A 241,258-nucleotide genomic window follows, 5' to 3' on the forward strand; every position below is an offset into this window, starting at 1 on the left:
GAAGACAAAGCCCCCGCTTTGTCTTCATTTTTGCAGTTTGTGAAAGACAGAAAAAGGAAGTAATTTTTGTATCAGAAACTCTAAATTTGACAGTGATTTAACTTTTCTCGGGGATGCACGTGGGTACACTCTGGGCATTGTGTGAACGCCAACTCGCCCATGTGTTGTGTTCTGTCTTTTCTTCCAGGGAAGTGAAATAGGCAGTGGCCTGGACCCTGGCCTTATGTGTGTGTGTGCGTGGTAGAGGAAGAAGGGAGGGACGAGGAGGGGGGTTGTCAGTTCAGGCCTGAACAGGAGGTGTGGGATCCAGAAAGCTGCGGGTCCCATGTGAGAATGTGGCCATCCTCGGCGCTGCAGTGGCAGGCCTCGGCACCATCTGTGCTCCCAGCAGGGCGCCCGGCGTGTTCTCCGCCACCCAGACACATATGGACACACAAAGGTGCTCACTTTCTCCCATGAGCGTGCACTCACACACAGACACAGACACACACACACACACACACACACACACACACACACACACACACACACACACACACACACACACACACACACACACACACACACACACACACACACACACACACACACACACACACACACACACACACACACACACACACACACACACACAGAAAAACATTCTGGCCGAACAGTGAGAGTTGGGAGGAAGGAGGATGAGTGTGTGGACGTGCAGTGTGTGAGGATGATAGTGTCTTGTTGATGATGCTGCTGACATAAGTGTGATGACTTTGGAGAGCCAACGAGGCATTATTAGTCAGCAAACGACCCAGCTGTGTTCTGCATTTCACAAAAAACACATCTTTCATTCTCTCATTACATCTCAAACTGTCCATGTTTATACATGAAGACCGTGGTAACACAAAAAATGTAGTGGTAGGAGGGCAAGCCAGTATCTTGCTCCATGAATATTTAGCGAATTCTGACCATTATTTCAGCTGCCAACTTTTATACTTAAAGTTTGACACAGTTTAAGAAATGTAATTATTAGCCAACTTGTCCGATACCACTTTGATGTCCACAAGCTACGGCTATCATAGCGTAGCATAAAGACGGGTCTTTGCTAATCTGAACTTTCTTTCGGGACAACAGAGGCATAAAGTCCTCCATCTCTTCCTCAGCACAGACCTACATTTTCTTTCTCCACATACCTCTCCCTCCTGCCCGCTGACCCTCCTGTCTTGGCCCCCAACCCCCCCTCTGAAGCTGCACCTGCCTCATTTACTATGTTGGGGAGCTCAGCTCAGCCGCCCTGCACCTCCATCTTCCTCATACCTAGCACCTTGATAGGCTGCCCCCTCCCTCTCTCTCCCTCTGGCCCCGCAGCCTCCCCCAAGTGGCCCCTGTCCCTCCATCCAGGGCCTCCAGCTGGCTGATGAGTTCATTAGGCCCACAGCTCTGCCAAGGAGCATGCCGCTGTTTGGGCCAAAGCAAGAAGGCATCAGGGGGCCCCTGGTGGTCATTGGGCACAGGCCATGGTCATTGGAGGTTGGACAGAAAAGTCCCAGAATGCCCCACATGTCGATGTTCAGGCTCTGTCCATTCTTGGAGCGGGAGACTGTTATTTTGTACATTAGCAATCTGTTTTGGTGCTTGTTTCTTCCTGAAACTTCAGCGGGCAGGGCGCGAGGCGTTGTGGTTTGAAAGGGTCCACATAAACAATGAGGGAAACAGATTTCTAATAATCCCCACAGGTCACAGTGACATCTGGCCCCACACTTGAGCGTTGGCTCAATTAATTCGGAAAACACAAAACAAAAAGCGCCAGGGGCAAAGATCTGGGGGGACTTAGCAGGCCGCTTTGTATATGTGTGTGTGCGTATTGATTGTGGCATTTGATCAAGTCAACTGCAGTGCGTGTGTGTGTGAATTTTGTTCAAATTAGTCGAGGTATACAGCTGCTTCACAGAGAGAGATAATCATGTTCTTCTCTTTAAGGCAGTAATCTTGTGAAAGATGCAGCTTAATGGGGACCTTTTCTTCCATCCTCTCTCGTACCTGCAGTGCTTCACCTGGAGCTGCACTGCAACATACTCTCACCTCTCCCCTTCTCTGCTTCCTTCTCCTTGGCGGTGGGTCAGCTGGGGTCGGGGCCTCCATGGCTGGGCTCAGGTGTAGCCTCAGCTGGGGCATGATGGGGGGGAGGAGGGGGAGGAGAGAAGAGAGGAAAGGAGACAACGAGGATTCTGTCCCACAGGCTACCCGAGAGGAAGGAAACAAACACGTGCGTTCACGCAAGTTAAAAAAAACAAAAAAAACGACAACAGCTTTGTCCCTCACCCCTCTTTCTACACCTCCCCCATCTTCTCTCTTGCCCTCTTTCTCTCTCCCTCTTTCTCTCCTGGGAGAGGCCTGGCCGGGCTTGGCCTGAACGCCATCTGCTGCATAATGTAACGGGATGGAACTCCAAATCCTTCATTTCCACTCACTGCCTGTCATCTGTGCGTGTGTTTGTGTGTGTGTGTGTGTGTGTGTGTGTGTGTGTGTGTGTGTGTGTGTGTGTGTGTGTGTGTCCACTCATACAGTTGCATATGCACACGTATTCGGAAAGGGTGTGAATGTTTGAGTGCGTGTGAGATCTCATTTTACGGATGTTGTGACATTAGCTCGTCCAGCGATGAGTGATGGGTCTGATGAAATAAAAGGTGACGCCAAATGTGTGTGTGTGGTTTTTTAAAGGGATTATTCCGCTGTTTGGAATATGCAAGTTCACAGCATCTGCAGTGTAAAGGGAGACAGCATCACGGCATCGCTGGGCATCCATTTCCAGAGGCAGCGGATGGTCCTGGGGAATCTTCAGAATGGCACCGAGCCAGAAATGTCACAAATTTGCTTTTTGTTTACAAGTTAACAACAAAAGTGCACACACACAGAGCCGTGTTTAAGTGCCCAACCCCTTTTTGTGGCACTGGTAACCCGGAGGTGCAAGGAGTTGTCCTTTCGTGTCCCTGTGGGGCCACTGTGAATTGGGGGGCCATCTGTTTTCTGGTAATAAGCTTTCTCTTCATTCACCCTTCCTCACTTCTTCTCCGCGTTTGATTCTGCTTTTGTTTTGGATGCTTTTCTGTCCGTCTTCAACCTCCGCAAAGACACGAAAAGACTCAGACTCGGACGAGAGAGGCCGCGTCGCTTCTGGACACAAACACGGGCTCTCACGCTGCGAGTTTAGGGGAACTGAGACATGGTGAAATATCACAGCGTGAACCCTGAACCCTGACCAGCTATCCATGGCTGTTGACGTAAAGTAAACGTGACACATCCCTCCTCACATAAACCCATACCCCCCCCCCTCCAGCTGCTGGGCATGCAATAAAGTCTGTACTGCATTTTATTTCTTTGTTGCAACGGTGGTGTACAGGAGTTGCACCAGAATATTCAATTCACTGCAGATGTTTTGGATTATTTGCTCCTCAACTTGTCACATTTTCTTCATTTGCTTTGGTTTTAGAGCGTGGATCTCTCAGGGCCAACCTTTATGTTTTTACTCCCAATAAACTGACAGTAAATAAATGATCCATTCATCTATTTATTATGTGCAGACCTCACTAACCGCATCACCACTGAGAGAAAGCCAACCCCACTCCCATCATGCACCTCTGCTGGAGCCGTCACCTTGCTGCCTGATTGTTTAAGTTTTTTGGGTTTGGAGAAAAAAACATTTGGATTTGGAATCGATCAGAATAGTTGCCATGGCTACGGTGGGATGTGATGGGGAGAGGCTGAAGGGGAAGGGAGCAGACGAGGAGAGGGAAGTGGATTTAAGTTCTCTCACACACACACACACACACACACACACACACACACACGTACATAAACACACAGCATAGAGAAGCAATTGAGTTTGAATGGAGCTTCCCAAGGTCCAGCTTTTAAAATTGCTCGGCTCCTTTGCTTTGCATGCTTCGTACACGTGTTGCTCCTGCATGAATGCACAAAGCGAACATCCCACAACACACTTGTGTTTCATTACGGCCGTGCATGACAACATCGATATGTCATCTGATATTGTTCATTACCCCGGCTGCTGCATTATCCGATTTATGCCTTCCTATGGCAGGCTTCAATACAGCCCAGTGTTATATCATGATTATGAGCGTCCCGGGTGCTGGGATGCTGTCTGCATCTCATTGAGACAGAATGAAGTGGATCAATATACCAGAGGGGGCTGAGTCAGGGGGTCTGCATGTGTGAGTGTGTGTAGACAGACAGCCTTGGGAGATCAGAGTGCCCAACTGCTCGCGGCTTCAAACTGAGTCTCTCTTTCTGTCTCTCACACACACAGATGTTTTTTTCCGCTGCATGCACAAGTGGACTGTTTTTATCTGGTGAAACATTATAATCACACAGTATATCAGCCTCCTTTCTCCCCTTTGTGTTGGTTACAAACTTCATGAAGCCGTATTTCTTCGGTGACGCAGCAGGCAGGCAGGAGTCGGGCTCTCGCTTGCTCTCATTTAAGTGCAGATTTACAAGCTCTGTGCGACAGAAGCTTAGGTGCCTTTCCAGGACGCCTAGTTGGGAGGATGCATCTGTGGTGTCCTGGAAAGTGTAGCAAACAGGCTGCCGGGCTTATGAAATTGAAAAATCTAAGCCCTGTAATAGCTCAGGTGCATTGTTGGTTTGTTCTGAGGAAAGCTTCTCGTTGGAGGGATTGTTATATTACCTTTACACACACATGCATGCACTGCTGTTCCCTCACAATTACACTAATTTAATGCCTCATTCCCCCCTATTAATCCCCAATTCTGTCCACATTTTTATTCTTGCTTCAAATGAAGGGGCTGCCACATGCATCACTCATAACAAAAGGGAGGTTAGATTTATTCTGCATTTGGGGCAGTGTGGGTGGGTGTGGATAGAGGGGGGTGGTGGGGGGGGGTGGGGGGTTCATGCATGGGCATAACCCGGCCCCTGAAGGAAGGCCCCCGCTGCCAGCTGCCAGCCATAATTAAGCAGCCCTGCTGTGTCTATCACTGATTATGTTTGACCTGGCTAATAAGGCGAGTGTGTGCCACCTACATGTGGCAGGAGAGCGCCGCAGCCTCACTGTCCTCCTTTAGACCAGGTTATTAGTCTGATGTATTAGTGAAGACAAAAACTGTGTGTTGCTAAAACATCAGTTGCGTTGATGTCACAGCTCAAGGTATAAGCGGATGAAGCAAAATCAGAGCAAAGGTTTAACTTTTGGATTTTGTTATCCATGATTTTCAGAGTTTTTGACACTTTTTCTGGACAGCGTCTTTAACACAAAAGCCCTTAATCACCTTTATCCATATATTAGTTTTTCACATAATGGTCTTAAGCGAGTAGCTGGGGAACATAGCAGAGCATTTAGGAGCTTAAAATTAGGATACTTCTCTCAGGAGTTGGGGTGGGTGAAAACCAGAGCAACAAACATTGAATTTGGGACTTGAATACGCAACGTTCTCAAGCTTACACAATCAAAACAATCCATGTTGTCAATGTTGTTTTCTTTGTTTCAGCTTCCAAAGCAGCCACATTTGTAATTATTGAAGCAAGCATTAAAGGTGGCCTTACTTTAGACTTGGTTAGTCTCCACTCTCTGATTGAGTCCTTCAAATAAAGTAACATAGATAAAGTAAAAACAGCTGAGGTGATCTTTAAGTAATAACTTTAAAATCACCAAACCGATTTAAGATCACTTAATATCTACACCTAAAACATTTACTCCTACTTCTAAAAGATCACTGTCTTCCCAAATGGCAATCCCAGGGAGGGATGTCCTTTAGTACCCGCCCTCGCCTGCATGTACGGCAACATTGCAGCAATCAGTATAAATTAATAATAAGTGAATCAAAGTGCTTAATTTAACGGAGGCTATGAAAGATTAATACCTGACATTATCCAAGCTGCTGTGCTGTAAGGGGAGCCTCCCACGCCTGAGGTAAACCAATCACATTTCTATGAATATGACATTAGACACATTGATGTGATGTGTTACATCAATGTCAGCCGGAGTCTTGAGTACAGCAAGTCTGGATAGAAAGTCCACTGAGTGTGACTGGTCTATTTCTGTATCTGCCCCCCTTCTCCCTCCCTCCTTCCCTGCGTGGGTCTAGAGGCGAGAGATCAGTTGAGGGTGGAGGATGGCTGGTGTTTGGCCCGAGGGGCCCTTGGACACAGATTCTGTCATTGTCCACAGCTGCCACTCCGCCCCTCCCATACCTCCCTCCACTCTGTGGCCATTCTCACCTTAAGGGCATCCCCTGCTCCCCCGCCTCCCTAATGAAGAGTGACACGCGTCCGGAGGATCTGATCTAGTCTGAAGCCGGGCCCTCGCCTCCTCTGTTTTGTCTCCTATTATTGACTGCGCCGGCTCACACTGAGTCGCGGTGATGAGAGCGCCATATACCCAAGAGGCATCGCTCCCAAATCGGAGGGGGAGCTCAAAGGGCAGAGGCAATTGTATGGAATCATGAGTACCTAATTGTCTTTATTCATGAGCTGTGTGATTGATATTAGAGGAAAATGAGACACTCTAATTGTCCTCTTATATGAAGAATTTCTGACTGGACGCTGGGTGTGTGTGTTGTGCATGCATCTGTGTGACTGTGAGTGTGTGCGCAGTACTGGGTGAGATATCAAAGTGACAACTCCTAAAGGGCATCGATGCAGCGGTCTCCCGACATATCACTTGAAATAATTCACATCGTCCTTTCTGACAGTTTCTTGCCTTTATTGCATCCAGAGAATCCAGACACAGCATTATTATGAAGTGATGGAAACACACGTCTTAGTTTTTCAGGCGAGCACCTGCTCTGATTTGCTAATGGCCTGTGTTCACATACAGTGGCTATTCAGGCCCCGAAAGGACTTTAATGCTAACCTAACGCGGTGGTGAAGTAGTGACTACACAATAGAGTCTTCTCCTTCGGTTTCAAGATTGTTCAAATATTGTTTTTGTGTGACAGCAGCATACTGAAGCTTTATGATATTACACAGAGTGAAACATTACCACCCAAGCCTCCATGTTTCTTTACGTCTGCACCACTCATCATTTCAAATACAGTTCAATGGTTTTGCACTGATCCTACATCACAACGTCATCAAACTCCGTCTCTTATAGCAGGAGTTACAGAGCCTACTTTGCATTTAGGAAGTGATGTTTAGCCACAGGTTGAATCAACATTGGGTTTAAATGCTGACCTGAAGTGTACCTAAAAGCAGTTGAGGTAATTGGGTTGATGCTTCAATTAAATCGTTGAGCGCTTCTCCACCAATCACGTGTTCTCCCAGAGCTAAACGGAAAATCAGAGTGTCCCGGTAATAGGTGCGGTGTTATTCTGCGTGTCCCTCCCTACCAACCTATATGCTCCTCATGAGGCATCCTGCCGAACCCTAATTGGAACCCATGAGGGAAAACACCTTGACTGGCTCAGGTAAGCGTAAACTAATGTGTGAGCGTGTGTGTTTATGTGGGCCAACGTGCACACACCTACAAATGAAATGGGAAAGTAAGGTGTGTATGTTCATGCATGTATGCGTGAGTGTGTGTGTATGTGCACCCACCAGTGTAATGTGATAAGCTCCAGCAAAGCACATACCTGATGCCATTAAATGCAATTTCCCCTGTGTGTCAGCTGAGCCATTTGTCAGCTGCTAACACTGCACGCTTTATTAAAAACCTCATCCGCTTCAATTAACTGCGCCTGCAAAGCAGTTTAACTCCACTCTAATCCTGTAAAGATGTTTAAACAGGCTGTGCGTACAGTAGGTACATCATTTCAAACCCTGTCAGTAAGTTGTTTTTTATCTCGCACCTTCAACACTTAAAGTTGGGGTTAGCTCAGGAGGGACTGGGTTTAGTGTGAGTGCGCACATTTTAAAGAGGTTGGAAGTCTCTAAGGTCCAGTGACAGAGTTCTGGCAGGGCATTACCCTTACTGTACACATGCACACTTTGCTTTTACAGGACTTTCCTTCCCCTGCTATAACAATTCAAGCACACTTCCTTTTGAGAAATTGAAATTTAAAAGGCCTTAACTGTAAAATCAGGCTTTAATTTGGTGCAGTAGCCCACAGCTGTGTCCCTCTATGGTTTGTCTATTTGCTTAACTGGGTTTGGACTGACAGGTCCTGACCAAAGTTAGGTCATTTTTACCAAAGAAAACACTTTGATAATGAAATAAAATCATTCACTTTGAGGCTTTGAACTGTACTTTCCCCTTCTATACTTTCTGTTGTTGTTGTGTTTCTCTTGCTTATTGCTTATTATCTTTTTTGTATGTCTAGCTTATATACACAAAAGAAATGAAGGTGTGTATTAGGCCCATGCACTTTACAAGGTGTGCTTCCCTTTGTTCTTTCTTGTTCTGACTTTTCCATCCTAGAGTTGCTCTTTTAGTGTGCAGTGAAGCAGCTGCAGATACCTGTTGAGTTTGGTTACTGCTAAATGTGTTAGTCTTAACCATTTCCGCTTAAATCAAAGTGTCTGCAAAACCCTCAGTTTCATTTCAATTTCAAAAACTCAAGACACACTCACACAAGAAATGAGAGCAACTGTGTAAGGGAAGAATTAAGAGCTTTGCCCAAAGGACAGAACAAAGTCCAGAGGTGTAAAAAGGGGCTGCAAACAGAAAGCCACATGAGCAACACAGAAGAGGCTCAAAGACAAATGTCAGAAGGAACAAGGGGAAGTGGCAGGTGTATATATCAGGGAGCTGATAAGGGGCATGAAGGTCAGGTGTGTTGGCAGGTGAGGATTAGGTAATTAGGGGTTGGAGGGAAAAGGGAGGGCAACTGCTGAGAGGAAGGGCCTAAGCTTCCTCCTCAACCGGTCACTGTTTACAGTCCGATTCATAACAATGGAGTTGAAGTTGAGAGATTACCTCAGTGACCACATTTGTTATGTTTAATGCACATAAATCTTTAACAAATATTCAAATTCAAAGCTGAATCATTAGCCAATAGTTGATAGGATCTGAGAATGCACTTTGGGAATTAAGATCCGCCTCTTTTCGTCGCCACACAAACCGTTTACTGCTCAATAGTGATTTGTCAATACTACTCAACCTATGACAGACAACAAAAAGAAACCAAAGTCTTGATATCTCTTGAAGGAAAACATGCAACCAGTGAAATATTCCCTTCACAACCCATACCCAATGTTTAATTAAATTACATTTAACCGTCTCCTCGATTCATTTGAACCCTAAACTCTTATTCTCCACTGGTCCCCTGAAGAACAAAGGAGGGAACAAATTAAACGACAACAAATGGACTGAGTCTCAGCAAGTCAAACTGCTTCCCACAAGGATAACACTCAAGGCCTTCGGCTTTCTTCCACTCTCTCCTGCACACACACACCCTCTTTCTCACACACATGGTCATGCCAGCAGGGAGGTGGTGGTTAGCATGGTGCTGTCACCTAGGGGATCCTGGGTGGGGTTTGCAGGAAAGGGAGAGGTGTAAATTGGGTGAGCGCTTGGTGTGGAGCGTTGTGAGGGAAGGCTTGCTCCTCTCCCTTTTGATGCTTTGTCACTCACACACCCGAGAGATACAGGTGGGGGGTGAGGTGAGAATGCAGAGGGGGAAAAGCAGTTTGGCTTTCATTTCTGCTTTATATTGTGTTTATGTGAGGGCTGTTGGATCCATGGTGTCTTTCACGGCTCTTCTGTAACCCCTGGGCTTACTATCCTTGTTTTCAAATGCACTATGAAACATTTCAAAGGTGCAACAGAGAGTAAGGGTGTAAAATTCCAAAGACGACACTTGGGATTGTGTTGACCACGAGTAAACCGGTTTACCACATAATTTCATATCTATCAACTTGACGTTGATGAAATTTGAAAGTGTAATCAGTGAAACGAAAGCTAAAGGCGAGCAGGTGTGACTTGCCTTTGATCATAACGGAGACCAATTGCAATTAGACCCAAAATGGCTTGACGGAGGTATCAGGGGGCTGCTTGCAGATTATGTATTTTTAATCAGAGTTGTTAGCATCTGTGATGGATGCCCATTTTACTCACACCAGCCTCTGATGGCATACGTCATGTTTGCTAGCTGTGAATTACCTCGGTGTGTATGCTGTCCATTAACTGCATGAGAGGGTGCACATCCCCCATCATGTCGCCCACCGTCTCTCCCGGAGCATGCCGAGCTTCGGAGGGGAACTTGTTACTGAGGTTCCTCGTCCTCCTCAGGCCAGTCCTGTTCCTGCACACATTCAGCAAGATTTGAAACATAAGAGGTAATTTCCCCCTTTTTAATTCATGCTTTCCATTCTTTTAAGTTACTGGCTACAGTACAAACCATTATAGTAGATACAATCTGATAACGATAAGCATACCTTGGTACGAACGCACTTCGGTGCTAACGAATATCTGGACTGGTTATGTGACTGGTCAATACTACTCAGACTACGAACGGTAAACAGAGCAGGCAATATCTGGCAATGCATCAAGTGCTGCATGGGTGGGCCTGACGGAGATGGGATAATAACACTGTAAAGAACAACGTATGGCATAGAAACTGTTCATATACACATCAACATTTGATCCACTGTTGATACAAGATTATTTAGTGGGCTTCAGCATCTTCAGGAGAGTCAGGATGGCAGCTGCTTCAACAGGATTTGAGATTCTTTTGAGAGACACCCGAAGAAAATATCCTCATTAAAGCACGACTTACTACAGTTTACGCAGCATAAATATTCCATATTTACAAAGACTAAAGGCTGTGTTTGTCAGTGTGTGAGTGTGTGTTTGTGTGTGTGTGTTTGTGTGTGTGTGTGGCCCCTAACTCGACCATGTGCTAACCCCACACAGCTGCAGAGTCCCCTTGAGGGTTTGTCGCACAGGCAACAGAGGAAGGGCGGAGGAGAGAGAGGGGGGTGGGGGGGGGGCATGGAGCGAACACTCTCATTTCCATGCGGCACTGTTCTGGCAAAGACATTGTACACTGCTGTGGATGTGCGTCTCTTGTGCTATTGCTCAATCTTTTTAGGCCTGTCAGTTAGGGTTTTCATCAGACTACTCTCTGGGCGCCGGGCGGGAGAGCTGATTGTGTACTTCAGTGTGGCAAATTTGTTCTGTGTGTTAATGCGATGTATACAGGAGGTGGAGAAAGGCGCTCTTCTGGGGGGAATTAAATCCGATTGTTTGCTTTATCTCGAATATGCATTGTAATTAAGTCTTGAATCCTGCATGAAGAGGTTTGTTTGCTTCATGCAACCTAACCAACTCTTCTGTGGGGCTGAAAAACTGTAATGGAGAAACCGAGGAGTCTCAGGTTCCTCAAATATCCCTGTCAATCAAACGCCGTTTCCTCTGAGTGCGTTTTCTATCTGTCAAGGGTCATAGGGAGTGAGGATGAGACCCATTCCCTCCCTCCCCCCCCAGCTCCCCCATCTCCTCCATCCCCATCCCTCCCTCCTCTCCCGCTCCTTAGAGGTGTATCTCTACCTTGTGCATCACGTCTGGGCATGACCTGTTGCTAGGTAACCCTGGGTCACAGCTGCACACTATGGCAGACCCTTTTTTTTATTTATCAGTGAGTTATGTGGGAGACGGGGGCTGTAATTTATTAGTTTGATATTGGGCAGGCAGCGCAAGTTTGGGATTGTAAAAAGAGGAGACGGCCTATAGCTCATCAAAATGCTCATTCTGATCCCAGGCCTCGCTCCGCTGAAGAGATTCACAACAGAGGGGATCACAACATTATAAATTCATCTGCTTTTTACTAAGAAAATCAAGCATCTCCAACAACAAAGCCAATGGTAATGCACTTTCCATGCTGGTAATTGAACAGATGTGGTCAGAGCTTAGAGGACCGAGGAAAAGAAATTCATCTCAGTTCTGTTTGTGACTGATTCATGTCCAAGGATGAAGTGGCTGCAGACAAATAGTGTTATCAAGCTTTGTAGTGGCATGACAATGTTCACCCTGTAATGCAAATTTATGCAAAACCTGCATTACACTGATTGAGTTAACCAAATCAAGGCTCATTTTACAGCAAAATATGATACATGTGTGGTCTGTGATGGATGGTTTACTGACTTTCTAGTGCAAAGTTTGTTGATCAGATTAATATCATCCATTAAATATGAACCGACAGCCAGAAGATGATTAGCCTAGCTTAGCATAAAGCAAGAAACAGGTTAAGATAGCTTTGTAAGCTAACAGGGTTAGCCTGCAAAATCCTCTAAAGCTCACTAATGCTGCATGTCTACTGCACAGGACTCAACTTGACAGTGACCTGGTACAAGGTGGAGTTCAAACTCTGCAGACCACTGATTGATCACAAAGAATTGTCCCTATTCTGGCAAGGCACATCTTTTACAATCCCTCCACATATTTTTCTTGTCTCATGTATATTTGTTTTTAAATGGCAGCCCCCCCAAAACCATGCTGTACACAACTGATAAAGGTTGGACGAGACTACAGCAATAAACTGAAAATCTGCACCTACACTGAAGTGCAGAAGGGAAAAGCTTGAACAAAAAGTGAATCCAGTCGCGTTGAGTGGTAGAAATAAGACATAACAGACCACGTTATTGCTCAACCAGACCCTTTCTCTGCTCCCAAACATAACATAGTGAGGCACAAAATCCCCAGTGAGGAAGAGAGAAAAGCTCAGACTCCTACTTTAGTCTTGGAGGGTAAAAAGACTTTGTCATACGTACATATCGTATCTGAAATATCTTTGTATTTAAAACTATTTCTCTGGAAGAACCAGATCTTATTGTATCCTTTCTCACATTAATTCATAGTGACACTTTATCAGAAACCCAAAAACGAGGCTGGCAAATGTTGGGACAGACTGCTGCCATCTGAAAGTTCTGACAGTTTTTGCAGCACTTCAGCGTGATATTAATTTGTGATGCATCTGCTGCTCGAGCCGGAGCCACAGATCCACCTCGCTGTCCTGAGCAGAGCCCCCCCCGCCCACAACAACGCTTCCTGTTCCTCTTCCTAATGTGTGTGTGATGAATATTTCTCAGATGCTTCCTTTAGGCCATATCTGATCAAAACAAATGCACCTGCACTTTTTCCTCCCCCTTCCCACACTTCTTGCTACTGCGACTCCCCCAGGACGGCTAAAAAATTGACTCCCTGGCTTCCTCCACCAGGCAATTACGTGCCATCTGTTCCCATCTTGGTTGTTCCAGCTCGTTTTGTTTCTGCGATTGTTCGTCTAATATCATAGGCCTGAAAGTGTTAGAGAGGAAGGGTGGAGGTGCTGGTGAAGGGGAGGGGGGGGCACCAAAATGAGGAGTGGCATGAGGAGGAATTAATCGAATCTAACAGCAGAACCAGATCTTCCCCTCTGAAAGGAGATAGTCCCAAAAGAATGAGGACCATTACCATATTCATCACCTAATATTGCCTGCTGTATGCAAAGTGGGAGAGACTGGGCAATATGACTTCCTTGACCGCCTTTCTTTTTCCATCTGTTAACGCTTCTTTCTTTAATTGTTTGTTTGCAACAAGTCGTACCTGCTGCCTTTTGTTTGGGAGGGGTAATAACAACCCATTAACTCCCCTGTCACACATCCCACTGATATTTATATATATGGTGCCACGCGGAATCACATTACCGTGGTGTTACAGTAACTATTGGGCCCATTACTCTCTGCCTCACACACACGGGCTGGAATTTAATTGCAGGGATGTTGCAGCGGAGGCGAGCAGCTGCATTGGAGACTTTTAACAGTGATATCAATAACGGTGCGCTACCTTTAGGCCCATATAATTTCCCGTCTCTCCTGACAGAGCGGCAGATAGAAATAATCAGTCACAACACCAGCCAGGCCGCCTGTAGGACCTCGTGTGACATCCAGCAACAGTGATGGCTCGGGACCCATCTGTGTCCAGGGGGCAGCGCTCAGTGTGTGTGTGTGTGTGTGTGTGTGAGGGTAATTGGTGAGAAGATGCTGGATCCTATAAGAACAGGACATCTGTTACACTGCTTAAAGGCTTACACCACTTGATCAGCGGCCCGTATATGTGAGTTATAAACAACAAGTGGAGGGATATTTTTTGGTGACAAAGTAGAGTTTTTGCTTAGTAAAACATTGTGGTTATAAAAGTGACATTGTGTTGGGGGATGAAATGTATTTCCAAAGACATGCAAAAGATAAATCAATTCAAAGCTTCAATTTTGAATGAGTGGAATTATCACCATGTGAAGATAAAGGTGAGATTGGGATCCTCCTGAACTACACCTGAGAGTCAGCAATTTTGGTAATGATGAATTTACTTTTTGAATAAGCACCTTTATATGACTTACATAAAGGAAGTTATTTCTCTCATCACTTAACATAAACAAATATCAAAATTGAGTCTTTTTTTTACCCCTGCCTTAGTGTAGACGGAGGACTTCGCTATGCGTCTGCTCTCCCTCTGTGTCCATTAAATAAGGTAGATGGATTGCATCGTTATAACTAAGGAGACTCATTATTTATTCACTTAATGTCTTGTTTAAAGCACATTTGGTTTGAGAGAACACAACACATCTACTGTACCGGTCGCTCTCTTTCTGAAGCTTTGTGTTTGCTGACATCCAGTGGATAACTGGTGAAACGAGGATGACGTTGGTCAAACAACCCTACGTGTCAAAGAGTCTGCTTTACTTAGAATAATACAAGTAATATACGTAGGAATACGAGTTATAATTTAGTAATGATTCAATATTCATTCATTTGATTAATTCAATTAAATGTGGTATCACTTTTTCTATTTCTGAATGGATTCTTTGTATGTGAAGCTCTTAAATGCTACTTTTAGATCCTTATTTAAAAGCTGAAGGTTACACTGGAAATATTGCCAGACTCCATTTTTCAAATTAAATACTTTTACGGTTAACCTCTGAATATTTCTCTCAAGGCCAAATCTCCAAATAACAAAAGTGCCATCACCCCAAATCAACAACTACACTATCAATATGCGGAAGAGGTCAGTTGAGTTAAACCCAAAATGACAAATAATCCATGAACAGGGGGAGGGAGGGAAGTGAGGTGAGATGGGGGAGTGACAGAGAGGTGGAGGGAGGAAGAGGTGTAGGCGCCAGGACAGAGCCGAGGGAGCAGCAGAGGGAGGAGCACACCTGGACTTCAGGTAGGACATCTTTCTGTTTAATGCTTCTTAATCGTATAAGCACCTGTTTATTAAACTGGCATTTTGCATTTAGATATCTGAATTAAAGCCAACGTGTAACTTATGGTATTTTGTTATTTTGTTGTAAATAAAAAGGCAGTTTTCTGCTGACAGCCTTCTTAGTTTTAACCGACTGAAGTGCGTTTGATCGAATTAAAAAGAGCTCCCTACCTGTGAGCTTTATGCTCCACAAGTTGCATTGAATGGCTCCATTGTTTAGTTTGTATGCGCTGGAATGCTCCTGCACGTCCTGCATAATCCTCTCAATTATGAATGCTATCATTTATTCTATAGTCTCAGCACCTTAGCGGAGGGCGCCCGGTAGCTTAGCAACTAGTGCCTCTCATTCATCATTAAAGTGGGGTAACATGAGTAGACCCGGTGGCCTGCCTCCAGGAGAGTGACCGGGATTTGTTACTGACACATAAACTGCATTTTCCCTCATCCAACGAAGACTGATGACTCTGTACCTGATTGTGCGTCAGTTCTGACATTGAGATTTTACTCAAAATGATGTTTTCTTGTTCTAAATTCATCCTTTTAGTTATTCTTTATCTGAAATTTCAACCATCCTCCCCTGCCTTTAACAAATGTCCCCCACAGATAACATCTGAAACATCGTGTTTAAAACATGGGAACAGATTTTATCCATTGACACTGTAAGGTCACATGTTTCCAGGGGGACTTTATTGTGAGCATGCAGAAGTAAACTGACACCTCACCCTTTCATCCTTGCAAAGGCCGTGTTATTTTGCTCCAGAGGGGAAAAAGGGCTCTATATCTAGGTCTGTTAGCATATATACGCTGATACCCACGATTTCCAACTCAGAATATGATCTGTTTTGCACGGTCAGAAAGACTCAGTAGGAAAAAAAAAGAAGGACTGACCCCTGTCCTGGCAGTGTCTCACATACTTGCTGCTGGTGGAGACAGACAGAGTTCAGTTTCAGTCCCTTCAGCAGATAAGCGCTGCTGTTTCCACAAGATGTGACAATGAGGGTCTGTGCTGCATTCGGAAGCAACTATTCCAGACGGTTTAAGGTTTCACGATGAGTGCCATTAAGTGACTTGACTCACAAGTCCCTCTGCTTCACAGGCATGCATTGGCTATTTAGGGATCATATAATGTCAGAAATAGCTTTATACACTGAGGAAATATCACATGTATTTAATCAAGTGAAGCATGACTCACTGAGGGCTTTTCTGTTGTAGCGATAAGAGGTCCGAACACAACACTGACCTCAGGAACAGGACAGTGGTTACCTGAGAGCTCTTTACAGCATTGTTTGAAACTGAATATATTGTTGGAGGGATAAAGTTGCAACGGAAGGGAACATGTGTCCCAGTTTTAAAACATCAACAGAAATGTGCACTAGACCTCAGGGTATACTGGATACAACAGGTACGTCAGATAGATCAGGATTTAAGACTGAAGAGCGCAAAACTTCACAGGATGATTGTGATAGGAAACTCTTTTGTTGTGGAGTTTAACAAATATATAATACATTTTCTCTTGCACTTTTTCTTTGTCTCAACAGCGACATAAAAAAAAGTAGTGAACAATTGACAAGAGGGTTATTGGAATCTACTGTTCACGATGTTAATGCGGTCTCACTCGGAGAGGAGAGCCCGCCTTGGGTTCACAGCCCTGCTCACACACAGCACTCCAAAGCAGAGAGATGTGACCTCCCCTTCTCCCCTCACTTTTACCCCAAGGGAGTCCATCTTCACAGCTATATCTCTTACTTCACCACCTCCCTGGGTGACTCAAGCTCTTGCCAGCCTGGAGCAAGGAGAACAAGAACTTCAGAGCCTCAGGGAGCGACAGCAGGTCGAAGTGGAGGCGGTGAACCGCGAGTTGGACAATGCTGCGATTGAAGCTCACAGAGAGGAGCGTCGCCTTCTTGAAAAGATTGAGCAGGACCACAGAGAGGCCCAGCGACACCTCAGCCAGGTGAAGAGGGAAAACGCTGCAGCAGTGAGAGTGGTGCAGTCACTTGTGGACCAGCAGCTCAGAAAGGTTGGACAACTGAAGGAGCAGATACAAAGATGGGGCAGTACTGCTGGTGGATCCAACAAAAATCAGCTCCAAAGAGGAGTGGCAGAGCTCACCCAACCTTGGGAGATCTCTCTAACAATGAAAAGGGTCAGCTTCTTACCAAGCACAGGGTCCAAGGCCTTAAGCTTAGGGGAAGTTGATGTTCGAGAGCAAGGTATGGTCTACCCAATTGGTGTCTGTGGTGTCCAAGGACAGAAGTGTGCCCTGCACTCAGGGGATGCAGCATTTTCAAACATAACCCCATTTGAAATTCGAAAGGAACCCCAACCAAACAGAGCCGGGCAAAGGAAGAGTCCAGAGGAGAGCAATAAGGCAAACATGCGTGTTGTCCGGAAACTACGTCTATCGAGCTCTACAGAGAATGAGGAGGATCTCAAATCACCCACCTTGAAGTCCCCCGTACCAAGACGTCGTGGTGCATCTGAGTCGTCCCAAGATGAGGAAGTAGAGTCTCTGTGTTCAGACACACAGGGGCAAGACCTTTTCCTCGCTATCCCAACGGTCTCCAGTCAAGGAGAATCTGAAGGTGATGAATTTGACGGGAGACAAAATGGATCAAAGAGGCGCGCCACGCTGAAGGGTAAGAAGAGGCAAAAAGCGCTTGTCTTGGTCCCATGTGAAGAACTGTCCTGCCCTCCAGAAGAGGCAAAAAGCAGCTATGCAGCAATATCTCCAAAGACTATTCTCAAAGCTTCCCCCTCAAGGTACAGTCTTGTAGACCATCCACTGTCAAAAGGCATCATACCCAAGAAAAAGACATCAAATCAATCTTCAATGGACAGTGGAAGTCCTCCGTCTCCAGTGGACAGTGAGGACTCGTCCTACACCTATACTGTGAATACTCCACCCAATGAATCCCTCAACCTAGAGGTCTGCCGCTCACTGGCCACCACTGACCTCTCGGGTAAACTTCACACTTTGATTAAAGGTGACAAAGGTGAGCGTGGAGGAGCCAGGAAGGTTACCAGAATGCGTCTCGCCTCTGAACCTGCCACTCAGGAAGAAGGCCAAGGAAATGACAATGAATCTGAGAGGAATAACATTATTTCTGAAGAACAACGATCAAGATCGCAGACCCGTGTTACACAGGGTTCAAGTTTAAACAGCGTGAGCAGATCTCTCTCCATGTCAGCTATTGAAGGAGACAAATTACACCTCGAAAAGGAACCACAGCAATACAACAATGAGAAGACAGAGAGTGGTGGGCCAGGTTTGGGGGAACTGGAGGAAGAGGGCGGTTCAACTGCGCTGGACTCAGCCTATCTGGTGAAACAGTTTGGAAAACAAGGATCAGGTCGCACTGACTTCAACCTTCCAAGCGGCGTCTATACAACCATCAAGGGGCAACTATTTGTGGTGGATTGTGGAAACGCCCGCATTCAGGTGACCGATCTCCAGAAGAATGTCGTACAGCAAGTGTCTCCTTCAGGATCGGAAAGGTCTTCCCGCATCTGCAACTACTTTGACGTGGCTGTGAACTCGAAAGGCCTCATCGCCCTGACCTGTGCGGCTGAACGAGCCGTGCTGGTCTTCAGCCGCCATGGACGCCTTCTGCAAACGTTTGGAGGCACATTGATTGGTTCTGCCAACGAAGAGCTCGATGCTCCCAGAGGGGTGACAGTTACCCGCCAAGATGAGTTCTTGGTCGCTGACCTAAAGCGTGGCACCCTTACTTCCCTAAAGCTGGACCCCAAAACAGGGGCCAGGTTGGAGCGCACGGTGGTGACCGGGTTCCACAGACCCTACCTAGTGGCAGCCTGCCTCACCACTGGGCTCATGGCAGTATCGGAAAGAGGAAATGAGACTGGACGCGTCCCATGCATCCGGGTCCTGGAGCCTGGCTGGAACACTATTCGGATCCTAGGGGTGTGCTCTGGCTTGGGGCCTGTTCTGACCTGCCCTTGGGGTCTCTGTATTGACAATGATGGGGATGTGTTGGTGGCAGACTGGGGGAAGCAGCACCACCGTGTTCTCATCTTCCCAGCCACAGGTGTTGGCTGGCCTCTGGTGAATGACAGCCTCAGTAGCCCTAGGGGCCTGGCGCTGCTCCCCGATGGCCACATGGTCGTGTCGGACAGCATGAATCATTGCATCAAGATCTACCAGTACAAGTGAACCCCGGTGGACGACAAACAAAGAGATAGAAACATGGATAGAGTTAGGACTATATATTACATCTAATATATATTATCATTGAGAATTTATAATGTGAGTTTCTTTGAGTATTATTTACAAACTCTACCTCTAATCTACTTTAATTTGATGTAACCATGTTTGATGAGAGTTAAATTGGGGATTGAACTTCATAATCAATATATTATTTAGAATTATAGACAATTAGTACAAATGATATGTATGTATCTCAGTAGAGAAAATAAAAATGCATGCTTTAAATTTCCCTTGAGTGTTTATAAATAATATATCCCATAATGCTGTTTGCCTGAACGATATACAATGACATTTCGTGAATTATGCCCATATGGCAAACGCTGGCTTACACTTGGGAGGGGCTTGATGATTTTCTCTGTCTGTAAAACATTAAACTTTGGTTTGAATCTAACTTTGCATGATCCTGTTGTCACTTGTCCAACACTTTAGCTCTTGGGAATTTCTCTGTGGCCATGTTTTCCGCAAAACACCTGTATTTCCCGAAAGGTCTGTCATCTAGGGAACATGGGGCTGATCAAAGAACAAAGATATCCGCAAATGAGTAATGGCCCCATTTTGCAACAACTAAAATTCTGACACAGCCTATGTAAACACACCCACACACACCCCCTCACACACACATTGCAGTATAAAGTGCAGGTTCAGTTTTCTGCACAGTTGCACCTCTTCTGCGCAGTGAAACTTCACATCCAAGGACTTCATCAGGACCGCTCAGCATGGAGCTGTTCACCAAAACTCTGTTTCTGTGCCTAGCATTCGCCCTTACTAATGGAGCACCTGCGTGAGTACTAACACACTCTAATGTACAAGTATTGAAATGAGCGACACTCATTCGGTCATGATGTGCTAGTTTTAAAACTGATTCAGGTTCACGTTTAAGAGGTAGAAAATAATATAATGCAAATCAATACAGAAATCCAGTTCATGGGTCCTGCTTCAGAGGCCACTGAGTTACATATGTAACTAATGTTTTCTGTGTTTTCCCAGTAGGACCAGTGCAGTGAAAAGTCATTGTTCATCCATTTCATAACTGTGTTTGTCCTCACTCAAAGTCCACCGTTTGGATCAATTGATCAAATACAAAAGTGCATAGTCATGGTATTACTATGGCGGTGTGTCACTGATTGACCCCCTTCAACATGACTCAAGGATTTTTGGAAATGAAATGTGATGTGGTGGAAATTAAGGATCTATTTTACTATCCACAGGCCGCCACCTGATGCAGCAGTAGACGGTGGGTTTGATAAAAATATGTATTACAATCACATACGACAGACATATGTTGCTCTAATGCTTACAAGAGATATTATGTCCATGTTTAGATCCTTCTCTCCCAGACCGCTGTGATGGGAGTGAGTTTGATGCCATTACTCCTGATGAGAAAGGGAACACTTTCTTCTTCAAAGGTGCGGAGCATTTCTTATAAGGAATGATGGATGGGATTCACTTGTCTCATTTTAAAAGGATGATTTCCCTTCAGGAAGCCACTTGTGGAAGGGCTTTCATGGTCCAGCTCAGCTGTCCAATGAGTCCTTTAAGGAGCTTGACGACATCCATAACATCGGCCATGTCGATGCTGCCTTCCGCATGCACAACGCAGAGAACCCAGACGACCACGACCACATCTATTTCTTCCTGGTACGATCCGCGGACACTTGTGATGTGGTTTTGTAAAAAAGAAAATCTGAGCCAGTGCTATATTTAAACCTTTTCTGATGTTATCTCTAGGATGACAAGGTGTTCAGGTATTATGACCATGCTCTGGAAGAAGGGTATCCGAAAGAGATACAGCAAGACTTCCCAGGAGTCCCCTCTCATCTGGACGCTGCTGTTGAGTGTCCCAAAGGAGAGTGCATGGCCGACTCGGTTCTGTTCTTCAAGGGTGAGTTGGCAATCGTTGTAGAAATATTCATCTCACTGAATGGAGACTGAGACAAAACTGTGCTTCTCTCAGCAAGATAAAGATAATGCTGCTCCCTAGTGGAGGAAAGCAGCTGTACTGGGAATACAATTAGTCATAAAGCCCGACCTTCCTCAATCAAAAACAGGTCATGAGGTCATCTGTAAAAAGACGGCTTTTCCTAACGCTCCATAGTAAATATGACAGGGGCAAAAGAAGAAGTCTCGAAACACCTAGATTTTCCTACAGGGATCAATAAAGGTTCATCTTATCTTATAATATGAAGAGGGTAATGACAACTAGGACTATTCGTGTCCCGTGTCCCGTGTAGAACTACGTCCACCCATTTATTTACAAGTACGTAAGTTACGTACATGACCTAGTCCTAGAAGTTAAGGCATATTAATCCATGTTGCATGTTAGTTAAATGCGCTGTGCTTTAATTAGACCTTTTTTTAACCATAGAGAAGATTGAAAGTAATGCTAATTTCCCCCACAGGACAGGACGTTCATGTTTATGACATTGCAACAAAGACAGTGAAGACCAAGACATGGTCCCATCTGCCCGTCTGCACCTCTGCTCTGCGCTGGCTGGAGCACTACTACTGTTTCCACGGACACAACTTCACCAAGTTCCACCCGGTGTCCGGAATGGTGAGCGATGCTTACCCAAAGGACGCCCGCAGATACTTCATGAAGTGCCCCAACTTCGGTGAGTTCGTCCAGAAATAAGAATGAAGTTTGACTCAAATGATTGAGTTGTAAGGAAGAGAAACAGATGTATTTTGGGGTAAATGTGTAATCTCTGAATGTGACTGCAGGTCATGGCGGTAACTACAGTGTCCTGAAATGCAGCAATGTCAAAATAGATGCCATCACCACAGATGATGCGGGAAAAAGTTACTTCTTTGCAGGTAAAGTAAAAAATAATAACTCGTTTTCTTGAGCTATTCGTCCTAATTTGTTCTGAAACTGAAATGTATTTTGTACTCACTTTAGGCCTCATCTACATGCGTCTGGACACCAGCCGTGACGGCCTCCACGCCTTCCCCATCACCAGGTCCTGGAAGGAGGTGACCAGCGGGGTGGATGCTGTCTTTTCCTACACTGACAAAATGTACTTGATTAAGGTAGGCTTTACAGTAACAAACAAAAACCCACTTATGTGTTCAAATGAATACCGATACAACCTGTTCTCCCAAAAATATGCAGGGTGATCAGGTGTACATCTATAAAGCTGCTGCTCACTACACCCTGATTGAAGGCTACCCTAAAACCCTGAAGGAGGAACTCGGCATTGAAGGACACGTAGACGCTGCTTTTGTTTGTCCTGATGCTCACGCAGTTCATCTTATCCAAGGTGAGGTTACTAAAGGCTTATTTATAATTCATTCGTGGGATAAAAGTGTTCTGCTTGACACCTAAAATATGTTCTTCCAACAGGAGGTATAATTCGTGCGGTCGACCTAACCGCCACACCCAGGGCCGTGACCCGGACGATGCCCATGTCTCTGTCCAACATTGATGCTGCTATGTGCAGTGCAGAGGGGATACATGTGTTCAAAGGTCCTACTTATTACCAGTACCAAAGCGCCATGATACTGGCTGTGAGCAGAATCGCCCCTGAGCCTCACAACGTTACCAAAGCAATGATGGGATGTGAGGAATAGGATGAAAGATCATTTACTACTACGCACACAAGAAAATAAATGGCCTCTATGGATAAGAAGTCTTCCTCACATGATGAATAAAATGTGGAAACTACATCCTGCAGTGTCATTATTCTATATAAGTGGTTTGTATGCCACTATTTATGGTTTCTTTATAATAGAAAAGAACATGTATTATTGGTTTGATGTTTTCAAGTTACATTTGTGAGAATGAGACTTATAAAATACAATAATGAGGAATAAAATCCGAAGCAAAAGTTTAAAGTAATGATGGAGTTTGGCCACAAGAGGCCCTACTGTACAAATGAATGTGTTACACCAGAAATACCGAGCGGATCATATTCAAACCGAGCTGATGCAGACTCTATGTATGAGCAGGATCAGGTCTTTTTGCACACATCCCAATTGGAAGTTTTACCTAAATAGTCTGAACTCCCTTAACATCTCTAAATACTCACAATACTGTACAATATACTACAAGATTCAGCCACAATGTTTGGCATCTCCAAATGAAAGGGAGTGGCTGTTCCTCTCCTGGGTTTCAATGATTACCATCAACAAGCTGCAGGTGTGCTAACCGCTCTGCAGGCAGGTGTGAAGCTCCACAGCCTGGCCTCAATCAGGAGAACTTGCTCGTGGACCAAGTGTTGTTTTTACAATAAAGAGGCCGGATCATAACAATAAACTCAACAGAGGCATGTTAACTTCAACTTTAAGGTTAAAAGCAGAAGTGCAAACATAAAAAGCTTCATAATGGGAAAATGTGTCCAGCTGAGCAGCATCACAATCACACACAGATCTGCTCCTATTTTTGTTAAGATTTCTTGACTTTTTCCCATGTGTTATTATTCTGACTAATAGTATAAATGTTTGTATTTATTATTGTTACATGTTTAATTATTATCATTATTTACATATACGTTTAGCTTTTAACGGATATCATCTGCTTGTATTTGTGTTGGGTGTTCAAATTTAAGTTCATGTCCATTTTTTCCGTCTCCATAACATCAAAGTGAGTTTTCAATTTCCACTCGACAAAAGTCAAAACGTTAATGGCCAAAATGTCTTAAAACAGTAGTAATTCGAGTCGCCGTTATCACGATATACTGTATTTTGCGTACTGTCCATCATGCCCACATCAGTTCATATAGTCACGTAGGCAACAGCCTGCAGTCCAGAGGTGGGGACGGCATTAGCAGGCATTCAAGGCCCTTTCACTCTCTGGAGAGGGTTTTGTTCAGCCAAAATCCCTGGGACTTTCAGCTCGCATAAAGGAAGTGCTGGCCTCAGCACAGCTTAATGGGCGAGGCCATGAGGACACAGCACACACACACACACACACACACACACACACACCCACACTCGCACCGGAACACAAATTCATGTGCACATAGAAACACCACCGCAGATACACACATGCATAGCAGACAATACGGACTGGTTCCATGGCACACACACAGCTGCCAGCTATCGAGTAATACTAATGACTGAAGCTTAGATATTAAACATTGTTTTCTTTTGTTCAATTTCTGATCCAAACATTCAACTCCAATGTCTGATTTAGATTCTGTAACTTCTCGGGGGGAAAAGTAGAGATGGCAGGTAAGTGGCATTACAGGAAAGGCCAAAAGGTCACCGAAATGATTTGTCCCTGGGGAACATCTAAGGAACATGTCCCAATCCAGCTAGTAGTATCTTTATTCCAGGTGGAACTAATGTTGAACAAACCACACTGTCATAGGAATAACGCGCTAGTTCAAACTGCATTTCACCCAGCACTAATAAACGTTCAGAGCAATTGTTCTGGAAATAATATTCCATGGTATAAAATCGAGAACATTGAGGAGTACAGTGTTAGTGAGTCCTGTGTAAAACTGATTTTGTCTACTGCTTAACCTCCGTACGTAACTGAATATACTTCATGTAGCTATGGTTATCATGACACTTTCCTGAACATAACTTTGTAGTTTTGTTGTTTAAACACGTCATTAAATTAACCACGTGTTTAAAACTTCAACCGCGTGTCCGTAGTTTTGTTTGTATTCACAACGCCAACTACTCGTTGTAATATACAAATGCTCGTACACTTGTGACATATTGTGAAGGAGATCTGTGCTTATATGCAAAAAACACAAAAATGTACAACGACCTTAAAGCGCATTTCAATGACAACTTGTTGAATAAACTCCCAGACATCACCTTGGTAAAGCACAATCTTGTATTTTAGTTTTGCTAGCACAGCACACTAATAACAGAGGCTAATTGAACACTCTTTTAACACAAGAAGAGAGATGGAGAGAATCCACGAAGAAAGAGCAAACCATGACAGACACAGGTATGGTACAAAAAGTTTATTCAGTAACAGTTCTGTAAACATCTGAGGTAAATGAACATTTACATCAACATGTTCTTTAACAAAAGGTTCAGACGCAAGGCACTTCTCTTCAAAGACAGTTGATTTACAACGGGAGAAAGAGCAGGGAGGTTCTTCATTTCTAACTCATGCAAGTCTGTGTCCCTGCTTGAAGGGGGCGCCGTGAAAATCCCTCCACATAACCTCTGTTTGTCTTCACGGGATCTTTCACTCAAGGCACATCCACATCCGGAAAAGTTGGAACAGCCAAAAGTATCTCAATCAGTATTGAGGACTGAAAAGAACAATCGCTTTAGGTTCTTTTTGTCCACTCCAAGTCTAATTTCATATTGTTATTTCCATAAATAAACAAAAATATGTTAATATCCCTTCTCCAGGACACCCCTTTTCTCTTCTACTTATACTCTCTTCATATCCCCTTAACAGTGATCTACTACTATCTAACTGTGCAAATCTGTGTCACCATACTGTAAGAACAACAGAACGTTTCAGTGGTGGAAATAAGTCTAATGAGCTTTTAGAGACAAAGCTCAACATCATATTCTTTAAAGGGAGTGGTCCTTTCCCAGAATAATAAAAGGGGTTTCAAAATGTTGGTGTTAGGGTTCGGGTTGAGGCTCTTCACAGGTTCTATCCTGTGTTGTGAGATCTTTGGCACAAATATCTTTGGTTAGATCTGACACATCACAGCTAACGTGCTTCAGCTGCCACATTTAGTTGAAGCTGTTTTTTGGTACCCAAGATCTAACAGACACGTGTAAACATTCAACAGAGTCAGCGAAAAGCAAATATATATTTATATCTTTGGAAATAAAGGTTGGACCAAGCAAAAAATGAAGCAACATCGAAGCTCCGCCTCTCATTTGTCACCCCATGTTTTATTTGGTGTCTAGAAGTTCAATGGTTTCAAGTTGGTATTCTAGTTGGAGCTCTAAAAAGGCATCTTGACACCTAGTGTGCTGTGCCAAAAGCCTTGTAAATGAAGCCTTATTGAATTAACTGAAGGGAGACCACACAGTGATCAAACAACACGGCAAACATTTAGTCCGGAGAACACAGCTGGAGCAGATCCTACCAACCATGTTTGATAAGCCGTGTGAGCCAAACTGCACAATGCCCCTCGGACCTGGTAAATGCTAACGAAAAGCACAAAGAGTTTTAACAAAAGTTTGCCAGCTCCGAATAATAAAACTGCTCCCAAAAACCTCAATATCCCTCATTTCTGAATTAGCGAACATTGATCTGACATGATCAGCAGTGTCCATTATCTGCAGCAGCTCTTCTCAACTTCTCCTGCCCTGTTTACTCAGTAGAGCCGTGCATAAAGCACAAGTTCTGGCCAAACAACGCTCTTTATTCACGACAAGCCATTTCATGAAAACGGGCCCATGTCTCTTGACAATAAGACGGGTGACAAGCCAACAACTTTGCAAAATGCATGAAGAGGAATTTTTAAGGTAGCTCTAAAAACACATGCATATGTTCAGAGAAGAGTTAAACATTAAGCTCATTGGCTAAGAGTTAGATAAGAAGGCTGTCAGCACTCTCAGTCCATTAAATATCAAGCTGCATTCAGGAGACTTTGATGAGCATCAACACTGGAAAGAAATCCACCAAACTATGTCTATAGATAATTCATAAATATCAGTTTGATAATGTGCAAAAGTTGACAATGTTAATAATTTGTGATAAACATACATACATTAACATAAGCAATTTATAAGTTACTATTAATTCTAACTCTGAGCTTAATCCACCAAAGTTTTCACAAGCTATGGAGCTAATAGATGATCCGAGATGCCATGGATGCAGATGAGCAGCATTCCTTAGTCACTCTCAGAGTGTTTGTCCAGACCTGGACAAAACTACATACACAGTGAAGACCGTGAGATGTGGTTGAAGCTTCAGAAAAAGGTGAGGAAGGGGACCTTGAGTTAAGATTACTTTAAACTACAAAAACAACATTTTGTTTATTTTGAAATGTCAACATAATGAATCAGACTTTTGTGGGGTTGTTTTGGTTATGTGTTTGAATGCTAGCACTCTGGTACTATTCTGGTATTATTCCAAGTAAATGAAAGCTATATTCTGCTCGGAGAGAAACACAAAGATATACAAACCCAGAATGATGTTCGCCCAAAACCTAAAACCTTTGTCGTCTTGCTAATAGGGAGCATTTTAATTCCTGAATGAAAGCATTCAGAATTAGATTTGATAAATTAAAGCTGTAAATTTATATCAGCCATTTTCTGTTTGGTTTTCTTTTGGCAGGAATTAATAAGAAGAACAGGAACAAATGAACACTCCTATGTGGGATGTCTGTTAAGAACTGACAGAGAAATAAAAGTTTTTTAGATCATATCGCTTTCTTTTTTTTCCAAAAAATCTAAAAGCTACAGTATAATCTAATTCTAGTCTAGAAAAATAACCTAGAGTCCTCCTACAGATCAGCTAGGGGCACTCGACAGCTCTGTAACACACTGCAAACACAAGCATCCGAAAGAAGGGGAACTGATTGGTTCAAGCTGCAGAGCTTCAAATTGCTGTAGACGTAGTTAAGGCGCTCGATCGTGTAATATTTAAAAATACCTCAAGTCCTCTCACATTGGATTTTTGCATAAAGTGACCTGTGGGGCCAGTTTGTGTTAAACATCCTTTGGTGCCTCTCAATACTTTGAATATATTTACATATTTATATACTTCATAGTTTACCCTGATGTAACTGCAGAGATGTCATTTTTATAACACTGAAACATAATTAAGCTACACACACACACACACACACACACACACACACACACACACACACACACACACACACACACACACACACACACACACACACACACACACACACACACACACACACACACACACACACACACACACACACACACACACACACACACACTGTCTCAGGGTGGGACCTCGGAGCGTCCCTCTCTTCATTGAAACTCCAGGCTGTGTGAGCGCGACAGATTTGGACAGGACACACAAACTGTTCGGCTCCATCCTCACGTCACGGTAAAAAATAAAAATAAAGAAACAAAAGTGCAAACCTCTCCTCCCATGTCTCCCAGCAAAGAAATAAAGGAGAGGTGAAACTAAAGGAATATAGCATCGCTGCCTCTACGCTCCCAACTTATATATTAATCCAACCAGCATCATCATCATCCTCATCACTATAACCTCTTCTTATTTGAGCTGACTATATATATATATATATATATATATATATGCTGATGGTATGTTTCAAGGATTAATACAAAAAAAGGTGGTAATTCACACATTTTCTGAGTGAGAGAAAAAGATCTATACGACTAGCTAGCTTTTTTATGTTGGCTTATTTCTTGCTTAACTTATTTTTGTAAGTACTCTTTTTATTTCTGAATCTCCTTCCTGTTCATTTTACATACAGTATTTTAATTGCACGTATCAACTATGATGTTTAAACTATTTCTACTTCTACTTCATAATTCTGAGATTAAAGGAGCAGCCCCCTCCAAACTAACAGTGTTTTCCTCATGCAGGCATGTCATTAGCTGGAGGGCAGACTCTAAGTGTTTTCTACATGTACACAGCATGTCTGCATGGTTGTGTAAGTGTGTGTGTGTGTGTGTGTGTGTGTGTGTGTGTGTGTGTGTGTGTGTGTGTGTGTGTGTGTGTGTGTGTGTGTGTGTGTGTGTGTGTGTGTGTGTGTGTGTGTTTGTGTGTGTGTGTGTGTGTGTGTGTGTGTGTGTTTGTGTGTGTGTGTGTGTGTATGTGTGTTAGCTACACTGCCAGGTCGTCGGGGCGAGCTCGGACGCCGCAACTCCTGAAGGCCCGACTCGGCTTCCGGATGTTTGTCGCGGGAGAAGCAGGAGGCTGGTGCATCTCTGCCCTGGTTACCACGGTGTAGTCGTCATGTGGGACCATTTCAGGCGATGTAGTTTCTTTATCCACCACCTCCTCCGGTGCGAGGGGGGAGAGAGGGGTGTGGCGAGGAAGTGTAGGAAACTCAGAGTGTTCCTCCCCATCTGGAAGTGGCGGGGTGCTCTCCTCGTGACGAGAGGAGTTGGAGGTGGTGGGAAGAGAGGGCAGATGAGGAGGGTAGGAGGAGGAGTTTTGTCCTTCCAGATTGTGGATCTCCAGCGCCATGTTGCTCCAGTTCTGCTCCATCTCCATCAGCTGACTGCGGCCCCCGGCACTCCCTCTCTCACCATAAAAGGAAGTGGGCAGGGCCTCCAACAGGAAGTCGTCTGGGTGGAACTCGTCCATCTTTAGTTGAGCGGGCACAGAGACCACTGCAGGGGAGGCTTCGGCTGGACTGTAGGCCCTGCCCTCCACTGCTCCACCCCCTATCACGTTCACGCAGGCGTAAGTCGGCAAACGGTCGAGAACCGTGGGAGACGTCTGCTCCGGGATGGACTCACTGCTGACCCCCTGCTTGACCTTCTTCCAGCCCAGGTGGTAGATCTCCAGCAGGTTGAGGGCCAGAGACACGCAGGCAACCACCAGCATGAAGATAATGAAGATTGTCTTTTCAGTGGGCCTGCGACAACAGATGTATAAAAAGAAGACATTAGTACAACAGACTTAAATCAATTCACCCATGACAAGAATCTTGTGATTTTGGTTGGTTTGTTGACAAAGCAGGATTAAAGAAATGATCTCATGGAATCGGCCTGGTCCGTGCTCTCCAAGTACTTTAGTTTTTAATGTTTGTTTCTGCAAAAATCGCATGGAAGTGAACACTCAAACATAAACTCTGACTTTCTAACCTGGAGATGAAGCAGTCCACCGTATTGGGGCAGGGCCAGCGGCCACATTTATAGAGCGGCCTCAGGTGGAAGCCGTAGAGGAAGTACTGTCCCAGGATGAAGCCCACCTCAAACAGAGTCTTGAAGATGATGTTGAAGATGTAGGTCCTCAGTAATGCTCCGCGGATACGGATCTTCCCGTGCTCATCGCGAATAGGCGGCTTCTCTTTCTTCCCACCACCTCCTCCTCCATCACCGACTCCATTGTGATAGAGCGGGTCGTGGTCTTCCTGGTGCCGTCCGGCCTTTCTGAGCTCCTCCTCCCTCTCCCTCCTCTTCTCCTCCATGCGGACTATGTGCAACACATGACCCAGGTAGATGAGGGTGGGCGTGGAGACAAAGATGATCTGCAGCACCCAAAAGCGAATGTGGGAGATGGGGAAGGCCTCGTCATAGCAGACGTTCTCGCAACCGGGCTGCTGCGTGTTACAAGTAAAGTCCGACTGCTCGTCGCCCCAAACCTCTTCGGCTGCTGCGCCCAGAACCAAGATGCGGAAGATGAAGAGGACGGTAAGCCAAACCTGGGGAGGAAGGATGGAAGGATTAAAAAACCCAGCAGCTAATGTGATCGTTTCTTATTTGTCTATTTAATCAAAGGTCAATCAGTCACCTTTCCAATCACAGTGGAGTGTTCTTGAGCATTCTCCAGCAGCCGCCCTAGAAAGCTCCAGTCACCCATGCTTCAGTCGATTCTCTAGCCTGGAGAGAAAACAAGACAAAGTCATTTGAAACAACTGCAACTTTCAGCACCACAGGCACCAGATTGGCCAGGGAAAGCAGACTTACTAAAATATAGTTGTATTGTCAGTGATAAATCCATCGACCAGATATCAGAAGAAAAACTATCTGGATCTGGAAAGGAGAGAAGAAATGATCAGGTCAACATGAAAATATGTCATTTTCAAACATAAATAAAGCAGAATACGTAGGCGAACGGTACAAGATGCTGGTTTCTGAAGGGTTCTGGTTTCCCCGTTCATCATGTTTGAGCAAGCATTGACAGTTACAGTCTGTGTTGAGTATTCCTAATAATATAAGGAATGAGTCTGGAGCTTTGGTACATCTGTATGTGATCCTATGAGTGTGTATTTATGCATGTAAGGAAAATTGGTTTGTGCATGCCTTTCTTATTTTATCCAAATGTTAAATCACTTACAGACGTGCATCTATTTGTGTGAATTTGTGTTTGTGTGTGTCGCAGAGCAGGCTGGCTAGTGGACAATGGTCGGCCATCTGTGGGAAGTGAATGAGTGGATAACAGGTGGTCCCGGTTGAATGCTGGACTCATCACATCCCAGGAATGCTGAGGAGGGCAAATGTTAGCCTGGGATCGACTGATATATACACACGCGCAAACACACAGACTCAACCTTACAGTACCACACCAATCTGAAGCTATTTATAACCTATTTAATTTCTAACATTTAAGGTAATCCCAAGACTTCTGTTTTATTTACGCTCACAAGAAGTAGATAAGGGGTCTGAAAAAGCACTGAAAGGAAGTCAAATGAAGTTGTGCTCTGTAATATTGTCGCTTTAATAGAATACACGTTTTTAAATCCACTTTCCCATACTGATATATTTCTGCTTAAGTCCAGAAACATTCTGACCACACCCTAAATCTGCTGTAACAGATAATAACATGTCTGATGTTACTGTCTACTGAAACGCCAATCTAACAGTGGTATGTGTACATGTACATGATGTGTTGACCTGATGAAATACCATCTGTCAAGACAGACAATAGAGAAGCTGCCAGATGGACATTGTCCGGGCTGCCGTGTGCTTTTGATGGATCAGAGGTCTTTGTGCTAAAACAGCCCAAACAGTTAACTCTTGGCCTGCCGCTTGCACCCTGAAAACCTTTTTTAAGATATGTGGACAGTGGCAATGCTCACATGAAACACTATTCTGTTTTATTACAGTCAATCATAGAGGCTGATGTTAGATGCACGTCCATAAACATCATAAATGAGGTTTTTTAACATAGGAAGGCTAACATAGCTGATTCACACAAGGACATGATGCTAGAGCCTGATTATGACTTTGGGTCAACAAGTGTTGAAGGATACACAGAAAGCACACGTGTAAAAGTGCATTCAGTGTATAAAGGAGTACAATATTTGAGAACAATTCATTAAGCTGTACAAGGAGCGTGGAGGTGATAAAGAAGCATAAAGGTTAAACGTGTGCAATACCACAAATAAATGAAGATGCTGAATGTGTGTTAAAGTACAATACAGCTTATAAAAGCACGTCAACAGTTCTTTAAATTTAGATAAAGATCTACGAGGAGCTAGAGTCAATCAGGGAGTCAAATGTAAAGCTATGGCCCAGAGAAAGTAACATCCACTGGGAAAACAACAGGGTGGTTAAGAGCTGCAATGCATTCTGATGGGCATTACATAGGAATCATAAATCGCCCTCTAGGAACACTGGTTTTTAGTATTACATAGAAAATATTAAGATAACATATTTTGTACGACAGAAATTCTTGGCTTTACCAACTTTGATGATCTAGCTTGTTCGAAAAATCGCAAAAAGTTCAGCAATTCATGAGCATCCTAAGGATGGCTGGTCATGGGGAGACAAGCTAATTGACAGTGTATAACACATCCTAATTTAATATCCAGGACCCAGTTTGGTGTGTTTTAAGAATAATTGTGATTATTATTGAAAACACAAAATCTCTCCATTTAAAAGATGTCCAAGCTTCTATGTAAAAAAAATGATCCTAGGAAATATTAATGGCTTCCTGTCTGCTGTCTTTCCCACAGGGAAGTGAATGCAGCATGAGAGGTGCTCCTAATCCAGCAGGTGGAAGGGTGATAATCCCTCCTCTTCCCTCCCACTCCCCAACACCATCACTGCAGCCTACACCTGCTTACCGCTCTCCTCTGAAACACGGATCCTCCTGCAGCTCCTTCTCTCTTCTTCTTTTTCTTCTTCTTCTTCTTCTGTTTTTACTCCCACCGGCGGGCGTAACGAGGAGTAGGTGAGATTAGAGAGAGAGAGAGAGAGAGAGAGAGAGAGGGAGAGAGAGAGAGACAGAGAGAGAGAGAGAGTTACAGAGGGAGAGAGGGAGGGTGAGAGAGGGAGTAAAAAAAGACGCGAGGCCAGTCTAGCGAAGGCGAAGCGGAGCGGCTGCGTCCCGCGTGGCCAGGGCCATCCGCCACTGTCACACATTGGTGTCCCCGTGCAAGGGGCGCACGAGGGGGGTGATGGGGGAAAGGTGCGTGCTTTTATGCGCGTGTGTGTGTATGTGAAAGTAGAGTCACTCCATCACAACACTGACAAGCCTCATCTAAAAAAAACAGTGTTTAAAACTACTCAGATTTATAAAACTGCTTAAAAATATTATTATTATTGTTAGTTTGAATATTACTGCCATAGGAGGGCAGGTTAGAAGGGACAATGATAGCATTTTAGAAGTTCTGTAAAGGTATTATCGTCACAGAAGCAAGGTAGGAAGAAGTTAAGGTACAATGTAAATACTCTATTATGAGTACGAGTGCTGTATCAAAAATAACATCAAAATGAACCAAAAGTAAAAGTGATAATTATGTGTGCATGACTTAACTTAAACTATAGTAACACCGCATATATAGCAACAGTTCCTTTCCCTCACTGCACTGAAGTTGTTGCAGTAGTAAGGATATCATATCATATGTGGCCAAGATTTAATGGAAATATGCAAAAATGAGAGAGATTAGTGAAAATGTAGAGAAAAACAAAATCTGCATAGCAAGTAACAAAGTCACAATTCTGCATCTGTATAAGAAGCTGTCAGGGTTTTTCTCTCTCACCATGGTTAGTTGTTATGGGGTGACATAAGTTCTTCTTGTATGTCAGTGACTCTCTCTGGGGGGGGGGACCTCTTCACAGGTGTTGCACCATGGTCCACCAGCAGAGGTCAACAGAGGTCAATACCACTCCATGCATCTGATATAAATGAGAATACAGTACAGGGTTTATCCTGTTACAGTGTATGTTAATGCATGTTAATGGCTTTGACTCTATGTGTCTCTATTCTGTGTGATGCAGGTTTTAGTTTTAAAGTTGACACTAAATAATTTGCAACGAAGCAAATGCACAGTTAAGTCAGATTCCCAGCCAGGAATATTATTGTTATCATGCGGTTATTAAATCAAACACTTGGAGTAACATATAGGTAGGATAAGCTGAAACTTTATTTGTGCTACAAAAGTAAGAAGTGCATTCAATCAATTGAAGTTTTAACCTATAATTCTGTCAGTATCATATAAAATACACAGTTTCCATTCTCTCCAACCCTTGAATGTATCATAGAAAATGTTCACTTTTTGAGTTGCATTAATAAATGTTCTTAATCATTCATATGAGAACCTTGCTTCTTCACATATCGTCTACCTTGTTGCTGCTTCCTCAGGCTGAGGCCAGTTTCTGATTTGTCTTATTATGCATCCTCTCTCGGCTGGATCTTCTTTTCCTCTCCTTTTGACCACAGAGACTTCTGAAAAAAAAGAGGTTGTCAAGCATTTAAAGACTCCCTGCCTTTTGATTACCTAGAAAAAGGATTCAGGACCTCCAACTTTAATTAATCACCTGACTAATTAATGCCTCTACCTAGTGACAGCCTTTGCTACAAGATAAGACAGTTCAGCCATGTTGAGGACCATGCAGATAGAGGAAGAAGTCGCCATGAAAACAGTGAAGATGGTTTTTTCCGTGGGGCGTGAGATGAAGCAGTCCACCAGGTTAGGACACGGCCATTGGTCACACTGCACCAGTCGAGGCATATGGAAACCATCATACACTACGTATAATGCATACCTGGAGAGACAAAACAGATGCAAACTGGTGCGATTATATCAAACCAGTAATATGGGACACAGAAAATTGCAGAGCTTACATGAAGCCTCCTTCAAACAGCAGCCTGAACACCAGGCTGAAGGCGTACGTCCACCAGAGGGCACCAGCTATTGGGAGTCTCCGTCTCTTCAGAGTGTCCAAATCTTCCTCTTGGCTTTTGTTGCTGAGGAAACTAGATCTACCTGAACCCTGTAACACAATATGTAACATAGCGTGATGAAATGACACAACTAAGACATAACTACCAAATATATGGGATAACTTGCCAAAGGCTGAACAGTATGTCTGTGTCCTGCATTAACAGCAGAGACATCCAACAGTACACACACCTCAAGGAGCCTCTTCCTGTCACGGTGGTTCCTATAGACCACATACATTGTGACCAGGAGCGGTGGTGTGGAGACAAAGAGAAGCTGAAGACACCACAGACGGATGTGGGAAACAGGGAAGAACTGATCATAGCACACGTTTTCACAGCCGGGCTGCAACACAGACACACACAGATTGTTTCAACGACGCACATCAGTGAAGTTCCTTTATATATGTTGTATTCTTTCTCATGGGGGCCCTACCTGTAGTGTGTTGCAGGTGAAGTCAGACTGCTCGTCCCCCCAGACGCTCTCAGCGGCAACAACCAGCACCATGACTCGGAAAATAAAGAGCACCGAGAGCCAGACTTTGCCAAGGCTGGTGGAGTGGCGGTTAGCTCCGACTAACTGAGCGTAGAGAATCGGCCAAGACATCCTATGGACACAGTCAAAGAAAAAGGAGAATTACGACACAATAATGACCCGTCAGTACAAAAGTGGAGTTATGTACCAGGTTCGGCTGGTTTGTTTGAACTACACATCTGACAGCAACACTGAGGGAAATTGAGAAGGCAGGCAGTGGCAAGAGATAAAAGCTGCAGAGACAGGCAATGAAACAAAAGAGAAGTTTGAAGGAAGAAGAGGATGTGAAGGAATGAGAGTGAGAGGAGGAAGAGAGAAGGCCCAGTGCCAGACTCCATGTGAACTGATGAACCTCTCTGCCCACTGTGGACTGTACTGAACCGAGCCCATTCCACGAAGAAACACACTGAACACACTGTACTGACCCACACTACTACAGTCCTCCCTGAGCATCACCATTCACATACAACCATTGATTCACTGAGCAGCTATTGTATCCATATCATGGAATATTCATGAAGAGTTTCCATTTATTAAACACCCTCCAAAAATACCCTATATATTAATAATTAATGATGATAATAAAAGTCAACCAAAGAGAAAAAGTACTTTTCTCACCTTATGTCTGCAGAGTCAGGTTGTTTGCAGGAACATGTTCCACATTGTCCTTTTCTAACACGGACACAAAGGATAAGGTCACTCTCCCATCATGGAAATAAAATGCAATTGAATGTACTGAGTATTATATATTGAGAAAACACAAACCTGCAGCTGCTCCTTCCTTTGCGGGAAATAAAAGATGCGCCTCCAGGGACAAGTCAGTGAGAACAGAATGAGGAGACTTCCTGTGAGACTTTCAAAATAAAACCTCGCACTAGGAATGTTTTTACCATGTTTTGGCCAATCAAAATTGTGGGATTTTGATTGTATTTCAATGCACAGGACACTGATTAGAGACCACTGTTACTGTATGCTGTTTTTGTCTCTGTCAATGGATCGTTGGATTGTTTTGTGAATGATGAAAACCAGCTAAATGTTAGTGGAAAATCATGAAGGAAATAGTGGGCACAATGAAAGAAGCAGAGTGACATGTCATGATATTGTTTTAATAATAATACACATTTGTACTGGAGTTTAACGCAGGTGTGTGTGAGTTCCCTTTGTGACTGTAACAGGACACAGGTAGGAAGTTAAACCATCTTTTCAGAGTCCGACCAGGACTTGGCAGCAGCACAGTGTGCTCTGTGTGCTGCTAATGACTGTGGCCGATGATATTTCTCCACTGTTTGTTGAAGTGTGGGAGTAACACCAACTTCCTCAGTTTACATTGTGGTTTGTCACAGATCTAAATGAAGACTTGTGCAGAGGTCCGAGGCCATCGTGGTACCAACCAAGAGGAGACATAAAGTAACCACAAAGAAATATAAAATGACTACAAAGAGATCAAAACTACACTGCAAAGACACGCAAAATGACTACACAGATTCACAACATGAGAACAGAAGCATACATCAACAAATACAATGTGTATTCTCTGCCTCCCATCACTGTATGTAACATTGCTCTACCATGAGCTGCAAGGATCTCCAGGGCACAAACAGAGAGGGCGTCAGTGATTCTAATAGAGTCATTATCAGAATAACACTAAGTCCTGATGCATATCAATGAATGGATACCAATGGCAGGACCGGATTCAAAGACCCACTGTTTGATCTCTCAGTCAGGACAGAGCTAAAGAGAGAAACAGAGGGAGAGAGGCTGGGGGATTGTTTGCAGCGGCTCACACAAAGTGAAGCGAGAAAGGGAGAGGTAAATAGAGCTGATTGTTAGAGTAGATCCTGATCAGCGTGGCCAAGAGGAGAACAGAGGGGGCCAGTGTCAGAATACACACACTGTACTACACTCACATATATGTTTCCAAGAAAGCCACACTCACACACACACACACACACACACACACACACACTGTAATGAGTGAGGGGGAGCAGCATGTGACTGTCCACTTCTGTTGGTGGACTTGGCCACTTTGCTGTATTAAAGTCTGCCAGACATCCTTATGATTTGTGCAACTTGCAGATCGTCTTTCTTGAACAGAAAACTATTTTCAGGGTCGAATTTGGAGAGAGGATTTCTAGGCAGACATTTAATATGATGAGTGGGAAGACGCTGGCATGGAAGCTCAAACACAAACAAACAATAATTACAATATAACTTCTCAAGCATATATATCTTACTTTAGAAAACCAAAACAATACACTTGGCGGATTTGTGGCTTAAATTGGGAAAACACAAGTTAATTTGTTTTCCTTTGTGATGGGAATGTAATAACGTAGAAGGGAAATGTAAAATATATGAATGTAGAGCTACAGAAATACATTTCACTGACCCTCATATAAACCTAATCTAATACACACAATCATGGTCTTAATAATTATCTTAAAAATACAGACTTGTGTATGTTTGTGTATTGATATATTTTTGTTTGTTGCTTTACAAAAATCCAATATGGTTCGTGTAAGCACGGTTGCTTTAATGAAGTATGTCCTTATTACGGAAAGAGTACAGGTAAATCTCAGACTTAAACAAGTTTGATAATAAAGAAAAACATCATATTATTCCAGGTGCAAAATGACACAGTGTTTCTCACTCCGAAACAGCAGAGGGCGTTTATTTTGCAGTGGTTAGAGTCAGCCAAAAACGAGTGCGGAAACGGAAACGGCCAGTCGATTGTTTCTGCACCAGCTACGAAAAAATATCCGAGCAAGGTGGTAGAATTCCGTTACCTAAGTGCATTTAAATAAGGACAGAAAGTAACAATGGCCCTAGAATCAAGGATCACCCAAGAAGAAATCAAGAAGGAACCAGAGAAGCCCATTGACCGAGAAAAGGTATACAGCAAGTTACAGTCTAAAGTCCGATACAACGTTAGCTTGTTTACGTTAGCTCGTTAGCTCTATGGTGAGCTAACGTTACCTAGCGCCGCTAGCCCCAATTGCTAACAGTTTGGAGACTGTTTAACATACGTTGAAGACTGCAAAACATAAGTACATATGCACGAAATGTTTCCTTGGCTTGCATATTCACCGACCCTTGGTGTATTTGTAAGGTCTCTTCACCACCAGTAAATACAAGGCGGTTGGATAGTAACGTAGCCTCTGCAGCGTGCTAGTGCTAGCGTAAGTGCTAGCATGCCGAAACATCGGAAGCTAGGAAAATGTTGTTTTTTACGAAACCGCTATATTAAGTTAATACTATATTACTATGGGAAATGTGAAAACACGAGTACATTGCTATATTTGTGGCTTACCTCGGTTCAGTTGTCATGGTGGGTTTAACGCACTGTTAGTGTAGTTCCCCCGATATTTACAGTCGTACGTTAGTGAGATATCCACAGGTGTGACGAATATTGTGATTAATGAGTGGTGGTTAAAGCTAGTTCAGTGAGTGTGTAATTGCGCATTCAAATACTATCAATACTATTTATCAAATTCAACACCTAAGGATACTAATGTTATTAATAACTGTTGTACAATATATTTTCACATTGTGGTTTGTTGGCGGTAATTATCAAAAGCCCCACCACTGTCAAGCTAGGCTAATGGCATACCATATTTTTCAGGGCCATCTTTCATAATGCACTGTGTTGTCCCAATATTTATGTATGTCTGTAATGGCTTCCTATCCAGGGTTTCATTTCAATTGTTGTGGTGAGACAACATTGGATTATTTGCAGGAATCACTCTATTTTAAATATTTAGATTAAGTTCCTTTAACTTTTTTATATCTGCTTGCTTAAATCTACATTTTAACATCTCCTAATATTGTATTTTCATTGCTTATTTTTGCTGCAGACCTGCCCCCTTCTGCTGCGAGTATTCACCACCAACAGCGGCCGACACCACAGAGCAGATGAATTTGCGCGTGGCAACGTTCCCTCCAGCGAACTGCAGATATACACATGGTGAGATCACAAGCATTTTACTCTCTTTATTTTGACGAGTCAATTGAACATCTGGCAATGTTTGAAGTTGAGATTATAAGACTGTGTGTGTTTTTCAGGATGGACGCTACTCTTAAGGAGCTGACCAGCCTGGTGAAGGAAGTGTATCCGGACGCTAGGAAAAAAATGACACATTTCAGCTTTGCCATTGTCTTTCCTGACCCCAGAGGGAAAGTGTACAGGTGTGTATCCCACTACACAAATGTTTTGGCTTCTGGAGCTGGACATTTGCTTTATCCCCTGGTGAATTTTTATATATTGTATATTAAAACCTCTATCTGTCCCCCCCCCCTTACAGGTTGAAAGATATCGGCAACACTATATCTGGCAGGAAGGGCGCAGACGACTCCATGACGTTGCAGTCTCAGCGCTTCCAGATTGGAGACTACCTGGACATAGCTATCACACCACCCAACAGAGCCCCACCCCTTAACCCACGCATGAGGCCCTTCTGAATTTAAACACTTAACATAATCTAACACACATCAACACAATTCAGTTTTTGTTTAATTTTTTCCCATTGCTTCATCTTGGATGGTTTTTTGCTTCATTTTATAAAATGTGACGTGTAATAAAGTGGTCATTTTTTCCAAAGTTTCTCCCCTTTTCTGTGTAACATGCTGAGGGATGCTATAAGGAATGTACATTTAAAGTTGTTAATTAAACTGCACTAGTATTGTGAAATAATAACCATTTAATAATATTTAAGGCAGTATATATACCAACTAAACATATGTGGAGTAAGAATTCTTGGTAACACCTCAGATGTTTAAGTTTCATCACCACAATCAATTAGGATCAATTTACAACATAAGTAAAATGCTACTCAAAACTACCTGAATGTTAAATCTAGGAAATTATACAAAAATAAATCTGCTCTTTAAAGAGAAATAATGAACAATGATTCTCTTAGCATTGCTGTACTATAATATAATATATAATATAGCTCTCGGGTCATAGTGCAGATAGAAAGTAAGGCGGCTCTTATTTTGATAGTTAGAACCGGAAGTCTCATGTCCGGCTGCGCACGCGTATTGCAAGACACTGACAACTAGCAGAGGAAAAAGCTAAGCTAATCAACTATCAGCTAAAGAAAGCAGCTCTTTACACAGAAAAACATACATTGAAATGTTTCGGAGAAAACTGACAGCGTTAGACTACCACAACCCCAGTGGATTTGACTGCAAAGGTGAGACTAACCTCAAGGAGCTGTTAAATGTGGGTCAGTGGGTTAAACGTGGAGCTGGCTAACGTGTATGAAGAGAGGTCCTGTCTATGAAGAAGACATGCCAGACTCTATTTATAAAAGTGTTATTTAATGGTACTTTTTGCCTAAGATACCTGTAGGACTATTAGGACACAGTGTAAAACTTCTACACACTTCACACTTTTATTCGGCTCTACCTGCTGATTGTATTCCGTTGGGGCCACTTTTTTATTGACAAGTGTTTACTGTCGTACAATATGAAAATTAGCACTTTGGACGCTAACATTTGGGGTAATTTTCTGGTTTTAAATATCAATTAACCAATGCAAATATGTCAAGTAACATGCTAGCTTACCCAGACGTAAATGTGATGCTCTGCAGAGATTGATCGCCTCTATCACTGTGATATTGCTCGAGCCACTGCCATGAAGCCATTAGTGCAAACTGTCTCTCCTCTGCTCAGATGAGACTCAGTATAGAAACTGCATCGTGTGGCTGGAGGACCAGAAGATTCGCCATTATAAGATCGAGGAGAGAGGAAACCTGAGGAACATCCCGAGCTCAGACTGGCCCAACGCATACCACCAGGTGAGACACTTTGACATGTAGAAATCACCTGTCTTGTTGAGCTGTTGTGTGTTGTATCATGAATGGGAGCCATTTCCTGTGTGCAGTACCTGCAGGACCTGAACTGTCCGTTTGGAGGTGAGCAGAGGCCGGAGTCAGTGGACTGGTTACTGGGCCTGGCTGTAAGATACGAATATGGAGACAATGGTAAGAGAGGGCAGTATGTGTGTGAATCTGGCAACCTTTTTTAACCTTCACACTGTTGCGTCGTTACTTCTTCTATGTAATACTGATGGTGACCAGCAGGTGGAGACATTATAAAAGGAATAGTGTGTTGTACTAATGCCAGCTCATCAGTCACAGTGAAGCTATTATTTGACAGAGAGCTTAATATAATGACCTGGTGTTGCAAATTAATGACTTGGAGTCTAGAAATAATTACTTAATACCTTAAAATTGTCTTACTATCGCAAAAATAATAACCAAATCTCTAAAATGAATGATATGTATCAAAACATTTGAGAAAGTTATACATGAGGACTTTCAGTATCTTTTTTCTAAATCACAATGGCTGAAATTTGATTCTCACCCTGTCTTTATTCTCTCCTCAGTGGACAAGTATAAGAACTGTAAGCCGCTGGCAGCCTCCAGCAACAGCGACAAAGCAGTGGACCACCTCCTCAACCTTGACGGTAAGTAGAAACACTTCTCTGCCCGTCCTTGTACTTCGCTTTCACACATTCCTTCTCTATTCTTCATGAAGTCTTTGATGCTGAGTGAAAGACGACATTTGTTTGTGTTCTTCAGGTAATTCACCAGATTTCAAAGCAGGAGTGACAGCTCTGGCTAACATCCTGAAGATACAGCGACATGACGACTACCTGGTGATGCTCAAGGTTAGATACGTTCTCTCTGCTGTATCTTCATGACTTACGAATACTTGTTATACTTACCAGTTTTCATGTTCTCCTGCCAGGCTATTCGTATTCTGATCCAGGAGAGACTTTCCCCAGAAGCCATCACTAAAGCCAGCGATAATAGAGAGGTATGGTAATATTCATTATCAAATGTAAAGATTCCTCTTTCACTAGATCTTATATTAAAACCCTAAGATCCATAAAATATCTGTGACATCCTGGATGTGTTTCTGTTTCCCAGGGTATTCCTGTAGCTTTGGACAAGCATGTCTTAGGTTTTGACACTGGAGGTGAGCGCTGCTTTAAGAAAGATTTGAAAATAAGAGGAAATACACGATCCCGATTATTTCATTTAAAATGCTTTTTCTCTCAGATGCCGTTCTGAACGAAGCGGCTCAGATCCTGCGCCTGCTGCACATCGAGGAGCTGAGGGAGCTACAGACGAAGATCAACGAGGCCATCGTCGCTGTTCAGGCCATCATCGCCGACCCAAAGACAGACCACCGGCTGGGCAAGGTCGGCAGATGAGAGGGAGGGGGAAGAGGGACGCTGGAGGAAGAAGGGAGGGACTGAACCACGGGAGTTTTAATTTGATTTTGAGTGGAAAGCCTTTGTTGGGAGTTTTTTGTCAGATATAGAGTAAATGCCACATTTTTACATGCTGTCTTTCATTTTTGTACTGCAGCATGGATGAGTTTACACTACACGTTACAAACGTTTACCTGATCTCTGTTAATATGTTCATTTCTACCTACTGGGGTCGAACGGTACGATTATCTCCTGGTTGCCGCAGTGTTTCCCTGATCAAATATTCAGACAGCTATGTTTGTATCTTTTGTTTCCAGAGGTTCTTTACGTTGTTGCTGTGTGGGGAAAATATATAAATGCAGCTGAAGAGGTTGGCTTCTGTGCTCCTTGATTGGTTTTTCATATTTAAAGAAGCATCAGGGCTGGAAATAAGACACACAATAACCGAAAAGATAAAGCTGTCAAGTACCAAATCACATTTTATTGTTATAAATATCACATCTTATAAAAAGATAAAGATTTAAAAAGTAGTAGTAGTAAAAATATTTGGCAAAAAAAGAATGTAATGTCTTTTCATGGTGTGTGAAATACAGATGATTCGTGCAGAAAGATGAGGACTGCTGTGATCTGAGGGAAACATTACAATCTGACTACAGTAATCTGATTACAAAAACACTTTTCAGTCACTCAAAGGTAAGGGAACTTGAAAAGGAGAGTGGTATCAACGTTTCATCGGAGCAGAAAACCTTCTCTCTTACATTTCAACATCTGATTTCATTGTTCTGTAGCTTTAATGGAAAGAAACACAGCTGGCGTACAAACATACAGTAAAAAAGACAAACTAAAAATGAGGTATAAAACAAATTTACAAAACATTTATTTGGGGGTTATATCTTTAAGGTGAGATAATGGGCTCGGGGTCAGGGGGAGTGGAGGGGATGTTAATTTGCTGACCGTCTATCTGGCAGCCACCATCCCTTTTTCTTCGGAGGAACACTAGAGACACTTCTTCAGGTGGTCCTACCCTCTGATCGGGAGCGGGCCCCGAACTTTAGCACCAGAGGACCCTGCAGCTGCCGCTCTGTCGTTAGTGGCTCCCTGCATCACACAGATCAAACATTAAGGGGGAAAAACTGACACGTGAACTACATTCTGCTGGAATTACACACCTCCTTTTTCCTTAAGCTTGTGGAAATGAAGAGTAAAAGGATTCTCTTCCTGTGTGAATCCAAATGGGACAGGATGAGAGCCTAAGTGCTGCCGTGTCCTAATGACAGAACAAACAGAGCCTCCGTGTTGAACAAAGAGCTGCACTTTACGGCCTGTGGTGACTGAATTATCTCCGTAAAGAGCATGTGTGTTCATGTGTTCAACAATAACAGCTTTTAAGCCTCTTACAAGCAGCTCCCAAACCTGTAACAAGTGTTCAAGAGCCGTCATCATGGCCACAATTACACCACGCTCCGTGCTTTGAAGAGCGAGCGGCTGTTCTGTAGTCTGAGGCTTTAGAGTGTGTGAGAGGACATTCGCAGCAACACACAGCCTTCATTCTGCCATGTTTAGACGCACAAACTGGACTGTGTGCATCTTCTCTATCGTGAGCAGATTTGACGCTCTCTGCAGATGTGTGCAGCTCTGACGACGACATCTGCCAGGGTGCTACTTTAGGGATTATCCTGTGTTTAGAGGGCGACTTTGTACTTTAAAGGTGTTTAACGCCAGGCTTTGAAATGACTCGGAGCCATCTGCAGACATCAACACATCAAACATGACACACGTGGAGTAAAGGCGGAGGGTCGCAGGCAGCTGTGTAATCACTGTTCCTGGGTGGAGTTGAAGTCACCACACACGCTGCAGGACGGGCCGAGCCAGCTGTGGGATCACTGTTATCTTTGAGCAGGGTGATGAAACACAAACTGTGTCTTCAGGCCGGCCATTATTGACCTTATCCATTCTGATCCCATGTGGATCATTCATGCCCTTTTTGTACATTTAGAAATCTAATAACCCCCTGGATAAACAAGGATTCTGCTTCTGATTTCACGTGAAACATTTAAAGGTCCCCTCCAGACATGTCTTTATCTGTCTGATACAGAAAAGAAAGTTCAAATACTTTGTTCAATATGATACAAATTGACAGCCCCTCCCTCACATTTATATGTCTATAGGCTTCCTAACTACTACAGCGAGTGTGTGTTGTGCACCTCACGCAGCCCCTGTAGATATATCTAAAGGAGTCCCTATCTCCTGTGTGTCCTGCAGCTGTGGGGGGTTAACTACGTGTCTTCAGGGTTAAGGTGACATCTGGAGGGAGTCGACTGATGTGGTGACATCACTGCACACAAACCAATGAGCTCACTGTCTGCTGCACCTTCAAGTCAGTCTGTGTGGGTGTGGCAGTGTCATCATATACAATTACACATCTGTGTGTGTGTGTGTGTGTAAGTGACAGAGTTATAGCATTTCACGGTACCTGAGAGACAGTGGGTGGTTGCTATAGCGATGCCGTACAGGTGAGAGCGCTGGTCGGGCAGGAACTCGTCCGTTATCTGACTGCTGTCTTTGTTCACTGCGATCACGCCGTCCCTAGCAGAACACACAGACAGTGTGAGCAGAGCTTCATACTGGTCAGAAACACACACACACACACACACACACACAGGAAGATGGCTACCTCCTCCAGTCAGTGTAGTAGAAGTGGTTCCTGTAGTACACCATGCTGAACGGGTAGTTGAGGCTGGGGTGGACCACTCTCCGGTTGGAGCCATCGGGGGACACACACTCTAACCGCTTCGTACCTGCGCACAGTGGATCATCACTGTGTTATCGATGGCTTCTTAGATGCAAGAGAGAAGCTAATGTCTTTTAAAGGGTAGCTATTAGAATAAGGTGGCATCCTTAAGACATGGATGAGGACAGGAGGACAGGAGGACAGGAGGACAGGAAGACAGGTGTGGTGGCAGTGTTTACCTGCATCGGCCCAGCAGACCTGAGCAGAAGAGGAGTCGTACGTGAGAGCGTTGGGCAAACCGATGCCGTCAGACACCACCACCTTGCGGTTCTGTCCGTCCACTGACGCACTCTCGATCTTGGGAGCCTCCCGGTTCCAGTCGGTCCAATACAGAGTGCTGCAGAGAGGAATACGGGGGGGGGGGGGGGGATTATAATATTCATCACTGGCCGCTTTGAGTGGTAAACATGTTTTTGTAGCTCTGTATTTTTTTTTTTTTAAACAAGCTCTGGAATCTGGCTAATATAACGAGACAAGAGGCACACCACACACACACACACACACACACACACACACACACACACACACACACACACACACACACACACACACACACACACACACACACACACACACACACACACACACACACACACACACACACACACACACACACACACACACACACACGGTATATAAAAGGTACAAGGGCAAAGGGCTCTAGGGAACAGCTGTCTCACGCTGATGAGGTCACGGTCAGGTTACTCAGAGCAACGTGCAACCTTTGGCCCCCCCTGCAGTTCAGTTTCATCTCCATGCATCAGTAAACAGGGACCACACTGGCTAACACAATATCCAGTCTCAAATAAACCAGTTCCTGCCTTTTTCTCCCGATATGTTTCTGTGAAATTGAATCTTTATTTCAAAAGCTTTAAAATCACGCTCCGCAGGATGATAAGAGCGCTTCAGGCGGAGCGTGTGTGGGCTGCTGATGACGCCACGCTGCTTTTCGTTTGTAGATGATGGTGTACATGTGAGCAGTCCGCTGGGAACTGCAGGTAATACACACCACATGAGCAATCAACTCACATACACACACATACACCATGTGTTTATGAGTCTGTACGTTATTAATCTGAACGCATGGCTGAGCAGATGTTGCTGCTTTACACACATGTACGTGCTTTATAAGTGTGTGAGCGTGGACTTTCTCTGTGTCTGCTTCAATGTGTGTGGTGAGGTCTCCCTTAGTGTGTGTGTGTGTGTGTGTGTAAGGGTAACATGTGCTGAAATCACAGAGCACATGCTTAATCATAAGTGTACCCGTGTGAAGCAGTAATTACCTTTAGGACTTGGCTTTTTGTCAGAAAACACACACACTAACACACACACACTCACACATGTACTTGGCCTTCAGTCAGACTGTAAACTGTCAAACCAATAATGTGAAACACACATTTGAAGTTTTATGATTAGGGTTATTGCTTCGATGTTTAATCATTTCACACACACACACACACACACACACACACACACACACACACATACACACACACCTGATTATTATGTGATTAGTTGCAATGATTAAAAGCAGATGTTATTCCTGCAGTAGAGTTTTCTTGGTGCTACACTTCTACGAAAGATCAAACGTGTTTTAAAGGGACACTCCGCCCGTCCTTGTGTCTGCGAGCGTCCGTCTCACACTGATGAAGTCATGTTACTACACAAGACTTTCTGCCAAACAGCTTTACACATAACGGGCACTGTACTAATGAACGAGACACAGCATGAGGACTTTAATGAGTTTGTCATGGCTGTGATAATGGTCTGAAAACCATCTGTGCTTTCGCTGCTCATGTGATACCCCTGTGTGTACTGTGCAGTGTCACTCTTTGTGGAGCACCTCCAGGATGTCCCACGTGAAGAGTGTGTGTGGGTGTTTGTTTGTTTCTTGCTCAGGGAAGAGATTTGTACATGTTTGCAAATCCAGAGTAAACTGTCCCAAGGCTTTAGCTTTTGTCAGGTGAATAGCTTGTTTTTTGTGAGTTGCCAGAAGAGAACAATAGAAGCTGGTGTTTACCCGGTGGAAGAGACCACTATGATGGCTCGAGGGTTGACCAGGTCGGAGTCAAACAGCGTCCGCCTCCCGCTGCCGTCCAGGTTGGCGCTCTCGATCATGTCGGGGTTGGAGTCGACCCAGAACATCAACCTGCGCTTTTCATCCACAGCCAAACCCTCGGGACTGACCAGATCTACACGGAGCAGACAGGGTTTAGAAAATCATTTCAAACATGCAACTGATATAAAAGAAATGAAGGAGTGGAGGTGTGGGTTCTTACTCCCGTTAATGAGGATCTCTGGCTCGGCACCGGCCGCCATCGATGCTCTGTTGATTGTCCTTGCAGACAAATCTGTCCAATAGACCTGGTTGTCTTTGCAGTCGTAGGCTAAGCCGACAACTATGGAACCCTGGGCACACACACATGAAGATTAGAATAGTAAGCATTATTGGATACAGCCAAATCAATGTTTATCTTGTATGGTTCAGGCTGTCAAAATGGGAAATAATGATCTACGTTAAGAACTAGATACCAGAAGTAAAGTAGAATAAGACATGGGTAATCATCTCTTACATGCAGAGTCAGTAGTGTTTTGGAGCGGGATCCATCCAGTCTGGTCCCGTTGAGAGGCAGCGCTCCTATCTTCTGTCCCTGAGCGTACAGCAGTGTGATGTCAGTGTTGGTCGGAGGCGTCACATCTGGGCGGGGCAGAGGGCGCACGGTGGGCGGGGCCACTGATGGAAGGCCTGGGACAAGATTGGATTGGTTAAAAAAAAAGAAGCCACAATTGGTTGGAAAATCTGTTATTTTGTCCACATGTAAACAGACAGGTGAAAAGATGCTTACATGCAGGTTTGACAACGTCATGTGATCGGGTTCCAGGAACCTCTCGTCCGTCCTGGTCCACACACCAGCAGTACGTGGTCTCTCCGTAACACTGGACTGGACTGAGAGACAATTTGCTTCTATTAGTCACTTGTCATAAAAATAAACCATTAATCTGTGTTTCCTCTCTGTGATGTGTACCTGAATTGACCGTCCAGCTCGCACTGAGGCACGTATTGTTGTGCTTCTGGTTTCCCGCCGTAGTGCTCGATCAGACTGGTCCTCCATCGCTCACACACACTCTCGAGGCGCTGGGTCGGAGCCACGGGGCCTGAGGGGGAATGCAACCAAACAGACCCAATTATCTAAATGTTTTTAAAGTTAAATATAGTTCTACATTGTTGTAAAATTACAATTGAGATCACATTCTGCTGTTTGTTTTCAAGCTGTTTTTTTAAGTGCTGTACTTGATTAATGATGTGGGGAGGCCCTCTGTTTAAAGAGGCATGAACACACACACACACACATCTTGCTTTTGTCAATACTGTTTACCTTGTAAAATCTCTTTAATAACTCACTTTATAGGAGAGCTTTAAAACTAAACCTGAAACCACTTACAGCCTCCACTAATGTTTATGCTGGCCTCTCTCTGGCCCTCTGTGCATTTCCAATGTGAGACTGCAGTTGCTTCATAAGGTGATGAGTTTAATATGAGAAAGGACAGTGAGAAGAGCATAGCTTTATTGTGAGAGTGAAGAAAGGCTAAGAGAGAATATTACTGACTCAACTATTACAGTGATGTTTTTCCAGCAGGATTTGCAATCCAGTCGTATGATTCACTTGGTTTCAATTCAGTTTACTGTTAACCACATGAAGTCGTGGTTCATGTGTCTCTGACGTTCTTCCCTGAAATCAACAGCATGTGAACTGTCCAGTAAGTCAATGATATTTCAATCTTAGGGCTGACTGAGTGTGTTGGCAGTGAGCTGCATCACTTATGTGGGCACACACATTGGAGGGTTGAATGTCTGTGTATGCCTGCATCACGTAAACGTCTAAATTTGGTACAAATGTCATTTAAGAATCCATCTGAAATTGTGAAATTATGGGTTTACGTTCATGCAAATCATGTTTCTGGGTTCCTCTCCTGATTTGGACCGGAGGATATGAATGTGAGCAGGAAATGCCTCCCTCATCACGGACTATTACAGAGGAATCCCTGTGCAGCGGCCTGTGGTCGTGCTGTGCAGTTTCCAGGTGGGAATGAGTGCCACTGAATATGAGACGGAGTAGTAATGACTTCAGATAAATCTTAAAAAAAAGAAGCTGAGCACATGTGTGTGTGTGTGTGTGTGTCTGTGGGTGTAACACTGTTTTGTAACTCAGCTGGTCAAACAGCCTGTCTTATTTTGGTTTGGTCGTCTAGCAACAGCTGGCAGCTCATCCTACCACCAAGTGACCACTTCAGATGTTTGGACGGCAACTACATGGAATTTATAGCGAGAGCTGAATTTATAGAAAGGCCTCTGTGTACATTAGAGTGTGAGCGAGAGAGGACCACAGGGTCACCGCGAGAGAGGGGGAGCAAATAATCCAGCTATTTTTCAAGTTACATTCCTAATTGCCACGAGAGCATGACTCAGTAAAAATGCATGTTTTACGCTGCTTCTTGTTCTAAAGCTCAACTGTAATCACTGTGTCTTTTCTAGTAGCAAAGCAAACACCTTAATGTCTGTTGGAGATGTTTTTCTTCTTGTCTGAAAATGTTTATGTATTACATTATTGTACTTTGCCTGGATGCAGAAGTACATGTGTAACTCAAAGTGTCATAAGCAGTGATGACAGTCTCACCAGGTCTGTCACAGTCTCTAGGTTGTGTACCAGCTGGAGTCCTGGTTCCTGCTCTCTCCTGTCCCGTACTGTCCACACACCAACAGTTTCCAGTGGAAGCATGGCACTAACACAATAAAGACAGAACATTAAGGTAAAATGTTATATTAAACAAAGGCAAAAAACTAGAACAAAGCAGGTGTGTTGTCGATGCCAACCTGCAGTCGTCGGTACTGTCCACCAGCATCGCACTGAGGCACATGAGCTCCGACTATAGGATATCCCTCTTGAATGTTAGACTGGGCTCTCTCTCTCTGGTGCTCACAGTGAGTCTTAGGACGCTCTGGTTCATCTGGAAAACATTTACAAGTTTACAGAAGTAATTACACACAAATAATTAATCATCTCGAGTCGCAGGTCTATACGATATCACCTAAAATTCACATGAGCTCCGTCTCACCTGGTCTGTCACAGTCCTTAGGTTGTGCTCCAGGTGAAGTCCTGGTTCCTGCTCTCTCCTGTCCCCTATTATCCACACACCAACAATGTCCGGTAGAGCCGTGACACTGAAGCAGGGGGAAGATCATTCAGGTTATATGTCCACAACTCCAATTAACTCCACAAAATGTCCAGAAATGTTTACCTGTGAGGATGTGTACTGTCCATTATCGTCACACTGAGGTACGTAGGCTCCAACTACAGGGAATCCCTCTGGACTGGTAGTCTGCACACTGTCTCTGTGGTGCTCACAGTGAGTCTTGGGACGCTGCGGTTCATCTGTAAAGGAAAAGTCATTAGGTTAGCATCAGCTGTTATTCAATACATCATAGAAATAACCAACAACTTCTACTTCAGTGTGTGTTGTGTTGGAGCCCAAGAGACGCAAAGAGAACAGACCCTTCCACTAACCTGGTCTGTCACAGTCTCTACGTGGAGCATCAGCTGGAGTCCTGGTTCCGGCTCTCTCCTGCCCCCTTTCGTCCACACACCAACAATGTCCAGAGGAACCGTGACACTATAACAATAATGACTGATGTTAGATAGGGCTTTGTTTTCATCAGATAACTCAAAGGAGCATTAATGTATGACTTAAACTCTGTCAGCAGACGCTCACCTGTGAGGATGTGTACTGTCCGTTATCGTCACACTGAGGTACGTAAGCTCCAACTACAGGGTATCCCTCTGGACTGGTGGTCTGCACACTGTCTCTGTGGTGCTCACAGTGAGTCTTAGGATGCTCCGGCTCATCTGGAGAGAGAAAGATGAACAGCTGCAGGATGATATCCATTTTCTTCTATATAAGTTATTCAAATACATAACAACAGTTAGACATCAGTGATGTTTGTCCCTGCAAGAATAACAACATGTCTTTAACCATTTTGTGTTTTAATAATAATGTCCTTAAGGTATAGGCTACTACTGACTGCTGGTTGGTCAGACTGAGCTGTAAGACATCTCACAGTCAAAGGGCTGAAGGTCATTAAATCCATTCAGCAGGTCAAAACAACTAATTGGCAATTACTGTCTGACGATTGCAACCTATACTGTAAACACAAAGGGTACTTTTTCATGTTTTTCAGCTTCATCTTACTGCCAACATTAAAGCTCAAAACAGCAGTCAACAAACCGAGCCCTCACAGGCTTCCATACAGTTAAAGGAGCCAATACTTAAAAGTATGTATGCTACAAGTGCTTTGCAGCTAGAATGAAGAGTCTCACCTGGTCTGTCACAGTCTTTAGGTTGTGCTCCAGGAGAAGTCCTGGTTCCTGCTCTCTCCTGCCCCCTATTATCCACACACCAACAATGTCCAGTAGAGCCATGACACTGAAGCAGGGGAAGATCATTAAGGTTGTATGTCCACAACTCCAATTAACTCCACAAAGTACTCCACAAAATGTCCAAAATGTTTACCTGCTGGGATGTGTACTGTCCGTTATCGTCACACTGAGGTACGTAGGCTCCAACTATAGGGTATCCCTCTGGACTGGTGGTCTGCACACTGTCTCTGTGGTGCTCACAGTGAGTCTTGGGACGCTGCGGTTCATCTGTAAAGGAATAGTCATTAGGCTAGCATCAGCTGGTTACACTCTCCAGCCTCTCGTCCAAATATGGTCATTTCTGGCTTTCAATAACCAATATGGCCATATCCAAAAGGCCAAAATTAAAGCTTCAAAATCAGCCGTGCACAAAGCCAAGCCATCACAGGGTCAACCCTCTCATACAGTTAAAGGACCCAATCTTAAAAGTGTGTATGCAACACGTCTTACAGCTTGAATGAAGAGTCTCACCTGGTCTGTCACAGTCGACACGTTGTGCATCATGTGACGTCCTGGTCCCTTCTTTCTCCTGGCCCCTACCGTCCACACACCAGCAGTATCCAGTAGAATCGTGACACTGAAAAACAACGATAATGGTTATCACAACAACAGGGCCCAGACAGGAGACAGTGTGTCTCTACATCAGGAACAGATCTTACCTGCTGAGATATGTACTGTCCGCTCAAGTCACACTGAGGGACAAACACTCCTAGAAGAGGGTATCCCTCTGGGCTGTGTGTTTGAACACTGTCTCTGTGCTGCTCACAGTAGGTCTTAGGACGCTCTGCTTCATCTGAGGATTTCAGATTCAGTGATAGTTATTCAATACATCAGAGAAATAACCAACAAGTTTTACTTCAGTGTGTGTTGTGTTGGAGCCCAAGAGACGCAAAGAGAACAGACCCTTCCACTAACCTGGTCTGTCACAGTCTCTACGTGGAGCACCAGCTGGAGTCCTGGTTCCGGCTCTCTCCTGCCCCCTTTCGTCCACACACCAACAATGTCCAGAGGAACCGTGACACTATAACAATAATGACTGATGTTAGATAGGGCTTTGTTTTCATCAGATAACTCAAAGGAGCATTAATGTATGACTTAAACTCTGTCAGCAGACGCTCACCTGTGAGGATGTGTACTGTCCGTTATCGTCACACTGAGGTACGTAAGCTCCAACTACAGGGTATCCCTCTGGACTGGTGGTCTGCACACTGTCTCTGTGGTGCTCACAGTGAGTCTTAGGATGCTCCGGCTCATCTGGAGAGAGAAAGATGAACAGTTGCAGGATGATATGCATTTCCTGTGTCTTTAATCATTGTGTGTTTTATTAACACACACATAGGCTACTACTTACCACCGCTCATATACTTCACAAAAGCAGATTTCAAAGAGATGTTAGGGGAAGTGTTTATTTCTCAGTCAAAGGGCTGAAGGTCATTAAATCCGTTCAGCAGGTAAAAATAACAAATTGGCAATTAGTGTCTGACGATTGCAACATCTACTGTAAACACAAAAGGTACGTTTCATGTTTTCTTAGCTTCATCTTACTATTTTACTACGCCGCCTTTTACGTTCAACTTCCCACCACACAACACACACACACTCTGTGAAATGATATCACCTGTTTTTCCAGGCATTCCAAGGCTGTGACCCAATGACCTCCATAGTGCACCACTTACAAGGTTAGACAAGCACTCACGTAAACGTGCTGTCTGTTTGACTTGTCATTGAGTTGAGGAATTAGGCGGTTCAAAGGTCAATGTTTAGCGAGAAAACCTTGGAGAGGCATGACAGAATCCACCTGCTGACGCTGGTTCTGTTGCTGCACATACCAAAACATTTTGAAGCTCTCGTTGGAGGCTGATTAGAGGGAGAGGTCTGTCTGTTTGTGTATATGGTCCTTGCTCACCTGGTTTGGCACAGTCTGTGGGCGGTGCACCAGGTGAAGTCCTGGTTCCTGCTCTTTCCTGTCCCCTGCTGTCCACACACCAGCAATGTCCCGTAGAGCCGTGACACTGAAAAAAACATGTTTTGTTCATTCCAAGCAGCCAGATTTATATCAGTTAGTCTGTCAATAAGCTGATCGCTCATTCGATCCTGACCTGCAGTGATATGTACTGTCCGCTATCGTCACACTGAGGTACGTAGGCTCCAACTACAGGGTATCCCTCTGGACTGGTGGTCTGCACACTGTCTCTGTGGTGCTCACAGTGAGTGTTAGGACGCTCCGGCTCATCTGAGAAGGAAAAGCATTGTCCTTTTTAGTTTCCACAAGAAGTCTTTAACAGATACCAGAACTTCAAGCTGGTACAAGTAAGACGGCTGGAAAAGGCAGTGTGTGAACAGACAGAAACGCAATCACTCCAACGAGTCTCACCTGGTCTGTCACAGTCTTTAGGTTGTGCTCCAGGGGAAGTCCTGGTTCCTGCTCTCTCCTGCCCTCTATTATCCACACACCAACAATGTCCAGTAGAGCCGTGACACTGCAATCACAATAGCAGAAACCTTTGTGAGTGTACGTATTTAAAATAACAGTTAAATTACTGATGCAAAATAATATTTCATGGATAAAACACATTATAAAGTCTAACCTGTGAGGGTGTGTACTGTCCGTTATCGTCACACTGAGGTACGTAGGCTCCAACTACAGGGTATCCCTCTGGACTGCTGGTCTGCACACTGTCTCTATGGTGCTCACAGTGAGTCTTGGGACGCTCCGGCTCATCTGGGAGAAAGAAAACCATTAGATAAGACTGTTGTAAAGAACAAACTCAGAGAACACTCACAACTGCTGGTAGAACAAGAGGAAGGCATGTTTCTCACCTGGTCTGCCGCAGTCTGTGGGTGAGGAGCCAGGTGAGGTCCTGGTTCCGGCTCTCTCCTGACCATTAACGTCCACACACCAACAATGTCCAGTGGAACCATGGCACTGTGGTAAACACAATCAGCAGTAACATCAATAAAAAGTAGGAAATGACATGAACATTATTGCAGTTGGAGATGACACTTCATTTGTGACAAACCTGAAGTGATGTGTACTGTCCATTATCGTCACACTGAGGAACATAGGCTCCAATTATGGGATATCCCTCTGGACTGGTGGTCTGGACACTGTCTCTGTGGTGCTGACACTGAGTCTTAGGACGCTCCGGCTCATCTGGAGGGATATAGATGAACAGAATATTAAGAGATGAGAGAGTGTTTTGCTTTAATAGGCAGCGACTGTGTTTCTGTGTGTCTCACCTGGTCTGTCACATTCATAGGGAGCTGTACCAGGTAGAGTCCTGGTTCCTGTTCTCTCCTGTCCCCTGCTGTCCACACACCAACAATGTCCAGTGGAGCCGTGACACTGAAACAAGTTGTTCAATGATTTAATATCAACACGTTGCTTAATTCAACACTCAACGACGCACTTTAGCACGTCATCAGGTGATGCCCACCCACCTGCAGAGATCTGTAGCGTCCGTCTGAGTCGCACTGAGGGATGAAGGCTCCCAGACTGGGTCTTCCTGCTTCTCCTCCGCTCTGCAGGCTGTCTCTGTGCTGCTCACACTGGCTCCTCGGGCGACCTGTCTCTCCTGTAGAAAAATGTAATTCCAATTTCAATACAGCAGAGCATCGACTATAAAGGATGCAATAAACAATCAAAGCAGTCAGACTGAAACTGTTTTCATGATCGTGCATCCCTACGTGGCAGTTTCACTGACCTTCCTGCTGGGAACAGTGGAAACCGTCCCCATGAAGCCCGGGCTGGCACTGACACTGGAAGGAACCTAGTCCATTGATACATCTGGCAGTGACATGACAGGGAGAGGAGCTGCATTCATCGATATCTAAGAAACAAGGAGCAGAAAGAACCGAGTATAAACACATCCTCAAATGGACATTTTGTCATAAATTCTAATTCTACTACGTCCACAAATCCCAACTGATACACATCTGGCAGGCTGGCTGTAAGGACTCTTATCAGTTTTTGGTTTGTGATGATTGCACCGCCCTGTGTAAAGTCTCTGTCAAGCAGGGAGGTAGGGAGGGTTTGAAGAAGTTCATCAAAAGTTCACACTGATGGGTGAAAGGAGGACACACACCTCTCTCCTCCACACATTCCAACGCAAAACACACATTGTGTTGTTGCTCCATTGGTCTTTCTCTCTGACCCCCTTCCTCGTGTCTAATCTCACCCTCTCCTTCTCACATTAGTCCTCCCATTCCCACCCTTGTTGGAGCATTTGTCACCCTTCCTCCCCTCTCGCTGTGTCTCCTAGCTGTTGCAGCTGTTCGTTACTGTTGTGGAAGAAATGTTGATCTCTCCAAGTATACAGCTCACTCTGGAACATGCAACGCTACATGCTCCAAAAACATGGGACATTGCTCCCAATTGGATAAAGGATTTGTTTATAGAGTGTTCATTCTTTTGCACGTGCAGAGCATCACATTTATCACACTAACGGAGCGCACTGCTTGTTCAGCAGAAAGCAGAATGGGCTTGGAGTTGATATCTGTGTTGGTCTGGTTCCAGATAAATGATACAGTGTGATGTGGCTTACCTCAAAGGCAAACCACTGCAATGGGCTTGTTATTCATTGACATTTTTTTTTAAAAGGTGTTGAAAGAACGTCAACAGACCCAAAAACACATGGTGGGATAAGATCACATGATCCTGCTTTTAAGTACGGAACAGTCGTCTCAGTGGGAATTATTAAACCACCTGCGATAACATTAAAATATCAGGCTAGATAACATCTTTGTTTGGTTCATTTTTATTCACCATCGCTGCAAGGCACTTTCTTCCATGCTGAAATATAACAACTCTTGGATGGATTGCCATGTAATGTGGTACAGACTGCAGAGGATAAATCCTCCTGATTTTAGTGATCTCCTGCGGTTTTCCTCCAGCGCCGCTAAGAGGTTGACATTTTTGTTTTCTAGTGAAATGTCTCTGCTTTGGATGGATTGCCGTGAAATCTGGCACAGACATTCATGTTGCCCCAAGGACGAATCCTAATTGCATTACTGGTCCTCTGAGCTTAAAACGTTTCCACCTATCCACCCTAACGTGTTCAAATGTGCTGTGTGGATATTGGTAAATAAAGCGAAGAAGAGTCAATCAAATTAGATCTGCACTGTCAGTGTAACAACATCTGGAATAAGCTAACCTGTTCTCACATTAGTCACAATAAGCTACTGGCGAAACCAGACCCACAAAGTGGAATGGAAATATTAAAGTTTTGTTAAGGGCTAACAAAATAGTTTCCAGGAAGAGCTCAGAACCCAAACCCATCTCATGTGTAAACACAGTTAGGTCAATTGTATCTTAAACACCCCAAAACACAGATTTGCTTTCATTTGCACTCACCGACACAGGTACGCCCGTCGAAGCCGAACTCGTAGCCGCTCTGGCACTGACAGCGGTGGCTCCCGGCCAGGTTCATGCACTGAGCATGAGCCCCACATGAGTTCAGGCCCTCAGAACACTCATCTATGTCTGCAGAGATAGAGAGAGAGAGAGAGAGAGAGAGAGAGAGAGATAGAGAGAGAGAGGCAGTGAAACAGTGTTTCCCACCACATGCTGAACGTGTGTGAGTGCAAGAGCTGTAAATAAGGACTCATTGCTGGTGCTCTTATACAGTGAGGGCCTGCATGTTTGTTAACCCACACCTGGATTCTTGGCTACTTTCTGAAATGTGTTGTGCAATACACAGGGCAAAACCACACGAGGAGAGGAGAGGAGAGGAGAGGAGAGGAGAGGAGAGGAGAGGAGAGGAGAGGAGAGGAGAGGAGAGGAGAGGAGAGGAGAGGAGAGGAGAGGAGAGGAGAGGAGAGGAGAGGAGAGGAGAGGAGAGGAGAGGAGAGGAGAGGAGAGGAGAGGAGAAGAGAGGAGAGGAGATCTGAACTTGATCTCTTTATGCTTTTTGGACAGATGTTGAGGAATCCCAGACACGCTGCCTTCAACTTTGTCTGCATGTGTTATTGTTATAAAAGCACTTGCAATGTTCCAGACTCTTTAACCGGCATTGTGTGTGTATATGCATGTCCATATGAAGTGGTGACAGGTACCGTAGCAGTTGCGTCCGTCCCCTCTGTAACCGGTAGCGCACTTGCACTGGAAGTCCTGGCCCCCCTGTGGGAGGCACTGGGCCGTGGTGTCGCAGTCATGGCTCCCAGAGTAGCAGGGGTTCACCTGGTCCGGCCCCGCTGGCTCCACTACACAGAGGAGCAGAGACAGATTTTTTTTTATCATACATCAATGTCTCACATGTGTTGTTCTGAACACGTGCTGCCTGGATGGGAAGAATCTACAGTAGCTCAGGATGGAGTCTAAAGGTTTTATGGGTAATCATACACCTTGGTGCTCGTCTATACAGCACATGGCATGGTTTTCCATCCTTTATAGTCCAGAGATCACTTCATTTGGTCCAACATAGTTTAACAATAATGTAAAAACACTTAATAAAAGAACAGAAGGAGCAGCTGTGTTTGTGTTAAACTGTAGTAAAATGTTTTTAGAGACACCTTGTAGAGCATGCTGATAGTGAAACCGTTAGCACTGCTTTTATGTAAAAACAACCAAGTAAAGAGAAAAATAGCCCAAAAAAAGACAAACTGTCGCAATTTAGGCAAAACCAACCTAACCAAATGTCCTGAATTGAGATTCATTAGATTATTCGACAGTTAAACTCCCAATGATTGCAGCGTTGATTCCAGGACAGCCTAACCAGACACACATGTAAAATCACTCCACGCAGATTCCCAAAGGACGGTTTCCTCTTAGGAAGTGACTCCCTCCATGGTCTCAATATTCACCATATGGATAATGTTAGACACACACACACACAGGAGAGAGACACACAGACCGGGGGATAAGCGAGTGGATGTGCGTTCGGGGTTTCCTCATACCAAGGCACAAAACTTAAAGAGCAACCCTCAGCCGGATGTCTGGAGGAAGACAAACAGCAGAGTGGAGAAACCATAACCCTAATACATATTCCCAGAATTAAGTGAAGTCCTCAGAATGTCCCTGACACATAAAGGGTGGGTGGCACGGTGGGAACCCTTTCTCTTCCAGCTCTATCTAATTAACCTAAAGATAATTAGTAGTGTAGTTTAAAAGCAATTACTGGAAAAGTGTTCTGGCTTGCTTTGGGACAAATGATTGAAATGATGCTTTCAAAACGTCAGAGATATTGTGTTTTTAACTAGAGGGATCTTCTTGTGTCACATTAGGTTTTTAATAAAAAGAAATACAGCACTTCTGATGGATGACTTTGTTTTCAGATGGTCTAAATATGTCTACAAAATACACTACAGTAATTTGGTTTTCACTAGAGACCATGCTGCTCCACTCTCTAAACCTTTTCCCACTTATTCCATATCTATTTAATTTCAGTTATCCACAAAAATAAAAATTGAAAAACCTCTCACGACTAATATGTGTTTTTAATAATGTGTTTTATGATGGACTTTTTCTTTACAATCCACCACTATAAACAACAACACACACACTTACACCTAAACAAAATCACAGACACAGCCATTAGGCACAGCTTGATTCCATCTCCTCAGGCCAGAGGCCAATTTTGGCTCATTATCAAAGACAGAGCGAGTGGGGGGGGACTCTTCAAAGTCCTGAATGTGGCCGGGAAGAAGGGGAGATGAGAGGGTGAGATACACATGGATGGGAGAAAAGACTGAGGGATAATTAGAGAGAGAGGCAGGCAGAGAAGGCGAGCGGGAGAGAGAGGGGTGGAGAACACACACACACACACACACACACACACACACACACATAACACACATCGCTACACACCATCAAAGCGACCAGTACAGTTTCCCACCTGTTGCCTTTTACAAAACTCCTCCACACACACACCGCACTAGTTATAGCGTTATGAGGCCGACCGAGGTGCGCTGGCTGCTCTGTTAATCCACTGAACCGCATTACCCATCCCTCATCACTGACTTTTACTCACACGTTCAACTGACCTGGGGTTTCAGAGAGTGTTGTTTGAAGGGATGATGGCAGCATATGAGTTGCCCTCAGATGCCTGGACCGCCTCTGCAGCTTCAATCTGAGCGCGTTTTTTAGGAATACACCGATAACTCACCCACCGCTGTTTTTGTTATTTTTTCTAATCAAAATGAGCCCCATTACATTCTTTTTAGGCGTTGCTGCAAATATTCCTGAAATAAAAACTCAATTTTGTAAGACGCTAACAGCCAAAATGGGCCAGATCTGGAATATGCAGAAACAAGTGTAATACTTTGTTTCTTTTTTATCCCATCTCCACTAGTCTTGGAACATCTTAAAAAGCCCAAAACAGTGTTTCCATTTGCTGTAGCGTATACAACTCCAAAGCTGTCCCCAAAAGCTTCACTTGAAACCGTTCAGAGATATAAAAACACAGATTTATACTCCATGACAGCAGTTCATGAAGCTGTTGACAGAGACAGAAATCAGGTAAATGAGCTCCCTCTCTGTCGGTCTGCTCAGTGTCTTTAGTTCTTCAGCAATCTCTGATTCTCATGACATCAGTGGGCAGCTATTCTGCCCGGCAACCCCCCCACCAGAAAATCTGTCATTGGCTGGGATATTATTTCCCAGAATGTGTAAGACCCTTGAACGTGTACACACACACACACACCACTTAACCCATGTTTACAGAAACTCCTGATCCCCGAAAGCTCTTCCAGCTGTGCTCCGGGTGTATCAGTGTGTGTGCATGTCATGTGTGAGATGTGTCATCATAACCTTTTTAATCAACGTGTTGACGTCTAAATGACAGAAACTTGGTCTGGGTTCAAGATCTGGGGGGAAAAAAAAACACTATCTCGCTCTTTTCCGCTCCATCATTTCAGGTCTCTTGTCTCTATCTGGTTTTCATCAGGCAGAGTGGGTTTGTGTGTCCACAGAGCAAGAACACGACCAATGCTCATGTATTTCTACACAGGCTCAGATTTCCTGCTGGTATCTGGAGAAAAATGCATCTAAATACACCTTATAGAAAGAAAGCTGGGAGCTTGCCATAAGAAAGTGGACGATGTTGGCCAAAGTGTTGGATTTACTGTTGCTAAAATGCTTCAAATCTGCAAATTGCTCCATATCACTCTGTAAGACGGTGCCAAGAGTCCTAACTCGTAAAATATACACACACAGTCAGCTGTGACGCAAACTGTGGTTACAATCACCCTCAGAGGGGTGCAGCGGGTCTGCAGCCTTTAGTAGACAATGAGCCCAGAGACAGCTGAGGTAATGCAGACATTTGGACATTGTTTTCTAGGGTTTCAAAGTAAATTATCCTCAGCTCGCAGTATGTGTATTTAAAGCACAAGCTCTGGACAACTCTGCACCGTGGTTTGGCTGAGGTTTCTGTGGCAGCGCTGCAACAATTACAAGGTGGTCTGGTGTCTAGTTGCGGTCCCGGAATAGAGAAAACCTCATGTTTGCAACGCCTCCAGTGTGCTCGGCCACTTACAGATTGACAGGGATGTTCTGGAATGGATTCAGCATGATGAAATGTGGGAACTAATCCAGGTTTACTCCTCTTTCTCTCATCATAGTTGTAAAATCCTGAGAGTGGAAAGCCTCCGAGACCTTTAAATGATTTCAAGATAATGCATAAGAGGTCACGTCTGTATTTTTTTAACCTTGACCCTATTTTCCCATGTTTTTGGGTCAAAGTGCTCAGCAGGGACGTGTCCTTCAATCTCAGGTTTCATCCTCCGATTCTATCTATTAAAAAAAAAAAAAAAAAAAAAAAAGTCCAGCAGTGGCTCAGTAAGTAGGGGCTTGGACTGGGAATCGTAGGGTCGCCGGTTCAAGTCCCCGAACAGACTTGAAAAATATGGAAAGTGGACTGCTACTTGGAGAGGTCCCAGTACACCTCCTAGGCCCTGCTGTGGTGCCCTTGAGCAAGGCACCGGACACCTCCAATCCCCCCTCCCCATTGCTCCCCGGGCGCTGCACGATAGCTGCCCACTGCTCCTAGTACTAGGATGGGTTAAATGCAGAGGACTAATTTCACTGTGTGTGCTCTGCTGTGTGCATGCATGTGACAAATAAAGAGGGTTTCAGGGTTTCATCCTCCGATTCTATCAGTGTGACTCACCTCCGACCGGGCTGATCTTGTTGGTGATGGCGTATCTCAGGATCCTCTCGTCTTTGACGTACATCACAAACACCCTCTCCATGGTGATCTGCAGCGTCTCCGGGACGGCGGCGCGGTTGTCGTGGCGACAGTCGCGGTAGGTGATGTTTTGCTTCAGCTGGAAGGAGAAGGACTCGGAGCCCTTTTCCGCCGAAACGACAGAAAACTCCCTCACAGAGGTGGAGGTGACGACTGGAGAAAGAGAAAGTTAAAAGTTAGAGGAAGACGAAGGCCTCAAATGTTACACACAATGTGTCTCTTGTGGCTGTTACGGTTACCAGATGGGTAGTACTGGTAGGTCTCCTTGAAGGGATCCATGGTTACTTCAGATCCAGGGGGCAGGAAGGGCACGTTGCCGCTGAGCACGGTATCCACGGTGAGGTGGTTGTGGTCATCAAGGCCGCGTCCCGTCTGGATGATCGACAGGCGCTGGTTGCCGGGATAGAAGATCACCTCTGCGCGACGAGTGAACTCCGCACCTGGAGAGAAACCGTTCACTCATTTTCTGATTCACTATATTTAGATTATGTTCATCAAACAGTACTGCAGACACTCCAGCAGTTCAGCAGTTGCATATCAGAAACAGTGGAATGTCTGCAATGGCGACATCTGTATAAAACACACACGCATGCACATGCACACACACAAACACAGACACACACAGCTGCTCCCTATTAGAGAGGGGAGGTGGAAGCCTGATATCACATCACATCTCTGGAGAAAACACAGCTGGCTGGGAGACCAAAAACACACACACACACACACACTCATCGTAGAGGAGTTTCCTCAACCCGCTACAGAAGTGCAAACAAACACGTACACACACTCCCCCTCCTACACACACACACACACACACACACACACACACACACACACACACACACACACACACACACACACACACACACACACACACACACACACACTTACCTGTGATTTTGAACCCTGCTTGGCTTTTGGGCAGCTCCAGAGCGAATAGCCATCCAAACAGCTCTCCTATTGGTGCAAGCGGCATCAGAGCCCACCCCACTGGCTCGGGTACCTGACCAATCAGCACAAAGATTACAAAGTGGAAAGGGATTTAAATGTGGATAAGAAGAGTGGAATAAATAAGTTCCACTTTGAAATGTTTGAGTTTGAGTCGTACCTCACTGATGGCCGTGTACGCTCTGCCGTCTCCCACCACGATGTAGGCGTGAAGATCGATGTTGTTTATGTCCACTGGAGTGGAACCCACGGTCACTGATCCGCTCACCTTACCACTAACACGCTGAGGAGCCCCTGGAGAAGAAGGGTTATTACAGCGGAAAACTCCAATATTTGATATTCAGTAACACTACATAAGAACTCGGGTTCATGGGAGGGCTCGCACCTTCGGGTAGACAGTGGCGACCGTTTCCATAGAAGCCAGGGCGGCAGTGACAGCAGAAGCCTGTGGCGTAGTCTGAGCAAAATGCATTCTGGGAGCACTGCTGTTGGAATCTGGAGCGAAAGCAAAACTCGTTTAATGCCTTAAAATGTAGAATCACAAAGGATAGAGCTTATCCCAACAACATGATGCTACCAAGTCTTCACATACCTCGCACATGTTTCCTTATTCTCTGTGGTGTACTGAATCACTGAGAGAGAGAAAAGTGTTATTATTACTATTTTGCATTACATATACATTACAATAATTATAGCGTAAACACCCTCTTGTCTCCTAATCAAGGTCCTCACAAAACGGCATTAGGACAAAACACAGAAAGGGGTGTACATGGAAGTACAAATTCAATTAGAAATAAGAAATAGAAAGATTTCAGGTTGCTGTTATGTTGGTAACACACACACACACACACACACACACACACACACACACACACACACACACACACACACACACACACACACACACACACACACACACACACACACACACACACGTCAAGGCCCCACTTGAAGAGTAACCAGCTGTTGCAGTCCTGCCTCACACACCCACACAAACTATCAATTTTCCCATTGAGTCATGAACTCTCAAAGGTAAAACATAGAGGTCTAAACAGCATGAAATCACAATAAACTCATTAAGTAACAGAGACATGCACAAGTTGGGAGAAGTTTGTACATACGCTGCTCTCTACACTTCTCTAAACACGGATCGCTCTTTCCAGAAAAATAACCTCTGACACACAGGAAGTGATGTGCTCTGTTTCTAATTTATTTAGAATAAACAGACAAACATATTTAATAGTCAGGATGGAAAGTCACCATTGCTTAGAAGACAGAAAAGATAAATGACACCAACATTACTTCGTCCAGATGCAGAGCTAAAATAGTACAGCAAGTATTACTAAACCTAGTAATCTCGTTTGTAGGAACTAAGTGCTGCGAAAAACAGTTGATTTGGGATCTAAATGCAGCATTCTATCATCATACAGGGGCATCACACGCACACGCACACACACACACACACACACACACACACAGGATGTCAGGATATTTTCTCGGGAACCGCACACGCAGGAGACAAATCACTCTGCTTTTACACACAGAAACACACACACACACACGCCGAAGCTGCAGAGGGAAACCCACACGCTTACATCACAATGATTCCTATGTGCTGTCTCAGTTAAATACAAATCAAACCCATGACAGCCAGCCAAAAAGTACTGACGTTTATGAGTAAACTAAGCTTTTGCTCTGATTCTTATAGTTTAGGAATGTACACACACACTTAATACTGTAACTGTGCATGCTCTACTACTAGATTAAATGATCCTTATTCCAAAAACACTGTAATTCATTTCTGTTGAAAGACATTTACTTTGCCTCTTCTAAGAAACCTTGGATCTCATCACTCCAAACTGAGTTCAATGACTTGATGAGACTTCCTCTCTTATGTAACCAGGCAAGTTGACTGAGAACAAATTCTTGTTTACGGCAAGAGCCTGAGGCAGAGGTTGCAGGGGAGGGAGTGTTGGACATACACACACGCACACAGACACACACCTGGGAGCTGCCCAGCACAACGGCAGTATTGTACTGCCAGCTGCTGAGCGGCTCTGCAGCAGAGGGCAAGGTAACGTTACCCTCAGGTTTCTCAAAAGGACCGTCCATTCAGAAGCTCAGCTGATTATTATATATATGAATACATCGCAGGGTTTGTCTCTTACCTCCTGTGTCAAAATCAAGGTCGTCTTCATCCACGCTGACCACGTGACCTCCAGGGGAAAGATTGGGTTCATTTCTGTGAGGGGGGTAGACATCCACCACCTCCAGAGGAAGCTATCCGGAGAATAAACTATGTTTAACTTCAAACACGTTTCTTCTGTTGTCACTCAGAGCCAAGCCAATACTTTGTAACTCTCTCCAGATGCTATGAACCAAACAGCTATGATCTGTGCATACTTTATAGTGCATAGAGTATGTAGGGTTTAATGATCACAGTTTTGCCAGCGTTTTGTTTACACCACAGCAAAAGCGTTCCATTGTAACCACGGCATTTACAAAACGTGTCTGCAGCTTCAATTTGTTCCGGCATCCGCCCCATCGTCACATTTTAATTAACCTGAATACATTTTTACAATTACATGCATTACAGTTGTCTCAATTGCATGCCTCACATGTTAATTAATTTGATGTGTTTACCTGTGGCTGCTGTTCCTGAGTCCGCTCAGCACCTCTCTCTGGCCCTCTTTCTGAAGGATTATGCGGGGCATACTGTCTCTCTGAGGGCTCTGGATTGTACCTTGGTTCAGAGGTCAATGGGACATCTTCACTGCCGTTAGACACTTGATGACCAGAATCCTCTGAAGGAGAGGAGGGAGCATCAGGACCTGCTGGTTGATGGGACTCTGAGTGGTCACCACCAGCAGTGGCTGGCTGGAACTCAGGGTCCCCACCAGTATGAGGGTAATCATCTTCCTCCTCCTGGTTATCAGCGTCTTCATATTCGTCAAACTCGTACTCGGGTGTGGTGGTGTCCTAGAAGCAGAAACCATGTATGGGTCATGAGTTTCACAACACAAAAGACCTCTTGACTGTACATGAAATGAATTAAATAAGAAAACAACATTACCAGGGAGAGGCCGTGTCCCCCAGTTGGGGGAGTGTTTAGCTGGCCACCAATGGATGCAGGAACAATGTTGTCAAATGAGTAACGGTTCCCAGTATGGAAAAGCCAGACACCTGGGATTCCTGTGTTACCAACCCTAAAGAGCGGTGAAGAGAGTCTGGTGTCATTGCATTTCTAACCTCACAGGTTCACATCATTTCCAGTTTGATTAATTACACCTGTGCTCCCCCCTGCACTGAAATAATGCACACACTCTGGAGGTAATCAGCTGCAAGACAAATGTGAACAGCTACATTTTTTGCTAGTTACCAACGTTATATTTTTGATAGTGTCCACTTTAGCTAGCACACAACATTAACAGCTAAATTAAAACAGCTGCTTTGCTTCATTAGCCTGCTAGCTCGTTTATACACGCTAACTAATGTACCTCTAACTGTCAGATTATAACATAGTTGTCAGTGGTAAAAATATGCAACCTTGAGGTTTACTCACTGGTAGAGGTTTTTAACACTCTGCTCATCACTTGTAGCACTGTAGTAAGGTCCTTCAGTTCGGGAGAAGATCAGGTATGTGACTTCTCCTCTGCTGAAGCCAACTCTAGCTGGAAGCTCTATTTCAACATTATACGACTCCTAGGAGAAGAATGCAAAAGGAGGAAACCAAATAGATAGCTGTTACATTACACCTAATAATTGCATGCCAACACGTTTTGCAGTAGTGAAAAATCAAAGCTAAGGATGTGGACTATTTATCAATTACCTTGGGGCGTGTGGCGAAGAAGTTCAGGCCACCTTCAGGGTACAAGAACAGAACATATGAATCGCTCTCATCATAACCGATAACTGCCTGGAAGGTATTGACCTAAAGAGAGAGGAGAAACACAATCAGATCAGAACCAGTCGGTTGACCGGAGGACCTGTATGTGAGAGCAGTAATGTTTAAATCATTGAGACCGGACTTTAAACAGACTCCACCCTGCGTAATGTCTGGTTGAGCCATGTGTGAATAGAACTGCTCATTGTACAGAGAATTCAGGGCGAGTGATTTGGAGTGTTGATGATATTTCCATGCAGCTGGAAACAAATACAAATATCTGAGGGGAAAGAAGAGGGATCATTTAAACCAATGAGTCAAAGAAAGGTCCCAATCAGCAAAACTGCGTCGTCAGTGTCCAGTGTTTATTTTCAGCTCCGCTAGAGGGATAACCATCTAGCGGAATCACCCTCAATTAACGCTCACTCCTCATAGTTAGACTTCACACCTCACTTCCCCTCTCCTCCTCCTCCTCCCTATGTCTCCTCCTCTTCCTCGGCTGGGATTCATGTTGAGACGTCTCAGCCTTTCCCGCTCCCCTTTTGCCGACCACCACCAATTATTAACAGACCGAGCATCTGGGTTTTAAAACACTTATTTTGCACAAATTAGGGTGATTCAAATGAACTGAGTCAGGGAACGTTTTTCTACCAGAATTTGTGGAACTTCTTTTGGACGTTTATGCGGTGGCGTCCAGCCCACTCTGTCTTCCAAAACCACAGTTACAAAAACACAGATTTGGTCTCGCACGCTCGCACGTACACACACACACACGCACACAGCGACATGAACACACACACCTTGGTCTCTAAACCCCCAGCCCAGATGTTGATCTCCACAGCTGTCTTCCTGTGTGTCTGGGCATCTTTCACGATGATGTTAGTACAGGCAAACCAGACATTGTTACAATGTGAAACATGGGGTGCAAACACACACACACTCGCACACACACATATACAAACACGCACACACATGTACAATCACGCACACAAGCACAGATGTCCCTCCACATATATTCCTCTCATGTGAAAGTATGTGTGTGTTCCTAAATGTTTACATCAACATCTTTAAACTATCTTGTTGCTTGTGGGCGGGGGGGACTGTGTAGCCTCCGGGCTTTGTAATTACTGAGGAGGGGGTCTTTCTGTCTTTGGGAGGAGAAGAGGCTGGAGCTACATGAGGGGATCTTTCTTTGTCCCTAATATCCTTTCTAAACGTCTGGATTTTTCTCTCCTGCTATCCCTGCTTTTTCCTGGGAGGAGGAGGCGAGGGGAGAGATGAAAGGATGCGGGGGGTTGGGGTCTCGTTTACAGAGGGTGTACAGGGAGACAGAGAAGACGATGTACTTCCATCCAAACAGTTATAAAAAGGTAAAACAACAAGAGAAAAATGCTGTGTGTTTCTGTTAAAAAAAATCCATCTATATGGTTGCATTTAAGTTCCCCTTGAAATATCTCAACAACCGTTGGATGGGTCGTCCTGATTATCTTATAGACATTCATGTTACCCACAGAACGAATGCTAGTGACTTTGGTGATGCTATTTTTCTAGTGCGGTCAGGGGATAATTGACCCGGTCAAAACTGGAACTTGTCCAACACTGTTAGCATGCTAACACACTGAGTTAATATTGTGAACGTGTTGCCAACTCCAGCATGTTATCTGGGTCATCGTGACCGTGTTAGCATGAGCCCGAACATGGTGAACTCTGCATGGTGAGGGGTAAATTAGTCCACCGTAGCCCCAAAACATCAGTTAAGTTTGGGTTTCCCTAGGATGGAAAATAAAGCCAAACTGAATCTACACTGCCAGAAATCCGATCAGTAATTCAGAACATGATTTGCAGTATTTGCTTCTCTCAGTTTCTTTGATGATGAAGCTTGCTCTATCTTAATATCAAGCATACACACTTGAAATTGGTTAATCCACTCATCTAAGTCTAGGAAAGAAACCAAAAATAATTCCCAATATGACAAACTATTGCTTTAACTTGAGCTCTGTCCTTCTGTGTGGTCATCTGCTGTGTGAGTGTGTCTTGGTGAGCTTTACAGACTCACAGCTGGAGGACAACAAATAGCAGCCAACCGACATCAAAGAGCTTCAGACAGTGTGTAGCTCCAACAACACCCCCCCCCCCCCCCCAACACACAGCAGACACACACAACCTTCGACCTCCCTAAAGGCATTTTGTGGCACCTTTTTTTAAGAGTGTCCTCACACTCCTAACACCGAGCAGACACATGCACAGGCATTAATCGTCTCCGGGACCGACACATATTTGTTGTCGGGGTCCTTCAAGGTTTAGGTGGTAACATCATCAGACTGCTAGGATTAACTGGTGTGTGTGTGTGTGTGTGGGGAGGGGAAATACCCAACCACTTAAAGATACGGTTCAGCCAAAACAAATGTTTACTCTTAGGTGTGTTGGGTTTTATCAGTCTAGATTGGTGTGAGTTAGCTTGAGTCTCCCCCAAAAGAATACTACCGAATGACAAGGTTCGTGAAGACAAACCACAGAGCTTGTTGTGTGCGGTTCTGACAGTGCTCACTCGTAGCTGTGTGTAATTCGGTAGAAAGAAAGTAGTTCCAATTGGGTATGCGATCATTACTAGAACCATAAAAGGGAAATAGAAGATTACTTACTTTCAGGAAAGTATTGCTTTAATTTAATAAAAGGGATCATTTTAGTTCAATCAAAGTTAGAAGTTAGAACATGAAATATATAACACAATTGCAGATGTAACACAACATAATATGACTTCCTTGTACTTCTGCAGCAGCTGCAGGCGTGTATCATTTCTCTTTCAGTTTACTTTAGTCCGCTCGTGTTTAGTATCTGTATATTTATTGGTCTGGTTTACTCCGCATGGACATAGTTTAGTCTACTCTGCCCTACTAAAAGTTTAATTGACTTCCCATCGTGCCTGTGTTTCGAATCAGTGACTCATCACTGTAACAAATGTTCTAAATGATATTATAATTATCTCGAGCTGGATCCCTCTTTGGTGAGGCAGGAACATCCCGAGGAAAGACGGGGACCGAGGGAGGTCCAGGTGAATGTGCAACACTTGTTTGTTGGTTGCCGGTTTTTCAGCTAGTCGTCCGCAAAACAGCTGCACGGGGAGAAAGAAACAGAGAGCAGCTGCAGGCCAGTTGCCAACCTCACCAGAGTGCTACAAACGGAACTGCCTACAGCGTGGGAACTGGCACAAACACACACACACACACACACACACACACACACACACACACACACACACACACACACACACACACACACACACACACACACACAAACACACACACATGGCTGAGGCTTGTGGCCAGGAACAGTCCAGCCAGTCTTTCACTGCTGTCGTTTGCCCCCATCTATTGGGGTGGCTTTCCTGTTATAACTTCAGCGTTGCGCTCAAAAGGATTCCCTGCTCGTCTTAAGCTTGAGGAAATTGTACAACTTCAGGGCTTATGAGGGCCCTTCAAAACCTTTTTGATCAACTCCAGAACACATGGTGGGTAAAACCAGAGCTGTTTTTCTTAGATCCTTAAAGTTTCGTGAGCATGCACGTCTTTCCCGCAGCTACAAACCAGAGCTCTATGACTTAGTAATTAGGAAAGCCGTCAAGATCCCAAGTCTTAAAAGTTAAAGTCTGACTCGTTTTAGTGGCTATTAAGGAGCTATAAACCCTTTTCCTTTTGCTAATGTTGTAAAACGACCAAAACATGGCTGAAAAACAGAATGAATCCCAAAGCACAAGCTCAGGATAACACATTATGAGAGCTGAAGATCAGTTAGAGTCTGCTCTGAACCCGGATGAGCATATTTCAAGGGATGCCCCCTGTGTCACTGCAAGGGGCCCCCCAGAAACAACAAATAACACTAATCGAAACAAAAGTTCCTTTTGTGCTACAGACGAGAAAACAGACAGAGAAGAAGAAAGACAGAGAGGAGAGGAGAGGCCATACGAGAGGCAGAGAGCGCAAAATGAAAGGGCTGAATCTAACAGAGGAGTCCATTTATTCATTCATCCACTCTCCGCTGACCCTCCCACAGCCGATGCGTAACGTGCTGTAAGGTCTACAACACTTTCCTTATTTGTACAAATAACTTTGTAGGGAGTTCCAGGCTAAGCAAGATACAGATCTTTTTCTTTTTTTTAAAATGGTCTACTGTGGTCAAACTTAAAATCACATTCCACTTGAAATTGCTGCTTTTATACAAGAATGTCTCACAGGAAGGGCACCTGAGGTTAGATGTGCAATAATGTGTATATGGTAGAATCCCTTAAACCATCAATCCATACCATTTCCTTTCAAATGTTGCCACTGAAGAGGGGTTTTTAATATACATGTTTCTTTTATGTACTTTTTACTGGGTTGCATTTTAAACAACACAGATAAACATTACCTTGAAAAAATAATATTGATATATCATATTGAGATATACAGTATGTCCTGATTACTATATTCCACGTTATCCGATGTGAAACATTAATAAGCACAAAGAAATATACTAAGATTTAGTGTACAGACATGCTGTCAGCTCTGTAGGAAATAAATGGACAAGCTTTACTTTAAGCTATATGCTAACGTAGCATCAACATACCAACATGTTCAGAAGGATATAGGCAGGCTTATGATGACTTTTTATCATGGTACTTTAGAGCGTTAGCATGCTTGCAAATTGGCGTTATCCCAAAGAAGAGCCGAAGGGGTTTTCCAGGTATTTGGTCACAAACCACAGCACTGGAAAAGTTAGCGTTAGCACCAACGTGGAAATACTTGCACATTCTCTTCCTCTTTCTGTGGGTGGAGAAGTTATTTCTGCTGCTTGGAATAATGATGTTAATGGGGGGGGAAGTTGCTGCTGTGTAACAGCATCCACTAACATGACAGGTGTGCTGGTGAGAAGAAGGATTAGCAATATGCTGCTCAAAGTGAAGCCTTGTCGACACTTCCAAAAGCATCAACACACAGAAGGCCAGATTCTCTGAGTAAATACCTCGGGTCATTAGCAAATTGGGCGACATGGTAGGAGATACAACAGAGTGTGTGTTATAGGTTTCAAGAGAAGCAATTACTTTCCAATTACGATAAAAGCCTCTTTAGGACTAATTTCATAGAAAACACACTTTTTGGGGATGTGAACTTTTCTCTCCTCTGTTTCCCTGTGTTTTCTTCCCTCCTGCACCTCCACATCCGACCCCCGAACACCACACAGCCTGCCCCCTCCCCCAGCCCATAATACACATCCAGACAAACACACACCTCAGGTTAATCAGTTCACACACACATACCGCACTCTACCCCCAATGCACCCCACCCAGCACCTCTGGCTAATCGCTTCAAAGGAAGATGCTATCAGTCCGAAGAAAGAGCCACTGAAGCAAATCCCAGACCGCTTCGATCTGACAAGCACCATGGAGCCTTTCGAACAACAACACTGCTCTTTCTGAGCACAGGAAAACAGATTGAGCACTATAGGTGGACACCAGTCTTTAATCAGGAACGCTTGATAGACTTAATTCCCATTTTTGAGGTTCAAAGTCGATCAAGATGAGCCCTTGAGAAGCGTCTTAAGAGGCTTAATGCTGTGTATCCCCACTCCACTGTTTGAAAGTTCAGCTTTTAATCAATCAGGAAGAATGGAGGAGGCATAAAAGAAACCAGACCAGGCGAGTAAAGAAAAAGGACAAACAGATGAGGCAGGGAGAGACACAGAGAGGTCTCCTGGGGGTATTTCCTTAAGTCTGCCACTCCCTTCATCCCTCCCTCCCACTTGCTGCAAACCAGGAACAACAAAGCTCTGTTTGTTTGATCGATAAGTTCAGTGCTTTACTTGGAGACTCTCCTAAAGACGAAGGCAAACACAATGCTGCGTTAAGTGACACTTGTAAAAGGTGCATATTTTCTGAGAGCAAGAAATGTGGTATTAATTATACAGGAAATGGATTAAGTGGTAATTGATACACTTCCAATTATTGGGGCATTCAGCCTTTGAAGACAGCAGTACAATGTCTTCTGCAGCTTTGAAGGGGGCTTTCCATAGTTGAACAAATTCCCCTAAAGATGGCATAGTGATGTCATCAGGGGTTAACTAACAGCGTTTGGTCAAGACTGCATCACACACTGTTAGTTTAAGATGGAAAGACGTGTGTTGAGAAGTTTGTAATGTGAATAATGAATGGATATTCACGTGTGTTTAAACACTGCTTTGATTCCAAGGAAATTCCTTTCTCCCCTATAATCAGGGACAAATCTCACGCCTTTTACACGAAAATTCCTAGAAAATTACGGACGTGTTACCCGTCATCTGGAAGGCGTGCCTCCCCGGGGGGCCGCGGGAGAGTTTAAAGAGGGATGCTGAGGGAGAATATGCGTTAGGTGAGAGGGACAGGTGCTTATCACTCGTTTTCAGTCGGAACAAGTTGCACTTTTATTGCATATTTGAAAACTGCTGATCAAGTTGTTCGATTTCATATTGGGGGGAGGCTAGAAAAAGGTATAACTGTGGAAACTGTGTATCTGAAGAGGAGTACTTTAATGGTGAACCAGGTGATTAGCGGTTGAGTGGCTGACCAACAGGGAGGGGAGGGAAGTCCAACAGAGCATGAGAGCGTTAATGGTCCAGGCATGTTTGAGTCTACCTGTGTGAGAGGGGATAACGAGTCAGGGAGGGGGCACTTTGATGACCCTTTAAGATGACCTCTGACCCTCTGAAAAGGTTAAGAGGCAGATTAGGAGGGGAAGGGGAATTACAAATAGACCCCCCACCCCAGGCTGATTACAAGTGATGCACATCCTCCAGGAATTTGGGATTGTGTCTCTCACAATGACCAAAACGTACTTGTGGGATTACACGATGAACTCATCCAGTCATAAATCATGCCTCCATCCATCTTACCTTGTTTGAAGGTCCATTGGTTCGGGTTGGCTCTTCGTACGCGGCTACGTTCTCCCATGTTGCGACCACAGCGTGTGTGGGCGTGAATTTAGCATCTGGGAACCCTCGATGTACCTCCTGGGTGAGCAGATGAATGAATGAATGGTGAAATGAAGTACGAAAAGAAAAAGATGGAGGGTACAATGGATTGAACTAATGGATGAACTGAAAAAAGGAAAGAATTCAGATCCCTGGTTAATTATTTTACAGAACGTATTCATCGCAACATGTCAAGGAATCGTCCATAGCTTAAATGAATGTGTGGTAGGTAAAGGGAGTAACATCAGCGCCATTACCACTGGCAATTGACGCTCATAGACATACAGACCTGGGCCACTCTGTTGAGTACACTGGGCGTTTCCGTCACGCGGTAGTAGATCTGCCCTCGCCCTCCGCTGGTGTCGATGTCAGCCAGAAAGGGAGCCACCACAGGGAAATCCGTTGGCAAGCCGTCGTCAACGTACTGCTTTTCCATCGGCAGGTCCTGGCCGGATATGATACCGTTGGTAGCCACCTAGAGACAGAGAGAGTAAATGATTAGTAATCAGCACCAGCATTTTAATACCAGGGCCGGGTCGAGAAGGTACTGACTGAAATAACCCATCATAAAGAACGTCTCTTCTTCTCTACCCGGGGGATTAACCGATACCAACCTCCTCATACAAACACAGAATATTGTTATATGTAAAACACCGTCATGAACCCATGGAACCTCCTAATGAACCCGTACCCCCCTCATAAGCCACAGGAACCTCCGTGGGCACTGCTGGAGGCCCCCCAGGAACCACATAATGAACCCCTAGACCTCAAGGTTCTAGAAAACATTCAAACCACATTCAACTCAACTTCCTCTGGATGTATTTTCTGTGTAATGAGGAATGACTGATGCAGCAGGGATGTGTATAACAAGTGTCATTCAGAGCAACACTCAGCGGTTTATGCATTTAGATGTATTTAATCAGTGCTGGAATGGAGCAAAGTGTATTTATTCAAGAGCTGTACTGCAGTCAACTAGCAATAATGTGGACATTTGCTGGGTAGCTTGCCTATAGTATTACATCATAGTGTAATAGCTGATTATAAGTCATTTGAATCTGCAGAGTATCTATAGCTGCTAAATCAATGCACAGAGGTTGGATGTGTTACACCCCTCCCTCTGAAATGGGATCTTGAATTTGCACTCCAGAACAATACTTAGTTACTTTCCACAGTTATATAGTAATATATAATACACAGGCTTGATATGCTGCAGGACCTTTTCTTATAATGGATTCTTTTAATCACTATCAAATCTGATCTCCCACCACTGGGCTAACAGCAATCAGCTGGAAGATAATACAGGCACAATTTATTCCTAATCACCAGTTGATTTTCGACATCTGTTGTCAATCAATTATTTTAACATGAGATTTTTATTATTTTCAAAATAAACACAATAAAGAAGTTTATAATCTAGCACAATATAGACGTGTATATTGATATAAACTGCAGTGGGAATCATTTACAAGCACGATTTATCATTATCACCAGTGGACTATCAACATCTGTTATGTATCAATCAAATTTGACAGTCGTGGAATCCATATATTTCCAAAATAAGACATGCTCAAGAAATGTATATTACATATTACCATTGTAACATATACTGCAGTGGGAGTAATTTATGGTCAATTGACAGACTTTACACCAGAATAAAAACAATAATTTTCCCATTCACACATGCTAATAAATCGCTCCATTTGGCACCATAAAAATATCCAACAGCTGCAAACTTCCCCTGCAAAAAGTTTTCACGCTTAACTTTCTGAGAGTAGCGAGCATGCAGATGAGTGCTGATGAAGTGGACTTACATATAGCTGTGAGAACAGGGAGTCGTAGAAGTACACGGGTCTGGGCAGGGACAGCACTCTGGAGGTTTCATCGTCGCCCTCTGCCAGAATCTGGTCTCCGCTCAGAGAGCCGTACGGGAACATGTCAGTCCTCTGGATGGCTGTCACCACACACACCGTGCCGCTCCAGCACAGCACACACACCGCCAGCATTGCCCCTCTCTCCATTGTAGAGCCGGGCTGACACTCAGAGAGGTTCCGATGGACTGAGAGAGGCCAGCAGAAAGAAGGAGATCTCTCCTCCTCTCTGCAGAGCCTCCGCAGGGAGGAGGGGGGAGGGAGGGAGGAGCTTAGGCGCGCTCTGATTGGTCGGGCTCGGTTTGAGTGACAGCGGGCAACATCTGGCTCGTATTAGAGAAAAGACAAATAGAGCGTTTTTAATCCGGATGCAACTCTATCTGTTTCACAACAATGAAAAAGAGACATTGTTTAATTTTTATGCACGTGAGAATTTCCTTGAACGACGTTTATCAAAATAAAAGTGAAAGTGGAAACGCCTGGGTACTCTATACTTTAACACAGAATAAATATCCAGAATAATATTTTAATCTCCAGTAAATTTAAGAAGGCTTTTTTGAAATATATATATATATTTAACTTTTTATTTTAAACCTCACTTTTGAATGAAATTACATATTCTTTTAATTCATTTTATTTTATTTGCTTTTTTACTTAAGCTTGGGCGCCATCTACTGGCCGGAACAGCATATAGCAGCATGTCACAAGTACAGGTTTAATGCCTTCATATGGTTAAAACCAAAGTTTAAATGTATTATTAAAAAACATATTTTATAATATTTGGCAATAACCTAATATTTCAGTCACATTTAAAGCAAAAAAATGTTCTGCTTCTGTGCAGATTAGCTGCTTTTTCTCTCTGTAACTTCTTCTGTTGGTGAGAGAAAACAACACTCATTTGGACAAAGAAAGGCATACACAATTACATTAAACAGGGTAAAAAATAAATGTCCAAAACCCCAGGAAGAGCAACACACTCTATCAGGATGGACAGACCGTTAGTAAAATTCAAGGAGGACATTGAGCAACTTCCAGGTGCTGCAGAAACAGGAAAGTCCTGAGCCTCTACCATAAAGACCTGTGAACAAATAGATACACAAACACACCAGGCAATGCTAAATAAAGTCCACATTCAGACAGAAGGAGCACAGATAAGAGAGAGCGTGGTGAAAGACAGGACGCCTGGAATGAGGGAGAGACATCCAGGGGAGAGAAAAGCCTCATACAGGGGACAAGGGGGGAGAAAACAAATACAAATTCAGGGAATTACAAAGGCATATACTTCATCACACAATTTTAGGGCGGACAGACACACATAGTGTTGAGCATGTGTTTCTGATGCACAGCAGACTGAGGGCAGATGCATATCCCAGGCCAAACATTAAATCATGTCTGCTAGTAATGTCTTTTTTTAAATGTGACACACGGTTAAAAATATAAGCACAACTCATTTAATTTAAATACAATAACTTTTTGCATGCTAAATGTTTATTTGAAATAATCATATTTTTGGCAATGATAAAAACCAAAAGAAAATACTAATTCTTTGCTAAGTTATGTAAACATTTAGAAAAGTATTGAGACTCTCCAAGGACCACGCTCTATTAGAATATACCTTACAGTGTTGATGAATCAATAACAGCTGATGCTTGCACTAACCCAGATCAACCTGTAGGTGGAGCCAAGGCCACGTTGAGATCGAAGAGGGATTTTACTCTATTCATTTAGCCTGTAGGTTTTATTTTGAATATGTGAAACAAGTTTACAGTCAGTTTACCATATTTAACATTCAGTAGAATACTACAATCTACAATGCAATATAATCTGCTCAAGTTTACGTTTGGATAATAGCGTATACATTCACAATTGATCAAATTTCACTCACACAGTTTGAGAAGTGTGGTGATGTTTATTCTCTGGTTACGTTTTTCAGTGTTTCAGTGTGTTATTACAGGCTGACTTGCTTCAATTGTGACATCAGATATTCAGCAGAAATCAATGAATTCATCAATAATTCAGACAAGGGCCATCAGCAGGACGGACACAAACAATGTATCATGTTGACATAAAGGAGTGATGAAAGAAATTAAGCCTTGCTGTGGGACCCTGTGTGTGTGTGTGTGTGTGTGTGTGTGTGGGGGGGGGGGGGGGATAACAATACATACAGCACTGTTCAGCACTTTAGATGAAGCCAAACCCCCAACAAAGGCTGTGTACCAGCAGAGCAGACCAGGATTTGAGGATTAAGTCCTTGATAAATAATTAAAATGCTTCTAAATAAAGAACCGAGACTCAGACAGGATCACTTAAGATTCCCAGTAGAGCATTCCCATAATCACCTGGATCCATATCAACTCAAGGGTGCATCAGGAAGTCTCAAAAATCTGGATTGTTAGCAGAAATCTTAAGTGTGTGGATTTAGTTTTAAAAGATTCAACTGGTTTTTTTCCTAAGGAAGCGGAGCAAAGGAAAGGAAAGGGAAATACAAATGAACGTCAGAAAGGAAGGAAAATGGAATTTAACAAATTGGAATGGAAAAAAACATTTAAAAAAAGTAAAGATGACAGGAAACAAGGGTAAGTAAGGCACAGGTGATGAAAGTATGTTGGCGTCAGTGAGGGCAGAGGACAAGGTAAAAGAGGCCTCTGCCGGGTGAGGTAACAAAAATAGAGCAGCGGTAACAGGAGGCAAAGAGACTGGTGAAGGGAGAGATTGGCCTAGAAGAACAAAGAAAGAGAAGCAACAGGAAGATAACAAGAGGTGGGGAGGCAGGAAGGAAGAAGAAATGCATAGGATTCCTGTGAGCCGAGGGCTGTCGAAACTAGAAATACATTTGTCAGGCAATAAAATGTACTGTATATGAATTACTGCCTGTTGATGTCATGCACTGGATACCTCAACAACTAAAGCACTGCAACATAGAAAGACACAGTGAGAAGAAGCGATGATGGCATAATGGCAGTATGTCACAGACAAGGGTGCGTTAATAGGTCTGAAACAGCACTCAAGTGCTTTCAACATACATCGTAGCCCTTTTTATGGCCTCTTTGGCTTGTTCTATTAAAAAAAATGGGTGAAATAAGGCAATTATAATATCATTGAATCAAATTGAGTTGCAGTATGCCTTTACGGTTGGTGTCATCCCCCCGAGATGAAGCCTGGCACAAGTCTGTAAAGGGAAACACAAACACAAAATTGTTATACTGGTTAAACATAGAGACAGGCCAGTGTGTCCAAGTACACATATCAAACAAACACTCTGATCCCAATGGGAAATTAAAGCTTCATGTCTATGAGCATGTGGGAGGAAACCAAGGGATATAGGCAATCTCCACACAGGAAAACACACATCTTGCATGCTGGGTCCTTTGAATTTTATATTCATAGGGAAGGAAAAAGAGGACTTATGTCAACATACAGTTTGTCCACAAAACATTCCATAACGTTCCTAAAGATATATATTATTACCATTAGTATTAACAGCCCAGGACATCTGCCATACATTTGGGAGACGGATTCCCTCAATTTAACATATTTAGTTATCCAAAAAAAACAAACATACAAAAGTAGAACTTATAAATATGTAAATGACTATTGTCCAGTATATAAGATATATATTGAGTTCTCTTGTCTATATTATTATGTCTGACTACAGGTTGCACCTTCGTTATTATAGTACATTTTGAAGGAGAGGCTTGTATCTCGGGGTGGGTGTACCCTGTGACGTCACCGCATCATACCCTGTAACCCGGGCCCAATCATCCCTACTGCAGCACAGTGCCGCGCGCCTCGCCCTCTGCACAGCTCACCTTTAAACCAGAGCGCCTTAAAGTCAAACAAGCGACACGTTGGGATACATTTCTTTGCTGAGCGACTAAAGCTGGATTAACACACTGACTTTAAAGTCTACACTACGGGGAGTAGGTTGTAAAACAGGTGAGAACTTTATTATTTGGATGCGTTTCACAGCTGTTAAGTCCACGCGGATGTTACAGCGGCTCCCTCGCGGTGTACTGTCTTTTCTGCAGCTCAATTTAAGAATACTCGCAAATGTAAAATGCTCATTCTGTCATAGCTTAACTTAAATCATTTTGTTACTATCTATTTAATCTTGCTTTGTATGCATGTAGCATTGTCCCCCAATTAAAACTAACTTTTACAACTTGTTGGACTGTTGTTGCACCTCGTGTTTCACGCTCAATTCAAATATACATCTTTTTCTACTGATTTTAGAATACCATTCCTCTTACATCCCGTCTGCTGCACAATCTGCGTTCAACTTCTCCGCAACGCGGACCCAACAGCTGGACACATCTGTCTCCGAACATATCCACGGTTGTTAGTGTGCGTTCTTCCACCGATTCAGAAAGCCCTACACTACGGCATCCGAGTGGACCCTGGACTGAGCAAGTAGGTGAGTTACATTTTTAAAAAATCAGTAATTGATGAGCAAATGGTGATTTTAAGGGTGAAATATTCTTTCAAATTCTGTGATCAGAGAATTAGAAAGTAAATGTTTCCTTTTTCATTGAATGATTTGCATGGTAGGAGGAAAGGCATCTGTCCTTATCGATTGTGGTCACTGAGTCTGATTTCGGTTATGATCCGTCTCTGCTTTCTATCATGAATCACATATACATTCATTTAAAACGCACAAGGGATTCCACATTTTCCCTGAGATTGTCATGCAACATTCAAGAGTTGACACTGGGAATACGAGCATGAAATTGTGTGTGAAAACTTGGCCGGCGGACCCCGTAGAGTCTGTCAGCTGATATCTGTGGTGAGAGAAGAGGAACAATGTTGGGTTTCACATCTCATACTGCAGCAAAGTTCGTGCCCTGGAATCTCTCAGTATATGCAACATTTTCCTTTTTATGAGAGGAGGAAGATGCACTCCCTTCTGTGTGTATGCACGGGATGAGTAACTTAGACAAAGACTTGCAATCATGGAATTAGAGTGGCGTGTGTAGTGGACTTTGTTGACATAGAGTCCAAATAGTGTCTAAAAGTAAGAGAGACGAGACAACATCGTTGACAAATCTCCCCAGATGTCGCCAGTTGGGGTTAAGTAGAAAGTACTTGAGCACAGCCCTCACATGAAGTCTTCTCTTGTGTTAAGGCACAATCTAATTTTCTTGGCAGCCACCATTATGTTTTTTTTAAATGAATCGAAAGATGTGGCCAACAGATGTTTGGTTAGCTTTGGTTTCAGAATTAGCCTCAAATTAGGAAGCAGTAACGATTTCACAACAAATCTGATACTTCCGATCACATGACACATCTGTAAACATCTGTCATGTGATATGATTTCACTTTAGGGCTGCAACTAAAATGAAATGTATATTTTGACGATTAACCCTCTGTGAGTAAAGGACATTAAGAGTAGACGTATTTTAAAAGCTGTACATCTAAAGAAATGTTCCTTTTTTCCTCTCTGTAACAGGATGGCCACAGAACATTTTAAGGACACATTTTTGATGCTCTGGGGCAAGTTTTTCTGAATAGATCTAGCTAGTTTTCAGCCAAGATGAATACAGATGAGGATCCGTGCCACAGCAAGCACTACATCGAAGCCACCAAGAGCCCGCTGATCAGCGCCATCATGTTCGCCATGGGCATCTTTGGAAACGTGGCCGCCCTGGTGATACTGGAGATCCGAGACGCAGGAACACGAGGTCCGAGCAGGGTTGGCGGCGCTCGTTGTTTCACGTCCTCATCACGTCGCTGGTGGTCACGGACCTGGCGGGCACCTGCCTCATCAGCCCGCTGGTGCAGCTGTCGTATTCGCGCAACACTACCCTGGTGGGGATGGCGCCTGTGTCCAAGAGTGTGTGCTCGTACTTTGGAGTAAGCATGACCTTCTTCAGCCTGGCCACCATGTCGCTCCTCCTCTCTATGGCTCTGGAAAGGTGCGTTGCTATCGGGTACCCCTACCTGTACAGCCGGCACGTCACCAAGAAATGTGCCTACATATCAATCCCGGTGGTGTTTTTGCTATGTATGTTATTCTGCCTCCTCCCTTTCGCTGGGTTCGGTAAATATGTACAGTACTGCCCCGGCACGTGGTGCTTCATCGACATGAACCCTATAGGAACCAAGGACCGGGTCTATGCCAACCTGTACGCCACCCTGATGCTAGTGCTGGTGCTAGCTATAGTGGCGTGCAATGGGTTCGTGGTGTACCAGCTGTTCAAGATGTACCAGCGTCGGAAGAGGAATGGCGGCTCCGTGATGGGCGCCACGAGATCCAACGGCGAACGCAAGGCTATGTCTATGGCGGAGGAGGTGGAGCACCTCATCCTGCTGGTCTTCATGACCATCATCTTCATCATCTGCACGCTGCCTCTGGTGGTAAGATGACAGCACATGCATACACCCTTACGTATAGTTTTATGGGATGAAAGGTGTCCAGTTTGTCTGCTGACCTTTGTTTCTTCATGTAAGGCTGAATGTAATCTAATAAGGACTGACTGAAAGCATTTCATTTATGTAGTTGGTGTTAATTAGCTTCATGATAAAGATTCGAGGCGGATTTTGAAGACTAGGGTTTTACCTGGCATTGATACACAGGGGTAAACACATCTTTGAATGAAAGCATATTCAAAATGGAGAGTGGAGCCTTTTTATGTTAGGATATATCCATTTACAGAGCGTGAAATGTAGCTATGGTAACTAATCTGAATTGTGTTACAACAAATGTATCTTTGGTGGCTTTCAGACCCTTTCAACATATCAGCCAGAGCATAAACATTTAGCCTTATATGTAATGCAATCTGATATAGATCTGTGTGTCTCTGCGTACTTGTGCCATTATGTGGACCTGCAGCTATTCATAAATAATACAATAGACTATGGGCTGTTCTGATGCCAAGCAATAGACAGGAAACCAAGTAGCAGTGCCTTTTTTTAGCCGAACTGACTCAGCTACAGAATGAAATTTGGACAGAGGGCGTAATTAGAAGATGAGGGTTTGTTTCTGTAACAAGTCCACCTTTTCAGAGGTCCTTAAGCTTGTACTTGTCCTCCATCCTGCAGTGGGTTACTGTGTATGATCCTGAGCCCATAAAGGATAAATAGGCAAGGATTGTGATTAGCTAATGGCAGTGCTGGCACACCACTTTGTGGGGTAGTTTAAGTGAACTTTGACAGATTTCTAATTGAATTGGCTCGTGAAAAACACACAACAGATGCTAGGAAGTAGATTTTGGGGACTATAACAGTCAGGATGGGTGGACGTACGTACAAATTCAACCCACAGTTGACCTATCATCCAGTCATTTGTCTCTGTGAGACTCTGGGGCAATCTGTTGCCACCTCTGGTATGAAAGTGTCACTGTGGATTTCAAAGGTTTAATCAATAACTCCCCGAGCAGAGTACATTGTTGTGCACTTCATCACAGACAGCACTAATGAAAGTGCCGCCGCTGTGTCTTGAAACGCAGAGTCACAAGCTGCATCCCTGCTACGATCCACTGCTCCTGCATCACACTTCATCTAATCGCTTCCACAACTTCACAAACACACTATTTCATTAGCACAGGGTTTATTCAAGTAAACAAAGTGTGTGCAAATCCTTTTATTACTTTTTGCCGAGTGTTACAGCTCTTTAACTTCACACTCAGTCACTGAAGCGTACTTAGCAAACAGTATCTGATTAAGCCTCTTAGAATTGAAGGATTTTATGGCATCATAAGGCAGATACTGATTTAGTGCTGAATGACGCTATTAACTTTTATTCCACTAGCTGCTATTATGGTGAGGAGAATTCATTTGCCACGCTATTGCTGCCTGAAGTAGAAAGCTCCCAAAGTATCCACGAGGCGATAGCAGTAAACAGACAGATGAGCACAGTGTACGCCTCAAGCATCCTATCATTTGTGTCCATTTGAAAGTGGTGACTTATTATATCGACCTCCTCTGTATACTGTGTATCAGGTGCAGACTCCTGCAGGTAGAGGACACAGTAGGTATCACCTTACTTCATTAGCTGTCTTCACTGCCTCATCAGGAGTAAAACAGATGACTCGGTACAGTGAGGTGAAACAAGGACACACAGGAAGGAGGCAGGTCTGAATTGCAGTCCCTATAGTCTTCTCCGTGCATTTTTGTTCTAATATCTCTTAAACTCCTCATCCACACATGCAGTTTTATTGGGGTTAACTTCAGTCCTATGGTAAGCCACAGCCAACACCACTGTGTGGACAGAGTAGTGAAACTATGGAAAAAACACCGTATTACAAAGCGTGCCTGCCAGCCACACCTGGATTAGAAATTCATTTCTTCTCCCCACCTTTCACATAATCATTTTGTTAACCTACAATAGCCATTGACATTTAAAACAGACTCAGAAGCTTTACACCGTTTCCCCATTTATGCTCCAACAATATTATGTTTACTCACACAAACTGAGAACAACATTTCAAAATGAGGTTTAAATTTCAAAAATCTTTAACAGATTTTCACCAGTTGTTTTTTTTACGAGGAAATATGTGACATCATTTAAAATTGAAACAGCATTTGGTGTTGTCTCGCCTAGAGGGAGTTACATTAACATAACTGCATGACATCAGTCGGAAATGTTTTATTTATTTTTAAATCCCTGTTGATTTCAACTTTGGCAGCAGGGAACATTTCTAAATGAGTTCTACATTTGCCAAAGACTCCCAGATCTGTTCCTTTATCTCCCCACCCACTGATGAGCAGTCAGTACACAGGTCCTTTTAGGCTATTGACGTGCAGCTTGTCTGCGTCCAGCTAATAGCCTGTCTTACATTTTCTCTATCAGAAACCCAGTTTCAGTAAGCAGACCTTTCCCAATCGCAGTCATGTAATCAACGTCACTCCTATATGATTCATTCCTCCTATGGGAATCTTATGTCACACAAACTGGGAAATGACTTACTTGCGGCGGTCACTTTCGGCTCTCCTCTGCTCATATATCCACAGAATGACCGCATTAACTTATTGGAAGACAGACCCATCTGCGGGAAGATGAAGAAAACCTTTTACCATATTTCACTCAAAGCGCACACTAAGTGATTATGCTGAATGGGCGGCGGTCTCATCTTTTTCATGAATGTCGGCCCTCATGTAGAATTTCTATTCCAGTTCCTTTCTTTTTGATGTAGTTGAAAGCAGAGACGTCATCTCTGATAGCAGCCGTTCATTTATTATTATCTCATGAAAGATCATTTGAACATCATGGTGGTGTTATTTGGCGTCTGACTTTCCTTAGCTCCACCGACTTGCGCCACTGCTGGTTCCAAAAAAAGCAAGATCACGACAGCCAAAGATTTTGAAGGTGTTTTATATCCGCTCTGTGGTCACACACACTTTCCATGGCTTCACATTCAATCATACTAAGAAAAACTATACGTGCATTATTTATTACGAACCTTATATAAACACTCAGTGGTGTCCGATCAGCAATCTGATACCATAGTCTGAGATCACACGCACACACACACACAAATGCTGTTCCTTCTCAAGTTTAAACTGGGGCCGGGGATAGGTGTGTGTGTGAGTAATAATAATGTGCCTCTGGCTATCTGGGATTGCATTAAAAATGGAAAAGGCCAAACAATAGCCCCGGTGGCTCAGAAAAAGAAACACATTGATTGATGAAAATAACCAAGTGATTAACTGAGGTCATAGACACTACAACATGTTAGGCATATTTGACAAACTCTGAAAAAGTTGTTAAGTTAAACCTCCTACCAGTTTCATGAGTTAAAGGCATCTGGGTACAATCATGCATCTGTGAAATGGAATATTTTAAATACTCTCACATTGTGGAAAACATAATGAAAAACAGGGGCAAGCAGAGTTAAGAGAGATCGTCACCTCTGGCTGGAGTGTTTGCTCAGACCACTTTCTCATCACAGTTCCTGAGTTTAATTCCTGGAGCATCAACCCCCGACACACACTTCACATCAACCCTTGTGTTACGCTTCCTGCTGCTGAGAGAGGAGAAGAAAAATGAGTGGGATTTACGCTAGAGCCTGACCGTGAAATCCAACTTGGTTGCAAAACAAAAAAACTCTTGTCTCCACACGCACCCTCGATCCATCGCCTGCCCCTCATCACAGTCATGATCTCATGCCGATACGTTCAAACGAAATTGGGATTAGCATGGAGCTGTTCAACACTCAATGAAACAATACATTGCACACCTCAGTAGCTCGATTGGTAGAGTGATTTGTTTATATACCTTTATCTGATTTCACAGATGAGGTTGCAGATGTCAGACTTTAAGTCTAACAGCTGCTTCTGTTCCCTTAAACAAGACTCTTGGGGTTTTTCGCAGCTTCCCGGCAACAATTGTGAGACTGATCAACGGGAAGCTGGCTTAATGATATTGGCACAAAAACGTTAGTGCAGCCAACCATCGCTTCTCATGAAGTTGGGTGCTGAGTCAATTAAGAAGAGTCTGTGGCTAGATGGTGCAAGATACACTTAAGAGAAAAAGGTGTTGTGGAAAGCAGAGATTAAAAAGCGAATGGAAAATGCCACGTAATGGAACTAGAAGGGCCAAAAGCCAGTGGTGTAAAGTTCATTACTCAGGTTACATTTTAAAGCACTTGTACTTTACTTAAGTATTTCCCTTTAATGCTTATTTATGCGTCTACTGTTGTATTTTACTTGTCCTAAACATTTATTTTTTTGTGTTTACGCCCCTTGATTCTGATCTGCTTCAACATTTAATTGGTTCATGCTTCATCCTTCCAGAAAATGTCATGAAAATGAGTATTTTCTCCATAATCCTGCTGAGATCCCACAGGAAACCAGCAAACACACCCTCCTTCGGGGCGGTAATAACAGAAGCAGCGCTGTGAGTGAATAGATTGACTTTACAACCTGTTGTACAGTCACTTCACCTTCACATTTCACTGGATATTGTTCCTGTCTGAACCCCAGAGACAGCAGCAGCAGGGATTTCTAAACCTTGGAGCTAGTCATGGCTTCCATGGATTGTACTTATGTGCTGGTTCCCAACCTTGTGGACATCAGCCCTGGGAGTTTTCTGCTACTCACTTCATGATCTCACTGCCACATTTGAACCACAGACAGGAAACAATGAATGAAATCAGCAGCTCATTCCTGGTCTCTGTGGTGCTACTAAAAACAGCCGTGTTTAAAAGCTGTTTCCAATTAAAAGAGTTTCCAAAGTGACACAACGTGGTCAACATTTGGTAGAAATACATAAACAAAATCATTCAAATGTATTAAGCATGTCACTGTGCAAACTATCTATAGGTATCAACAATTTGGATCTGCCACAGCATTCAACATCTGCCGCTCAGCCTCTCCTAAGGCCTCTAATTACACACATGTTCAGACACTCGAGGACCAATCTGTGTTTGTCCTTATAAAAGCAAACAAAATCCTGAGAGTCATTTAAATATCCTCTTGGCATTAGGACAGTACTCTCTACTCCGCAAACATCCTGTTCTAGGATAAGTGATAAAGATTATTGCGTCAGAGGACACAAATATTGAACATGCAACATGAACTTTTTACTACAGTATTCACTACACAACAGTTAGTTTCGAGCAAAGGTTCAAACCCAAACACATGCTGGTATGTTAAGTTCCCTTAAAACTATTTGCCAGTCTTTGAACACTTTGATGATAAATTACAGGGCCGATCGACAACATTATAATTAGACAACAGCGTGTCTGTGTGTGGTTTAAACTTCTATTGTTCAACTCCCGTATCCCCATGGACTGGTCCTGTCTGTAGTCATGTGTTAATGATGCTATAGAGGGTTTAGTGACAGATTAAGACCAGGATGGTAACTAGGATGTGCGGCTGTCATGGTTAGTGTTAGCATATGGTTTATACTTTGGTAGCCAAATGAATTTCCTCTTCTTCCCTGTCTCAGATCCGGGTGTACATCAACTCCATCCAGAAGCGCGAGTCTCACCCCATGGACCTGATCGCCTTGCGCTTCATCTCTGTGAACTCCATCATCGACCCCTGGGTCTTCATCCTCCTCTCCCCAAGCGTTCTGCACTTTTGCTGGGCCTACATTTCCAGGGCCCCCCTGGGACTGTCTAGGGGGTCCGTTTTTAAATCTTCCATGGCCAAAGAAAACTCTCCAGGGAACATTGAACTGAGTCGCCCGACGTTAGAGTACACCGAGCACTTTCCCTCTGGGGAAAGCCTATGACCATAACAGTTCCTTATTATTCCATATTTATATTTATTGGACACATGATGAAGCGAGGACGTTTCCTGTGCCACAACATGCCTCCCATGTGGGGGGTGTTATCTATTTTATGGATGTGTTTCCATAAGATAAAGGCCCTCACTGTGACTTCTTGCCAGACACTTGGGATTTCCTCCTACTCCTAGCATTTCAGCTGAGTGTATGCATGGTGACTGCACACTGACTTTCCACAGTGTTATAATGCAAGTGTAAAAGCCACTCTTGCTTGTATGTTATACTCATTAATCAATGGAAGGAAAAAGGCTACTGATGGAAGCTAAAAGAGACTTCCTGCAGGACAGGAAATAGGCAAAGCGCTCTTGTCTGTTCATTGGAGAAGCTTGTGACAGAATGCGACACACACCTATCCAACGAGGACTTGCTGTACATTCAACTGCTGCTTTCCAAATTAACCTGTCATTGTATCGAGCACAGTCAAAGACAGGAGTCAATATCAGATGAAAACAAACCAGGGTAGCAAAAACTAAGCACATTCAGAACAAAATAAGAGGATACATAAAGGAGGGTTAGCCATTTTGTTAGCAAATGTACAGAAGGGAGTGGTGTTGCAACAGGAGAGCGTTATGCTGTGCATCCCACTGAAGAATACCTAAACACAATCCAGACATGAGACATGTTCACACAAGACTAAATGAGAACTGATATTATTTATCCCAGGCACGACTCTCCTTTGAACCCTTCCTCTTCTGGACTCTTAACCCTCAGACTTTAGCCCCTGGTCTGCTTTGGTAACCTTTCCCCTCGCTCAACTAGCAGATTCCTGCTGGAAAGGTCACAGGTCAAAAAGCCTGGAGCCTAGTCAAAACTCGGGCAGTTTTGAGAGAAAAAGTTATGTTGATCATGCATTTATATATAGTAGCATATACCTTTGTATCATACGGATAATCCATCCTAAGTTCTTCATATGTGCAGTTGCCTTTAGACTTGAAATGTCTGCTTTATATATTATAATTAGCAGCAGAGCGTTAAAATACGATCGTTATCTGGCTGTATTGTAATGTTTGTGAAAAAGGCACACAAATGTAGCAAACCGTGGTACTTTTTAAAGAGCAATTCCCTCTCGATATGATAGAAATCTCATTTGAAATGATTTTATAAGAACACTTTTACAGGTCAGGTTCTCTTTATGTATCATCAAAGGATAAACTATTCCCTCACGTTAGTTTTACTTGAAGTTAAAGGTGCCCTGTGTAGTTCTGTTCAGTATTACTCATTGAAACTCATTGAGTCCCCATGCATGTAATATCCTGCCAATTGGCACTACCATTGGTCGAAAAACACTTGGTCTGGAGCTTTGAAAAATGCAGTTTTAAAGCAAATGACTAAATATAATTTTATTTGTACAGCATGTGGAGAATAGAGCCAATATGTTTTGCAATGTGTGTGTTACCCTTTAAAAAGTACCATCATAGATAAGTTCTCAGTTAGTATTCAGGTCATTATGGGACAGAACGCTCCTTTGTTCTGTTATGTTGCTTAAAAAGGATTTGGAAACTATGAAAAGAGCAACCCTTTATTGTTATCCATCAACTTTACGACTGAAGTGCCATTTGAACTGCATTCGTTTTACTGGAGGAACATCTTGAAATGTTATTTTCAATGCGTGCTTTAGCAGAGCACCGCCATTCATCAGGGACAGTGAGTGTGTCCACTTAAAAAGATGCTAATAGCCCAGATGGAAAACGTCATGATTTCAATCTCTGTTGTGTCCTCGTGCTCATTGTTCAAATGTTTGAACGCCAAGTAAAGCAAATCAAAATGCTGGTTTGCTTTCAAAGCCACCTGTATTAGATTATAATGATGTTGGTTCTGACTGACCTGAATTACAATTAAATGATCTGTGAAGAAACACGTTGTTTTCTCCACTGTTACGTTTGTGCATCGGGAAAAGAAACACATGTTGGATTCATACAGCGTGATGTTACACAACACCATGGGGAATTTTACTATAACAGCATCTTTTCCTGTAGAGTGGATCAAATTCAAACTGGGTTCAAGTGTTAGCTGGCAAGAAAATAAGCTACTACAGACTTCTGCATGAGGTCCGCTCATAAATCTCTCGAAATAGGAAAACATTGGGTTATGCAACAGCAGGGGTCCAGTGTAAATCGAAGAAATGTAGTCCTGATGTGTATAATGTGAGGGAAAAAAGGTTGGGGTTGCCAGAACATTAGTGAGCATGAGTTGAACTTTGGGGCTGCAAGCCTTTTATTTGAGAGTGTCACGGATGTGTGTATTTGAGTGTGTGTGTGTGTGTGAGTGAGTGTTGTGAAAACGGCGTTTTATTGCCTCTGTTGTTGGTTCTGAGATCAGCATCAAAATGTTCAGTGTTTACGAGAGTCTCTTACTGCTTCCTGTTTTCCTGTTGCATTTTTTTGCAAATATATTCCCACATACATGCCTCTGAGTCCATGTGCCTACAATAAGTGCAAGCTTGTGTGTATGTGTATGTGTATGCTCGTGGGTTTGCGCGTGTGTGTGTGTGTGTGTGTGTGTGTGTGTGTGTGTGTGTGTGTGTGTGTGTGTGTGTGTGTGTGTGACAGACAGCACTGCTATGTCAAACGAGAATGCTACCTACCTGTCTTGTACTCTCTTATTATAAAGTACTGTAGATGAAACTGACTGCACTGAGTGTGTGTGTGTGTGTGTGTGTTATGGCTTGTGTAAATAAACATCTCATCCATTACATATTCTGTCCGACCTGCTTTGTAACCCCTGCCCCACACACACACACACACACACACACACAGTTGTTGGATGGTTTCCAGATGTGACGATTGAGGCACATCTTTCAGTTGGGTGGTGTGTGGGTGTGTTGGTGTTTGGGTGTGTGTGCCTTGAGGTATTTTTTCCGGGCCACACTGCCTTGTTCATGTACAATATTTTCTGTGGTGTAAGCTAAGTAGATCAGTGTGTTGAGGGTCAGCTCTATGGAGTCTTGCAGCAGCAAAGTCATCGACGATATAACCAAACAGGAAGTGAAACAAAAACGTCTTGTGATCGAGATCATTTGTTTTGCTGTCAGCCATAGCTTTATGGTCATAACTGCGTTTGTTGTTGTGATGTTTTTGCTTCCTTTCAACACTCGTATTTATTTACGTGTATTTTGCACTTATGGAAATAAGCTAACTGCACTTTTATGTCCTAGCACTTGCACTCTGTGTGATAACAATAAAGTGTAATGTTGAATTATACTTTAAATTGTTGACTTTTTACTTGTTAATGAAACATAAAAATGATGCCTAGCACTTACACAGGAAACTCATGGGCTAAAGTTAGGGATCGCATGCAGAACGATAGCTTTTTATAAAAGATGTTCATAAGGTTCTCATTGTTTACCAGCTTTATTTTTATCTTCGTTTTGCATGCACAACTTCAAATTTTAAATGATGTTTTAAGGGCAAATGCCATTCTGAGTTACACAGCTTTCATTTGACACAGTTTAGCCTTTTTGTTTTGATTTTGAAAGTGCAGGTCAATAAAAATGATTCTACTTTTGAGAATGCGTGAGCAGTTAAATCCAATTTTCACTGAAAAACAATTTCAAGAGACTTTGGAAATATGTTTTTGTGTTTTCACTTTCACCTCATCGTCTCCTGAGTGCAAAGATTCAATTGGTTGACTTATAGAAATAAGAATCAATCATCGGGGATATGTCACAAGCCACACTACTACATATAGTCCTGAGCTTTGCAGATTTAACTGTTGAATGATTTTAGCGCCATGTGTTTTCTCGCCATCCCTTCCTTCTCTCCTCTTGCAACATGTCCTTGTCTCCTCTCCTCCCACCATTAGCCGGTGAATGTGACATAATCTAATTCATCAGTAGTAATGATTCAGGATTGGAGTCATTAAATGCCACAGCTCATTTATATGCCAACCTCTCTCTCCCCCTTTCAACAATAGTGCCCAGAGAGCCGCTTGGCAACCACTGAGCGTGTGTGTTGGTGTGAATATTTATCAGTATGCCATCACTAGCGTCTGGCCCAGACGAAATGCGTGGCTGAGGTTGAAAAGATGATGTATCGATAAAAGCAAAATGCAATGGAAATGTCTGAAGGTTGACATACCTGGAACATGTGACTGCAATGTCTAAAAACACCCTCCTCATTCCTTCACACATATCTGACCTAACCTTCCTCAAAATAATACATGACAAAAAACACTTACGTGACATTTTCATCCAGTTTTATACACTGTATTTCACCGCATTTCTCTGGCCTAATCACGAGTCAAAACGATGATGAAATGAAAAGTAATTTGAATAGAAACTTGGCATCTACTTCCAGGGCAAGCTAACCAAACTGGCTGCAAACCGAATGAATGATAACATGTTCCTTAAATGAGATAGGACTTAAACGCCAAGCTTATACTAAACAGCTGATCAAAGTCCAGATGAAAAACTCCATTAATACCTCTATACTAAAATCACTCCGCCTCAATTAAACCTCGTAGCGTAAAAAGGACCAAAGAGTTGAGTCATATTCCATCACCAAACTCTCAAAAGCACACGTCATTTGATTTCATATCGACAAGAATGTCATTTCCCCCTTTAATTCCCCCTAATTCCCAATTTATCCTCCTTGCTTTATGTCAATTAATGTCCAACCAATAAACAATTGCATCCAGCTACCCGACCAGACTGCCGTAACAGGATTTATCCCGTGTAATTGATTAGATGATTAATCAACCCTGTCTGTTTAATTAGATAACGCTGTGTGTAATGTGTAGGTCACAGGAAGGAAGGAGTTGGATGTGAGTTCAGGTTGAATGTGAGTACGCTACTCTGCAGATCACAGATAGTGAGTGGCACAGGAGGCTGACTCGTACTGTAGCTCTGGGGACTCATTAAACATTCAAATAGATATTTGAAATGAAGTACTTAATGCTTGGGGGGCTCAAGGTTTTGGTTTGGAGTTTCTAGCCTTTTTGGGCCTCGTCTTCCAAGTTTTTGCAAACATAGAAAGTGTGTTTACAGATGATACAGAGTTGAGTGTCATCAGCGTACCATTAGGGACAGAAGCTGGATGATGCAAGCAGTTTAAATATCATGTGGGATGACAACAAGTGCATTGTTCCGAGAATAATTTGGGTTAAAGAATGCTTCTAAGTCATGTCAGAAGCAGACTTATGAGTCAAACTAGTCGGTTAACGCCTTGTTATTCCCGTCACATAACATAGAAAGTTGTTAGTGAATAATAGTTTCCCCTCTTTGTAAATGCGTGTCCTCTCTAGTTGTGAGAAAGACATGCTAATTAGTGGGAAAAATAGTCAATGTCTTGCCATACTTAGTTATTTTGTAGCTTTAGGTCTGCTAGAACTTTTGCTAGTTCTCAACAAAAATGCTAAAGGAAGTGAATACTTTTGAAAACCATTTCTATCACAACTAAGAGAGAGTTCACCTGATCTTCTCTCAACAGTCATCAGCAGATGATCTGGAGATGACACTGGGTCACAGCTTTGATCTGGAGGTCATGATGCAGCTTTAGAGGAAGCCAGAACAAGATGCAGATAAGCTGCTGACTCTAGCTGGATTCAACCAGATTATACAGTACATTGTTTTATCAGTGCTAACATAAACTTGTAGTCTTTCAATCTTTCAAAATTAGGCAAGACTAGAGGAGAGGTCGTCTGCTTTGTGTTTCAGTCTAGATCCAAACAATGAAGGGTTTTCAAAATAAATATTTCCCAAGTTATTCAACGCTTGCCGATTTTTAGTCACAATCCATTTAGACCAACATCACCACTGAGTCAGGTCTGTACGGAAGCGAGTAACAAACCCCTCGTTGCTGTGCTTTTCCAGACCAACTCCATTTAAAAATGAACTAATGCTCACCCTGGCTCTAACGAAAGGACATTCTTCTGGTAAGAGCTTTTAAAACGGCCTCATTAATCCTCAAGGCTTTTTCACAGAAATCACGTACAGTCACATTATAAAGATATTTGAAACCATACAATTAAGGGATGACGACCGCTCTGTCCTTTTGGAAAGGCTGCTCTCTCCTCTCATCAAAATACAAGTACAGCCGGGGGTTTGATAGACCAGTGTCGAGCTTTATGGAAGATTTATACCGTGAAAGACTTCTTTGAGCTGAAGATATGAAAAGTCAGGTGTGAGTTTTTCACAGGAGGAGCTAAGCTAAGCCACAATATGTCATTCAGGTATTGCTAATACTTTTTCTCTGGAAGTTAACAGTCATTACTTCCAAAGTCAAGACACACATCATTACTTAACGACATTATATTAGAGTGTGAGGTAAGAGGTAACTTTGGGAAGAAACCCAAACATAAATTCAATGCATTTAAGCTATTATGCTAACAAAACAAACAGATGTTAGCCTTAAATGATGGGCCAGGTTTAGTCTACTTGTGTGTAAAGTTAAAGAGACATTGCTAAAAATATACTGAGAAATGTCAGGTTGTAAAATATATAGAGGGGAATAGCAGACCTTTTATTGGTCCCCAGATGTGAAACGATAACAGCTGGAATGCAAGAGGAGGGAATATTGTGAGGAAAAGAGGTTCAGCATCTGTTTCGTGTTTCCCCATATCTGAGTTTCTTGACGGCTAAGGAGTGGTGTATCTAGGGAGCATTCAAAATAGCAAAAATGCACTAATTAGTGATTTTTTGCCTGAGTTATGTTGACCATGTTTGCTTCTCAACTAACTTGCACACATTTACGCCTCAGGTTTTCAAACATGGTCTACCGCTTCAAAAGCTGCAGAGTCGGGGGAGGTGATAAAGGACACGTGAGTGATGCTCCTGCTAAACGCTGTTTTCCTGTGCCTCACAGTCAGTTACAGAATTGAAACCCTGGAGCTGGTAGCAATCAGCGACCTGCTGAAGGACACTCGAGGCCACCCTGCTGCTCTGATATCAGCAGACGTTTGGAGGAGAAACGGGGGAAGGGTAAGAGAGACAGGAGTTTTAAACAACTGCATGATTTGACCCTTCAGATCCTGGAGGGAAAGTTGTAATTATTTAGACTTCAGCTCCGATTTCTGCCGCTGCTCTGTAAGCGTTAAAGCAAACAGATATTTAGCCGCTTTGCTCAAAGGTACTTAAACGGTTATCAGTAAGAGCAGAGGGATTTTACTCTGGTAATCTGAATTTAACAAAGGTTATTCAGCTATTGAAAGTGAAAGGTTTTGCTCCTCTTCAACCTTGAGAGAGGCATTTTGCAACACATTAAATGTATAATAAAGGACTTTCTGATGTTTTATAGAGAAACATCACCCCAAATCTAAACCAATATGATGTATTTCAGGTGGTCTTTATACCACACTACTACTCAGAGTGAATTATTGTACTTTTACTGCATTTATTCATTATTTGATAGCTCCAACATTACGAAATTACCTTCCAGGAACCTTAAGGGACTTTCAGCATCATTTATTTTCCCAAGGAAGGATTTGCCCTTTGGGTCCCGACCAAGACCACTAATATCTGTAAAAAAGAACAGCTGTTTTGTCAGGACCATGGCCAGGGGAGGATTCCCACAAGTTATTGTGCATCAAATCAAAGAAAAGGTGATGTTGTTGACCAAATTAGATACTTGTAAAAGTTTTTAGATTAGTCACTATGCTAATTCTGACTCAGAGGGACATTTGGACTTTCTAGTTTTCCCCAACCTTTCAGAAATCTTCTGCGGAATCTGTTCTGTACGCCCCCTCAAATATGTGCCACAAAGGGCCAGGTCGATTTTTGGCCTTTTTATTTTTAACCAAACAAGCCAAACAGTGACTGCCTATTTGATGCTAGTTGTTGGATGTTTGTTTTTTGGTACAATAGTTCTAGAATAACTAGTCAAAACAAGGAGAGGCAGAAAATGTGACATCAAATAATTGAGGAAATCTACTTAAGGGGAACATTCAAGTGTCTCGACATGTTCTCGTCCACCCACTGAAACTTACTCGTCCTAATTCAAGCCTAACGAACTGTTGAGTAATACCCCATGAATCAGAGAGACGACTGTTGACGGTTTCTCTTTACCCTCCTTTCGCCATACAACCACTTCCTGTGCAAACCACAGCGATTCTCACTGTAACATCAATACAACTCTCATGCCTCATGTATAAGGAAAAATACTGGCAAAGAAAGAAAGAGAGAAGGAGAATGGATGGATGAGGCGGGGAGGGATTTTCCCTTTGGTAAATTGGAACAGAAACTCTTGAGGAAGGGTTGCCTCACTGTAAATGCCCACTATTACTCACTGTCTCTGGACATAAAATCTGTGTGAAAATAATAACATTTATTCTATTTTTTGGGCTATAACTAAAAGTAAGACTGTGACAAACTCTATGACTCAAAAGTTAAAGAAATGTCCTCAGTACGAAGGTTCAGATGACAGCCGGGAAACTACAAATGTCTGTGTGGACATGTGAGTTAACTCCACTTGTTTCCAAGGTGGTGTCACTGTTTTGAAAGAACACAACACACCAGCCCGGTGTTAGTCAGCATGTTGTGTCGGTTGTTCCGAAGCAGAAGCAGAAACGTTACAGTAAAAACGAACAACAACAGCAGTGGAATCCAAACCAGGCGTTCACCATCAATCCATGCGAGCTTTGATCACTGCATCTTTGCTGAGTCACTTTTCTACGGCTAAGCAATACTCTGAAACAGCATGTTCAGACACAACGCGCCAGTTGAAATGTTCCAACTTAAAAGGAGGAAATATGCGTTTATCCCAAGGCGTCGAGATAAAGGAGAAGAAATAAAAAACTGGTTGGTCTAGTATTCTGTGCAGCTTGAGCAGTCATGGGAGCTTTGAAGTCAACTAACCTTCACGTTATGACTCCAAAGAGGGAGATTTAAAGGTGTGAAAGTGGAGTCGATTCTGGATAGGATCTCTGTTTTGGTTGGAAAAATATATACTGTACAGTTCCTTTATATCGCCAGTGTGTCCGTGAAGGTTATAGTTTCTAAACGTTATGACTCAATGCCAGGATCAGGTTTAGTTTATGCTACAGCGGTTTGTGGTTTTAAGGAAGCTCCTCACAGTGATACTGTGCAGAGTCCAGCCATGAGGTGCTTTCTTTGGGTGTATATACGTTTACAGCAAAGCAGGACATTGACAGGGAGATGGGAGTTATATTTTCTTAAGAACAGATGTAAAAATAGAGAGATTATAGAGACACATTTTTATCTAAATCCAGATAAAACCAGGTTTCTTATTGCTCAGTTTCTTCATTATTGAGGGGTTTCCTTGTCTGCTGCAAGGCTCAACTTGTAAAAGCTCAGAGGCATATTTGCCATTGTGAATTTGGGCGATACAAACACAATTTGCTTCATCAATGGATATGTTTGTCGCAGTATCTTCCCTAAGTAACCTGAGTGTAATCATTGACCACAATCTGAAATATAAACAGAAGCATGTGCAAACCTGCAACTCAGAAACCAGGGATTCTGTATCCATTACAACGACTAGTTCCACATCTGTCTGGCTGTTGTTTATGCCAATAATATGCAACCACAGAGATGGCTTAAGAAATAAATGATGACTCCTTCCCAAGTGAGTGACAGCAGTGTGTTTTGCAGCAGTAGTTTTTATATCTGATCTTAGAAGAACGCTATCGCTACAGTACAAAAACAGAACACAGCTGAGTCTGGAGAAACACACAAAGTTGAAAAGGTCAAAGGTGTGTGTGTGTGTGTGTGTGTGTGTTGTGGCGTGGTGACAGCAGAGAAACAAATGAGTCAAGAAGCGGTTTCCTGTAACTCTGCCTACACGTACCTTTATGTTTTAAACCAGTTTTACCAGAGAAAATATTTTAATAATATCTAGTTTCAAATACAGGGACACAAGAGGCACCTAGCTGGGATCCTACAGCATTTTTTAAAATCAAATTTAGTCATCAGATCAAATGTTAACCTGTCAAATGACACTAACATGCAAATGGAAACGAACAAGGCGTCAGTGTCGATCATAAAAACGACCTCTCACTGTAGTTTGAGCCCACTGATATCAAGTGTACTGGTTCCTATCCGCTCTCCTGCACCAGCTCCTGCTAATGCTAGCTAGGGATAGCAACCCTGAGAATCTGCCATCCCATATCTTCTTCTTCTTCTCTCTCTTGAGGAACAGCTTCTCAGAGCAGGGTCTAATACATTGCATGGAAGCACTTGCTAAATCTGTGAAACAAACGAGGGAATACATAGCCCAAAATATCCATGTGCTTTTAGTGCTGCTTTGTTGTAATTGTTCAAATATAGTTGGACCTCTTGAATGCAATAAATAAATCAAATGCTCTGCAACAAACCAGCTGCTCTTCTGCTGTATTAGTGATATTTTAAATAGGATACATATTTATGATATTGTTAAACTGCCACACAGGTGTCTCCAAATGCTTGTAACTTTAATCATTACTATTTCCTGTTGTAAACACCAGAACTGCGGGGCAAAGATAGTGTGTTTAATGTTTATTCAGGGGAGAAATGAAGCAGGAGTGGACATTAACCATGAAACCTGAGACTGACCTTGAAATATAACAATTGAAACTCATACTTTAAACCGAAGTAAGCGTAGAACAAAAGCACACCAGAGACCAGTTTGCACAAAATGTGGGAAACAAGAACAACTGAAAAAACGTGGCTTTTTCACAACAATCTTGAACTTTTCCTTCTGTCACACGGATGTTATTGTCCTGACTCTCTTTGAGACACACTTACTCCACTCTGAGGTCTGTCTGTTCATTATAATCAGCTGGAAATGTCAAGTGCCCTTCATTTGCTGTAAAGCTCACTCCATTTTAATCATAATCCTAACAAAATTATTCATTGATCAGTGTTGATTTGTCTTCTAACCTTTTCCTTCATTTTGCAAGTGTCAGGCCGGCATATATTGTACTATACACTAATAAGAATGACACATGCTATGCTAACTCTGTAGCAACCGTGTTTTACCACTCACAGTGTCAATTTCCTGTGAGTGTGTCCCCTTGTGGCCTCAGCAAGTCTTTTCTCACAGTTTAACGAGCGATGACAGCCCATCTCCTAGGGAATTGCATCAAGGTATCTGCTGAATGTGATCCTGAGTCACAGCTCTTTGTGAAAAGCAATGAGCTCACGGCTGGAGCAGCGCCAGCAAACTATGAGCTCTAAGAAACTCCCCTTTCTCACCCCCCTTTCTGTTCTATAAACCGCACTAAATAAACATATATGTGAAAGGCCAAACCATGACACAGACTCAGCGAAAAACAATGCGACTTTCTAAGAAGGCTTTCTCGCTCTGTGGACAATTTGTGAATATGGGTGTGTGTTTACAAAGACTGTTCATTTTTGTATGGAAGCCAACCGTGTGTCTTGTCATGACTTGCTGTAGGATATGCACACACACACACACACACACACTCAGATCTACAGATGGCACGATTTGGGGACAAACTCTTAAGGGGAATCACACAAAAACAATCTTTTAGAACAATGTCTTCCCTCTTCAACCACAGTTTCAGTCGAGCTAATCCTGTTGGCTTAGCGCTGGCATTCTCATCCTCCCTTTTTTTTTTTTCTGAAAAAAAGAAGCAGGATCTACAGTCTGCTGACAGACAGCACTTGTCTTCTTCAGAGACTGATGGCGGGCGGATGTGACTGCGGTCTCCCTGCTGATGCTTTAGTGACCACACTGGGGCTGAAGGGATAATATTGATTGCAAGGCATGTCTCCGTTCCAAACCAAACCGCAGAAATCAGGGAAGTCACAGAAGCTCTGAAGAAGGACAGTCTATGTTTGCATGTTTTATAGTTTAAGTAATTCTAAAGCATCCTCATGAGCAGAGGATTTAAGTACTTTCACTCAAGTTCTGGACTACGATTCTGAGGTACTCGTACTATTTTATGCTACTTTATACTTCTACACTTCCTTGTGGAACCAATTTTGTCCTCCTAACTCTAATTATATGTATTTAAACAAATGGCATTTTACAGATTAAGGTTAAAAGCTAATACTTAAATATGAATACAGTGTGATATATTATTATAGGGTAAGATATTTAGCAGCAGTTATAAACACATAGATGCAGCAACAATTCAAATCCAGTCATTTAAAATAAATAGGATTTGGATCAGTACTCACAATAAGTAGTCTTAAAAAGTCTGAGTACTTCTTCCAACCCTATTTAGAGGGTGCTGCTTTTAACAATAGAGAATTTGCCTTTTTAGCTAAACCAAGAAGTCATGCGTATATATTGTGGGCTGTTTATTTAAACATAAATCATGTCTATATTAATTAGAAATATGGGATCCCAGAACCACAGACTTCTGAGAGCTTCTCCATAGATAATCTCCCTGGTAGCAGGACATTAGAAACAGGCGCAGCATTCCCACGCTCCGTCCGTCCTGCTCGCTAACTGCACGCTAAACTCTGATTGGATAAGACCACAGCTTTGGGACATTGGCTGCGAACCCTTATGAGCGCTCGTGTGATCCAGTGCTGGAACAAGTTTCATGAAAAAGTAGAAAAATTAAATTGTAGAAATATTTCTTTTTTTAAAGCAACAGTCCTGCATTCAAAATCTAAGTATCAGCATCAAAATATACCAAAGGAAAAACACTCGTTTACCAACCAGAGCAGACTGGGCTCTGGTTTCAGACAGAGGGGGAAAAAAGAGGTGCTGCAGCAGAAATCCAACACTTTGTCATAAGAAAGTCAGAATTGTGTAAAGCCCATTTCTTGCAAGGGATGTTATCTTACAGGAGAAGTTTTTTAAAAATGGAGGTTTGCACAAACTTGACTTCCTAGCCTATATAGGATTTGATTATTTTTCTACCATACATATTTTCTCATCAATTATTCCGTCTGCCTTCAATTTTCTTTTCCTTTGTTTTTGTAACCATCAATGGTAACGTGGTTATCTGAAGGACATGTACTACAGTGAGGTGCATTTTCCTGAGAAAACTCACTTCATCAGAGCAGGAATCCTTTGAAATCTTATTTTGGAGGGAAAACACGCATTGATTGAGCCGTTTGGTTGATGTTGCTGCCGGCTGTTTACCGAAGTGCACTCTGTCACACTGTCTTTATGAGACCATGCTACAGAACATCCTGGTGGTGGCTTTCTGAGGATCAATAAAGAGAAGGGCGTGAGTGCTGAGTAAAAGGAAAAATCCAGCATAAAATACGTAATACTTCTCCCGGTGACATCGGACAGTTCAATTAGAATTTGTCATCGGAAGACACAAGGCGAAAGGTTTCAGATGCTGTTAAACAAACCTGATCTCACTGCCTTATTTATGTAGCACCACGGCAAGAACATTACTGTGAGCAAAGTAGGCCATAAATAGTTATAAGGGCGATATCGTGAGTAGATGTGTTGATGTCCCGTGTTAAATTATGAATCACTGATGAACATGAAAGACTAATACAGATGAAAGAATGGCATTAGTTTGAGGCTTCCTTTTGACATGCCGACGGGAATATATGCGCTATTTATTATATTCCCAGGGGTGCTTTGAAGTCTTATTTCTCAGTACATGTCCACCTCTTCATAAAAGGAGTCTCTTTGTGTTTTTGAATGATAAGCTACAGTAGGTGGTCCTGCAGTGACAGCGAGAGAAAACTGCTGCTACACATAAAATAGTGAAGATGGAAGAACTGAAAATGCATGTCGGACCAACAATGTTTTTCCTACCCCTCTAAAGTTTAACTACTCATAAATATTGACATGTCTCCATTTGTCTGTTTATCCACTCCCTTGCTTCTATTTCCTCTGCTCTCCCCCTCAAACATAATCTACCTCTACCTTCCTCTGATCGCTTTCCATGTACAACTTCCTCTCCCCCTGACCCTTTGTCACCCATAAATATTCATAGGCCTCTCCTTATCGTTCTTTTTCGCCACGTCTGTACTCCCAAGTGAAATACGGCGAAAATAAACACGTCTGGAAACCGCCTACAGAAGAGATATGCAGTCCTAATATGTTTTAAGCACAGGAATAAATGGATTTCTTTAAACCACGTATTTCGGTGAAAGCGTCGTTGCATGCAAAGTATTCCTAGCACTCACTCAAGATGCAGCAAGGTTGTCAGGATCCTAACCTGTGTGAGGTTGCTCTAGAAAACGTAGCTGGAGGCAGAGATGTTTCTCTTGAAAGCCCTTTGGAGCAGTTTCCTGCATGGATTTTAAACTGGACGGTATTCACTATCAATTATATAAACATGGGAACTGTTAGTATATTTCTCACGCAGCTACAGTCAATGTTTAGGTTTGATTATTATTATTATTATTACATCCTTGATTTTAAGGGATATCTTAGAATTTGTGTCACTTTAAATAAACCTAAATTAAATTGTCTGTTTTATCATTTATTAAGATAAAAGTTAGTTTAAAAAATATATCTATTGAGTCGGTCTGAATGTTAAAATGAATCAAATAAATAAAGACAAAACTTGATTGTTTCCAAAATGGGGGAAAATTTCCCTCTGTTACAATATTTAGAGGGAATAATCAACATCAACCGTCATCCATTTACACACCAAAAATTGCCATTCATCACAAAACAACCGTGTGTGTGTGTGTGTCTGTGTGTGGGTGTGTGTGTTTGTGTGTGTGTGTGTGTGTGTGGGGTTGTAGAAGGTTATACAGCACATGAAGAATCCTTACATCAAACCAGGGCGAAAGAAATATCAATTATTGTGACGTGGCGTCAAAACCAAACTCAGTGGGTGATTCATCTGCTCCGGTTTACTATGACCAAATCATCAACTTTGCCATGTGTGTGTGTGTGTGTGTGTGTGTGTGTGTGTGTGTGTGTGTGTGTGTGTACCCTTTCTCAAGGACACAGTTTGACAATTGGACGAAACACCTACATGTTGAAGTCTGCTCTTCGATCAATAACCCCCCCCCACACACACACACACACACACACGCCATGTATCTCGTACACAGATCCCTATTACCACATCATTGTAGGATCACAGAGCCGAATAAAGAGATCTCTGGATCCCTTCTCTCCTCACATCTCCATTCATCACTCTGAAACACATCCCATGTTTAATGCATTTCGGGGAGACGAGGGAGGCCGCTGCACAGCATGCACAATACCAAGAAAAGGTTTGTCCATTACGACTCAGACACTAGAGGGGATGATGGGTATAAAATAGGGTGAGTGATACACGCTGCTAATTCTTTAACATAAAGAGTTCTGATAATACTTTTGCACTCTGGTGAGATTTTGTATGTAGGACTTAATTGTACTAGAGTAATTAACGTAGTAATCCCTTTACCATTAAATGACCTGAGTACTTCTCTTCCCCCGCTTGTAAGGAAGATATGGTAGTATAGAAGGTGAGCTTTGATGAAACACAGAGGGCAGCATGATGTTGGACTCTGTAGAGGATTGCATCGATCAACACTTATGTATTGATCCAGCCGGAGTCCCATCTTGTGCTTTGTATGCGCGGACCGCAGCTTGACCTCTCCTCCAACCTAATGACCCACTTATACGTCGATGGAAAGCCCTCCCAGGCTATGGCTCGGTAAGCAGTGGGGATTGGATTGGATACTAATCTTCTTCACGGTACAAGACGTGTTCGTACACACTGTTCTTCCTGATGATCTTAAATGTGTTTGCGTGCTACATCCAAAAGGCTAGTTGTATCTTGGAGCGTCTTAAACTCTTAAACTTTGTGCGGTAATTTGCTAAATATATGGAGGTCATAAAGAAGCAGGATTTGAGCCTTAACCTTTAACTTTATTATCCCAGAGGGAGGAACAAGAAAAGCGCTGACCATGTCTCCACAGGATGAGTTCAGGAACCGTGCTGAGTGTAGGTCACCCGTGTTTTGGCAGCATTATTGAGATTGATTGGAACTAACTTTCCGGCCCAGTCATGTGCTCTTTCAGGTCCATTAACTACACAGGCTGTACAGTAGATGTGCTGCAGCCTCCATTGGTTTGATGAAAAACAAGTCAATAGAAAACAAATAATAATATTTATGGTGCTCAGAGTTATTACTATTCCAGCTAGATGTACAACTGGATGTATTAAATTACAATAAAAAGCACCATAACTCTGTGGCAAAACAGCTTCAAAAGGAGGAAGAGGTATCTACCCTAACCTGTATAGTTTCCCAAAGTTAATTATCCGGTCCAGTGAGCACAATTTAAATGGAACAGTTTGAGATAATGGAGGACTGTCATTATCTACAAGAACTTATGTAGCAAGCTGAAACACAACACAGTATCCCCTGAACATGCGGTGTGTTGATTTATTTCCTAAATGCCCCAAAAACTGGGTTTTATTGGTTATCTCATCAGAAAATAGCATTTTAATTCCCCTTAAATTGTTTCTTTTTTGGCCTTAAAGAGAGGTTCTGTAGAAGTCATATAAAAGGCATCATGGGATATAATTCTATTACATCTCAACTTCTTCAGTATATATGACACACCTTGTCTTACTCCATCTACAGTAAATCTAGTCATCATGGGACTGAAGTGGAAATCTAACATCATCTCTGATATACAGTATACTGCAATAATTAAAAATCGCACCAGAAGTAACGAAGCACCTTTGAGTCAACATGATGTTGAGTCAATGCTGAATCGAATCGATATATTGTGCAACCCCAGTGTGTGTGTGTGTGTGTGTGTGTGTGTGTGTGTGTGTGTGTGTGTGTGTGTGTGTGTGTGTGTGTTTGTGTGTGCTTGTGGTGGAATAGGAATGTAGACACAAAAGCTAGGTGAGATCTCTGACTGAACACACCATTTACCGCACACACACACATACACGGTTCTGACAGGAGAGAGCTGTCCAGGCTTATCGTGGGTTGCAGGATCACACACACACACACACACAGACACACACACAGACACACACACATACACACACTCTTTCTCATCAAGAATATAAGCGCTGTAGGACATTCCTGGGGAACGGAGGAGGATGTTTACCAGGTCGTACATGTGGAGGCAGAGCGAGGCACAAAGAGGAGGATGTTTTCTCTCCTGTATGTTCATAAATTGAGAGAAATCCACAGAAATAATCAGAACAAAAGGAAAATGCTGTTTGGGACAGAGGACGCAGAACTTTGTCTATATTGATCCAGCAAAAACCTCTTAACGGCAGCAGGGAAAATGTTGACTGCTGAGATGCAAGTGCATTAGGTGCATTATTCAAGCAAAGCTGCATGGTAATTAAAGAAGAGGAGCCTCATCAATAAATCAGAAATCAACCACTTCCTGTTGTGGCTCTCATGTCGCTGTATGAGGAAAACATCATGAAAAGGCTGATAATGAAACAGAAAGTTAAGAAGTTCTTACTGCACAGCGAGGTATAGTTATATAAAAGAGGAATTCTAAATTTCCACTATCACATCCACCAATAAGCAGCGCATAATTCAAACCCTGTGTGCTGCTTTATTTGAACACTTGTGAACAGAAGAAGTGCCAAAGGAGCTCTGAGGAATTTGGATTTGACGCTTTCCATCGTTGCTCCTTCTGTCTGTGAATAATCGCACTAACATCGGGCGAAAAGGGAATCAAATAACAATAAATCTCAGCAAAACAGAACAGTTAGAACCAACACGAGAGAGTATACATATTTGTTTCTACAGGCTCAGACACATTTGGTTCAGTACGGAGGTGTAGGAAAAACAATGAAGTAGTATTCACGAGGGCCTTATCTTATAAAGTGTTGTATAGGACATCATATGCTTTCCAAAATGATTTACAATCCATAATCCCTCCCTAAGAAGCTCCATTTTGAAGTTAATTATTTTTCCATTATAATTGTTGTTTAAACTCTGTGTTCTCGGACTGTGACCTACAGGAATGCTGACCTCTGCTCTTCCTCTTTTCCGTTCCTCTTCCTCCCTTCTTTGCAATTAGTTTCCAGTGAAAACACGCCCCATTTAATCCACGCTGAATGTGGAGAGCTTTCCGAATATTGAGAGAGATCTTAATCTGTCATCCTTCATATACTATAATATAATGAGGGAGTCATGCAGACATAAACTATCACGAGAACAAACAGAGCCAAAATATCAGATGGCATCACTATGACTGTTATGTGCTTGGAATAAACAGTTGGTATTCATCTCTGCTACATTTCATTTTTCTCCAGAAGGGCGGAGGTTAAGGATTCTCGACAGGCGTGGACTTCAGATCACAGAGGATAAGCCAGAAGAGAGAAATGTTTACTTTTTATCTTCATACGACTCTAAATCTGGAAACCATGTGAAATCGCACGTCTCTGTTCAGCAGATCCATGTTTGGAGAACTTAAAAAGTTTTACTTCTCCGCGTTTAAGACTATATCGCTGGGGATTACAGCAGCTCTCCTTTCCTGTTTCTTTAAACTCGATGCTTACACCATAAAAGCCTTGATATAAGAGTCATTTCAAGAAGAACAATAAAGCTGAGATGAAGGGAGCTCCAATAAAAGTCGGCGATGCATCACTTAAGGTTTGCTCAGAAAGTCTCTTACTGTCCTGTTTAGAAAACTAGAGACGGTAAAGGATGGAGATTAAGCCTCTACCTGTTTATATAAAGCTGATTTACAGCAGTAAATACATTCATACATTCTGCTCTTCATTAGCCAGACCACACGATATCTCTAGAGACTCCCCAATAATCCCGACATGGTTAAAAAGAGTTCAGGGGAAAAAAAGTACAATATATGTTTGGAAATAACACGTACTTGTTACACGTAAGTAAATCAAATATACAACATGTATCCATAAGCTATAAGCGCTAATCCTTCAAGGCTGCAGGGGAGCTTATATACACACACACACACACACACACTTCCTGTTAATCTTTGTTACATTTTCAGAGTCTGTTATGCCGGAAATCTGTGCTTTTCAACAGGAATAAAATCACAAAGCAGAAGAAGAGGATGCCGGTCCCAGGTCTTATGTTAATGGTTATATTATTACTTAATGTATGGATGACTGTGGAAGAGGTTGATTTGAAGACAGCTATTTAATGGTTAAGAGAGGCAGAAATATGTTAGGAAAAACACAATCTAGTAGAGGATTCTTCCACTGTGGGAATTTAGGAGATTTTAAGATTTCCAGGGCGAAAGGACCGTCTTCTTGGCGATAATTACTGCTGTAAGGGGAATATTGAAAATAGTGTGGTGTAGTCTGGAAGCAGATCCCAGGAGGAAGATCTCTGGGAATAAGAGATGTGGCATTCCAGTTTGTGAGATAATTGGTCTGTAACTTGGAAGCAAAAAAGTAAGCATTGCCAAAACCCGTATTGCACTGTTTTGGAAAACGGCTCACAGCTTAAACATCACTCATTGGTTGAGACAGATGCTGTCAGGCCTCCCATTGGAGAAGACATCCTACATATTAAGAGCTAGACCGCATGTATTTGAGATTGTATGGAGGCCCTTGTAAATGTATCTATTGTTCAAGACTAGACTAGTGAGAGCTAAAGGAAAAACTGAACATGGATCCAGATTTTTCCCGAAGAAACCAGAAGAAGGAATCCTCGTGCCTTCTGTGTTTGTGTGTACAATCTCTGGGAAGTAACAGAACAGAAAGGGGCTGTCAGGGAGACTTTATCTTCCTCTCTGTGGCACTCACTGCCTTTGTCCTCCTGATCAAAATCTGCACCAACACACACACACACACACACACACACACAGCTTTTGTTTGCCATTCAAACCGGTGCTGAAAGGTGTTGTATTGCATGGCTGCCAGGAGAGAATTTCTTACAGTTGCGGAAAACTCATGTGTTGAATGCATCAGGATGAACACACACGCGCACGCGCACACGCACACGCACACACACACACACACACACACACACACACACACACACACACACACACACACACACACACACACACATCGCAAATTAAAGCATCAAGATGAGAAGAAAAATGGATCTGAAAGTGAATCACTTTTTAAACAGTCTTTGGCTCTGACTAAATCATTTTCATGAATCTGCGGTCCATTTTTGGGAATATTCAATTATTTGTTTAGTCTCTAAAGTGCCCGAAGCTTCTCAGAATACCTGTTGACGTCATGACAATATACCTAAGCTGGCAACAGTGATGCATGAGCGACTGTTTTTTGAATATTACAGGAAAAAAACATGAAATCCTGGAAAAAGACACAGATTTCTGTTCCCCTCTGCCATACTCCCTCTCCGTCTGTCTCACCACACACTCAGACACTAAATTTCCTGACAGCTATTCCTATATGGCCGGCTATTGTGTTTCCCTTCCCAGAATTGTCTAACAAACCCAATAAAAGCCTTTTAGGTCTCTCTCCCAGAGCGCTCCGTCTCTCGCTCCTCACACACTGTGAATCTCATCTATATCGATGTGCAAGCTGCTCAAATGACCATCATTCAGAGCTGATGTCTTTCACCGAGTGCATGGACACACACACACACACACACACACACACATTTTGATGAGTGTGTTTATGAGTCTTCTGAGGCAGTAATGTGTTGTTGCAGTAGTTCAAAATAGAAGAAAAGTTTAGTTCAGAGAGCTGTTTGATGCGTTTATTTAGGGGAATCTAAATATGGGGTCCAAACTCAAAAGAAAAGCCATAATTGAGAAGCCAAATAAATATCCTTCTAAGCTAAATGCATCCTCTGAAGTCTGACGTTCTACATTCGATTGAACATTTTCTACATATTATCTACATGGATCGTAGGTCGTACGCACAAACACTGAAGTGTGCATTCTGACTTGAAGATATGTCTAACAATGTGCACTAATAGCCTAAGATGTGTGCACAGACTCTCCATATTTGTAACTGTAGCTACAGTACTATGGGGTGCCTTGATAATGTTGGTGGCTCCCCCTGTTGGCTGACAGATGCGGTCAGTTGTGTAAATAAATGATTTCCATCCCAAACTGCATCCTCGCACCTCCACAGGTGTTTCCACTTAGTCTTCATTAGTTACATGTCTGCGCAGCTTGATGTTGAGAGGAGCCAGACAGGAAGTTACATGACATCATGGAAGTTCATTAGCTAATGAGGTGTAAACTGAGCAAAAGGTGTGCAATACAAGGTGGCAAATAAGCACTGTCTACACCCAAAGTCCTTAGAGGAATGTAGCACATGGTGAAAGTGAAAGCGAGGCTCTCTGTTCACTCAAATGTGAAAGAGTATAAAAATCGTGATCTGCAACTTCAGTGAGAATACAGTGAGAATTAAAAATGTGGCATTTTTTTGCTTTTTTACACAAAGCATGCAATTACGCAATAACTAATAACTTCATTACTTTAAACACCCCTTATGTATATTCAGCTTAGGAGCTATGCTCCCTGTTGCTTGAGTAAATATTTCCTTTGAGATGTCATGTGAAAGGCAGCCTGTCTTTAATAGGGAGATCCTGTGTGTGTGTGTGTGTGTGCGTGTGTGTGTGTGTGTGTGTGTGTTAGTAGTTCTGATAACACAGATTAAGGGCCAACCCTAAGGAGTTTCAGCTAAATGAGAATTGGATCGCAATCTTGGAGTATAAATTCCCGCGCGCACACACACACACACACACACACACACACACACACACACACACACACACACACACACACACACACACACACACACACACACACACACACACACACACACACACACACACACACACACACACACACACACACACACACACACACACACACACACACACACACACACACACACACACACACACACACACACACACACACACACACACACACACACACACACACACAGTATGGCTGCAACCGCATGAATAAATGACTAAAAGCAAACAGACTACAGAAAGTTCAAAGACAAGTGAAAGCACACACAGCCACAGGTAGGACCTCCTTCTAACTGAAGTCCTGGGGAGGGAAAACTTCATTCCCAGACAAAATGAAACAGAGAAAAACTGCCTCCCCATCCTCACATCTTTGCTTCTGCATTGTTAGACTCACGCATCCGTGTGCTATTATGCCACAAATTCCCCGTGATGCCTTCACTGACCTTGTAATCAAGATTTCTCCACGTGTGCCGACTTGTTTCAAACTCCTACAGTATAGCTGCTGCAGTGACTTGCGGTTGCCGTTACGCAACCCACTTTTCCAAAGGAATAGCGTAGCTTACGTTAAGCTGTCCTTTTGTTTAACTTCCATCGTCTGCTTTCACTCAGTATAAGGTATGGTAATGTACATATCAAATTCAATGCATTTACAATGACTTGTGAAACATAACTCTGGTGAAAATAACGTATGGTGACAGCAACACACACCGCTTGAGGCACCAGGCCTGCTCTGTGAGTGTGTGTATCAGAAATGTAATAACATCTATGGTCTGCTTACACTAATCTTATAACTCACATGTATCACAGGGGTGCGTGGTTGTGCTACAATCTAGTTACCTATGTGATCTATGCAGGATCATTTCCCTACTGATGGATTACGACGACTCAGGTTTTTCCCGGATGCAGCAAATGCAATTATTTCTATGTTTGTGTGTGACCCTTTTACTAAGTAGTCACATACATGCTGTATATTCTAGACGAGCAGGTTTACAGTGATACAAAAACAAACTACCTGTAACGACATGTTACAACACATTTAAGCTTATAGTTGCCCAATTACCCTGACCCTGTAGCTTTAAGACCCACCCGTCGAGAGTCCCTTCTTTTTGTGTTTCATTTTAGTGATTTAAAAGTCGTGCTTGAATAATACATTTACATATCATTTCACTTTTTGGTAAGAGTGACATTATTATGAAAAGCATGAAAGCCAACTTTGTGATTTTTGCTAAATTGATGGTAATATATGTAAATGAAGGAATTGAGTTCCCGCACACGCTCCTGATTCTCATCTGCGCCCCAGGCCAGAATACATAATAACACTAATCCAAACTCGGAATACATTTTGGCAAAAAGGAGCAAGGAATAAAGTGTACAACGACAAGAGATCCTCTTTCTATCAGCTTTACTTCCAGCAGACACATCTCCACTCTCTTTCCACCACCACCACACTCCTGTAGGGATTTGTAAATCCATAAGTGACAATAAACCGGCCACACACACAGATATAAATTCACCACCAGCAGGAAGAGGTGACGGTACTTAGATCCTTTACTTAAGTAGGAATATAAATACTATGATTGTCAAATTCTCCTTTAAAAAGTAATGAATGGAAATTAAGTGCATTGAATTATCAGCTTCATTTACTAAAGGTTCAAAAGTAAGAATACACATTATGAACGGCACTTTTCATAGGATTATAACATAATAGAATATAATATCATAATGTTTTCATCACAAACAAATAACCATCAGATTGTATGTTGTAGCATTTCAATGTGGAGCTAATTTAAGATACGTGGGTTAATTAAAAGTAAATAGTAACTGTGAGTTTTGAATGAGTAGAGTGGAGTAAAAAAGTGGGTTGGAAGTATAAAATAATACTAAAGTATGGTGGTATTCAAAAAGAATGCTGAGCTCAACAAAGTTGTCCACCATAAGCAGATGAATAGATTTCATTTGTCATCCTTAATTGAGCTGTCTGCAGATGCACAGTCACCTCCTGTTTTTATCCCTTCTCCAGCTCCGATGGCAGGACTGCCTGAAACATCTGCCAACAGCAGGACAGCTAACTGTTAAAAGCTAGCATTTATTTCACATTCTCTGCCACACATTACATAGCTGACACATGACTTAAGGTCAGATAAGCTCTTTAATCCCAGAAATTTGACAAAATGTTTCTTCCCAGGCGCCACAACTTGGCGGCACCTCCGGATTTAATCCTGTATAATCACCAGCAGTACTGGAAAACCTAAACAGATACGGTGAAATCCTGCCATGTGCTGCTTTACCTAGGCTCTAATCATGTTTTTGTGCTCTGTACCCAGCAGCTCTGACACTGATTAACTTCAACACACAGGATAAACAGAACGCTGACTTCATGATGGAGAAATCCACTCTAAGACAGGAATCATTTGCTATTTAAGGACAGCTCTCTGCAAGTTGCTTTGGCCCTTTTTAATGCGTATCAAAAAAGCCTTTCAATATCTTTTAAAGGAGTAGATAAATAAAATATTGGACTTCAACCAAACCAAAAGTATTCTTAGAAGAAAGATGTCACGGCTTTTAATATCACAGCTGCATCTACTGTATATAAAGTGGTAAAGCAAGTGTGAATATGGAACCCAAGGGGCCGGATGGGGTCAGTTATTTTCTAAGAGGGGTCATTCAAACTAATGTCCTGATTTAAGATACCCATACTTTACAAGGCCCAACTGTCCTAAACTGTTATACCTAAACAAATACATCAATATGCCCCAAGTGTCCTGTGCATTTCATTCCCGTTCACTTATATTGTTTCAAACTCCAACTTACAAACATGTTTTGTATCAATATGTATATTACTTCCACTTTACATACAAATATACTGCACATTTTGTGCTATACTTGGTAATATCTTTGTCAATATTCATTGGAAACATTGTTTTATAATAGCTGTTTTATATTTCTATATTTGCTCTTATTTTACATACTTTCCCCTTTTAATATGCACCCACGATTATATCTGATCCTACCTGGCAATAACTTGACTCTGATTCTGCCAGTACTTTGATATAAATGGTGATTCACGGGGATTAATTGGAACATCCACAAAACTTCCCAGAAGCCACCACAATAATTGCAAAGAACCGTGCTGACCCAATTTACCTATTTTGTTCTGCATCCAAACTGCCGGGCAAAAGACACAGACGTCTTATGATTTACCGTATAAGAGGTGGTATGCGTCAGAATAACTTCAGGACATAACTACCCCTGACCTAAAGTCATTGCAATTTCCACGCAAGATGTTGTTTCATAAGAGGGAAGGCAGCTGTAAGGTCAGTATTCGAAAAACGTATGATATGACATCATCGACTTCCACGCTAAGCTACACCCCTCTTCTGAACTTGCTCAACAGAATGTGAAATGCTGCGATTTGTATCTGTAACAGTACTTGTCAGCTAATTGGGTCCCGCCACAGTTCACCAGGAATCAGTCACAAACCGTGGCAGAAAAACCCATAGGAAATGAAATGATTGTGAAACTACCCTTGAGCAGGAAACACCTACAGAATGTGTCAGTCATTATGAAACTGACTTTAACTCTGAACTTCACAGTGACCTTTGGTCCTACCCACCTTCAATTACACTTCACCTCAATCTCCAGCAGTCCATCATTGTGCTGCAGTCAAGCTTTAAAACCGTTCTCCTCTCCTGCAGTCGGCTGTGATTTCAGAAAAGAACAAAAATGAATCTCAATAACCCTCAACAAACCCAGATTCAATATATCCACATCGTTAATCATTTACTTAGTGTCCCAATTCACTGCTATAGTTCCGAGTGAGGGTTATTGTGAAAAGTGGCAGCGCTGGAGGAGGAATCATCCGCCTTCACAACTTCTTCCTTGCTATCCTCTTCCTCCTCTTCCTCTTCAGGAGTTTGCTGCTGGGCGGAGTCTGGTTCCTGCATGTCCATGATTTTCAGGAAGTCCAGGAACTCCACAGCAGGAGGCCAGCTGTCCTCTCCCAAAAAACCTATAGAAAGTCACAGACAGGGAAATATTTCTTTAGGGCTGCAGCAACAATTATTTTCATGATTGATTAACTTACGATTAGTATTCTAGATATATTCGATACATACACTTCCAATCAAAAGAAGAGTTTTGAAACTGCCTTGCATGGAAACAGAAAGTCCCAGGAAGTGGGAAAAGAGTCTCTAACGCTGCAGTTTCTCCGTGGAGAATGGAAGGAATTCGCTGCATGACAATCCTTCTGCTCAGAAAAAGAGACAGGTCACAGCGCAACCACAGCCTTATCTCACCTGCACCCGCTGCAGAGGTCAAAGGTCAAGGGTTAATGGCTCTGGACAGTGGAGGATTAAAGCCTTAACTATCATCACCTTCATTTAAAAGACAATTGTTACGTGCAATACACGTGTCCACTCAAAGCACTCAAAGGTTCTGCATGCCTTTAACATTCCTGAAGCCACAAGCTCGATCCCGTCCTCTGTTATCGTCTGCTTTTATTCTTTATGGAGCATGTGTTATTTTATCTGTTCCTAAATAAAGAAAATATACTGAAGGAGAAGAATGTGTAGACACGGGACTGAACCATTCCAAAGGGGCTGTTACCTCTATTTTATATTTCCTTACTTTTTCCATGAGGTCATTTTCTTGTTCTCTCGGAAATGAACAAAAACATTTCAGATTCTATTTTAAAGAGCATTTGACAAATAACTCCCCTCACCCCTTTCAGTCCAGTCTGGTAAAAGTTAATGAATCACAAATATTTGATGGCAGTCCCAGTTTTATTTGGACATCTGGAAGTTGAAATCGGTGAAGTAAAGTCATTCGAAACTGTAGCACGCCTTCTGATGTCAGCCAACGATTTTCCATTTACATTTCAGGCATTTAGCAGCAATTAGCTTAATACTTTCTAACCCAAAATGGGAGAAAATAAAGATACAGGTCTTAAGAGCAACCAACACAACAACGTGTATAGGTCAAGCTTAAATGTAGTATTGAAATAATATTTTGATATCTTATGTATGCAGCAGACATTGTTTCCTAGTGGAAATGTACTGTGATGGAAAGTCCTCCTCGCAGGTAGTCACCTCATCACTGCAGGTAAACAGGCAATCACTGCGGATAACTGGGACATTGCCATGAGTAAAAACATCATCCTCATGACTCCTGCTGTTAGAGACATGAGGACCTCTCTGTAGCAAAGAGACCTACTTAAAATCAAACCACATGCACAGTCTGCTTTTGTCGGCATTTGCTGGCTTCATAAAATGTGCGGAGCAGTTATAATTTGTTCACAGTGCAGACGGAATACAAAAGGGTGAAAGTGAAAGCATAATTGGGCTAACCATTATAGATAAAACATCCAAATGCACTTCAACAGCAGGCACTTTAAAGGTCATGAGGTTTTTCAGAGAGCTATTAGAGGGAATAAAAAGAGGAAATCCCACATGATAGTTTATCTGTGTCTCTTAAGCTTTTAGTTTCAGGGGTTTAAGTTTTCCAAGGCGTTGATTTATTGTTGTGTACTTTTATTACTGTGCTTTATTTATTACATTAAACCTGGTGTCGTTTAGCTGACGCTGTTATCCATAACGAATTCTGTGGACCTACAGGAGGAATTTTGGGAGATGCCTTTTCCTCTGTTTAACTCCATAACTTCCTGTCCTTTACCTGCTGCTGGCTCAGCCCCTTCCTGGATCCTCTGCAGCCACTGCAGGACGGAAGAGGCCACCATGGGCATGTTGGGGGGGAACTGATAGATATCGTTTCCTGAGGGCAAATGGGTGAGGACCAGAGCGGGGAGCGGGGGCATGGAGCCAAGGTATGATCCCAGGACGGACATACCAGCTGGAGTACGGCCCCTGGAACACACAACAAGAACGATTCAAAGAGAATTATGGAGGAACAACGCCATCTAGTAACCTCTGAGTGATTTATTTGCGTACAGGTGGATCCAGCAGGCCAGGTACTGCTCCATCCTCCCTCCTCCCAACTCCACCACTCCTCTCATCTCCTCCACCAGCGCCTGGTTCTGCCTCCGCCCGATCTCGTCCTCCTCCTCTCCCACAAAGAGGAGGAGGAGGGCTTTACCCAGAGAGAGGAAGGAGGGCAGGTTCTCCACCGTCAGCTCAGGCTGGGAGAGAGAACAGAGATGAATACATTTAATTCCGTGCTTTGGATATTCAGAGAGAAAGTGACATATCTAATTGAGTTTTTTTGTTTTGGCATTCTATCCCTTATCATTTTGTGCTGCATTTCTCATATAAAAAGGTGCTACATAAATAAATTCAGTACAAGTGCGCCATCTAAAGGAACACTCTGGTATTGGTTGGACTTTTCTTCCACAGTGGCCTATAATACATAAAAAGAGTCTAAAAAAAAAAGTACAGTTAAAAAAACTTCAATCATCTCTTTACCAATTATTCTGTTTACCTTCACAGCAACACAACTCATAAACACTCAAAGAGAGGTCTGGACCCGTCTTAATGAGCAACATCTGCATTAAAGATCGCAGTTTCAACATCATTGTATTTGTTTAAAAGAGCAAATGTAAACTGAGACGCCACGCATGACTCTGTGAATGTATAAAAGAACGTCCACATATGGAGCTTGTTATCTGCTGTCACTTTCAGAAGCTTCCAAGAAAGGCTTGAGAGACCATTGGATGTAGATTTTAGGCTTTGTTTGAACTCTAAATAACTCGTAGGATTGTTTAGAATTTCTCCAGGCACACATGTCTGTATAACACAAAGAGAGGAATGATCACACAGTTACCAGAGGATGCAGCCGAGCAGAGTGGATGTGTGTGAGCAGCTCCTCAGAGGATGTAGATACAGGCAGCGTGGAGTGAGGAGTGTGTGTCCTCCAGGACGGAAACACCAACACTGCAGGAAGCTCCATGCTGTGCTCTGCAGCCCTGCATACATTAAGGGTTATATACTTAGCTTTTTTTAAGGCAAGGCTAGTTTATTTATAAAGCAGATCCAGCAAAACATTAACCCAATGTAAAAATGACATGGATGGAGCCCATACTTCCGTGATTAGGGATCAGATACAACTATCAGGGTCAAACTAGAAACAGGAAAGAGCTGTTACCATTTCTCTGCCAGCACATCTGTCAGTAGTCCGGTCAGCATCTCTCCTCTCAGCGACTTTGCTGCTTCAGCAAACAGTGAAACACCTGCAGGCGAAGCAGCATCATATGGTTCACTGACAGTGAACCGGTCAGTCATTTTGAGCTATTTCTGACCTGGATCTGGAGGACTCGTGTTGAAGATGCAGCTCTCATTCATTTGGAATATGTCAGCGGGGGTGAAGAAATAAACCTGAATCTTGCTGATTTTGCACAACACCCAGACTTCCAGCTAGGCACCGCGGGGGGGGGGGGGGGGGGCAATCAAATGCGTGCAGGAACACATTCTTATGAGATTACTTCACAACATGCACTCACGGTCAACAGTTGTGCTGAGCTATCATGAGGCGCTGTGCAGTGATTTGTGTCTGAGAAGCCTCTAACCTCACACTAGTGTTCCTCAAACTACACTTCCTGTTTCATGGCTCACAGTTACCTGAAGCACCGGCACAGGTGTGATTCATCATCCGCAGTCTCAATAAATAGGGGCTGAATTATCTAGAAATGTTTTTGTGCGATTGATGATGGAATTGCGATATATTGGAGCTTTTTTGAGCAACATTTTGATTAAAATATATATATATATCTTTCTAAGATTATGATGGGATTCTTTTGGGTTAAATGGTTAGTACTGAGCTCCAGGTTACATAGTGTTATTATTACAAACAATTGTTCACTCCTCCAAACACACAAACCATCATTAGAAACGGTTAAGGTCGTCATCGTCCAATAACATGCACTGGGTCACACCAACACACACAGTTACAGCTTCATACCTGTGTGCACTTGTGTCTTAAACAGTCCCATCACTCTGTCAGGATTATAGCCTGCTAGCGCAGGGAGAGGTACTTCCTGAAGGAAGGATGTCACTTCCTCTTTGGTAGAGAGCAGCACGGGAGAAGCTTGGAGGCTCCTGATTAGAGAAGTGACATAGACACACAGAATAAACCACCTTATTAAATAATAGAACATAGGAAAGAGCATTTGGGAGAATGTCATATTTTGATGTATATGATTATCTGTGTCCTGATCTCCAAATAATTTCCAAGGCAAGTTCAGGTCAGTGTATTCCTACAAACTCACAGCAAGATGAAGCGATGCAGCGCCTCACTACCCAGCATGCCTCTGTAGTGTTGCGCCGGCTCCTTGGGCCGGAGCAGCAAGATGCAGGGGAAGGCCGTGATTGGCTGGAAGGGGATTTGGAGGGAGCTTTGAGCAGCGCAGAGGTCGGTCCACTCTCCACAGTCCACTGCACTCATCTGCACCTCAGAGCCTTGAAGGGATTGAAAAATCAAGTCAAAACTAACCAAAAAAAGAAAAGAATAAAGGGCAACACATAAGCCAAGTCATGCTGTGCCCTCCTGTTTACCTTCCAGTCTCTCAGCAACTTCAATGAAGGAGCCGAGGAAAGCCATTGACACAGCGTCCCCTGGTGATGAAAGAGGAAACTGCACTTAAATTCATTTTCATGTATTTGAACTTTTAATTCATACTCATTTATCTTTCACAGAATATCACAAAGGGTGTGGCTTACATTTGAGGTAGAAAAGCGCCACCGTCAGCCTGCTTTGAGTCACTGCCGTGTGGAAGTTGGCAGAGGTCAGCTGGGTAATTGAGTCCATGTCCGGCAAGTTGCCTCGGTTTTCGTACACGGACGCAGCAATCTCATCGTCCAGCTTGGCTTGAGGCAGACACAGAAACATGTCAACACTTTTCTTCCTTCCTCCTTCGCTAATGTTTAACTCCTCTTGAGGGATTAAAAAAACTACTTCTGTCTTCTTTCTGATTTATGGTCAAACACTTACCAAAATGTGAATCCACCTCCTCGTCCTCCAGCCACCCCTCATCTTCCTCTTCGTCTTCCTCCTCTTTATCATGATTTGTGAAGAGCTCCAGCACCTCATCATGGTCGTTTAAGGTCAAATACTTCACCTCTGAACTCTTAATGCACAAGCACAAGAGTGTAAAACACACATGGTTTAAAAATAATCTTATTTTGTCAGTGTGTTTGTGAGCAGCATACCTTCTCAGGCAGCCTGTAAGCAGCATTGTATTCATCAGGGGTTTTCACAGCTGGACTCAGTCTGATAATACACACGTAAACACACAGACAGGGATAAAGTACAATGTAGTTAAGCTCGGAAAAAAAAGAGGAATATGACTGCGACATTTAAAAGAATAAAGAAGCATGATGTTGAGGATGTAAACAATTGAAAGTTTACTTTACGATTTAAAACTTAATTGTTTTACCTGTAAACTAAATCAGTAAATTATAAACAATGCTTTAAATCCCACCAATGATTTGTGCCTGTGCCTGCTACCTGTGTACGAGCAGCAGCAGGGCGAGGCCCCGGAGCCTCCAGGCCAGTGCGGTGGCCGTGTCCAGGTCCTGCTGCTTGGTTGCAGGGCGAGAGAACAGGAAGACCTGCGGGGTCTGCTGGTAGGGGAACTGGGGGTTCTGCACCGAGGAAGGGTCCTCGTAAACTTCCGACTAGTAGAGAACAAAAACATGATACAATTATGTTACACATTACATATGACTTTATGATGTGTCTCTGCACTATGTATTAATGCCTTGTGTTGGATGTGTTGTTGCTTTGAAAAAAAAGATATAACACATGAATTCTGGAGTCATGTCCTAAAAACATATGTGAGGTAAGAGTCACCTTGACCTTTAATCAGCAAAAATCACATCAGTTCCAATTGAATAAGTATATTTTGCCAAATGTAATAAAATCGTGTGCCACCGGTGGCGATGGGCCAATGATTTGCTTTATTTTAAAGGTGTTGTATTCCAGAGTGGTTCTATTCTACTTACCACCAGTGGAGCCTCCATGAGCTGCAGGAAGGAGTGCAGGCTGAGGGTGGAGAGGGGTTTCCTCATGCGGGTCAGAGGGCAGCGCTCAGAGCTCCGCGGGAGTTTACTGTGGACTATGCAGTGGAGGAACCACACCTGGGAGGAGGGAGACGACTCATCAACTCTGAGGAGAGAAAAAAAAGGAGAGAATTAAGTCTCTAAAATACGTTTGAATAATTCTGAGGAAAGTAAGTGTCTGTAGATTGTTCCATGTTAGTTTTCAGGCTTTGTAATGAGCCCTGCTTCCCTCTGCATCCTTGATAAAACACACTGTGCGACTGCAAAGTCCATGGCAAAGGAGAAAGAAAACAGAACGTACCCTAAGTGCTTCAAAACGGGGCCTCCGGTAATGAGGATGAACTGGTATTTGGATCCGTAGACATACGCTGTCTCCATAATCGATCTGTGCTCTTCGGTGACACAATCAGCAGAAAGGACACAATCATTTCAGGATTCACTATTTTTCCTTTATCAGTCAATTCATCAGTCTGACTCACAGTTTCCCTCCAAATACATCCATCCTCTCCTTCCTTTCCATACCTTGTGTTCCCAGACTGCGGACATAACCCAGCACGATATCCTTCTTCCCTCTGGCTGCTTTCTCCATGGCCAGCAGGTCAGTGTCAGTATGGACGTACTTCACCTCTTCACGCAGAATGGCACTGGAAGGAAAAAGACATAAGCCAGTAAGAGAAAAGATATGCATTTTAGATCTTGTGTCACTCAATATAACCGTACTTACAACAGGACTTCAGACACTATGGAGTTCACGTCAAACACTGTGTCCAAATCAAAACCCAGGAACTCCTTACCACCTCTGGCAGAAAAACACAGACAGAGAAAGAGTAATGGAAATGCCGATACAATGCCACTGGATGGATCGTGACATCAGCTGCTGCGCTCCACACACCTGAACAGAAACGCTGTGTGGCGCTCCCTTTCTTTGGTGCAGTACGCCTGGACCAGCTTTTTATCGCAGTTGACCTAAACACAAAAACGTACAGATCTTGTAGTTAATAAAACTGTTGAGCTTTAATGTCAACAGGTATGAGTTGGTGGAGCTCTAGAGAAATGCAGTAACCTTGCCAACCAGTACTCCATAATCCTGCAGAGCGTCAGCAGATTTCTCCAACTCCAGCAAGAAGAGGGAGATGGTAGGGGAGACTGGAGACGGATAAATACTGTTATTCTTTTTCATTTGGATAAAATGGTTCCCTACAGTCATTCTGTGAAATTATTCAAATGTGCAATAGTATACTGTGAGTCAAAAACCCAATGTCTGTGCGGGATACAGAATTCTGGTTACTTTTAATCTATACGGCATCATTTATTCATCCTCCTGGGCTCATTATTAATCATCTGAACAGATACACGTATAATGAGATGTTGCTTGTACTTCTTATGTGTGAAAATATTGTGTGAACAACCTACCTTGATGCTCAAAATAGATAAACATCATCTTCCCAGAATGCAATTTCTCATAGAAGTCTGCAGCTGTGTACTCGATTAATTCTGATGTGTTGGCCTTCTCTGAGCATCCTCCTGACCTCAGCCACAGCAGGAAAACAGCAACACACATCCACATCATGGAGGACAGGCTATTGGGCTCTCTGTGGGGAACCATTATTGCAAAATAAACAGGAAATTCAGTAGTTTAATATAATTACATGATGATAATTATCTCAACCAAGTAGGGGTAATACAATGAACATATATCATATGCATCATGGTATTTGTATGTGGTTCCTATTTGTTTGTCAGTTAAATGGAGCTGTATAGAAACACATTAGCAGTGACAAAAAAAAAAGATGCTAGCTGAGTATTACCTGAGTAAGTTGAGGAGGGGTTCAACTTTTGTCTTTCCAAGTGGCACAAACGTTACAAACCACAATTAAAACCGTGGTCAAGCGAAATAAAGACATTATGAATTATAAAGTGTGCGCAGAAGCTTATACAACGAGTATGAAACCCAGAAGAAGGTCCAAAAATGGCGCGTTTAATGCTTCTGTTAGGAATGTTGTGCTGGCTAGTCCGTTACCTAGCCTTGTTAGCTACCTAGTGATGGATGATTATCCATAGCTTTATGTGGCTAGCTAACGTAACAACCATACACTTAAAAGATAGATGTTGGCATGTTTCCGTGGGAAGGGTAACGATAGGCCTAAGAATAAATACAGTTTGCAGGGTTATTTTTCACCAAACTAGAAAGTGAGGCTTTGGGAGAATGACGCTCAATATTTAGCCAAACAGTGTCAAGCCACTAACGTCAGAACATCACTTCCTGTCATTCTAAAATAAATATCCTTAAGTGACAAATATCCTTAACTGAGCTTTTATTCCATATCACTTCTACAATAACTACAAGGATGGTACTGTAAGAACAGTAGCTGGTGAAGATATAGCTGTTTTATAGTTCTACATGTTATTGCCTATGTTGTGTTTCTCAGTTATCGGACATTGTTCTTCTTTTATTTTGAAGGTTACAGTGCTTTTCCGCCACTGTTCATTACCGTTTAGTACCTTGACACACATGTCTGCGAGTTGTTTTGATGCCTCTTTCTGTGCAAGAGACGCCCACGTGCGTTTTCCAGCCAATGCAATTATGGAGCAGTTCTGACTTTAACAAATTGCGAATCACTGGCACATAAAGGCAGGCATTATTACAGCTGACATCATCAGAAACCAATAGAGGGAGGAAGCTGTGGAGGTTGGTCGGCAAGATAAGCCAATGAAACGGTGCACTTGGAAAGTGGGTGTGTGGACGTCGTTCAGTTGGGAGAATTATCTCGGAAACTGGCGAGAATCTGTGGCTCTGCAGTCAGCTGTTTCACAAGAACATGCCTGGTGTTGAGCCAAGATGGCGTCCTATGTAGCGCTAGTTGCAGTTGTAGTGGAGAACAAGGGGGCGGGTCTAAAACTGCATCACAGCTGATCTGGAGGTTTTTCCCCCTTAAGTTGTTTTTTGCAGAGAGCAGCTTTGCAGAGATCTAAACAGGGGGACCTCTCTCTTGTTTTCTATCTTGCCATTTTGGAACCAAGCGAATTTAAAAGAAGATCCTATATTTTTTTTCAGCCAATGATCGGATTTTAAACCCCCTGCGCGGATTTATTATGGCACTTGTTTTAAGAAAAAGCAGTATTTTTCACCCGAATACCCTTGTTTTTTGTCACCCACGGGGAATTTAGCCCTGGTCTGACCCAGTTTTAGTGCTTTTGCCTTCAGTGCATCCCATGTTTTAGTCCGAGCTTTCAGTGGAGATGTTTTCGGCAGGAGAGGAGCTTAATTCCCATTTGTTTACCTCACTGAAGGAGTCCCCTGGAGCTGCAATCTCACCAACACTGGAGCTCAGTCTCACTGCCGTCTACACCTTCCTCTACTCATTTCTGTTTGTTTTCGTGTACCTGCAGCTCTGGCTCATTTTGCACTACGGACACAAGCGATTCAGCTTCCAGAGTGTGTTTTTGTTTCTGTGCTTGCTCTGGACTGCACTGAGGACGACCCTCTTCTCTTTCTACTTTAAAAATGTGGTGCAGGCCAACCAGCTGCAGCCTCTGGCCTACTGGCTGCTCTACTGCTGCCCTGTCTGCCTGCAGTTCTTCACCCTATGCCTACTCAACCTCTACTTCACACAGGTAGGACTGCACTCTGTGTGTGTGTGTGTGTGTGTGTGTGTGTGTGTGTGTGTGTGTGTGTGTGTGTGTGTGTGTGTGTGTGTGTGTGTGTGTGTGTGTGTGTGTGTGTGTGTGTGTGTGTGTGTGTGTGTGTGTGTGTGTGTGTGTGTGTTAGAGACAGGCTATACAGTGTGTGTCTGTGTGACCCAATTTCACAAAGCAGCTGACACTGCAGTTTTGTGTTCTTTGTTTTTATCTGATTTCACACAAAAATACATTTGAACTACCATGCATGTAAATGGAATTGTCATTACCCTATTATTTGTTTGTATCCCACTGACTTCTTTCCTATATATCCTAATACCTTGTCACCCTCCGCCCTGTGGGCCCCTAGCTCTTCGTGGATGATTACCCAATGTTAGTTAAAAGTGAGCAATTTGTCACAATGGTTTTGACACCTTGAATTTTCATCTCAGTTGTCATTTGATCAGTTATGTTGGACATTCTTTCATTACTGCTTTCTAAACCTTATAATAAATTGTTTAAAGGATTAGCAAAGCAGATCTATTGTAAACGTATGCCCCTCTCTCACCCTTAAGAGCCTATGTCAATATATTAATGCCTTTACAAAGTACGTTCTGTTTCATGCAGGGTGCAAACAGTACATAGCACTTTATCATACTGAACCTAAATTGATCCTCTTACTTGCACAGTATATCCCCTGCAAAGAGGATTGTGGGTGAGAATTGCCAGAAAAGCATGTTGGTTTGCATATTGCAAAATGCAACCGGATGCAGTAGGATGTCCTGGTATTTTGAGCATACATGACATCAATACTCTGCTAAGATATAGTCCATTATGTAATCATGCTTATGAATTCGTGAATTTAGACGTTAGTGGGTTTGTTACCTTTAGACAGGGCCAAACTAGCTGTTTACTTCTGTTTCCAGTCTTTATGGCCAACATTTCTTCCTTGAAAATGGGAAAATGTTGTCACTGTGGTCACCATCGGCCTGTATGTTCCAGAGTGGAGTGTGTTACCTGATTTGAAGCAGCTTTTTAAGGCTGCCGTTGGTCTGAAAAGTCTGCATATTCACTCAGTTCATGTCTCGGTCATTGATTGATTACCGAACGGGCCGACCAGGCACAGGTCCAGGGGGCTTAAAGTGACAGGAAGACTTTTGGCCTTCACCTAAAATGTCCCTAAAAAAGACTCACACAACCAGGAGACTCAAGATGACCTATAAGCAACATAAAACAACTACAGAGAGATGTGAAACAGCTGCAAATAGACACTATATGGCCAAAAAGACAATTACAGAGATTCACAAAACGTCAACAAGGAGACACACAATGATCACAAACAACTACAAAGAGACTCAATAATAAAATGACTACGGAACAGCTGCAGAGACAGCTCAGAGACACAGAATGGTCAAAAGAGACCCAAAAAGGCTGCAAAGACAAACCTAACTACCATAAAGTCTGTGTGTCTTGCCCCTATGTAGGAGAGGTGGTGGAGCATTTGGCATGTCTGTGTCTAGGAGGCCCACTGTCTCATAATCCGCCCACATGACCCGGGGTGAGAGATCTCCCAGTAAAGCCCCATTAAGCCTCCTGGGATGTGTTTCATTCAATAAGTGGGCAAGACTCAAACCTCCCTGACAAATCCTGTGTGCCAGTTGTGTCGGGAAGACAGAGTGGGTCACAGTTGGTCAGTCACAGTTGTTTAGCATCTGCCAAATCCAAATGTCAAAGAGCTGTTTGTTCCTCCCTCAGAAAACACCTACACACTTAGGGACTTTCAGTTGGTAACAGTTCAGTCACTGCTTCAAAGGAAAACACAGAATCTAACATAGAGAGTGTGAGGAGAAAAGGAAACACGTTCAACTGGCTGAGTGGAGATTAGGTAATGAAGTGAAGGGTGTCATATGACTGCTGAATAATCATCATAGACCCTCAGCTGATCTGCGAACAGTTAGGCTGCACTTTCTTTGAATCAAAATCGTCCTTTTCCTTTTGCTACTTTGCTTTAAATCAGAAAAACTAATGTATCACATGTATGGTGGCTGCCATTTTCCTTTCCACCAAAGATGTTCTTCCTTGTCATTATGTTCAAAAGTCTTCATCTCTATCATGTGACTGGCCACCGCAGCGGACAGACTTTTCCTACTTGAGACTGAATGTCTAGCTAGGTCAGGCCTGAGTTATAGATCATAGAAACATTGAGCATCCTGATGAAACAAATGAACTGTACAGCCTTAGTTGTACTAGTTATCAATCAACTGATGAATAAAATGACTACTTATATGTGTAAGGGGTCAATTGTGTGTGCTGCAACAACTGAGAAAAATAAGAAATTACACACACGCTGTCCTCTGCCCCACTTTCCAAGTAACAAAAGCCATAAGCAGAATGCTGATACAACATCATGCCACCTTCTGACACACACGCATGTGTGGAAATACTTGTGTGTGCTTTCTGATGAGTCAGGCATGACCTCTGTAATTTACTTCCCCCTAATTGCATTTTAGCTCCTTCTTACTATGGAAAAAAAAACCCGGTTGAGAAACATCCAATCAAAGCTTATCCTCTCCACAAAGAAAAAGATATACATGTTTTAGGCATACAGTATAGGGCACATAAAGGGTGTAAGAGGGTTGTGTTCCATTGGCTGGTTGCTTCATTTCCAAGCAAATGACTTCTGCTGACCTACATTCTCACACAAAAGACTGAGTGTTTATGTGCGTGGGTTCAAACGTTGACCATGTTGAGCGATCTACACAACTCTGCGACCACTGCACCTCACAGAAATGTGTGTGTGTGTGTGTGTGTGTACTTTAATGACACACAGGAATCTCCTCAGGCACTGTTGAATTCACACTCTTCTTCTAAATGAACAGAACCCTCATTTGCCGTCTTCCATTGCGTCATATCTTGAATGTGAGATTTTTAAAACCACATAGGGGTTAATAAATCAGTATTAAAACATAATTAATGAGATTTCTATTTCTTTGTTTAGGTGATGTTTAAGGCTAAAGCGAAGTATTCTCCAGAGCTCACTAAATACAAGTAAGTCTGTCCTTCTGATTCATTTATTTTGTATGCATCGTCTCATTGTTTTTGCCTTATCCTTGACATTATATATATAACAGAAGTTATTCTCTAACAATTGTTGATATCTACATCTATTAACATGCAATAATAATTGTGTCCTTTGTTGTTAAAGACAGATCATTCCTTCCTCTCTGCCCTGAATTCAAATTAGATGTTGCTTATGAATTTTGCTTTGGTTGTCTTCTCTCTGTCTGTTTTTCCTCCTCTCTGTTCCTCTCCCCAGGGTTCCTCTGCGTCTGTTCTTCCTGTGTCTCAGTATATTTTTCCTGGTGGTAAATTTAACTTGTGCGTTGTTAGTGCAAGGAGCTCTGGAGCGCTCTGAGTCACCAAGGTGAGCAAAAACAATAAAAATACATGTCCCCGAAGATAATAATGTCACATTAAGAACAGCTCACCTTGAAAGACCTTCCTGTCTGCAGTGATGTGGGAATCAGACATGCGGTCCTGGCCCGGGTCCTGATCAACGACAGTCTGTTCGTCCTGTGTGCTGTCTCTCTGGCCGTCTGCATCTTCAAGATCGCCAAAATGTCCTCTGCCAATGTTTACCTCGAGTCCAAGGTAGGAATAAATATACATTAACAAAACAAGAACAAATATTTGTATATTTCTATTAAGAAAAAGTCAGTATTTCACAAAGTAAGGCAGGGAAAAATGTTATGTTATGGTAGTGTGTTTTGCAGTGTATACAGTGACACGCAGTAACACTATTCCCTTGTTTTCATCCTCTGGAATACTTTATGCTTGCTTGGTTATGCACTCTGAGCATAAAGGGGATCTAGCCTTGGGTTATTCGGCCATTTTTACATGTCACTTTTAAAAATTGTGGCTTTTATTCATGGTGCCTCAAATGTATGTCCTGCTAAACTCAATTCCTGGCCTTTATTCTGCCATGTTTGTCACGTAGAGGCCTCTATCATTTGGTGGATAACATCTGTGGCCCATATCCGACATCCAATTTCAGCCAACTGATGCATGTCTTGTAATAATAAGCACAGTAATCTTCCCCCAGGGTACATCAGTGTGCCAAGCTACAGCCATAGGAGCCGTGGTGATCCTGCTGTACACATCTAGAGCCTGCTACAACCTGGTGGTGGTGGCCCTGTCGCCGCAGGACAGACCCAACCCCTTCAACTACGGCTGGTTCAGCGTTTCCGATCAGGTGCTGCACCAAGTGTTCAGTCATAGGTAGAAAACAGGCCTTTTTTGAGCCAGAAACCCACTGCCCTCTGTGTGTGTGTGTGTGTGTGTGTGTGTGTGCGGTGTGGAAAATCCATCTTATGAGATTTGGGGAAGCATTGCTTAGTGGGGTAAAGGGCTTTGTTTGGATAAAAATAAACCAAATCTCACCAGTGTGTGTGTTGTGTGTGTCCTCCTGACCTACATCATGGCTCAGGCATTAAGACACTCAGCCCATTTCAAAGAGGGTGTGTGTGTGTGTAGGACACCTACTGTGTGTATTTGTGGATGTAATTTGCCGTAAATGATGTATTTAATCTGTCTGTACCACCTGCCAGTACCATATCTCAACATCATATTGTGACTTGAGTGCGTCATAAATGTAAGATATTTTATGTGCAGATGTATAAAATGCAATCGATGTTATTTGTTAACCATGCTCAAGAGGCATGATGTCATTATGCACTATGTTCATATGTGTTACAGGCTGATGTGCAGGAGATCAGCGGTGAAGCCTACGTTGTGTTTGGGATCATTCTGTTCTTCTGGGAGCTGCTACCTACAAGTTTAGTGGTGGTGTTCTTCAGAGTCCAGAAACCCAACCAAAACCTGGTAAAATAACACGTTAAGAATCCTGCAATAATCTGTCGTACAAAACTGTGACCTTTCAAAGCTGTAAAAGAATAATATATTTTGATCAACTCCAGGCTCCAGGTGGAATGATCAACAGCCACAGTTTCAGCTCCAGAGCTTATTTCTTTGACAACCCTAGACGGTACGATAGTGATGATGACCTGTCCAGAAGCATTAATAGTAGGACTGATCGGGCCAGGTAGGCATAACAAAAGCACAAATTGTGTTCTAAGCTGTGCATAGAAACATCACTATCCTGACTGATTCTTCTTATCCTTATCCTTTCTCTTGTTCAACAATTCTCCTCAGCCTTCTCTCCAACCCTCCCCAGCTGGGTACGTCAAGTTGGTACGGCGCCATCCAACGCAATGCAACACTGACTGCGAGTGTCGGGACCGCCCAGCAAGCGCCATCTTCTACGGCCCCCCTCCTGTTCGCCTACGGAAACATCCAGAGTCACAACCCACACCATCACAACTATTACTCCACCCCGCAGAACAACAACCACCACCATCACCATCATCACAGTAACTTCTATTCCACGCCACAGAATTATTACTCTGGGTCACAAACTTATTTCTGCACCCCACAGAATTAAACTAGGTTAGAGTTAAAAAAGACTAATAGAAATCTATCCTGTCACTATTTTGCTTCCCCAGATCATCATTTCGTTTACTTTTGAATGATACTCTGAGGGATTGCTTTGGATCAGGTTGGGCCTAAAAGTTGGATCAAATTTTGATGGCATCAGTAGCTGGGAAGTTATTTTGCCATGACCAACTGCTTCTTTTTTTTTTTAGGACATTACTGTCACAGAAATCAAAGGCAGGACACATGTACCTGAGTTTTAGCAATAATGTGGCTAATACCCCTAAAAGACCAAACTCTTTATGTTAAATGTTTTAGTCACAAGATGGGAATCATTAGGGACCAGATAATCATAGCTCTCATCATCTCAACTTGTAAATTGCATCCAAGTATGGAACATATCATTCTGCTCAGACAAGAACCATGTAGCAGGCGAGCTAACATGACTAATGATGAGGCCGCCATGGGCTGTTGTTCAACAGTTCCTAACACACAGACATTATTTACTTGACAAAAGTCTAAGTGTTATTTGGGTTGTCAAAAGAGTTGTGTGACTGTTATTAATCAGCACGCATATTATACAATCGCGTAAGGATTGAAGGGTCATTCTGGCAGGAAGAGAAAAGTGTAGGATTCTGGCCTACTAGCTTAACCTCAATTCTTAATAAAGCTTTTCTGACAATGAAAAACAAATCTCCATCTAACTACAGAGGATAAAGAGGGTATTTTACGTTGTTTCTTACATTTTAGGTCTGGTGACAGGTGACTGGCTTGACAGGAATTAGCAGTTGCTAATTTGCCATTGGCTTTCACAGTGAGAGCTAGCTTATCGCCTCTGCTAACAGTTAGCTTAAACTCAAGCTGACAAAGTTCCCAGAGACCTAGCCAAACTGAATTGCAAAAAAGCAATCCTTAACATACTTGGCAATATTATCTTTGTTGCCACATAATTGTTACACCAATAGCCAGCTTAAGACTGTGACCTGTCTACTCAGTAGGCTACTGGATTTTATTTTAACATGTAAAAAAGGCTTATTACATTCTCATAACTGACTCAATCAAAAATACTGGTCAGTTTTTTTCAGTGTTCACAAGTCTCATCCATGTAAACTGCTTACAGCCACAAAAGAGCTGCCATATGCTTGGTAATGTCAATCTCAATAGCACAAGCTTGATCGTGTGTGAAAAATGTAACATCTAACAATTGCATATATTATGAAAATACATTGTGGAGGAACAGTTTCAATTAATGACTTAAATGACCGACTCAGGCTTTCAACAAAATGAGCTCAGTTACGAGAACATGCTATGGTTTTTGGATTATTTAAACAGCAGCCAAATCCAAGTTTATTTCCCCATAATTATCCAATGGAAACTAAACACTTATAACAGGGAGGCGCCATACACTGTCAACTTGCTGAATGTTTGGGGTTAAAAAACATGTCATGGATCCTACTGGGCAGTAGCACTATCATTTAGATGAGAGTTTCAATGTGTAAGCTGCATTCGACTTTGTAATAACCCCAGGATTGTATATTAACGGGTGGAAATTATCATATTTTGGACCAAAAAATATTCGCTGAAGCAACAATTTGCACTTAGAAAAAAAGTTCACCTTAAGAGAAAAGAGCATACTTGTTTTATGCATTTTCTTCAATCATTGTCTGTATTTATCTTTTACTATTTATCCATTTTAAGAAAGGAAATATCAATGTGCCATCACATTTGGTCTTGTCTTATAGTTTCATTCCAAAAGGAAAATATTTTTGCACAAGAATGATCGGATAATGTATTTTTAAAGGTTTGTGTGTCAACCTAATCCATTTCTAATCCATGTGATTTCTCTGAGTCTGTGTGTGTGTGTGATCTCACATTTGAGTTTTTTCTTTTATACATTTATATTTTTATTGTTTAACAGATTGTATAGTTTATTTTTTCTCCTATTGTTCATTATCTCATAAATCTTCTGAATCTCATGACAGACTGCAGCCTGTAAGCAATATTTCACTTTGATGGAACATTTTTTGGTATGTATAGCAAACCAAAATCAGCGTTCGCATCTGTGCTAAGTCACAACTTAAGAAGAGAGGTGTGACCCAACATCAAGGTACTTACACAGACGTCAGCTGTCATGAAACTCAATCTGTAAATGACCTAGCAAACTTTTGAGTTTATACAAGAAAACACAGGACACTGAAAACGACACTGAAATACAAAGATGGAAATGAAGCTGTTCACCTATTTCCGAAATAATATCATCTGCAGTGCATGCTTCTGCATCAGAGTGCAAGATCTCAGTGTCATACTTATTTTCCAAGGTGATTTAATTTATGTAAAAATGTTGCTCTATCTGCTAAAATGGCAGTGTTATGATTTGTTTCATGTTATGGATTGTTTTATCTGTGGCCATATTGAATGTAACCTGACAGATCACTAACAATGTATGCAAGAAAAGCACTACCATGTTTAAATAAAGGCCTACTGCACTGTTTTTAAAACTAAAATAACCTCGATTTGTCAAATGTTGTTCTGTAAAAGTGTTATAGGGGAAATTACAGCCTTTCTACTTTTGCACAGAACCAAGTATGATCAGTGCATCACTACCATAGCTGTGCACAGACATGCTAGTCATGTGCCTGAGTTTACCAGTTAACGAGTTTATGAGGAACATTCAAATTAGTCCGAGACAGCAGCTGGACGCTCACTGCGAGACACGGCAGGCTTTGTAGCTGTTCTGAGACATAAACACACGTGATGCAAAGGAATCCACATGTTCTACGATGCTGTGTTTTCTGCAAACAACATTTGCAATGGTGGAGCATTTATTTTCTTAAACAAGCACACATTCTCAAAGTCTGACGAAAAGCTTCATACAGCATTAAAGACGATAGCTCAGAGTGAGCTGACACAATACTTATGTATGACTGATGGCAAAAATTTAAATCAGGCAAACTAATTAAATATCCAGAATCCTGAAAATAAATGATTTGTTTAAAGCCTGCATTTGGACTTATTCGTAATACTTCTCTTTTGTAAGCGATTAGTTCGAAAACAAAACAGGCAGCCAGATTCAAAGACACACACGTAAAGATTTCCAGTGTTCCTTGTAATCCCCTTAAAAACATACATTGTGTTGTTATGAAAGCTCTAATCAGCTGATTTACATTATCATAAATGTGATTCTTGTTTACACCAAATCATTTTTATGATTTTTAATATTATGTGTTCTATAACAAGCTCTTTCTGGATGAGTGGCACTTTCTACATCGTGCCGCTGCTCAAAAATGTGAAATGCTACAAAAATACCCCATATTAAAAATATTTAAGGCATCACGGTCCTTAGGATTACACGTGCATTCGAAACAAATGTATTCTGCCTATTAAAAAAGTGAGCCTTTTTGGAAACAGAACAAAACGCAGTTACTTTCGCTGTCAAACCTAAAACACAGAACCCTTTCCTTGCTGTGTTTTCTTCATGTGGAAATCAGTCCTGGTCCCTCCAACAACCTGTCTCTCACCACTCATGTTAGTTTAGAGTGACAGGGAAGCATTTTAAAAACCTGTGCTTCCCTAAAATCTTATTTAAATTCCTCTCTGACCCAACAAAATCAGATCACTTGAACGACATCTCACTCTTTAAAGATTTTAACTGCTGTGGGTCCTGAACCATCAGAAAGGTCACTCGGGAGTCTAAGAGTTCAAAGTCCTTCTTCGTCGCTGCTCTCCCAAGAGGCCGGGCTCCTCGATCTCCACGGAAGGAGCTTTTGCTTCTGTCAGGATTCGTCTCCCACATCCTGGTTGATCACATGACTGTATCCCCGGTTGTTGGTTGGCTCCTTCTGCCAACAAATAACTCCGAGGAGGAAGGCGATGAGGAAGATGAGCAGGGAACAAGATACCGCCAGACTGATGATCACTTCTGAAGATGGAGAAGGAGAGAATGGAGATATAATGGAGGCACAATCAATATATTTTTTTACAATTTCGCCTTTTTTTAGTGTTTACTAACCCGTTTCTCTCCCTTTTGAAGGCAGTTGGCACTCCTTGTCTCTATCGTCTGAAATGGAGAGCTTTGTAATTCTCACAAAGTCATCTAGGGGGCAGTGAAGGGAGCAGCCTGGCAACTGAAGAGGGTACGGCTTCACTGTGCTGTCATTCCGGTAAAACATGGACACAGAAGCAGAGCTGGAAAGAAGGAGAGTTTTATATATTTCACCTTCTGTACCAGCTGTTTGAAGGCATTAATAGACCTTCACATATCACATTTTTAGTTTGTATGTTTGTGTTTGTTAAATTTCAAAGTAAAAGTCTCATCTATTTATTCCAATGGTAGAAGAATGAACGTTTTTTACCCATTTTCCTCCCTGTAAAGCTCAATTATATGACAGGAGGCATAAGGTGGCTGTCTTCCATTGAACACATTCAGACTGGCCTGAAGAGCGGCTACAGTGGTGTCGTGCTGTTGAACAGGAACACAATAAAGGAATTAGACAAAACAATTGATACCACTTTCATGTCTGTATGGTTAGCTCAGCTCTAGCTAACTACTAGATATAAAAGTGACTCTTACCGCTGACAGCATCAACAGTTTCAGGCTCTGTTCAGAGTCTGGGACGGCCACTGTGGAAAGTCTCTTCACTATTTCTCCCAATAGCATACCTGGAAGAAAGACAGCAGTTTTTATATCCATATGTAGTCCTGTATTTAAAAGAATAACTATGTCGATAAACACACATACCTCCCATCAGCCGGCTCTTCTCTTGTCGTTTGTAGACCCCAAATGTGATCTGTGAAAATCAATCAGTACATTGAAACACTCCTTGACTAGAAAATAGTAGTGAGACCTGAATGAAACCTTGGTGTGATTTATTTACCCGAAATCCAAAGTCTTTGAGCCATCTGAGCTTCTCCATGACTTCGGGAGTCACCCAATCAGGAGCTGACTTGTTGTGACGGGACTGAAATCACACCGAAAAAACCCAGGAGTAGAATTATGAAAACTTTGATTAATGTGAAATTATAGCTACAGTTGTGTGTAAATGTATCGATCAGTTGTACAGTTTATTGACGAGTGGCGCTTAAACGCAATTAGGGACCTTTTGGCACCTGTGAAGACCAAAAGCACCAATGTGAAACCTGATACCAGGTCCTCACTTCTGTTCCTTAAACCAAACCGTCTGTTCCTTTAAGACTGATGAAGATCCGGTAAGTCACAAGACTAAAACCAATCCTAGATTAGGTCAATATAAGGTAGCTCAGCAGTTTACACAAGCTGTTGTTGTTCAAACTGTTGAAACTTAAACAGCTTGTGATTGTATTTTGAATTCAGTAAGTTAACTTCCTGAATAAACGCACTTCCCCACAATATCTTACTTAAAACTGTGCTCATTAAAACCTGCTTATATCCCTCATTGAAAAGATGTGTAGCCAGCTATCATTGTCATTTTTTAAAAACCTTCATTTCATGTTCTTATCTAACTCTGTTCCGACTGTGTGTGTGTGTGTGTGTGTGTGTGTGTGTGTGTGTGTGTGTTCTCACCTCACAGAACAGTGTGTCGAACACGCTCCAGACTGACTCCACATTAGTCTGATTGAGTCCTGTTTTGTTCTTCACCAGATCTATGATATCCTGAAGAGAAGAACACAATAAGCTATAATCATTTCTAGGGAAGCCCTGAGAGGCAAAGGAGCATTCTTACATTCTGTTGATGTATCGTCTGAGCTGAATTGTTTTGTCTTCTTAAATATGCTATAACGTATTCATCAAAAGAATCCCACATTCCTGTACCTGGTAAGCCAATGTGACATTTATAAACTCCTCCGTTTGCTCAGTTTCATTCATCAACAGTTTGTAGCGAGGGCAGTCATCCAGAGGGTAAGAGAGGAGCTGAGAAACAACACAAAGTTTAGACAGAGTGAATCACTTTTAGCACGGGTAACCTGTTTTCTTTACACACTTACCTTCTCTTCACTTTTTGGAACTGTGTGTACAGGTATCGGCTGCCAGGGCAAATTTGGATTGAAGACCTGCTGACCAGCGGGGGGGTACAGACCTGGAGGATGGAAAGAAGCTGTTAATACAAGCAGGGAAAGCCCTACATAGACAAGTATCACTGGTAGTACGCTGACCTGCGAGGTTGGATTGAGCGCTCATCAGGGTGCGATCGTAGTCCGTACTGCGAATGTAAATCTGAGGACAAGAAGAAACACACCTCCATCATGAATTCCAGCACCGGTGGCAACGCTGTATAACACCGACATGGCAAGGGGCCCCTCTTCCTAAATATTCATTTGATTCGTCATGTCTGAGAGCATGGTGATGTGATCTGACAGCGGAGAGGTTACCTGGGTCCTCTCGTAGGAGTCGTTCAGGAAGCCTTTGTATCGGTTCCTCAGGAATTGGCCCAGTTCGAAATGCTGGTTCATCCCCACCTAAAAAGAGAGGGACAGGTGTTTTTGAGTTCATGTTGACGAGACAGAAACTCTAGTGCGCTGTTGCAGAACAAATAGGGAATCTGTGAGTTTAAAGTGGGACAATAACAAGGGGTTAAAATAAATCATGGATAAATATGGACGCTTATTTTATTTTTGACAATCATGTTAGTTTGGATTGTCTGGATTTTATGCAGTTTATGTGCAGATACAAAAAAACGTTTTCCATTTTTATTAGAAACTCAGGACGCTATATAAAAAGATGCACGGCTCTATATAAAGGTAAATGGAGCGCAGACTGATGTGTACCTAAGACACACTAGGAGCAAATGCCATGCAAACACTCATCATACCTGTGATAGCTGTCCAAAGCCTTGAGGCCAGTCGCTCTCCTGATAAGGGTCTGTGGGATAGGATTTGACTGGAGATCTGTCACCATGTCGGAACAACTGGAAGGGGGAGGACAAGATGTCAGCAACACCCAAAAAAAACACTTCTACTGTGGCAAAAGATGTGACGTCGCATTCAGTATTTTCTGTTTATAAAAGAAAGGAAGCTGTGAATGTGTAGAAGAGAACATAACAAAGCTGACTGATACAGACCACTTACACCAGAACAAATACATTACTTAGGTTAAAAGAGGTGAGCTGGTCCCTTTAAACTTAGCGAGTAGGTGAGCACAATTATAAAATCTGTCAAATAAAACTTTTACTGTGACCTCACGTGACTGTATGTCTGAAATATGTCTGAAGGTCATTCACGTGTAACTTCTCCTTAAAAAAAAGAACAGAACTCATTTTCGGTACCCAATTGTTAGTTTCAGTTGAAAGCATTGTCACTGGAAGTAACCAAATGAAGCGTCTATTCAAGTAGAACAGTTTCGAGTTTCAATCCTCGATCCGCCCCAGAGGACTGTGGTTTCTATTTCCCTTAGGATGCATGACTGAGCATCCAAAAATAGCTTTAAAAAAAAGGTGTAAATTCTATTTGAAGTGTGGATTATCCCTTTAAGACCACTAATCTCATCTACTTGAGATGTGGCTACCTCGCAGGCAATTAGTTCCCCGGGGGCAACGATGAGAAACATAAACGTCTGCTAATGGCAGTCAACAAAAACTACTTTCAGAAATACAATGTGGACCTGCTGACATATTTTAACACCGTCACAGCAAGATGCTTGATGGCTTGACACGAAAAACCTGAGCGAGTCCAATGCTATTTCAATTCCCACATCAGTGACAGATTCCATGTCTGTAACGCTAGAAAAAAGAAATAGAGGGTGGGAAAAAGAAGCTACACATACGCAAGTATAGAGAAAGAAGAGATTATGACAACCAATGATGCTAAAAAACTATCATTTAAATGAGGCTAACATTCAATGCTACAAAAGTACGGATACAACTTCTAACTGTAGGCCCTCATATTGTCTGTTCAACGCTTGCCAAATAGTGTTTTCCCATGACTTTATTATATCATGACCATCCTGATGTAAATACCTATGATTTGCATAGAAAATAAGCAAACAATTAACATTCACACACCCTCATTTAACATAAACAGAATAAAAGAACATGCAATAATTCACTAATTTGGGCATTTTAAGGAGATCAAATGCTGGTTCCCGGTGTACATGGATTTAAAACAAAGTTGGTGCAAGATACATTCAAACGGTATCCTTGTGATTCCATTGTAATAGACAGAAGCACAGATCGAGGCGTTTTCTTCTCACTAGAGTTTCGACTGTGCATGTGTCTAAATAAAGGCATCATCTGCGTGTCTTTGGCTCCCAAGGGTACAAGCAGGTTTCCAGGTGAGCTGTGAACAGGTTTAGGGCTTGGCAGCTGCACATGCAGATACTTTTATAATTGCTTTCCTCATATATGTGGCTTTTTTTAAGGAATCAGAGACACATCCAAGCAGAACAAATGTTTCTATATGACAACAATGATTTTCATTGTGACCAAACTACACTGACTCGGAGATTTAAAATAAACCTACATTTATCAGCATTTATACAGACAAGGTCAGCTTCTTCTCGGTGTGGTTTGTTTTCTTAGTATGGCTGACTAGTCACCTGACAGAAAGAGTGTCTAAAAATGACCATTGCTCATGCACATTCCGACTAGACTTGTAATAACCAGTTGAACTTGCAAAATAGACAAGTAATGTTTGAATTGCAACAGAACACACAGAACTAAAATTAGCATGAAAGTTCAGAAGACCTCATATTATGTATTTAAGGTGTCAGCTAGACAGTTGCTAACAGTCCTTGTGAAGCCTTACTTTTGAATACATTTTCAAATTCCCATATATATTTTCAAGTTGAATTATAACTGTCTCACAAAAATTTAGCAAACAGTTATAAGCATTATAAGAAAGCATTTGTAAAGCAAACCAAAAAAAGCCTTTTCTTCTTGGATAAGGGTTGCTAGGTAGATTATTAATAAGCCGAATTATTCAAAAGACCCAATGTATGTGCAACAGACTTCATCCGTGTTCAAAGAAATGTACAGTTTCACAGAAAAGCAAAGAAAAACAAAACTTCAAATGTGTTGAATACAGTTCCGCGGTGGTTACAGAGAAACGCCGCAACTGGCTGCAGAGTTATTAAACACATCTTCCGTTTCGTAATATTAAATATAATTTGTACTCACCACAGTCACATATACTAGTTGTCTTTCTGCGGCAGCTTCTCCACATACAGAGATAAGCATTAAAACAAAGAGCACCGCAGCGGACACCATGTTTTCGTCTGTATAACAGGAGCGCTAACCTATATTTGCTAAACACAGATAGTTGTCGGTTCCTAAGGTCTCCTTTCGTCAAGTCGACTACTGTTACCATAGCAGCAACTAAACCGGAAGTTACAGAATACAAGGCAGCGTTAATGTTAGCGAATGAAGTGCAAGTCTGAGGGCACGAGAAGCGTTAGAAATATATTAATGTCTTTAGTTTATTATTTTAACTGCATAGTTACATTTTGCCAGGAGATATTTTCCTTTTTTAGTACAAAATATTTGAGATGTAACTTAGCTTGCATTTTATTTTGAAATCGATAGCCTCTGCGATAGCTGACTTCACACAGAAAGGGGAAACGGAAGTGACGCAACATCAGATCCTTGTGCGTACATGTCAACATCCCCGACTTCTCAATACGCTACTTGTCACTTAATAGTTAAATTTTCCTAACAAAGCTAACAACTGTTTGACGTAATTGTGTCAAAAGGCAAAACCTTTGGAATATATATTTTTAAGTATGTTATTTTGCCTATCATATCATTTTGAGTTTGAGGGTTGTAGTTGCTATTATGTGCCACGAGAGGTCAGTGTTGTGTCATATCAGACATGCAGTATTTGCAATGAGACTGTTAACCATTATGTTACTTGAAGATGTGGCTGAAACCTTTGCTTTTACAGGTCAAACATTTATATCTGGATGTTTAAAATTATAGTTTGTAAGCAAATATTAAACTACATCAGAAATGTGTTCAGCACTATAAACTGTTTATTTGAAAGAAACAAATTCAACAGATTTATTGACACATAAAATAATCAATAGTTGTTTTGAGCTTTCAACCAGTTAACCCTCGAAACCTATGGTGCTGAGCTGACGTATCCTTGACATGATCCCCTGGTACGCTGATCTGTGTTTACACAGTAAAAAAGCAGCTTTGTTGTGTGACAAGAAGCACTAATCCCGGATCCCAGTGGTAATCTAATCCTCAACTACCTTTTTTCCCCAACCAGTATTACACTACTCTAACATTGTCAAACATTTTCTTTGACAAACAAATACACTGAATAAACATGAGGAACATGGCTATCTAACGTGTAAATGCATTTTCCTTCTTTGCAAATATCAATGCTTTATTTTTTCTATCCTGTTTGGTTTATAGTACCCTGCGTAACAACGGCAAGATTAGTTAAATATCTTTAAATAAATGTCTAAGTGAGACACTTGACCTCTGTGTGACCACTGTAATTTGAAATGTGTATATCAACAATAGGCGACAGAATATTTGGTGAAGCTTTAGACTTTATTTATTTATCACTTTGAGTGTATTTGACAGTGTTATAGATGGTTGAGCTGGGTGGTTTGTAGATGTTGCAATACTGTCTAATGTGTAAAGGTTAGAAAACCCCATAACAACATTTGAACAACAAGTTTAGTTTCCCTTTTACTATCTCCCTGCATAAACACTTTCATCACAACACAGCTACAAACTCCCCTTACGGCTGCCAAATACTGAACATTGTGCTGCTGCTATGGGAACTACTACCACAAATATTACAACTATCTCTGCTACTATCACCAACACAGGTATCACAATTTGTAATACCTGCCCAATGAGGAAGCTCCAGCAAAATCTCTCTTTATTAAAACAGCCTTTCACTGATACTAAAACTGGAAAAGCTCCACAGAATCATCGTCTTGAGAGTCTTTTTCTGGCAGTACAAGTCTTCACACTGCGGGAGTAAAATTTAGCAGCCTCATGGAGTTGAACATTGGTGGCGAAATCCCCAAAATATCCCTCTGAGGTAAAGGAGAATAGTTCCTGTTTTCCTTTACTTGTATCAAAATCGGCTTGCAGTACACAACGTTTATTTTACATGGAGAAAGAGAGTCCATGAATAAACCAGGAAAATGCCATGTTTTTATTTTTTTGAGATGGCACACCTGGACATTAGTACAAATAAAAGATCACTGCAGAAAAACACAGATTACTGTTGTAGTAAATCCTGTGGGAACCTTTCAGTACAGAACATCCCATGAACTGGCTGCAAAACAACAATATGCGGCATTCAGCAGTATTCTTTCAGATTGTATGTCAAGTTATTACACATCTATGCCAGGAAAGTGTCAACAATACGCTCTATGTTCATTTGTTTTCTCCCTCAGGCTGCTTATATCTGTTATGTGTTACTAAATCCTGGCGGAGGTGTTTATGTTTTTGCTCATATCTCAGATTAAAGGTGACGACTAATGCTGAAAACACATGCTTAACCGGCTTAACCAGGATAAATTAACACTTGTGCAAAAACAGAAAAATAGGCAGTGGATGAATGTCACAGATCACACACACCAGCATCAACAAAAACAATTATGAGAACAATAGTGATTAGAGAAGGCTGGGATTACCCTTAATCTGTAGTATCTATGTGTTTGTATATGCTCATTAAGGACTACTTAAAGTCCCCCATCATCTATAGCATCTAATGTACACGGACACCTCATCAGTAGAGGTGTAATCTGCTTTCTGGGAGATTATAAAAAGCAAACCAAGTGTATTTTTAGCCTTGGCAGGGGGGAGTTTGACTAATGATGGTGAAGATCACATGGAGAATTAGTAACATAACTAGCAAGATGATCTGATGAGCAGATGTCTGTTATCTTCCCCCTGGCATCTGACAGGCCCCTTTACAGCCTGCAGGCACCCCTAGTTATCCATTTCTCCAATCGTGATCTAAAACATGGAAAAAGTTTTGTTTTGTTTTGCTTAAATCATGTGTAGGAAGAGAGGTGTGTGAGCAGCCAGATGATGGCAGCATTTCTGCAGCTTGTTATGACCCAGAAGCCTCTGACGCACATCTTTAGTCATCCCCTCTGTGAGATGGCTGTTTTTCATTCAAAATAAACACTTTGTTCCAATGCACCAAAGCGCACAACAAGCGTAAAATAGGGTTAAATAACTGACAAAACAAGGTATCTTCCCTTCAGCTGATTTAAATACATTTTCAACAGTATGGGAGATACATGCTGAGGTGATGATAGGAGGATCCAGTTGCGGAGGAATACCCACAGGTTTAAATATAGACCACAACAAGGTTCGTATAACAAACGGCACGTCAGGGTTGTTTACACTTTTACAGCCTCATAAATAAAGGGTTACAATCCAGCATAATTTGAAACCCTCATAAATCTAAATTGGCTTGTCAATCACAATGATCATAAATTACTATATGTGATGGGGGAATCCATCTGCTGCAGTAAAACAGATATATAAAATGAGTGTTCATATACTTTCAGGTTTTTTAATGCAGGAATCGGTTGTTTTTCTGATTTCGGTTTCTCCATGAGAGAGCTGTTGGGAAAGCAGTGGGCGGGGTTTGCCTGTCTTGAATTCTTGAACCAGCCAATAGGCATCGTCAGAGCCGCGCGATGGACAGGCACGGCCCCTGCAGCAGGCCCCGCCCCCTTATGACTCCGACTTTTATTCTGTTTTTAGAGCAGCAGCGTCACATGTTGTTTTTCTCCAGGATCCGATCAGTCCCCACTGCACTGTTGCCTCTACCGTGGCCAAGGACACATCTACAGAAGTGTGCCATGGATTAGATTTTGAAAAAACGGGATATCTTTAAAGTTTTTTTGCAACGAGTTTTTTTTATTTTTCGGTTATCTGGACATTGAAAAGAGAAAAAATGGCCAGTCCGCCGGCGACGGGAGGACACCTGTTATCGAATGGGACATACGGAGTGAAGAAGTGCGGATACCTGAGGAAGCAGAAACACGGGCACCGGCGCTTCTTCGTGCTACGGGAGCCGACGGAGCGCTGCCCTGCGCGGCTGGAGTATTATGAAAGCGAGAAGAAATGGAGGAACAAGTCCGCTGCAAAACGGGTCATCACTCTGGACACATGTCTGTGCGTAAACAAACGGGCCGACGCAAAACACAAGCACCTCATCGCCCTCTACACCAAGGACGAGTACTTCGCCGTGGCTGCAGAGAACGAGCAGGAGCAAGAGAGCTGGTACTCGGATCTGACTGATTTGATAGCCGAGGGGAAAGTGTACGACAGCCCTGCTTCTACCTCCTCTTTAGTGGGCTTTGAGGAAGCCAACTACGGACTCATCACTCCTGCATCAGCTGCCTATAAGGAGGTGTGGCAGGTCAACTTGAAATCCAAAGGTCTGGGTCAGATCAAGAACCTCACTGGAGTATACAGGCTGTGTTTGTCCAGCAGGACCATCAGCTTTGTCAAACTGAACTCAGAAACAGCTGCTGTCAGTTTACAGCTCATGAACATCAGGAGATGCGGACACTCTGACACCTTTTTCTTTATAGAGGTGGGTCGTTCAGCTGTCACTGGGCCTGGGGAGTTTTGGATGCAGGCAGAGGACTCAGTGGTCGCACAGAACATCCATGAGACTATTCTTGAGGCCATGAAGGCCATGAAGGAGCTGTCTGAGTTCAGGCCGCGCAGCAAGAGCCAGTCCGCCAGCACTAACCCCATTTCTGTTCCCACACGACGCAACCTCAACAACCTCCCCCCCAGTCAGACAGGCCTGGTGAGGAGATCCAGAACAGATAGCATGGCAGCAAACTCCCCAGGGAGGAAATTCACATCATGTCGGATAAGAACAGCCAGCGAGGGGGACGGGAGTGTGACCCGGCCTGTGTCCATGTCCATATCTGTGAACGGGAGTCCCACCAGTCCCAACTCTGGGAATCTCCTCATCAGGTCCCACACGCTCAGCAGTGGACGCACCTGCAGGATGCTGGAGTCCTCCTCCAACCTGCACCATAGCCGGTCCATGCCGGTGTCCAACTCCCCACCTGGCACCTCAAGCCCCATTAGCATGTCACCCAGGGGGGCCAGCATTTACACTCCTGACAAAATCCGGCGGCCTTTTAGCTGCAGCGCCTCCATCTCTGGCTCCCTCAGTGACACTGGCTTCATGCTGTGTGATGATTACAGCTCCAGCCCAAGTGAACCCAGATTCCTCCCCCTGACCCGCAGCGACACCCCCGACTCCCTGTCCAGCACGCCTCCATCCCGGGACATCAACGACCCCTGTGGCTACATGATAATGGAGGGGGGAAATGGCAGCAGGTCCGAGGCATGTGACAAAGCTTACAGGAAGCGAACGCACTCCCTCACCACGCCACGTCAACAGAGGGCAGTGGCGCCGCTGGCTTCCGCCTCCCTGGATGACTACACGCTCATGAGGATGGCCCACGGGCAGAACTCTCACTCCGCATCGCCCAAAGTGTGCTACCCTGAGGATTACGGAGACGTTGAAATCGGTTCCTCCAGGAGCTCCAGTAGTAACCTCGCTGATGATGGCTACATGCCGATGACGCCAGGTGTAACGGCCCAGTCTGGCAAAGTAGACTACATGCCCATGAGCCCAATGTGTGTCTCCGCACCGAAGCAGATTGTGAACCCCAGGGTCCATCCCCCGGCGACTGTGAGCGGCGGCTACAAAACCAACTCCCCCTGCAGCAGCTCTCTGGAGGACAGCGGCTACATGAGAATGTGGTGTAGCTCTAAATCCTCCATGGAGAGCTTGGACAGGAACGGCGAATACATGAACATGTCGCCTGGAAACCCACCTCCACTCCAGACCCCCCCTGATTACTACTCGGGCCTGCTATCTGGGGAGCATGCAATAGTGAGGTCAGCTTACCAGGGTGGCTCTCTCACACTCCCTGCTAAGCTTCAGGCCTCCAAGAATGAAGAGAGTAACCAGTATGTGCTGATGAGCCCTCAGAGTTTGAGGCAGAGGGTGGGGGAGTCCGACTATTATTCAGTGATGCAGCCCAGTGCAGCCCAGACCTCACCTCTTAGCCCCTCCATTCCCTCCCCAGTCAGACATGGCCGGGCAGAGAGCCTGCCCTACAGAGGGAGGCTTGGCAGGCCCAACAGACTTTATCTGGACACTCTGAGGACCCTGCCCAGCATGAACGAGCACCCCCTGCCCGGAGAACCCAGGAGCCCCGGGGAGTACATCAACATTGACTTCAGCTGCGCCAGATTCTCCCCACCCTCCAATGTATCCGCGGAGAGCCAGTCTTCATCACTGGGCTCCAGCAGCGGGGGCCCGGGGAGGTCGTCTCTGTCAGACTACATGAACCTCGAGCTGGGCTCACACTCGCATAAGGAGGCACACACTCCCGCTGAGCGCTTGGACACACTCCCAGAGTTATCTATGTGCTCAGGGGAGGACAGAGTGTACCATCTGGAGAGTGAGAACGGGTCTCGGGGCCTCTGTGAAGATGGGAAAAATGACTACACTGAGATGACATTTGGGATGACCAGCTCACCACCACAGCTTGTTCCTCAGAACCCTGCAAGGTATGTTCATCTGTGTTCTTTAAGGTGTTATTTTGATCATTTGTTGTCATCATGTAAGTATTTAAACATAGACAAGTTGCTTAATAATCCCTGTTTGACCAGTATGAAAACAAAGGCTTCTTTCTGATTAAACCTGTCATATTTTGAACTCTCCAGCAGCCTGAGCAGCAGGGAGAGGAGGCTCTCTCTGGAGGATCAGGGAGTCTCAGAAGGCATTGGGGCCTTCCTGCTCGGGACCACCTCTTCCTCCTCAGTTGACCCCGACTGCTCTGCCAAGGTGATCCGGGCCAATCCGCAGGGCCGTCGGCGCCACAGCTCCGAGACCTTCTCCTCCACCGCCACAGTGACGCCGGTGTTCCCCTCTTTCGCCCGCGGTGACATGGTGAAGAGGCACAGCTCGGTGGAGAACATTTCGTCCCGGAGCAGCGAGGGGTCCGACGAGGAGTACGGCAACAGCCCTGTGAACAGGCAGAGCTCGGCCGCATACGCCAACAGGCTGAACTACATTGCCTTGAACCTGCTGGACAACAGGGACGTGGAGAAATGCGAGGACCTGGCTGGCTTCAAAACCACCAGCAGCTGCAAAGGGGGCATCAATGGATTACACAGCTCACCCTATGTCTGTTTGGGATTCAAGGAGGCTGCAACCACTGCCAAAGGTGAGTGAGGTTGCTGTCAGATGTGTTGTTGTTGAATAATTTATCTCCACTCTAGCTTTAAGTCCTGCAGGAATGCTCGTTTTATTGTAAACAGAAGTCAGGTTGGCTTTGCTGTAAGAAAAGAGAGCTGCACTGTACAGTTAGGAGCCAAATGGAAAAAAACAGGATGCATGCGATCTTTCTTTCCTCCAGATTCAAATTCAAACTGGCTGTGTGGATTTCAAAGTACATACGTCGGCAGTGCTGACGCAGCCTTCAAGAGCTCCTCCTAAGCTCCTATTTCTGAGTACTTGTATATTATTGGTAATATTTTTTTGTGATTAAACAACCATGTGGTGTGAAAAGGAAGGTTTCTGTTCTGAGTTGCAATCAGTCACATGTTCACTGTTTCTTTTGGCTCCTATATTTGGTATTTTCCCACAACATGTGAAGGCAGCAGAGGGCTGCTAGGAAACGTGACCAGGCTGAGAGCTCTGAAGTAAACAAGCACCACGACGGCACAGAGCCGGATGCTGCCTCTGCACACGCTATAAATACACAAGCAGATATTGGGATTCCACCAACGCTTATGAATGAGAGATTCTTCATAAAACACAAGTATTAGTAAGGCCTCCTAATGTCCCACCGGGCCCCGGGGGTTTCCGGTTGTTGTTTTTTCAGTTGGGTAGGCTTTAGGATGTGTTGCACATCAATGTGACCTCCATGGACCTCTCCCATCCCATAATCAATAGTGTCCCAGAATATCCCAGTGAACTGTATGAAGCTGCGGCTTGGGATAGCCGACGTCGTAAACAAATCGGGAACAGCAGAATGTTGACATTAAAGCCACGTTTGACCCCCGCCGTTTAACAGGCACACAGTGAACTCGCATGTGTTTGTGAGCACGTAGAAGGGGGTCGGAGCAGGAGGGCTTGGGAGGGGGGTGTACGCTGACATGTGAGGCCCAGCACAAGTGGATATGTGTTTGTGTCCTTGTAGGCAGCGAGGAAAACAACAAAGTGGGCGAGTTGCTATGCGGCCATCAGGTAACTGGATGTCACGGTGCACATTCCTGGCTGAGCGCGTTTCAAAAGTTGAGGCCTGTTTTTGTCCCGGCTCCAGCCCACTTGAATAGAAAGTGGCTTTTATTTCACAACATGGCCCCTGTGTATAGAAACAAGTTATATTAGGTTTCATTTTGAGCAGAAAAAGGCTATATAAGTTGTTATTGTTTTTCAGGGATGAAGAGGAATGTCCAAACGGCCACTGTGTCCATCTCAACAGCGTGTGTTTGTTTGTATTCACTGTTAGTGTTCTGTACTCATATTTTGGGTGGAGTCCAAATATTTTTGTGGTCTTGTAAAGTTTTTCCAGTGAGCAGAGGGAGGGAAAGAGTCGAGCACATACATGTGGACTGTAGCACGTACGCATGCAGAGCAGTTGGGGTGTGTTTTTCTCACAGGGAGCCTCTTCTTTTTTTTCCAGTGGCGTAGCCTGCATCCGTGAACACTTTGGCAGAGATGTGCAAAGAGAGTGGCCTGTTTTGTTTTCCAGTTTGTGGGAGAGCGAGTGAATGCGTGCATAATGGGGCAGGACGGCACGTGCACTCAACTGCCCTTCTGCCTCATTAGGCTGTTCACTTAGCAGAAGTAAGACACACAGAGAGTGGGGGGGGGGTGCATCAGTGGAAAGAGGGGGGTGCTTTTTGTTGTTGTTGAAGAAACAAATAAACTCGTCAGTTGGCCCCTTTCAACCAAGGTGCATTCTGGGATGGCTTGTTTACTGACGTAGCAGGGTGAAGGAGCTCAAAGTGGGGTTTTTTGGTGCTAGGCCCCACTGGAGGGTTTATCAGGAGGTGAAGCTGGGCCCCCCCCTGCACCATGTGCCATCCAGACCCAAAAGTCTGCAGCTTTTCATTCCTGCTCCGTCTGACCCTCGCAGGCACGTGGCTGGAATGAGAACCTCTAATGGAATGCTGCAGCTCTGGAGGCGAGTGTTTGTCAGGATCAAAGTACCACTAAAACAATCAAATGCCCTTGGAATTTCTCCCCCATATGACGCCTGTGAGGAACGTGACTGCATTCCTGGTCCACAAAACCCTGAAGCTTTACGTTCTTTTGGTGCTCCAACTCCAGTCAGCCTAGACGTCTTAAAGCCTGGCGTACGGGTCCGGTTTTTGTTTACCTGTTGTTCTGTCGGAGTGTGATTTGGACATGGTGTTTACCGTTGCCCTAACCTGAGCCCGCCGTTCTCTCCTCGTGGAACCGGCTAGCTGCAGCTCAGCCAGGTGGATGTTCTGTACCAGACTGAGATTAGCCGTGTCAGCCGTCTCTGTTTCTACCTTTGCATCAGACTAATACCTTTATCTCCCCTGGGGACGATTCAAGAGGCTTGATTTGCAATGTGAGATGATTCTTACTGCAGTTACGAGTGTTGATTTTAATTGCCTTTTACTAGGCGTGTTGATAATCGTGATCATAGTGAGTTGTGAGACTGCAACATGAAATCATTTTGGCTATATTTCTTTTTATTTATTGAACATTTATGTTTCAGAGTTTTCTGCAGGGGTTTATAAAATAGTGTTGTTGAATTTCAAATGTTTTGGTTTGTTACTGACTACATTTAATTCTTTATTTTCAGTTATATTTACAGTATATTGTTTATCAATTTACCATTTATTTGAATTATTATTTGTTTTTGTATTCATTCTTTAATGCATGATGTTTCAATGAGTAAAAAGGTTTAATATTCCTGATATTTTCTCGAAGACTGATGCAAACATCGAGCATCTCTAGAAGTAGGGGAAAAAGGAAAGTTAAGACAGCATAAAGGGACCAAGAATGGAGGGGCCCTCTGAGTGCATGTGGCAGATGGCCTCTCTCCGATGTGTGTAGTTTGGAGGGAAATGGGGTGGAAACGGGGCTGAAACACCTGCCAATCTGCCTTGTCTTCACACACATGTAAACTCATTACCCATTTCCCTTCCACCCGTACATATATGTCTTTCTCTTCCACACACACACACACATCCCTACCTACTCACTATCCCGCCACTAATGACTGCCCGCCATCTGCCGCACCCACGGGCTGCAGAGAGCATGACCGTCAGCATCATGTATGTTGAGTGTGTAATTTATCGGCCAGATTAGAAGCATTCGTGTCCTTCTACTTAATTCCCACCTCCTCTCGGCGTCATCCAGTCAGTAGTATTGTGAGTGATGTCATCCCGGATCTCAATGCACCCGGAGCATGTATATCTGTGTATGATGTGCGTGTGCATTATGATGTTAGAGGGTGCAGAGAGCGAAAGGGGTCTAGCTGTACGGCCATGCATGCCTAACTCGCTCTGAGCATGCTCAGTAGACGGCACAGGGGTTTAGATGACATAATCCTGGTATTTTTTGACATTTTGTAGACCAAATTGCAGATATTGACATTGGGATGCAGTGGTTCTACTTCTTCCACTGTTCGAATTTGGCCGACATGATTACTTTGTGATGCCCGTGTGGCTTCATTTTCTACATTGCACATTTTGTTCCGGCATGAGCGTAAAAGTCACACCTGAATTTCAGCCATCCATCAGCATGATTGTTCAATCCATCCCTGCTTACACACACACACACACAGACACACACACACACACACACACACAGCTGTTGCATACTTTATTTACATTTGCGTCAGACCTGAGATCTCGCAAACATAACAAAGTGAAAAAAGCCAAGGCAGGAAATCCAGAAATGCCATGTTACTTGATATCGAGAACAAACGTGCACACGTAACACCGCAGGCTCTTGTGTCAGAGTTTCCAGCCAGCGTGTGTGTGTGTGTGTGTGTGTGTGTGTGTGTGTGTGTGTTTGTGTGTGTGTGTGTGTATTTGTGTGAGTCGTGGCACGGGGAGGAGGGGGGCTAAAGTAGGCCGGGATGTTCCAGACAGAAGCGCTAGCTGCTAGATAACTGCGTGGCCAGCGTTCCCCACATTTAGCCAGCCACGGCTCCAGATGAGATTACAGCCTCTGTGGCGAGATTAGATGGCATGGGGTAGATCAGCCAGAGTCAGCGGCTACTCCACGGGGAGCAGCTGGCTTATACGTATCACAAGGTGTGTTTATCCTGTCCGGATCTCAGGTCATCTTAATTGAGACAACAAAATCGTAGTAATATCTTTTGTTTATGCATTTTGGACGCTTTAATAGTACCTTTCATAAAATACAGGGATTTATTTTTAGATTAAACATGCATAGTGTCCTCAGCTCTCCTCTGTTTATCTTTTTTTAAATAAAAATATGTAGGCCTATTAAGACTTCTTTTTTTTAGATGAGAACTGCTTGACTCCGAGCTCCAAAAATGGTAACTTTTCAGGAGCTAAGAAAAGCCTCGCTTTCAGCCCGACCGCCTTTCAGTTTTTACAACCATGCAATCCTTGTGTGGTTTCATGACACTTGTGGAAGTAAGGGGCCCTTGTGTTGCCGTTAGCCCTTCACCACTGTACTCCATCTCTTCCTGGAAGCTTCCAGTCGACCCAGTGCCCCTCCCCCATCCCCACCACTCTAAATCCTTCCCTCCTTCTGCTTGCAATGCCCACAGCCCCCTCCTCCACATCCTTCACAATTATCAATCCACCATAAATGCACCCTCAGTTTCTGTCTCTGTTTAATATCAAAGATGCATCATGTACTGGTTCTCCTCCGCTCAGTGTGTGTCCATAGCAACACGGCAGCGCAACAGGAGACCCCCACCCCCCCATTGCTCTACATCCCAGATTATGTAATAACGACCGTTGCTTACCACTTCCAGCCTCCCCCCCCCCAATGCCGCCCTTTAAGCGGCAAAAAACAGCTTGTGTGTAAAGACATGACGCGTACCATCCAACGTGTACACATCAAATTAAAATTCCAACTAAATATCGTCATCATAAACATAAAAACGACCCGTTTCACACGTCTCAAATCCGTCCTATGAACTTGTTTGTGCAGCACTCTGTGTTCTTGTTATATGAGCTGCGTGTTCCAATGTCTCCTTGTTGTTGTGGCACAAGCTAATCTGAAGGGGCTCACACTGTACAGTAGACTCTTCTCTCTCATGTGTGCTCCCTCAAAGGTCTGCATTGTTGGCACACGTGTTGTTTCGGGGAAAATAATCAGACCACAAACTGGGGGTTTACCGTTTGTCTTTTAGAAACGGACTACATTTGTGTTTTACATTTCAAACATTTGATGCAAATAGCTACAAAAGCTCAGCCTCTGGTAGATAAATGAAAGACAGATGCTTGTGTTTTAATCCCAAGATATTTCCACTGACTCCCTCTTTCCCCCTCTTGTCATCTCTTTCAGACTGAAGGTCTCGTCTATCCTCTGACTTGGCGTCTTCACCAATCTGCTGCTGGAAACAAGAAATCTACTTTGCCCTACCACTGGGCCCTGTTGCCCTAAAAGACTGTCTTGACCCTCAGCATCACTCACACACACACTTACGAAACAAGCAGGTCATCGTCTATGCATGTCATGAATTCGCTGAAGGCAACACAGGTGTGTGTGTGTGTGTGGGTGGATGTGTGTATTTGTGCATCATGTTCACTGCGCTTTCAGAGGCCATTTTTCATGTGACCCACATTTTGGCGCAAGCACAGAAGCAAAGATAGTCAGACTATAACAAAAGTTGAATGGTACCCTGGTACTATTTATTTACTTGAGGTTAGTTTTATGACTGCCTGTATGAGTGCGAGTGTGTTTCTGAGACGAATGACGACCAACCTGTATGACAGTGGAAAATGAAAATGGCACAGGGAGTGAAACCAAGGTACACTGAGTATATAACTATATTTAGATGAGATATGTTATTTATTTTTGGAAGATGAATGTTTGATAAGACCTACCCAATGCCTTAATGTCTATATTGTCCTTATGTTTTCTATGAGATAAGAGATACATATTCTATTAGTCTGTTTTGACCTCTATATTGTTATTCTATTGTGGAAATTAAGCTTAAAATATGATTTCAGAAATCCAGAGTACATCGGGGCTGCTTGACTTCTGATTTATCTTATCGATTTTAAAGTATTTTCTTAATTAAGAATTTCTTATTTATTCTAACTTAGTTTATTTTTTTGTCCCATCGAAGCGATGGACTTACAGAAATATATTTCTAAATGTCTTCAAGAGTTATGCATGTCTTTGTGACTCAGCTCAGACCCCACAACACCAGGCATCTGATTGCACTGTACCTCCCACAGTTCCTCACTTGAGCCTGAAAACCTCACACACTCCTACCTTCAAACCTATGGACTGCTGTTGGGCAAAATGCAGGACACCCTGCTGTGATATTTTGACAGTACAACTGTAAAGTTATAGTGACGACGCAGGGGCGATGGAGCCAATGAAAATTGTCAGGGTTGGGGCACAGTCGAGACGTTTTCTGGTCATCCAATGAGGGCTAAAGTAAGGGGAAAGGGGTTGGCAGTGGGGGACAATCACTAAAAATAAAAGGGAGGCTAACATGGAGATTTCGTTTTGATTCCATTCAACATTATACAAACTCCACAACGGCCTCCAGTGGGTTATATTATCCGAAAGCCCTCTAAGCTCTCCTGACTTTGTGGCTTTTGCGTCATCCACTGTGCCGACTCCAACTGGCTCACAACCTCTTCAGTGTACAGGAGATTGTACAAATGAAAACCATGTCTGAATGTATCGCTGAACTGGTGGGAACAACACACAAAACACTAAGTGGAAAACGGTTTTGACAGAGTTTAATAATATTGGAGCTAAGTTGTATTTATCTGCAGATTCTTGAAGGTGTATATTTTGTACATAGAAAGAGTTTAACTAAAACAATCTATTGAAAATACATAGAATATTAGATTTTATGTTGCAATGATATTCCTGTGTAAAGACTTTGGCTACAGATTTCTAAAGGGGACGGGGGTTTTGCTTCGGGGTTGTACAGGTTATTGTATGCTTTTCTCCCTCACAGTCTCTGTGACTATATGAAAAAATACTGTCTATTTTATTAAAGAGATATCTTTGCCTTGTTGACACACTTTACCCCAATGGCATATGCAATAGTGACATGAATACAATCTAGTTTACAACCGTGGAACCAAATGTAACATTGCATTGATGATTTATTTTCTTTTCATTGCGAGCAGAAGCTGCTTTACTCCTTGTACATTTCTCTCTCTGCCAAGTGTTTCGTTTTTGTCGCTGGGAATTTTTGTTCTTGACATGTTTCAGAGCGCTTTCCCCATTTCTGTGTCCATGGACGGAATCAGACTGACCTTCAGTCTGACGTGTCGTTGTCTTCCATTGTACATAATTCAATATACTGTTTATTGTGATGCTCACAAGAGATAATGATTTATAAATTCTGGTAGTCCAGTATTGCTTTTGTCTGTATTGATTATGGATAGAAACCTACAGAAATAAATGAATTTATTTAAACCGGTACATCTTTGTCTTCCTTTTTTTACATTTACATTTGAGTAAAGGACTTTTGTCAACGTTTTATGGTATTAAAATTATACATAATTAATAAACAAGACACCTAAAATTAGAGCTGACTCATAAAATCAGCTGAATCAGGAGATGAGCAATGGGTTAGAAATAATTGCTTATGACATTTGATTTTAATTTATAATAAGAATAATGTGTTATTTTGTCTTTGAAATGTTGCTTAGTGTCACTTTAATTAGTTTCCTTTAAGCCACTATTCGTAAAGACTATAAATCCCATCCTGCCCCTCTCCTTTTCCTTCGAGTATTTGGCACAAAGTCTAATAGCTTCCTGAGTGTGTCAATAGAGGAGGATATCCTACTGTACCTCCGTCCTGTATGAAGTGAGACGCTGAACTCTCTGGGCGACGATCTCCTTTTCTGTTAAGTGTTTTTATTTGAAACGGAGGCTGGAGCAGGAAGCCCATATTGAGCCAATGACTTCCTGCCAAGCCACGCGTCTCCAGAATGGACTGCGTAATCATAGTCTGGAGGTCAGCAGGTTCAGCACATGCAGTAAACAACACCTCTCACCTGTTTCTACAGTATCTCCCACACACTCCAATTCAGCTGTCACAGGAACGTCGTGTTTCTTTACCATACAGTTATCTTTTTACACCATACAGATATAGTTCCATTCAAAAGATTACATTTCCTATCTTTGGTTAACTAGTTTTCTTAAAAAAACACACAGAAATGTGTCTAGTCCTGCAAATACTTTAGATTTTCCAAGGTTTTGAGACTTATTAGTGTCAAAAGTGAATGGAATTGTTTTATTTCAAGATGACAAATAGACATTTATATGCTGTCTTGAAGAGAGCTAGGGTGAGACCCTGACTGTATGGGCACAATGGCCAACATTATACCTTATACACATTAGAGATGTTAGCATAGTCATTGTTAGCATGGTGATGTTACAACTAAATTCCTCAATGCAGCCAAACAGACCCCCAATTTTGAAAAGGCTAAACAAAACCCCAAAAGCATGACGGAGACCAGGCCGGGAAAATAGTTTACTCGTGGTTCGAAAACAAGCATGCATGCAGGCGAGACGAGGCTGGCTTATCCAATAGGGATCAGGCTAAAGGGCAGGAGTCCAAAAAGCCGGCAGAGGGTCAAAACAGGCAAAGCCCAGGCAGGGAAAAATAAAATCTCTGGACCTCTAAAGCAGGTAAAACATGTGGAGGGTCAATTGCAAATGGGTCAGAATACGCTACAGGTGTGTAGTTGATGAGAAATGGCGGGAAAAGTAGGTTTTTCACAAGGCAGGTTGGAGAATTTCAACAAGGCAGTGAAAGAAAATGGAAGAATAGCAATTTGGTGACATTGTTAGATGAAGAAGCAACCCTTTTTGAAAAACATACCACGCTTACAATGTCATTATAAAGCTTTAATATTCTTTATTGGCACCAAGCTTTCAACCCTCCAGGACAGACGCAAAATGAGCACTCCTCGAGCTGGTGTCTATTAATTAGCAGTATGACAGTGTCAGTGGGGCTCTGCTCTGCTGCCAGGCAGAAACCAGCCTTACATAAGCACACACCACCAATCCACCAGGAGGGACACGATGTTCCTCACCCCCTCTGCACTGACTGTCTGTCAGGAAAACCATTATTTTTTTCTATTTTTCTTTGTAGGGGCAGACATGTTTATTCTCCGAATGCAGACCACAGGACAAGATGTAAAAGCAGAAGTCTGTTGCATGATCTTACATTGTCATAAAGGGCCGCTTGTCTCAGGGGAGTGAATTTCTCAAGCCTGTGCCAAAACAGTTAAAGGCTCCTAAAATACAGTTAACTCCTTTGAAGTGTGTGTGTGCGTGTGTGTGTTTATCTGGTCTATTTCTAAATGCCCTCAATTCTTCCCAAATTTAGAATCACATTCACAAAATCACATGCTTGTAAACGCACGCAGGCAAGCCAGAAAGAATTCCTCATGGCCGCAGCGCTGGTGCCATGCGACCTGCTCCAACATCATCATACGATTAGGAGGCTCCAACTTGTGACATTTCTTGTGCCTTGAGGTCTTTGAAGATCAGTACATTTCCAGCAAGATGAATGCATTCCCTCACTGAGGGCAACACGCAGTGACAGTTAAATACTTCATTTGATTCCACTTTGCAAATACACTGCAAGCACTTCCATTTTCATTTTATTTATAGACAGTTTTTATTATTTCTACTTTAAAGCAAATCATTATATTGCGGTATTTGAGTCACTGAGTTACAAGGGCAACCACCATATGCATTTAATAGGATAGCAACATCGTATATGGACTTTCTGTTCATGGTGAATTGGTTTGATATACAGGTCCACTGCGAAATAAACCCAGGCCTGATTTGTTAGTGCTCTTAGAGAAGCCGTACTGGAAATAGTCATGTGAAATTGACCTAAAACAGCAATTTTTCCTTATGTACAGTATGTACTCGATGCACCTGGTATACATTAGAACAGCATGCATGTGGTATGCAGTACAGATTAGGGTTTTAAAAAGCGAATAGCTGCTCCTTTTGCAACCTCGTCCAGCCTGTGCTCCACTGGGCCTCCCGGCCAGCTTGCTGCCGTGCTGTGTTGCAGCTCTTGAGGGGATTGAGAGGCGCTGGCCCCATTATTTCTCCCTGAATCAGCCTAAGGAAGGTTTCAGCCGGGCTCATTGAACTTAGCCGCGCAGCAGCAGGGAGGAGCTGTGACCCATTTACGGTAGCAAGCGCTGGCTCTCCACAGAAGAGACCACAGAGGCCCACAGCGCTGGTGATCCCACATGGAAACGTAACATACTGACATATATTTCAGAGATACCATACTGAATCAAATCCTAATGGGAAAAGATTGCTTTTCTTATGCAATCAAACACGTTTTCACCTACGTATAAGGATCACATGGTCTTTCACTGATTGAGAGAAGAGAGAGTGATGAGTGTAAATCCAAAAGTAATGGATCTGCATACTTCTTCCACCCGATTGCAGGAAAAACCCCAGGTGTTATTGATCAAATGAACTTTGGTCCTGGTCTATTTAGTGTGTCACACCAGTTCCACTGAGCCGGCTTTGCACAATACCAGGCCCTGACCCACCAAAAATGGAACAGGGCCATAATTAATGTGATCAATTACACCTGTGTTTACCTCGCAATGACAATGTCAAAATGGCTTCTGGGAAAAAAGGGCCTATTCATCCTGAGTAGGACATAAATGGGACTACCACATTTTGTGGAATCATCCCGTAGTTGTTTAGTCATTTCTGCAAAAAAGTAGAGGAAACAGAGGGGCTTTAGCCTTTTCTACGTATAATCAGAATGGTCCCAGTTTGAAAGATACTGTGGAAACTAAAACTAGAGCCTTGTTCTGAACCTTAACAGGTTGTAAAGAGGCTATTGCTCACTTTCAATTGTTCACTGTTGTATTTTTTGTTGCAAACTGGGCAAAAAGCAGGCAGAGAGCTGTAGGAAGTGAGGGGTCATTCGGTCAGCGGCTATCTTGATAAGCTGACAGCCTGCACTCTCATTGCCTCTTCTACCCGGAGCAACAGCAGCACTCTACATTACAGAAAGGCAAAAAGGTCAATCAGCCCTGATGCATTCTCTCTGAACCTTTTTGGCTTTTATCAGTCATCCCTTCTACATGCTTTCCCAGACAGAACGCTGCCTCAGGGAAAAATAATCTGGAGGCTTGGCTTAGTATTTGAAGAGTGGGCATTTTTTTATTTTCATTTGTCATTTTAGAATTCTTGCTGCAATGTCAATGAAAGTGTGTAAGTTAAGATGTCTGCCACGTCATGTGCGGTTCCAGTGTTGAGGTTTGAGTTGATACAAATTGCTTTAATATATTGTATGGCACTCGATATTCACACCTGTGTGTGTGTGTGTGTGTGTGTGTGTGTGTGTGTGTGTGTGTGTGTGTGTGTGTGTGTGTGTGTGTGTGTGTGTGTGTGTGTGTGTGTGTGTGTGTGTGTGTGTGTGGGTGTGTGTGTGTGTTTCAATGGAAAGTCTCTGCAGCTCTGACTCCATGGCATTCAGGCTCCACATGTTTGGAAAGCATGTGGAGCCCAGGTCCCGCCCACTGCTCACACACACTCCTGCTGCTGTTTACCACACTGGCAGTGAAGTGGAAGACTCCGGCCTGCCGGTCCACATGCCGTCTTATCAGCCGACACTCTCTCGCAGCTCGTAAACATGTTTTGCACGGAAATTATCTGGCAAAAGACTGTTGTAAAAGAGCCAGACGCAAGTCGATTCATATTTGTGTCTTTGAGGAGACGTCATGATAGAAGCAAGTGATGCAGGCAGCTTTATTTGTCAGTTCCTTACATACTCCTCTTCTTCTTTCCATCAAAACATGAACTATACTCGATGACATCATGCTAGGATTTAATTTCGTCTTCTCATTTGATTGGTCGAGTTAAACTTCAGGGCAGACCCAAAGGTCTCGTAAAATGTGTACATTAGTATTTACATGTTGAATGGAAAGCTTTGAACTGTGAAAGACTCCAAAAGTACATTCCCAATAAAGGTTGAATGGAAACATCGGTTAATTTGCATGTTAGAACTTATGAGAAAAACATGTTAGAGAAGTCCTCTGTTTGAAGTCTATATGAGTCACTTTCGGCCTCAGGCTGAACATGTTATAATACATTAGGCTCACAGACCAATGAAATGCTTGCTCATAGCGACACCTATAACGTGCTTTGCATATAAGGTTTGTGCAACCTTTACATTTTGAAAGGATGACAATATTCAAACTATTTACTTTACAACCTCAGGCTGTTTAGAAGGAATCCTAATGGCTTCCAGCTACAGGTGTCAAAAGGTTTAGATCTGAGACTAAGCCAGTCTGAATAGATGTCTTTAATCATGCTTTTGCTTTTCCATCATGCTCCGATGTGAGTGTTTTCACAGTAGTTTTGTAAGCTCCCCAAAAAAAACCCATTAACATCTATGATTTTAACTGTCATTTGTTTGGGTTATTTTCATCTAGGCCATCAGGACAGCTGACTGGCCATCGCATGGCTAAAAGCCTCAAGGACCACACTCGTTTTTGTGTCATTTAATCCTTTGTTTATCATGAAAATACTTTATTCCTGTAATTATACAAATCCCTTGGAATTCATGGAAAAGCAGCGTAGCAGCCCATCACACAGTTTTCCCTCTCATCCACTCCTGTCAGCAAACACAGGCCCTGCATGACATCGGACTTTTGAGCACGCCATTCCCCGTCAAAGACCAAAACACGCGAGGCCAGATTAGGAGTTATGCTGATTTTGATGCACACATACAGTCACACACATAAATCTTGTCAGCTTATCCATATTTCCAGCTGTGTGTGACTGACCTATTGCCTCAGAGTCGACCATATTAAAGATACCGAGATCCTCAGAGGGAGACTAAAGACAGAATGTGATCACAGTTTGTTTTCTGTGTTTTGGGTCATTTCCTTCGTGATGTTCTCACTCTGACGTTATTTGGACGTTACCACATCCTACCAAAGAATCTTTTTATAAGCTTCGTTTGTAACTGTACATTATTTCTGAGCAGTGGTGTGACGTGACATTTTCTTGTGCGTCAGGCTCCAGTTTCTTTCCGCTCTGCGTGGTTGGCGGTGATGCTAACAGGTCCTCTGTAGTGGAGGAGGATGCTGTTTCAGAGCGGAGTCAGTGAGACACTGATGCTAATGAGGCATTAGCGTAAGCCTATAATGCGGAGCATGGCAGTTTAACATCGAGGGCGCCCCTCTGCACACTACCAATCTGACTCACTGGATTTGGGATGATACTGTGACCTAATAGCTACAAAACACACATTCAAACACACATGGATTTTACAGAATTGTGCATAGATGTAATTAAATCTGCATTATTTATATTAAGTCACCAGCACTTACTCCTCAGGATTCTTTGCCTATGATTATGGGCAGATTAAGTCATTAATAAAGCATAACATATTAGCTGCCTTTAGCTTCTGTTTTTGCATATTTCTCCCGATTAATAACACATTTTCCAAATATTCCGACTCACACAACAGATATTGCACCCAAAAATGAGAAAATGAATGGCAAATTTGGAAGATAAAGATGAACAAATGAAATGTATAGACTTTGCCTCAGACTCAGAGCATGTACTGTATGTTCATCCAGTGTTGGCCTGAGTCCAGAGTGCTGTGAAACCAGCATCTATACTCAGCATATTCTCAGCCTTTGCATTCAAGCCTTTACCTTTGACACTAATACTTAAATGTGGACGAGGACCATCTGTGTGTTTACCACCAATGTAATCAGCTTGTTGTCTTGTAATGTAACCTGTCTGTCTGCGTCCGTCAAAGCCCGTTCTAGAGTTTCCCCTCAGGGTTCAGTAAAGTTGATCTCATCTTATCTTTCCATTAGCCTGAGTGTGCTGCCAATAACTTGAATAATTATTTAATGCTCAGTCCTGTTCTGCAGGCTCCATGCGCATGTTTGAAATTCCTTATTAATCCTGGGCTTTTGTGATCTTTGCTCAAAACCTTTTGTGCTCACTGCAATGCCAAATGAGGAAACATTTCTTAATCTGACTACTGGTCTTTAACCATTAACTAGCCATAGCTCCATAGTAGAGCTTTCATGGACTGTTGGTTCTATGGAAACATACAAAAAAACACACTAAAAGTAGAAGTCCTCCAACATTTTCAGAATTGGCTCACTTTAAATATCAATAAAGCATCTTACTTTGCATTGATCTGCACATTTGTGAGTCCATTATCAGATATAACTGAACATAATTCAACTATATTAAAAATGATATGTGTTTTTGTAGCGTGTTTGCTCCATATTTCAGTCTTCAGAACACCTTCCAGCATTCCTGGATCTCCACTGTTGACTGTCACTGTACTACAGTAACAATTAACTGACTACGCAAATGGATGTTTACAGTGCTCTTTGATTACTGGGCTTTCTAAGGCGTACAGATTTTAATGACAGCTTTTGTTTGCATGTGGGTCACTGTGACTCGGATCGGCTCCAGCCTCCAGTGTCTGGCTCCACAGTCGAGCCGGTGCCTCGCTGCTTTTGACCTTAGTCCCGGTGCTTGTTTACCTGCTGGGAGGAATGTGCAGTTATGTAAGGCGTAATCTATCAGAAAGTACATTTCCCTCTGTTACCTAGGTCACAGACACACACACACACACACACACACACACACACACACACACACACACACACACACACACACACACACACACACACACACACACACACACACACACACACACACACACACACACACACACACAGGCCTACATCGACTCACACCCTGACAAACAGCTTGATATGGCGTCACACACGGTATATCTACCAAGGCTTATAAGGGCCATTTTGGCAAAAGTATTTCAAAAGCACAAAGCCCAGGGAAGGGGGTGTATACTCTGACACTGTACAAGTAAAATAAAAGGTAATGTTGTCCGATATTTATCAAAAAACAACATGGTTTCACTTTGAAAAGTTGGATCGACCTTATCACACCGCAGACGGTAAACAGTGAATGCAACACGTGATGAGGTCACTACAACCTTGTAAAGTGAAGCCATAAAGTAAAAGATTCTTACTACAGGAATGTACGTCTATATTCTCAGAATTACTGAGTTTTTTATTGGAATATCGTCTGCCTCCCCTAGGTTTCTTTAAACCTACAATGGCCCGTATGTGCAGTTGTATCCACTTTGCTTAAAAAACACCTGTTTATTCTGACTGTGTCCTGATGCGTGTTTTATTACCAATAACTTGGCTTTTACAGTCCCAGTCATAGATAAAGTTCCACTCTGTGTAGATATGATAAACACACACAAAAGGTGGAAACACACACACCTCAGGCACACATAGACATACCATTCTGAGTTTGTTGCCATTATGGAATCAGCTCCATCTATGGAAAACATCCCCTCATGTTTGCTGACGCGTTTCAGTTGTATATTTGTGTATTATTGACGAGCAGACCGGATCAATGTGTCTTTCCGAAGGCTTATGGAACCCATCCGGATTGAATTATGTTCTGCCACCATGCATCTCCACTGCGGCCTCATGCTGCTGTGGGTCGGATTGCTCATAAACACTCTCCCAAAGTCTGTTACTCACATCATCGGGTATCAATGGCCCGTGGCTCGTGAGGTTCCCACATAAACACATCAGTGTGCTGAAAGTAAAAATAGACGTGTGCACACAGAGAGCACAGGCATCACTAATATATGTACACACTAAAGATAAACACACTAAAATAAGTGATGCAATGGTTTGTTTGTATTCCACTTGAACAAACGTAACCCCACACATTGAGTCATTATCTGAAATGCATTCTTACATTAATGTCACGTAATTGGTGAGGGTGTAAAGAAGCTATGGATCATGGGAGATGTTCACCACCCTTGTTGTCATTACAGTTAGCATCTCCTGGTGATCCCGAGGCTGCCTCCTCTCCAAAACAAATAGATCCCCTTAGTAGAACCACTTAATGAAGCAGTTTTGAATGCATGTCATGCAACCTTTCCTGTCTCCATTCAACTGTTTTATCTAATACAATGTTTTAGAAATAGGAATATTGCTGAAATAAACAAGTTTCAAAAAACAATTCTGTGTTTCTCAGTTGCTGTTAGCTGCCTTAAAGGGCCCTGCAAACAATTGGCGTGGTTGACTCAGCTTTTTCTGTAATAATGTAAGATCCAGACCCCTAATGACTTAAATGCAACAGCAGGTTAAATATATAATCAGAAAGGACCAAGATCTATAAAGTGTATTAGAAAATTTGGTAATAAAAAGAAAGGAATTTAATCAAGCAAGCGCCTGACTCACATACTTCCTGCAAGCTGGTATGATTTAGATTCCATTCACAATGTACTGTACACGCAGGAGTTTTATACCACAATGCAACGGCTTCCTATATGCACCATATGAACTATTCACCAGCAGCTGTCTGCAGGAGTTTGCGAGCAGGCCTAATCCTATTAGTAGGGATAGTTAGTACCTATAGGAATCCCATTCAGCAGCACAACAACACCCTTCGTACCGAGTTCACACCAGGGGCATGTTTGCGTGCGCAGCAGCCAAGTAAATCATCCGTCAAACATGCCAGCCACGAGGCTAAAGCTTACAGAACAGAAAAGAGTTGGAGACACATTCAGAGGGGCTTACTGGAGAGCCGTGGCACGCAAAGATGCTGTACCCAAAACCTTTCCAGCCAATCCTGCACAACAGACACTCTGCTAACATGCAAATGAAGCCAAGATCACACGCTCGAACCAACACCAGGTGCAGAGAGAGATGCAGCTGTGGGACTGTAGTCTGCCCCAAGGTGTCCAAATAAACACGAGATAATCTTTGAGTTAATGGCAAGTGTGCTGTAAACAGATTGTGACCTTTCATTTGATGCTTACACAACCAAATATTACATGTCTGCATGTTATGAGTGGAGCAGTTAAAAGGCTGTTTTGCAGTTAACTTCTAGGAAGTTATTTTTTCCAACAAAACATGGGTGTAAGCTTGTTTTTGTCCTATTGAGGAGAAAAGTCAGCGCTGCGAGGTGAACAGGGTTGCAGGTGGCTGATTGTTATGCAAACAGCTAATTGTAGCCGGGTCCAATGAGCAGAAGAAGTCAGCCACGTTGATGCAGCAAAATGTATTTTCACCACCAAATAAACAAACCCACCTAAGAAAAGTAAATCTGGACAAACAGTTAAAAGTCCTGCACAAAAACCATGCAGACAGCCCTGCTGAGCAGCTTTAGGGAGGAAGCTGTGAGTAAATGTTTGTTTACAAGTGACCAGATTTAGTTGCTGCAGTTCTTCATTGGATTACAGGAAGTGTGCCAAGTGTCTCAGATTGGCACCATGCAGTGAGTGCCAATGTCCTGACCTGAAGAAAATGTCAACATTCTACAGACACAGAGAAACCAACAGCATGAAGAGCAAAGATGTAGAAAGCATGAAGTGGAATGCATCAGTTGTTGTTGTCTTCACGGCTTACTGTCTTGGCACCATTCCCTAGTTATATATATATATATCAAAGTATGACCCGCGTGTCCAACAAGATGCCTCAGAACATTGCCGTGTCATTAATGTGCGTGTTATGCAATGACTTGTTTTTGAGCAGTATCTTAAAGCAGGGCTGGTGATAGCACAGTGTTACATAAGATGCATGGGTGGTGCAGGGTGCAGTCTTGTTGGTACGGTATGTGTGCGGCTTGTGATGGGACATGATACCAGTAGGAGGTGACTCCAGAAGTTCAGTCATCGAAAGTCATAGAAAACACTTGGATACTGACACGGTAATGGATAAAAATGACACACTTGTCAACACACAGTGTTATCGTTAACGTGACTTTACTGGTAGAAAAGCTTGGCAATAAATGCCAACACTGCAAGGGCATGTTTCATGGAGCCTTTAGAGAAAACAGGGGACATTTAATATAGACATTGTAATTGCACTTAACATGCACTCAATGTTTATGTGACCTATTACTTAATATGTTTCACAGGATCCTCAAGTCACACTAATTCTTAAGATCATTTGCATAGCAGTATGCACAGCAGCACTTCATTTTTATTTAGAAGACAGGTGGGTCTGTTTTGTAATTGCCGATGAACTGAGTGACGTGCTATAACAGTGACTCTTTCATCAGCTGTCAGATATCCAAAAACGTTTTTAAGGTAGGCTGTGAAAATGAGGCCCTATTGAAGCAATAGAGAAGGAAAAAATACGAGGCCAAAGAACGGAGCCCTGAGGCACACCACATCCCGTAACTCAAGATGAAATATTGTTCCAATCAGGGTTTGCACCTTTCCTTTTTGACATGTGAGAGGGGAATGCAAATCCTGAATTGCCAGTCCGGGGTTTAAAGGAGTAAATCATAATGGCGTGAGCATCAGTGGAGCCGAATGGAGCTCTTAAATCTAACACCAGCAAAATGGGAAAGAACTTTTTAGCAAAGCAAATATAGAAAGACGTAGGTGTCAATGGAAAGAAGCGTGTGAGAGTGTATGCCAATAAGCCAGCACCACCCTTCACAAACAAATCCACTTTGCTGATAATGGACTCACACAACAGAGCTCAAGGTTGTCCCTGGCTTAATTAGCCCCAATGAAACCTGGGTATCTGTAGATTAGAACTTCTTTTCAATAACAACTTAATAGGTGTTGTGATTTCTGAACTGGAGTTTGTATTGATATAATAACAAACACATGAACAGGAACACGTGGTTACAATTTACCAGACTATTTCCAAGTAGCATTTGTCGTAAAACCTCCATCTGGTCAGCAAAGTTCAACGCTAACATCAACCTACCTGCAGTTGCAGTTTTTTTTTGGATGCACACAATCTAACTCTGAGCTTCTTTGTGTATCCATCTGCCTCTCTTTAGTGCAGCATGGTGTGTTGTCTCATGCTTTAACTCAAACTGAGGCCGAGTCCTCACTGGAAGGCTGCTGTGGCGACCTTCTGACCCCGCTGCTATTATGCCACATGATGTAACCGAACAACAGTACGCCTGGCTGTCCAGTCAGACGGATAAAAACCCAGGGATTTTATTAAAAACTAGAGTGTGAAGGGACAATCATTACACAGGTGAAGAAAGATCCCAGTTTGGAAAGGCATTTCTGTGTGAAACATATCTAATTCTAGTCAAGGGTCACTGGGTGCTGTCTGGTTTACAATGATTCGTGCTCTACAATTGAGGTGAACCGGATCTCCCTGTCCTCATTTCTCCTGACATTTGTGCAAGATTATGTGGTGAGGAGTTCAATGGTGCCTTGAGGCGGCGAGGCATCAGAAGCGGCTTGGCATGAGCGCTGAGGTTTTTTTTACTTTGTTTATAAAACAACTGCTGGGAACACACATTAGGCACAGTACAGTACAAACGGAACATACTGTACTGAAAACACAATCTCATATGTATGCGCTGTATTTGTGTTTGGGAGTACTGTGTGTCAGCCTCCCATCTGTGGCCGGTGTGCGGGACTGCCTGATAACACATATACATGCCATACTTCAGTCTACAGAACTCTATGCTGCATTTAGTAAAGGTAAGATGCCTTTGCATAGGGCAAAATCAGGTGAGATATGTCCAGTCAAGTAGAGAGAAAGTAAGAAACTAATTAAACAAACTATAGAACAACAGTCAGAAGAGTTAGATATGTATTTGTATGATCCATCATCACAACATGACTACGTTTTATTGTAGCTTTGTTGCAATATCAATCCCTCTTTTCTCCCCAATTTTACTTGCTATCCGACAAATGAAGCCTATAATAATTCAGTCCATTTACCATTGAAGTCTGGAGAAACGCTGGATCCTACATTTCCCATATTGCCATGCAATCTATACAGTAGGCTCTTTATCACACCCTCCATGTGAAAAGTATTTTTAAACCTTAAGGCTCAGAAAACGCCAATATGTCAATGCTAGGCGTAAACGCAACACATGTATACACAACAGTCTATAGGTGTGGATGTAGTTTTTAAAAGGCCATCTCCAGAGAATACATTATACATCCGTTTTTGTGAACTAATCAATGGGAAGCCTTTTGGCAAACATGTCTCTCAATGTGTCAGCAAGGGACAGGAAGTGTTTATGCCGGTCTGTGCAGCCACACATCACCAACAAGTCCCTGAGTGAGGAGGCTGACGCACTGCTTAATCATCGGCCATGTGGAGGGGGGATTTTAGCTCTGTTTCTTTTCCTTTGCTTCTGTGCCTCCATGCCCAAATCTCACTCAGTCCTACACCAGCACACTACAACACCCCCACCCTTCCTCCTGTATCCTACTCCTACTCCCTTTAGTCCCTGTGCTCTCTGATGAATGCCACGGAAGCAGTGACGTCAGTTGTTTACTGTCTTGTAGCTCGCTGCTAGTTGCAGTGCAGCAGCACATCCAGCAGGGCTTATGTAACCCTGCCTGCTGCATGACAGGCCGTTTACTGCAGAGTGTGTGTGGGGGGTGGGGGTTTAGGGGGGCTTATGCTGCAGCCTGCACGCCACCATCACTCCAATATCAGCACCAGTGCATGCACATACTGTACTTACACCATAAACACACAGTGGGTTCACTGCTGAGCATATACTAGCTCTAAATGGACCTCCTTCCTCCACACACACACACACACACACACACACACACACACACACACACACACACACACACACACACACACACACACACACACACACACACACACACACACACACACACACACACACACACACACACACACACATCTCCCAGAATCCTCCACTGCAGAACAGACAGGTAAACAACACTGACTCAGGTTTAGCAGCTCCTCTTGCACAGACACACATTGCCCCCTGTCGGACGCAGGAAACAACACCAAATTTGGGTTGTGAGGAACTTCCTTCTACTAGACTGGAGTATTTTAATCTAACAGAGGAATCACTGACCTTTAAACAGCTAAATTTACATCTTAAAAACAAGTCTTTCAAACCTGGAGTCTTAGTTGTTTTCAATGCCTTAAAGTTTCACTAATTGTGTTACAAACCAGTGTTGGAAGAAGTATTTAGATCCTTTATTTTTTTTTTTAAATGATACTGGATGTAATGACACAGGTTTAGTATTTATGGTTGTCCATTTTGGCATTCAAGTTGGCGTTGCCTCATGAGTTCTCTGTTTTGCTCCAACACTCTGAAGCTGCCATCCAAATAAATGATCCAACTGCACATCAATTGCTCAATAGGTACAAACGGCAGATACTTTTATTGGGAACAAGACATCGCTGGCATGATTTTGCATTTCTTTACAGGTAATGGCGTGTACTTGGCTTTATCTCAGCTGCCAGCTAATGCTTTGGCTGTCAAAACAAGGTGATAATGGGAACAAAGCACAGGGTTAAAAGTCGTGAAGCTGTTATCCAACATGGGTAAGGCTTCTAACTTTTAGATAAGATAGAACTTTTTTCTTGTTTTTTCAGGCATGAGATATGTGTTTGCAGCCTTTTATGGCGGAGTCTATTACATGTCAGGAGAATAACAACAAATACTGCAATGTCCAGGCCAAATACCAGTACAAACAAACAAATGTACACCCATGCCAAACTATGTGTCATGTGCATGAACACATTTCGAAAATATACCTATACAAGGCAAGACAAACGCCTTCTTGTGGTATGCAAGTATGCATTCCTATGTTTTTACTAGAACATTACTACTAGCTGACTGGATCCAGAGCCCTGATGGTAAACAAGCTCCATATAGCAGCTCAGTACCGCTCTCTGCTGGTACAGAATTCAACAACAGTGTTATGTCTGAGGGGAATTAACAATGGCATAGATTTAAATTAAGAATGTACACGTTTTTTTTATCTATAACCCAACAGAACAACACTTTTTGATACATTAATATAAAATAAATACATACATATTTATAAATATGACACAACTACATATTTACAGATATTAACAGAGAAGACATTAATGTATTATAAGTGTACAACAAATAATATGAAATGTGTTATAAATGATTGAATATAGGTAAGATGTGGGATTCTCGAGAATTAATATAAATAAAAGAGAAGAAAAAAATCACATTGTAAGGCAACAAAGGTTCCGGTCTTGTTTCTAGACGGACGTTTTAACGGAAGGTACCTACATTGAGAACCAGAAAGTGGTCAACATGTAGCTCACGTCTGGAAGTCTGACATCCCTCTTCTTTGCAAGATTAAATAAGCAAGGTAACACTTAAAACTCATATATTTCATGACTTTTAAATGTAATGTATCGCCGCTGTTCCTCATATTAAGCTAGAGGGAAACACTTCCCACCTTGGTGGTGTGTTTTTAAAATGAACGCAGGGCTAACTTTGTATTTATTTACTTTAGCTGCATGCTAAAGTAATGTTACATAATGCTGCCATTAATAACTCTCATTTAATTATAAATCGTGCCTTATTTGTCGGCAAATGCCCGTAACACACCTATACAGCTCAGACGTCTTAGGTCAACAGATACTTTTATTTTGAAAAATGAACTAGCTGGCAGTGGCATTCGGTTTGACAGCAGGAAGTGTGAAAGTTAATACATTTAAACGTACATCCGAATAACCATTACGAGCAGCTTTACATTATTTTTTATGTTTAACTTATTGTTAAATGTAATGCTTTCTGCTACGTTCAGTTTTTTTGTTTAACTCTGCTTGCTGCTTTTCAGAATAAAAGAGCTCTTGCTGTTTGGAGACATGTCCCAACATGTTGAAGTTTGAAATCTATCTGTTTGTAGATTCGTTTCTTTTGAAACAAAAAATTAAAATAAGCGAAAACCATAGATTTCTAATATTCTCTGACTAGTTTCTTCGGTAAGAGAAGTGTATTTGTTTAGTGAGACTCACTTGTTGTTTATCTGATTACGTTATACTAAACCTTAGCCTCTATTCATTATCAACGTGCAGTTTTTATTGTTGAAATCAAAAAACAATTGCTGATATTCAAATAATTAAACTAAAATGCAAGGATGCTAGGACAAAGATATTACACCACTAACCATTTTTTTCCATTATTGATTTTAAATGCTGATTATTTTCTCATTAGAAAAGTGAAAAAGGCCCATCATAGAGACATTTGTTCATTGAAAAGATTGAACTATTAACAACCTACAAAGTGCATTGTCAGTCATATTTTTTTTTAAATGTGTTACAGATTTCACCATGGAGGGATCTTCCAAAAGTGATGCAGCCGGTCAGCCCTCTGTTGCTGCTCAGGTTCCTTTCCTTCATCTTTGCTCCACCTTAGAGAAAATCCAGAAGTCTAAACTCCGTCCAGATAAATCCAAGACCCTTAGGGATTTCATTGAGTCATGGAGGAATTTTCATTCTGCCCTCCACAAAGACAACCCCAAAACAACAGACTCTTTCTACTCAGCTATGCGCCTCATAGTCCCTTCTTTTGAACGAGAGCGCATGGCTTACGGCATCAAAGAGAGCATGTTAGCTAAACTCTACATCGATGTCTTAGGTCTCCCAAAGAATGGCCCAGAAGCCAATAAACTTTTGAACTACCGTGCTCCGACTACATCCCAAGGTGAAGCTGGAGACTTTGCCGGCATGGCGTACTTTGTTCTGAAGAAACGCTGCACCAGCCAAGGGAATCTCAGCATCAAAGAAGTAAACGACTTTCTGGATTTGGTAGCTATCAACAACGCTAGCAGGCAGAAGGATCTTGTGAAGAAGAGTCTGCTGCACCTCATCACCCAGAGCATGGCTCTCGAGCAAAAGTGGCTCATCAGAATGATTCTGAAAGACATGAAGCTCGGGATCAGCAAAGAAACTGTTCTTCAAGTCTTCCACCCGGATGCCAGCGAGCTCTATAATGTCAACACCGACTTAAACAAAGTCTGCCAGCAGCTCCACGACCCCTCCACGTCTTTAAGCGATGTCTCTATCGGACTCTTCTCTGCTTTCAAGCCTATGTTGGCAGCTGTGGCGAACATCCGCAATGTGGAGAAACAGATGGGAAACAGCCCTTTTTACATTCAGACCAAACTGGACGGAGAGCGTATACAGCTTCACAAAGACGGGGACGTGTACAAGTACTTTAGTCGAAACGCTTTTGAGTACACCCAGCAGTTTGGAGCATCACCACTGGAAGGCTCGCTGACACCTTACATCCACAACATTTTTAAAAGCCACGTTGTAAACTGCATCCTTGACGGGGAGATGATGGCGTATAACCCGACCACGGAGGCCTTCATGCAGAAAGGGAGCAAATTCGACATCAAGAAGCTCATGGAGGACTCTCAGCTACAGACTTGCTTCTGTGTGTTTGACGTTCTGTTAGTCAACGACCAGAAGTTTGGCAAGGAAACACTAAAGAAGCGCCTCGAGACCCTGCAAACCGTTTTCACTCCAGTCAAGGGCAGGATACATCTGATACCAAAGGCCGATGCCAGAACCGTGCAGGACGTGGTGAACGCCCTCAATGACGCCATTGACACTAGAGAAGAGGGGATCATGGTGAAGGACCCTTTGTCTATCTACAAACCTGACAAGCGAGGAGAGGGATGGCTGAAAATAAAGCCGGAATATGTGGATGGCTTGATGGATGAGCTTGACCTGCTGATTGTTGGCGGCTACTGGGGGAAAGGCAAGCGTGGCGGTATGATGTCCCATTTCTTAGCTGCCATCGCAGAAGCTCCAAAGCCTGGCGAGAAACCCTTAGTTTTCCACTCTTTCTGCCGCATCGGCTCGGGCTACACCATGAAGGAGTTGTACGACCTCGGTTTAAAGCTGGCCAAGCATTGGAAAGTCTATCGGAAAAACGACCCGCCAGCATCCATCCTGTGCGGAACCGAGAAACCAGAAGTCTACATCGAACCCTGCAACTCGGTCATCATCCAGGTGAGAGCGTCTGAAATAGTCGGAAGCGACATGTATAAAACCAACTGCACCCTGCGCTTCCCTAGGATCGAGAAGATCCGCGAGGACAAGGAGTGGCACCAGTGCATGACACTCGCAGAGCTGGACCAGTTTCGCGGGAAGGCCTCTGGGAAACTAGCCTCGCGGCACCTCCACATCGATGGCGACGAACCGCAGAAGAAGAAGCGCAAGGTGCCGGTCAAACCCAAAAAGGTGGTCGGGATCATAGACCACTTCAAGCACCAGGACCTCTCCGGGGTTACCAAGGAGACGGATATGTTTGAGGATGTCGAGTTCTGTATCCTAAATGGCACTGAGCAGCACCCCAAAGCGGAGCTGGAAAAGGGCGTGGCCAGGTAGAGAAAGCCTCTTGTGATAGTTAAAGTCAACCCTGTGGCTTAGGAATGTTAAACAGCATTATATATATCTTATACTCAAAATATCCTAAATAATCAATTAACTCATTAACGTCTTCATCTCCTCATTAGGTGTGGTGGTATCGTTGTTCAAAACCCAGGAAGGGACACCTACTGCGTGATTGCCGGCGTGGAGAACATGCGCGTGAAGAACCTGGTGTTGTCCGACCAGCATGACGTTGTGTGGGCCGCCTGGCTGCTGGAGTGCCTGGACCAGAAGGAAGTGGTCCCATGGCAACCACGTCACATGATCCACATGTCGCCCTCCACCAGGGAGCACTTCGCCAAGGAGTACGACAGCTACGGCGACAGCTACTTCGTGGACACGGACGAGCAGCAGCTGCGGGAGGTGTTCGGACGAATCAGCAGCGAGGACACGTCAGCGGCGATGGACATCAGCCAGGTGGAGCAGCGCTACAGCTGGGAGGACGTTCCCACGAGCATGTTCAGACCATTTGAGGTCTACATGGACAGGTTCGCCGACATTGGAGACCGTGAAACCGCCATACCCGCTTCCTGTTTGGACATCAGGGCGCTGGAGTTTCGCTACCACGGAGGTAAGGTGGTGCAGAAGTTGGAGGAAGGAGTCTCTCATGTCATTATCTCAGAGGAAACCAGACTTCTGCATTTAAGGACTCTGAGGCGCAGCTTTAGGAAGAAGTTTAAGATCGTAAGAGAATCATGGGTGACTGATTCAATAAAAGCAGGGTACGTGATGAATGACACTGACTACTTAGCTTAAAGAGTCCACTGGTGACACACTGGGAAGAAATCCTTGCACTGCTAGCATTTAAAATAATTTCCAATAAGATTAGAAAGGCTGAAAAATCTGTCACTGTTACGGGTAAGAAGAGATGCTTTTAAACTAAAATGTGCTCTAGAGTTCTTACTGTTTTTGTGTTCCTTATGAGTGATTATGGCTGCTTGTTATTAGTTTTACTGAAAGGATACTATTCAAGTCCAAAAGGCAACAACTACATTACATTTTTAAAGTTAAATTGCAATATGGAGTATTCAAATGGGAAGCTAATTCATCTTTACTTAGCCCTTTAATTTTTTTTGCCGAGCAGTTATTAATAAATCTTATGGAAAGCAAAAGAGGTTTTCCTGTCTGAAAAAGGATGCTGCTTTCATCCTCTTAACATTTCTGCCTTTATAGATAGATTTAATTCATCCTCATCGTAGAATCTCTGATGTTTGAAATATTCCACATTAAAAGTCTATAATAGGTCTCTTCATAATTTTCGATTAAGTAATGCACTTACTTCCAATTGGAGGACTTGAATGGGATTATTACGCAATAATCTTTACAGGGATCTGTGCCTTTTATGCTTTTGTGTGTGTTTACAAAACTCTTAATAAATATGATGAACCGTTTTAAAATAATGAACTTAGTGACTGAAATATTGTTTTTAATTTGCTAATAACTTAAAACCAACGTGTCGCATCAGCTCTTCAGCTTGCTTCAGCCGGCAGAGCGTCACCACGGGGGTGAGGGGGGGGGCGTTAAAACGGGTCCAGCTCAAGGCCCTCCGACAAAGAAGTGGCCATGTTTTCCTGTCTTCAAAAATGTCACCATTGTGTCTAGGGACGCGCTGATATGTTATAACCTTCATTACCATGGCCTCCAGGGTGCAGGTAGCTGCCTGTGGTGTCCTGGGCATTGTTTCTCGTAAATGCCGCATGAATACATTTTCAAAGTAAGTGATGAGGTACCTGTTCTCAATTTCAAAATATAATATAATAGCTTTCATTGACATGTTGTAGTACTCCTAATAGAGCTTGACATTTATTTAAACAAGTGAATCTACCTGGGCTCTAAGAGTTAAACCCTATTGGTGAATTAAAATATTTCAGAGCAAAATGATCTTTATTATTGGTTAAAAACAAGATGTTGTGCCTCATTAAGCGCTCTGTAACCCATCGCCCACTCTGGCCTATTTCCAGGTGTGTTTGACTGACAGGCCTTAATTAGAGCTACTCAACTACTGCTTATTCCACTGTGTCTTTGTGTGTGTGATGCTTTCTGTGTGAGTGTTGGTGTGAAACGTCTAACTGCTGGTCTTCGCAGGGGCACATGATCAGTCCTAAGGATCTGAAGATGCAAACAGCCGCTGAATGCTAGCATTGCAGAAATACCAGGTTCCCTAATGGGATAAATGCCCCTAATTAGGCCGGCCGTAGCTATTGGAGAGATGCTACCGGCGAGTGCACTGGACACGAGCAGAAACAAATGGTTTGGAAGCGGACCCTAGACAACCAGCAGCTGCATGCACTCAGCTGGAATAAATGAGACCCTGCAGAGACCAAACACAGGATCAGGGCTGCAGAGGTTTGTCTACAGCAATTAGCAAGACCCAGCGAGGATGAAGAAATTCAGTCAAAACAACAAGAATCAAGCTCCAACTTGTGCCTGATTAACAATTGGTCATAATTATTTCTGCGTATTGACATCAAGCTCTGGGGAACCGGTCGTTGTTACTGTATATTAGAATCCATATTTTGTATTCACATTTTATCTGTCACTTTGACTTGACTTTGACCACTGTTGGCATTACCGTGCAACAATAACACTTTAAGGGGAAATAAAAGCAGGCAAACTGTGTGCTGTGATAGATAACCTATCTCTACAACGTTAAGTATTGTGCTTAAACTGAGATAAGTGTTGGTATTTTTCTTTCATAGAGTAAACAGGACCCTTTCTTTTTCATGAGAGCATCTTCCCTGAGGCTGAAACCAGGTGAGTAACAACCTGTCTGACTGACACAGTGTCAAGACAACAACAATATAGGCTAAAAATAATTATGCTATTAGTCATTTTCAAAATAAAATAATCACATTCATGCAATCAAATATCTTTATCTGCTCGCTTTTGTTACATTTCTTCTGTATGCAATTCACTTACTGCTTGTTTTACCTTTCACAAAGTAGTTGAGATCGTTCATGTTTTGGAGAACATCATAGACTTTAATTTTGAAGTCATAATCACAATATTTCGTGGGACATTTCAACAGGCTCACTCTGACTTGACGCACCTTTAGTAGAGAGCGATGCGGTGACTGCGATGCGCGCGCATAACGTCAGAGCTGTGGATGTTTGTCAAGGTAGAAAGTTTAAGTAACATCATACCGGATGTAGGTTGAATTGAACTTCAAAATAAAACTTATCTGACACGACGGACAGTCAGTTGCGCAAATGTCTATGCATTACAGTTATGTTTTGGTTTAAAACGTACCAACCATTTTGTTATTATTACTAATGTGTTATTAAGTTAGAGGTGTACATGTGTTAATGCAGCAGTAAGCTTTAAGACATTGAGTATAACTGTTTAATTATTTTAATAATTTACGAGACTTTTATTTTGAATAACACAACCAGAAATGCTGCTGGTTATCGCTGCTGACCTGACGCAGCTTCCTGCATACACACACCGTCTCTTGGCGAACATGGCGGCAACTTGACAACGGCAGCGAGATGAAGACGGTGAGAGCTTGAAAAAGAAAAGAGGTCTGTTACAGGCTGTAGGCCCCTCCGCCGACATAACGGCAGACAGCTTCGCCATGTTGGAAGAGGATAGCGCCCTTGTCCCTGCACGACCGAGGCCAGAGAAAACGTAAACGCGTCGGTGAGTGTTTCTAAAAACGGAGTCGAGGCTACGCAGAGGAGCGGAGCGGCGCGGAGCGGAGCTCAGGGCGGGCGGGAGGACAGCGGCTTCACCGGTCAGCCATGGAGGATGCGGCCCGTGGTCGCCAGCGTCTAATTTCCCATCCAGCCCACGCTCATTTTAATGGGAATTACCGCTGAACGCAAAGACACGCCGGGACAACCCACCACCTGACATTTGAGGGGAAGAAAACGCGAAGCGGACCCCACGTCAATGACTGTTGCGGCAGAGGAGCCCCCACGGTGGAGTCGTCCGGTTCCCAAAATATGACCAGGGGTGCTGGGACGTGTTGGCAGCAAGAAGATGACGACGGCTTCCAAATCTGGCTAGAGCCCCCCCGCGACAACCAAAAGCCATTCACCGACTCAGAGAGGGCGCAGAGATGGCGACTGTCCTTGGCATCTCTCTTGTTCTTAACCATCCTTCTCTCTGATCACCTGTGGTTCTGCGCCGAGGCCAAACTGACCCGGACCCGGGTCAAGTTCGCATCCTCCCATCTCCTCTCACCCCAGACCCACTCAGCACACAGCAGCCTCAGAGGAAACCCAGATGCTATTTTTATAGGAAACTCTACCAAACATTTGTGGCGGCTCGAAACTTGCCACCAGGAGGATAGTTTGTCTAAAGACTGCTTTACTTTCGCAGATGCCGACCATTTGTGCGGGGGCCTTTCCGACAAAGAGGGGACGCGGGCTGTAAATATGAGCGATTTGTACCTTTCCTTTTGTAACTCCTACTCTCTACAGGATTTGTTCTACGGGTCGACAAGTCCGGACAATTTGAACTGCAGCCTCGACGTGCTCGGCAATGGCGACACCACCAGATGCAGCCTGTGCGTCCAGGCGTACCAACGCTACGACCAGCACGCCCAGGAGAAATACGAGGACTTTGAGCTCCTAACTCAGAAATATGAGCCGGGGGCATATTCAGTGAGGACGTGCATGGAGCAGTGCAAGGTAGGCTGCAAAAGGGAAGGGGGCGGGTGGTGGGATGGATTGATGGAGGGAGGAGGGGGTAGATGTGGTGGCCATCTGTTGATTTGGGCCCGGATAGATGCCAGTTTTTGGTCCTCCTCCTCCTGTCGCCATGGAGACGGATGACAGATTCAAGGAGACTCCCGGGCCTCATGTTCATTCATCTCCTCATTGTGTTTAGGCCCCATGCTAATGTGCCGATCGAGGCCCTGCTAGTGTCCCCCCCCCCCCCCCCCCTCTGTTACTCCACGCTCTTTGACATTGAACACCGCCTACAGCTCTTAATCCGCCTGATCGGCCATCGATAACCCGGATAGGCTCGTTAGACTAATGCTGGAGCTTTTACAGCTTTACGACAATTTAATGAGCAGGAAGCAGGCTGGTGCCATATGCAAACAACTGTGGGAGCTTGTGTGTGCTGTCGCAGTCCGCCAGGTGTTCATCATGGCCGCCCACTCCATATCGAGAGCGTTTCATTAAAGTCAAGAGGTGGTTTCCCTGCCTAATGTGGCGGAAGGCTTTCTTCGCTCCGACTTGTGTTTGCTCATTTACAGGCCTGCGCGTACAGGCCTCTCGTGTGTCTGTAGGCCCATGCTCGATGTTTGATCGCCATGCACTGTTTACCACGTCGGGTCAGAGTGGGCTCTAAAGGGTTTCCGGGATACTGCTGAGCCCCCATGAGCGCCATTCAGCACCGCGGACAGCTCCCAGCTCTCCGCGGTGCTGAATGGCGCTCCATTCACAGAAGCCCTGGCCAATCCCAGATGGCCTCCATTCACCCAACCGGTAGCACAGACAGACACACACACACAGGCGTCAAAACGCGTCTCTAATAAGGCCATCTGCCTTCTTATACAAACCCAATGCATGTGGATAGAGCCACATGCATGTAAACTGTGCCTAGTTTACTGGGATAGCTTGCATTTAGTAGACAGAATCCCTTCGGTGTGTTTTATTCATCAAACAACAAGGAGCCGTCTTTGATATTCTCTTCCTGTTGGATGTCTTAATCCTTGAAAACACAACACAGGCTTTTTATAAAAGATAATTCTACTACTCACACGTTTCCAAAACCACTTACTATTACTTTTACACCAATTGTGTAGCTACACAAAGGAGCTGGAGGCTGCTCCACTTCCTTCACTTGCTACCTTGATTTTGCTTAAAATGTCTGTGTTTTTTTAAATAGCTTCAATTTTCTTTATTCAAAAAAGGGCATTCGATGACATCAACGTCGGCAATGGCAACTTTTCAGGTTCACTTTCCTTTAACCTTACATTGATTAAAGGATTAATGGAGGAAGGATTGATCAGATGAGTCGATGATGGATAATAAAAAGTCATATAAAGTAAAACCTGATGTTTCTCACCAACGGTGGAAGCTTTATATTCTCGTCCCAGTAGCTCAAAACACGTTCATCAATCATGTTGAACTGGTAAAGCCTGACCTAGCCCCTTCAGAGTCTTAGTTCATGGTCGGTTGCGTTAGAATATGCAAAAACGAGGACAATGACAACCACTGAATGCAGAGTTTAAAAAAGAAATATCCTGTCCAGCAGGTTTCAGCCACTGAGGAAAGCTCCCTGAAGCCTCCATGTGTGACTTCCTCTCCTTCTCTTCTGTGAACTGTAGCCACACACATGATTTCAGTCTTCCCCACTCTCTGAGCTCACCTCTTGGCAGAGACAGTAATTTAGCTAACCTGCTAATTTCTTTAAAAAAAGGCCCTTCTCTATCACCTTCTTGGTCCAGCAGTGGCTCAGTCAGTAGGGGCTTGGACTGGGAATCGTAGGGTCACCGGTTCAAGTCCCCGAACAGACTTGAAATATGGAAACTGCTACTTGGAGAGGTCCCAGTTCACCTCCTGGGCCCTGCTGTGGTGCCCTTGAGCAAGGCACCGAATCCAATCCCCCCTCCCCATTGCTCCCCGGGAGCTGCACAGTAGCTACCCACTGCTCCTAGTACTAGGATGGGTTAAATGCAGAGGACACATTTCACTGTGTGTGCTCTGCTGTGTGCATGTACTGTATGTGACTAATAAAGGGGGTTTCATCCTCCGATTCTACTTCTTGATTATAGGCTGTAAGTGTCGGGAAGAGCGTTGTGACTCAAGCAGTAGTGCGGAGCTCTTGTTGAGTTCATGGCTACCTGCCTTCGGGAAGCCGAGCATTTAATATTGTGTGCCGGATCACACGGATGTAATCTGTGTAAATAAGTGTTAAAAACCAAATATATCCCTGCCTCGTTGTCTCAGTTCAGGGTAACACGTAGAGCCCGAGCCAGGGAAAGACCTCTGACATTATCAAGTGATGGTGTTTGACATGGAGTGTAGCATTTGTTGTGCAGGGGAGACTACTGTGGTCCGCAGGTGGTGCTTTGATTCCTCTAGCCTGAGGTGAAACATCACACGGTGGGCATGGCCGCGGTGCTCTTCCTCACCGTGGGATTCTCCATCTTCTGACTCTGTGAAAACCCAGACCGCTCATACTGTGGAGCAAAAGCAAACCCCAACTTCTTAAAGAGCAACCACAGCTGTTGTCTCTGCACTGTCATCAGACCATTTAATGTAGGCTTCTTGCTAAAACCTGCAGTATGAAAAGCATTATCATGAAGCCTATTGGAGATACAGGTGTGTGTAGTACACGAGAACTTAAACAAAGTCTTGATTTTTTAGCCTGACGGTGGTAATGTTATTGTCATAGGACTATTTATAAATGGAGCTATCTCGCTCATGTGATTTTCATGCAGAATTCAACGTTCTGGACCTTGATCGTTCTCTTTTAGAAAGTGATATACTCCCACACGTTTGATCTTGTTTCCTTTAGGTTCTGTAACCATAACACACGTAGCTCTATTATGTGATGCAATATGAGTGTTCAGCGAGGGTCCCTTATATGTGCTAGCTACTGTAGCTGCAGCTATTTGGATGGTTAGTCGGTGCATCCCAACGATCATAACAACATGAAAAATCCAGCAAATATTTTTGATTAAGAGGCTGTCATCTGTTGAATTCTCCCTATTTGGACCATGGTACGACACCGAAATGTCCCATTAGGAGTCACGATTGTAATAATGAAGCTACAGCTAAAGTTATTATTTTAAAATAGCTTCTTACCAACAGTACTACTCACATTTGAAAACGAGAAAATACTCACATTTAAAGGCCCTTAAAACTTCATTTGACCTGATATTACTCTGTGATCTTTGAACTAGAAAAGGTGTTCTCACATGCGTACGTCCATGCACAATTAATGATATCACAAAATCTGATTGTGTGTTGAGGTGAATGAGTTAAATACCCTGTTTTCAGCTGTTAAACCATGTGAAAGCAATACCTGAATCTGTTTTACTATCTGTGTTTTCTCCTATTAAGTCACAAATATTGTCATAGAGAAATATAAAGGACTTAAAGCCAAGTTTTTAGGACCTTTTGAAAAAGCAGCATTCAAATGGTAATTTAGAATATCAACGTTATGAATGAAGCTTTGTGCTCTCCGGTGCAGCCCTGTAATTACCTAACAAGTACACTGCACATAGAGTTTGAGAGAGTGGGGGGTCAATAGGAGCCCACAGAAGGCCCCATTAGCCGGTGAATCTTGGTCTGGTGGAACAAAGCACATACTTTTTTCGGGGTTTCCCACCAGATATGATGCGTTTGAGAGCTCTTCAGTTCTCACCTGCCACGATCGCAGCATGACTCAAAAATATCTTCCACTTTTTTATTCTGAAAATCATTTCCCCTAGTTGCAGGTGTCTGCAATCTTGTTCCTCCGCAGTCATTTCTGTCATTTGTAAACTTGAAAGACTCAGCACCTGGCCAAGCAATCAAGCAGTCTATGGAGCTTTCTACTTAATACTCTATTATTACGTCTCTTTCGTTGACCCTCTGTGACTCCTGCTACTACTACCAACCTCCTCTTTGCTCTTTTTTCCTGCTGTTACTATAATTTCCAACACAATCACTGATTAATCTGTTCAAATCCGTCTCCTCCCACCCTCCAGGTCCAATTGAATGTCTAATCATAGCCGGTGTTGTGTGCAAGTGGAGAGGAGGACAGCTTCGTCCCTCTTTAGATCCTTGTCAACCGCACACATCTGCATTGATCCACGCTCCTTTTGAGCCGGAGGGACGGGTGGCAGCAATACCAAGAGGTTGATCCCTATTGATCGCACCGAGCCCTCCGTGTTCACTCGTCCTTCATTTGGTAGTGGGCGGCTCCTCCGACTGAAATAGGGCAGTGAAGACATCATGTTACTGTGTGAACCCTGTGTGATTGTGCCCACGACCTGTGTCTCTGCTTTATATATAGTTATGGTTTAAAGGGACACTCTTCATCCATTATCTGGCTTTTTACAACCCGGACAGTTCTGCGATTTAGCGGTAAATGATGTGTAACAACAAGGATATCGTTCTCACTCGGGGGGGGCCATGAAACAAAATGTAAACACAGATGGAGTTTCGGGAAGCGATGCGTCTCATTTTCTAGGGTTTGGGAAAGGCTGGGGCTCCTCATTTGATGAACACATCTGTCCTTTCAGAGTTCAAAAGTTTGGGCTGCAACTGCATTGATTAACCGTAAGTTTGGCAGCGATGGTATGCGCTGAAATATCTCAACAAGGAACATTACTCTGTATTGAACTACATTTAAAACTATCCACCGAGACCATACACTCATCAGGAAAATGTTAAATGAGGTTATTATGGAAGTGATAAGTCCATTTCTAATAGACTTTTATACGATCTGACCAATGCTAGCATGCTAACCTGCTAAATTAACATGGATAGCATGTTACAAAAACCTGCTCCACCTCTGCATGTTAGCATAGTGATGTTAGCATTTAGCTCCAATCATTCAGAGTCTCTGCTGGTATACACTGGTGGGATATTTGGTCAAAATGTCGTTCTGAAATCAGTGTGTCGCTCATATCCTTTCTTTTAGAGGGCCAATATTGCCATCGGTTGTATCAGTGTAGTCGTATTCTTTGTATTCTGGTCTTTTGTGTGTATACATGAAGTGATTATGAAGGTTCACAGAGGGAAAGTGGCTCATACGGGCACCACTGTAGCTTTGATTTGCTCCCTCGCTCATCCCACAGTCCCTCCTACTTGACAACAAGACACAGACTCTCTCATCCCCAAATCTATCAGTTATCCAACAGTACCAATGTGGTTTATCTCATCTACATGAACATCCTGTGATCATCACCCATGCTTTTTTAAATCGCTGCCTTTGTCAGCCTTTTATTCGTTATTCATATTAGCCGACGCTGTGTGTCTGCTCCAGTCTCACAGAGCCTCGCGTGCATTAATGAACGACAGATCCAACCGTCCAGGTTGAACACGGAAGCGCTCACATGTGTTATTTCCGCCATTGTGTCTTCCTGCAGCGGTTGTGAATGCTGACCTTGGAGGGTGTTTTGTCCCTTCCAGAAGCCTGGCCCACTCCACGACAGCCCTTTTATGAATGGGCAGATCCCTGAGCTGCATGTTAATGAGGCCGGGGGGGGGCTGCTATGGCTGCTGCAGTGCACGGCAGCGCTTCCATATTGTTTTAACTGTGAAGCTGAGTGCAGATCAGATCACATGGGATAGCAGCAGTGGGGGAGAAAAGGGGGTTGAAGCGGGTTACCCAATTAATAGGCCTCATTTAACCTGTGCGGCATTTCCATTATAGGTGATATGGGAAGTCCTTTCTCTGGCATACAGTAATGTTGTCAATCAAAGGTGGAGATTGTAATTACAGCTACATCGTCTCTGTGTAACGGATTGATTCCATTTATTAAACGAATGGCATTCCCATCAGCCCCAGCTGTACTCTGTTTAGTGCTAATTAGCAAATGTTAGCTAATCGAATGGGATACATGGTAAACATTGTACATGCTGAACGGTTTATGCAATGTGAGAATGCTTGCATAATGACTTTAGCATTTAGCTAAAAGCCTCACACAGCTATTAGCATGGCTGTAGACTCTTAGCATAAGAAGGTTAGCAGCATTTATGTGGTATTTTACTTAAAACAATGTACATATTTACTCAAAGTTGTATGTGTTTTATTTATATATTCAGAAACGTATTCAGAAAAACTACATTTCCCATAATGCAACTCAGTGTTTATTTTCCTGTGAAACACCTAAGGGTCAGACTAATACCTTCACTCTTTTTTGGGCATGACATCAATTAGTGGATGGATTATATTTACAGGGACTGATATACGCCTGAATGCCTCTGTTTGCAATTTCCATGAATTGTAATATTTAGGGAAGATATAGAATGCAGGTGCAGGGTGGAGGTTTGTGTCCATTACACATATCAGGTGGAGTCGGATATGGAAAGTGATTAAATTCCCCAACACTCTGCACTAATGGGATTATGCGACATCCCCTTATTTCCCAGTATGGTACCTCTTCCCAAGCAGATCTGCAGTCGACTAGGTAAAAGGTTGGAATCCCTGTTAATCTCCGTGTGTCCCATTAGGATGATTGAGGATGAGGTTTGTCACCGGACATGAGTTTTTATGAGTAGTTAATAGGCAGCACCAAGGCGTGTGACGTTTAAAAAATACTGGCTCTATTTTCTTATTCAACCTCTACCTCCTCTGGTATTTTGTCTTTGTATTTAATAAAGAGTTCTTGTAGGGGGGAAAAGCTTTTTGAGCTAGCTAGCTTGCTAACTGTCAGTAAGATAGCTTATTTGACACTACGTTTGCATAGTTCTCCTGTGTTGTACCGTAAAGCGCCTCTTTTTGGGAGCATTTTAGGCCACTCTCTAGAGAGGAGATTAATTTTAGGTGACTGGTGCAACACAAATAATAAGCTCCAGGCTTCCCCCTGTTTGGACTTTAAAGGTCAATGCTGTAAAGACAGTTTGTTATTGGTCAGTAGCAAGTATTTGCCGGTCAAGGTTCACCAAAGTGCAAGTGATTGTAGAGTTCCCAAATGTAATGATTTACCTGTGAAAGGTTGACATTTTTATCCAGCTTTTTGTCCATTGTCCCCAGCTGCTTGACTCCCACCTGTTAACTGTTTTTCTATCCATTGACGGGCGGAGATAGCAATCTAAACACCTCGTTAGTTACATTTACCTGCTACTCGCCAATGGGGTTTCTATGGTTTGTTGAGATCTTTATAAGGCAGCAAGAGATGGGAAACCCTTATCAGGCCAACTTGATACAGTCCTTTCCTGATGTTGCTTTCCCTCTCTAAATGCTCTCCTCTCATCTGCTATGAGGCAACCTGAGGTGAGAAGCTGAGGACATTTCCCTCAGTGTTCAGTCCAACAAGAGATGTTCAATGCGGACCCTCACTTCTAATGGATGCTCTCTAACACTGAGAAACAGCCCGAATACGCCCCAGAGATATTAGAAAAGTTCTCAAGGCCGTGGTGTTGACTCGTGGGAGTTTGTGGGCGGAATGGAAGGCCTCTTGGCCGTTTGACTCTCATTTTGTCCTTCTGTGTGAATGATACATTCCTGGAAAGCTTTTATTAACATTTCTGAAGTATAATAAAGCAAAGCACCAGAAAGCAGGTTTTATTCCAAACTTAACTCATTGCTTTTAGTCTACCACCACCCCCAGTTTTCATGTGTCCAACCCACTTTGTTCCTAGCTCCAGCTCATGAATTATGGCATCAAGTTCAACTCTTTTTCTGGGAAATAAACTTCCTGTGAATGAACGATAACGACAGCCTCCCTCTTTCTCAGGCAGTGGCAGAGGAATGTTCACACTGACTGTGTTGCGTAAGATCTTGACCAGTTAACGGCCCTCCCTCGCTCACAGTGATCTTTCACCCCCCTTAAAGCCAATAAATCTATATGCTGATGTACCCCACTCTAAGGCCTTTCAATCTCCCTCATTCCTTCACTGTAATCACAGCCATCACTTGATAATGAGCCATACCTTGAGAAGTGATCAGCAGTGATGTTGTTCCTCTCACCGTGTAGTGTCAGCACAGTGATTGAAACCAACTACTGAAAAAATAAAGACCCTTCCAACTAAACTTGGATTATTTTATGACGTCATCACTCGAAACTCGCCATAGAGGCCAACATCGTACTTGTACCAGGCTGTAAACCTGTTAAACCTGCCTGTGAAGTTCTGGATATCATGATATTTATGGTATAGTACAGTCAAAAAGTAAACAAAAAGAGGGGCGTCATGTAGCAAAAAGCAGCAGCCAAGTCTTTATCTGCAACTGTGCAAATACCGGACTGAATAGACGTGCAGAAAAAGCTTTGAATAGTTGGTTCAAAAATATTGACCAACCCTGCTTTGTTGCAGAAGATGAAAGCTGATGCTCGCAGATTGTAATTGTACAATGTGCGGACTGCTTTAAATTCAGGTTTCTGTCAGGGTAATGTGGTTGGGTCGAGGCTGATGATGGTGCAGCTGAGCCCAGTCCAGTTGATTCCGTTCTTTTGTGTCAAAGCCCCACTCAGCGTTTACCTGGTTTTGTTTATCTTGAAGTGACATCTATATGTGACAGATATGTCTTGCGCTCAGGTCGAGTCTCCTGCAGTCAGCCGGCTCTGCGTCGATAGAGAAAGCAGAGCCACCCTGACCTATTCAGCAGCCTCCCCGAGCTGTGATCCAGCCCAGAATGAATTCTTTAAACCTTTCGGAGGAGAGAGCTGCAGAGCTGGAGCCGTGCCAACAGGGATCCTTCGACCAGAGGACCGCTTTATCTGCTCCACATGAAACCAAACCTGGGAAACAACCTCGTATCTATCAAAGTAATCAGAAGCAGGACAATTCTTACCTGTTTTGTAACCACTCGTTGCGAAACCAGGGCGGGAAACAAATCCTGCTATTCACATTCATAACCATGTTTACTCAGAACTCATCTACGCTTCAGGGAAATGACATGTCTTGATGACCTGACGGGTAGATCCATGCACCGACGTCCCGTAAAGCCGCTTCCTCGACAGGGCATTTCCTGTTAAAGGGTTCAGGCTTTCTGGGAGCCTCTGGATGCCTGTCAATAGCATCGATGGATCCCTAAGCAGTGAGTGCGTATTCGTTTTATGTGTGGATCAGGTGCTGATTTTTAAGATCTTATGGACAAACCTCTAAGGCTAATCCTGTATAACACAAGAAAGGTGACATTTCTACACTGAAAATCAATACTACGAAATCGCAGCACACTGTTGAACCTCCAACACAACTATTATAAGGGGATGTCCCTGTTTTGTGATGAGGAGCCGCCGCTGTGGCCACATGCATGAATTAAAGGAGCGGACATGCAGTGTAACAGCAGCCCCAGCTGTGCAGACCGTCAATACCGTTGATGGATCACTAAGGCCTCTGCTCACTGTTTTCACCTTTGCTTCTGAGAATTGACTTGGCTTTTTCTTTTTTCTGTAACATTTATTTATGGCCGTTTGCACAGAAAAGGAATTAGTGCAGAAACCTGAGGGTTGAGACATTTTCAGGTGCTTGTGATGAATAACTATGTTCTATTCAATTAGAAGAACAGATACAGTTCCATTGTATCTAAAGGTACCAACAACAAGAATGACTCTCCCTCCCGTTCACTATTAGGTGACACCTTACTGGTGTTGAAACACTTACATTTTCAAGTGGATGGGAATGATGATTAAGACGCGCCATGGGAATTTCAAGATGAAGGCGAATCTGTGTACCAGGGCAGACATGTTAGACTTAGAAATTAGATTTGTGGATAGCAGTGATTTCTTGGGCTGATGGTTAGCAAAGGAGCAAAACAAATTTCCCAGATTAAAGTGCTACATTTAGGAGATACACTCGAATTTTATGAGTAACACCCTGTGAGATTTTTAAAGTTCTATATTTATAAAGAGATTTAGAGGAAAAAGTGGTTCTTGAACTTGCATCTTGCTAAGAGATCCTCCAAAGTCATCTGATCTTTAGGGCTGTTTTGTAATCTTTTGTCCCTGTGTGGAGTGCCAGCCAGCCATACCGTGTCAGGTGTCATTCATCCAGAGTTTCCATTCAGGAACGAACGTATTAAACTCTGTCCAACGCGTAGCCCCTGCTTCTCCCACAGCCCTCGTTGGTAGAAGATGACACTGTGGACGTACAAACAAGGCTTGCACTGAGATTGCAAACCGTGTAAATTGATGAAAACGCTCTGCCTTCGGAGTGTCATTTTCCAGAAGCGCACACACGGCGCCTGGAAACGTTACATCACCGGGGAATGGGATGTAATAAGTGCGGACATCAATGATGGAAGACGGACACTCGCGTGCATCCCTGTCCCGCGCGATGATCCCGGGGTTGCATCAGGGACCCAAGGCGGCCATTGGGATTTGAGATGTGGGTGCATCAAAGTCCTGTGTGTGTGTGTGTAGATGCTTTTTTGGAAAAACCAGATGACCGTCACTATCAGGAATGCATATGCTGCACATTCAGGATATTACACGGCTAAATAAAGATTTACCAAACAAAGAAAATAGCCCAGGTAGTGCAAGAGTGGCTTCCTCCCCCCCCGTGATTTGTGAGTGGCAATGATCTGTGTCATTCAGCCTCTAACTGGGATCTCACTCTGCCGCTGACTCATGTGCTTTTTATAGTCTTTCCACTTTATAGCCTCTGTATGTGTGACACCGTCCTGCTGGGAAGAGTGTTGATACTCAGAGGCACGTTGAGTCCAAGTTTTTTTACACACCTGGCTGTTTAAACCAACAGAGGTACAGCTTTATTTTGATGGTACCTCCCTGTGCATACACACGACACCATTGTGGTGTCATACACACGTTGTATTTTAGAGCTATCTCTGCTTTGCTATACTGTGTTCCAAGTGCGTTCTTCCAATGACAACAGGCGATTGAAGTTATTTTGTAAGAGGTAAATACAGATTAAACGTGTATGTAGAACGTTCTGCTTGTTGCTGAGTGTTTTCAATTATTTTCTATTGCAGCTGCTGCTTAGGAGTCATTGTAGTCTGACATTTTCCTCAAATTGGTGGTAATTTCGCTACTGAATGAATATCGAGCACACGCTTACATGTCTCTGCTGCCTAGTGCTACCTCTTGTCTGCAGACAAGCTCTCCCACAGTCCTCTTTGTGTCGGATGACAGGCATGTGAATGGGGCTGGCGAGGGGAAAGCCCTGTGCCACAGCGAGGCCGAATGGAGGAAGCACTGCTTTGCATGTCAGATTTACAGGAGCTGTCAAGCCTGAGACGACCGCTGCCTGTTAACTATCGGACGCATGTGGAGTCACAAACCTGACCTGCTTTTACAACACAATAGACACTGGTAGGTGGGGGGGGGGGGGTTATCTGTCTGAGCCCAACTGCGGATCTCCCCGAAGCCAAACAGAGAGAGATGCTTTGCAGTATTAAGCGTGGGTCATCTCGTTGCATCATGAACGTGTTCCTCTGTTGCAGATGTATGTTACATTGAGCACCAAAATAGCTCAGTAATTCTCCTCATCCTCAGCACAGCCTGCTACCTGCAACATCAGTCCATTATGAAATAGTGTGTGTGTGTGTGTGTGTGTGTGTCCCCCACACACACACACACACTCCCTGTTGAGACACGATGGCTCCACCAATGTTTTCTGCTCTCAGGTTGATTGATGCTACACGACAGGCAAACCCCCGCCCTGAAGGCATCAGATGCACGTGTTGTTCTGGGAGCTTGATTTTGATTCTGGCTATAAAATGACTCCTGGTAGCTAGCTTCTTGCGGTTGCTTTGTCCCATCTGTGAACACTTTACGTCACCTGTTGACTTCAGAAGTTCTGTGTTGTGATCCAGGTGTTGGAGGACAGTACACGGAGCTCGTGCTACTCATTGCGACTATCACTTGAGACCGCTAACCCTAGCTTTAACTCTATAGCTTCTTTAATGTTTATCCACACAATAACACTAGGGGTGTGAGCCCTCAATGACTCAGCAAACGTTTTGATGATAAAAAGGATGGAGAATTAGTGCTAACTTTAGCAAGCAAGGCCAACTAGCTTCCAAAATCCAAAATATAAGGTAGGGTAATAAGCTTTACACGGAGTAAAGGATCTGACGTTCTGAACAGTAAGCTATGTTCTGGATGGACTGCATGCACACAGAAAATAAGAAGCCGTCCATGGCTCGTTCATCAGTCTGCTTCTTATATAATAGTCATAATCACTGTGGTGAAATTCAGATGCCAGCTCTGCTGACACTTATCTGCCAAAGCGTCAGCATTTGAATCTTAATTTTTAAGCTGCTATTTTTAGGCTTCAAAGCACTGGCAGAAAATGTCTTGCTGGTGTATTTTACATCTCTGTGTTAATGTAAATGTCCACACAACAGATTCCATCTCTGAAAGGTACCATTTGTAGGCTGAGGTGAAGGGAGACGTCTTGTGTGCAGGCTGGGGCTGAAATCCGCTGCAGGCATGAAGCCCCGGTGGAAATGGACGCCAGCTTGGTGTCTTTCCTGTCTGTGTCTCCGGGCTTCAGGACATTGTTTAAAGCAGACTAAGCTGCATGGCGACAGAGGCTTTTTGAGTGCCAGGTTCCCATTCACACTGATCACACATTAGACTGATCAAATCAGACTCCAGGCCTGCTTCCTCACTAACTCAATTTGCTCTCATACGCTTCCCTTTTCACGCTGAGCACAAGCACGCACACATTTACACACACACACGGACCCGGTTGCACGCTTAAACATGTGCACACAAACAGAAAAACCAACAGAGAGTGGGGCAGTACCCATTGAGCTCTAATGAAAAGCAGAAAAAGCTGTTACCTTGGCAACTGCCAGCACACATCTTCAGGAGGACCCAGATTTCCTGTCTGACTGCGATCGTATTGTTTTGGTTCTCTTTTGATAGCGGCAGCATCCCTAGACAGATTATCTCGCGGCTGGCAAGAATTTATGCTAAATCATCGGGAATTAAACATCAGCCGTTTGCACAGACAGGAAGTCGCCACGCTAGAAAATCCCCAGCCGTGGATTAAACACCTCCGCAGTTCACCTAAAGTCTTAAAACACAACTGAGATCAATGATCTGAGTGATTGTATCTGGGTCTTGAGACAGTTTCTCAACACACATCTGGCTGAGGAGCGAGACCACCGCTGCCAAAAGCAGAGGATCATGGGAATACATCTGCAGGTGCAATTTATCCAAATCACCCGGCAGCACAAGACGTGTGAACCCGAGCTCTTCAATGTTTATTAACAGAACATCTTTCTACCCTGAGCATACAGGGAAGACCAATCAAGGGGTTAAAATCCACAGACCTTTGTTTTTGAAGGATGAACGTGGTTCCTGGAAGACAGCGTTAACCCCCACAGCACCCTGTATCCCCCCCTCCCAATGTATCAACATGAAGCCATGCGTGTCTGCCATTTATTTGATTTTGCAAAGCATTTGGGTCCTTACTGTTCCCATCATTATCATTCCCATCACCATCAACGTAATCAGATTATTATAATTATTATAATTGCCTGTGCAGTGTTTGTTATCTGTGCATGGCGGTCTAAACAGGACACAATTCAGACCCATGTTATTTTACAGAAAAGGGGAGGGTGGCTGGAGGAGGGGCACGCTTACCTTTTTTTAAAAGTCTTTTTGAAACATGTTGACACTTTAAAACCAAGATGACGACACCCACCTCCGAGCTCTAGATGTTCCTCTGTGGTTAAATAACACAGGGGGTAATTTGCTGTGTGCACTGTGTTCTCTGCTGTGCCGTCTCCCTGACGTTTGCGTAGGCGGCTCTCGTCATTGCACATGCTAACTGTTAGCAACCGACAGGAACTGTAAAGCAGAGGAAAGTTGACTCAATTCCACAAAGCAACACATATGCAACTACTTCACTTTATATCCCATTGCTGCTTTTAGTACAACTGTCAGTGCACCCATAAAGATATAAGAATAGTTACCTTTGGAGGAGCTGATTTATTCTACAGATTCTCTTTTTCGACGTCGCATTTGAATTTCAAAATGACTACAGGTGTTTTTATCCGTGTTAAACTCATGGGCTTTAACACCGATTGTAACTCTGCGGAGAATATTACATTTATGAAGAATTAGGTTGTTCATGGCTTCCCAACAAGATATTATTCCTTTGTAAAATATTGCTTTTGTATGGTAAACCTCTCAATGTGGAACATTGTATTATTCTCCCTCTAGGTAATTACCTGATCAGCACTAATGGTTTGTTTTGTGTGTGTGATTCATGACTTGGAAAGGGCTGTTGTCGCCCTCTTGCTTGAATGTCTCAGGGAGTGAAATGACTCTCTTAACACCTTCAATAGCGTCACATTTCCTCCTTTATTTAATGGACAGACCTTTGCTGTTTAACATTTACTGAGGAGACAATAGGCGACATGCTACTGGACCCACACGTGTATACATTCTGCTCCGTTCTTCTGCAACACAAAGAGCTTCAGTCTGCTCTAAAGTGTTTGTGTTGATTTCCTTTTGCTTCTATCTCTTTATATAAAGTCTCAGATGTCCTCTTTAAGCCAACCAGCCCTTATTTTGTTAGCAAGAGGCTCCAAATCCAAACACAGTCCTTGTGCGATGGATTTCTCTGCTTTTTGCTTTATTTCCCTCCTTAAGTGTTAATCCCAGTAAACAGCAAATGACTGAGTGAATCCAGACTGTGGTTTGCCCTTGGTTCATTTTGTTTTGCTAAGCTTCCCGAGCCTCAGGCTTTGGCTATTACATGTCACCATCTGTCTCCTTATGCACATACGTCTGTGCGTTCTGTATTGCATTCTGCCTGGGAAGTGCAGCGAGAATAACCAGGAAGAGGAGAGGATCTCAGAACTGATGACGTTGAACTGCATTTTTGATAAAGCGCTCGTGAGCAGAGAAACAACAGAGGACACTTTTTTTGATTGATTAATTGTTTAGGTGATTTGTCAGGCAACATTATACCTCGGTATCTTGTCTTATTTAAAGTAAATCAAAAGGGCCCTATGCTTTTATGGGTCTCCCCTTTCCTGTAATGTGTTGTATAGGTGTGTATGTAAATGGTCTGAAAGGCAATAGAAATGAAGGTTGAATGAATACATAAAGACAAACGTGTTGTATTATTGGATAGCCATGCTAGCAGTGCGGCTCTAGCTAAATGTGGGTGATAAGCATTTTAGTTAATCAACTTTTCTTTGTACACCGCCTCACAGAATCTGCAGAGGAGGGGTTGTGCAGATTCTTGTTTATTCTTTATTGTTGTAAAAGTTATTGCAGAAAGTGATCCTGCTGCAGCAGCCTTTCATAATCCATCCCCATAAATAAGCAAAACATTCCTCTGTATCTGGCAGGGTCTACTTTCTGTTGGATCTGCAGTAGCATTGATTCGGTTTCCCTAAGGTGCATGAAGTGCTGTGGTTCCAATATGTTAGGTTCTGTTAACACAGGAAGGCTCAAGACAATTGTCCTCGAATGGATATCATGTTTATCATCTGTTTGTTCTTCTCCCTCTTCAGACGGCCTATAAGCCCTGGCTGTGCGCTCAGTATTTCCCCACCACGCAGCTGTCCTGTCAGAGGAAGGTACCTTGCCAGCAGTACTGCCTGGAGGTCCAGCAGAGCTGCCCGTTCATCCTGCCCGACAACGACGACCTGATCCACGGAGGCAGCCCCAGCTTCATCTGCACAGGTCAGAACCCACTCAGTGTCAGCAGCAGCAGCAGCAGCAGGGAACATGCTTGTGTGTGGGTGTTCGTGTGGCCTTGCCTCGGAGAAAAAGCTCCTAATTTTAATTCAGCATTTTATCTCACAGTATGAAATCATGTGTGTTACTGCATGGTGTTCCTCCAGGAGAAAGCAGGTGAGAGGTGTTTTCCGGAGGCTTTCTGATGACATCTAGTGGCAAGCACAGACGAGGACTTTTTCACAAAGCACTGATGAATTGAATTTGGCTCATACCTCAAGATTTACTGCAGTTCATACCATAGCAATCACCAAGGACTTTCCCTCAGAGGAGCTGGATGCATGCCAGCACACAAGGTGTCTGTAGTCCGAGCTCCACCACAGCTGCAGCAGCGCGGACACACCGGAGTCTGCAGGGTGGAGCTAAGCCGGAAATTATGTCAGGTCAGCAATATTTCAGGGGCTAGGGGACTGTAGAGACATTACAAGTGTGGGAAGTTGAGTTTTATTTGTATTTATTGTTGTTTTTTCTCCAGTTTTAAAGGTTAATCTGACTGGAAAAACCCTCTCAGAAATATTAGGAAGGGGTTTGTTTTTAAAGTAACGCGATACATGAGCCATACAGCCCCTAAAACATATATACAGGTCTGCAAATAAAGATGGATTTGCCTAAACTCTTGATGAGTGTATAGACACATCAGCCAATCGTATGTCTGCTCTCCTCACCCCCCCCCCCCCCCCTCCCTGATGTTTAGTTTTAGAGACCTGAGGGAGGTTTGCCTCCAGTAGTCAGTCTTTCCGTGCAGGTGAGTGCAGTGACAGCTGGCAGGTGAAGACTTCAGAGTCAGGGCCAGGGCGGCTGTGAAGGCGGCGCTGCGGCAGCCTCTGTGTGCTGTAGCCTTGCTGTGGGTTCAGCCGCGGGTCAGTGTGTCTGCTGCTCCGCCTCGTGACCACGGCTACACACCGAGGTGGTGTTTCTGCACAGCTGCAGGGAGAGTATCACTGCGATGCCATTAAGCTGTTCAATGCAATTTAGAGTGTTGGTGCTAACAGATGCTGTTTTTAACTGAGCTGCAGCAGTTTTTAATTACTCTGAACACCTCTGCTGAAGACAGTCAGTATTAGATACACTCCCACTGCATGAGGATCACTCATGACCGCACCACAACAGCTGACATGTTTAAATATCAAATTGTTAAATGTTTTTATATTCCTCCCTCATCATATTTCTCCTGTCATCTCTCCCCCAGGGATCCTGGCAGATCATGTACCAGACAGTGAGGCGAAGTGCTGCGACGTCCGATGGGACTCCAAAACGGACAGCCCCTCAGGCGGTACACTAAGAAGGACTGCTTCTTCCTGCCAGCCCGAGGGGGCCTCGGTCACCTCCGCTGCCACCGCGAGACTGTGCAGCGGGCGGCTGAAGATTTGCCTGCTGGCTCTCGTCCTCCTACACACTGTCATCATCATTTCAGCCTCCCATAATTCCACGTTGGTGGGCGTGGCTGCCATTTTCTCGCCAGAGGAGAGCGCTTCTAATGAGGAGTGAACCTTGGGGTGCTGTCTTCGAGAGGATTATGGCTTTCGCAGGGCTGCCAGGGACACATCTGGCGAGACCTGCCGGAGACGCCTCTACAATCTGCCGCCGATGAACCATCAACCACAGGAAGTGGGAGGGTTTTAACTGGAGCTAAGGGTGCTGGGACTGGACACGGACCGAAGATGTTTGAGAACCACCCCCCTAAAGAACTGACCTCTTGCCACTTAAAACCTGCTCATTGTTTCTATTCCATCCAAATGTTTTCTAGCATATTGTCCCTCTTCTCCTTCCTTCCCTTCCTTCCTTCCTTCCTCCCTCCCTTCCCTCCCCCCCGTGTATGGATGGCACGTCAGAGGAATAACGGACTTTTGATGAGTGTGCACTCTCGCTCATCATTACCTTTAGATTTTTGCTGCATTTCTTTCAGGTGCCAGAATGTTTTTTGACATATCAACTGTGTTCCACTTCCTACTCTGCATTTCTTACTACCTTGAATGTGATGTTGCTCGAGGGCCTGTCAGGACCAGCTCATCCATCACTCATAGTTTCTCTGGAAAACAAAATGTCTGTGATTCTGCTATATTCTGATGTTCGGCTTGTATTTTTGTCCCACTAGATCTCTTCTCGACCCCTTAGCGACAGTACATGGCTACTGGTTTTAGGACCTTAAGTGCTCTGAGAACGGCTCGCTATCGCTTCTAACTTGTTGGGCCATTGAGCAAGTTAGGAGCGATGGACCGGCGGAGGTAGTGACGCCACAGGAGGACAGGAAGTGGAGTTCTCTGGTTGGTGGAGCGTTCACTTGACCTCATACGGTAGTGTCGGGTTTAACGCCACAAACAGTATTTAGAGTAGTGAGAGTGCAGGGACACTAGAGGACAGTTGCATGATGCCAAAACACCAGGGGTCTCGTTTATCAAGCACGCGTACACTTGTTCCTCCACAGAATCCAACTTATTATATATTGAAATGGACGTAGCCAAGTGAATACAGAGGATGGGAGCTAACTACACCTCCACTTCCCAGAAGGGGGAGAAAAAAAATACCTGGAGGCCAGAGGTGGATTTAAATGCTTCCGGAAACTCCCATCTCCATAGAAGGGAGGTTTTTAAGCTACTGTATGAAGGTAGACTTGTAAGACAACTCTCTTGTGTAACACATTCAGTAAAAGTCTTTTTGCTGTTAAGACAAAGTCCGTAACTATTAAATATACCCTCTGCCCAAAGATGGTGGACGTAGGTAATGACCCGGAGTTGCTCTTTCCACCAGAAAATTCTACAGGGATAATTGTTGGTAATATTATCAACACAAAGGTTGGGAATAAGGGGGACAAGTGGTATAGAACAGTGTGGGGTGAAATCAAACACCAGGAACACATTTGGAACTCGTCCTACGCTCGCTTTGATAAATGAGGCCCCCACATCTTTGAGTGCCTCTCTGCTGCGTACGCCCCAGTGAGGCAGATCCTGGGAATGCGGCAATATAGAGGAAGCAGCCGCTGTTATCGTCCCACTTTGTGGAATCTTCACTACTGTGTGTAATCGCAGAGAATGTGACCAGACAGCCAATCAACAATCAATCAGTCCGTCGACCCTTAAATACCCCTAGACGCGCTGATCCACCGCTATCTCTCCAAGGTGAGCAAAGGGCTGTGTTAGTGTCAGAGTGGGAGGAGTTTTAAAGGGCTGATCCACCCATTTTGTTCCTTTTTCTTTTTGCATAGTTGCTACCAGGGAAGTGAAGGGATGAAGACTACTTTTCTATACCCACAGATTTACCCACTATATCCAAATCTGACACCAGGAGCAACTAGTGATATACCAAAAATAAAAGCTAATCATGGTTGCCTCTGATGATCAGTGACTGACAGATTAGAGTTTCTGCCCCTAATTGAGCTTACTGCCTCACATCACACACCAGAGTAAGATTTCACATGGAAGTCTACACTTTTTTTCGCATTTTCAAACATTAGGCCCCCCCAGTTTACTCTCTTTTGCCTGAATTATCGAGAACTACTTTCCTTTGAATGCAGCAGCGGATGTATCAGGCCCACACTTCGTGCTTCGCCCCTTCCTTTCTAGCTGTTCACCATCTGAGTCCTGTGGATCTATGCAGATGAACACCCTGTCCTTGTCCTTTCTGTTGTAAATATGTCCTGAGGATGTGGGATACCGAAAAATGGCCGCCCTCCCTTCCACCCCAGACCCTCCCCCGCCCCCACCCCCCCCACTGTTGGAAATCTCACTGTGTTTTCTGTTCGCCACCTTGGTTTTTCGTCTGTTTTTTGAGATTTTTGCCGCATTTTTTCCGTTGTCTAAAGCAGTGGTGTGAGTTGATGAGTAGGACTAAGTTGGATGTTAAAAAGACGAGATCAAGAGGTCTGGAGAAAAATATACAAAAAAATGAAGCTTGAATTGAGAAAAAGGGTTCAAATATAGAGAAAAAATTATGATAAAGTTGTCATATTGTCATACTAGAGATGCTTTAGTTTGCTAATTTACTTTCTTTTTTTTCTACAAAAGACTTGGATGAAAATTATTTATAAACTGCGTCCCACGAGTCATGATCTTTTTTGGACGTAAAACAAATACATTTATTAACATTTTGTTCAAAAGAAAATAAATATAAATTATGTTAAACATTACTGGTGTTTGTGATTTCTTCACTGAATGTCCAAAGAGTGCAATATCAAATAAAAATATATTTGAATAAATGGTGTCAAATATGTAAAAGATCTTATAATTTAAATAGACAATAATCAAAGGTTTTTTTAAAGTACATTTATATATTAAATTGTATTATTTGTGTATCATGTTTGTGCACTCATACTTTTTATATTTTTATATATTTATTTTATATTTTTAAATTCTGCTCTGATTTCATAAACCTCATTTGTCACGGTGACCCTTATTTCATAATGTCACTTTTCATAACAGTGATGATGTCATGCTCTCAGCTGTAAGCCAATCACACGCTCTCAGCATCTAGCAGCAGGGGGTGTGTGATTGGCTGAGAGTAATACCATCACTGTTATGAAAGGTGACTTTATGAAGTAGAAAGTAAAAGTGTTACTGTCAAAAAGCCAATACGAAATACAGTTGTAATGCATTTTTAATATGGAAAAGATAATGATGAAGTAATAACATATCATAGGAATCAAGTAATGTTAAATTATTTTTAAAATATTGTTTCGTGAAAATATCAAAACAATTATTTTATCACAAGTTATAAATATTAGAAAAAAGCTGATAAAGTTGAAGAATTAGGACATCTATCCACAGCTGCAGCAGTGGAGAAACTGCAGGTGTGTTTGCGGCCTGTGGCCACTGGGGGGCAGCAGCGCTCCATGTCCAGAGAGAAGGCGCGTTCAATCTCTGTTGGCTGTCCCGGCCTGATAATACAGGGGGGCGGGGTCAGACGATACTGATATATATTTAGATATAAAACAATGCAGTTAAAATAATTCTCCTTATGCCATATGGTAGGCATTTTCTATGAGTCTGGAGGGAAAATAAATTCAATCTTCCTTAATCAACCATTGCTTCAATGCACCATCTATCGAGCACCTAGGTGACACAAATCAAACACATCTTCACCTACCAGGTGCATTCTGGGTCTGGATACCTGTATCTGTAAGTAAATGTCTGGATGCTAAAGGCTAAATTGGATACAAGCTAACATTTCAGAGTGTTTTATGCATTTTCTTCTTCCTACAGTGAGGTGTGAAGAGACGTGTTTCAGCTGAAACGTGTTTGAAAACCTTCTATATGGACAGAAATGAGCGAGGAGATGCTGGACATGGAGCAGCTGTGAAGGATTTCGCGGGGAAAAGACCAAACAAGATGACGTCAGAGATGTGAGTACAACCATATTTGTTTATAGGCCTACAGTGTATTCAAAACGTTGATGTTGCAGCTGTCCTGGGTGTTATTGCTTTTGTTTTTACTTACGTAGAGTACAAGTTAGAATATTTGCTGCTGAGATGTAATAGTGGTATTATAAGGTAGCAGGAACTTGAATACACTGTACTTTACCCTGCTGTACATTCCCCACTGTTTACATGTCTGTGTTGATTGCTTTGATGGTGCTTTATTCTGCTATTGAGTGTCCTGATATTTCCTTTTTGTACTAAGTAAGGTATTACTGATCATCGCCAGTGTGCAAAGTGAGCTCTATAGCAAGGGAACCTATTGTTTGTTTGGACATAAGGCCTCTGGGGTGTGATGATGTGTCACTATTGTGTATGTTGACATTCAATGCAATTTATTTTCTCATGTGACATTTCCCCAACTGTGGCCTCTGTGCACTAGTAATCTGTAGCAACTGCATGTCTTTAGGGGAAAATAGTAAATCTCAGCAGCTGTTGTTGTTGGCATTTTGTAGAATATCCAATCAGCAAAGCAACGTCATTATCAATTATAAAAAGGAAAAAATAGATTACGAGTTTTATTATCTTGATGAGATTATTACTCAAGCAGTATCTGATATCTGCCTTGCTCTTCTTCTAATCTAGACCGACAAACAGTAACGTAACACCTTGATGCAGCCACAAGGGGGCGGTATTGGACCGTATTAGATATAAGCGCGTGCATTTATGCAGGCTGCATGGATTGTATGAAAACATTAAATGCAATTAGTTTGATGGTTATATTTTGAAACACAATTCATGTATGGATTCCCTTTGAAAACATATAAATCAGGATGAAATAAATGTATAAAATGCCACAGATCCTAATGGTGAATAACAATAGTAGGTGAAAATACAGAATATATAGTATGATGTAGCTCACTGAGCCCATATTCAATATTTCACATATGTTGTGGCCATTATGTGTCTACTATCACACAAAATACTTGATAGAAATAGCTTGTAAACAACCATCATTTCTCTTTCTCAACATGGGATGTCACGTGTTGACGAGCACCCGAGGTAATGTGGACACAAAAACCTTTTAGTTCATCTTCAACGCTTTCAATTTCTAAATGGCAAGCCTGGCTGTTACACTGGTTTCACTGTGATTTCCTCTCTGAGGCATTTCATGCAGTTTCCCACAGCAGCGCTCACACCTCTCCCACTCATTTTCCACTCCTTTTTTTGTTCTTCTCCTGACTGCATGTCGACTGACCTGACATTTCCCATCTCATGGGCCCTTTTCACCAGGCTGACTGTCAGACACTTTGAGGAGCTGGGGAAGGGGAGAGACTTCTTGAGCTTTAAGAAGGTGTTATACCAAGAAATTCAAATATGTTTCAATGCTGAGCCATTGTGAAATCCCACATAGAGCCGTGTGTACATCAAACATAAAGACACCAACTATCACATAAAAGCCGGGTGTGTGTTCTCGCTGCCACACACTCTAAATGAATCTGAGATGCCAGGATCCCTCCCACATCTCGTCCTCTCGCTGCCCACTTTCCTTTTCAGTACCAGTTAATTTATTGAACAAACTGGCATCCAAAAAACGCCTGGGCTCGTGCACATCAAGGGCCCCCCCACTGCAGCAACTAAATCAGGAGGGGGCGGGGCCAAAAACCCTGGAAGAACAGCTGGGGTTATTCTGTACCTCTGCCCTGAGGAGCTAGGCAGTTTGACATTGCAGTGAAGGAGAATAATGTGTTTACATGATCCCTTATGTCTGATGGGAAGTGCAAACACACACACACACACACACACACACACACACACACACACACACACACACACACACACACACACACACACACACACACACACACACACACACACACACACACACTGCTGAAGTCCAGTGACTCTGCAGTCTTGCACCCTCTGGACACACACTTCCCATCTGTCTTGTGCACTCTGTCGAACAAGCTCCTGGAGCCTTTGTGTTTTCGATCTAAAGCTGCAGACATCATTACGTTGTTTCTTCTGCCGTTCGACGCGTTCCTTCATGTGTGTCGCTGCGACGGGAAACATAGCTTTTGCTGCATTTTTTAGGGAGGAGATGGATGGAAGCAAACAGAGGCGTACCTATCTAAAATGTACCAGTGCTTCCATTATTCCAGGTTGAAGTTGAGCTAATAGGTTAGTATTAATAAGCACTCGTATCGTTTGTCCAGCTGTTAGTTCACATACCACTCATGGCCTTAATCATTGTGCCAGTGATGTTCTGGTTTATAAAGTATAACATTTCACTTATATATATCTGTAAAATGAAAGAACAGTGCTGATCCTGGCTTTACTGTCCACAGTTGTCCTACAGAAATCAGATATTTGCATATTTAAACATACCATGTTTACCTGGGGAACATTTACCCTGTTCACCTTAAGTAGTTACAGCGGTAAATAAATACTCAGTGATCACGCGTTGACACATAGTTCACCTCTCTGAGCTTCATGTGGCGCATTAGCCTCGGGCTGCTGCCGTCCGTGCTCGTTGAGATGCAGTAATCAGCAGTCCTGCAGAAGGTAGAGGTCATGATGAGGGGAAACACTCTGAAGGTGACGTTGTTTTCAGTGTCTGATCACAGGTGGCTCAGTTTGTAGCTGAGGGTTTTACGATGAGAGATGTGTGCTGTGCTTTATCCCCCGAGGGCTCAGGATGATTGTCACTCTGAATGTTTTACTGTATGATTTACTGGATGTTTACAGAGTCTGGCAAGCTGTACATACTCTCGTCTGCATTGTTGGCAACTCTATCTGAACGTCCATGAAGTGAACTGACACAATGTGATGTGAGCAGTGCAGCGATTCTTTGTCGTCTTCCCAAGAATCTGTAAAAAGTCACAGTTGCCAGATGGCTTGTGAGACGCTGCCGGCTCCAGACATTTAACAGATATCACAAATTTTCCCCTCTAGATTCCTTACACTGCTTCTGTGTTTTTAAAGTGTTTTAAAGCATGAATCATTCACAACACGTTAGCTTTAAGTGAGGGATGGCGCTGAAATGTCACAGGGAAGTTTAGATTTAAAGTGCACCTACATCTGAGTGAGCCTTTTTCTTCTTGCTCTTCATCTCTTCTTCTCATTTCTTCCGTTTGATAGTGTCTTGAAGGTCAGCATGGGTTGCCTTAGAGACAACACGGCACGACTTCTTCAGAGTCCTGGACACACACACACACACACACACACACACACACACACACACACACACACACACACACACACACACACACACACACACGTATCTGAGACTGTTAATCAGTCAGATAGTCAGGGTGACATTGTGTAGAAAAAATAAAATACTGCATCAAACTATTTTCTCATTTAGTCTAATTAAAAACTAAATGGTTATCTCCTTCTCGAGGAGAGCAAATCTCAGAAGCACAATAAATACTCAGTGAGAAACGAATTACAAGAAGGGACACGAAGGCAAATAACCCGACTCACAGAAATAACAGCGTGTACTTCATTTGTCCCGCTGTTGCAGAGTGACAGTACATTTCATTTGCAGCACGTATGAATGACGTAGGTAGTGAAGGCCAACTCAGAGACTCAGGTGTAAGAAGCAGCTTATAGTTTGAGTTTGGCTTCTAGGCTCAGGACTCATCTCTCCACAGATTGAGTGATAATTAGATAGCTATCCCCCCGAGCCTACAGGTGGAAGCTGGGTCGGTGGAAGCAGCCGCAGCAGCAGCATCAGCAAGGCAGAGGCAGGCAGATCTGGCAGCTTCAGTAGAGCAGCAGGTTTAGGAGACTGTTTGTCTGTTGTGAGAGGGACGAGGCGTGTAAATGGATCATTGGTGCTCGAGTTGCCTGCCTGAACTAGCTCACAGGCTTCGTCCATTTCTCGACTGCTGTAACTTCCTATAGTTTTCCAGAGCTTATATATAATCTCATATTGTCTGGCTAGCCTAACTTGCTTAGATACTTGAAATCATGGAAGGTTTTTTTCGCCCTATAGGATTGGTCACAATGTTTTCTACTTTAAGACCGTCCAAACACAAAGAGCCCTGTTTACAGCTGTAAATAAAAGGCTTTTATATTTATGTCTCACTTTTTGAACCATAACTGACCGAATCAGTCGATCATATGGAGGTAAAGACGGATCGCTAGGAGACGGGGGCGTCTCGGCTGGTTGTATAGAAGTCTATGAGAAAATGTGCTTTCTTCACACTTGATTGTCTTTGGTGCGGTCACAGTCAATTTTTAATTACATCCGTCGTCCTTAATGAAAGACAAGGCAACCAGTGACTTACTTAACCGTACTCTGGTTTAAAGTCTCTTTGAAAAGTCCATTAGGCAAGGTTGTGAATGGATGTCAAATGATTCATCCTCACATTCAGGCTTTTACTCGGGGGCAATTACAGCTATTCTTCATGCAGTTCCTTATCAGAAGCGGGGAAAATATCTGAGAAATGTCTTTTAAAATAGCAAAAGGTTCATGGGTGTTAATCAGAAAACGTGATTGAGGCTAAAAACAAAAATCAATAGTTTCTTCCCACCAGGTGAGAGTTTCGGCGAGGCTGTCGGCGTCCTGATTACCTGGAGGGGACGGACAAATAAGAGGTTGCACTTAAAAACCCACCATCACCCACACACATTGATTATAATCAGGCAGGGGCCAAAGACTGAGGATCAGAGGGAAGTGTTTGGTGTGGAGTGACGAGGACTACAAAGGCTCGGACTGCATGCGAAAAACAAGCTGCTTTCTGACTCGGTCAAGTGGCTCTTGTTCAGTACAGTTTTTGTGGGTAACAAACAAAAGCACAGTACAGTGGGAGATTAAAGAGAAGGTGTTGTTTACTGAGATTCGTCGCCCCCCTCTCTGTGTTAAGGGAAAGGTTTGGTGGTACCAGTAGCGTCCAATGGTTCGGACAATCATGCATTTTAAATTGTTTTGCTCTCTGAATTGCTGGTATTGCGACATCCTTTAAAGGAAGTACATTTTTAGGAGCTCAGGGCGCATAATTTAGCCTTGGTTATGGATGCCACATTGAACAGCTGGATGCTCGTAGTTAATCTTATAATGTCTGCTTTAATGATGCATCCACATTGGCCCAGTACATCGCAGCGCTACTCCCTGTTGCTGAGTGGACTTTCAGACTGTTCAAATATATGTCTGCTAAATACACGTTGTGCAAGCGTCGGCATACTCACACATGTTGAAATGATCCCTCTGCTCGTAGCAGTCAGACATCACAGTGGTCTTAACCTTTCCATTAATTTGCTGCATGAAAACAAGACTTGGTCATGTGTCGTTTAAATCATCTCTGGTAAACGGTCCGGAGATTTTTCAGGTACAAAGTAAGAGTGGCAAAGTGGCTCTTTCAGGTCCAAGAGCTCAGGATGTCCTCTTCACAGTCGGGTTGCTTTGGAGTACTCTTACCCTCTTAAGAGGTCGGAAGAAAGGGAGGTAACTGAGGGGAAAAATATCAGTACAAAAAAACCCAGCCTTGCTTAATTTAGATGTATTTCCCAGTTACCTTTCGCAGATGACTTTACTTTTAGCACAGAGATCAGTTTGAAGCCATTGGTAATGCTGCAGGCGTGCAGGCTCAGGAAGCTGCTGTCTTATCATCTGAATTATGACTCCTTCCTCATAAATAAACCAGTGTCATAAGTCACAAAAGGAATGAGATTAAATCATCGCTCTCCCGCATTGAGAGTTTTCTGTGGTTTTCTGAAGCCCTCTCCGAGCGAAAGTCCTTTGAGCATAAGGCACTTTTTATTGCTAGCATACAGGGAATAATGGAGAAGCACAGGCAATAAAAAACAGATTTAACAAGCATGTGAAAAGTCAATTTACAGGAGGAAGGAATTATAATTAGTCTCCTCTTGTGAGCTTAATGATCACCAGCCAACAAACATGCTGTCATTAAAAAATAAGACAGTAAATATGAGCAGACAGTTAAACAGGCGTTGAGAGCAAACCAGAATCATTCAAGGTTGGTAAGAGGGATGGAGGGAAGAACTGCAGGTCTGTCCTTTAGAACAACACCATGTGGAGACACTCTTTATCTTGTGTCGTTGCAGCAAGGAATTCAAGACTCAAGATTCAAGAATTCAAGGGCTGACAGCCAAAGACATTTTACTGCATGAAAAAATGAAAAGCAATTTTGTGTTCCAAACCAAGAAGGAAGAGAGAATCTGACAGTGAGAACATTCGCTTGATTCATCACTTCGGAGAAAGTCCTGCATCTGCAAGGACAGGAAACTCCACTAATAGAGGCGAATTGCAGGTGAAATGGAGCCTGACATTACTTTGAACGTTAATGCTGCTTGAAGTGAATGAGCATCACGATAAACTGAAGGCCTTTTTAAAAGATATAGGCATTAAAGACATATGCCTTTCCTTCCTGTCTGGGGATAGCTGCTTTTTTCTAGGTGCTATTGCAAAGCTAGCTTAACGGCAACATGGACAGACATGTACGGCGTTTTAAGTAAAAGGTCATTTACTTGGTTCACGGTGCAAGAAAAGACAGCTTAAATCAAACAGAGACTGTTCAAAAGCTGCAGGTCTTTCAGGAATCACGATAGACCAATACTTTGTTGTATATTTAGGGAGCTAATGTGTTTTTAAATGCTTTTTAACGAGTGTAATGGTTCGAATCATCTTGTGTTGCCAAATGAAAATCAGTCATCGCAGTTTCAACTATCAGACAGAAAAGGAAAATAAGGCTGTGTGTCTTAGGTGTGAAAATCCTCAAAGGTAGTTAAAAACAACCCACGCACATCCTTTGCACACACGTAATCACAACTACACATAAACCATAACCATTTAATAATGCCTGTTGTCACACATGGAACAGACGGTGAAGCGTTTACTGTAATCAAACCTCATGTTGCCTTCGTTTAATATTCCTCTCACAGCCATATGGTTCCAGTTAGGTGCTAAAATTCTGTGCAATAAATTAAAAAGTAAGCCCACAAATGTATGCAATGGAAGAAGAAGAGCTGTGTTTGTTGTCATGCTCATGGTAGGTGTATAAATGCAGTTTAACGTTATAAGGTTGGGAGAAAATGAGCAAGATGGTGTTATCGTTGCAACCTGAGGCGCTTTTTCAGACAGCTGTCTTTTAGGAAATGACTCTTTCAAGATGCTAACGACCTTTCCACTAGTACTGGTAAAGAGGTGCTCGTCTAAAGAGGGTCATTGACTCCTGTCTTTAAGAGGGAATCACTTCAGCAGGATGTGAACCTCATATTTTTCTCTATAGCCTTTCTGAGGCGCTCAGATTGAATGACTCTGTTTGGCCCGTAGAGCTCGTTGAGTGACAGCAGGATTTGTTGTCCCCTTGTCAGATATTCTGCCTGGGGTTTGTTTCTTCAGTAGGGACTAAGTCAACCTGTTTCCACCTGTTAGGAATGTATTTCCCTCCAAATAAGTAGCCGTCTGAAATGAGGTTAAACTGGACTGATCCTGTGCAGACATAAGGCCTTCACATGGTGTAAGCAGAGCTCGCTTAGCAACACTAAGGCTAAAAACGAGTACACGCCATTTTAGATTACGATATGCAGTGAATATGTAAATGTATATGATTGAAACACAACCCCACCTTTTTTCTGAATGTTTTCCCATTAAAAAAATGGCTAAATTTGAGTAAATTCTCAGTATTTAACTTGATTGCTCGTTTAGATTTTGCATAGAAGAATCAGGGGTTCTAATTGGTCACTGTGTGGTGTCCGTCCCGTCAGTGAAGCGCTGCAATAAAAGACCCAGCAGAATAATAGGTAAAAGAGAGCTTCAAAAAGTGGAGCTTTAAATCACTTTGAGGCTGCTTCATTCACGAGACTGTTTGTGTACGCTCATTTATTAGGCTGGGAAAGTGCCCATGCAGCCGGTGTATACTCAACCCTCTGTTTTTCCAAGAAAATTGTGTCAACAAAGCCATTATCTTCCCTTTGAAATTTCAGGAAATTATCATATTTCTTTGAACTTGGAAACTCATTTTGGGGCATTTTATTTCCTCAGCGCTGAAATTGGGATGAAGTGTGAGTTCTGAGCTCGACTGAAAAGGTCACACATATCTCAGTGGTTCCTGTACATATGGTGCTACCATCTGGAGGTTTGATCCTGTGAACGTCCAGTCATGCACATACAGAATGCAGATCACATGAACATGCAAATAGTCTGTAGACGGCTGAAAACACACGTCACAAAATGTACTTTCTTATTCCTTATTGTGTCGAACAGGCATCTTAATAATGCTCATAATTATTTCAGTGATCGAGTTATTTTGCACAGCCTGGACGCAATGTTTTTGTCCATTGTACAATTTCAATACCCCTATTTTCTCTTTTCTAAATTCTTTCTTTCGCACATTCTAACACTTTTCCCCTCAGGGAACATTGAGTCTTTCTGTAATGATCAGTTTGCAGACACAATTTGCATGCATGAAAGACCCGTACAAAGTTTGGTGCGACTGATACCCCTCTCCAGTACAGCCTGCTACTGAGGAGTCAGAAGACCACAATTCATCCACCGAAAAGCTAATTATGAGGCATAAGCTCATTTAGCTCTGACCTTCACATCACTGGAGACCATCGGTCGAGCCCAAACGTTTTAAAGAAATGAAGGAAAGCCGTTTTTTGCTCATCGAGCAGCAGCTTTTTTTCGACCTCAGCAGAAATTGGGCAAAAATAAAAGAGCAAAAGACTAATTATTCATAATGGCATGAAGTGGTTTCGAGTAGTCAGTGGTAACTAAAGCTCTCCAGTACTCCAAACATGCATTTCTGTTCACCAATGGACTCAATTTGCATATCTACAGCTGGCTGTGATGAAAGACTGACACATTGATACCTGTACTGGCAAACAACTCTGAGAAAATTAACAAAACAAAGTCATGAACAAATATATGAAGCAAACAAGGCTTATTGACTTGTTAAAGAGCAAAGTTAACCTGAAGCGTGATACTCCTTAAAGTTAAAGGGCACAAACAAAGATATTTGCACAGAGAAAAAGGAGCTCCGGCATGTGACTCGTCACTCGTCGGATGCTAGCGCTGCTGTTGATGAGCAGGTCAGGGACAAACACAGAAGAAGTCTGAGTCTAGACTCGGTCAAAGGTAAATAGGCTAGCTTTGTCCCCCCTGTTTATAGGATTTATGCTAAGCCATACTAAGCCAAAGCTGCTGCTGGCTGTAGGCTTATTCTTAATAGCCAGTGTGGTATCAATCTTCTCATCTAACTCAAGTCAAGAGAGCAAATAAATGCATCTCCCCAAATCTTTTTCAGATCTCTCCTCTGGATCGGATTAGAAACTGGCCGGAGGAAATGATGCTTTATTGTTGCCTCTGAAATCTGCATGGTAAAATAAGTCACTATATGCCAAGGAACATTTCTCAAATTTGCTCTGGCATGTCTCAATGTTTATTTTAAGTGGATGTTCAGAGCTGACCAATTCTGACTGACTGCAGAAAATAAACTATTTGGGGGTGGACAGAAAACGTCAGCTTCTTCTTCACAGGGAAGTTTCAGGTGCAATGAGCCCTCTACCTTTTGCTCATGTGACTCCGCACTTTCAGTCCCTCGGGCACTGCGCCTGTCAGGATGATTGACGGCCTCCCGCAGGGCGACTTGAGTCCACGGCGCCTTGCGGGATCAGTCACAGAACAATGTTTCTCTCAGGGGAGTGGAATAACGTTTCATATTTCATGTGCCACTCAAAAGAAGTGTCATTCTCTCTATTTGTGACATTTTACTTAAGTAATGAAGTCGGGTAGAAGTTGTGCAAGAGGATTATTAGCAGTTATATTAAAAAAAGAGAGGCATTTAATGACTGCTTTAGCTCAAGGCGTACATGCACAACACTGATTGGACCTCTAGGAATCTGCTCTAGAAAACTAGTCTGTACAGAATTCCTTAAATGCACCCCTCAAGAAATGATCATTGCAATTTCCTTATTTCTTTTTGGATTCAGGGGGGGGTAAGTGTGCCAGGTAATCTTTTGTCCATTAACTAAAAGGGTGCATTCAGTGACCTTTTATAGTCGCATTTATTGGCTTTTTAAATGAGATTCCTGTAAGAAAACTCCAGTTATTAATCTTAGTGTTGACTTGAGGCCCGATGTTAAACAACTATAGTTACAGTCACTATGGAGGAACATTTGGTTCTTCTTTCTCTGCAGCTTCCTCATCATAATGGCCGTCTGTGTTTGCTTTTCACTATCACTATCACAATCAGAAAGTATCCCACGTTTTAAGGGGTAGTAAAGTCATCAAATATGTCACTCAGTACATCAAACACCATCACAAATGATCGTTTTTTAAACCCTACTTTTCCAGGGGTGATGATAAGCTTCACATCCATAGCAGCTTGGATGACGCTCGGAACATCCCTGCAGTACACTCAGGTGTGATGAAGTTAATGGCATGGTTGTCAGCTTTCAAGCTTTTGAAGTGAGACATGCGCTCCCACACTGCTAGGAAGAAATGTCACGGCAAAGAGGAAGAAGGTTCACCTCCATCGTTCATGTGAAAAATATAGGCTTCATACGCACACAGGCCTTTTTTCAAAATCATAAAACACCTTTTTATGAGCATTTGTCTTATCATAACAGATGAAAATACCCTTAAAAAACGCTTGTTATGCAACTAAGACTGAGTCTGCAGCAATGTTAAACAGTAGCACTAGAAAAAGCAGTAATAAAGTCGGCATAAAATCAGTTATATACCAACATATCTGTCCAACAATAGCTAATGTTAGCCACCATGAGCTACTGGTCACACCAGAGAGAGCAGAGGCTTTAGCAGCTGAACCCCTTAGTGTTTTGAAGTGTGCGTTTCATTGCTAACAAGTAGTATGTGTTCTTTGAAACGCATATACATCGCATCCAGGAAAAACAATGGACAAAGTATTCAGATGAGTGACTCTCCTCCTCTGATAATAACTATCTTCCGTTGATTGCAGTGCTACATTCCTGCGTGTGTTTTCATTGCATCTTTATCATCGGAGTCTCTGCGTGAAGCTGCTTTTAATCAACACCTAATCCTGCTGCTTTGTATCGCACTGAAGGGCGCGCTCATCTCTGAGGAAGCAACCCAAACCCGATCTGAGAAATCCTTTGGAAGCTCTGAGGCATGTGTGATATTTTCAGGCTCTAAGTGCTGCCTGTGTGTATTTGCAGGCCGAAGCGCATGTCGAGTCAGTGTGATTTATAGTCCGAAAGTATGTTCCCTTTTTATTATTCCCCTCCGTTTTTTACTTCCTGTCATCACACACTTTCTCCCGCATGTCTGAGGCCAAGAGACTCTCTCAGAAATCATAGCCAGGACTAAAGAGGATCGTGCCACAGAGCATGTGGTCTGGCCTCGGAGATCAGCATTTGCATAATGAGGTGTCAACGAGGATGACGGATGACCTCTCATCCTCAGTTTGGACTCCTAGGTGCCGAAGACTTGGCAAACGGGGCCGGAAGGAAATCAGAAAGCGGAGGATATGTGGGAGTTTCGTGCAGCGTGACTGAGTCTCATGTTTTTCCATCTCTCCCCGTTAACACAGACATCAGCTGTGATGCAAGCGCGAAGAGGCCCCGATATTACTGCCAGTGTCAATGTGTTCTGCTCATTTAGTTTGTCCTAATAACCTAATTACTTGTTATTTGAGCCAGTTCAAGTTTATTCATTGGCAGTAAAGCTGTAGTTAAGAGCAGGTCGTGTCACTGCTTTGTCACCACACTGTCTCTAAATGTCACAGTGGTTTAAAGTGTGTCTTAGCTACAGGTGTGTACACAGACCTCTGTTTCTTTGTCTTCAGCCTGGGATTCTCTAGAAGTCTGTTGTGAAGTGTTGATGGCTAATAACTGCGTTTTATTCAGCTACTGGCCCCTGGCATCATTAAAACCACTCTAACTCAGATGGCAGTGTTTACATAGCCGGATAATTGGAGAATTTCAAATCCAGCTATGCCTCCGACACTTATGATGACCCTACTCTCATTAGGATAATTAAAGTGAGGCAAGACTCAATCAAATTACCAGCCAATTATTGGATTCCATGTAAACCGCAGGTGTGCTAGCTGCGCAGTGTTGTTTCATGTCCGTTTCTTATAGTAATAGAGTTGGATGTGCAGCTGTGTTGAGCAATTATATCATCCAGCCGGGAATTCCTATTTGGAAAATCCTCCTCATGTCATGATGGAGATTAGATGTATTTTGTGCTGTAAAAACACCGAAAAAGCTTGCATTTAGTTTAGAGAGCCACATGTGACTGTATGCACACCACAGAGTATTCCGGAGAAGAAATTATGCTCAGATTTTAAAAACAGGCCCCTGATGTTGTCACAATATCGATTACTGGTTCTGTAATGATCATATTAATCTCCACCCCGATGATTATGCTCATTATGGGTTATTGGGAAATAGTCCCTTCATGTGGCGCGGCTACTTTTAGCTTCTTTGAGCGAATTCTCCATCATGATTATTGAGTTCTTCCTTGAGGGTCGTCTACGTTGTGGTGTAGGTTTATGCTGTTGCTTCATCTGTAATGAATAAGCTTCACTACTTGAGTTTAAATAAATTGCATCCTGTCCACCAGATATATTTCTCCTGAGCTTTAGCCCATTAACCAGGTTGGCGATTTAGTGCCTGCAGATTTTATACGGAGAACTCCAGAGTCCAGCAGTTTGGATAGTCAATCTGTTTTTATGCAAATTCCTGTTGGTGTGGGGTTTATCTGAAATACTTCTCTTATCCCCTCCCTCCTCACTAGATAGGTAGTAAACACTCAGAGCCCTGTGTGCATCTAGAACATGAAGCAGTTTTTGCAGCTACTGTGTATTTTGATGTGAATTTCTGCAGGTATTTTACTTAAAATTGTACCTCATCTAAATCTTACTGGTGAAAAGAAAGCTATCTGCTCATTAGCTGTAAGTACTTATTTGACATCTGTGTCATAACTTTTTATATACCTTGAATACAACCAGGACTATTTCTCTACAAGTTTGCTGTTAATATTCCAACGCTTCTGAAATGATAGTGACTTTTCAAACACTTTGAAATCGAATCTGCTTAAAACAGTCTGGAAAATATTCAACCAAACAGCCTTTTTGTGATCCTTCGTTGCCATATTACCATCAGAACCCACACCTCTGATTCACTGCACATGGATCATAGACATGCCCAACTCAGTCAAGAGGCTTTTAGTCTGATTATTGAGTGCACTTTTAATTAGGAAGCAGTATTCTAATATGTCTAACAGCAAAGTCAAAGACACCTTCGCCTAAGCTTTTTGTTTTATCTTTATCCTTTTTTCCTTGAAACAGCAAAATATGCTGGTTTCAAACCTTAACTTTTAGGCATCAATCACATAGATTTGTTTACAGAGGTCGACCGTTAAGCAGGGTCTCATGGTGATGGTGGTTCAAGTTGTATTTTTGAAGGAACAGCTTAAGGATGACCCGCCTTTTGCTGGTCGTCTCGAATCGACTCAAACACACAACATGTCAACAGAAAGTAACAGAAGATAACTGCGAGAGCATAAACCTGTTACACTGACGCTTCTTCACACTTCCCTCTGGTGCAGGAAATTAATGCACAGCACTTGCCAAGCACAGCAAGCTGTTGGTCCAGGCTTGGAGTGTCTAGGACAGACAACATGAACGCCAAATAAAGTCCCAACCCATTACTACTAGCTCACAGGAGTGATGAGTTCTCCGTGCCAATCCCATTAGCAAACAGGAAGCTGCTTGAGAAGAGTCCTGCAAATTGTCAATTTGGAATTCCATGTCTTGTCTTGAGGCGGTGCCGCGGGAAATTAGACTGACGTATATATTGTGTTTGCATAGGTTACATCCCCCTGCACTCTAAGTCATGCTTCAAATGTTAGCTTGAGATTTAGCCGCCTCCTCTCAGCTACGAAAATGTCAGACTTTGTGCCGTGGAAACTGTCCTTTTTCACTTCAGTTACTTAGCAACTAAATGACATGTCTCGCATACAAAAACCTGAGCCATCAAAACGTAAGAACATTATAATGATTGGTACGATAAGTCCGTCTGCTTCCAGAAGGTTTCTCTTCAACAATGGGCCATTATCTTTGGTAATGGGAGTCCTTAGAGCCATCAGAGATTGAAGGACAAGGTTGACAGCTGGATTGTCTCGGCTTAGTTCTGGCGTCTTCATATGTCGATCATCAGGCAGTGTGTCTTGTCACAGACAGAACTACTTGCTGTCAGCGCATTTAGTATATGAGGTTCCTGTGTCTGGTTTTGTGTATGTTCTTAAAGACTAATTTCCCTGTAAATAAGACGGTTGTTTAGCTTTATACTTAGATTACTCGACACTCTTATCATACTCATATTGTAAATTAATTGCACCTATTCCTATTCAGAGCTCCTGTTTTCTGACCTAGCTTTATTCTTAATTCAAATAAATATATATTTATGGGTTGCTAAAGACCCCAAAGTGTGTATATGTGGGTTGATTTCCCACTCCTGTGTTCTGTGATTAGAGGTTAATTGCTGATAGAAAATAGGAACAAATAACATAGCTTGTTCTACATGAAAACACCCCACGTTTGGCTTTTTCCACCAAAGGATAAAGACAAAATGAGCTCCAGTGAAAGAGGCAGGTGTTTGCAGGTGATATTCCCGTCGTCTACCAGCCTGGGTTGGAGGTTTTTTTCCTCCCTTTCCTGCTTTATTTCAGTCGCTCTCTGAACGGTGACCTTTGTTAATGCCCCCTCCAGTCTTAGGATCTATATCACTCCAAAGGTAAATGGAAGATTTCGTATTATTTCTGGATTATCCTCCCATGACACACTGAGCTTTATACCACCTTTCATCAGGGCACCAAGACGGGGAAAAAATAGAATAATTCATGGCCTTAAGGCTTTTATAGCTTTGCTTACAAAAGAGCTCTACGAGTTGAGCTGAAAGTACCTATATGTACTCCGTCGTCTGGAAATGGAAAGGAGAATTACTTAAATGCCACATAGCTTTTCACCAACGTCCATAGCAACACATGGATTTATTATACAATACAGTCCTTTTCATTCTTTTATGCTGCTTGGACCCAGGCTTCATGCTGCTCGGCGTTATGCTTTACTTTATCTTGGTTCCCAAAACCTGCCTTACAGATAAAAGCAATAGGGCATATCGTAGCTTTAACCTGCTGATCAGGCCTCTAGAAAGGAAAAGTCAGTGTTCCCTGTGGTTTGTGTTGCATGGGACATGAGAAATGGACCCGAGGTTAAAGATAGCTGCTGTAGGTGTGGAAGAAAGATAAACGAGCTGTCTGTGTTGCTGGAGGGGAGTGGGGTTCGACAAAGAAGACTTGTCCATTTTCTTACACGTTACAGGGTTGACTTCCATTACTGAACCCCGTGGCTGAAGGCGGCCATGACAAATGGTGTAGGAATCGGTAATGGCATACATAACACAGTTTGGGCACCTGCGGCAAGCGGGGCGGCTGGGGCACGTTGTTAGCTGGAATTAAAGATGACTTAACAGTGTGGAGCTTTGTAGCCTTATGAGTGTAGCTGCGCAACGTTCAGTACAGCCAGACAAATGTGGTCATGGGTCTGTCTTTTTTTGGTGTCTGCATATGGAGCCAGTATGAGGACAGTGGTGGTGAACCAAAACAGTAAAGACAAGTCCAGTGGAAAAAAAATGGCTGGGCACTATAGTTTTGTCCGATAATTCTCTGTTGGTTTTAAAAACAAACAACCTCTTTCACATTACACTATTAACGAAACATGTTGATTACAACGGGGTAAAGTTGATAGACATTAGTAATTAATTCACATTTATGATGTAGTATAACGTTGCATTAAGCCTAAGTGTGCAATAAGGCCCTTGTTGGATTAGCCTTCTTCCTGCATATATTTTTTTTAAGTTGATATCAAAAATATAAAAATCTTATTCAATCCAACAATCACTTTCTTCCAACTATTTTTTAAGGATTCACCTTGAGTATTTAAGAAAATACCTTAAAAATAGGGTGAATTTAGAGCTGTCTGGAAGCTGATTGCCACCAGGTGAGGCAATTATACAAATATGCATCAATTAGGCATAACGTGTTACAGGACTTTTAAAATGGACCTTTTCCACAGAGTCTGAGAAAACAAAGGCTGGTGTAAATAATAATATAAATGACCACTGAATTCAAATGTGTTGCTTCAGTCCCAGGGTCCAGGTATCACAAATGAAATGTGGCTTTAACTGAGCCATCGTTAACGCTGTTAGCAACTGGGCTTTTGCTGCTATGACTAACATCGCCCTGTGACATCATCAGCGTAGTGCAATGCACTCGCACAGCTGGTGGTAATTACCTGCTGTATCCTAGCATCCCAACCTGCTGATGGATTTAATTACACACCAAAATCTGGAAACATGAAGGATTTCTATTGGTAGAAATTCTTTCTTTCATTTTTCTCATTAACTTTGTATTTCCTGTTCTTTTTATCTCCAAAAACCCATCCAACATACGAAAATAAAGGAGAAACCTGCTCAAGATCCCTAATCTAATCTGCCTGAATAAAAATACCTCTTCCACCACTGTACATTTATGAGGTTTTGCAACTCCTCTCGCCCGGAGAGAAGCCTCTGATATCTGTTTCAACAGTAAAGAGAACGGCTTTCATTAATATTCAGTGAACATCTCCTATTCCTCCGTGCGCTCTCGCTGTTTAAAATATTTGAAAAGCCTCATGGGGTTCTGGACGGCCCGAGAAAAAAACAAATGCGTTTCTGCTTCTACTGAAGTCCCACGTCTCTGAATGATAGAAAAAGACGACCAGTTTAAAGTTAGGGCCTCTTACGTTGCTATGGCTATCACTCCTGAGCCTCTTCCTCATCCCGGTATGCCAGTGTGAACTTCCTCGGGGCTTCTTGTCCCCCTGATTCATATATACGCTGGGGGAGCGCACTCGCCATTGTTAGTTGTTTTATTACTCATCTGGCTTTGTTATTACTCACCACCGAGTCGTTCTTCACAGTCCAGCTCGCCTCTGCTTAACATGCAAAAGTGTTTCAAACTTCAGTGCGACGAGTCCGGAGGCACATACTGTTCATCATGCTGCGTATTTAATACCAGAGTCCTTTTTCTATGCCTTTATCGGAGAGGTGAAAGGGGAGCACTAGATGCTTTTATGAAGAAATCAATCACACATCACGTCATGTTTTCCCCCAATATTTATTTAGTTAAATAATGGACATTTGGCATGAAAATACTGCACATGTAGCCAGTAACCACAAGAACTATATCATACTGGATATACAGTGAAAGCAAAACATCACAAACATCGATAACCTCACATTTAGATCCGCTCACAGACATTTACACGTATTATAGTATCACTATGTAGCACGAGCAGGCACCAGATGTGGCAACATGTAAAAGGTATTCAGCAGAGACTGCTTTGGTAAACATGTAGCGCACGTAGACGCACAAACACAGACAGCTTTCACCATCAGGGCAGGATTTCCAACGCCATAAATACGATTTCATCACCTCTTTCTTACGTTTGGCCGAGACATACGAGTTCACACTCTTCCTCAAAAGGTGTTAGAAACAACTCCAATCTTCCCGTAAAGTAAATGGAGAAAGGAAAGCTACCAAAGACACATTTCCCCTTTTTTTCCAACAAGGAGGTACTCTGTAAGGCTGAGTAAAACATGGAAACAAATGCGGGCATCAGCTATGTTTCTCAGGTGCAAAACCTGTAAACCAAACAGAAAACGCCTCATTCTGTGCCTGAGGTAAAACTACAGAAATCATTCAAGAAGAACAAAAATACAAATCCAGCAGAGGCGCATTTTACTGGCAGCCGTTCCCCGGAAAGCCATTATAAATAATTGAGAAACAATTTCTTCTAATTTACTTATGAGAGATTTGTCTACCGGCAGCAAACACTTTTCAGGAATGAAGAAAAGCAGTTTGTTTGAGGCCCGAGCCGAGTGTGTACTTCTTCAGTGTGTACATGGACGGGCACAATGATAATGAGCAGCTTATAGAACAAGCGGAGGAGCCGATTTCCAGAAAAGTGACATTTATGAAATATGACGCTACAGTTTGTATTTTATGCCGTCACTTCTTCAGACAAGACGGTCACAAATTGTTCCACATGTTGTGTTTTTCGTAAAGTGTTTTTTTTTGTTTTCCTTGTGCCGCCTGGAGCGCCTAATGGGATTCTTGTTGAGGGAGGAGGAGATGAGAGAGGAAGCGGCTGCGCTCCCGTGCCTCCGTCTCATTTCACTTTCAATTTGCATCAGGCACTGTTCTGGGGACAGGGTACGGATTCCATTCCTCACCCCTGAAGTGGCATTTTTATCTTGTTTTTCTAGGAGTCTGTAAACTAACTTGGTAAAAAATATTTCTGTAGCCTGCTTTTCATAGATATGTTTACAGTACTGACCCAGGGGGGTGGAGGGGCTCCATATAGCCATAAAGGAATAATTAGACATATTAAATAACAGCATAAAATACTACAATCATCATGAAGTGATTAAAAAAAATGTAAGGATCTGGAATACTTTAACCATTTCTGAAAACATGGTACGGAGCAGTGGGTTGGACTGGGGGGTTAATTGCACCATTTTTAAAGTCTGATAAACTCAAATCATATTTTCCACTTTTTTCTTACTCCAACTTGCGTTATTACGAACAAGATATCACACGTAAGTTATTAAGCTGAGGAAAGCAAGGCGTTCTTTCTTAAACTTTGGACAGAGGCGAGCAGCGTTTTAATAATTCATAAACTGCTGGCCTGCCGAGGTGAATATAAAAACAGATATAATATTCAACAAAAACAGTTCATTTTCCAGAGCAAATCTCTGCCTCTCGGGGAGCTTTTAGCATAACTTTAGGTGAGCAAGGTTACCCGAAGGTTTATGCACATCCATAATGCTCTGAGATTCACTTTGTGAAAGTATGAATCTACAGGCAAAGAAATTACTCTGGACAAGAAGCTTATTTGGTTATTTTTACTCAGCTACAAGATCCTTATTCAATAAACTAGAGGCTCCAATTTGTAACACAAACATACCTGTAAATAAATAAAGAAATTATGGAAAGTGAAAGTGCAATCGCAAAAACAATCCTGACTTAATTTGCAAAGGTTGGGTCACAATGATATGCAAATTGCGTCCTGCTTTAATTACGAATGTGCACAGAGAGTGGAGCCGCCAGATGAGGTGTTTACAGTCAGCCTTCATGTAGGACTTTTGAGTGGCAATTGCCCAATTGCCACCTCTGCCACGGCCTGTAAACTGCTCTTGGACAGCGCTGGCACCCGCTAATCTAAGCTGTCACCCACACTCCATTGCCATTGAGGTATTTATACGCCTCTGCGCTGACGGGGATAAACAGGAGAGTGGTGGGTGGATGGTTAGGTGGGGGCTGCAGGGACGTGAGTGCTAGGCGATGGAGGACATGAAAAAGAGGAGCAAACTTAAAAGTGATGAAACAACAGCAGTCAAACAACATTATGTAGGACAAAAGTATCTGTTCAACACAAATCCAGATATTGTAGAGGCTAACTGGTAACATTCAGAGTCTTCTTCATATATAAATACAACGTTAAAGTACTCAACAGTATCATGGCCATGTTTTGGCAGAATTGACTGGATTCATAAATGATGTAATGAGCATCAAGAGAAGCATAACCTGTCATTAAAATAATATGAACGGCTCACTGATGAACCAAGACAATCATGATACAAAACAAGTGTAAGCTTAATCTTACTTTAAATATCCATGTTATTCAAATGCTTCATTCAGCAGCAAGGTCTTTGTGCTAAGCTAAGCTAACCAGCTGCTGTGTTGAACCCTCATTTGCCTTTAAGGCTTTTATTGTAATCGCTGCATTTCTATTATTGACAAACAGCTCTTTTCAACTCTACAGTAGCTCAGGTTGAGGTCTTTTCTCCAATGAAAGATGCTAACTATGTTTATTGTTGTTGTTGTTGTTGTCATTAACGATTTGAAGGGCTCCGATGTGCACTGTCAGAGGGGCTAGTCATCAGTTTTTCTCAAGTCGAGCCACGAGTTTTGCACTGCAGGAGAGGAGAGGGTCCCTGAGAAACACCTCGTTAGTCTGAGCCTGGAGACGGGCTCTTTGTACTTAGGTAATGTTCAGCGTAATTGGCAGCACTGCAGCGGAACGCAGAGCTGCCACATAAAAGAGGCCGCTGAGATAATTGAGCAGAAAAGGTGAGTTTGACTTAAGCAGTACTCCGTGCCATGTGAAGCAGGGGCAGACTGGAGCAACTGGCAAGTGCAATCAACCTTTCATAGATTCACTATGTGCGCCTTTCTCTAGCAACACAAATCCTGCAGGTAATGTCTTCATCAGTATTCAACAGACATTTGTAGCAACAGGAGACTTTAGTTTGACGCTCCATGCTGCAGGGTGGAGCAACGCAAGAAGAAGATTGCTATATTCTAAACATTTTCATTTATGCCGTGCCAAAAAAAAGGCTGGATTACAGTCTTTAGATGTTCATCGTCAAGATGAAACTTCCTTATCAAACTGAATCGAGCAGCGGTGCAGCAAATTTTGATGTAAGCAGGAAATATGCTGTACACACAAGAAGTGATGAAACATAACTCAATAAGAGCAAAATGCAAAAAGTCAGAGCCAAGCAAGAAGTGTGTCTAGAATAAAATGCACCCACTGTTCCCTTTTGACATTGTTTGGTATAATAGACTGATTACTAAGATCCCACACAACTGGCCTTTAGTGGAATAATTCTGATAACTGCGATAGATGTTATGACTAAAGGTCGAGCCACATTAAACACAAAAGGAACTGAAATCCATACTTATTCATTACTGAGGTAATGAGTCCTCCTTGTTCAACAGTATGTCTCCGTCACTAATCTACCTTTGGCACAGTAAGAAACATAAAGACAGTCTTAACAAGAACACAGGATTCACATTTTTTAACGACGCTATATTGTTTGTCAGCCAGTGAACAAACTACCAGGACAAACGAAGCCACACAGAGAGCACAGGCACTTGATGTTCTCCTCGGGATGCAATAAAGCGGATGCTGCTGATTAAACGCAAGAAAAATAATGTCACTAAACCGAATGGCCTCACATTCTGCAACCATGCACGCAGAACATGAAGGAGACCTTTTCGAAGCGGCTTCATAAACCAGGGCAGGGATATTACTCATCGAATGACTCATACCATATTAAGATGGAGATTGAAGAAAACAGATGGTGCACACGGTAACCCCTGCCCCCTGACACCCACTGATGCAAACACCCCGCTTTGCTTGAGGCTCATCAGGTGCCGGTGGTGCAAACAGTGGTGTAGCTACATTTAGACATGGAGGTAGCCATGGACGTGCCCATGGAGGTGGCGTTGATGCCGTCTTCCCCTCCCTCCTTCTTCTTGCACCACCAGCGACAGAGCCGGTTGCGGCAGCAGCAGGCAAAGGTGGACAGCAGGGCTTTGCGGAACCGCATGTTCATGAAGCAGTAAATGATGGGGTTGACACAGGCGGAGGAGTAGGACAGCAGGTGGATGAAGGAGATAGGGGCCCCTGAGAGGGCTTTGGAGGCTGACTTCAGGTCGAACGCCTTCCAGGTGTTGGCCGAGTACAGCGGCATCCAGCAGATGAAGAAGAGCGCCACGATCACCATCAGCATGCGGATGACTCGCCTCTTGGCCTGCAGCTTGGCCTCCGAGGTGTTGCTCCGGGCGCGCTCACTTTTGACCTGGGCGGCGGAGAGGGTGGGGAGCTCCACAGCGGCGGTGGGTTTTTTAGACACCTGGATGTAGCAGCCGTCGTCGTCATCGTTGGATGCGGCAGCCGTCTTTCCTACACCGTTCTTCTGGGCTGTGGAGGATCAAAAAGGTTACATTTGGAGAGCTTTGGTGGATTTCAACATGGGGTTAATACCAATAATTAAAGGGATAGTTCAGATTGTTTTAAGGGAGGGTTGGATAGTCGGTGTTTGGACCTCCGTTCACCACCAGTTTTGGAGAAGCCGACAGGTGGAGCAATGTGCTGCAGTGGAGGAGGGCAGAGGCAAATTAGATTTTTAGCCACCTGAAAGAAAGCGATCGTTGCTTCGTCTTTGTTTTATATTGTGGTTAATCCAAACTAAACTTGCAAAGTGCAAAGTCAAACTATTACACAAACAAACTCATCAAGGCATCATCTATTATTCAAAGTAAAATCACGGTTTTTCACAATACAGGCCGGTGGATTAAAAAGAAAGCATAAATAAAAGCTTAGTTTTCTGGTGCCAGAAGGCGGTCTGACGGCAAGGTTAAGCGGTGTGAATATTCAAAACAGCATGAACTGATTTCTTTGAAGTTTATTTTTGCTGCAGTACATCGCTTTGCTCCCGGGTTGGTACTCCTGTTTAGTCCTCCGAACTGTAATCATGGTGAAGGGAGTTATATTAACTATGGATAATTACCTCATTCAACCCCACTTCAGAACCTCCAAACTTTCCCTTTAACAGATAGAAGTATGTTCTAATGATCATTATAAATGGGGGGATTAATTACAACAAGAACAAAACACTGCCTGAATACCAAAGACAAAGATAAAAGTTCCCCATTAGCTGGACCACGAAGAAATAAAACACCATGTTCAAGCTGTAGATAGCAGCTGCTACCGAAGGCTATTTAAGATCGTCTCAACCTTGATGAATCACACACAAGACTCCATGGAAACAGTAACGTCAGTAGTTATCATTCACCATAAGGTACCCTATTTCAAATAACGAATAATTAATGGGAAATACTAGCTGTAAGGCTGCAGAAAATTCCCCAAAAAACAAGTAGAGGAGGTAAAGTGACAGCTGAGATGGAGTCTACATGACAGGTGCAATACAAAATATGTCTCAGCTTGCAGCAAAACAATAACATATCCTTTCACAGTCATGCTGCTCGCCTGAGAAATGGTGCAGATTTAATGGATTTCTATCATTACTGGCAGATGCCGTGTTTAACCAGACTTTTGAGGAACCCTGCTTTCCAATGTAGTTCACATACTGATCTATGAGAGTGGAAAATATGTGTTCATCCTCAGTGTGAATGAAATCAATGCGAGCTAAAAGCCTGTTGCAGTTTGGATTGGATCGGCGATGGATCTCACCGGCGGGGGTGCTCTCTCTGTTCTGTCCCAGCTCAAAGTGAATGCCTCGGAAGAGCTCTCTGGAGATCAGACCATAGGCTACAATCATCACAACTCCCGGGATGAAGAACAGAGTGAACAGCAGCAGCACATACCTGAAAAACAGCCAGAGTGGAAAAGAGAAAAACAACTCAGAGGTGTGATGGTGTGAAATCAACACTTGAAACCAAAGAAACACTCCTGATTCTCGAGCGACTTTCTTTCCTCGTATGCCTTTGGCTATGTCGGGGCTGCTGGGCATCCTGCAGATAGTTGACCCCTCGCCACAGCCCAATTTACCCCTGTGGTTGTCTGGCAAAGGTACTGCAATACTACTGCAGGTACTACTTCCTCTTCTACCTGCAGGGGATCAAACTCTTCAGCATCCTGTGTTTTAACCTTCCTCTATACTTGCTCTACCTTAAATGTTTTTTGTTTTTTAAAACTTTTGCTGTGTATTTTTGCCTTCCTTTTAGTCTGTTTTTGACTTAAGCTGCACAGAAGTGTTGTTCATGCCCTCCAAACACGAGGCTACATCAGGTCTTCATAGTTTGAAAAGTGAGGCGGGCCAGTTGCACCAGTTGAACCAGTTAATTACTGCAGGTCTTTAATTCCCAAGCGCTCTAAGAAAGTGTTAGCCATCCTGTTTATCTGACAGAAAGCTTTCAACACAACCTTTCCCAACCAGTCCTGCAGTCAACATGTAGAGAGTTGACACAGTAACGGTGCATATGGACACATTACAGCAGACATTACCATAAGATGCTTCTGAAATGACATCAAGTATTTGAACAACGGAGAGACGTTTCACGCTGCTCCAGGCTGTGTGCTCGACTGTTTTCTGATCATAAATGTTGTCTCAGAAAGAAAATAATGATCATGGTGCTCTCGAGGGCCTGGATTGATGGCACCTCAAAGAAAAAGAAGTGAGTTAAGTGCAAAGAAACTGAAGAAAATATTGACTGAGGAGAGTTTTTCAAAAGCTCCGAGCCTTTGTCAGTAATTGACTGCAGATACCACTCTGCATATATTGTGTGTGCAACATCTAACACTTTAAATATGCTGTGATGTGCAATGAATGATTTATAAAGAGACACGAGTACAGACTCTGTGAGAGCAAGAACAGAATATTAATTAAAAACCTGATGTTCGATCATTTCTTATTCATTTTTGATAATTTTATGGATTTGGATATTCAGATTTAGAGATTTTTTAGGTTGTGTCTTTCTACCTTTTATGTAGGCTATGAATAGAGACCAAATGTTCTCCCAAATTCTTATATTCATCATTTTTAAATTGTGAAGATGCATACCTTGTGAATTAAAGAAACTATAGGTAAATAAATAACTGAAGGGAGCATCACCATTATGTTTCGAGAGAAAACTATAAAGGGTAACCCATGAATGAATGCGCCAAAGAACCTGCACAGGTGTCACTTTGATCGAGATAAATCTTTACCAGACACATCTCCACTTTGATCCGTCAAATGAAAGCGCCAGCAGAGGGGAAGTTTCATTCATTCTCTGATATTTTAATGTCTTCCTGGACAACCCTCTGAACTCTCAGCCCCTGTCTTTCACTCCTCATTCAGTCAAAGCCTCGCATCAGATGGCTGTTTGATGCTGTGGACAACGTGTGGGACAAAAGCTGTCAGGAAGTGAACGTGTAGGAGTAAAACCGGAAGGGTACGGTGGATATCTGAGCTTGTTTTGCCTCAGTGGGGAAGCCCAGATGGACGGCATGAATATTCATATCTGTGGACTGTTTCCAAATCACCTGAAATCTGCATGATTATCAAACAGGAAGGTGTGTTGGGTTTACAGTGTATGCATATGCCTGCACTTCAAACTCTACTAATAATATCATCCTGTTGTGGGGAGAAGAGGAAAGGGAGTTATTGTAGAACAGAGTTTTGTGTAATTCTTGGCCAGCATATATGCAATTTAAAAGGATTTCTGATACATTTTGTACGGACATTTGTGGTCCACTGAGGATGAATCCTACTGACTTTAGTGACGCCCGACTTTCCTCTAGTGAGATCTAAGGACGACATTAGGGTTTACGAACCGTAGACACTTTGATTGGTTGGATTGCCATGACAATTTGTACAATTATTCCCTTTACATCGACTTCATTAGTTCAATATTTGCGTCCGTCCAATCTTTGGTTGCTGGATTCCCTTGCCCTGAGTTTAGACTCTCAGGATACGGACAGTCCTCCCCATTTCTTGCAGGTTTTTAGAGGGCTGTACTGCAAAAACATAGTGTTTAAAAAGCCCTACAACATTGTATGCATTATGTAATGTAAAGCGTAAAACCCAGACCTCGTATTTCAATCAAATCTTTTTCTATTTTATGTTTTTCTTTACTTTAATTGTGCACCCAATTGGAATTGTATAGTAATCCAGGTTTTCTATGCAAAATCACATCTGGTCAAACGAATATGCTGTCAGTATCTAGTCAGATTTGCCTCAATGAATAAGATAATTCCCCCCGCCCCCCCCCGGTGTACCTCTGCTGCTAGGATAATTGTAATGTTAACTCCAGTGTGCGTAAAATCGTCAATGCACACCATGCATGAGAATGATTACAACAAAAGTAAATCATTAAATTGACAAAATTGGATCATTAACCGTTTTATGGCTCCTGAAATCCTGTGCTCATCATCTCAGACTATAAATGGACGCTCCAGTGAGTCAGTGCACGGCTTCGTTAGGTAAGAGGTGTTATTTTCATAGAGCGAGAGGTAGATGGAAAAGGTGTCCAAGATTCAAGTAAAATACGGCAAAATGAAACTGTATATTAAAAATGGAAAGGTCTTAATGCTTAGCGACACATCTGGACTTTTGACTTCTGAGCCCAGATGTTCTCCTCCTGCTCCTCTTCACCGAACAGACTAATTAACTGGTCTCCCACTGTCTCATGTTTCCCGGAGAAGCCCTACACTTTGATAGACAGTCAGAGAAAAGGGAGTGTTGGACCACAAAAGGCTGTCAGAGTAGGGGGGTGTACAAAGCTCTGCCATGTTCCGCTTCTTCCTCATTTTAATTGCGCAATCCTGCAGGGCCTTTTTGGACAGATCTATGAAAATCCCTGAGTAGCATTTCCCACGATGCTTTAACACATCTTGTCTTTGGCTGTGTATCCGTCTACTTGGGGGCTGGTTTAGCCACAGAGCAGCATGTAGCGGTCCTCAGAGGGCATGTAGACCGACGGATGGCTTTCCTAACGCCGTGCAATCTAGACTGTAGCGGCAATAAACGTTTATCTCCTAGCATTTTGCACAAGCTTCACTTGTCTGTCTTTTTATTGTGCAGCGAGGAGCAGGGAAATGATCATGATCATTTACAAAGACACAGACATTATGTACAGTATCCCCGGCTAATGATATCTCTTTTTTCCCTCCCAACTATTCTTTGCTGTTTTAAACCGTCTCCAATTATGCCTCGACAGGAGCCGCCGGGTCACCTTTTTACCGTCTCAAAAAAAAGTCTCCCACCTAATTATTTCACTCATCTTTCAGAAACCACCTTTATAGCTTCAGCCCAGGGGTCAAAGCATTACATGACAGGATTTAAGATCTCTTTTATCCATCATTAGCTCCACTCTTCTCCCTCTCATATCTCTACTTGGATAGTTAGAGGGATAAAGCACTAAAGGTCCGGTTTCACCATGAGAGTCTATTTGCTGGGATGGAATTGTCACACTCAGTGGATTTGCTCACATTTTCTTACTTTGGTGAACTGTGAAATCATTACAGTGCTGACCTTTAAAAGTCTAAAATGGCACTACCTATTGTAGCTAATAAGCTGTGCAATATATATCGGGGATTTGTCTAGTGCTGCCCCCTCTTACTTTCGCCGTGTGCCCTCATACCAACATGCAGATTTTCACCTTAAAATGTTAAAGTGATGCCAGAAAACAATACTTCTGCTTCTCAAAAACGGTATAATTGCTCCATAAATATGAAGATCGTGTCAAATAAAAGATGGCAGAGACAGCTTTGTTTTTACGGAGCTCCGAATAAAAAGAGGATGGATGTCCGGTCGGTCTGCAGGTGGACGAGTAGCAGGAAGCAGGCTGATAGAGCTGTTGGCTAGTTGCAATTAGGTTCCCCCAAGCTACAGTAGATAAACGACAAGCTCTGCAAGAAGTTGCTTAGCCTCTGACACAACACGTCCCTTTAACTGCTTCATACTGAGTGTCCTGTACTGCTCTACAGGTGAGCCAAGGGAATTTGAACTGTTTTATCAAAATGGCCGAATCAGCATCAATCTTTATCCCCACTGTGAGCAATCAGTGTAAACGCGGTGTGATTACACAGCTCTAAAATATGAAGCGCTTTTCTGCTTGACAATGCATGAAAATGACACAATTTCCCTGCATTTAGATTGTTTCCACACATTTGGAACCAGAGGCAAGCAGATTGTATTCAATTCAGCCAGTGATTCAGCCTATTCGCTCCTCACTCACGCAGCCCTGTGGGGATTATTGAGGCACTTCCACAAAATAAACAGATGTTTAGCCAAATCAAAAAAATGTTTGTCTAGCTGATAATGTACCTATTCCTTTCAGAAAGTAGTCCCACCAGTACTTACCACGTCTGCTCAGAGGCCCTGCTTGGCCAATCCAGGCGACACATGTGGCCAACAGTACCATTGTTTTTCGGGAATGTCTTGATGGCACTGAACACCGGGTAGGGCACCATGATTATTAGCGACACCACCCACGTGGCGGCGATGACGCGGTAGGCGTGGGAGCGGGTCTGCCACGAGCGAGACTTCAGCGGGTTACAGATGGCGCTGTATCTCTCGATGGCGATGGCCACAAGGCTAAAGGTGGAGATGCTAACGGAGATCCCTGCAGGAGAGAGGAGACAACAAGAAAACACTTAGAGAGTTGGTCTTATGGTTTAGTCAGGGAATAGATTCATATAAATCGGCAGCCATGAGGCGGAGGGAACAGCTAGCTGGCTGGGTCTTAAGATAATGAATTTGCCACATTACACATTGAACATCTGAACATCTCATGCCAACCTTGCAAAATATTTGATTAGCTTTGAAAGCAGAAACACATGTCAAAAGACACAGCAAAACCTCAGTGGTGACAGCTCAAACTGAGAAGACTTTCAAAGACAATGAACACACGCTTACCATACACCTCCACGTCAATCAGGCTTAAACTCTCCAACACAGTTCAAGGCTTTAAGGATATGAAATCTATTTGCCTCAATAGAGTTGGCACCTTGGTAATTATCCAAGGACACTGTCTCTATAGGGTTCAACGCAAGTTAAACTCCTTCAGAGACAAGGCCAGGTTGCATTTGCATGTATGAATATGCATAGTCTGCAGAAGGGGAAAGCAAGCCTCTCTTCTTAGGCTGCGACACATAGCATTTATAAACCCATACCTGCAGAAGTCCCCCGGGAATAAATCAGCACACTTATTCTCAGTCGCCATGAAAAGCAACAACATATTAATCCCAATCCCTTGGTCCTTCACAACGGAAATAACATCTCCTTGCCAAACCATAGCTTTGCATTACCATTCGAGGAAGGAAGTCATCCTGCATACTCCTAAGAGCATGCTGCGACTCAATCTACAGCAGGCCCATTAAGTATCTGAGGGGTCTACGACTCCATACAGAACAATGCATTCTCCGGGAACAGCCTGTGGCGGTGGTCTTTTTTCTTGCAAACCAATCCTTTTCATTGTGATAAGCTTTTCTATCAGAAGTTAAAAGATTAAGGATTTAGGGTATATCGTCGCCTGCAGAATGTGTAACTACCAAAACAAAAGGGCCTCTGAGAATTTGATGTGGAGTCAGATAGGGGCAGGAGAACGGCTTCATCATATCATGCTCCTACAGAACAAAGGAGCTGACTAGTAGGGATACTCCAGAACAAAGAGAGCTCATCATCACCAAAAAGACATCTGAATGGCTTTTATGCTCCCTGCCGTCCCAGACTGAGACAGAGACTGTGAATTATTAAAAAGCATTTCAGCTCTTTGTGAGAAGGGTCATTTTTTTGATTGCTGCTCCACTTACATGAAACATGGCAGCATACTGCATCGAACCACATTCCCTGGGTTTATTGGCTTTAAACTTGGGGTTTCTAAACTGGGAATCATACCCTCCCAGAGAGCGATGTGAGGCACTGATAATCTGTGAGGTGAAGACGACAGGTACATTGCATGCTCTGAAAAGTGATATGATATAGCACGTTAAAAAAATCCTTATAACTCCTGAATCTTGCTGAGAATTGTCTGTACTTTTCAAGCCAAAAGTTGACTTATTTTTACTAGTGAAATTGGGTAGTGTACCTAACTTACTAAAGTTTCTGACATATACTTATTGTAACCCAAACCATGATCTTTTTCTCAACCTAACCAAATATCTTTGTCTCAAACCTGACCATATAACAGCAGTGGTGACAACTTGTAGTCCATTTAATGGCTTCAAGAGCAGGGTGGGTTGTTAAAATGCTCTATCGTTTTACATTTTCTATTTTGGTCTAAGAGGCTGTCTATAAGCAGTAAGGCCCTCCTGAGTTTTCCATGACTCAATCCTGTCCACTACCAATCAACTAAAATAGCCGACTCGGACTGAGCAGGAGGAGGTGGGAGGCACAGTCAACAGATGTGGATCCCAACAGCGCACCGGCACCGTAGGAGTCTCGCACAATAAGTCTTGCACACCCACACATCTCTTTCAAGTGCTAAGCACAGACACAGTCGAAAGACCATATCACACACTGGGGGTTTTCTTTTGTTGATGCTTGAAGGCGGTCATGCCCAGCCACAGCGCCGGCTTACACTGATTGTGAAAATGTCGAGCTCAGAGAGGTACGAATGGTTTGTCTTTTCCTCAAAGGAACGATAAAAATAATGAGTAGAAGATGAAAGAGGAAAAGCATTATTTATACTGCACTTTTGTAAAGTGCTTTACAAAGCAAACAGACGCACCGCAGGATTAAAAGGGAATTATAAAAAGAGTTGTAGGTACATGCTGATAGTGGTATAGTGATTATTTTTTAGCACAACACACATTCAAATGCAACTTTTCAATGCAGGATACACGAGAAAGAGGCAATAGATGAGCCTTGAGAGGCCGATTAGAGGTGGGATCCTGTGTGAAACAGATCCTCGTCTTCAAATGAGCGATGTTTTCAAACCCTACACTTATAAAGACTGATCGCTCTGAGGTTGTGCACATTCATATTGAAAGGAAGTGCACTTCCAGGTGATCTATGGCACCGATACCACAGTGATTTGAATTGATGACACAGTGAAAGGTACGCAGAGAGCTCTGAGATGAGTGTGCATGTAGTCTAAGGGATTATGTTGCTGTCCAGGAGCGTTATAGGTCCTGGATTCATCAAACCTGTCAGCACTCAGTCCAGGTTCATGTGACCATTTGTTTTATGACTGGCAGGGCGAGTCAACACTGATATGAGATCAGCGGCAGTGATATAGCAATTTGTTTGGCCTCTGATGAAGAGCTATGAAACAAAACAGGAAATCTTGAACACATTTTTAAATGGACTGCAGTAAAATGTATGAATACTCTATAGGAGACCAGGAGACCAGCCAGCTGTTGATGAACAGAATTGGACCCATTATATGCATGTCTTTTGTTTCTCACTTATAGCTGCAGAAAGTCTGTTTTCTGACAGCCGTTCTGATCAAAGCTTCACCCCCTTGAAACTTGGCAGTATTGAGAGGCTAATCTTAGAGGGGAGCATATTCTGCTGTGATTATGAACAAGTTGCAGCCAAGTTAATTACCAGCCAACTAACCCACTAAACGCTCACATTTTGCCCCTGCGCTGTATCTTCCCTCCTCGAGAGGAAGCAGCTCTAATCCTTTTCCTTGTTCATTAAATCAGGCGAGCACTCCACAGTGCGCTTCTTGATAACTGGCTTTTGAGCAAAACTGTGAAGTCTGGAGTCAAGGGTCTTTCAGCTCACCTCAACCCAGGGGAAAAGATTTGCATTCCTCAGCTAAAACTACGCCTGTTATTTCTCAGCTTACACCAAACTCTCCCAGGCTGCCATAAAAAGGCAGAAGCAACTCTACAAGTGGATTTAATGTCCTATAGGTGCCAGGCGCATCAGCCAGAACTGCAAAAGTTTGCTTGAAGCCACGAGAATTCACATACATTATTCAAGCTTCAGCTCGGGGGGAGCTGACACCGAGCTGGTACGCAAGTTAGTGATTGCATCATACGATCAGCAAGACAAACACAAACATGGATGAATGTGTTCGAAGGCCACACACACACACACACACACACACAATTGCACACACACGGAATATTACAACATTGATCTTCCAGCGAAACCGTAAGCGGGCTATGATTCACTTGATTATCGAGCGAGGGACAGATAGATGGATGCATGTATGCACAGTGGAAGGATGGATGGCGTATCATATGTCTACAGGGCGTGTGCTAACAGATGAGCTGGCAAAGGACAGATGAGTTTACCGAACAGTTTGAATGAGTGAGGATGGTCACGATTATCCTGTGTATTGATTGGCTGATGGGAGGCTCAGATCACGGGGGGGGTTTGATTGATATGGATTTTAAACGCCAGGCTGATATTTGTAGAATTTAAATGCACCATGTTCAGGGACCATGTGTTGAGAGAGCAGTAACGAGGGTCCGATGCTAAGGCCAGAGTTGTTCAGGGTAGGTCATGGCAGGTAACTTATCCCTAGGCTCTTAGGACTACAAGAAGTATGTCTCATTCCAGCTCTGAATTGTGCTCCTTTTCTGCTTGTGGGGTCTTGCTTTTTAAAGGGTGGCCACCTTAGTCCTTCCTGCAGCTGCTGGCCGGCTAACATTGCAAGTCTCTTGATCTAACTGACAGTCGGAAACTCACTAGTACTAGTATCACATGGAAAGTGTACACAGAGCTTACTGTAGAAGCTTCAAGAACCACGTAATTTGCAATAAACAAACAAGTTTGAAAAAACTCAATCACAGCTCTTTAATCACCTTTTAATCCAAACCTGGACGAACGAAATATCTTAAACATTGCAGATGAAATTGTGTTGTTGCTGTTCTGAGGTAGCTGATTTAGGAAGTATCACATATGCAGGACGTCCATTATTCACAGTTTAATGTAATGCCAGTGTTCATATTCATCGCCTAACAATCATTCTTTATCACGTTAGCCCTTAACTTGAATGTATTACAAGTTAGCATAAAAAGTGTTGGACAAATAACTAATGGTTTGTGTCTTAAAGTCTGAGGATGTTGCCCCTCTCCTCCTCCTCCTCCACCTCCTCCTCCTCCTCCTTCTTATCACAGCTCACAGAAGCCAGTAATTGAAAAGAAGATCCAGCAAGCCTGTCCTCACAGAGTGTGCATCGCATTTCCTGGATAATAATAGGATTGCAGACCTCTCCATTCAATAGCTCTGATCAACCATACCAAGCTCAAAGGGAGGCAGAGAAAGTTCCTTTGCCGTGTGACTCAGGCCTCACGTGGCACCTTCACTCCGGCCTGATGGGAGCCAGCTCATCGCTCAGTCACACTCCTGGAGACGTGTGACTGCTCGAGCTCTTTGAGCATGATTGTGACCCTCTGACAGGCAAAAGTGAAGCCCGTAGGAAAGCCTGGCGGAAAAGCTCTGGAAAGATTTCAAGCAATTTTCTGGCAGGATTGTAAAGCTGGAGCCTTTTCTGATCAGTCGACAGCTACAAAAAAGATTGGATTCTTGGATAATAACCTTTTTAACCCTGATCATTCTTATACCAAACTTTCTGTTGTTTCTGACAGCTCAGTTTAGTGTGATTTGGAAAATAATGGACCAATTTCATTTAAGATTTGACTGTGAGAAGTAACCGCCAGCTTGGCTTCACCCAAAGGTACCAAAATCCCCCTAGCAAATACATCTTGGCAGGGAACATTTCCATCCTCACCCATGAAGTAGGTGACAGTCTTGCACATGGTTGCTCCGAAGATGAAGTCCTCCATGATGTTGGGGATGAGGGTGAAGGGCATGCAGAACACGGCCATCATGAGGTCGCTGACCGCCAGCGACAGCAGGAAGGAGTTGGTGACGGTGCGCATGCGCTTGTTCAGCACCAGGACCACGATGATCAGCAGGTTCCCGAAGACGCTGAGCAGGAAGATGAGCGAGTAGAGCAGGATGCGGAAAGAGTCCATTTCTGAAAGAGGAAGATTAATCAAAATCTTAGAAAGAAAGGAAGCACTTTTGTCGAAGTGAGAAACACAGCTTCAGATCAATGAGACACTCTGCCAGGAATATACATTTATTTCATCCAAACATCTCTGTGCAAGTTTCTCTGGGTTTCATGAGTCACCACTAAATGTGTAATGTAGATGGGAACAGAAATAAAGAAGAGGAAGGACAAATAGGAGACAGAAGAGGGAGATACTCGCTGACTAAAGACTTCCACCAGATTCACAAGAGACTGAACACAATCAAATTCAAAAGTTTCTCTTCATCTGTATGCAGGTGTCAGGGCTCTTTTCTTGTAATCATTCAAGAAACCCACAAGATAGCATCACCTGAAGTAATAAAACAAGACGTTAATTTAAAATATATACGAAGAGGTTGTTCACCTGGGAAATTACACCCCGGGCGCGACTGTACTGGCAGACGAAATAACGTTGCATAATCAACAAATTGTGCTGGTGACAATATCTCCTGCCCCGGCTGTGAGCCAAATTATAATTAGCATCATAATACTGTCAGGAAAATATGAAGACAAACAACATCATGATCAGGAGGTGTCCTGGGAACCTAACTCAAAATGGAACAACGAATATGATCATTCAAAACATTTAAACATCTGTCCTTCGCTTAGCCTCAAAGCAATAACCCAACAGGAACATTTTCTCTGTAGGACAATTCCATGTCAGGTTCATATTTGAATTCATGTACAAAAAGTGCTGTTGCAGACTATTTACTCGCACAAAATCCTATATATAACACACTACAGGAAAGGAAAACCCCCGAAAAGCATAATAGCTTCCACAGGGCTTCTTCCTTTCTGCCATACAGTTGAGCATCAGTGAGAGCATAATGCCAGCCGGGGGGTTTTTGGGATGCTCCCCTTCACTCACGGTGGCTTGTCACTGCGAGTCTGTGTGTGAATGAGAGTATCTAACAGGACAGGGTCAGGGCCGACCATGATGTAAGACGGAGACTTGGAAAAAAGCTAAAGGTCCTCAGCACAGCCTGCAGACAGAGCGCCAAATGTCACCTTGAAGGCAGTGCTCACGACAAGAGGAACAATCAAACTGTACTGTACGTGCAGAAAATAACGCAGTGCCGTCCTGTATCCAAACTCGATCTATGGTTTATTATAACTTTGTGATCTTGTCATAGTGTGCTCGTACATGCATGACTGTTTAGCAGGAAGCCAGCATTGCTTTTATAGACCTGATTCATGAGCGTTGTCCTTATGAATAAAATAGCGTTTGAACACCATTGAGGGAAACCGTCAGGCTTCAATACATATCTAACGGTTACGGAGTAAGACACCATTGCAAGATAACGTATTCGTTCATGACAATCTGCAGAGGCTCGAGACGACAAAGATAAAAGCAGCCGAGGGATATAAACCTTGGACAAGAGCGGGATGAATGTTAATCACCTCTGCCGTCAGAGACACCCAGTCGCCCTCAACTGCAAGTATGAATTATCCCTTTGATGAGAGAATCCTCTGATGGCTCTGGGACCAGTTCCATCAGAAGATTGACATCACAGGTTCAGTTCATCTAAGCAACATCGCCCTTTGTTTCCGTCACTGAAGGGTACATCTTAAACACAGGTGACAAGAGTTTTGATTTACACAAAAGCATTATGGGGAATATGCATAATCAGCACTCGCTGGGGAGACTTCCTACACAAACACTGCGCAGGGAGCCCCCACTGCAGCTTCTTTTATGTTGGATCATGAGCTGGTGGAGATGGACTTATCTATTCATGGAGCCACAGCGCTACGTTGGCTCCCCTGAGCTTAAGGGACTGCAGGACGATTCACTTTGACTCCCTCAAGCGTGACAGCTGCATTCAAATCCAAACGCATCCATAAATACATCCCAATAGAAAGATGGCCTCTATATGCAGCGGGAGTTGTTGACGTGGAATATTTTCGCCGTGACCCAGGGCGGAGAGATCAAGCGCGTATGTGAGGGCTGTGGCTGTTTATTTAACCACTGTTTGCTCTACTCTTGCTGTGTATCCTTTCAGCTGCTGCAATGCAAACTGTAATTAAGTTTCATCACGGCAAAGACACGACAAGTTATTTTAAAAGGCATTTATTTAGGGATGTGGAGGAGACGGTCTGACTCCAAAACATACCTGTCCCGTCACATTCCCAAGCACCAGTCCTGTTCCTTAATAACTTTTGCCCTAACCTGCCATGTTAACAGAACAATTAGAATTGAAATCGCTTCGTAGGCGTCAGATTCTGTGCACAATTTTATTTCAATAAGCACGCTTTACAAAGTTCAGTTTATCTGGATTCAGCTTCAAAATAATGCCCAGAATTATGTCGCTAACAAACCTTTATATACTCTCCAAAAATCAAGCAGGGATCCATCACAAATTGGATCAATAAAAGAAGGAATAAGTTACGCTTAAGTTGTGTGAATTCCCACCCTACCCATGCTACACCCTCATCCCCTCTTTGGCTGAGATGAAGAGATCATCAGCGGTCTGTAATAATCTCAGAGGCGGTGACTGAGATGTCACAATTCTGAACTACCTTTCCCCCTTTTTAATAAAAAACCTTACCATGAAGCCATATTTTACACCCTGCCCCTGACAGTCATTTCTGAATTTGTAGAAATGACTGTCAGCGCCCGCCAGATGTGATGTTACTCTTTATTACGGGTGAGAGGGTGGAAAGCCCTTTGGAAATGAACCAGTAAAGCATTAGACATGAGTCACGAAATTAGTCCTGGACTTTTGGGAGTCTGCAACTAATTCCCTTTTCCTTGAGCTTGTATGACATGGACCTGAATGAACTTCCAGTGAGTGTGCAAGCACTATTTGTCCGGGTGGATGACAAACGGTATTCATTTACTGTTGATCGATTGAGGGACTGTTTGTTTCGGCACCAATTTGAAAACAAATACCCTGTATCACGTTTTAAAATAAAGAAATTGTACATATTCTAGCTGCCAGTTTAGTGGTAATGCAGTGATGATGAGTTGATGCTGTGCCAGGTAACATGGGAACATGCCAGAAAGGGCAACTGCCATTCAGCAAACATTGGACGCAAACAATGCAGGTAAGAAAATGTGTTTTTGGAAAGAAATGTGCTTAAAATGTTCACACACATCCTCATTATAGCTGTCTGACAGCTTATATATTACAGAAATCAGTCACACATGATTACACTTCATAGATAAGATGGATAGAAACATTTTTTATTATAATTACAAAGTCTGTTTTCGGGAAGTCAGAGAAAGAGTGTCCTCAAGAGACAAACAAATATATCAATGTCAACATTTTCCCACACCACGGACGGTATAATCTCTCAGTGACGGCAGAGAAACAGAAGATCCGTTTTGCATTTTCATATTTGATTCACTTGGATGTGCTCATGATCAGTTTTGCAGGAAGAGAAAAGAAAACCAATCAACCATCCGATGTTGTGCTGTAAGCTGTGATTTACCTTCCACGGTGTTTATCCGCTTTAAAGATCCGGTTCCATTTCACTTTGTTTTGAAATAGAATAATCAATTTCTTCTGAAGACTTTCCAAGAACTGTTATTACATATACACACGTGTTTCCTTATAGCCATTAATGGTTGTGTTTTGGAGTCATTTCATCCCTATCTAGTAAACACTCCAAATTGGAATACTAACATGCGCGGTAGGACTGTTTCCTCGGAGGGGGATTTTGCTTTCCATGCCAGAGATGTGTCGACACTGCCAATAAATCAGCTTCTTACATCACACGGCGCTGGCTGTAATCCCTGTCATCCTCTCGCTGCTTGTCACGGCTAATCAGTCGCGCCTCTTCCTAAATAGCTGTAGAAAGTTTGCAGAGTTGACGCCGTGTCTCGCATGCCAACATATCCAATCAAAAGATAGGGATTGTGCTTTTGACCTTTTTTCATTGTGTTTAAATCAGAGGACACGGTCACTGGATGCCAAGCTTCCCTCTGCGCTTCACTTTGTGTCAGCTTGATACTTTTTAGATTAGAGGGATCAAACTGAATCTGTGGGATTCATAACAAAAATCCATTTGTTTTTTTATATATAAGGATATATGAATCCCTGGAAAAAACACTGGATGATTATCAGTTTCTCTAGGTATACATTTCAAAGATATGTGTTAAAGAGATTGAGCTTTAAGGGGGTTTCCCTTTCCTGTAGTGAGTTATATAGGCGTTTGTGCATGATAATGGTCTGCAAAGGCTCCAGTCCCCCCCCTGCAGTAAATGATTCCTTTGACAGCAGTTAAGCATTGAGTCTCTGCCTGCAGTTACTGTTACAGTCAGCACAATTACACTCAATTAGTCCCAGCATGCATTCCCAACAGACCATAATATTGATCCTTCATTACCCTGAAATGTTTTGGAAGTTGGGAGAAGCTGGTGTGCAAACAAGCTCAGCACATATTCAATTACCCATGAGGTGTTGTTAGACACACACACATTTGCTTTTTGATGCCATTATTCTTTCAAGCTGTGCCTCATTAGCATATTGTTGCATTCGGAAGCGAATACTTGAACTTGAAAGCATGGCAAAAAAAAAGTCAATGTGATGGGCAGCAGGATGATGTATAGAAAGACAGATGGTAGGTTTCTATCCCTCTCTTCTTTAAAATGATATTCCAATTCTATTTAACTGCAACCTGAAAAACATTTGGATGAAAACTTGTTTCCGCTTTAAAACCAAGGCTCAAAATGCTGTTTTCATTGCATGGAAAAAACTGCACTCAAACGTCACCTGCTAATGTTCAAAAGGCAGGCTGGCTGCAAACTGAGTTTAGGATTCCAAGCGTGTGCATGCATGTTACTATGGTGTGTTTTTGCTTAGTAGGAATTGCCACATCATTGTTTCCAAGGAAATCCAAAGCATGATTAGGGATTTCTTGGTTAGTCGGTACGATCTATTGTTAGGGAGTCTCATCTGGAGGTGGAGACACCTGTCAATCAAGGCAAAATCATCCACAAAATAGGTTTGATTATTTCTATAATTGCTAAAGGCTCATTAAAAGGAAGTGAAATGAACTATTGTGAGCATTTGTGGAAATGAATTATAAATGGGTTTTCATTAAAAGCAACTATTAGCTGCACCTTCAGTGATTTCCTGATTGAATTAGACATTCAGTCGAGGTGTTTGCTACTTAATTGCCCATAAATCACTATGTTAACAAAGCCAGCGTTGGTGTTTCCAAATGGGACCCAAAGCAGTTCAATTCTAGTCTATAGAGACGTTAAACTTTGTGAAAGTCAGACTTCAAGAAGGTGTAAGCAATCAGAAATTAAACATTTCAGTATGATAAATGTAGCTTATAATGAACGCGGTGCAGAGGCCTGTAAACGAGGGTTGTATTGTTTGTCACTTGGCGAGTCACATGAGTTAGAGATCAACAGAGTCCTCCATCATATGCTTTGAGTCCGGCTGATAAAGCTGCAGCCCAATCCTCCTCTGCTGGGAGTTAATAAAGCCGCTGTGCAGACTGACACAGGGCATTACGGCTCAATATAACTTCTGCACGCTTGAGGGGATCTTTACTTGGGCTGTCTACTCTACAGACGACACTACGCACTCATAATCTGTGAAATATGGGCTGTTTTCGTTGAAGTGAGGAGATAAATGTATATAAAAGCACTAATGGTATATTGATTTGTCTTCGTAAATCTATACTGAGGTGAGCAGACGTCTCAGAAACCTTCTTCGAGACACTCCATCATTGCAAGCAGTTGTCCTGCATTCCTAAACCTGTGCTTCGATCAGTTCTGTTGGTTTTGGCCAGGCTGTTATTTCTGTAGCCTGAATAAATGATGGATTTTATTTTAATACTGTGTACAACCATGCCCCAGTTGATTGATTGACAGCTAAGTAAAGCAACAAAGGTGTCAGGAAACACTGCTGAATTTAGAGGCCCAACACTTAAGTCGAGAAGCAACAGCCTTACTGCTGGGAGGGGAATATTTAGCACAATCTATTTGTTCCGCCTCACCAGGTTGCTCCCAATTATTTGATCTGATTACGCCGATCATGTTATGTCAGTCTGTATCACCGCGTTGAAACCCAGAGGGAACAAGATGCTAATTCTTTCGACAAGACACCGCCTGCAGAAATTGGTTGGATATTAGAAACTCTCGGCGGTGCCTGGGGCGACAGGTTGTTTTCTCCCCGAAAAAATGAAACGGTGCTCGCTTAATGATAGCTCACACACACTCAAAAAGACAGGGCGAGCTCAGCAGAGTGCCACTTTGAATCAGTGGGGAATGAAGGGTGTCCGGGGCCGAGCCAAGGTGCAACTCTACTCCTCTCCGGAGTCCCGGAAGATTACTGTAATGTGATGCATGTCTGATGCTGTTACATATCACGTCAGCTGATCCTTCAAAGGTAGCAGCAAACACTGCAGAAAGCCTGTGTCTCCAGCAGGAACATGTAAATGCAAATATGAAATACGAAGCGTTAAACTATTGCTTCTACATCAGTACAATTTCGCTGTCTTGAATTATCATCATTAAATGTTTGCAGAATAAGCTCTTACCGAGTTCTCTTGCAGATTAATTGAATGTTTTTTACGCTCATCAATAATATCCATCGTCCAGATCCCTGTGATTTCATCCTTTATATATCCACTTTGACCTGCGTCTGAGTCTCAGCTCTCCCGCTCTTTCTGTATGTCGTCATGGACAAGAGTTGCTTGAGTAGTTGGTATATAAATGTTGAAAGTAAGTATTACTCAGGGAGTGTTCTCGGAAAGGGTTCACAGCTGGAGAGCAACTGATTAACTGATCCTCTGATTGTGTTTTTAATCTCCATCTTTTGTCGCAGAAGCTTTAAAAGCACAGGGCGAGAACAGAGCGCATGGTTTGAGTTCAGCAGAGAAGAGAGCATCTCTCCTCCATCACTAACCTGGCTTTATTAAGTTCCACCTATTCTCAAACAGGAACATTTCCTTCCTTTCTCATGCGATAAAATGACTATCGGACACTGTTGGCTGAACAAAACAACCAAATTGAAGATGTCCCCTCTGGCTAAGCAAAACTGATGGGCATTTTCCAACATTTTATAGAAAGTAACTCCTAATGTGAAATGTCTTCATACTGCATTTAAACGCATTGATTTCAGTGCTCCTATTCCACTTACACAATGTGCAAATATGTATAAATGCTTATTTTATCATACAAACTCAGACCTATTTAGATCAAAATGAATATTAAAGGCATGTGTCAGAAGCAAAGTGCATGAACAATATTAATATTCCCCTATTTTGAATAAAAAACCTCCTTTCTTTAGTGTTTTATACTCTTATCTAACATAACACATATATACATATCTTTATTTGACGTTTTTGGATTAGTTTAAAGCAAGCGGATGTTAAAGCTGTTGTCTTTATGTCATTCTGTGCAGGAATAAATGTCCAATACAATGAATCGGACAGCAGTGATTCCACAAGTGGTTTAATATCCTGCCCCGTCACATCTGGGGGAGGAATCCAGCTGCAGAATCTGAATGGAGACAGTAGAGGAGGAGAATGAAGAGGTGTGTGTGTGTGTGTGTGTGTGTGTGTGTGTGTGTGTGTGTGTGTGTGTGTGTGTGTGTGTGTGTGTGTGTGTGTGTGTGTGTGTGTGTGTGTGTGTGTGTGTGTCGCAGGGGGAATGAGGCATCTCTCTGTCAGGGGTCATTTCTCTTGGTCAAACACCTCACACACCCCTCATTGTTTGATGGCTCTCAAGCCTACACTGATGCAGCCGTCTCCTGTATAAGTTCAATAAAAGAAATGCAGCAGTGAAGGAGGAACGGCTGTGAATAATTTAGTGGAGTGAAGATTTAAAATTTGTCTCGATACTGCAGCTGCGGCAGGGAGAAGGATTTTTTTTTAAAAACTCACGCCCACGTTCAGACCTCATTATCTAATAATTCTCCAGTGGGGTCCCGGAGACAAAGCTGGGAAGGCTTTAACCCCCTCTGGTGTTGCGTTGGGTTTAATCCCTTTAACGGATAGTCAGCATTTAGAGAGTTTATTGCACGAAACAAAATCAACATTCTGAATTAAAACACTGCCTGCCACACAGCATTGCAGAGATATCAGGATGCCTGGTGATTGATTCCACGTGATGAGGCGGAGGAGCTTGATTTAAAACAGCTTCAGTTTGCAAAATAATTTTACAGCACTACACATAAATCAGGCAGGGGGTGAATCTAGAAGGTAGAGTGGCTTTTTAGTTGCCTTTACAAATTCAATATCTGAGATCAAATTACACAACTGATTGCCTTTTAAGGTAATCAGTCATAGGTGGCAGCTTGTAATTAGAAGCAAACAACATCATTAAGCTGGAATTAATGCATGTTTTTTTGCCAGGAGGTGGGCGCTTTTATTTTGTACGACTTGTTTTAATCAAAATAGTTTTTTTCACTGGCTGCATAGCATAATTTAGAAAGGATGACAGTTTTGACATCTCTTTCAACCCCTTCTGTTCACAAAAAAAAAAATACAGTTTCACACCTCAGCTTGCATTATTCATGGCGGAGAAGAAGAGAAATAGATGTTACCTTTGACACCTCTGCTGGCTCTGGGGAGGACTGAGACATTCTTGCAGCTGATATTATAGTCAGTAACTTCCATGGTGAGGTTCCCCAGCTCCGCGCAGCCGGGAGACACCTCCTTGGACAGCACGCTGACATTCCCCGCCTGTAGAGCCATCCTCTCCGGCGACAGGGACGACAAAAACTGGAGCCGCGCTGGAATCAACTTGGAGTCGCCGTCGCTGTTTTGTTCATAACAGCCGGAGAGGGGGCGTTGTGAAAACTTGGAGAAAGCCCAAAACTGGAGTTGAGTGATTTAGATAATGCAGCTACTTGGAATAAACGGAGAATAACAGGTCCGTGGAGAAGTTCGCCACGACGCGCGCACTGTACCGAACTGAAGCGGACTGAAGCCCGGCTGTGGAGGAATGAAGCTGCGCTGCTAGGGCAACCCCTCTCTTTCTCCCTCCCTCCCTCCCTCCCTCCCTCTCTCTCTCTTTCTCTCTCTGTCACACCCTCCTCTTCCTCTCTATGTCACTGTGGAGTTCAGTCACAACAGTAACGACTCATGTAACATCACAGACAGATTTTACGCAATATTGGCGATTCAGACATTGGGTCGTTTTTAAAAATGATTATTAGTTATTTATTTTTCCTCTACTACTTTTTGTAGGCAGATGTTGTTCCTTTTACTCTTATTGCATTTGCATAAGTTAAGGTTATAAAAATCAACTAATAAATGGTGATATATTATTATAGGTTTGATTTTGTACTTGTTTGCAGATTTAGCTTAATACTACAAAATATTAATGATTCCTTATTATAGGTTTAGGGACCCAGTAATACTGTATGCAAAGCAATTGAATAAATAGTGCGACATCCAAACATTGAACATATCAATTCATCAAAAGAATAACTTAATATATGTCATTCTAAAATAGGTGTTTAGTAGATGCTAATACTTTGTATATGTTACCGTTTTGAATGCAGGACTGAGTGTTTATCAGTGTAGTCTTGCTACTTGCTTCCACCTCTGCATGAATAAGCTTCTCATTGAAATGCAAGGTGGGGGGACTTCAGGTTCATCTCTTTAAAAGGAATTTGGATTGCTCTTTTCAAAGTCAGTGGAGGTCAAACATAAACTGAATATGTTGCCGTTCCTTCAGTGGTGGGAGAAGTGAGGCTCGTAGTGACAAACACATCTTTTATCCTAAAGAGTTTCTTTTCTATCTGTACGACTGAAATCATGTCAGCCATTCACTTCTGGAGGGACGGGGGCAGAGGGTTAAATATATTCCCTCAAAGAGAGTGTTTTGTCGACAGGCCTCAAGTACTGTTGCATGACTGTAGCAAGGCACAGAGAGGTGTGTGAGCAGTCCAGGATCCAATTCAGAAAACCAATTTACTGTGGGTTCACTTGATTTAGCCGTTTGGCAGTTGTTTTTAGTGAAAGGGCTGTAAAACACACTTCATCTGGACAGCACCAAACAGCAGTTAGCAGCTAGACAAGCAATCAGAAACCCCAATGAAGAAATACTCCACTACCATTAGCGTAGTAAAAATCCCACTTCAACATTAGACATTTTTATGTCTGCTTTTATCCAATTGAAATCTAAGATGTTTTGAAGAAATGTAATGAACCTTACGGCAGCATAAAATAGGAAGTTAGAAGTAAAATTCAAGTGCTTCAAGTTGCAGATAGATTCCTCGCTCCGCTGCACCCTCGCTGTTATATATTTAGGATACCCGTCAGTGTCCAATCCCTCAGGGCCCCAAAAACGCCTACAAAGATTTCCTCTTCATGGATTAATTGATTGCACTGCTGGGGTATGAATCAAGTGTGTTTGAGTGAGTGAAATACATTTGGTGTGGGTGAGCTTTGGGGGATGTAATTGCATATTCCAAACCACTTAAGACTCTTAAGAGCTACAGTTGGAATTCTTTATTAGGAATAAACCCCTACTTTCTTTCAGGGTTTCTTTGACAAAACTTAGATAGCTAAAGACAATATATTGAACTTATTGAGATAATAGGACAATTAGACTACAAACAAACCCCCTATTAAACACAAATGACCTTTATTGACGCATTAATTAACCTTTGTGAGTTAAGTGTGTGATGATACATGAGATAGAGCCCTTCCTGAATGGCTCTTTAGGTATTCCTCATGAAACTACGGTGGCTGAAAGGGGCCAACGCGCTACACCTGGCACAATTGTGTTTATATATTTGCATGGAGAGTTTCTCCTAAATCAGCTTTGGGTCGTTTGAGCTTGTCAGCCATCGGATGAATCACTGTTTACAGTACAGCTCTCATCTTACGTTGGATTAAAATAAGAACATTTGTTAAACTATTGAGGTGAAAGTCCCACCCAGACCTCCCCCCTTCAACTGCGGACTATGATTAGAATCCTATTTGTTCTAGGTGGTCTTCAAATCTTGATCCAAGAGAAAATACGTTTCCCGGAAATGTATCTGACCCTTGAAAAGGAACGTGACTGTGAGGAGACCGGGCAGCCTTCGCTCAATTACCGCACCAGTGTCACTGATTTTGTCAGAAGTCCTCTTTCAAGAAATGGTTTCAATTTCATGTTCCATTTCAGCGGCTCGATAACGGAGCAATCTCTTCTTCTCAGGGAATGGATGCTGGGTGTCAGAGGGGATCATCAGTGGGACAAAGAGCAGCAATTCTGCCAGAGTAGAGGTGAGTACCGCATACCTTTTTCCTAAATTGTTTTGTGACAATCTTTGTCACAGAATTAGATTTTGTACATCCTGTGTTTTTGTTGAAGGTCTGTTTCTGTTCCAAATGATTAGTTTTACACTTGAAAATGTCCTTGAGATTTTTTGTAGCCTGTAGAACAACTGTATCCTTTCTTTTTTTATTTGGCTGACCCGCAGTAGCAAAGGGAGGATGTTATGGGACTCTTGATGTGCAGCGCGATGTGGAAACAATCTCAAAGTCCCTCAAGGTTTAGTTCATGTGTTACCGCTTGAGAAATGATACAGATGCTTTGAAAAATGTTTGGAGGCTGCGGGGGAGTGAGGTTGCACAGTGGAGGAGAAGGGCTTCACTCTTTGTGTTTGTGATTTCTTTGATGGCTGCTGTCAGTCCTGCTGATGCTTTAACAAATGATGCTAGTGCTGTTGTTACTGCTTTTATTGTGCGCTTGTGTGGGAGGTGTGTGTGTCTGTGTGTGTGTCTGTGTGTGTGTGTGTGTGTGTGTGGCTTCAGCTTGGCTAACATGTGCTGCTGTTTCTTCCACGTTTTTGAAGATAACAGCTTATTAAAGCCATGCCAGATGTCGCTCCCTTCTGCTTCTTCTCAAGCCTCCAATGTTGTTTGGCAAGTTTGGCAGCCACTTCACATTGATTTTTTCACTGTGTCTGCACACAGGTCATGACTAGCAAGTCTGATGAGATGAGGAACTTAAATCCCTAGAAAAAACGCAGCTCAGATGAAGCACTAATACCAGCGATTTGCACAAAAGGAATGTCGGTCCGAGCATTCTAAGAATGTAAGGTGCCACAGCTCAGTCTGACATTTTTCCTCAAGGTAGAAACAGGAGACCTTAAACTTGACTGTTCAACATAATTGCTTTCTGCAT

The 241,258-nt window shown here is 43.0% G+C and overlaps 14 protein-coding genes across 19 annotated transcripts; 8 read left to right on the plus strand and 6 right to left on the minus strand.

The window, feature by feature from the left end:
* The first annotated feature begins 19,969 nt into the window (after positions 1-19,969).
* Positions 19,970-23,028, plus strand: hpxb (hemopexin b). The gene is made up of 10 exons (XM_063878105.1): positions 19,970-20,145; positions 20,573-20,598; positions 20,687-20,770; positions 20,845-21,002; positions 21,093-21,246; positions 21,764-21,976; positions 22,086-22,178; positions 22,264-22,394; positions 22,477-22,624; positions 22,708-23,028. The coding sequence occupies exons 1-10, from the start codon at positions 20,081-20,083 to the stop codon at positions 22,932-22,934; spliced, it is 1,299 nt and encodes a 432-aa protein (XP_063734175.1). The 5' UTR covers positions 19,970-20,080; the 3' UTR covers positions 22,935-23,028.
* A 6,037-nt stretch (positions 23,029-29,065) lies between these two features.
* On the minus strand, positions 29,066-33,257 carry LOC134860931 (gap junction alpha-3 protein-like). Its single transcript, XM_063877810.1, has 5 exons — positions 32,996-33,257; positions 30,894-30,959; positions 30,718-30,806; positions 30,069-30,628; positions 29,066-29,839 (listed from the first exon to the last, which is right to left on the minus strand). Exons 3-5 carry the CDS (start codon positions 30,784-30,786, stop codon positions 29,080-29,082), a joined length of 1,389 nt encoding a protein of 462 aa, XP_063733880.1. The 5' UTR covers positions 30,787-30,806; positions 30,894-30,959; positions 32,996-33,257; the 3' UTR covers positions 29,066-29,079.
* A 697-nt stretch (positions 33,258-33,954) lies between these two features.
* LOC134860782 (gap junction beta-6 protein-like) lies at positions 33,955-36,443 on the minus strand. 3 transcript variants are annotated; one of them, XM_063877586.1, is made up of 8 exons: positions 36,395-36,443; positions 36,248-36,301; positions 35,531-35,702; positions 35,288-35,440; positions 34,999-35,147; positions 34,713-34,919; positions 34,497-34,599; positions 33,955-34,049 (listed from the first exon to the last, which is right to left on the minus strand). In XM_063877586.1, the coding sequence occupies exons 3-7, from the start codon at positions 35,699-35,701 to the stop codon at positions 34,512-34,514; spliced, it is 768 nt and encodes a 255-aa protein (XP_063733656.1). In that variant the 5' UTR covers position 35,702; positions 36,248-36,301; positions 36,395-36,443; the 3' UTR covers positions 33,955-34,049; positions 34,497-34,511. The 3 variants fall into 3 exon arrangements, with proteins under 3 accessions (XP_063733656.1, XP_063733655.1, XP_063733657.1); XM_063877585.1 differs by lacking the exon at positions 33,955-34,049 and having other exon boundaries at positions 34,360-34,599; XM_063877587.1 differs by lacking the exon at positions 33,955-34,049 and having other exon boundaries at positions 34,360-34,599; positions 34,692-34,919.
* A 1,868-nt stretch (positions 36,444-38,311) lies between these two features.
* sap18 (Sin3A-associated protein) lies at positions 38,312-40,223 on the plus strand. The gene is made up of 4 exons (XM_063877589.1): positions 38,312-38,517; positions 39,481-39,590; positions 39,689-39,811; positions 39,928-40,223. The coding sequence occupies exons 1-4, from the start codon at positions 38,446-38,448 to the stop codon at positions 40,082-40,084; spliced, it is 462 nt and encodes a 153-aa protein (XP_063733659.1). The 5' UTR covers positions 38,312-38,445; the 3' UTR covers positions 40,085-40,223.
* Positions 40,224-40,621: 398 nt separating this feature from the next.
* Positions 40,622-43,217, plus strand: rtraf (RNA transcription, translation and transport factor). The gene is made up of 8 exons (XM_063877588.1): positions 40,622-40,818; positions 41,300-41,424; positions 41,511-41,610; positions 42,015-42,095; positions 42,211-42,299; positions 42,380-42,448; positions 42,562-42,610; positions 42,694-43,217. The coding sequence occupies exons 1-8, from the start codon at positions 40,758-40,760 to the stop codon at positions 42,846-42,848; spliced, it is 729 nt and encodes a 242-aa protein (XP_063733658.1). The 5' UTR covers positions 40,622-40,757; the 3' UTR covers positions 42,849-43,217.
* Positions 43,218-43,309: 92 nt separating this feature from the next.
* On the minus strand, positions 43,310-113,372 carry nid2a (nidogen 2a (osteonidogen)). Of its 3 annotated transcripts, XM_063877579.1 has the most exons (50): positions 113,290-113,372; positions 85,817-85,929; positions 85,691-85,730; positions 84,876-85,226; positions 75,914-76,293; positions 74,392-74,577; positions 74,025-74,141; positions 67,071-67,172; positions 66,804-66,943; positions 66,315-66,447; positions 65,885-66,220; positions 65,410-65,521; positions 63,834-63,873; positions 63,627-63,736; positions 63,402-63,535; positions 63,185-63,296; positions 62,533-62,733; positions 62,216-62,446; positions 58,167-58,313; positions 57,466-57,594; positions 55,817-55,942; positions 55,554-55,687; positions 55,353-55,458; positions 55,133-55,266; positions 54,933-55,038; positions 54,701-54,834; positions 54,487-54,592; positions 54,212-54,345; positions 54,019-54,124; positions 53,233-53,366; positions 53,028-53,133; positions 52,772-52,905; positions 52,584-52,689; positions 52,207-52,340; positions 52,014-52,119; positions 51,409-51,542; positions 51,204-51,309; positions 50,938-51,071; positions 50,755-50,860; positions 50,513-50,646; positions 50,316-50,421; positions 48,666-48,795; positions 48,486-48,586; positions 48,213-48,385; positions 47,919-48,048; positions 47,660-47,831; positions 45,819-45,976; positions 45,523-45,646; positions 45,322-45,434; positions 43,310-43,946 (listed from the first exon to the last, which is right to left on the minus strand). In XM_063877579.1, the coding sequence occupies exons 4-50, from the start codon at positions 84,952-84,954 to the stop codon at positions 43,936-43,938; spliced, it is 6,327 nt and encodes a 2,108-aa protein (XP_063733649.1). In that variant the 5' UTR covers positions 84,955-85,226; positions 85,691-85,730; positions 85,817-85,929; positions 113,290-113,372; the 3' UTR covers positions 43,310-43,935. The 3 variants fall into 3 exon arrangements, with proteins under 3 accessions (XP_063733649.1, XP_063733648.1, XP_063733650.1); XM_063877578.1 differs by lacking the exon at positions 85,691-85,730 and having other exon boundaries at positions 84,876-84,954; XM_063877580.1 differs by having other exon boundaries at positions 84,876-85,932; positions 113,290-113,308.
* ptger2a (prostaglandin E receptor 2a (subtype EP2)) lies at positions 79,757-91,399 on the plus strand. The gene is given in 5 exon segments (XM_063877584.1): positions 79,757-79,906; positions 80,204-80,384; positions 81,417-81,629; positions 81,632-82,324; positions 87,858-91,399. Coding segments are annotated over 3 exon segments (1,110 nt in total). The 5' UTR covers positions 79,757-79,906; positions 80,204-80,384; positions 81,417-81,500; the 3' UTR covers positions 88,146-91,399.
* Positions 111,064-121,900, minus strand: txndc16 (thioredoxin domain containing 16). Its single transcript, XM_063877581.1, has 20 exons — positions 121,492-121,900; positions 121,097-121,275; positions 120,747-120,829; positions 120,576-120,649; positions 120,408-120,482; positions 120,206-120,327; positions 119,985-120,075; positions 119,627-119,789; positions 119,130-119,299; positions 118,832-118,892; positions 118,614-118,749; positions 118,343-118,489; positions 118,178-118,237; positions 117,892-118,081; positions 117,585-117,721; positions 116,772-116,856; positions 116,451-116,592; positions 115,622-115,809; positions 115,347-115,537; positions 111,064-113,685 (listed from the first exon to the last, which is right to left on the minus strand). The coding sequence occupies exons 2-20, from the start codon at positions 121,251-121,253 to the stop codon at positions 113,480-113,482; spliced, it is 2,478 nt and encodes an 825-aa protein (XP_063733651.1). The 5' UTR covers positions 121,254-121,275; positions 121,492-121,900; the 3' UTR covers positions 111,064-113,479.
* A 452-nt stretch (positions 121,901-122,352) lies between these two features.
* gpr137c (G protein-coupled receptor 137c) lies at positions 122,353-131,299 on the plus strand. Its single transcript, XM_063877582.1, has 8 exons — positions 122,353-123,298; positions 126,300-126,349; positions 126,618-126,725; positions 126,814-126,952; positions 127,404-127,553; positions 128,057-128,182; positions 128,278-128,402; positions 128,513-131,299. Exons 1-8 carry the CDS (start codon positions 122,924-122,926, stop codon positions 128,799-128,801), a joined length of 1,362 nt encoding a protein of 453 aa, XP_063733652.1. The 5' UTR covers positions 122,353-122,923; the 3' UTR covers positions 128,802-131,299.
* Positions 131,300-131,577: 278 nt separating this feature from the next.
* Positions 131,578-138,026, minus strand: acp2 (acid phosphatase 2, lysosomal). The gene is made up of 13 exons (XM_063877583.1): positions 137,878-138,026; positions 135,577-135,672; positions 135,137-135,223; positions 134,921-134,981; positions 134,753-134,844; positions 134,580-134,678; positions 134,331-134,420; positions 133,666-133,749; positions 133,530-133,578; positions 133,362-133,450; positions 133,144-133,250; positions 132,801-132,976; positions 131,578-132,710 (listed from the first exon to the last, which is right to left on the minus strand). Exons 1-13 carry the CDS (start codon positions 137,965-137,967, stop codon positions 132,565-132,567), a joined length of 1,266 nt encoding a protein of 421 aa, XP_063733653.1. The 5' UTR covers positions 137,968-138,026; the 3' UTR covers positions 131,578-132,564.
* A 3,421-nt stretch (positions 138,027-141,447) lies between these two features.
* On the plus strand, positions 141,448-152,383 carry LOC134860795 (insulin receptor substrate 2-like). Of its 2 annotated transcripts, none has more exons than XM_063877607.1 (3): positions 141,448-144,300; positions 144,460-144,959; positions 150,272-152,383. In XM_063877607.1, exons 1-3 carry the CDS (start codon positions 141,644-141,646, stop codon positions 150,274-150,276), a joined length of 3,162 nt encoding a protein of 1,053 aa, XP_063733677.1. In that variant the 5' UTR covers positions 141,448-141,643; the 3' UTR covers positions 150,277-152,383. The 2 variants fall into 2 exon arrangements, with proteins under 2 accessions (XP_063733677.1, XP_063733676.1); XM_063877606.1 differs by having other exon boundaries at positions 141,450-144,300; positions 144,457-144,959.
* Positions 152,384-166,994: 14,611 nt separating this feature from the next.
* lig4 (ligase IV, DNA, ATP-dependent) lies at positions 166,995-171,590 on the plus strand. The gene is made up of 3 exons (XM_063877915.1): positions 166,995-167,114; positions 168,074-170,144; positions 170,277-171,590. Exons 2-3 carry the CDS (start codon positions 168,082-168,084, stop codon positions 170,944-170,946), a joined length of 2,733 nt encoding a protein of 910 aa, XP_063733985.1. The 5' UTR covers positions 166,995-167,114; positions 168,074-168,081; the 3' UTR covers positions 170,947-171,590.
* A 1,898-nt stretch (positions 171,591-173,488) lies between these two features.
* On the plus strand, positions 173,489-194,583 carry nalf1a (NALCN channel auxiliary factor 1a). The gene is made up of 3 exons (XM_063877916.1): positions 173,489-174,824; positions 190,249-190,420; positions 191,664-194,583. Exons 1-3 carry the CDS (start codon positions 174,135-174,137, stop codon positions 191,960-191,962), a joined length of 1,161 nt encoding a protein of 386 aa, XP_063733986.1. The 5' UTR covers positions 173,489-174,134; the 3' UTR covers positions 191,963-194,583.
* Positions 194,584-212,989: 18,406 nt separating this feature from the next.
* cckbra (cholecystokinin B receptor a) lies at positions 212,990-238,005 on the minus strand. The gene is made up of 5 exons (XM_063877424.1): positions 237,678-238,005; positions 228,868-229,116; positions 223,536-223,797; positions 218,921-219,054; positions 212,990-217,648 (listed from the first exon to the last, which is right to left on the minus strand). The coding sequence occupies exons 1-5, from the start codon at positions 237,826-237,828 to the stop codon at positions 217,092-217,094; spliced, it is 1,353 nt and encodes a 450-aa protein (XP_063733494.1). The 5' UTR covers positions 237,829-238,005; the 3' UTR covers positions 212,990-217,091.
* Positions 238,006-241,258: the final 3,253 nt, after the last annotated feature.

Source organism: Eleginops maclovinus, chromosome 24, assembly GCF_036324505.1.
Source record: "Eleginops maclovinus isolate JMC-PN-2008 ecotype Puerto Natales chromosome 24, JC_Emac_rtc_rv5, whole genome shotgun sequence".
Lineage (NCBI taxonomy): Eukaryota > Metazoa > Chordata > Actinopteri > Perciformes > Eleginopidae > Eleginops > Eleginops maclovinus.

Coding starts and splice junctions, on each gene's coding strand:
- rtraf (XM_063877588.1), top strand. CDS start 40,758: ATGTTTCGGAGAAAACTGACAGCGTTAGACTACCACAACCCCAGTGGA. Junction 41,611..42,014: donor ATACGAATATGGAGACAATG/GTAAGAGAGGGC, acceptor TTCTCTCCTCAG/TGGACAAGTATAAGAACTGT. Junction 42,611..42,693: donor CTTAGGTTTTGACACTGGAG/GTGAGCGCTGCT, acceptor TTTTTCTCTCAG/ATGCCGTTCTGAACGAAGCG.
- gpr137c (XM_063877582.1), top strand. CDS start 122,924: ATGTTTTCGGCAGGAGAGGAGCTTAATTCCCATTTGTTTACCTCACTG. Junction 123,299..126,299: donor TCAACCTCTACTTCACACAG/GTAGGACTGCAC, acceptor TTCTTTGTTTAG/GTGATGTTTAAGGCTAAAGC. Junction 126,350..126,617: donor CCAGAGCTCACTAAATACAA/GTAAGTCTGTCC, acceptor TCCTCTCCCCAG/GGTTCCTCTGCGTCTGTTCT.
- nid2a (XM_063877578.1), bottom strand. CDS start 85,882: ATGCTCCAGGAATTAAACTCAGGAACTGTGATGAGAAAGTGGTCTGAG. Junction 48,796..50,315: donor TAGAGACTGTGACAGACCTG/GTGAGACTGTCA, acceptor ATTCCCCCTCAG/GCCCCGTGGCTCCGACCCAG. Junction 48,049..48,212: donor AAACACTACTGACTCTGCAT/GTAAGAGATGAT, acceptor GTGTGTGCCCAG/GGTTCCATAGTTGTCGGCTT.
- sap18 (XM_063877589.1), top strand. CDS start 38,446: ATGGCCCTAGAATCAAGGATCACCCAAGAAGAAATCAAGAAGGAACCA. Junction 38,518..39,480: donor AGCCCATTGACCGAGAAAAG/GTATACAGCAAG, acceptor TTTTTGCTGCAG/ACCTGCCCCCTTCTGCTGCG. Junction 39,812..39,927: donor CCCAGAGGGAAAGTGTACAG/GTGTGTATCCCA, acceptor CCCCCCTTACAG/GTTGAAAGATATCGGCAACA.
- LOC134860795 (XM_063877606.1), top strand. CDS start 141,644: ATGGCCAGTCCGCCGGCGACGGGAGGACACCTGTTATCGAATGGGACA. Junction 144,301..144,456: donor GTTCCTCAGAACCCTGCAAG/GTATGTTCATCT, acceptor TGAACTCTCCAG/CAGCCTGAGCAGCAGGGAGA.
- hpxb (XM_063878105.1), top strand. CDS start 20,081: ATGGAGCTGTTCACCAAAACTCTGTTTCTGTGCCTAGCATTCGCCCTT. Junction 21,003..21,092: donor ACCACATCTATTTCTTCCTG/GTACGATCCGCG, acceptor TGTTATCTCTAG/GATGACAAGGTGTTCAGGTA. Junction 21,247..21,763: donor CTCGGTTCTGTTCTTCAAGG/GTGAGTTGGCAA, acceptor TTTCCCCCACAG/GACAGGACGTTCATGTTTAT.
- LOC134860782 (XM_063877586.1), bottom strand. CDS start 35,701: ATGTCTTGGCCGATTCTCTACGCTCAGTTAGTCGGAGCTAACCGCCAC. Junction 35,441..35,530: donor TCACCTGCAACACACTACAG/GTAGGGCCCCCA, acceptor TCTGTGTTGCAG/CCCGGCTGTGAAAACGTGTG. Junction 35,148..35,287: donor ACAGGAAGAGGCTCCTTGAG/GTGTGTGTACTG, acceptor ATTGTGTTACAG/GGTTCAGGTAGATCTAGTTT.
- LOC134860931 (XM_063877810.1), bottom strand. CDS start 30,786: ATGGGTGACTGGAGCTTTCTAGGGCGGCTGCTGGAGAATGCTCAAGAA. Junction 30,629..30,717: donor ACTCCACTGTGATTGGAAAG/GTGACTGATTGA, acceptor CTTCCTCCCCAG/GTTTGGCTTACCGTCCTCTT. Junction 29,840..30,068: donor GTGGACTGCTTCATCTCCAG/GTTAGAAAGTCA, acceptor CTGTTGTCGCAG/GCCCACTGAAAAGACAATCT.
- txndc16 (XM_063877581.1), bottom strand. CDS start 121,253: ATGATGTGGATGTGTGTTGCTGTTTTCCTGCTGTGGCTGAGGTCAGGA. Junction 120,483..120,575: donor CACACAGCGTTTCTGTTCAG/GTGTGTGGAGCG, acceptor TTTTTCTGCCAG/AGGTGGTAAGGAGTTCCTGG. Junction 115,538..115,621: donor CTGGCCTGCTGGATCCACCT/GTACGCAAATAA, acceptor TGTGTGTTCCAG/GGGCCGTACTCCAGCTGGTA.
- lig4 (XM_063877915.1), top strand. CDS start 168,082: ATGGAGGGATCTTCCAAAAGTGATGCAGCCGGTCAGCCCTCTGTTGCT. Junction 170,145..170,276: donor CTGGAAAAGGGCGTGGCCAG/GTAGAGAAAGCC, acceptor TCTCCTCATTAG/GTGTGGTGGTATCGTTGTTC.
- acp2 (XM_063877583.1), bottom strand. CDS start 137,967: ATGGTGTCCGCTGCGGTGCTCTTTGTTTTAATGCTTATCTCTGTATGT. Junction 134,982..135,136: donor ACTCCTACGAGAGGACCCAG/GTAACCTCTCCG, acceptor TCTTGTCCTCAG/ATTTACATTCGCAGTACGGA. Junction 134,679..134,752: donor TTCCAAAAAGTGAAGAGAAG/GTAAGTGTGTAA, acceptor GTTGTTTCTCAG/CTCCTCTCTTACCCTCTGGA.
- cckbra (XM_063877424.1), bottom strand. CDS start 237,828: ATGGCTCTACAGGCGGGGAATGTCAGCGTGCTGTCCAAGGAGGTGTCT. Junction 229,117..237,677: donor AGCCAGCAGAGGTGTCAAAG/GTAACATCTATT, acceptor TTCCTCTTTCAG/AAATGGACTCTTTCCGCATC. Junction 217,649..218,920: donor CAGAGAGAGCACCCCCGCCG/GTGAGATCCATC, acceptor GATCCTCCACAG/CCCAGAAGAACGGTGTAGGA.
- nalf1a (XM_063877916.1), top strand. CDS start 174,135: ATGACCAGGGGTGCTGGGACGTGTTGGCAGCAAGAAGATGACGACGGC. Junction 174,825..190,248: donor CGTGCATGGAGCAGTGCAAG/GTAGGCTGCAAA, acceptor CTCCCTCTTCAG/ACGGCCTATAAGCCCTGGCT. Junction 190,421..191,663: donor CCCCAGCTTCATCTGCACAG/GTCAGAACCCAC, acceptor TCTCTCCCCCAG/GGATCCTGGCAGATCATGTA.